At 42.6% G+C, this 288,358-nt stretch overlaps 3 protein-coding genes and 1 long non-coding RNA gene across 11 annotated transcripts; 2 read left to right on the forward strand and 2 right to left on the reverse strand.

The window, feature by feature from the left end:
- Positions 1 to 2,765: 2,765 nt before the first annotated feature.
- On the reverse strand, positions 2,766 to 118,495 carry HMGN3 (high mobility group nucleosomal binding domain 3). Of its 3 annotated transcripts, XM_045009014.1 has the most exons (10): positions 118,407 to 118,495; positions 111,511 to 111,709; positions 98,065 to 98,132; positions 56,177 to 56,222; positions 13,146 to 13,196; positions 10,100 to 10,129; positions 9,231 to 9,278; positions 4,634 to 4,747; positions 4,415 to 4,514; positions 2,766 to 4,107 (listed from the first exon to the last, which is right to left on the reverse strand). In XM_045009014.1, exons 2-10 carry the CDS (start codon positions 111,535 to 111,537, stop codon positions 4,094 to 4,096), a joined length of 498 nt encoding a protein of 165 aa, XP_044864949.1. In that variant the 5' UTR covers positions 111,538 to 111,709; positions 118,407 to 118,495; the 3' UTR covers positions 2,766 to 4,093. The 3 variants fall into 3 exon arrangements, with proteins under 3 accessions (XP_044864949.1, XP_044864950.1, XP_044864951.1); XM_045009015.1 differs by lacking the exons at positions 2,766 to 4,107; positions 98,065 to 98,132; positions 111,511 to 111,709; positions 118,407 to 118,495 and adding an exon at positions 98,460 to 98,479 and having other exon boundaries at positions 4,114 to 4,514; XM_045009016.1 differs by lacking the exons at positions 2,766 to 4,107; positions 56,177 to 56,222; positions 98,065 to 98,132; positions 111,511 to 111,709; positions 118,407 to 118,495 and adding an exon at positions 30,855 to 31,113 and having other exon boundaries at positions 4,114 to 4,514.
- LOC123365968 lies at positions 71,315 to 82,403 on the forward strand. The gene is made up of 3 exons (XR_006577858.1): positions 71,315 to 71,354; positions 79,919 to 79,968; positions 81,776 to 82,403. It is a non-coding gene; the product is annotated as an uncharacterized LOC123365968 (long non-coding RNA).
- Positions 118,496 to 119,077: 582 nt separating the features above from the next.
- On the reverse strand, positions 119,078 to 138,785 carry LCA5 (lebercilin LCA5). 2 transcript variants are annotated; one of them, XM_045009004.1, is made up of 8 exons: positions 138,660 to 138,785; positions 137,373 to 137,757; positions 133,373 to 133,902; positions 131,093 to 131,230; positions 128,126 to 128,222; positions 126,486 to 126,634; positions 124,478 to 124,616; positions 119,078 to 123,025 (listed from the first exon to the last, which is right to left on the reverse strand). In XM_045009004.1, exons 2-8 carry the CDS (start codon positions 137,569 to 137,571, stop codon positions 122,217 to 122,219), a joined length of 2,061 nt encoding a protein of 686 aa, XP_044864939.1. In that variant the 5' UTR covers positions 137,572 to 137,757; positions 138,660 to 138,785; the 3' UTR covers positions 119,078 to 122,216. The 2 variants fall into 2 exon arrangements, with proteins under 2 accessions (XP_044864939.1, XP_044864940.1); XM_045009005.1 differs by lacking the exon at positions 138,660 to 138,785 and adding an exon at positions 138,632 to 138,655.
- Positions 138,786 to 186,138: 47,353 nt separating this feature from the next.
- On the forward strand, positions 186,139 to 238,515 carry SH3BGRL2 (SH3 domain binding glutamate rich protein like 2). 5 transcript variants are annotated; one of them, XM_045010474.1, is made up of 6 exons: positions 186,292 to 186,731; positions 187,927 to 188,034; positions 210,932 to 211,117; positions 217,943 to 218,068; positions 232,571 to 232,651; positions 234,188 to 238,515. In XM_045010474.1, the coding sequence occupies exons 1-6, from the start codon at positions 186,687 to 186,689 to the stop codon at positions 234,200 to 234,202; spliced, it is 561 nt and encodes a 186-aa protein (XP_044866409.1). In that variant the 5' UTR covers positions 186,292 to 186,686; the 3' UTR covers positions 234,203 to 238,515. The 5 variants fall into 5 exon arrangements, with proteins under 5 accessions (XP_044866412.1, XP_044866409.1, XP_044866411.1 ...); XM_045010473.1 differs by lacking the exon at positions 186,292 to 186,731 and adding an exon at positions 186,784 to 186,952; XM_045010477.1 differs by lacking the exons at positions 186,292 to 186,731; positions 187,927 to 188,034 and adding an exon at positions 186,139 to 186,265.
- Positions 238,516 to 288,358: the final 49,843 nt, after the last annotated feature.

The following is a 288,358-nucleotide window of genomic DNA, read 5'->3' on the forward strand; positions in this document are numbered from 1 at the left end:
GAGGAGCGGGGATGTGGCGTACTCTGGAGAGGAGTGGAGTGGGGGGTGAGAAGAGATGGGCCTGGAGTGGAGTGGGGATGGGAAGCGGCAGGCCTAGAGCATCCCCCGACAAAGTCGGCGCCTGTTCTTCTCAGGGAAAGAAGGTGCTGCGCAAGATGCTTCTTAGCGTCCTTGCCTGCAGCAGGCTGTGCCTGTCTGGGGTAAGCCAGGGGCACTTCCCAATCACAGTACAGCACAATACTGTACAGTATATAATGCCTTTTGTCTGCCCCCAAAATTTTTCCTTGGAACCTAACCCCCCGCATTTACATTAAATTTTATGGATTAATTTAACATCGTTCCACTTAAAGTTGCATTTTTCAGGAACATAACTACAATGTTAAGTGAGGAGTTACTGTATCTAAAATAAACTAAAAGGTTTTATGTAACCTGACCTACAATAAGTACCTTCAGTCCTCCAATTTGGCTTTATTTTGAAATCAGTGACAGCTACTGAACAAGTCACATTTGAAGAGAATCTGTTTAATAGTTTTACGTATTTTAAACCTCACTTTGAATCAGCTTAAAAGACTACTTGTAAAAAAGTTTAAGCTTGATAACTAAGCTTTAAAACTACTGAGCTAATTTTCTTTAAAAAAAAAAAATTAGCTTGCCATGAATTCTAAGGCACCTGGCACCTTAAGTTAGAATTTTATAGCTAAAGCAATTTCAGAAGTAGCTCCAGATTACCTGGAGGTGGTCTGCAGATCACCAATTGACTACAGACCACAGTTTTAATGCACTTGTTTGGTTAGAGGCATGGAAATGCCAGCATTTTGAGGGTTAAAAAGAAGTGTCCCCTAAAATCCCATAGAGTGCTTTGAAAATTTTACACAAGGAGTGTCAGTGACTGGAGATGGGGGAAAAAAGTAGAAAACACCACATACATTTCTCACTTTTTCTGAAAATCAGAAATCTTAAGTGGATAAACAGGAATTTTAGGAATCTAAAATTTTATGGAAATTATTCTGAGTGGGTTTTTCTGGCAAAATAGATGGTCTTATTGTTAAGGCACCATACTGGGAGTTAGGAGATCAGGGTTCAAAGCCCAGCTCTGCCACAGACTTGCAGTGTGACACTGGTCAAGTCACTTAATCTCTATCATCTCAGTTACCATCTATAAAATGGGGGTAAGGCTACCTTTCTAATCCGTGGCGGTGGGGAAAGCATAAATTCATTAATGTTTGGGAGTGACTCAGATATTATGTTTCAGAGTAGTAGCCATGTTAGTCTGTATCCACAAAAAGAATAGCAGTACTTGTGGCACCTTAGAGACTAACAAATTTATTGTAGCATAAGCTTTCGTGGGCTACAGCTCACATCATCGGATGCATGTAGTGGAAAATACAGAAGGAAGATTGTGTGTGTGTGTATTATATATATATATATATATATAGACAGACACACACACACACACAGAGGGAACATGAAACAATGGGTGTTACCATACACATTATAAGGAGAGTGATCAGTTAAGGTGAGCTGTTGTCAGCAGGAGAGAAAAATAACTGTTTGTAGTGGTAATGAAAATGGCCCATTTCCAGCACTTGGATGGGCCATTACACAAAGTAAAACTATTTCCCCATGCTTATCCTCCCCCCCCACCCCCCGCCCACACACAGTTCCTTATATCTCCCTGTCAAGTGCTGGAAATGGGCCATTTTCATTACCACTACAAACAGTTATTTTTCTCTCCTACTGACAACAGCTCACCTTAACTGATCACTCTCCTTATAATGTGTATGGTAACACCCATTGTTTCATGTTCCGTGTGTATGTATGTGTGTGTCTATATATATATATATATATATATATATATATATATATATATATATCAGGGGTAGGCAACCTATGGCACGTGTACCGCCTTCGGCACGCGAGCTGATTTTCAATGGCACTCTCACTGCCCAGGTTCTGCCCACTGGTCCAGGGGGCTCTGCATTTTAATTTAATTTTAAATGAAGCTTCTTAAACAATTTAAAAACATTATTTACTTTACATACAACAATAGTTTAGTTATATATTAGACTTATAGAAACAGCCCTTCTAAAAACATTAAAATGTATTACTGGCACGCGAAACCTTAAATTAGAGTGAATAATTGAAGACTCGGCACACCACTTCTGAAAGGTTGCCAACCCCTGATATATATCTTCCTTCTGTATTTTCCACTACATGCATCCGATGAAGTGAGCTGTAGCCCACGAAAGTTTATGCTACAATAAATTTGTTAGTCTCAAAGGTACCACAAGTACTCCTATTCAGATATTATGGTGATGGGGGTGCCATATGTATTTAGATTGATAGACCCACCTCAACAGGGCCTGTCTTTAGCAAGCAAATCAGAGTGTTGTGCAGGAATCACTCTATGAAGAGGAATAACCGCTTCTCTTCTAATTGGATCATCATCTTTATTGTGTCCCCTCCCATCACTACCCTTATTCTCAACCTATTTCCAAAACTGTAAATTCTTTTTTAGATGGCAAGCTCCTTGGTGTTGAGACAGCAAGTCCTTATGCTATTGCACAGGGCCAATCAGAATAGAAACACTGATCCTGATGGTGGCGTAGGGTGCTACTATTATGTAAATGTAATGTATCAGAGAAGCTGAATAGAAAATGTACTGAAGTGGAGGGAGGGGGGAGAGAGAGAAGTTTTCTAAAAAATTAACATCAGGCTACTGCAGATGACAACTTGCTTCCTAAATAATAAAGACGACACTAAGGTCAAGCAATACAGTCATTTATTTATTGACTGAAACAAACAAAAGTATCCCCAGACGTAATGGCCACCACTTCAGCAATACAAATAAATGTTACTGAACAGGGAACATTTCTTTCTTACCTTCCCACCCCCACAAACAACAATAGAAATACTAGAGTTCCAGAAGAGGATAAAGAGAAAACTATCAAAGGCGCTTATAATGAGCTGAAGAGCTGTAATATATAGGTACTAAAGATCATTAGCTAATTTACCACCACCACAAGCCCCTCAAAAATACTTTAATTGTTCCATCTCTACCACATACCAAGTATAGTGCTGTTTAACAGCAATTGCAGTACATTTACAACTGTCCTCTGCTGAAGCAGAACAGCAATTACTATTTTATGTTAAATTTGGGGCAGTAGATAGAAACAAGAGTTCCATGTAATAAGCTGCTGAAATTAAAAACTCCTGTATTAGATGAAGGGGGGGAAAGGAGGGGCAGGGAGAGAGGAAGCAAAGCTGCTCCTGAATGCCTTTCAGTTACTGTACATTTGCTTCAATCAAGCAATTCATTCTGTCTTGGTATCTCACTATGTTATACTGGTACAGTAAAACAAAATCTATTCAACTGTGATAGTAAATACGAATACACTGGTTCATATTGAGAAGGCTATTAATATGTGGACCATTGAAAATCTTGACCTGTTACTCATATGTGGACATTTAAATATGTTTATCAGAGACCAGCAAAAAGCATCAAACGTAGTGCATGCAGAACACAATAGTTGCTAAACCATTTAGTCTTCCACACAATAGTTAAAAAATGAGTCAGGCATTCCTCAGATTTAGAGAAAACATTAGGAGGCTGTAGATTTGCAGGCAAGGAGACCTTTTATTTTAATCCATTAATAGAACCCAAAATAGTCAGCAGGTGGCCACATCTATCCATGTTTCATTAAAATCACATAAACCCTAAGTACAAAAGCACCACTGATTATTGCTCTAGAAAAACTGCATGAAAAATTCAAATACACACAGTAAAAACCATCACCATATGCACAAGACTTAATTTCTTAAAGCAAGTGTATGGAATGCTGATCCAATTTGACACACATCTTCCAACGCTAAATTGATATTTATATTACTTGGCAGCAATGGGAATTTCTAAGAGCATGGTTATGAGAAGGGATATGTTCCTATACAGTTTAGTATGTCAACTATCATCGTCCTAAAAAAATTAGCATTTACAAAATACTTGATAAAAATATCTTTTAAAAGTTGTCCAAGAGGTACATAAAATCAACCCAAAATTTTCATGACAATTCATTCGCTCTTGTCACCTACAGATTCAGTTCTCTGTGCCTGTGAAGGGGAAGGGAAAAAAAAAAACAATTACTATAAAAAGTTACTGCTCCACGTGTAAAAAAGCCCCCACACTAGCACCTTCTCCTTTGATGCATTATTTGCAACTGCTCAGTTTCAAACTACTTCAGTATTATGTTTACAGACACAACAGGTACACACACACACACACTTGTCTTGATTTATTGATCCCTGCTTTTCAAAAGCCATAGAAGCCTTACCTGCCAGCTTCCATTGTTCATAATGAAAAGCACCACACTACTATCTGTTTCTATTCACTGCACACATGCAGAATGCTCTACCGTACCCTTAACTTTCACTGTTTCAATCTGCCCTTTTACTGACAGTGTGCTGGGTGGGGCACCTCTGGATGTTGAAACACTAACAGTTGAGCGAGAGATGCGAATCTGCAATAACATTATGGGCAATAAAAAGAAACATTATGAACATGCTATCAATGGCTGAAAGATTGAATAATTTTTAAAAAACACTGATTCAATCAATGGGAGGTCTGTGTGGAAAGTACCTCTTCAGCTTTATTTTCACCATTTTCAGATGGTGTAGTACCTTCCTTTGCAGCTTCTTGTTTTTCATCCTTCTTTCCTTTAGCACCTTTGTTAGCCTTTGTTCCAGGTTCCTTCTGATAGAGGATCAAAAACATGGAGAGAGTGTGCATTAGAAGTTGTTGGATACTTGTTACTGTCTATGAACTATCTACTGTATGAGTAAGTTGTGTGTGACAAATTAGTACAAAATGTCAGCTACCTCTCTAAAGATGATCTGGAATGCTTTACCCACAAGTGCCAAAGCTGAGGGTTCTAAAGCTCTCCTGCAACTGCTGCCATCACTAGCAAAATTTAACTGAGACTCTATTGTTTCTCTTAATTTTCAGGGATTAAAAAAATTATTACTCTAGTAAAATAAGAAAACAGTCCATACATCATACAAAAACAAACCAGGATGGACATAAATATCAGAACAAGTACTGTCTATCAAAGTCTTATACAGTCAAGCACATTAATTGGACCAGAATCACAGCTGAAGTGATGACACAGCACTTTTGAATTCAACGGAATTGCACCAACTTACACTGGCTGAGGAACTAGCCCCCCTGTGTCTTAAGGATATTAGGTTGCTTTAGTAACATCCTTATTATATTAGAAAACAAAAATTAAGTAATTTTTGCTATTTTAGGCTTGCATGTTTCTCTTTGGAAAGAACACCCCAGATGGTAGGGGAAGTAGAAGTGGGTGGCAACCTAGGCAGCAGTGACCATAAGATGGTTGAGTTCAGGATCCTCACAAAAGGAAAAAAAGGAGAATAGCAAAAATATGGACCCTGGACTTCAGAAAAGCAGACTTTGACTCCCTTAGGGAACTGATGGGCAGGATCCCCTGGGACACTAATATGAGGGGGAAAAGGAGTCCAGGAGAGCTGGCTATATTTTAAAGAAGCCTTATTTAGGGCGCAGGAACAAACCATCCCAATGTGCAGAAAGAAAAGCCAAGCTGGTCCCCTGCCATATTTGCTAAACAGTGAAATCTTCGGTGAGCTTAAACTCAAAAAGGAAGCTTACAAGAAGTGGAAATTTGGACAGACGACTAGGAAGGAGTATAAAAATATTGCTAGAGCATGTAGGGATGTAATCAGGAAGGCCAAAGCACAATTGGCGTTGCAGCTAGCAAGGGATGTGAAGGGTAACAAGAAGGGGTTCTACAGGTATGTTAGAAACAAGAAGGAGGTCAGAGAAAGCTGAATGAGAGAGGCAACCTAGTGACAGATAATGTGGAAAAAGCTGAAATACTCAATGCTTTTTTTGCCTTGGTCTTCAGAGACAAGGTCAGCTCCCAGACTGCTGCACTGGGCAACAGTATGGGGAGGAGGTGAGCAGCTCTCAGTGGTGAAAGAACAGGTTAAGGACTATTTAGAAAAGCTGGACATGCACAAGTCAATGGGTACAGATCTAATGCATCCAAGGGTGCCGAGGGAGTTGGCTGTTGGCCATTATCTTTGAAAATTCATGGCCATCGGGGAAGTCCCAGATGACTGGAAAAAGGCAAATATAGTGCCCATATTTTAAAAAGGGAAGAAAGAGATCCCAGGGAACTATAGACAGGTCAGCCTCACTTCAGTCCCCAGCAAAATCATGGAACCAGGTCCTCAAGGAATCCATTTTGAAGCACTTGGAGGAGAGGAAGGTGATCAGGAACAGTCAACACGAATTCACCAAGGGCAAGTCATGCCTGACCAACCTGATTGCCTTCTATGATGAGATAACTGGCTCTGTGGATATGGGGAAAGTGGTGGATGTGATTGTAGCAGGGTGGATCCTGCGCCTGCTGAGAAGGGGTTGGAAAGCAGCTTGGCAGGGCTTGAGAGCTGCTACTCTCAAGCTGGGCTGATTGGGGAAGTAGCTGCAGCTGGGCCACACCCCAATCAGGCCACAGCTGGCTCCTATAAAAGGCTATGAGCCAGGAGCCCAGACAGTCTTCCTCTGCCTGAAGAGGAAGAAGGGCCTGGCTGCTTAGGAGCTTGAGACTGGATACCTGAGTGCAGCAGGGCTGGGGAAGGCTGAGGAGCTCCAGCCTAGAAAGCCCCAAGCTGCGGCCTAGCAGTGGGCCAACAGGTACTGGGGGTTGCAGAGGGCAGCCCAGGGGTAGGCCAAGGCAGGTCCAAACCCTCCATGCCTGTGATGAGTAGGCTGATACTGCAGTCTGCCCCAGAGTGTGGGGCTAGACAATGACTGGCAGTAGCCAATACTGAGGCAAGGTAGGGATAGAGGGTGGGGGTTCCCTGAGACAGAAGGGGAGACCCAGAGAGAAAGGGGCACTGCTAGGGGGCAGCACCCCATGTAAAAGGGCACCGGGTCCAGGGAGGGACACGGGGGGCCTAAGAACAGGTGGATCACCAGCCTGCAGAGGGTGCCCCAGGGCTGGACCGAGCTAAATTCCCAGAGCAACCAGTAGGAGGTGCTGCAGGGGTGAGTCAACCCGTTTTACAGTGATATATCTTAACTTTAGCAAAGCTTTTGATACGGTCTCCCACAGTATTCTTGCTGCAAGTTAAAGAACTATGGATTGGATGAATGGACTATAAACTGGATAGAAAGCTGGCTATATTGCCAGGCTCAACAGGTAGTGATCAATGGCTCAATGTTTAGTTGGCAGCTGGTATCAAGCAGAGTGCCCCAGGGGTTGGTCCTGGGGCCAGTTTTGTTCAACATCTTTATTAATGATCTGGATGATGGGATGAATTGTACCCTCAGCAAATTTGCAGATGACACTAAGCTGGGGGGAGAGGTAGATATGCTGAAGGGTAGGGATAGGGTCCAGAGTGACCTAGACAAATTGGAGGATTGGGCCAAAAGAAATCTGATGAGATTCAACAAGGACAAGTGCAGAGTCCTGCACTTAGGAAGGAAGAATCCCCTGCACAGCTACAGACTGGGCACTGACTGGCTAAGCAGCAGTTCAACAGAAAAGGACCTGGGGATTACAGTGGACAAGAAGCTGGATATGAGTCAGCAGTGTGCCCTTGTTGCCAAGAAGGCCAACGGCATATTGGACTGTATTAGTAGGAGCATTGCCAGCAGATCGAGGGAAGTGATTATTCCCCTTTAATTTGGCACTGGTGAGGCCACACTTGGAGTACTGCATCCAATTTTGGTCCCCCCACTACAGAAGGGATGTGGACAAATTGGAGTGAGTCCAGTGGAGGGCAATGAAAATGATTAGGGGTCTGGGGCACATGACTTACGAGGAGAGGCTGAGGGAACTGGGGTTATTTAGTCTGCAGAAGAGAAGAGTGATTTGATAGCAGCCTTCAACTACCTGAAGGAGGGTTCCAAAGAAATGGAGCTCGGCTGTTCTCAGTGGTGGCAGATGACAGAACAAGGAGCAATGGTCTCAAGTTGCAGTGGGGGAGATCTAGGTTGGATATTAGGAAACACAATTTCATTAGGAGGGCAGTGAAGCACTGGAATGGGTTACCTAGGGAGGTGGTGGAATCTCCATCCTTAGAGGTTTTTAAGGCCCAGCTTGACAAAGCCCTGGCTGGGATGATTTAGTTAGTGTTGGTCCTGCTTTGAGACGGTTTGTTTACCTGCCATGTCTGCTGGCTTGGCCGATCACGGCTCCCACTGGCAGTGGTTCACCGTCCCAGGCCAATGGGGGCTGCGGGAAGCGGTGCGGGCTGAGGGATGTGCTGGCCACTGCTTCCTGCCACCCCCATCGGCCTGGGACAGCGAACCGTGAACAGTGGTAGCCACCATCGGCCAAACCTGCGGATGCAGCAGGTAAACAAATGGGCCCAGCCTGCCAGGGTGCTTACCCTGGTGAGCCGCGTGCCAAAGGTTGCCGATCCCTGTTCTAATACTTGTCAATCAGAAATATACACTGGGGAGAGCTAAAACAGTTCTCCCCAAACATGCTTTTTCTGGTACAACAATTGTTGTTGTTTTGCATCTTCCTTGGGCCCCAATAAATCTGTTTTCTGAAGTACATTTCTAGAACTTCTCTTAATAGTGTCTGAAACCACTAACCTATGTACCATAGAATTTTTATTTTGACTGTATTTGGCCTAGAAAGTCAACACCACTTCATTTAGCCATATCTTTAATTCTACCTTTATTTGTAATCAGCATCCTTGGCAATAGCTGTATTTTCATAAGAAAAATATGTATAAGACACAAGCGTCTCACTAATGGGTGGAGTACTGTCCATTTAGTCAAGCAGGGAAGGCAATGCTGAAAAAGCTGACACACTAGTGTGGGAAATGCTAGGTCCCAGGTTGGTAGCGGAGCCACCTTGATCAACCCTGCATGTGCAGGAAAGGTGAGCTCCATCTCTGGGGAAGGAAAAGATGTTGCTACAGTGAATAGCTCTGCTTAGGAAGCAAAAGTATGGGGCTGACAGACCATGCATTGCAGGCAGACAGCAATACATTTAAATTGGGACGGGGGGTGGGGGAGAGAGAGGGAGTTTTGCTTTTAAAGATAAAACATGAAAAAAATGTGGATGCTTCAGAAGTTGTCCATGAACATTTGAAACAGAGTGAAATATGCAATGCAAAAACAAAAGTGCATGATTATTTGGTCATAGTGATTTAAATTACAGGAATTTTACCTTTGTGGTTTTCCTTGGTTTGGGTTCAGGTTTTGGTGGAGCAGGTTTCTATAAAACATTTCCAGTTACAAAATATATTAGATAATTCACTACCAGCCTCCTACCCCCACCTTTTCCTTGCTTCCTGGTATGCACCTCTTAAAAGACCAGAAAAGTTTCATGTTCAGATATACCTCAACGGACACCACAGACTAAGCTAGCCTGTATCTATTGGCTCACCACATGCAGGAGTGAAAGTAAGTTTGGAGTCATTTTAAGAGTCTAAGAGGGAGTTTGGTGTGAACCATTAACAGAAGCCCACCCTCCCGTTTAGCCTCTCTGTAACAGAGAGCGTGGACTATCTAATGTGACAGTGCTAGAAGGTTCTTCCTCCTCCATTCCTCCTGAAGTGGGCTATTTATTAATTATTGTTTTTAATATATGAACACACATACGTCAAGCAAATGTACTGGAAAGAAAAAGGGAAATTTTCCCCCTCCCACTTGTCCTACTACCCATATCTAACAAAGAAAAATAACCAAAAAGTATCAAAAATATCAAATCCAGCCCTGCTACAGTGGCCCCCCCGTCTTTCACAGAGGAAGATGCATCTTCACAACCAGCACCTGTTGACCTATCAGGAGATAGAACTTCCAGAAGTTCTAAGTCACACTTTGTGTGCAACAGGCATACCAGTGAAAGAAAAGAACACAGTTCTTTTTAGGAGACTGTGTGCCTTTGTTTATATTAAAATAAACATCCTTCCCTCTAGAGAGCTTTAATGCTCTTCAAGAATAAATGAATCAAACAAAATATGACATCCTGTTTGTTTGGCATGAAAAAGCATGTGCCTAGGAAGGTGTACACCAACGGTTCTTAGGAATACTTACAGCTGACAATCTTGCCGATCGTCTTGTGGGCTATAAAAAGGGGAAAAAATGTTGGTAGGCTTTCAGCAGATCATAGTCAAACCAAGACAAAAATGTGTCACTCATTCATTTGATGATAACTTAAAATATACCACTAGGACAACAAAAGTCCTTACTGCCAAATACACATAAAGGGTGCCGCCTCCACTGGATTTTTTGAGTTTTAAAGAGACATAGTGAACTTGAAATCCAGTTGCTTACAAAAAAACAGTTCAGAAGTTTCAGTGACTACAAATATTGACAGATTTTGGAGCAGGTGCAGTTTTACAATAGCAGTGACCTATTTTATAAGTGTTTATCTCACCCTTGTTGCTGTGTGAAAGGCCTATGCAAACAGGAGAGAATGACTGACTACACATCGGAAACAAACTGATTCTACATAGGACTGCAAAGCAAGTAAACTGAAAATATTGAGGAAAAGTTTTTTTTTAATTTCTTAGCTGTTATTTTTACACAGTGTTAACTTGCATTTCTGTCAGAAAATACTTTTAAGTTGATGGTGTCCCTTAGTACAGTGCTGATATTTAAAAGAAGTAAATTAAGGCCCAATCCTTCAGCTGATACCATGTGAGTACAGGAGTCCACCTGCACAGAGCCAGCTGCAGGAGCAGAGGGTAAGCATTTGACTGTTTTTCCACTTAAAGAAAATTATTAGGGGAAGAAATAAGAGATGTGAACACCCCTCCCCACCCACAAATAAAATTAAATGTCTCTACTTTTTTCATAAGTCGAGTGTGGAAGATGAGAAAGTCTAGGAAATATTATTTAAATCCACTCCCAGGCCCCTGAATACATTATAACTATAGATGAGTGAATGAAGCTGGTTACAGAGCATGACTAAAGAGCTCATGAATATTAAAAACTGCAACTGGGTTGTAACAGGGTCAGGACAAAACCATGTAACTAGTCCCCGACTCGGCTCTATTTGTACTGTTTTGGCCAAGGCTTTGTCTTGGTTTAAAAACACAAAACAAACAAAAAAACCCACCACATATAAAATTTGGTCTATGCTACAAAATTGGAACCATGTTTACTTACAGTTGTCCCTTTGCCTGATTTGTAACCCATCCCCCAACAAAACAGAACCTAAAGATGAACTGAAAGGTGTTTTAAAAAAAAACAAAAAAAACACCACCAATATATAAAAAGTATGTTTCAAAGGTGGCCTGAAAAACATGTGTCAAAGGTTCTGCATTTCTCCTGCAACAGATGAGGCCATCACCTGAGGAGTACAGTTAGCCATGTTCCATATAATGATTTTAATGTCCCTTACTAGTAAACACTTACAGGGTAAATAAAATCTTGAACTTGGTCTTGGCAGGAAGAAGGTTTTGTCCAAGGAAAAAAAAAACCAACAACTGATTTTCAGCTGTCTAGTAGTTATACGTCATTCTAAAATCTATATGTCTCTTCTCTTAGTGATTTGGGATATCTATTTGTTGAGCACTATCAGTTTTCACAGCACCACTGCTAAACAGGTTAAAAAGACAGCATTTCAATTAGTCTGTAAGTACAGAATTGTAGAACCTGTGTACCCCAAGTCCCAGCTTAAATCTACATTTACATCCCCTGGTTCTCTAGAAGGCATTTGAACAATAGAAGGTACAGATAAGACAGCACTCTTCTAAATCACAATGATTTACAAAAAACAGAGAGAGACAACAATGGCTTTGGTCATGTAGTAGAGGGTTTTACTCATTGATCAGCTTCACTTAAGGGTTTGCACTGACATCAGGAGCACAGTGAGTTAAACACAATTCTTTAAAAATCCCTGAGTGGAGAGGGTAGGTTGTTTAACTCTCTTGTCCCATTTTATCTAGAAGCTATGCTATCTGATTGCATCTCAGTCCTTATAGGTAACAGAAGTTACATACAGAGAGCTATAATGCCCTTGTGAACAAAGCCATCATATCTATTCTTGACTCCATGTCCGTGATGGATGTTCCTATGTTTGAGAGAGGATAGGCTCTTTTGAAACAGTTTAGAAACCTTGCAGGCATCTGCAAGCTTCTAGTTAGAAGCTAGAAATGTTCATTCTTTATACTGGTATCCAATGGACATCAATGATATCTGTCAAACCTTTCGGGGGGAGGGAGGGGAACCTTAGGACTGCTCTCCTTCAAAATTATTTTATTTTGAGGAAACAGTATTTAAACATGGATACAGGAGAAGAATCTGTATTGTTTTACACAAAGTTAAGTCACATTAAAAGTTTAATACTTGCCTAAGGTATTCTTTTTAACCTACCTTTGTAATAATATTGTACAAGATATAATAGAAACTACATAAAACTCTCAACTGTACTAATTTGTGCAATCATATGCTTCTTGATCTTCTAGGAAATGTCACAGGAAACATTGCTACTAAGAAGCTAAAAACCAAGATGCCCTTTTCCAAAGAGCTCATTTATTCCTTCAGGGGGTTATGCCTGAATCTTGCTATTGTTTTGCCCCTTCTACTGCACCATTTTTTTTTCTAAATGACTGAGCCTCAAGTCAGCTTCCTTGTCTTGGCTCACTAATTTTTACATTTTCTGGAGACCTATAATTTATGTTCTTACTTATGTTTTCAGTTCAAATATGCCCTTTGGAGAATGTTCATAACTTTAAAATAGAGGAAATTCACTGTTAATTCACCTGAATGTTCATTCAGTTTTTGAAATCAACGCAGTAAACTTCCTTACTGGATTTAAAAAGAAGAGGGTGGGGGGGAGCTAAATTCCCATGGCACTAGGATTCAGGATCCTTCCCCATTGACTAACGTGCTACTGGAAAATGCCTCATGTAGCAATGCATCCTCTGATTCTTCAGTGCCAAAAGGATTAAATTTTACCAAGTAAACCAAATCTGTTTTGCAGTTTTAACACCAATACCAGAATTCCCATAAAAAACCCACATCATAAGTGGATCTCTGTGAAGCAACAAATACTATTTAGTTTTGTAAAACTGGGAGTCTCCAATTTAATAATTAAAACCACAACAGATGAAAAAACAGGAGTTATACTTGCCTCTTGTTTAGTTATTTTTGCTGCATCCTTGCCCTCAGCACCCTCTGGAGACTGAAGAGAAAATATTGAATAAAGTCAGCTATTTTGTTATGCATCTATAAAAAAAGCATTGGGGTTATGACAAAACATGGACTAAAATAAAGTTACCTGTCTGTATGCCACAATAACTGAATTCCCCTTGAAAAGAGATGTTTGTCAGACTTGCAAGTTAGGGCTTGCAAACCAAACACTATCAAGTAAAATCATTCTAGATTTCCCAAGGAAGAAACACAGGACTGATTACCAGCAAAAGCTGGGACTGCTACAGAGCAGCACATCAGCTCCCTAGCAGCAAGTAGATAGGCAACACCTTGCATCAAACAGTGACCATCCCAGCCAATTAACAAAAAACATCCACAGGCTCCAATGGGAGTACGAGCTAGTCAACAGTTGGTAGGATAATGGTTTGAAGTGAACCCCTGAGGTTTGCTCTAACAGGGATTTTGAGAACCCCTGGGAAATTTAACTCTCCTCCTCCTGCACATACACTCCACTAGTAATTAAGCAATATCAAGCCATAAAACACAAATATATTGAAATGAGTTGAAAAAGTTAAATTCAGTCGTCTTATGCCTCAGATTCAGCTTTCATTATTGCTTTAACCTCCCTCATAGCCTCCATCAAAATAGTTCAAGTCAGGTTTGCTCCTGCTTACTCTTACCTGCATCATCTGAAAGGTACAGAAGAGCTTACTCAATTTAACTATAAACCCACTTACAGTTAAATCAGGTCTGTTATGTCAATTATTAACTATTGTGTTTATGGGCCTACACAACAACACTTCAGGGCAGGGATCCTCATCTTCAAAGTGCTTACAAACTAAACAGATAATCCAATGAAAAGTGACTAACAGTATTTTGCAGTCAGGAAGGAAGGAAGAGGTCTGTGGATGGGGAAGAGAACACAGCTTTGAGGAGAGCATTATTTTTTTAAATAAGAGCAGATAGTTCAGTTTTACATATTTTTTCTTAGTCTTTTCTGATCAGGTACAAGAGCAGGAGGAGATAGAAATGTAGTGGAGATCAGTAGTGGAAAGGTAACCAAAAGAAACTGATTTTGAGAAGGGATTTGAGGGAGTAGAACAATGTTGCTTGGGGCACAGAAGAAAAGAGGCTAATTTGCTACACAGAGTTGCCTTCTTCTGTAACTCTGTAGGGTTATTGGACTGTGAATTGCTTATAGAAAGGGTGCTAAGAATTTGTGCCCTACCAGCTGGGTATGGATGGATAATGAATATGACTTCGTAGTTGTAACATACAATCTCCTGATAGAAAGGGAAGGTGCCACAATAGCAGGTCATAAAAAGATAACTAAAGCCAGTAATTTAAATGACTGAGAAATTGCAAGAAATTAAGCAGCACTGCACAGAACAAAGCAAAGCAGCTAGGAAAACCCACACAATCAGACTTTTAAAATGGAGTTTGGCCATTTCTCTCAGCAACTATGGCTGTCCAACCCATGGCAGTGGGGTTCTGAGATAGTTTCAAGACTTTCAGAAAATGGATGGTAATCTCTGTAATCACAAAAACAGTTGTCAGATGCCATTCTTTGGGTGAGAGCTCAGAAGCAAAAACACCCCACCATAAGCAATTTGCAGCAGATTCTCATTTACATGAAGACTGTTTCACATAGCTCAGGCTTTAGACTAATGAGCCTTTGTGTAATTGAGAATTAGGCCCATTATGTACTGTGTGGGAGATAAAGTGGGATGTCCCTTGCTCTATTTCTTATAGACTGTTACATCAGCCTTTAACCTCCTTTTTGTTAAGCTAAACACATTTTAATAATGGGCTCTTCAATCTAACAGAGAAATATACAATACAATCTAATGGTTGGACGTTGAAACTAGACAAATTCAGACTTTCCGTAAGTTGTACTTTTTTAAACAGTGACAATTAACCTTTGGACCAATTTACCAAGGGTCATGGTGGATTTTCCATCACTGACAATTTTTAAATCCTGCTCAGATCTTTTTCTAAAAGATAAACTCTAGGAATTATTTTGGGTAAATTATATGGTCTGTATTATATAGAAGGTCAGACTAGGTAATCACAATGGTCGTCTCTGGCTTTGGGAGCCATGAAATATAAAATTATTCATTAACAGTCTCACAATCCATATATTGACTTATCTTGACAAAAAACATTTAAGTTGTATGTGTGAGGTTTTTTTACGCTTGCTCCATTTTGTCTCTATCTTAAAATGTTCTTCATGCAGTCCATCTGACCATGTCTTGGCAAGTAGCATACTACAATTAAACTAGTTTATAATCCACTTGTTACCTTAAAATATATAGTTTTTTAAAAGTTAGAACATTTCAGGGGCCAAACAATCCAGTCTGCTTTTAGCATGGATGGGGTGAAATAGACACAAATAAGCTTGGAGGTGTGGTAGGTGGAGGAGAAAGAGGAGCTCAGTGTCATAATCCCCAGTTACCAAATCCAACTGCTACCCAAAGCAACACAAGTTCAGAGTACCTGGCAAGAAGTAAGCCAACCAGAAGAAGACAGCTTTATGCAGCATTACCTCCACAAGGGGAGGTGCACTAGTAGAGAGAAGAGAGCTTTAGGCCTAAGTAGACCCAACAGGAGCATAACTTCCAGTGAACTACCATGAGCAGCAGTTCTCTACCTGGATATCCCAAGAGTCACATGACTTCCCCTTGGAAGTCATCACAGGCTTACTTGTCCTGACCCTTCCACAGAGAGCTAACATCCCTTGACTTCCCACTGTGATGTCATGCCATCTAAGGAACTGATTTCAAAGTAGGTGCTTTTATTAAATAACTCATCCTCTCCCACAGGTTTTTTCCATGAGGTAATGCTATGGCTCACAGTATTTAACATGACACTGTCACCTGTCAAGTTGCAGTGCATCCTTGCTATGTCTGTCTTGCTTACATTGTAAACTCTTCAGAGAAGAGACCACTTGCATTGCGAGTCTTGTATACTTTTGGCACTGAATTGTTCAAAAGGCAGTGCTACAAGCTAGATAAGCTTTCTAATAGTACGGCAGTTCTTCAGATTACTTGTATCATCATCATTACAGTTGCATCCACCAGGTCCATTGTGATAGGTGCTGTACAAACACATAAAAAGAGGTGTTCTCTTTGGGGCAGACATGAAGAATAAGGTGACAGACAACAGGTGATTACAAAAACCACCACCAAACAATGATAGGACTATGATCAGTGTCATAAGCAATGGTCATAGCAAACCAGCTGCCCGGCCAGCAAGACTTATGTTTTCAATATTGTAACTAATGGTAAATTTTAGGCTCAGCAGACCACAGATATGTATTGTACCTTAAGTGTCATTGCAGATTTGGTGTCTGGATTATCAGTTTTGTGAGCTCACAGTTTTGTAAATTAAGCATCAGTTAAACTTTAGCTGATCAATCAGATCCACATATTTTATATCTCCGGGTTAACCAGGATGGCTGTGTATACACACCCTGTGCCCATCAGTGATGAGGAAGAGCTTTTTAAAAAGTGACAAGTTAAAAATCAGGTTTTTCGATGAACAGTGGATTATAAAACCAAGTTTATTTATTTCACTCATTTTGGAGAATGAGCAGCAACCCCCTGGTTGATCACACTTTCTAGTCCTCATACATTAGCACAATATTATGACATTTGGGTTACCAAAGCTACAGGGGAAATCATTAAATTGAAAAAATTAAAGACAATTTCCATATTTTAAAGAGTTATCTGACAGAGGTGGCTATAGGTTGACAAACTGACAAAACTTTAACTTTAGTAATTAAAATGCTGAAATATAAACCGGATGTACCTTAAGTAAAATAATGCAACAACATTAGCAAGGTTACCATTTATCTGTCAGATGGCAATCAAACAATTTAGATGGCCAAAGGGGGTTATAGTATCCCAGCACTGCAACTTCTGCACAGATATTGATGTTTACAGGTGAATGGATTTATTTTAGTAATGTAAGCAATGTTTTAAAAAGCCAACACGGAAAGATAAATATAGTAAAACTGATTAAACGACATCTTGTAAAGGATGTTAATATTAACTGATGCCACATACCAAGGGCCCGTGTGGTCAGAAATTACAGGCTCATACCCACGTGAATTTAAAAAGCATATACTGATTTCTTTCTAACTGCTACATTAGAAGTTAGAGGAAGAGAGACCCATTAGGACATTTAATCGAACCCCCTAACAGTACATGGATTACTCGCTAAAGTATTTTTTCTAGTGTTTTATCTAGTCACATTTTTAAAATTTCCATGCAATAAGAATTTTCTCCAGACATCATTCTGGCACAGCATTTTAGGTGCAGTCTCTGAGTTGTACACCATCATTTCCCTGTTCCCTGGTGTGCTGCCCGTTACTCCTCCCACTCCTAACCCATTTTCCCCCCACCAAAAACCAAAACAAACAAAACACGGTTTGCAACAAAACTCAGCCGTCAGCAAAAGGACATATCATTCCATATGCCTACTTCAGAATTACTGCTGTCCAGGTTTTTTCCTTCCCTTTGAATATATATGTTTCAGACAGTTTTCCTCTACATGTATTACCTTAAGGTTTTCCCAAGCTAAAACTCAGACCAAGTTCATTGCTAGTGTAACTAAATTTCAGTCAGTGGAGTTACACTAGGTGAGTTTGGCTCACCATCCATATTTCTACTTCTTTAGGTCCCTTTAATTATTTCTCTGTCCTCACCATAGCTCTGAAATTTACAAAGTGCTACTAAATTAACTAGGGCGCTGTTTACTTCCCATTTCAGATTTTTAACAAAGACATTCAATCCCATGTTATTTAAACGCCAACCAACTCCTTTGACACCATTCTCAACACTTTGCCCCACCCTGCCCCAGTGCAATACCTTATTTATCATTAAAACTTTTTTTTGTGGTTCTTTGACCAATTTTTAGCGGATGCAACAATGTTCATAGCCGAGCCAATCTGAATTAACTGTGCAAGTAAAACAGATACTGCATCAAATGCTTTACTAAAAGCCAGATACGTATCGCCTGCATTTCTTTTATCCACAAAGGGCCCAATCCTGAAAAATGTTTAACATGGCAGTAACTTCATGCACATGAACAATTCCACTGAATTCACATTCAAAGCACATGAAATTACTCATCTGCTTAAATATTTGCAGAATCAGAGCCTAGTTTTTTAATTCTCACCCAAAAACAAGAAGAAAAAAAAATCAGGTTTTATGGCATGTCCTTTTTAAATTAAATTTGTATTCAGTGTATTCCATTAAACTTTACTTACAGATTATCCACATTTCAACATTAATTCTTATGAGATAGCATGGAGAGAGAGCTCCACAGTTTCCACACCTCCTGGGCCTTTTCAAAGAGTATTTACAAACCTGCTAAAACTGCATAATATAGTAACTCCCTCCATCTCATAGGCAATTATCCTTTCCCAGTTACCTAATAAATTAGAAGCTACGGAGTTACCTGTGTTAAGCACATATATTCTTCACTGTAAAAGGAAATGCTTCTGAAATATTTATTCTTTAAACTAAACCTATATAACATTTTGATCTTCTGAAATTATAGATAATAAAATACAATGCAAGACTTAGAAATGATGAAGGGATTTAAATCTAAAAATATCTATTAGAGGAATATATAATTGTATAATCCTTTATGGGATAATGTCAACATCATGATGTGATGAAAGGGTAGAGTATGCTTAAAGTTCTAATATGAAATAGATAAAAATATCCTCATATCATTCACTAACGAAAGTCCTTTGTGGGTGTGTGCACGCGGGTGTGCACATAAACACAAACGAGAAAGAAAGAGGGGACGTGTATAATGATTACAATGAAATTTCATCAAGTCAGAAAAAAAGAAAAGTCTAATTCTTTATTAAACCTAATAGATTAATGTTTGTAACATGTAAATCCAATATGCTTCATACTCTTTCAGAACATTAACTGTATTTCTTCCTCTTTTTAAAAACAACAACAACAACAACAAGAAACAACTCTGGTATAAATTATATTTTCACAAATCAGAAAATGAAAAGTGTGTGATTATTTTCCATTTAAATGTTTTCCCAATAGATGTATTTAAATCTGCTTTTATTGTATATATATGTTCTGTAATTCCCACTTGAAAAGATTAGAGATGTTTGGCCAGCATAACTTAAGCCACATGGGCAATTAATGGGTCATTTCGCAAACTCTGAATTACAACTAATGCTGTTCACTTGACTGCGCTATACGATTCTGAATGGAACAACCAACCTATGTTTTTACCATTATAATATAATATAGGTAAACGTTCAAAGCTTCTCATTCTAATCACTTTAAAATACAATAGTTTCTTTATTCAATAGACAAGGCCTGGCTCCAGGGTTTTTGCCGCCCCAAGCAGCAAAAAAATGAAAGAAAAAGGAAAAAGAAAAAAACCCACCATCACGATCAGCTTTACCACCGCCGCTTCAGTCTTCGGCAGCAATTCGGCGGCTGGTCCTTCACTCCAAGAGGAAGTGAGGGATCCGCCGCCGAACTGCTGCCAAAGAGCTGAACGTGCCGCTCCTCTCCGTTGGCCGCCCCAAGCACCTGCTGGCTGGGCTGGTGCCTGGTGCCCCGTCAATAGAATGAAGGATTAAAAGCAGTTCTGTTTAAGCCTACATAAACTTGTTGCTCAAGTTTCCATTATTTTCTAGAACCAATATTTTCAGGTTTGGTGTATAAAATTAGAAGCCAATTCCATATTTAGGCATCTAAAAACACGGCCTGATTTTCAGGGATACAGATCAGTTATGGGAGTGGTCGGACATGCTTAGCACCAAAATAGACAGCTCGCTTAGACAAATAATTTTAGGACCCCACACTTCAGAATGTGAGCCAAGGTGTTAGTAAATTATTTTATTATTATTTGTTCCTTTGTTTTACTATTATTGTACAATTAAACAGCAACGTGAAAACAGCATGGTAGAACTGTAATGGAAGCTAAAGACTGTTCAGTATTATTCTTTTAAGTCAAATTTTTCAAAATCAGGCTCTGGTTCTGAAAATTGAACCATGCAGAAGGAGCTAGGCAGATCCATTTCTAGGAATTAAAGCTTAGGCTCCTAAATCCATATTTAAATTACTTAAATAGAATTAGCCTGATTTTCAGAGCGACCATTGCACCCACTAAGGTGGATGAGCTTCTCTGAAAATCAGGACAGATCTATTGTCAGTATCTATAGATTTAGGAGCTTAACCCTAGAGAACAATGTTTGACAATATTAGCTCTGGTTTTGAAAATAATTTACTCCAGCAAATATCTAACGGTAGCTTTCAGGGATGGAAAGTATAAAACCCACAGGACATGCAGGTGTGACCAAAAAGCAAATAAGTAATATTAAAGAATGTTCTTCTGTGAGAAAATATTTTATATTTTTGTAACTGTTACAGCTGCTCAGTGCTGTGGCACACCAAACCTTTACTGTACCAGTATTACACCAGATTGCCATGACTCTGAAGCAAGCATTGAAAGGACTTCAGGTACTAGGCCCTAAAAGTGCTAGCCCTGGGGTGCCACTAATGACTCAGACACGTGGCTAAGCGAAGTGGTATTTTACTAGGACTGGCAGAAAGGAGAAGACTGCAAAACACCCTATGAACAGTGACTTAAACAGCTGCAATTTAAGGTAAAACAATAGTGGTTCTGGGGGCACTCCAATGAGAATTAGGGTTCCTCAGGCCTAGTGCCTTGGGTTCCTTCTCCAACCCAGTCTATGCTACAGGGAAATAGGAGCTCGCAGGTTTCCAGGTCAGGATCAGTTAGCTGTCTCTCTCCTTGGGGCCACTCTGCACTGGTTCCCTGCCCAGTCTCTGCTGCTTCCGCACAGGCTGTGCCCAGACCTGAACCTGATTGCGACTTAGCGAGTCGCAGCCTTTTCACATTTACCTGACTGCTGCTGCAGCCAGCTTTGCATGAGGCTCCCCAAAAGTTTCTTCTGTATTCAGCTTCTCCGCTGCTCCCAGTTTGCCATGGGGCTACCACTTCCCCTCAGAACAATGTTACTTCCTGGGCTACGGTGGTCCACAGAGCTTCCATCCCCTCCCGATCAGGGGAAGGGGATGTATGTGCATGCCCACCCTGAAGGTTGTAAGTCAGTGGGAAGGGGGCTGAGGGAATGGTAGTTTCTTGCTTAGCAAATTCATCATGCTACCCACTTCCCTTTGAGAAAGGCACGTGACACGTCCTCACATCCAGCATGAATCTACTCAGAAGCTCAGGTGCCAGTGGGGTCTCTGCATTCTTATGTTCCCCCTTAGCTCTGGAGGGTGTTTTATGCACTCAAACACCCCCCAGAACACAGGACTCCATTTCCTGTTTTGGCCCTTCTATTTCTGTTTTAGGTTCACCCTTATTCTGTAGGATAGGCTGTCTTGGAGGGGTGACACCCAGGAATTCTGTCCCCTCTGATAGGGCCACACGTGGATATGATGTACAGTGTACCAGATCACACACCTATTAGAATAACCATGACTCAAAATCTCTCCCTTGGTGACTGTTCAATGATCACAGGCTCTTGTCTGTCCATCTCTAACTTTCCTTTCCTGTCCCCAAAATGTGTTCTAACAGTTTGATTGATAATTAGTATTTGAAACACTTATTTTAAAATTCTATTTGTGACTAGGAGTAGAGCATGTCTTTAAGAGGCTATTTTGCCCAGTAATACATCCTCTGTATCCCCAAGCCTAGCTTCTTGTGTTGTCAATTGAAGTTGGCTGTTGGGAGGGGCAGAGATGAGAGGCACTGATGTGTGAAGACTTAAGAGCCAAATGTTACCTTACAATGTGACCTTACATTTATTTGGTTCCATTTACCCTTGTTACAAACTGCATTTAAACATGGTACCTGCTAATTTGGGTTCCAACATGGTTTAAAGAACTAGTATGGAGAGGCCAAAGCCATCTAAGAATTATCATCAAGCCTATGTTCAATCTTGGAAAGCAGATTTAAAAAATTATTCTAACAAGGTTTTGGCTTGTCCACACTAGCCCTTTAAAGTTTATTAGAACCCATCTGAGTATGAACCAACTTTAAAAACGGCTCTCAAAAGACCCTGTCTATACGAGACTTTAATATAGATAGACCGATAGATATAGCTATATCATTTTACACTAGTGCTACCTCCAGTAGATCTAAAGAGTGGGCACTGACATTTTTCCTCACAGCATCTTTGAACTCTGCTCACGTTGATCTAGACAATACAATAGTACAAATGCTGTCAGCCATCTGAATCCCATCTATATTAGCACTCCCTTTACTGCCATCACCAGTGATCGAACAACATTGGGAGACTGACTGGGGAGAGAGGGAAGAAGGAAAGAGTCTAGAACAGACATAGCTGAATAGTCCCCTGATAAGTTTTGATGCAACCTATTCTATAATACTTTTCACCCAGAAGAATCTCAAAGTGCTTTCAAAATATTACAGATTATAAACTACAGAGGTATCAGTCCCAGTTCTGTTCAATATTTCATTAGTGATTTAGACAACGGCATAGAGAGTACACTTATAAAGTTTGTGGACAATACCAAGCTGAGAGGGGTTGCAAGGGCTTTGGAGGATAGGATTAAAATTCAAAATGATCTAGACAAACTGGAGAAATAGTTTGAGGTAAACAGGATGAAACTGAATAAGGAAAAGTGCAAAGAACTCCACTTAGGAAGAAACAACCAGTTGCACACATACAAATGGGAAATGACTGTGTAGGAAGGAGTACTGCGGAAAGGGATCTGGGTGTCACAGTGGATTACAAGCTAAATATGAGTCAACAGTGTAACACTGTTGCAAAAAAAAAAGCAAACATTCTGGGATGTATTAGCAGGAATGTTGTAAGCAAGACACAAGTAGTAATTCTTCTGCTTTACTCCGTGCTGATCAGGTCTCAGTTGGAGTATTGTGTCCAGTTCTGGGCACCACATTTCAGGAAAGATGTGGACAAACTGGAGAAAGTCTAAAGGAGAGCAACAAAAATAATTAAAGGTCTATAAGGAAAGCCTGAAAAAATTGGATTTGTTTAGTCTGGACAACAGAAGACTGAGAGGGGACATGATAACAGTTTTCAAGTACAAAGAGGAGGGAGAAAAATTGTTCTCCTTAACCTCCGAGAATAGGACAAGAAGCAATGGGCTTTAATTGCAGCAAGGGCATTTTAGGTTGGACATTAGGAAAAACTTTCCGTCAGGACAGTTAAGCACTGCAATACATTGCCCAGGGAGGTTCTGGAATCTCTGTCATTGGAGGATTTTAAGGGCAGGTTAGACAAACACCCGTCAGGGATGGTCTAGATAATACTTAGTCCTGTCTTGAGTGCATGGGACTCTCAAAGTCCCTTCTTCCAGCCCTATAGTTCTATGATCTTCTACTGTTACGACCACAGAAATGCATCAACTGTTTAAGAAGCATAGAACATTACAATACTGTTTCCAACAGGAAATTAATTCAAGTCATAGGACGATTTATAAGACTGAATACAATTAATCAAGATACATATTAGCCAGGACAAAGAGATTAAATATCCCTACTTTAGGAAAAGTGCCATGGATCTTTATATGGGACATATGTTTTTATCTCATTTAGAAGAGGGCACCTCAAACATCGGTGCCCTCTTTCATTATGCTAGGGCACTTGTTCAGTACTGACTTAGTCTGTGTCACCCACTGAATCAACACGATGTCCGGCTGCACTTGGGTAGTGGCCTTTAGAGAAGACTGAAGTAACAAGCCAGCTTAGTCTGCAGGAGAAAGACATATACCCAAAGTATGATCCTAACACTTGAAAAATCCTCTCTAAACATAAGCATGTGGATGAACCACCCTTCTTTAGTACCTTAGACAGTATGCTGAATTAAAGAAGAGGAAATTTTTATTGAAGCTACATAATCCTACAAAATGTGATTTCTAAGAGACATCATAACCTGGTTTGCCTTCACTCTACACAAATGATACTACGACAATTTCTAATAAAATGTAATTTTAAACTACATTGTTACAACAGTATTAACATAGACCTCAGACTAGGACAAACCTATACAAAACAATTGCTTTTGGTACAATTGATACATTTCAATGGAGAAATTAGAACTCAGTAATTTATTAATCAAAACAAACTTTTAATTGCATAGCATATGTTAGCTACATCTTTTGGCATATCTGTTTCCCTTACACACAGTAGACTAATTTTGTGAAGCTTATCAATAAAACTGATATCCCACAGTCTGAAATAACATTTTTCGATTGACTTGCTGCTCTGCTTTCAAATCCATTTTTTATCTCCATTGAGAAGAGGGAGTACTTTTTCTAAAATCCCTTTATATAAAATGGATTATTTGCACCTGTTAATTTTTAAACTGGGAGATAATCTGTGATACCTGATGAACTGTACCTAACAATACAATTTGCTTTATACTTTAATACATGGAACAATGTTGTGAATGGCCCTACACTGATAATTCACCTGAACGCTCTGAATGGGAGGCAGTGCTGTTCAGGCCGAAATTAAATTGGAATTAGTGGATGGGCGACATGTGCTAAAGCAGGGGTTTTCAAACTGGGGGTTGTGACCCCTGAGAGGGTCATGAGGTTATTACAAAGGGGGGTCGCAAGCTGCAGCCTCCACCCCAAACCCTACTTCACCTCCAGCATTTATAACAGTGCTAAATATAAAAAAGTGTTTTAATTTATAAGAGGGTGGGGTCGCACTCAAAGGTTTGCTGTGTGAAAGGGATCACCACTGGGCTAAAGGGAACAATGAATTAATAAATGGAATATATGTATTAATAAATGATTTTTGCAAATTGTTAGAGTGAACAGGTTGATTATAAACATAGCTTATAGCATAGGTGCTGGAAGTAGGAGAGCTCGAGGTGCTGTCGCAACCCCTGGCTTGAAGTGGTTTCTATCACATGCAGGGTTTACAGTTTGGTAAACTTTGGCTTTCAGCACCCCCACTATATAAATTGTTTCATTACCCTTGGCTTACGGCCACCTCTAGCACCTGATACTGGTGTGTTTACAGCCACCTATAAACGCATAATATACCCATGTCTGTAAAATGCTTATAACATCATTAACCTTTCATCAAATATTTACAATTGTACTTTTTTTTTAATATAAAGCGTGACCAAGAAACTTCCATCTGTTTTTATCTGGAAATCTGAACACAAAATTTCTTGTAACTATATATAGAAGACACATCACTCAAGCATTTTCTTTGACACTCAACACTTCTACATTGCACTACACCTAAATGTAATAAACTTTAATTTTTGGCATAAATACAAATAAGTATTATTTTCTTGTCAAGCTTTGAAGAGTCAAAACAAGTTCTGCTCAAATGTAACTTGGGGTGGAGGGAGCTCTATAAATCTGTGAAGGGATTGAGGCATTGAGAGAACTATAGAAAAATCCATGAGAAAACTAGTTCTGTATTTAGTGTAGGGCTTGGATGGTGTGCAATGAGTAAGGTCTGGGGCCACACATTTAATGAGGAGGAGTAAACAAAATATTTGTTAGATACCCATTCGGCTAGCACTGTGCATCTGTGTGCTAAATGAGGTCCTGTAGAAAGAGTAATATGTAATCATATTGTTAAAACAGTATATCATAATTCATAAGACCAAATTAAGGCTTTTCATAACTTGTAAATACTTGACGTTGCAACCGTCATACTCCTTTAGCATAGTTAAAAAACCCAATGTACACAGATTTTTTTAAAATGGTTTTTTAGAATTCTGTAGTACCTGTGAAAGTAAAATGAATTATATTGTAAAAATAGAAAGGATTAAAGAAATGCTGTGTGTACCTTTAAGCAAGAGAGCTGAAATGCTGCAATCCAGGTGTCAGAAATGCAGACATTAAGGTAGAACAATTGCTCCACTTAAGGGCGATTGGTGAAGTATTAGCCTTAGATCGATTAGCGTTAGTAAGAAAGTAGGATATGCATGCTGTGCCCCAGGTAAATTTTACAGTTTTGCTCTCTTTGTACCTTTGTTTAGTTCACGCCCTTTTATCTGTATAAATAAGATAGTTTGTGTCTTGCATAGTGCTCACATTATCTGGGTGTTATTAGCAGGGCACTGTGCTAATAAAACAGAGTGGTCTGACAAACTGTGAGTCCTGAGTCTAACTTTGACATACCCTACCACAGATATTAACCCAAAATCCCTTGTTATCTCTGCTAAGCATACACCACAATCTGCCATCAACCTTATTGCACGATTTGGGATTGCAGTAAGTGTGCAAATGACCTATTCATGTGACTAATTAAAGATGCATCCACTAAGTCATTTTTCTTGCTTTGAAATAATACTATAGTGGTCAACAGTGTTGTTAAAAAAAGATTAAAAAAAAATCAAGCTGCAATTAGTCCTCACGTTTGGTTCAACACCAAGTCAGAAAAATGTTTTGAGAACAGGTTATTGTCTTATTGTTAGACAGAAGAAACAAAGAGGATCACTCTGGAGTGTAATCCCAACTAAACCACAGATTCCCTGTCTGGCCTTGGACAAGTTACCTGACCTCTTTATATTTCTCAGTCATTATGCACAAATACTCAGGCCTACAAATACTGCAATTTGATGGTGATCATGTTAAAACCATTTAAAAAAAAAATCTTCGGCAACCAGACTTTTCATGCTACTGTGAGTTTGTCATAGGACAGATTTTGGTTCCTCATTTTTTTATGGCTGATGGAAAGACGTTTTTAGTGTACCTGTTTCAAAGCTATAAAAGAACGTACTCATTCCAAACTAGCTTATATTGTATTTTTGAAAGATAAGTTCAACTGGGACTGAAGAACAACAACAAAAAAGACGAACTCCAAAAAGAGTTCCCCGCTACCAATATCACACAAATGTTCTAGTTTATCCCATGCATGCACACTATTCTCTTTGTGAAAGGTTGTATTCACTTCATTATGTGGTGTTACAACAACCAATAACACATGTGAAGGTCTGACTGGAAGAGTCCAGCGCTTAACCTCTCTTTGTTTTATTGTGGTATTTGACATCAACTCAATGCACAAATGTTTTCACTTGCCCCTTCCACTCCCATAACCAGTGGCCCATCAGAGCTGGGGAAACTAAATTAAAAAGTAATTTCCAACCCTTGTTTGAAAATGAAGGGATTCGAATGCTGACTTCTTGAGTTACACATAGAAGAAAGAGTTAAGGGACAAAAGGAAAAAGGTGCATGACTGGTCAATCTGGTTAGATAAATAAAGCATGCATAAAGACAGGTATGAATCTGTTTTTACTTCTGTATTTCCTACACGCCCTTTCTGCAAATTTACTAGTTAGACACATAGCCCCATAAACATGCAAACTGAAGTATTGGGTATCTGTAATTTCTTTTATTAGAGACAGTTATAATTTCCCAACTAAACAAATATCAAATCACATTTTTCTGTGTTAATATTTGTTTTAACTAGGAAACCCACTTCAGTAATGGATATACAAATAGGATTTCTTGACACAGAGAAATTTACTGGCAACGCTACAGTGAAATAATTTTTCTGCAATAGCTATGCTAGTATAATTTCCCCATATGGACACTCTATTCTGGAATAAAAGTGACTTTATTAATTCTGGTTCTTGGAAAGCCCAGAAACTCATGGGAAGTAGAGACTATAGGGTTGTCCACATGGGGATATTGACTGGCATAGCTATGGCGGAATAATAAACACACTTAACTTCAAGACTATTCATTCACACAAAGACTCACAAAGCTAAATAAATTAATTTTACTTAATAAGCTTCCCTTTAAGTACTTCAATTGTGAATGAAATTTTAAAAGACCAATTATGATAGAGAACAAAAGAAAAATCCCAAGTTCTCTTTTACAGACTTGTTTCTCAAAGGCTAAGGGGCTTATCTACACTTACAGTGCTACAGCTGTGCCATTGTAGCGTTTATTGAAGAAGACACGACCTATGCCAATGCGTATGTTTCTCCCATCGGCATAGGTACTCCACCTCCCTAAGAGGCAGTAGCTATGTTGACAGAAGAAGCCCTCCTGTCGACTTAGCGCTGTCTGTCGACTGTGAGTTCAGCTGATATAACTGCGTCGCTCGGGGGTGTGGATTTTTCCCCTCCCTGAGTGACCTAGTTATACCAACCTACGTTTTTAGTGTAGACCAGCGCTAAATGAAACAACACATAACAAAAAATCTTAGCCACAATGTGCTCCTCAATAATAGGGGAAGAGACCTCATTTAATTTTGCAGCCCACCAAGATATTTTTGAATATATCTGCAGAGAGAATGTAAAAATGTCATGGAAGCATGGGAGAGCTCTGCAAGGTTCCTAATGAAATGTGTAGGACTAGCTTCAAAGGGCTTCCTCAAAGCACATCAGTCTTCACTTATGAAAGGCACAGCCATGGAAGAGAAGGAGCATTTTAGGCCTGGACAAGAATGTAATGATAGAGTATGATGAAGAAAATGATACAGTATCTTTTAAATGTAAGCCAAGTATTATGTACGGAGCTATTAGTTCCTCAGTTTCATGAGAAATATATCAACTCAAGTTAAAAAAAATTAAAAATGGAAATACTTCAGTGGAGCACTGAATATGTTTTCTGTACCCATAAATGCAACAAGGAATCAGTACAGGACAAAAATGGAACTCATAAGTGTGTGGAAATGATCATCTAACAATTACCCTATTAAAACAGTTTTCAGATTCAACCATGATCTGCATTATGGGAAGGTCATAGGCAGACATTCTGGACATCTCCAATACAGTAAAATTGCCTCTCCTCAGGTGACCTAGTTTAATATTAAAAGACTGCAGAGTTTTTTGTTGTTGTCATTGGTTTGTCTGTTGGGTTGTTTTTTTTTTAAAAATGCAGTATATTAGTGTCAAGTCTCTAATTACACTCCATTAGTAATTGCAGTAGAAAGAAAAGCGCTACAGGCCAGGATTTTCCAGGGGGCCAAAGGATGTTAGCTACCCAACTCCCAAACTGGGTGCTAACTTTCATAGGCCCCTTAGAAAACCCAGCCCCAGTGAAATGTCTGTTAACAGTTGTAACAGTCTGTAACAAATGAGCATTTTCAAAATACTACAGATGTTCCCTGAAGCTCAGACACTGAGTGTGTGAAAGATGCAAATAGTAATAAATAATTCGCAAGTTTGTAACCCTTTACATTCTTTACTTCCTGAATTAAGAGAAAGAAAGGAATTCTCATACCCGATCAGACCAGTGGTTCATCCACTCCTGTGTCCTGCCTCCAAAAAGTGGCCAGTATCAGATGCCTCACTGAAGGTGCAAGAAGCCCCATAACAGACAATTATGGAAGTTGCATAGAATCTCATAGAATCTCAGGGTTGGAAGGGACCTCAGGAGGTCATCTAGTCCAACCCCCTGCTCAAAGCAGGACCAAACCCAACTAAATCATCCCTGCCAGGGCTTTGTCAAGCCTGACCTTAAAAACCTCTAAGGAAGGAGATTCCACTACCTCCCTAGGTAACCCATTCCAGTTCTTCACCACCCTACTAGTGAAAAAGTTTTTCCTAATAGTTAACATTATTAATAGTATTTCAGATAGTGGGCAGACAGATAGTACTAGGCAACAGAGTAAGATCAGTTAAACACATATTGCACTTTTGCCTGGAATGGCTTCCAGCATGGGGCGGTCACTGGGGAGGGTGGGCAAGTGAAGCATCACCTCCCCCTCAAAAATACCAGAGCCTCCACCATGAAGGGAAGGGAAGGGAGAAAATGTGTGAGAAGGAAAAGTAAAGTACAGCACAGCCTGGGAGGCAAGTGAAGGATGGATGCAAGTAAATCCCAGCAGGAGCAGCTCTGCAGAGGAAGGAAGGAAGGAAGGAAACACTGAGGCAGAAGGGAGGACGGAGGCAAATACACTCGTTCGGTAAAAGTCTCAAAGCTACACAAGAAGGCAGAGGCTCTCCAGAAACAGCTCCCCACCCCCTTGCCCGTCTCTGGGGTGTGTAGCGCTCAGATGTGTTGCACAGAGTCGTCTCCCATGGTGCTGTTTTTAAACTCTCTGCTGTTGTTGATACCATGTGTAAGCAGATCCCCCCTGTGCTGCACGGGGCCCTGTCTGTGCAGACTCCTGTCCTGATTGACACCAGAGTTGGTACATACGGGTCTGTCACAGGAGGCAAGGAGAAGGGTGTAGTTTGTTTTAAACATGGCTTTTCTCTCCCTTCCGCCTTTTACCTTGGAGCCATCACCGGGGCACCATGCAAGGCAGAACGCAGATTCAGCCGAGGGCAGAATCAGCCAGCACACGGGGGATTTTTTCAAAGACTGATGAGCTACTGCTTGGAGTTTGCAAGCAGGAAACTCCTTCGGGGGCGGTAAAAGGCGAAGCTGCTGCAGCTGCTGCATTTTTTTCCGGGGGGGGGGGGGGAATCGGAGTTGTGACAGCGAGTTTGCATTCGAGAGGAGGGGGTGACAACTGCAGCCCTCACCACAAGGTTAGAGGAAGTAAGGAGTAAATCAATAAATCAGCAACCGGAGGGAAGGGTGGAAGATATTTGCAACAGGCAATACAAATACCCAGACTCAATCAGCGCAGTCCAAAAAAATCGCCCCAGTCTTACAGGCAACCTGAGGCTGAGATTAACAACTGCAAACGGGCGTCAAAAGGAATGCACCACAACACAATCAACACAGGCAGAGAGGCGCGTTACCTTTCTCTTCGGCATAATGTCCCTGCCCCGGGCTGCAAAAGTAAAGCAATGAGCAAGCTTCTGCACAAGCGCAGATCCCTCCTCCTAACGCAGCGGCGGTGGCAAGGCAATCTCTACTCCGCGCTGCTACCACCCCTGCCCTGCGCTGCGCTGCGCACCCTGCACGCTCACTGCCCCTGCGCCGCTGACACCCAAGAGCCCCCGGCCACAGGCGCCCACCGCGGCTACCCAGAGGCGAGAACGGGGCAGCTCTTCTTTCTGATTGGCTCCCCAATTCTGTAACCCCCGCCCTCCTCTGAAGGGAATAGACTAATCAGAGGAAGTCCGTGTGGTTCAGATGCAGGGCACGCTGGGGTGAAGTAGCCTGCGCTGATTGGGTGGCAGCAGGCCCCCAAGTAGCCAAACAGAAGTGGGGAGGCGGGAGCACTAGGCTGGGGGGCACATGGGGAACTGTTGGGAGATATGTCCAACATTTAATAAGATTTTTAAGCATTTCACAATTGTATCTGGAAAGTTATCTTCTGAGTAACAAATGCCACCCATCAAACAACAGGGACCACCCCCCAAAGCATCTTTGGATTTGCTGGAGACCTAAATAAACATACATAAAATGGTTCTCCCCTCTTCTATCCAAATTGTTCCCCTTCTTCGATGGTCTTTAAATCTTCCCCTCGCTATCCTTTTCCCTTGAGCGCCGCTCTCTCGCACTTCCCTCACGCTCTCCCTCCTTTTTCTCCTTCCCATGCCCCCAATACCCATCCAAAATTTGCCCCTCATATCCACTGTTCTTTCTATCCCCTACTTTTTGCTTTGTACGTCCATCTGTCGGTCAGTCTCCAGCCCTTCACACCATAGACCAATTGTCCATTCTCTCCATGAATTCTCCACTTGCCCCAGCCATCTGTCCTCTCATTAATTTAAAAATCTATAACCTCGCTATTCAATTTTTCAGTTTGTCCTCTTCTTCCAAATGTCTTCAATTCTTGCCTTCTTTATTCATCAACTGGTTCTCAGGCTTTCCCCTGCCCCTTTGCACAATTTTTACGCCCCACAAATTTATTCCATTTTGTCTTTTACTCCAATCTATTTAATTCTCAGCTACCAAGGGAGGGTAAATCTGGGAGGGCAATAGGAGCAGGGAAAAAAGCAAAGGGGGATTCAATTAGGGTTAAGGAGGTGAGTTTCTTTTGGTAGGTGGAAAAGAAAGGTGAGAAATGGTGCCAAATTCTACTGAGAGCTCAGTTAGGATTGGGGGAGTATAGGTGGTGATCATGGGTTGGAAGAGGGCAAAATTCCAGGCACAGAAGAGGAGGAGGAGGAGGAGGAGAGGTTTTTGGAGCTTACAGAGATGAATCTACTTGCAAAGGACTAAACTGTTAGGGCAATACTACTTCTGTCAGCAGCTTTAAAACAAATAAAAGGAAGTTCTTCACACAGTGCACAGTCAACCTGTGGAACTCCTTGCCTGAGGAGGTTGTGAAGGCTAGGACTATAACAGGGTTTAAAAGAGAACTAGATAAATTCATGGAGGTTAAGTCCATTAATGGCTATTAGCCAGGATGGGTAAAGAATGGTGTCCCTGGCCTCTGTTTGTCAGAGGGTGGAGATGGATGGCAAGAGAGAGATCACTTGATCATTGCCTGTTAGGTTCACTCCCTCTGGGGCACCTGGCATTGGCCACTGTCAGTAGACAGGATACTGGGCTGGATGGACCTTTGGTCTGACCCAGTATGGCCATTCTTATGTTCTTAATTCTTCCTGCCCCTTGCAGGCTTGATGGAAGGCTGGCACCACAGTGGGAAACCACACTGTACAGTCATTGGACTTCCAGTTTGAACAACCCTACAGGATTTTTTCCTTCTATATATTCTCTAGAGTTTTTTCTAGTCCAGTTTTTATCATTGCAAGTAGTCCTAGCTTTGGCATAAAGGTGTATTTTAATGGGAACACATCGAAACAAAACAATGGCACTGACTCATAGAAGTGTAGGACTGGAAGGGACCTCAATAGGTCATCTAGTGCAGTCCTCTGCCCTGAAAGGGACTATCCCGGCCCTCACCCTTCCTATGTCTATCATCCCTTCTCCTAATACAGGGAACTTGTTTTCAGACTGGCTGGCCTACACCTTCTGGCAGGGTGTCCCTTTTCTGTAGTGAAAGTCCATCCTGAGACACCTGACCTGCCTGTGTCGAAAGATGCCGCTTGTCTCAAGTGACAGAGATTGCCTTTAAGAAAAGAGAAATACTGATTTGAAGGTTTTTATTGGAATCCCATATACTTTGGGTGGTAAAAATGCTATTTTCCAATAGAAGATGAAAATTTAGCACTGTACTAAAGATGCAGCCCATAATGAAGAATAGCATAGGCCACCTTTTTCCAGCCTTGTTTTCACTGATCTGAAAATTAATTGTGTTTCCAATCATCTATTTATATGGAGATTAAAATGGAATCCGTCATGCAGTTGTAAGTGGGGGGTACAACTGTAATATATTGCCACTTTTCTGAAATATTTAAGGGGAACTTCATGTTTAGGAAGAAGGCAGAGACAAGTATTCCAATCCCACATCTCCACTGCCCTCCATGTTCCAGGCCAATCTTAAGTATTATTTATATTGTGATACAACCCTAAGATCCCAATCAGGCTTGGGGCCCCGTTAACTGAGACCTTTATAAACACATATGTAGACATAGGCCTTCTCCCAAAGAGCTTATAATGTAAATAAAGCTTATAACCTAAAAAGACAGAGACAGAGGGAAACAGGGTACAACATACAGGTGTGATCAACACACATCCTATTAGTTCCATATATGCAAACATGACTAAGCCCCAAATATCCCGCAATCTAGTAATTGTTAGCACTTTTCTACTTCCAACTAACCAGTCCAGAACACAGCAAAACCTGTAAATAACAGTGAACATTAACAACAAAGGAACTGCTAGTTTTCTGGTCATTATAATAGAAGGCTGCATCACAGGGCAATTAGTATACAGAAATTTACATAAGGATTTAGATTTTTTTTTTTAAAGCAATGGGTATTAGGGCAGCACTGGTATTTCTCTAAATAGGAAAAGTGTTAATACATGTCAGGATTACAGATCAACACGCAAAAATATGTTACAGGTTCTAAACGTGAGAGGACAGGCCTGAGATTTGATGGGGCCCCCTGTGACCATTGATACAGGTGCCCTCAGAGCAACGCTAAATCTTCACTCCACCCTTCACTGCTTCCACTCTGATAATGGCACTATTAACGTAATGGCACTTGGAAAAAGTCCCACAGCGGACAATAGTAAAAGGAGTAAGGCAAAGCAGTAGTAGCCATTACAGAGAAGAAAGTTTGTGTAAAGATTCAATCCATTTGTCAAAAGTACAATCAGTCCCACATCCCCCATTGCAGGGGGATTTAATTTGCCATGTTAATGACTGTTTGTTTGCCATAACCTTCACCCAACTAGTTGTAAAGAAGGGGGCCCAATTGCTATTAAATCAACTGTAGCTACACTCATATAACTGAGAACAGAATTTGGCCCAAAATGTGTACAATGGGAGAGTTGGGGGTATTTTTGGACTCTCTCAGTACCATGGTCAGACCATCCATCACCTTGTGCATTTGAGGTCAAAGTGATTGAGGTAACATCTAGCAATACAAACCCAATATTTGGATTCTTCCTTGGAGGCTTCTGGAGCCTCTTTGATTCCTGAGAATTACAAAAATTAATTACAAACAGATGAATTTTGAAGGGTTGGGGGGAGAACTTAAATAATTGGTTCTCTGCAGCTATCTGCTGTAAAAAAGGTTCAGTTCTGTTAGATTTGCCTGAAACTTATTGTGGCTTATGCATGAAATTTGAGATAAATTAACTTCCTTAACACTATCCTAATATCCCATCTTTGTGTAATTTACCACTATACTTGCTACAGGGAAATTTGGGGGTTGGAATTAAGATGGGAGATGACCACCACAATGATCACAACCCCCTATTGTGGACCACTGATATAGGGGTTAGTTGGGCAGTTATCTTTCACTGTGGTAAGTAAATGTAAGGAGCTATTGTGAATATGAGAAAACGAAGTCATTCATAGATCTTACAAACTGGAAACTGCATATCCTAATGAAGTCTGTCCAGTAGCTTTGCATATGTTTTCCTCTGCTTGTTGCAGTTTGAAACTCTCCTCCTCCCATTTATGTGCATTTTCATGATTAATACATTAATAAATACTTAATTGAGCAGAAAAGGAAAAAAAGACAATAGTGCAATAGAAAACTTGTCAAGCTAAGGCCTCTAAATATCCAGTATAATTTAAAGGGAAAATGTAAATAAACTTGCTATATTATCTAGTTGTAAACAAATTAACCAGCTACTGTCTCATAAATTAGGCTTGTTAGCATATAAAAATCTACTTTCTTATAAGTAGTCACCACAGCCACAAGGACACAAACAGTTACGCAATCTCAGGAACTAAAAAGAGTACATCATCTTCAGAAACATTTAAATTACTTAAAAAAATGTTGAGTGAGCAATATTTTAGAATTATCATTCAAAAATATACACTTCTCTCCATCAGTCACACACAATTTCTTGGGAAATACAGAAGCATTATGCTCAATGAAATAAATTCAGAATATACAATTATTATTTGTTTAGGGCCAGATCCAGCTCTCACTGAGCTCACTGGTCAAACTCCCATTAACTTCACTGATGCATGACTGAGCCCTTAGTACCAGAGTGCTCAATGCTGTTCAGTACACAATATACAGCCACTGCCCTGAAGAGGTGAAAGATAGAAAAACAGAGGATGGGATCCAGTGAAAAAATTATCCAAATTAGGATAACTTTGTGGCTGATCTTTATTTGTGTGCATAAATGCTTTAAATATATGTTTATAATAAGCTAACTTTTTAATTTTTTTGCATAATGAGTATGGTGCTTTAGCTATATAACTGTACAGAAAACATTGTTTTTCCTTTTCAGATGAGTCATATTCATATTATCACATTGCATGTGTGATTTATTTTTGGTAAATTTAGGACAGATGTGCAAGTTAACACTGAAGTTCTACAGAATACAAAATTCCGCCTTGTTTTCACTGATCTGAAAATTAATTGTGTTTCCAATACTCTAGTTATATAGAGATTAAAATGGAATCAGTCATGCAGTTGGAAGTGTGTGTGGGGAGGGGGCTTCACAACTGTATATTGCCATTTTTCTGGAATATTTAGGGGGTCTTCATGTTTAGGAGTAGAGTAGTCAGACATATTTATAGTGAGTAGTCAGTTTTAAATGGTATTCTAAAATATTTAATTTCTGAGTTTTTTGACATGCCTGAAATATGAAAATGGGCTTTAAAATTGTTATTTTGATTAAGCAAGCATTTTTAATAGCACCTGGTAGGAGATCATTCTGTATTAACAACTCTAATATTTCAGAGCATAAAATCTCTCTCATTTTATCAGCAGAGCCTGCCATTTCTCTAGATAGGTATTCTAGAAATTTTTAAAAATGACTTAGATTTGTCAAGGTCAGCTTGTAACTGATCCAAAGTCCCTGGAAGTCAAAGGAAAGATGCCCATTAACTTCTACTGGCTCTGGGTCAGGCCCAAATACACTTAAGGGCCTAAACAGAAAAAAAATCTCAGCTAATTTCAGAGGTGGATATGGTTTTTAAGGAGATCTGTGAAAAAGAGGACTTTTTAAAAGCTGTTCTTATGGCATCAAGTGTGAATGTGGCTACAGGAGATTGCAAAGATAAAGGAAGAAAAAGCGAATCCGTTCTTTCATCTATTACCTATAGCAATAGCAGAAATGAGAATATAACAAATTTATCCATACCTATACCAAGTTGTTTTTGACACCTTAGGAGACATTAAAAATTATAATGTAGAAAGAATTGGATAAATACAACTTTCTTCAAGGTGAAGATGACATATTTGGAATTTTCAAAAGCCTTCACCATTGTCACTGATTTCAGTGGGAGCTGAGTTAGACCAATGCTAAGTGCATCTGAAAATCCTTTGTCAACAGGTGAGCTGAAAGAAACATGATGACATTTATTATACACAAAATTTTTATTGTGTGTGTGGCTAGCCTCATTTAATGCCCCTGACCCCTAAATTTAGCCAAAAAGAAACCAATCTGCCTGAAATTTTGTACACTGCATCCCATCCCAGGGTAATAATTTGTTATTTTGACATTCGTATATACTTCTGATAATTTTAGAGGGTATAGTTTCTCTTGAGAAGATTGATAGCAAGTGATAGTGTAAACCCACACACTTTTTAGGTGTGGTGTTCTGTCCCATCTAGAGGCATGGAGACCACTTAGAAAGAGATTAATGAGTTTGCTTTAAAGCCTTAGCTAACAGTCAGTTGGCTTTTAGCTTATGCTGTAGAGATTCATGCACTAAGCTCCGGAGATCCCAGGTTCAATCCCACTTGTAATGCTGCCAGACGCGGGTCATCATGGGGCGGGATCGAACCTGGGATCTCTGGGGCTTAGTGCATGAGCCTCTACAGCATGAGCTAAAAGCCAACCACCTGTTAACTAAGCTGTAGAACAGACTCATTTTATCTTTCTCTTTAAGTGGTCTTGGTGCCACTAGATGGGACAGAACACCACACCCAAAAGGTGTGTGGGTTACAATAGCAGTGGGTGTGTGGGTTACAATAGCTAACTGGGCCCTTAGCTGTGCATTTCCAGATATGCTAACATTTGGGGATTTATACCATGTAGAATTTTTAGTAAGAAAAGTGTTGGTTGGAGTCAATTGAAACATTTTTTGTTTATGAATATGCATCCAACACTAAGGCTGCTTACATGAAATGGCCTTCATCAAAGTACCAACGATAAGCCATGCATTCTAATTTATGTCAAGTATCAGGGGGTAGCCATGTTAGTCTGTATCCACAAAAACAACGAGGAGTCCAGTGAGCTGTTTGGGACTGGGGTTGTCTTTTAGTATGTTTGGACAGAGCCTAGTACAACAGAGTTCAGTCTGATTGGGCCCTTTAGGCACCCAGATAATACAAAAATAAATAACATTTTAACTTTTCCATTTGTTTCTTATTATTTCCTAATCTATCCTGTTTATGCATATATAGTTTTTGAATGAAGAGTGAATTGAATAGTAGTGAATTGCATTGTCAGCAATAAGGAGACAAAACTATAATCTTTCATAGTTACACTGACATTTTATTTTAACAGAACTAAACCAGGTATTAAAGCAGAATTCATAGGACTGATCTGATTGAAGTCAATTGCAAAACTCCTATTGGCTTCAGTAGGATCAGGATGTGGCCCTAGTTAAAGACTACATGATAACATGTATTGGAGGACTGGATGCCTTATGGCATTTAAAACTGGAACCCATGACCACTAAGTTAGCATTTCAATACAAATCTAGGTTTGACGTGATTGGAATGTGTCCCCATCTGCTGGATATTTGGCATACTAGGCAAAATCAGTGTGTTGGTTTCAGCCCAAGCGTACGTTATTCATTTAAACCATTGCCATGCTTGGCAATAATTGAGACTCTTGCTAGTAAACCTTGCTGAGAGGACAGGAACTGAGGATGAAATCTTTGCCTCATTGGAGTCAATGAAAAAATTCCCATTGACTTCAATGGGATCAGGATTTCACCCTGAATGAGCAGTTGGTCAGCTTCCTGAGAAAAGACTATTCTCAGTAAGTGCCCAATCAAGAAACACTTAAGCCAACAATGAACTTGGAGACACCAATCTACATCTGGGCTTTCCCAGGAGTATGGTTTGGCTGGTAAGGAACTCAGTCATGAATGGACATGTGACTTGCCCAAGTGACTCCAAAACTCCATTTTGTAGCTGGACTTTGCATATGAGAGAGGAGTGGGGTCTCCACCCACAAGTGAAAGTCTATTTAAGCCCATGGGAGACCCCTCCATTTGGTCTTCAGCTGGCTAAAGAGAGGGCCTCTCCACCCCCAAAAGAAACTGGAACAAAGGACAGTGACTGCTGGAGTGTGAGTGATTGCTGGACCCAGATTAAAAGGAGATTAGTCTGTAAAAAGAAGCATTCTGGAACTGGTGAGGATCTTATCTATATTCAGTTTCTTACTGTATTAGATATAGACTGGCGTGTTCTATTTTATTTTACTTGGTAGTTTACTTTGTTCTGTCTGTCACTACTTTTGGACTTCCAACTAACCAGTCCAGAACACAGCAAAACCTGTAAATAACAATGAACATTAACAACAAAGGAACTGCTAGTTTTCTGGTCATTATAATAGAAGGCTGCATCACACTTAAATCCTACCCTCTGTATTTAATAAAATAACTTTTTACTTATTAATTAACCCAAAGTATGTATTAATACCTGGGGGCGGCAAACAGCTGTGCATATCTCATTATCAGTGTTATAGAGGGCGAACAATTTATGAGTTTACTCTGTATAAGCTTTATACAGGGTAAAACGGATTTATTTGGGGTTTAGACCCCATTGGGAGTTGGGCATCTTAGTGTTAAAGGCAGGAACACTTCTGTAAGCTGCCTGCAGCTTTGAGGCAAGTAATTCAGACCCTGGGTCTGTATTGGAGCAGACGGGCGGGTCTGGCTCAGCAAGACAGGGTGCTGGGGTCCCAAGCTGGCAGGGAAAGCAGGGGCAGAGGTAGTCTTAGCACATCAGTGGCAGATCCCAAGGAGGTTTCTGTGATCCAACCCATCACAATGAGTTCTGTAAATCTGAAGGTAGCAAAACAACAACAATGACAAAAAAAAACATTGACACCCTTGAAAGATGGTGCAGGGCTGTCTGTGAGAAAGTGGGTTGAAAAGCTAATGGTAAATGCTACTTTTTAAAAAGACATTTAAAGATTAAAATTAAGATGGATGAATTTGTAAAGAGCAGGAAACCATTTCTAAATTATACTAGAAAGGGTGTAGAATCATATTCCGAATGAATTAATATGGTGTGGAACTCCTTAAGTAATGACATAGCAAAAGTTCTCTTTTCATTTTCCTTTGTTTGAGTCCGTTACCCTATTCCTTGATATAGTCCATGCAGTAGGACTGCTTCAAATATACTGTAGGAACAGCCCTCTGTACCCCCAAAGAAAGCAAGATTTGAGGCCAAGCAAACAGCTTTCCTATTATCTTAATGAATCAGTCTCATAAAAGATGTATTCTCCCATCACAGAAATGTTTACATAGATATTCCTTTTGATAATTTCTAAGTACAATTTTGATTTTATATAGAGCTTGATCCCATGATTATTATACAGTGAGCACCTCACAAGCCTCACAGGGATGATGTGATTCCTATTATGAAGTAAAGAGGAGGTAATAAGAATAATGATGCTTTAATTATAAGGTATATTTGTTTGACTTTGTTTTCTCTAACATAAACATATAGCTCTGTCTGTGTATCTGTGTGTGTGTCTCTCTCTCTCTCAATCTGTGTTATCAAAAAAATCCAAACAACACATTTCATTGCATACAGTTCTTCCTCTGGGGAGAGTATGAGAGAACAAATACATGACAGCTGTAAGTCACGTTGCTTAACACATTACTGGAAGGCACTCAGATGCTATGGTGATGAGCGTGGCATTAGGACCTATATACAATCAATAAAATTGTATCATTACTATTCTGCTAGTGCAAAGCAGAATGAAGTAAGGACGTACTTTTAAAAATTAAATCTTTGTTGGCATGACAGAGTGCTGGGAATGTACAGCTGTAAGGATCCATGGGACTAGTACCCAGGTCTACAGAGCCTGGGACAGCTGACATTGCCACTGGGAGGCCATACTCAGGGGCGGCTCTAGCCATTTCGCCGCCCCAAGCATGGCGGCATGCCGCGGGGGGTGCTCTGCTGGTTCCACGGCTCCGGTGGACCTCCCGCAGACAGGGCCGGCTCCAGAGCCCAGCGGGGCAAGCACCCGCCTGGGGCGGCCCTTTCCCGGGGGGGCGGCAGGCTGGGCCGGCGGACCTGCTGCAGTCATGCCTGCGGGAGGTCCACCGGAGCCCTGGGAGCAGCGGACCTGCCGCAGGCATGACTGCGGAGGGGGGCGCTCGTCCCGCGGCTCCAGTGGACCTCCCGCAGGCATGACTGCGGACGGTTTGCTGGTCCCGCGGCTCGGCTGGACCTCCCGCAGGCATGCCTGCGGCAGCTCCAGCGGAGCCGCCGGACCTGTGAACCGCCCGCAGCTGCGGGAGGTCCAGCCGAGCCGCGCGACCAGCGGACCCTCCGCAGTCATGCCCGCGGGAGGTCCGCTGCTCCCGCGGCTCGGGGGCGCCTCCCGGGCATGACTGCTTGGGGCGGCCAAATTTGTAGAGCCGCCCCTGCCCGCAGACGTGCCTGCAGAGGGTCCACTGGTCCCGCGGCTCCGGTGACTCACGGCTGATGTTGAGTGGAACAAGGTGGCCCAACTACACCAATTTTGGTGCAGATCTTGTGAGCTGATTGTGTTGCTGTTTGTTTTTTAAATTTTACATAACTCACAATGTGACCCCAGAACCTGGTATGGGCATTGTTGATATAGTGTAAATCAAAATAAACTAAAATATAAACATCAGATAAAACTGAGTCTTTCCTTTGTTATTCCACCAACTCTCTGAAGTGTTTGGGCTTGTTTTTCAGATTAGCAATCATGGCCATAATTGGCCAGATTTTGCTCTCTGTTACACAGATGTTAAACCAGAATAACTCCATTAATGTCAGTGGAGTTATTTTGATTAACACCGGTGTCAATGAGAGCAATGACAGTGTGTTTTCTTTTAAAATTATTGTTCAGATATTTCTGTGGAACTTGTCACTATGCTATTTGATCACTGTACTTAATGTAGCTGGTTGTCATGTGTCATGGTTTTCACAGGTCACTCACACACTAATGCCATATAATATTTGCAACATAATTGCTACATGAATACATTTGACAGTTCCAGACTTTTGTAGACTAAATTCAGATACTGTTGGTCAGATTTTCAGCTGATTTACACTACAGCATCCTAGAATAATACAAATGTAGGACTGGAAAGGACCTAGAGAGGTCATCTAGTGCATCCCCTGATGAAGCAGGACCAAGTCTACCTATACCATACCTGACAGGTGTGTATCTAACTTTGTTCTTAAAAACCTCCAATGAGGGTGATTCCAAAATCTCCCCTGGAAGCCTACTCCAGTGCTTAACTATCTTATAGTTCGAAAGTTTTTCCTAATATCTTAACTAAATCTCCCTTGCTGCAGATTAAGCCAATTACTTCTCCAACATTCAGTGGACATAGAGAACTACTGATCATGTCCTCTTTATAACAACCCTTAACATATTTGAAGACTTATGTCCCACCCCCAGTCGCCTTTTTTCAAGACTAAATATGCCCAGCTTTTTTAACCTGTTCCTCACAGGTCATCTTTTCCAAACCTTTGATTATTTTTGTTGCTCTCTTCTGGACTCTCTTAATTTTGTTTGTGTCTTTCTTAAATTGTGGCATCCAAAACTGGACACAGTACTCTAACTGCGGCCTCACCAGTGTTAAGTGGCACAGAAAAATTACCTCCTGTGTCTTACATATGATACTCCTGCTAATACATCCCAGTATGATATTAGCCTTTTTCACAACTGCATCACATTGTTGACTCTGATTCAATTTGTGATCCATTATATCCTAGATCCTTTTCAGCAATACTACTTCCTTATATCATGCCTATTGCTTCCTCACTATCCACTAGGCCAGTAACCTTGTCAAAGAAGAAAATTAAGTTGGCCTGGCATTATTTGTTTTTGACTAATCCCTGTGGGCTATTACTTATCACCCTATATTACCTTGTATATGCTTAGGTAATACAAATCGATAGTTTAATAATTTGTTCAAGTATGTTTCCAGGTCTCTAAATTAGGCTGACTGGTCTATAATTCCCTGGGTCCTCTTTGTTCCCTTTTAAAGATAGTTACTATGTTTGCCCTTCTTTAGTCCTCTGGGACCTCACCTGTTCTCCGGGACTTCTCAAAGATAATCACTAATGGTTCCAAGCCCTGGTCTACACTACGAGTTTAGGTCAAATTTAGCAGCGTTAGATAGATTTAACCCTGCACCCGTCCACACGATGAAGCCATTTTTGTTGACTTAAAGGGCTCTTAAAATCGATGTCTGTATTCCTCCCCAATGAGGGGATTAGTGCTGAAATAGACCTTGCTAGGTCAAATTTGGGGTAGTGTGGATGCAATTTGACGATATTGGCCTCCGGGAGCTATCCCAGAGTGCTCCATTGTGACCGCTCTGGACAGCACTCTCAACTCAGATGCACTGCCCAGGCAGACTGGAAAAGCCCCGGGAACTTTCGAATTTCATGTCCTGTTTGGCCAGCGTGGCGAACTCAGAGGTGACCGTGCAGATCTCATCAGCAGAGGTGACCATGCAGTTCCAGAATCACAAAAGAGCTCCAGCATGGACCGAATGGGAGGTACTGGATCTGATCACTGTATGAGGACAGAACTCTGTGCAGGCAGAACTTTGTTCCAAAAGACGAAATGCCAATATATTTGCCAAAATCTCCAAGGGTATGAAGGACAGAGGCTATAACAGGGACCCACAGCAGTGCCGCCTGAAACTTAAGGAGCTCAGGAAACCTACCAAAGAACCAGAGAGGCAAACAGCTGCACCGAGTCACAGCCCCAGACATGCCGCTTCTATGATGAGCTGCATGCCATTCTAGGGGGCGACCCTACAACTACCCCACCCCAGTGCATGGACTCTGTCAATAGATTCTCATGCAACAGGGATGTGGATTTTGGGGATGAGGAAGATGAGGAGGAGAATGAGGTTGAAGATAGCGCACAGCAAGCAAGTGGAGAAACCATTTTCCCTGACAGCCAGGAACTGTTTATCACCTTGGAGCCAGTACCGTCCCAACCCACCAAGGAGCGCTCCTGGACCTTGAAGGCAGAGAAGGGACCTCTGGTGAGTGTACCTATGTAAATATAATACATGGTTTAAAAGCAAGCATGTTTAATGATTAATTTGCCCTGAAGACTTGGGATGCATTCATGGCCAGTACAGCTACTGGAAAAGTCTGTTAACGTGTATGGGGATGGAACGGAAATCCTCCAGAAACATTTCAGTGATGCTCTGCTGGATGTACTCCCAAAGCCTTTGCAAAAGGTTTCTGGGGAGGGCAGCCTTATTCCTTCCTCCATGGTAAGACACTTTACCACGCCAGGCCAGTAGCACGTAGTCTGGAATCATTGCATAACAAAGCATTTCAGCGTATGGTCCCGGTGTTTGCTGGCATTCAAGCAACATCCATTCTTTATCTCTCTGTGTTATCCTCAGGAGTGTGATATCATTCATTGTCACCTGGTTGAAGTAGGGGAATTTTATTAAGGGGACATTCAGAGGTGCCCGATCCTGCTGGGCTGTTTGCCTGTGGCTGAACAGAAATCATCCCTGCTGTTAGCCATGCGGTGGGGGGAGGGGTGAAGCGATCATTGCGTGTGTGTGTGTGTGAGGGGGCGCTAGTTGGGTTTGTGCTGCACATTAACCCAAAAACTGCAGTCCCTCCTTTTAAATGGGCAACCATTTTAAATAGCCAACCCAACGGGTGCTTGGCATGGGAAATGAGGGCGCTGCTGTTCGAAACCATTCCCACATGTTATGAAGGTTAAAGAAGCCAAAAGACTGTGGCTTACCATGTCTGACTGCAAGACAAATCTGTTGCCCGCTGGCCCTGCGTGTGTGATCTCTTACACCAAACTGGCAGGCCCTCAATATAAGAGGCTATGTAATGTTAACAGCTTGGTTCACCATGAAAGAGTCTACCCATTGTTCTCTAAAATGTGTCTTTTTAAATACTATTCTCCCTTTTTTTCCCTCCTGCAGCTGAAAATGTTTCAACGCTCCCCCATCATCTCCATCCCAGAGGCTAGCGAAGATTAGAAGGCAAAAAAAAACGCATTCACGATGAAATGTTCTCTGAGCTCATGCAGTCCTCCCACACTGAAAGAGCCCAGCAGAATGCATGGAGGCAGACACTGTCAGAGTGCAGGAAAGCACAAAATGAACGTGAGGACAGGAGGGATGCACGAGAGGACAGGTGGCAGGAGCAAGAGGAGAGGTGGTGGGATCATAGGTGGCATCAGCGTGATGAGAGGAGGCAGGAAGCAATGCTGAGGCTACTGGAAGATCAAACTGATATGCTCTGGCGTATGGTTGAGGTGCAGGAAAGACAGCAGGAGCACACACCATCACCGCATCCCCTGTGTAACCAACCACACTCCTCCACAAGTTCCATAGGCTCCTCACCCAGATGCCCAAGAATGCGGTGGGGGGGCCTCCGGGCACCCAACCACTCCGCCCCAGAGGACTGCCCAAGCAACAGAAAACTGGCATTCAATAAGTTTTGAAGTGCAGTGTGGCCTTCTCCTTCCCTCCTCCCCTCCTCCACCACCCCACCCAGTGCTTCCCACCTCCCCCACCCCTCCCGGGCTTCCTTGGCAGTTATCCTCCCATTTGTGTGATGAATTAATAAAGAATTCATGAATTTGAAACAACAATGATTTTATTGCCTCTGCAAGCAGTGATCAAAGGGGGGAAGGGAGGATGGTTGGCTTACAGGGAAGTAGAGAGAACCTAGGGGATGGGTTTTCATCAAGGAGAAACAAACAGAACTTTTACACCGTAGCCTGGCCAGTCAGGAAACTGGTTTTCAAAGCTTCTCTGATGTGCAGCATGCCCTGCTGTGCTCTTCTAACCACCCTCGTGTCTGGATGCGCATAATCAGCAGCCAGGTGATTTGCCTTGACCTTCCACTCCACCATAAACGTCTCCCCCTTACTCTCACAGATATTGTGAAGCACACAGCAAGCAGTAATAACGATGGGAATATTGGTTTCGCTGAGGTCTAACTGAGTCAGTAAACTGCGCCAGTGCGCTTTTAGACATCCAAATGCACATTCTACCATCATTCTGCACTTGCTCAGCCTATAGTTGAACAGCTCCTGACTGCTGTCCACGCTGCCTGTGTATGGCTTCATAAGCCATGGCATTAAGGGGTAGGCTGAGTCCCCAAGGATAACGACAGGCATTTCAACATCCCCAATGGTTATTTTCTGGTCTGGAAAGTAAGTCCCTTGCTTCAGCCCTTCACACAGACCAGAGTTCCTAAAGATGCTAGCGTCATGTACCTTTCCCGGCCATCCCACGTTGATGTTGGTGCTCTGGTCCCAAGATAGGGATATGCGTTCCATCAATCGCCCTACCACACTTAGGGAATCCCATTGCAGCAAAGCCATCCACTATGACCTGCACATTTCCCAGAGTCACTACCCTTGATAGCAGCAGCTCAGTGATCGTGTTGGCTACTTGGATCACAGCAGCCCCCGCAGTAGATTTGCCCACTCCAAATTGATTCCCGACTGACCGGTAGCTGTCTGGCGTTGCAAGCTTCCACAGGGCTATCGCCACTCGCTTCTCAACTGTGAAGGCTGCTCTCATCTTGGTATTCTTGCACTTCAGGGCAGGGGAAAGCAAGTCACAACGTTCCATGAAAGTGCCCTTACGCATGCGAAAGTTTCGCAGCCACTGGGAATCATCCCAGACCTGCAACACTATGCGGTCCCACCAGTCTGTGCTTGTTTCCCAGGCCCAGAATCGGCGTTCCTCGGCATGAACCTGCCCCGTTACCACCATGATGTCCAAATTGCCAGGGCCCGTGCTTTTAGAGAAGTCTGTGTCCATGTCTTCATCACTCTCGTCACCGCGCTGCCATCGCCTCCTTGCCTGGTTTTGCTTTTGCAGGTTCTGGTTCTGCATATACTGCAGGATAATGCATGTGGTGTTTACAGTGCTCATAACTGCCGCGTGATCTCAGAGGGCTCCATGCTTGCCGTGGTATGGCTTCTGCAGGAGAGCAGGAGAGCAGAATGGCAGCGGAAGCGGTCGTTCGATGATGATGGTTTGCAGCCCTGCTGCACCGTCTGCTGCCAGAGCAGGAGAGCAGAGTGGCAGTGGAAGCGGTCATTCGATGATGACAGTTTGCAGTCCTACTGCACTGTCTGCTGCCAGCAGCACCCAGGATACAACAGTGGCAGCTGAGCTGAGCGGGCTGCACGCTTGCTGTGGTTTGGCGTCTGCGTGGAAAAAAGGCGCAAAACGATTGTCTGCCGTTGCTTTCATGGAGGGAGGGAGGGAGAGAGGGGGGCCTGATGACATGTACCCAAAACCACCCACAACAATGTTTTTGCCCCATCAGGCACTGGGAACTCAACCCAGAATTCCAATGGGCGGTGGAGACTGCGGGAACTGTGGGATACCTACCCACAGTGCAACACGCCGAAAGTCGATGTTAGCCTCAGTACTGTGGACGCACTCTGCTGACTTAATGCGCTTAGTGGGGACAAACACAATTGACCGTGTATAAAATTGATTTCTAAAAAATCAACTTCTATAAAATCGACCTAATTTCATAGTGTAGACATACCCCAAGATTGTTTCAGCTAGTTCCTTAACTACCCTAAGATGATTTTTTGTCAGGCCCTGCCAACTTGAATACATCTAACTTATTTAAATATTCTTTAACCTATGCTTTCCCTGTTCAGGCTTGTGTTCCTTCTCCCTTGTTAATAATAATTGTGTTAAGCTGCTGGTCACATGACCTTTTTTAGTGAAGACTGAATCAAAACAGGCATTAAACACTTTAGCCTTCAGTTATTAGTGCTCCTTCCCTGCTAAGTAGAGGACCTAAAATTTCCTTTGTCTTTCTCTTGTTCCTAACGTATTTAAAGAACCTCTTCTTAGTGCCTTTTTTGTCCCTTGCTAGGTGTAACTCATTTTTTGCCTTAGCCTTTCTGATTTTATCCCTACATGCGTGTGCTATTCTTTAATACTCATCCTTAGCAATTTGTCCTTATTTTCAGTTTTTGTTGGATTTCTTTTTGATTCCCAGGTCATTGAAGAGCATCATATTAGCCTCTTACTATCATCTTTCAATCATCTTCAGACTGTGTCCCAACAAAGGTATAGATCAACAGAGTTTATATTACTCTGTGCAAAACCTACAATATAACTTAATACCAAATGTTCACACCAGCCCTTCTTTTTGAACTAGTGCTTCTTTTGTATTCAATATACATAAGACTATCAAGGGATAATACCAATAATTATCTTGCAAGTGAATATAATTGATGAACTAAAATGTAAGTGGCATACGTTGCGCTGGAAAAGAGCCCGTGATATCTGGTGCTTTCTAGTGAGAGAGGTAGTAATAGTATAAATCAGTGAACCTTATTCAGCTGTGAAAGTTCTCCCAAATTCTGTGGCATATTAAATTCTATAATAATGCCATCTCTAATCTCAGACATGGAAATACATTATCACTCTTAATTTTATCTGTATAAATCATCAGGGACCATGTGTAAAGAGAACAGAGACTTCATTATCAGATTAAATACAACATATTTTTGTCAAATACCAGCCACTTGAAATATGAATGAGTATCATTTAAGGGATAGATTCTAATCCCCTTACTCACTCTGTGTAGGACCTTATTTCATAGTAGCGCCATTTGAGCAATTGGGCTACTTTCAGAGTAAGAAACTAGTAGGGTTGCCACCTGTCCAGGTTTTCCCAGGTTGTCCTTTTATTGAGGTAGCTGCCCTGGGAAATCTGTAAGGGTGCTCAGCATACACGGCTAGCTGTACAGTTTTATGGGCTCAGGATCATCCCAGAAGTTCTGTTGTATTGTACTGCAGAGGTGGCAACCCTAAGTACTATCCAAAGAGTATTTGAATCTTAAAACAACAATATAAGAACATGCTAATCTTGTTTTTTTCTTTGAAGTACATTGGTATATTAGCAATAGCATAGCATATTCTATTGGTGTTCGCAATTTCAGGAAGGAGAAGAAACAGGTGTAAGCTCTCACAAATCATGGCTGTTGACCTGATATCTTGTATCAGTGTAATTGTGGTGGAAATACCTATTTAATATATTTAGGTCTTTCTCCGGATTTTGAGTTAGCTGTTATCATGTGATTAGAGCTGTTGATTTGTCATAATGGTCCAACATTTAGAAAAATTATTGGTAGTTTTGATTACAAGGCAAAAATCATGTAAATAATCAGTTTTAAAATCAGACAGAATTATTGTACCACTTGCATTTTCAGAGCAAACAATGCTCTGAAAGGAGTGAACAGTTTTGTCACAAAAGTGTTGCTATATCAAATATTACTTTAGTAAACCAATGCACTACAATTTTGTTTAAAAATTAATGTTTTTTGCCTTGGAGTAGAGGAATCTCACTGTTTTCTTGTGTCCACCAACTGTTTGTCATCTTATACTCAGACTGTAAAAGCTCTTTGAGGTACGGTCTGTCTTTTTGCTGTGTGTCTGTGATTGTGTACAGAGACTAGCATAATGAGGCCTCAGTCCCTCAGAGGGGCCTGTAGCCACTACCATGATATAAATAATATAGTTACGTACATCCGCCCCCACTATGTTACAAGAATGTTATTTAAGTTGCAAAGCTGAGCACCGAAAAGTCAGGAAATGTCAGATATAAGGTTGCCTGTGGAACCTTAATTCTGTACCTGGTGCATTCAGCTTGCACACTAAATGAGACAGGGGCCTGTGGAAAAATTACATGTGATCATGGAATTAAAGACTGTCTCGAAATACATATGCACAAGAGGGCCAAATTAAAAATGCACAGGCAACCTTAAGTCTGGCTTTTCCTAACTGTAAGGTGCCCTATTGAGAGCTGGGGAGATAGATTCACAGAAGAATACAAATTAAAAGAAAGAGGGGGAAAAGGAGAGAGAGAGAGAGAACTGAAAGGAAGAAGAGACCCCATGTACCAGGGTGCTGGTGCAAAAGCACCTAATTAGCCCCTGCCCAGTCAGCTCCAATCAGGGGAAGCAGATTGGGGCTGATGAAAAAGGCCTGATGCTGGCCTGAGGATTGCCAACACCTGCTGGCCTGACAAACCAAGGCTGACTTTGCCTGTAAAAGAGGTTGAATAATCCTGTAACACTTGTAAATAGATAGACACTGGTGGTGGGATAACTGCAAGTAAATAAAGATATGGGTGTTGCACAACCCTGAAGCCTCTCTGAGCCTTATTGGGGCAGCAAGCGGGCCCCAGGAAGAGGGGTGGGTTGTGGACCCTGTTACACCCCAGCATTCAATTTGTCTCCCTTTGTCACTTCAATTTAAACCTCCTCCTCCCCCTCAAAGTATGGTATACTCACCTTTGTAAGCCAGAGGAAGTGGGGGAGCCATTTCTGGAGGATCTTTTAACCTCTGCCTCCCTCCCAGGCTTGGGAACAAGGGGTAGCAATGGGAGCCTCCTTCATTGTTGGGAACCAGAACATGAGCTTCAGAGCAAAGGAGCAGCTGCTCCTCAGCCAGCCGCAGGACCCTGAAGTGCCCCATTCCTACAGCATGGGGAGGGGAAGGGAACACTGTCTGCTTCAGGTGCTCAGGGCCTAGGCTCTCCCTCAGCATCTGGAGCAGCTTTCATTGGCTGACTTTCCTGAAGTAGGAGAACAGGGAAACTCAGCCCACCGGACAAGGTTTGCCTACAGACTAATAAGGTGGTCACAAAACCCTGGTAGAATTTATGATGTGCATCCCCCCAGTAGCTCAAACATTCAATATGACAGATTCAGTAACGTGCTGCCAAAATTTTAACATGGGACTTGCTCAAATATTTTGCCTCAGCCTGTGACGTTCATGATATTTCCTTGGTAAATATACTCTCCTCTCCACCAAAAAAGCCCCATCAATTGCAGACTCCTCAGCAATTCCAATCTCTTTGTGTTCCATCATTCTATACTCCATCCTCTTCCTAAACAACCACCAGTCCACCATCCAAATCCATCAGTCCTTTCACTCCAAACCTTATCAGCCCACCAGGCTTCCCTCTCCTTAGCCCAGTGAGGTGGCTTGGCTGTTTGGCAGCTGCTCCTTGCAACAGATGCTATGGCAGTAGACCTACACCCTCCCCTTCAGTGGAGGTAGTTGTTTCTGGTGAGTCATTGTGTGGTTTCTGGATGTGAGGTTGTTCACTGAGTGGGGAGTGGCTCCTCTGGTGGATCAGGAGGTTGGTTGCATGTCCCTAGTCTGTTAGTCAATTCCCCTAAGTTTGTATGTGTTGATGGAGGCTGGTCAGTGGAGGGAGAGGGTTTCCCCTGGCTGGTGAAGAGCTTGGGATGCAGGAAAATGAGACTTCAGGCTCCTTTCCCAGTCCCAGATCTTTAAATGACAGTCTAGATCAGTGGTTCTCAAACTAGGGCAAATTGTGAAGAGAACAAATTATATGCACTGTATAAATTCTACAGTGAAATCAGCCTACAAAATAGACACAGATTCAAATTTAAATGTCTTTTCTGAAGTGGAGAGTTACAGAAAGAGTTCATTTGGATAAATTTCCAGCTTTTGGCTATTTCAGTGTCCCTTCTAGGGGAAGCTGAAAAAGAGATTCAATCTTTTGCCAAGTAACAGTTATTACACTGCCATGCATTTTTGTGTTGAGTACTCGCTAGCAGCACATCAATTTGACACTAACAGAAAAAAAATATTTAGCTACTAAACTGCAATGCATCTCTGCCTGCATTAAAAGTAGAGAGATGTTGTGTTCTCTTAGCTTTAGTAAGCAGCTCAAACATTGTCTCCGTTTGTTTACAAATAATTGCTTTTTGAACCGACAAAAACAATACTATTAAAGTTTTAGGGCTGACTACAGTGTTCTCAAACATAATCACTACTTCCCTCCAGAAAATATTTAGGTCCAGATCCTGTAATATGATCCATACAAATGGACATATGTGCCTGAATTCATCTCCATGGATTTCAATGGCACTCTTTAGGAGTGTAAAGGTCTGCCCATGCTGATCAGCGTGCTTAATTGGGACCTAAGTTTTTAGACACTCAGATGTTGCCCATCTGAAAAAGTGTCCTATTTTCACAAGAAGAAAGGATTTTAATGCTCTGAATAAAGCCCATTGAACTGCTTTGTCAGCACCTCTTAATGACTCACCATCTTTTCTTTTTAAAGAGAAAATGGATAGTACTCTTTTCAAACAGGTGTGCACTTTATAATAGGGACTGAAAAGATTAATTATAGTATAGAACCCTATTATGTGAACTTCTGTCCCCAAACCTCTCTTTCTAATGAACTCCCAGCCTGTCTCACTTTTCTATTGATTCCCAATTAGCTGAACATATTTTGTGTCACTTAATGGTTCAGATCACCAGGATTCTTCTGTATTACAGCTGCTCAGCAATGGTGATCTGATATTGTCTTGTGCGTTGGAATGTAGTTTCTAGAGATACAAACAAAAAGACCACAATCTTGCATCTGTGATGTTACATAGCATTCTTCTGATTTGTCTTTTACTTTCCAAAACTGAAGTATTAAAAAAAATGATAGAGTATTTGTGGAATAAGTATTTAGAGTTGTTGGGTAGCCCTATTGAATTCCCAAAGGACAATTATATTTTCATGGTTCATTCAGTTTACACAGTAATTCGGGTTCAGTGGGACTTTAATTTATTCCTGAATTGTTCACTTATCATTAGATACTAGATCACCAAGAAATACATTATTCTCTATTTTCAAAATATGATGTGACAAGTCAGTATGTAATGATGGGCAGTATTTTATCAAGTTGATTTTTCTCAGATCACTGGTGTGGGGGAAAATGGAAGAACCCTCAGAATGAGTCATTCTTGGAAGTAACAGACTAGGGCTTGTTCCTTACTCCTTCTGCCTGAGAGAGAATGTTCTGAGAAGAATGAAGTTTCCATTTTAAAAACACAAGATCTCCTTTAGTCATAATTCCTATACAGTTTCCAGTCACCTTCTGCTTCATTGCCATTGTTCTGTTTTCCTGATTATTCTGTCTTTGTCTTATAGAATTCCTGAAGTTTAGGCAGGACATAGGAAGGTATGTATTTGAGTTCTTCACCACTAACTGAAGCAAACTCCACAAGGACTCCTCATTGTTTTTGAAGGAAACTAATAGACACTCATATCAATTGTAGAGTATCAGAGGGGTAGCCGTGTTAGTCTGGTTCTGTAGAAGCAGCAAAGAATCCTGTGGCACCCAATTGTAATAATTATTAAGCCAGTTTAGGGAACATTTGAAAGAACCTTGTCTTTACTATTGATAAAGTGTAGATCCATTGTCAAATGCAGGAAGATTATTTTGCTTGGAAGAGGACTGTGTTCTATATATTGTGTCTATATTTAAATTGTGAATTCTTTGGGACAGGAATTGTCCATATTGTGTACATAATAATAATAATAATTATTTGTACTGTGGTAATGCCTAGGAGCCTGAGTCATGGGTCAGGATCCGAATGTGTTAGGTGCTGTACAAACACAGAACAAAAAGATAGTCTCTACTGAGAATATTGCTGGTCAGTAACAAATGCTGTATTATAATTAATAATATTTACCAGCTGATCTCTAGGATGCTGATGAAAAGGACATGCTGTATGTAGTGGTTCTTCGGGCTCAGGCTCAGAGGGAAGCCACTTTGTGTTGCTGTGGCCCTCTAGACGGGGTAAGCCACAAGCAAAGCACAGGCCTTCTGGCTTAGAAGCTTATAGGCTGCCACCCCAGGTGTGGGGTTGGCGGCAGACAGTAGGGGGACCTGGGCCCACCCTACTCCAGCCAAGGGCCCTAACAGTGGTGAAAGGTTCTGCCACCAGGTCAGCGGGGATCCTACTGAAACACACTGACCCGTGTTCCAGCAACAAAAGTGAACTAAAGTCTGGTTTCCTTGGGCTATTCCCTACCACAGTCTGGGTGGGGGAGCGGGGGTGTTCATAGTTCAAGGAGACTCCGTCTCCTTGGGGTACACTGCAGACAGCAGTCCTGGCAACTTCTCTCCAGGGTCAGTCTGCTCTGGAGGCAGTGCTCGGCACAACGCAGATTCAGCTCTGGAGTTCTGAAGCAGCATGGAGATGTCTGTCTCCTTCCCAGGCTCCTGCTCAACTGAGCGGCATGGCCCACCTTTTCTTCTGTCACGCCCCTCTGCTTCCAGAGTGTGTGCAGGGGAACTGCTCTGGCTCTGCCCACCAGGGAGGAGTGTAGTGGTCCTGTGTGCTCAGGCTCGGAGGGAGGCCACTCTGCCTCATTACACTGCACCTCACAAGGCATTCCTGATGAGCAAAGCTTAAAGGACAGACAACCCTAAACTCCCTCAGATTTCCATGACAATTTCAAATGCTATACCTGAGATATATCAATGATATTTTCATCCTCTGGACAGACAACAAACTCCATCATAAATTCCATCACAACTTCAAAAACCACCACCCATTCATCAAGCTCTCTCTAGAACAGTCCTGCACCAGCTTCAACTTCCTGGACACCACAATCAGCTTCAGCAATGTAATACCCCCGTTCCCCCCAGACAACTATATACAAGAAACCCATGGATCACCACACTTATCTTCACAAAACCAGTAACCCCCCCCAAACACACCAAGAAATCTGTTATCTACAGCCAAACCCCCAGAAAACACAGAATATGTTCATAGTCAATATTCCTAACTTTAGATACAAAAATGATACATGCATACTACGGCTGTCAATTAATAGCAATTAACTCAGGCGATTAACTAAAAAAATTAATTGCGATTAATCACAGTTTTAATCACACTATTAAACAATAGAATACCAATTGAAATGTATTAAACATTTTGGATGTTTTTCTACATTTTCATATATATTGTATTCTGTGTTGTAATTGAAATCAAAGTGTATATTTTTTATTACAAATATTTGCAGTGTAAAAATGATAAAAGAAATAGTATTTTTCAGTTCACCTCATACAAGTACTGTCATGCAATCTCTTTGTTGTGAAAGTGCAACTTACAAATGTAGATTTTTTGTTACATAATTGCACTCAAAAACAAAACAATGTAAAACTTTAGAGCCTACAAGTCCACTCAGTCCTACTTCTTGTTCAGCCAATCCCTAAGACAAACAAGTTTGTTTACATTTACAGAAGATAATGCTGCCCTCTTCTTTTACAATTTCATCAAAAAGTGAGAACAGGCATTTGTATGGCATTTTTGTAGCTGGCATTGCAAGGTATTTACGTGCCAGATATGCTAAATATTCATATGCCCCTTCATGCTATAGCTACCATTCCAGAGGACATGGTTCCTAATGACACTCGTTAAAAAAAATCATGTGTTAATTAAATTTGTGACTGAACTCCTAGGGGGAGAATTGTATGTATTCTGCCACATATGTCATGTTATAGCAGTCTCAGATGATGACCCAGCACATGTTGTTCATTTTAAGAACACTTTCAGGGCAGATTTGACAAAACGCAAAGAAGGTACCAGTGTGAGATTTCTAAAGATAGCTACAGCATTCAACCCAAGGTTTAAGAATCTGAAGTGCCTTCCAAAATCTGAGAGGAACAGGGTGTGGAGCATGCTTTCAGAAGTCTTAAAAGCGCAACACTCTAATGCGTAAACTACAGAACCCTAACCACCATAAAAGAAAATCAACCTTCTGCTGGTCGCATCTGACTCAGATAATGAAAATGAACATGCATCAGTCTGTACTGCTTTGGATTGTTATCGAACAGAGCCCGTCATCAACATGGACGCATTCCCCTGAAATGGTGGGTGGTTGAAACATGAAGGGACATATGAATCCTTAGTGCATCTGGCACATAAATATCTTGCAATGCTGGCTACAAACTGCCATGAGAATGCCTGTTCTCACTTTCAGGTGACATTGTAAACAAGAAGTGGGCAGCATTATCTCCTGCAAGTGTAAACAAACTTGTTTGTCTGAGAGATTGGCTGAACAAGAAGTTGGACTGAGTGGACTTGTAGACTCTAAAATTTTACATTGTTTTATTTTTGAATGCAGTATTTTTGGACATAATTCTACATTTGTAAGTTCAACATTCATGATAAAGAGAATTCACTACAGTAGTTATATTAGGTGAATTGAAAAATTCTCTCTCTTTTTTTTTTTTTACAGGGCAAATACTTGTAATCTAAAATAAATATAAAGTGAGCACTGTGCACTTTGTATTCTGTGTTGTAATTGAAATCAATATATTTTAAAATGTAGAAATCATCTCTAAATATTTAAATAAATGATATTCTATTATTGTTTAACAGTGCGATTAATTGCAATTATTTTTTTAATCGCTTGACAGCCCTAATGCATACAAATAGGATAATCATAGTTAGTATAATCATAATCTTTACAATGATACTTCACATGATCTATCTTGCATAAAACATTTCTTAGTTATGCTATATTTATATCATAACAATATCTCTATGAAAAATATGTGGCGTAGTGTCACACTCACCCACTTTGTTTCTCTAATATCCTGGACCAACAGGGCTACAACACCACTGTAAGCATAAAGTAAATAAAGTCAGTTCAAGACTCCCCTCCTTTATTAACAATCCTATTTGTTATATTAACCTTCACAATGTACAGAGATCAATATCTGAGATGCCTGTAGGGTAATTTTTCCGGTATTACCAGGGCCGCCCAGAGGATTCAGGGGGCCTGGGATCTTCGGCGGCGGGGGGCTCCCACTTTGGCGGTAATTCGGCGGCAGGGGGTCCTTCCGCTCTGGGACCTGTCGCCGAAGTGCCCCAAAGGACCCCCCCGCTGCCGAAGACCCCAGGAAGAAGCTCTGGGGGCCCACTGCCATGAGAGTTTGCTGGGGCCCCCGGAGCAAGTGAAGGACCTCGCTCCAGGGGCCCTGAAAAACTCTCATGGGGGCCCCTGCAGGGCTCGGGGCAAATTGCCCCACTTGCCCCCCCTCTGGGCGGCCCTGGGTATTACACACAGAAAATATGCAATATGAATACTACTTAGCACATGTTGGAAAGTGTTATCAATTAACTAGTTAAATAGAAAATACCCAGATAATACAGCTCACAGACTATTTAAAGACTGTAAAGGCCGATAGGCATGTTTCCTGAAAGGAGCGTTTATTGCAATGGAAAAAGAACAGGAGTACTTGTGGCACCTTAAAGACTAACAAATTTATTGAAGCATGAGCTTTCGTGAGCTACAGCTCACTTCTTCGGATGCATAGAATGGAATGCATAGAATTGCAATGGAGTTACACTAGCACACAATATGGCCATGAAAGAAAGTACACAATGCCGCAAAAATATACACTAGATTTGCCTATTGGCCAGTGGCAACAGAGGAATCCAAATTCAGGTCCCAAGCTTGCAGGATTTGTGGTGTATACATTAAAATGGCAGCAATAAGCATTCTCCATTTTAACATGCCCCTCTAGAAGTCTATGTTCTAGCATCTAGGAAAACTTGAGCTACAAACTGGACTCTCCTCTGTCAATAACTATGGAAACATGTACATCGAAATTCAGGGCTGAATGAAGGACCTCGCTCCAGGGGCCCTGAAAAACTCTCATGGGGGCCCCTGCAGGGCTCGGGGCAAATTGCCCCACTTGCCCCCCCTCTGGGCGGCCCTGGGTATTACACACAGAAAATATGCAATATGAATACTACTTAGCACATGTTGGAAAGTGTTATCAATTAACTAGTTAAATAGAAAATACCCAGATAATACAGCTCACAGACTATTTAAAGACTGTAAAGGCCGATAGGCATGTTTCCTGAAAGGAGCGTTTATTGCAATGGAAAAAGAACAGGAGTACTTGTGGCACCTTAAAGACTAACAAATTTATTGAAGCATGAGCTTTCGTGAGCTACAGCTCACTTCTTCGGATGCATAGAATGGAATGCATAGAATTGCAATGGAGTTACACTAGCACACAATATGGCCATGAAAGAAAGTACACAATGCCGCAAAAATATACACTAGATTTGCCTATTGGCCAGTGGCAACAGAGGAATCCAAATTCAGGTCCCAAGCTTGCAGGATTTGTGGTGTATACATTAAAATGGCAGCAATAAGCATTCTCCATTTTAACATGCCCCTCTAGAAGTCTATGTTCTAGCATCTAGGAAAACTTGAGCTACAAACTGGACTCTCCTCTGTCAATAACTATGGAAACATGTACATCGAAATTCAGGGCTGGGATGGGGGGGATAGGCCCTGTTCTGATTGATCAGATGAGGCACGTCCTTGAGCTTGATGAAATTGCTTCATACCCTCACAAACAGCAAGAACGTTTTTATTTGTTTTAGCTGCTTATAGGGCTACTGAGATCAATGGAACTTTTATCAATCTTGAGTTTGATCAGATTTCTTCAGAAACTCTCATTAACTCCTCAGTACTTCATTTGTGTTCAAGAGAACTGGTAGTTAATATATTTCAAAACTGTCAGAACACTCCGTTCTGAGCTATCTTGTAAGACTACTTAGGCAAAATTATGATTTCTAGCAGGTGATCACTTAGCTAATGAATCTTTTTTCATTACATAGAGCTTGCATGAGACAACAGCATGGCCAACTATTGTGATATTTGTTGAACTTCTTAAAGCCCCAGCTTCTGGGGTCATGTGATTATGTGAGAAGCTCAGTTTCATTTAAAAAGAGTATGTTTTCATGATTGCAGAAAAAGCATGAAAACCATGAACCCAAAGGCTCAACAAACAGAAAAGAAATAAAAATAACCCCAATATGTATGATTTTTTAAATTTTTATAATTTAAGCCAATCTCATCATTTTAAGTCATGATATTTGAATACTCAGGGTTGTCAATACTGATCCACTACTGACTTGCTGTGTTATTGAGTAAATAAGGTTCTTTTACTAAGTGGGTCCCATTTAGGCTATGTTCACACTATGAGCTAGGGTGGTGATTCCATTGCTCTTGTACAAATGTATGTGCTAGCTCTCCCTGAGCTAGCACAAGTATAAATAGTTTTTAGTAAGTATAATACCTTAGAGTTTTTTAAAAAGAAAAAAACAATTCTATTATGTGCAGCTCTCATACCCCTTCCCCTTAATCCTCATCTGGGTTTGAATCCTAGATCTTCAACAAAGCAGCAGAGACTTCTAACACTTGAGTGAAAGGATTAATTATATTAGATGGCAGCCAGTGTAAGCTGTTGGTCAAGCCATTAGGGCAGGATGCATAATACACTGAAGTTGTAAGTTTCATAGGCATGAATAGCCCCATTTTACAGACCGCATAACCATAGATTTGCTGGGTTCTCAGAGACAATGTGGCTAACTAACTGAGACTTAGGTCAGTCAAAGAATTAGGTCCTATTCCCTTTTCAGTGAGGGTTGTGAAGTGCGAAGAATTAACACCAATCAGTAAAAAACATGAAACTTGAACTCATGATATCCTGGTTCCCAGCCTGCTGCATTTGACAATGAATATTTTGATGTACTGCTTCTCCTTCTCGACAGTTTTGTTTATGGACTATTTAGAGGGCATGCTGGCATGAGACACCAGAATAGTTCATATGCAGTGCTAACAGAATATTCAGGGCTTTTGGCAGCAAGTCAGGAGTAAGGTGTAGTGAATAAAACACAGACAGGAAATGGAGTTTTCATCAGTTCATACCTTGTCCAAATCTGAAAAAATTTCAATGGGAAGGCAAACAAGCACCTTCCTGCCCCAAGGACTATTCCTTTGCTAAATGTCATTTCATGCTGCAAACCACGGATTCACTAGAGATCTTTAAAAAACTGTCAGCATAATTTTATGGAAAATGCTAGGAAACCTAAGCATAGTTGTTGCTGGTTTCCCTCCATAATAAAAATGTTAATAAAATAGCAAAGACATGCTGATATTTAAAATATAGTTTTCCCATCAAAAATTATAAACTTCTCCTGTTAAGCATTCACCAGATCCCATGGGTTATGCTTTACCTACTTACTTTCAGACCCTCTGTTCTTCTGGGTACATGGGCAGTGCAAATTGTCACACCCACGCTGAAAAGGGCAATTCTTCAGTTGTTTTACTGGGAGCCCTGAATTTTTAAGTGTTTGAAAAATGGTGAGCCTTTTAAACTCTAACTCTAGTGGTTTATAATTTTCCAGAAAAGTACCATGCCAGCAGAGCTTGTAAACCCATGGGCTATCAGCATGAAAGTGGAGTTTTTAACTTCTTTATGACTGAAATTTGGGATTTGTGGTATTGATAAATTCCTCAGGTTTCCTTGGCAAAATTTATGCAGTTTTCAGATTTCACCTCTTTCACCAAATTTTCACCAAAAATGGTCCATAGTGAGATTAAAGTTATTGAAAATATTAATTATTCAAAACTATCTGAGATTTCTTCAGTGGTCTACAGTGATCTGGCCTGCAGATCCTTCCAGTTTACAATATTACAAATGAATGTACACTTCACTGTTCATTCTGGAATTTATGTATTATTTAACTTTAATACTGTGATAGAATCTAAAAGCCACAACCAAGTTAGGCCTCTTTGTTCTAGGCGTCATACAAACCTCTAATAAATAACCATCCCTGAGCCAAAAGAGCTTATATGTAATTTTAGATAAAGTGTTAGTTTATTTGATTTCTAATAGGACAGGTTACTTTATTGTTTTAATGCAGATATGTAAATTTAGGGCATTGGCTTTCATTTATCATAAACTCCAAAGTCCCCATTGAAATCACGAGGAGTCTACAGTGCACAAGGAACACAGAATTATGCCCTTAAATTTGAATGACTAAGTGTTTAGCACTGCACTCAGATTTTGGGCATGAGCATACATAATTTAAAAATGAATACTACTTTTTATTAAAATATCTCTAGTATCTTATGACTCCCTTTTGATTCTGCATTTCTTGCTTTCCATTTGGATAAAAATGATTGCATACTACAGTATTCTTTCATCTAGTAATTCATGGCCTGATTTTCAGAGGTACTCAGTACCCACAACACTCATTGGTTATCAGAGATGCTGAGCACCTACAAATTCTATTGACAATCCGACTGTTATTGTACATTGAAATTGATTAAACTTTCATTTCTAGGAAAGATAAAATGAGTCTGACAGTGCTTATTAAGACCGGAGTTTGAAATGGCTGGATATGTTCCACTGGATGACTGGAGCATTCTGTGATTCTTCAGACTAAAAAACTCTATAATGTTGAAACTATTCTACTTTGTTCTACAATTACATCTCACATGACATGAGGGACAATATAATGTGTTACCGAAGCTACTATGCTGCAAACTGTTTTAAAGTGCTAGAATGAGTGCAGCAGCAGGGACAGGTAAATTTGGACATTTTTAGACGTGTTAGAGCAATTTTGTATTGAGAAGCAGACAGAATGTTTAGACAGTATTCAGAAAAAGAAACAATGGATACCAAAAAAGCTGCATACAGTACAAGATGAATCATCATTACAACACAAAACCCTACAGGATCATTTTTACAATTCTAATTGGTGGAAGCTCAGTTAGCTACCAGGAAATGATTGATTTTCCATCAGAGATGCTTTGTTAAAATTGCTTGCAATGCAATGAAATTAACACCTTGTGCTATTGCTATTATAACCATTAAATAAAACAGCATTTTTTTCTGCATATTTCATATTATACAAATTAACTCCTTGGTTAAAAATGTTACTTTTCCTCATATCTGTGTGGCAGGGCAGGGCAGTTAATTACCTAGACCAATAGTTGAAAAAACCAACACCCCACTCTATTTTATCACCTATGGGTGAAATCCTGGGCCTACTGAAGTCAATTAACTTCAGTGGAGCTAGGATTTCATCCTAGAACTCCAATTCTGCAAACACTTAGCCACATGAGTAATTGTTCTGAAGTCAGTGGAACTAGTCATATACATAAGTGTTTGCAGGATGAAGATCTACATTGTGTACAACTTGCATGAAGCTCATAAGGGTACTTTCACATAGTTTATTCAGAAGGGTTGCCAGATGTCCCAAAACTAATAGTGATGGATTTAGCAATACTTGAAAATAATAAAAGAAAATGGCTAAGACAAATGTAAACAGCATACACTTAAGGATGCAGAGTGTACATTGTTTTTGTATTTTAACACAAATAGCTTTGGCTTGTAGAAACTCCATACTGAGACGACTTTTGGAATATTTTATTTTATTGCATTTTTATTATTGCCACTTAGTATTTATTAGCCTCAAATGGGCAGTCCATTATGTAGTAGCATGCACAGCATGGAATGAATGAGTATGGATTGGAATTTTATAAATCTAAATCAATTAATAAATAGCACAGGGTCCTAGACACTTTGGCCCCAACCCTGCAACTGACTTAACTGGGGCTCCACGTGGGGACAAGAAACCAGTTGCAGGTTTAAGGTCTTTTGTGGGAGATGCTGTAGAGCTCAAAAATATGCAACAGGAAGGACAAAGATAGAATGAGAGAAGGTAATGTGTGCTTGTGAGTACAGTGCCTTCTCCACTCCAGGGCTTTGTCCCTCCAGGTTAGCTTGTGCCACGCTGGCTTTTATTTAGAGGATTAAACAGAGTCTGCTCCCTCCAGTGCTGCTAGTTCAGCAACCTCCACAGATACTAAATTCACATTAAAATAATACAAATAAAATGAAGAATGTAGCCCTGCCATGAGTGCAGGGGACTGGAGTAGATGACCTCTCGAGGTCCCTTTTAGTCCAACAATTCTCTGATTCTATTTAGAGGCCTGACTATTTGGTGACATTGGCAAGATTTGGCCTTTACATTTTAGAATAAAATGAAATATGGTGGGAAAGGGCTGAATAATTTTCTTAAGTTATATGCTATCCTGTAAAGAAAGAAATGGATAGATGACAAAGAGCTACTATGAAGTACATTTTGAATTAGACCTTGAAATCTTGCTTCCCAGCATCAAAGGATTCAGAAAAGGCTAATTTAGGAAAACTTTCTCTACACGTGAACAGCTAAAATACGGTGAAAACTATCTATGCCAAAAATTGGAGAAAAAAATGTATTGCAATGAAGATCAAGTGGCACCTGGACAATTTTCTAAAGGAAATAGTTTTTTGGTTTTTAAATACCCCAAATGGACCCGATTCAATTTTGCTATCACCACCCCAGGCATGTCAAGTCTGTTAGGGGCAGGAACGCAGCAGCCTTGCCCCTTGTTCCACCTCCAAGTCCAATTCCTGCAGCATGCATTGTGGTTAGTGAGTGGGTCATTTGGTGGTAGTTCCATCTCACAGTATTCAGTGCCATTGCCCTATACCCATATCGTAATGCAACCGAGCGATTCCCTCCTCATTTTTCTTGCCCCTGGTGGGCCATATTCACCATGGCTGGTGCTGTGAATGAGTGGGGCTGTGCACAAGCATTCCAAAGCAGTAGTGTCAATAAGCATGTCTTGCTTAAAACTTCAGGGGAACAAGGGAGGGGAGTTCTGAACCTTAACTTCTGCTTTCCATTATGACTACACTGACAATGGTACCTCCATGTGTCTTATCTGTAGCTGCTGCTGTTGTGGCCTCAAGGGGTTTCCCCCTCCACACCTGTGGAATCCCTGAGCCAGATAAGAAGGAGAAAGAAGAGGACTTGGGATGACATGTTCAGTGAGATTCTGCCAGCCCATTCTGCATCAGACCGTGAGGAGAAGGTCTGGAGGGTGAATATTGCAAACTGTATGGAGAAGGAAAGAGCAGACAGGACAAAAGTCCAGGAGTCCCAGCAGGAAGAGGAGAGGGAGATGCAGTAGGACATAATGGGGTTTCTCCAGCAGCAAACACAAATGCTGCAGACTCTTGTTGACCTACTGTAATTGAATGATAAACTGTATTATTATATTGTACAGCCACTAGGTGGCACTGTGTGTAAAATACCAGCTATACCTGGCAGAGCATTAGGGATTTCACGATGAACTCATCTGATGTGTACAAGCTAGCTCTGTAGCCAGTCCATGTCTGGTACAGAAATACGACACCTTCCGGTTCACCAGTCATGGGCTCACCTCCCTTTGCAGCCTACAGAGAACTCCATTTTAGCACCTCCCTACACCATCTCTCAACATTCCATGTGGCCTCAGGGGCCGCATCACCTGCCACTCCACATCGGGGGACAATAAGGACAACCACAGCTTCCCATCCACTGACCTGTGAGACCCACGGCTGCTGTATGTGTAGCCAAAATGGACATGAATGTTCTTTCCCCTTGTTAAGTTCTGTTCCATTAATTTATTATTTTTTGAATGTATTGACTTTTAAATTGCACAGATCTTTTTTGCCCTGGTTTTGTTATTCAATAAAATTCTATATTTTTGAAAAATAATTTATCTTTATTATTTCCCAACATATGCTGCTAGATACCTACGAGTACTGAAAGCACCCATTTACTTATTATTGTACAATGTGACATAACTCATAGGATCAGTGACAAACAGTGTAATAATCATAAATGTACAGCAAGCAACACAAAATTAATAGGTGCATTGACAGTGTTATATTCAGAGATGTACATGAAGCACCACACAATTCCTAACAGGCCCCAAAATTGCAGGGGCAGGCACAGCATGGTGAACCACAATGCATTACGGTGGCTCACAGCTAAAGTGCTCTTTCACAGCCTCCCTGATCTGTATAGTTCTGTGTTGAGCTCTTATGTCTGGCTGCTCAAACTCAGCAGTCAGCTGCTCCACCTCCACCCTGACAGCAACTTTTCCCCCTTTGCCTCACAGATATTATTATGCATGACAGAGCAGGCAGCCATAACCATTGGCATATTTTTCTCAGAGAGCTGTAATCTTGTGTGAGTTTACAATGCTATTGTCCCTTCAATATACCAAAAGAACATTTAGTTGGCTTTTTGTACCTGCTGAATTGGTAGCTGAATCTTTCCTTGGTGCTGTCGAGGTAGCCAGTGTGTGGCTTCATGAGTCAGGGGAGCAAGGGTAGGCTCGGTCCCCCAAGTTCAATATCACCAATCGTAATCCACCAGCTGGGAAAGAAAGTTTCTGCTTGCAGTTTTCTGACCAGTCCTGTGTTCTGAAAGATGTGAGTGTCATGCACCTTCCCTGACCAGCCCGCACGGATGTTGGTGAAGTGTCCACGGTGATCCACAGGCACTTGCAATACCACGGAAAAGTAGCTCTTTCTGTTGTTGTACTCTGGGCAAGGTGGGATGGTGCCAAAATAGGGATGTACACACTGACTCTCTCCACCACAATTCAGGACTCCGTTGCTGCAAATCCACCCACTATGTCCTGCTCATTATTGAGAATCACAGTCCTGCATAGCAGGAGACCATTAACAGCCCCTGCGTGGATTTTCCAATTCCAGAATGATTTCTCACTGACTGATAGCAATCCAGCATTGCAAGTTTCCACAGTATGATCATCACTCACTTCTCCACTGTCAGTACAGCTCCCATTCTGGTGCCCCTGAGCTGGAGGGCTGGGGTGATCCACAGATCCAGGAATGTGGCCTTTTGCATCCAAAAGCTCTGCAGCCACTGCTCATCATCCCAAACCTGCATGACAATGTGATCCCACCAGTCAGTGCTCATTTATTTGGCCCAGAAGTGGCACTTCACTATCTGCAGCTGCTCTGTGGATGCCACCAACAGACTTGAATTGGTTTTTCACCTGTCCTCCACAAAATCGTCATGTTCACCACTGATGCAGTTCTTTTGTGGGACTTCAAATTTGGAGGGTCATGTGTCCTGTGCTTGCAATGCTCATGATAGTAGTGCAGAGCTGTGCAGGCTTCATGCTTCTGTCCAAGATGGTGAACAGCAAGGCAGGTCGCACATGTCCATGGGATTTTAAAGGTGTGAAAACCAAGGATGGAGTAGGCCCGTTACTCAATGAGGGGGAAAAATAATAACAGTGCTTAATGACTTCTTTGTTTCGTTTTTCACCAAGAAGGTTGGACATCTAACATAGTGAATGTCAGTGAAAATGAGTTAAGATCAGAGGCTAAAATAGGAAAAGAACAAGTTAAAAATTACTTAGACAAGTTAGATGTCTTCAAGTCACCAGGGCCTGATTGAATGCATCCTAGAATACTCAAGGAGCTGACTGAACAGATACCAGAGCCATTAGTGATTATCTTTGAAAAGTCATGGAAGATGAGAGAGATTCCAGAAGACTGGAAAAGGGCAAATAGAGAGCCAGTCTATAAAAAGGAAAATAAGGACAACCCGGGGAATTACCGACCAGTCAGCTTAACTTTTGTACCCAGAAAGATAATGGAGCAAATAATTAAGCAATCAATTTGCAACCATCTAGAAGATAATAAGGTGATAAATAACAGTCATCATGGATTAATCAAGAAGAAATCATGTCAAACCAACCTGATAGCTTTCTTTGACAGGGTAATAAGCCTTGTCGATGGGGGATGGGAAGCGGTAGATGTGGTATATCTTGACTTTAGTAAAGCTTTTGATATTGTCTCGCATGGCCTTCTCATAAACAAACTAGGGAAATGCAACCTAGATGGAGCTACTATAAGATGGGTGCAAAACTAGTTGGAAAACCATTCCCAGAGAGTAGTTATAAGTGGTTCACAGTCATGCTGAAAGGGCATAACAAGTGGGGTCCTGCAGGGATCAGTTCTGGGTCCAGTTCTGTTCAATATCTTCATAAATGATTTAGATAATGGCACAGAGAGTACACTTATAAAGTTTGTGGATGATACAAAGCTGAGAGGGGTTGCAAGTACTTTGGAGGATAGGATTAAATTCAAAATGATCTGGACAAACTGGAGAAATGGTCTGAAGTAAATAGGATGAAATTCAATATGGATAAATGCAAAGTACTCCACTTAGGAAGGAACAATCAGTTGCGTACATATAAAATGAGAAGGAAGGAGTACTGTGGAAAGGGATCTGGGGTTCATAAGTGGACCATAAGCTAAATATGAATTAACAGTGAAATACTGTTGCAAAAAAATGCAAACATTCTGGGATGTATTAGCAGGAGTGTTGTAAGTAAAACATGAGAAGTAGTTCTGCTCTACTCGGCGCTGATTAGGCCTCAACTGGAGTATTATGTCCAGTTCTGGGCACCACATTTCAGAAAAGATGTGGACAAATTGGAGAAAGTCCAGAGAAGAGCCAACAAAAATAATTAAAGGTCTAAAAAATATGACCAATGAGAGAAGATTGAAAAAAATTGATTGTTTAGTCTGGAGAAGAGAAGACTGAGAGGGGACATAATAGTTTTCAAATACAGAAAAGGTTGTTACACGGAGGAGGAAGAGAAATTATTCTTCTTAACCTCTGAGCTAGGACAAGAAACAATGGGCTTAAATTGCAGCAAGGGTGGTTTAGGTTGGACTTTAGGAAAAACTTCCTATCAGGGTGGTTAAGCACTGGAATAAGTTGCCTAGGGAGGTTGTGGAATCTCTATCATTGGAGATTTTTAAGAGCAGGTTAGACAAACGCCGGTCAGGAATGGTCTAGATCAGTGCTTCTCAAAGCCGATCTGCCGCTTGTTCAGGGAAAGCCCCTGGCAGTCCTGGCCGGTTTGTTTACCTGCCGTGTCCGCAGGTTCGGCTGATCGTGGCTCCTGCTGGCCCGTGGTTCGCCGCTCCAGGCCAATAGGGGCTGCAGGAAGGGCGGCCAGCACATCCCTCGGCCCGTGGGATGCCGTGATCGGCCGAACCTGCGTACGTGGCAGGTAAACAAACTGGCCTGGACTGCCAGGGGCTTTCCCTGAACAAGCAGCAGACTGGCTTTGAGAAGCACTGTTCTAGATAATACTTAGTCCTACCATGAGTGCAGGGGACTGGACTAGATGACCTCTTGAGGTCCCTTCCAGTTCTATGATTATGGGATATGGATGACATTGTGGGATGGAGAGAGTTCACCCCTTGCTCCCAGTCACCCCTATGCAACTCATTTCTGCCCCAGCATGCATTGTCAAAACTTCCCAAAAGAGTGCGCTGGATGGTGGCGAGTTGGAATACCTACCCACAGTGAATAGCACCGTGCATTGACACAAGCACTCCTGGTGAATACGTGCAGCAGCAATGCAAATAGTTAAGTATGCACATGCACGAGTGATTTAGTAACAGCAGTGGCTTTATGCCAATGTAACTTGCCTTGGTCAAAGATTGTAGCATAGACATGGTCTTATAGAGAAGATGTTTGAGGAGTGTGAAGGCTGTGTCTTAGCTGCACTGGGCCATAGCCATCATGACAATGTGAACTGGACTTCAAAGGATGAGATCTACAAAATCACAGGCATTTATTTTGAACTGTGTATGGAAAGTGTATTAAATGCTATTATTACAATGGGGTACATGCTCAAATGCCTGTGCTAAACCCAGAAATATTTAACTCAAGGACTTTTGTTGGTAAATAACGTGAAAAATGCTAAAGATTCTACAAGGACGTCAAATAAAATAATCAGACCAAAGGATAAAAGCTTAATGTTGTGTGTTGACCCTATGCTCTGCACAAGAAATTACAAAACCTTGCTTCAGAAAAGTATTGCTTGTCAGATATCTAAAAGTATTTAGTAAGAGAGTGGTGAGTCGACAAAATATTAGTAGAACTGTGCAGAAATCAGAATTTCTGTCCCATGGAAAATTCCCATATTTCATCATTTGTTTTTGTCTCAAGTCAGGATGAAAGGTTGAAATATCAAAAATTTTTGCAGAATGAAATGTTCCAAAAAATTTAGTGAAACATTTTGTTTTGGCACTTTTGGTCTAAATGAAACAATTCTATATTCCTGAATAAACGATGATTCATTTTGTTTTGTTGAACTGATCTGAAATATTTTCCTTCTAGTCAGTCCAACATTAAACTGCATTTTGCTATGTGGCTGCATCGCCTTATGGGTAGGTGATGGTCCTACACTGATGGAAAACCCCCTTCTGACACTGTAGGCTGAGTTATGTCCACATACTATAGCACCAATAATGTACAGTACCCCTAACGTAGACATGACCTAAAAGTTTGTATACAGTGAAAAGAGTGAAATTAAATGATACTGTGCATGTAGAACATTTACATGGATCAATCCTGGAGGAGAAAAAGGATACCTGGGGAAAGGGTGAATGCTATAAAACAATAACAGAGCTTTGTGTCTGTCTGTTGGTCTGTATGGGGTTTTCATAAAACAGCATTTGGGGGTAGCCCATCTTGTTGTCATGACCTGTCCTGGATTAAAATAGAAGTGTTTGGAGAGAGCCCATGGCATTGTCAAAGTTTGTATGGCTTTTAAATAAGCAAGTGTTTTGAGGGGCTGGGTTTTTGAGAAAAGAGATCTGTTTTACAACAAAAGCTAAAATGTTTATAAAAGTTAATGGAAATAAATGCCTTGGGTTTTAAATAAAATAATAAAAACAAAACAAAAAAAACCCATGGCTTTATAAAATACTCTGGTTAAAGGAATGCTGGTATTGTTACTTTTTTAAAAAAAGTGTTTGTGTGTCTGCCATGTGCTTGAGAACCACAGTACTAATTCAAACCCCATTGACTCCAAATGGCCTTAGCCACCCCCACTGAGCTGAACTGGGGACTCTTTTGACTACAGTGATCCTGTGAATGTTGGTACAGATATAATCAACCACTCTAACCTCAGGGGCCCATCACAGATAAAATGTTTTATACATTTGTCAATAAAAGCTGATCAAATAGTGGATGTTCAGACATAAGCAACAATGGGATCATATGCTCACGTGGTAAAGAGAGTTTACTGATCTGTTTCTGTTGAATTTTGTGCATCTCTCTTTAAGGCAGCAGATACACTGCTTGTCAGTTTGCGAAAATTTTGCAGGCAGAACTGCTTCCGTGCTGCTGGTTTCCTGACAGTTGCTACAAAGTTACCATCCAACTTTTAACCTTTTAAAGGGCAGCTGCCACCCTCCCGCATAAATTGTGTGACCAAAATGTAATGCATTATAGCTGTCAATGTAATAAAAAAAAACAGGAATAAAACAAAACCTTTCCTACAATATACAGTAGAAAGTGAAGAGGTTACATCTCTGACAAGGACATGCAATAATGTAGGAAAAGTACAAAATATATTCTACTGCCACTTTGGATATTTCTACCAAGTCTCAAAGAGGTTTCTAGGCTTAAAGTAAAGTAGATTATGGTACTGTTTTTTCAACTGCTAGGTTTTCCATACTTCTGCATAAAGCTGATTTTTATTAAGTATTCAATCAACGATAATTTTAGTGTAACTTTTCAATTTGGCATGCATTTCCCTACAAACATTATTAAGATATCAACTTTTTGTTGTTGTTAGTTAACCTTATATGGTTGTCCCAATAGGAAAGGGAATTGATTTTGAGATAGTGATGGGCCCAAACTACAAAATTCAGATCTGAATTTCAAACAGCCCAGTGTTCAGGCGTGTTCTGGGCCAGTGTTTGGATTGGGTACTCTCCATTTACTATTCAGGAAAATAATTGAGTATCCAAAGAAGTTGGGTAGTGAATTACCGCGTTTAGACAGAGAAAAGGTGAACCACATTACATGCATCTGACACATCTTTTCAACATGACTACTATGTTATTGACTATGATAGCCTAGCTCAGTTTAATCTGTTTTGCAGAAGACGCAAGGGTTGATCTGATGTCAATTATAGTGTGGACTTTCATCACAAGGATTCTTATTTGATATATGAGTCATTCTTGCCCAAATCCCAGTGCAAGTGATTAAGTAGCCTGTCTTACATTTTTGGTAGATTAGCCACTTTTTTATTAGTTCACTTTTTTATCTCTCTCAACAAGTGAAAATTAGGTCAGATATTTTCCCAAGGATTTATTTTAAAAGGTTTTTGTAATGTGACTTTTTAATTGCAGGTATTTGAACAATTATGAAATTTGTCAAGTATTAGGGGGTAGCCGTGTTAGTCTGTAGCCACAAAAATGAGTCCGGTGGCACCTTAAAGACTAACTGATTTATTTGGGCGTAAAAAACTTACTTCTTCAGATGCATGGAGTGAAAATTACAGATGCAGGCATTATATACTGACACATGAGGAGGTGTCAATTCCAAGAGAGGCAAAGCTGCTTTTGTAGTGAGCCAGCCAGTCCCTATTCAAGCCCAAATTAATGGTATTAAATTTGCAAATGAATTTTAGTTCTGCAGTTTCTCTTTGAAGTCTGTTTCTGAAGTTTTTTTGTTCAAGTAAGGCTACTTTTAAATCTGTTATAGAATGTCCAGGAAGATTGAAGTGTTCTACTGGTTTTTGTATGTTACCATTCCTGATGTCTGGTTATTCTTTTACAGAGAGACTGTCTGATTTGGCCAATGTACATGGCAGAGGGGCATTGCTGACACATGATGGCATATACCACATTAGTAGACGTGCAAGTGAATGAGTCCCTGATGGTGTGGCTGATGTGTTTGGGTCCTCTGATGGTGTCGCTAGAGTAGATATGGGGACAGAGTAGGCAATGAGATTTGTTACAGGGATTGGTTCCTGGGTTATGTTATATCCTTGGGGCAGCCGGTGTAGGAAGCAATCACTTGAGGCCAGAGAGCAGGCAGCTAACCAAAACCTCCATTTTATTTACAGATATACAGAGAGCTCACTCAGCTGGTTGAAACCGGCTGAGCTAACCCATAATAATCTAACTCAGTTGCCATAGCAACAAAAACCATGACAACCAAATACACAACAGGTTAGTGTTTCTGTTGTGTGGCGTGTGGTTGCTGGTGAGTATTTGCTTCAGGTTGGGGGGCTGTCTGTAAGCGAGGACAGGCCTGGCTTCCAAGGTCTGTGAGAGTGAGGGATCATTTTCCAGGATAGGTTGTAGATCATTGATGATGTGCTGGAGAGGTTTTAGCAGGGGGCTGTATGTGATGGCCAGTGGTGTTCTGTTGTTTTCCTTGTTGGAATTCTTCAAGGGCCTCCTTTCTGTGGGTCCATATGATGAAGATGTCATCAATGTAGTGCAAGTAGAGGAGGGGCACTAGGGGACAAGAGCTGAGGAAGCGTTGTTCTAAGTCAGCCATAAAAATGTTGGCATACTGTGGGGCCATGCGGGTACCCATAGCAGTGCCACTGACTGGAAGGTATAAGTTGTCCCCAAATCTGAAATGGTTGTGGGTGAGGACAAAGTCACAAAGCTCAGCCACCAGGTGTGCCGTGGCCTCATCAGGGATACTGTTCTTGACAGATTGTAGTCCATCCTCATGTGGAATATTGGTGTAAAGACCTTCTACATCCATGGTGGCCAGGATGGTGTTTTCAGGAAGATCACTAATGTATTGTAGTTTCCTCAGTAAGTTGGTGGTGTCTCAAAGATAGCTAGGAGTGCTGGTAGCACAGGGTCTGAGGAGAGAGTCCAAATAGCCAGATAATCCTGCTGTAAGAATGCCGATGCCTGAGATGATGGGGCCTCCAGGGTTTCCAGGTTTATGGATCTTGGGTAGCAGGTAGAATACCCCTGGTCAGGGCTCTAGGGGTGTGTCCGTGTAGATTTCTTTCTCTGCTATAGCAGGTAGTTTCTTGAGCAGATGGTGTAGTTTCTTTTGGTACTCCTCAGTGGGATCAGAGGATAGTGGCCTGTAGAATGTGGTATTGGAGAGTTGCCTGGCAACCTCCTGTTCATAATCCGACCTGTTCATTATGACTACAGCACCTCGTTTATCAGCCCCTGTGATTATAATGTCAGATGCTATTTCATCATATTTTAAAAGGTTACCATTTTTCTAAGTCATAGTGCCTTATCAGGCTACTTTGGCTGCAAAAAATCTTTATTATCAATTTTAAGTAAGCGATTAAGCCATATGGGATCTTATTTTGAGGTTCTTTTTATGAACAACTAGTGCTGGGGCACTAAAAGCATTTCATGTGGATTTTGCCAGGAAACTCCTTTAGTGCCCCTCATCATTATGGGTAATAGACTTAATGTAACAGGGGATACTTAAGTCATTTCCATATTTAAATATTCTGCAGTTAGTGATTAAGATAGAAGGTTTAGTCATGAAATGCCTCATCTCAGTACAGAAGGCTAGTGGTATTTCTGCATACCATGGAAGTTGACTCCCCCACTGCCTTCTCTCCATGCCCCGCCACCTTCTTCATGTTACTAACAACATTTACAATAATGAATTGCAGGGGATGGGGTGGGTGGGGAAAGAGAGGTTGCTTTTCCAAAAGAATTTACTGAATTACAGCTGCTTTCCAGAAACATAGGTGGTGGAGCATACTCAAAATAACATTTATCTGAAGGCTAATTATTGTGCATGACTCTAGTCTTCCCTTCCCCGCCAGGATAGGTATGAAGTTTAAAATTATCTTCTGTATGGATGTAATGATTTTTGGCATTGCACAAAACAGAAACCTCTGTTCTAGAGCAATAATGGACACAAGATACTAGATCAGACTGCAAGTCCCAGAGGACTGCCCCCAAAATTTCATGCACATTCGTGTGCCTTTTTCTGTGGCCTGGAAACCTTTGCTCCACAAGGAAATAATGTGGAGGCTTAATTAGTTGTGCAGATGAGGTCCATATAAACACTTATATAATGTTTAAAATATAGTGATTTGTGAATGTTAGATGAAGGGCGCTATTTAAGTGCTAAGAATTACTGAAGAATTTGAACCTGCTTGGCTGAATTGTTAGGCAATGTAGACAACAACTATACAGAAACATCCATTAATCTCTTAACATATTTTCATAATGGAGAATGGTGCGGCAGAGGTGGGGAGAGTGAATGGTAAACACACAATAAATCCAATATTAGATTCCTTCAGGATAATATATTTTTCTTTTTGTGAAAGAAGTAAAAGCTTTTATTCTCACCTCATAAAACTGAAGATTAATAGGGGGGTATGTTCTTACCTTGCCATTTTTATGTCAGTGAAACTCAACATGTATTTTTCTAATTTGGTTTTGAAAAAATATTATAAAGCTAAAAGGCCTTCATACATACTTTATATATACACAAGCTCACTGATAAGTGGTGCTGCTGGGTAGAAACTTAGATAAACTAACATGCAAATTCAATTCCAGTTGTAGAGGGAAAGTCAGCTACTGGAGATCTCAGCATGTTTTTGGATATGGTAGCTGCTTCATATAGTATTTAAAAAGTAAGAAAGCCTATAAAGAAGCAATATAGTAAAACTTACGTTATGCAATTACATACCTACTCATGCATGCATAGTATTCAGTAGACACAATTTTTAAATTTAATTTTTGCAGATATTAGGGCTGTCAAGTTATTAAAAAATTAACCATGATTAATTATGTGATTAATTGTGTTGTTATTTATATTTAAATAGTTTTGGATTATTTCTACATTTTCAAATATTTTGATTTCAATTACAATACAGCATATAAAGTGTATAGTGCTCACTTTATATTTATTTTTTATTACAAATACTTGCACTGTAAAAAAGGATCAGAAGAAATAGTATTTCAATTCCCATAATACAAGTACTGTAGTGCAATCTCTATCATGAAAGTTGAATTTACAAATGTAGAATTATGTAACTGCACTCAAAAATAAAACAATGTAAAACATCAGTGCTTACGAGTCCTCTCAGTCCTACTTCTTGTTCAGCCAATCGCTCAGAAAAACAAATTTGTTTACATTTGTGTGAGATAATGCTGTCCATTCGTGGGCGGTGGGTGGAGCCCCCCTTTAGGCTAGCCCCCAGCTCCGCTGTTTCCGCCTGGCCTCTGTAACCAGAGCACCGAGATGCTCCCCCCCGCCATGGCTAGAGCAACGAATCCCTCCCCCCAGCCCAGACGAGCCCCAGGGCCAGCTGCAGCTGCGCTGTGCTTCCCCTTCTTTCCCCAGACCCCAAACCATCTTGGAAAAGCTGCAGCATCTCTTCCCGAAGAAGGATTTTTTGATATGCCCCATGTAAGTTCTGGGGTATCTGAGAAGGCATTAGTAATCTCTCTGGAGCCCAGGGAGATTACAGATGAACTCAGGAATATGAATAGCACATACTACCTTCTCAGGCACCCCAGAACCTCCATGGGGCATAATAAAGTCAATTTCCCCTGCCAAACCTGCAACCAGGCATCCAGCAGCAGTGGCAGCCTCCTCTTGCCTATTATACCTGCTGACCATGTGCCCGCTTCTTGTTTATAATGTCACCTGAAAGTGAGAACAGATGTTCACTTGGCACTGTTGTATCCGGTGATGCAAGATATTTACATGCGAGATGCACTAAACATTCAATATGTCCCTTCATGCTTCGACCATCATTCCAGAGGACATGTGTCCATGTCCTTGCTGATGACAGGTTCTGTACGATAATGATCCAAAGCAGTGCGGACCTATGCATGTTCATTTTCATCATCTGAGTCAGATGCCACCAGCAGAAGGTTGACTCTCTTTTTTGGTGATTCAGATACTGTGGTTTCTGCATCGGAGTGTTGCTCTTTTAAGACTTCTGAAAGCATGCTCCACCTCTCATCCCTCTCAGATTTTGGAAGGCATTTCAGAGTCTTAAACCTTAGGTTGAGTGCTGTAGTTATCTTTCGAAATCTCACCTTGGTACCTTCTTTGCGTTTTGTCAAATTTGTAGTGATAGTGTTCTTAGAACGAAGAACATATGCTGGGTCATCATCAGAGACTACTAAAACATTAAATATATGGCACAATGCAGGTAAAACACAGAGCACGATACATACAATTAAGCATTCTAAGCTTGCAATGTTCTTTTAGAATTAAATTATATATTTACTGTATATATCATGGGATTCTTAAACATTCTGGAATCTTTGCAAAGCTATGAATAGCAATATAAGCTAGTTTTCTTGTTGTTTTATTTTCCTTCCAGGCCTTTTTGCAGGGCCGCCCAGAGGGGGGGGGGCAAAAGGGGCAATTTGCCCCAGGCCCCGGGCTCCGCAGGGGCCCCCAAGAGAAGAGCGGAGGCTCCCGCCTCCACCCCTCTCCTGGAGCCTCAGCGTCTCCGGCGGGGCCCCTGAGCCCCGCCCCGCTCAGAGACGCGTGGTGAGGGGGGCGGGGCTGGGAGCTCCAACGGGGCCTGAGCCCCGCCCCGCTCAGAGCGGCGTGGGGAGGGGGCGGGGCAGCTCCCTCCGCTCAGCGTGGAGCTCCCAGCCCCGCCCCCTCACCACGCGGCTCTGAGCGGGACGGAGCTCAGGCCCCGCCGGAGACGCGCTCGGTAAGAGGCCGGGGGTGGGGGCGGGGGGGAGGAGCGGGACCCGCCGGGGGCGGGGCCGGGGCCGGGGGCGGGGGGGGGAGCGGGACCCGCCGGGGGCGGGGCCGGGGCCGGGGGCGGGGGGGGGAGCATGCAAGTGCAACTGAATGAGCTCTCCCCTGATATCTAGTGGTGAGCTGTGGAAAAGGACTTCAGGAGCTGATCTCGTTTGCATGGGCACACCCGCCCTGCCTAGGTGCTCAGTGTGATGGGATTGCTTGCCCAAATGGTCATTTTTGACTGGTGTAAGATCCCCAGTCTCCTTGTTATTGGGGCAGGAGTAATCAAGGGTTGTTATCCTTGTGTGAATCAAGGGCAGAAGAACTGTACTTGGCATTTCCCAATTGAGGAACTCGCCCTCAACTAAACGGCACTTGCTAGGCAGGGGACATGGGTTCCAAAGCCCAGTGAGTTGAGAGAGGGTGGGGAAGTAGTTAGTCTGCTATCATGAGACCTAGGAGACAAGGGTTCAGTTCCCTGCTCTGCCACAGACCTCCTTGGGAAACTCACTTAGGCACCTAAATACTGTCTGGGATTTAGGCCTAACTCCCACTGATTTCCATTAAATATGGGGTGAAACCAATAGGAGTTAGGTGCCCAAATACTTTTGAGGATCTGGTCCTTAGTATCACTGCACCTCAGTTCCCCAGCCGCAAAACAGGGATGATAGCACTGTTCTACAGCACAGGAGTGCTGTGAGGACACACATTAAAGATTGTGGAGTATTATGAGACAATAGGAATGGGAGCCATGTAAGGACCTTAATAATAATAATGGATAGGCAGATATGCAAGTTTTACTTAAATTCTGTAAAAATAAGTAGGTTAATAGCATGGTCAGATTTATACATCATGTTGCCTTCTGGATAGAGACCAAACTTGGAGAGGTTGGTATAGGCTGGGAACATTCCCAAGATAATGTTCAGCCTCAGGGTGAGGGAAGTATGACAAGGACAGAATGTGCATGTGGAAAGACCTTGTGCTACATCATGCACTGAAAAAAGAGATCAGCCAGGAGAGAGTGAGTAGCATTCCCAGCATAGAGCTGGTGCTCATGCCCTTTTGGCTATGCAGTCAGGTAACAAAATAACTGTAGCACAAGCACAGCAAGGAGGAAATGATTGAGGAGGAGCTATTTGTGTTATGGCTGTGCACAGAAGCCCCAACTGAGACTGGGGTCCCACTGGGTTAGATCAGTGGTTTTCAACCAGCGGTCTGAGGAACCCCTGCGGGTCTACAGACTATGTCTAAGATTTCTAAAGGGGTCTGCATCTCCATTTGACATTTTTTAGGGGTCCACAAATAAAAAAAAAGAAAAGGTTGAAAACCAATATTAGGTGGTATATAGACAAATAAGAACAGCCATACTGGATTAGGCCAAAGGTCCATCTCATCCAGTATCATAGTAACGCATAGTCCCTGTCCCAAAGAGTTTACACTCTAATAGAAAAACAGACTAAAGGTGAGACAATGGAAGTATCCTATTTCAGAGATGGGAAGCTGAGGCACTGACAGATTAAATTACTTGTCCAAGATCACATATGTAGGGTAAGTATAAAATGAAAGAATTAAAAGTTAGCTTAAGTTTGGTTAAGGAAATATATACGTGTTGTAAAGAAAGGCCCTGACTAGCAAGCAGAAGGAAAGTCTTGAAAATCATAAGTGATAAAGCCAGAAGGAATAAAGTAGGGATGATGTCTGGTCAAAGAATAACTAATGAGGTTGGGGAAGTTTAAAAAAAGAAGGCCTCCTACTAATAGGGGTGACTGCAGGTGGTTTTAAATCAAACCAAGAGAGTCCATCTTAAAATGAGCCAACATGACCCTTCCCCAACCACCACACCAGTGTTAAAGCCTGTGTGAACCCAGGTGTAATGGGAAAACTGTTGAGCAGCAAGAAAGTGGGGAGGAAAGGCCTTGGGAAGAGAGAAGTTTGTAAATCTTATCTGGATTAAGCCTAGAAATAAGGGTGAACTGTCCCCAATTGGTTTTTAGCTGAAGTCAATAATTGGCAATGACATCACTTGTTTGTTAAAGGGTATAAAAATAAACTCTTAAAGGGGGCATTGCTAATACTTGTTGGAGCTGACCAATATGGGTCTAAGCACCTAGATGTTTAGCCCATTTGTAAGTATCTTGATCAAATGCTTATAAATGTTTTGAGGTTTTTTGGATGTAGCAAATTGCTTATTATTTAGGCTTTTTAGACATGTTTAGAGCAATTGTATAAGTACCATGTGGCCTTTGGATTTACTAAAGGAATTTATGGTTAAATTAGTGTTTAGTGGTTTCCCATATTAATATGTTCAAATGTTATTAATAAGGCTCTGTGTTTGTCACGGAGGTCACGGAAGTCATGGATTCTGTGACTTTCCGTGACCTCCGTGACTTCTGCAGCGGCCGGTGCGCCTGGCCCGTGGACCACCTGAGCAGCTCGGGCAGCCCCTGGGCCAGGTGCACTGGCCGCTGCTGGGGCAGTCTCGGGCCCCTGCCCTCCAGCAGCAGGAGTTTGGGTGTGGGCTGGGGTCCAGGGCTGTACTTACCTGGAGTGCTCAGCTCCTAGCTCCATGTGCAGCCTCTGCCTGCAGGAACCGCCTGTGGTTCCCAGCCAATGGGAACTTCAGGACTGGGGCTTAGGGCAGAGCAGAGGCAACACATGGAGCTAGGAGTTGGAGGTTGCTGCTTCCCAGGAGCTGGGCAGGGAGACTGCCCCAGCCCTACCAACTCCCCCGCAGCACCCGCAGCGCCCCCCCAAGCATTCCCAGCCCCCCCTCCAAGTTTTAGTCAGAGGGTTATAGTAAAAGTCATGCACAGGTCACGAGCTGTGAATTTTTGTTTACTGCCCGTGACCTGTCCATGACTTTTACTAAAAATACCTGTGACCAAAATGTAGCCTTAGTTATTAATAATTCCAACAACACAGGAATCTGCAGCAACCCTAGGATATGAACCCAGATCTCCTGAGTCCAAGGCCCTTCCTACAATCACAGGACCAGCCTTCCCTTACCCCGAAGAATTAAATATTGGTGAAAGCTTTCAACAGTAACTAATACCCTGACATCCATGCATCTTTGCCGCTGCTGAACAGGGCAGGGTGTGACTCAGAACACAGACAAATCAAACAGTAACCAATAAACAATCCTTTTGCAAGAAAACAAAACCAGAAACAAACAAAAAAGCAACATCTGGAAGATATAGTGACCAATCAGCATTACAAGATGTATGGACGCCTAATAAATACCGGCATAAAGCCAATAACTATTGTTTTACAAACATTAAAAATGGGCATTTCTTTAATATCCTGCTACAAATAATCAGTTTGCTTTGCAGAAAAAGGGAATGGAATAATTATTTCTGTTCAACAATATTAAAGTGCCTTCTACTGTTGTATGTATGTATCTGAGTATTCAGGAATAGGTAATGACTATTCAATACTTCTGTTCTCCCTTCTGTGAGATAGATTTCAGGAGCGTGGGGACTCTAGTTACTAGAATTAAGGGACTTCAGGATCACATGTGCATGACTAAATGATGCAATTGCCTTTTATAGTTTGATTAATGTTATAGATTTATTGTGAGGATGATGAAATTGCATTATATATTAAACTAAATGTCACATGTTCTCCAGCTGAGAAAAGGATGCATCAAAGAAGTCTGCTGAAATACATGCCCAAAATATACACTAGATGCCTTTTCAGAGGCTTAAAAGCTTTAACATTTTTCATCTGATGTATTGTGTTATTGCCAAGTAATCAGCAGGGGTCTTTCAGTAAAAAAAAGAAAAGAAAAGAAATGAAAACATAGACTCTGGGAATATACTGATAGTGCAGTAGGTGAACAGAAGCTTTGACTAATTTAAGGCCATTATCCTTCTATAACTAATACACCCTCCAATAATTCCACATTATCCCAAATACCTACAGTCCTCAATACAGCTATGATAAAAATGTCACAGTACATTTTCTCTCCCTTCTAAGTTCCCAACTCCCTTGCTGCTTTCTGTGAGGTGGCTTAAGCAGAGTAGAACTATAGTGCATTACAACTCCCAGTAGACATCAGTGTTTTCTGCTGTAATAATAAACTGTTTCCCTTACAGAGGCTCTGGAGTCCCCACAGTTATCAAGGAAAACCAGAAGGACAGCAGAGGTGGGCAGTGGAACGAAGTCTTGGCTAGCGAAAAATAAAAAGTAACTTCTTGGAGGGCGACGGAACGTGTGGGACAACAGACGTGAAGCTTTGCTTGTAACATTTCACCAATACAGCAGGCAGTGCCTAACTGTTAAGTGATGAGGACTAGGGGGGAAAAAATTCCCCTGTGGGGAAGTTTTAACAAAATTCTTCACCTTCTTGTGACATATCTGATAAACTGTCAGAGACAAGACTCCAGACCAGGTGGACCATTGTTCTGATCCAGTATAGCAATTCCTTTGTATTATTATTCTATAAATGTAAAGCAATTAGCAGAACTAGTAAATAAAACACATTGTAAAATATATTTCAGATTTTTAAAATAGTTATTTTACCAGCTGTTTATAAGTATATTGAAAATTTACGGCTTAGCAGTTTGAACCTGCAAGCTATTGGCACACAGAGCTTCTACTGAATTCAGTTTATTTCCTTGCTGATTTTTCCTTCCACATCACTGCAGATAGCTAGCTTACTATTTTAAGGTTTCTCATGAGTGCGTGCTACTGGCACTAATTTTATTTTTTTAAAGAAAAGACAACATAGAAGCATTTATTTGGAGGAACGTAAGAACATAAGAATGGCCATGCCGGGTCAGACCAATGGTCCATCTAGCCCAGTATCCTGTCTTCTGACAGTGGCTGCTGCCAGATGCTTCAGAGATAATGCACAGAGCCATGTTCTTCCCTGGTATTATTATGTATTTGTCAAGTCCCTAGCAATTGTGCTAGATGCTATAGACCAGAGGTGGGAAAACTGTGGCCAGCAGAACCATCCTGCCCAGCCCTTGAGCTCCCAGCTGGGGATGCAGCACAACAGTGTGTCTGTCTCCAGCCGAGCGGTGCGGCTGCCAGACATGCTGCTCTGAGTGGCATGGTAAGAGGGCCGGGGGATTGGATAAGGGGCAAGGAGTCCTGGGGGCAGTCAGGGGACAGGGAGTGGGAGGGTTGGATGGGGCGGTGGTTTGGGCGTGGGGCAGTCAGGGGACAGGGAGTGGGAGGGTTGGATGGGGCGGTGGTTCGGGGGGGCAGTCAGGGGACAGGGAGGGTTGGATAAGCGTGGTAGTCCCAGGGGGCCTGTCAGGGGGTGGGGGTGTGGATAGCGGTCGGGCCAGTCAGGGGACAGGGAGCGGGGGATGGGTTGGATAGGGGGTGGGGTTCCAGGGGGCAGTTAGGGGCAGGGGGTTCCAGGAGGGGCCGGTCAGGGGACAAGGAGCGGGGTGGGGTTGGATGGGTCAGGTGTTCTGAGGGGGGCAGTCAGGGGATGGGAAGTGGGAGGGGGTGGGGCCAGGCTGTTTCGGGAGGCACAGACTGCCCTACATGGCCCTCCATACAGTTTTGCAACCCCAATGTGGCCCTCGGGCCAATAAGTTTGCCCACCCCTGCTATAGACACACATGATAAAAAAAAGGAATGCCCTCTCTAGAGGGTGCTCTGGAGCTGGAAAAGAGCTAATTCTCTAGACAAGCAGCAGGAGGCGCTGTGTCAGTGAGTCGTCGCCCTGCCACACAGACAAAAAACTTTTGTAGCAAGGCCACTGATGGCAGCCCTGCCCCTCCACACCCAAACCCAAACCCAAGCAGTTGTGAATTTTTAATTTACCATTGCAGCCACAGTGGCAACTAGGGAGGTTCTGTGGTCTGAAGCATCCCTCTCACAAGATACTGACATTCAGTTTGTAAAAGTAACATTTTATGTCCTTTAAATTCCACAAGGATTTTTTCTGTGCTATTTGAGACAATAACCCTCTGTGCCTTGTCCTGTTTCAGGCTGCTTGGCTACTGACTGACTGCAGTACCTCCACAGCTCACCCACACTGCAGCAGCAGTCTGGCCCAATGTACCATCACATGAGGGACGTGTGGCCAGAGGAAAGGCTCAGGTTGGCTGCACAGCTTGAGGACAGGATTTCAACATAGGAGCAGGCACTTGCTTCACAGTTCCTGGAACAGGAATAGTAGCTAAGGAAGGAGGACAAAGCTCAGCAGAAAGAGCCGTTTGTTTGGCTTATATCACTAATGACTGTAAGATTAATGGCTCCTGTTGTGTCACTCACTCCACGGCCTGAGTCCCCTGAGTGCTACCCTATGCTGCAGTTCAGAAGCAGCTTGGAAGACTCCGTGGCTGGCTGGCCCATGCAATTGGGCTCCATGAGCAGCTGGACAGGGCAACCTTGCCCCGTGCAGTCCTCCATACTGATTCCCTCCTCTTTGGATGCTTTTACCTCCCTCCCACAGCTCACATGCACAGCAAACAGGGAAAGGAGAGCAAGTGTCCAAGGCACATGCAACAGTAGGGGGTTTCTGTCTTGTTCACGGTTTCTACTGTCTGCACTTGTTCATGCACTTTGGTTTTATTGTTTTTTTTCCCTGGAAGGTTCTGTTGATACTGGGGTTTTGGTGAGGTAATGGCAGCTGGCCTGCCTACGAATGGGTGAATGTTGTACTTTTCCAATATAGCTTTATAAACACAGTTTACTTCATCAAGAAAGTTTATTTCTACTATTGCTTCACTTCATACGAAGTGTATTCAAAATAATACAACACATGATAGGGGACACTTAGGAATTAGTATGCAAAGACTATCCCTCAATATAGCTATCTACAGCCATTCATACTGCAGTCACTTCCTTACAACAATCCATTCCATGAATAACCCCCTCTCCACATTTCATAAGTAGTCATGTTATTCATAAGTACATTGCATGGCACTAAAATTCCATACCCTTCCCCAAGCACCCCAGCCCTCCTCACATTCAATGAGCCTCCATATTACCACCCCCCACTCCAGCATAGTCAAAAAGGTACTCTTTGCTCTTTTCCGTTGGGCCATGCAAATCCATAATGTCAGGGATGCTGTGTGCTCCCACTTCTGTTGCCCAGGTGCATCCAGCTGTGGTCAGTGCGCTTTCTGGCTTAGTGTACCGATTCAGTCGCCCCTCGCTGTTCTAAGGCCAGTCAGGGAGAAATGGCTCACCTCCAGCTTCAAAAAGATCATGAAATACACAGCAAGCCACAGTATTGAGGACACTGACACCAAACGGGTCTGCAAACATCTCCAATGGGATTTCAATCTGCCAAAAGCACATTCAACAACCATTCGGCACCTGCTGTGAGTGTAATTAAACAGCCTTTTGCCAGGGCCTCTGAAATCAGGGTATGGTGTCATAAGCCAAGGCAAAAGGACGTAGGCAGGTTTCCCCAGAATAATGGTGGGGACAGTAACTCCATTTATGACAATATCATTTGGTGGGAACAGAGTTCCAGCTTGTCCATGAATATAGACTCCTGATCGGTGGAAAACCCTGGCATCATGAACTTTTCCAGTGCAAATCATTGTTATGCAGGTCCTCATGGACCACAGAAGGTGGAGTAGTACCCTTTGTGGTTTATGTACTCACTTGCTCCCCGAGAAAGGCAAACTATGGGCACGAGTTCTATCAATAGCCTCAGCACAGTGGAAACCCCATTCTCTCATAGCCAGTAATTACCTCCAGAATCTCTTTTATGCCTGCCACTTTGGGGTAAATCACATCCCTGATTGCCTCAGATACCTCCACCACCACTTTACTCACAATTGGCTTTCCAACACCAATTTGGTTTGCCAGCTTGCAGCCTTGCCACTTCTTGACTGGCAGGGCTGGCCTCTGTTTGTCTTTATGCTGGAGGGTCTGGAAGAGCTGCTCACAAAGCTCCAGAAATGTAGCTCTCTTCATGCAAAAGTTCTGGACTCACTACTGGTCATCTCAGGTCTGCGGGAAGATGTGATCCCATCAGCCTGTGCTTGTGGCCCTGCTCCAGAAGCACCAGTCCACATAGAGAGAATTGGAGGCTGTACCAAGTGCACTGAGAAGCAGCTGCCAGTTTGAGTCTGCCGTGCCTGGATACTCCTCCTCTGCCTCCTCCTGCTCCATCCTAAGCTGTGTTAGCTACCTTTGAGGGGTCAGAAAATGCCACTGAAATGCTCACTAGTGTCTCATGAAGAACAGGAGTACTTGTGGCACCTTAGAGACTAACAAATTTATTTGAGCATAAGCTTTCGTGGGCTACAGCCCACTTCATTGGATGCATAGAATAGAACATATAGTGAGGAGATTGTATATGCATACAGAGAACATGAAAAGGTGGGAGTTGTCCTACCAACTCTAAGAGGCTAATTAAGAGAAAAAACTTTTGTAGTGATAATCAAGATAGCCCATTACAGATAGTTTGACAAGAGGTGTGAGAATACTTAACATTGCGAACATTGAATCTATTTCCCCATGTTAAGTATTCTCACACCTTTTGTCAAACTGTCTGTATTAGGCTATCTTGATTATCACTTCAAAAGTTTTTTCTCTTAATTAATTAGCCTCTTAGCCCTGGTCTACACTAGGGGTTAGGTCAAATTTAGCCACATTAGGTCGATTTTAATATGAATGCATCCACACAACCAACCCCATTCCGTCGACTTAAAGGGATCTTAAAATCAACTTCTGTACTCCTCCCCGGCTAGGGGAGTAGTGCTAAAATCAACCTTGCTGGGTCGAATTTGGGATAGTGTGGATTCAAATCAACAGTATTGGCCTCTGGGAGCTATCGCAGAGTGCTCCATTGTGACCGCTCTGGACAGTGCTTTGAACTCCGATGCACTAACCAGGTACACAGGAAAATCCCCAGGAACTTTTGAATTTCATTTCCTGTTTGGTCAGCGTGACGAACTCAGCAGCACAGGTGACCATGCAGTCCCCCCAGAATCATAGAGCATAGAATGTTTCTACACTACCCCCATCATCTCCGTCTCTGAGGTTATCACAGATTAGAAGGTGAGAAAAATGCACTCGCAATGACATGTTTTCCAAGCTCATGCAGTCCACCCGCACTGATAGGGCACAGCTTAATGCATGGAGGCATTCAGTGGCAGAGGCCAGGAAAGAATTAAGTGAGTGCAAAGAGTGGAGGCAGGACACGATGCTGAGGCTAATGGGGGAGCAAATGGACATGATGAAGCATCTGTTGGGGGAGCAAACGGACATGATGAAGTGTCTGTTGGAGCTGCAGGAAATCCAACAAGAGCACAGACCCCCACTGCATAACTGCCTACCCTCCTCCCCATGCTCCATAGCCTCCTCACCCAGATGCGGAGGGGAGGGGAGGCTCCGAGCACCCAGCCACTCCATTCCAGAGGATGGCCAAAGCAACAGCAGTCTGTCATTCAAATAGTTTGATTTTAGTGTGGCTATAATAAGCAATGTGGCCTTGTCCTTCCCTCCTTCCCCACCCCACCTGGGCTACCTTGTCCGTTATCTCATTTTTTAAAATTAATAAAGAAAGAATGCCTGGTTTCAAAACAATAGTTACTTTATTTCGAAGGAGGGAGGGTGATTGGCTTACAGAGAATTAAAATTAACAAAGGGGGTGGGTTTGTATCAAAGAGAAACACACACAACTGTCACACCGAAGCCTGGGCAGTCATGAAACTGGTTTTCAAAGCCTCTCTGATGTGCAGCGCGCCTTGCTGTGCTCTTCTAATCGCCCTGGTGTCTGGCTGCTCAAAAATTGGACACCAGGCGATTTGCCTCAACCTCCCACCCTGCCATAAACGTCTCCCCCTTACTCTCACAGATATTATGGAGCACACAGCAAGCAGCAATAACAATGGGAATGTTGGTTGCACTGAGGTCTGACCTAGTCAGCAAACATGGCCAGAAAACTTTTAAATGTCCAAAGGCCCATTCTACCACCATTCTGCACTTGGTCAGCCTATAGTTGAACTGCTCCTTACTACTGTCCAGGCTGCCTGTGTATGGCTTCATGAGCCATGGGAGCAAGTGGTAGGCGCAACCACGCAGTGCTGCCGGCTGGGAGAGAAGCCTGAGGCAGAAGCCTCCAGCCCACGTGAGATTCCAGGCAGGACTGAATCTTAGACAAAACTTAAAGAAGAGAATGACCTGGAATCTCTGGCTCGCATTCGGTGCTGTAGGAGGAGGATAGCCATATCTGTCCAGGTCACCGAGGTCTGCCAGGAGCACCCAGGAGACATACAATGGCTATCAGCCCTACTGCACCGTCTGCCGCAAAGGCAAGGAGCTGCTGCTGTGTAGCAATGCTGTACTGCATCTGCCAGCAGCACCCAGGAGACGTATGATGACGGTGAGCTGAGCGGGCTCCATGCTTGCCGTGGTATGGCATCTGCACGGGTAACCCAGGAAAAAAAGGCGTGAAACGATTGTATGCCATTGCTTTCACGGAGGGAGGGAGGAAGGGAGGGGAGCCTGACGACATGTACCCAAAACCACCTGTGACAATGTTTTTGCCCCATCGGGCATTGGGAGCTTAACCCAGAATTCCAATGGGCAGCGGAGACTGCGGGAACTGTGGGATAGCTACCCACAGTGCGCCGCTCTGTAAGTCGATGTTAGCCACGGTAGTGAGGACACACTCTGCCGACTTAATGTGCTTAGTGTGGACATACACAATCGACTGTATAAAATTGGTTTCTAAAAATCGACTTCTATAAAATCGACCTAATTTCGTAGTGTAGACATACCCATAGAGTTGGTAGGACAACTTCCACCTGTTCATGTTCTATGTATTGTGATGGGGCAAGGCCAAATGGCTACAGTAAAGTAGTGAGGAACAGGTATGTTAGCCCCAGGCTAAACAAATATCTGGTACCATGATAACCAAATGGCAGTTGCTCCAGGTTAAATCAAGACACCTGGGGCCAATTAAGATCTTTCTAGAAGGCAGTGGAGATAGCTAGATTGATTGGGACACCTGAAGCCAATCAAGGGCTGGCTGGAACTAGTTAAAAACCTCCCAGTTAGTCAGTGAGGTGGGCGTGTGAGGAGCTGGGAGCAAGAGGTGAGAGTGAGCTGCTGGAGGATTGAGAAGTACAAGCATTATCAGACACCAGGAGGAAGGTCCTGTGGTGAGGATAAAAAAGGCGTTTGGAGGAGGCCATGGGGAAGTAGCCCAGGGAGTTGTAGCTGTCATACAGCTGTTACAGGAGGCACTATGGACAGCTGCGATCCACAGGGCTCTGGGCTGGAACCTGGAGTAGAGGGCGGGCCCTGGTTCCCCCCAAACCTCCCAACTCCTGATCAGACACAGGAGGAGTTGACCCAGACTGTGGGTTCCACCAGAGGTGACGATCACTGAGGTGTGCAAATATGCCAATAAGCACAGGACCCACCAAGGTAGAGGAGGAACTTTGTCACAGGTATGTATGTGTATCTCCTCACTATATGTTCTATTCTATGCATCCGATGAAGTGGGCTGTAGCCCACAAAAGCTTATGCTCAAATAAATTTGTTAGTCTCTAAGGTGCCACAAGTACTCCTGTTCTTTTTGTGGATACAGACTAACATGGCTGCTACTTTGAAATAGCATCTCATGGAATCTCTGCTCATTTCCTGACACAGGAGTGAAAGTGCAAGCAAGAGAAGTTCTTTAAAATGCCTCCTCTGTGGCTGGCTCTTGTAGCTGGGAGCGCATGGGCCAAAATGACTGCTCAGCAGGCAGTTCAAACTTTCCATAATGTACACTATGGACAGTCAAGTTTTCCCACAGAACATCACGTCCAAAAGTCCAGAGCAGCCACATTTCAAGTGAGCGCTAGGGAGTATGGGATATAGTTGGTTTGATTCAGGTCTGCGTGGACACCATAGCCCCAGGCTCAAGCTTGGGTTAGACAAGTCTTAACATAGGGTTAACAATCAGTGTGGACACTCAAGCCCTGGGTTCTCTAACCCAGGGTCAGATGACTCGAGTGCCACTATCCCTGAGCTTACATTGCAGTGTAGACATATCCAAACAGGTTCACCTGCTCTTATCTATGATCTTGCATTGGCCATATTAGCCTCTGGCAGAGCCATCCCTAGGGTACAGCAAATCGGGGCAACCGCTCTGAACCCTGCACTTTGGGGGGCCCCCACAGGCCGGCATGATTGGCCAGCATAGTTGGTCCTGGAAGCGATGGATTTGTCACTTCCACCCCAGACCCCACATACCCCTAGGGATGCCCTGGCCTCTGGTGTAGGTGCTCAGATGCTTGCTGAGGTTAAGAGCCCACATAAGAACTATCCAGAGGCTACTGTATACAACAGCAGAGGCTGGCTGTCCTGTTTCAGGACAGACAGCAACTGAGAGCCAGGTATTCCTGGACTCAAATCCATGCCAGAGCTGAGATTAATGTAGTTTGGCTGTTCAATATGCAGTTACAAATTGCTGCAAAGCTAGTTCATATCCTGGCACAGGTTTCCATGGGATGTCACAGCAGCTGAGTGAATGCCATCAAACCTCCCACAAAGGGCTGGCTAATTTCAGGACATTTTGAGATCCCTTTAGAGTTTACTATGAATTCTTTATGGTCTCACTCAACAGAACATTTGTATGGCTTTCTGGCATGCAGCAGACACAGAAAGCTGTAACCCTGCTGCACACAAGGCCAGCCTATTCAGAGACAGTCAGCCATGTGAGGCTAAACCAAGCTGGTTTATCCAGATTTTGTAAAAGTCTAACTGTGTTGGTTAGCAGTGCAATTATTTTACTGATATAGTTATAACCAGAAAACTCCTAGTGTTGACCCAGATATGCTTTGCAAAGGTATAGTTTGTTCCCTTTTCCATATGAGCATAACTATACCAGTGTAAGCACATGTATACCAGAATAACAGCTTCCGCAGTAGGGGGGTGTTGTACCACTTAAACTATCCATCATCTTCACCACCATCATGGCAAATCCCAAATGGATGTATCCTCCTTGCAGATCAAGTGCTACCTGAATCCATCTCTAGCTGGGTCCTTACAGCAGTCTGACTGGATATTCAGTTTATGTCCATCATTGGCGATCTTATTGCCCCACCAAAGCTTTTGGTGACCATGTGATTGCCGGCCATGTAGCAGCATTCATTGGTAAACACACTTCATAATTTGTTGGTCTTCCATTTTGTATGTAAACAAGCTCTGAGTTTTACACAGCTATCTCTAAAGGGTGAGGAAACCTCTCTCAGGGAGGCTAAAGGGGATTTAGCAGCAGTTTAGGGTTGAATAGACTCTCTACAGATTAATCGATGGGAGGATGTATCTGTCGGGTTCATAACATTTTCCTTATGTTGTACTGTGTTCATATTGCAAGGATATGAAGATAGTCTGGTTCTAAACTTTTTTGTATGCAATAGCATTTCATTTTAGTGCTATGCCCAATATGCTTTGAGAGCCCTGTTTCATTCCCAGTAAATACTATTCAATGTTCTGCAGGAGCCACTTATTGACTTTCCCATAGTAAGGTTGTAATTATAAAGGACTATTTGAGTGAAAGATAGCCAAATTCCAAGTTTTGTGCCACAGAAAAACACTGCAGGAGACAATTGATGCTTGACGTGTGCGCCATATATGCATATGGTCTCCAGCTGTATTGTGATCCCATACTGATTTTCCTTCTCCAGATATAATCCACTCTGATTCTTAAATATAATTTTAAAGAAGCAGCAGAAATGCTTCTAAACAAACCAATTGTATTGTTTTGAAATGGTCATTCACGCTCACAGGAAAAGTACTACTCTCTTTCCATGGAATTTTCTGAAATATAAGTTGTAGATTGATATTTTCATGCAATTGTTTCTGAAAAATATGTGCTATGCATAGACTCATTGGTCAGCATTTCACTGCAGCTGGACGGCAAATTTCAGTAAATACTATGTCCTCCTGTTTTGACTGGAGACCTGCAGGATCTCTGGATTTTTAAAAATTGTGATAATGTGATCACTTATTTGTCATGGAATTTGGTCAAGATTTTCAAAACTAGGTGCCTAAAGTTAGTAGCTCCTAAGTCCAGTTTTTGACACCTAAATAAGCTCCCCCCAAAGCTTCTGGATGCCCAGGACTTTTGAAAGTCAGGCTACATATGACCAAATTTAAGCACCTAAATAAGTGGCCTGACTTTCAAAAGTGCACTAAATATGGACTTAGAAGGCCCTGACTTTAGACATCCAGTGCTATAAATTGTGGCCTTTAACTCCTCCTGTATTTAAGGATCTGTCACAGGTAAGGATACTATGCAGTGTTGTTGTCACTATGCCCCAGGATATGAGAGACACAAGGTAGGTGAGGTAATATCTTTTATTGAACCAACTTCTGTTCATGAGTAAGACAAGGTTTTGAGCTACACAGAGCTCTTCTAGCCGGAATGGTCCCTTAGAATATTGTGCTAACTACTTATACTAAACAGTCTGTTCCACTTTGCATTTAGCTGTGATGCTCAGAGTATGTTTCCCAGACCTGAAGAAGAGCTCTGTATGAACTTGAAAGCTTGTCTCGCACCAACAGAAGTTGGTTCAATAAAAAGATTACACCCCCACACCCCCCATCTTACCTCTCTAATGTAATGATATTGGCAGTAGCTGTGTATTAAGAACCAAATAATCCCTTATACTTTGTTTGCCTTACACAGGCTGTGGCCTTCCCAAAGTGAAACATCCCTGCCTCAAACTGACAGCAAGTATATTCTTTTTGTCCCAAGCTTGCAGTGACTCAAAAGTTCTGTAGAAAAATGTTTAACTCAGAAAGTTCCACTCTTCATATTAACAAATATACTCCACACCATTTGGTACTTTTTCTGTCAATAACACAAACTCTATGGAGATAGGCCAAAGATTTTCTTAGCAACCAAGTCTCTTGCCTGATGTTCATGATTAAGTGCAACAGTCTGTTAAAGGCTTAAAATAAACCTACCTTCTCAATTTGGAATTTCATATAGCAAAACAGGTTTCATCAGTAATGAATCTAGTACCATTTAAGAAGAATTGTTTCCTTATTTCCACAGAGGCTAAAGACTCACTAGATATCATGCAAGAGGGGAATATGGCAGTAGAAATAGTCCTTTGGGAACTGCCCAATCACCCCTGATAAAGTAAAAGGGTTCTCATCAATATCTCGTTTGCTGATATTGACGTTTGTCTCTCCTGTATTTCTAAGAAAGCTTACAATGTAAATTGATTAGTTCCTAGTTTAACACTTACTATAAAAAAGGAAACAATATTGCCTCAGACTGTATTTCTCTACTGTACAGTAAATTACATCGTAATTGATGCCTTTGCTAAGAAATTTTCAGAACCAAGATGGCAAATACTTTGGGAAAAAATATATAATATCTGGGGACATTCTAGGAAATTAAGCCGTATCACACTTTAGAAATTGTACTTACTTAACAGATCCCTTAAAACCTTTATGAGAACCTCATTCTTTGTGCTCAAATGGCGATAAAGTGTAGAAAATGTCACAATTTCTACCCCACTTTGTTTTTAAATACTGCCTACTAAATGGCTCACCTCATGCTTACCAGAGGTCATAAAGATAGACAGAAAGCCCAGAACAGTAACAGACTGTGGAGATGCAATGTGACAAATATTGTACTGAATTGCTATGAAAAAGAATGAGAACACCAGCAATGGATGGGGCTGAAGAATGGATTTCAGTCCCCTCAACATCATGATGGCTCATAATGACATACTCCAAGTTACAGTTGCCTTATGATAGTTTTAAAGTTAAGTGTTTTGAGATCTTTGGAAGTACATTTCTACAAAGTATTAACAGTATTTAAATATCATATTTCCCCAGCTATCTTGGAAGTAGTTTTTCCTCACTAAACACTGTGACAAAGCTCTGTCCTTGTCTCCGTGGGTCCTGCGTTTCCTGACTGATTTCGCTAGCCTCAGAGGCTCACTGTGACCCTCCACTTAACCCTTCTCTCTCTAAAGACAAGGGTCACAGTCTACTGAGCCATTTTCATCATAAGCCAGAGAGGGAGGTGAGGAGAAGCAATCCTTCCTTGCACACACTCTGTTGTCTCCCAGTCACAGTGATTAATCAGGGGGGCAAAGCAGGGGAGACCAGGCCCGCCTCTACTCTAGGCTCCAACCCAGGGACCCTAATAAGGTCAGCTATGGTAGCTGACCTTTTAGGAACAGGACACATACAATTCCCTGGGCTACTTCCCCAAAGCAGCCCCCTATTTCCTCAAGCTCCACTTACTTCAAGGCCTCCTTCCTTGTGCCTGATATGGTGTGTACAACTAGGGTGACCAGACAGCAAGTGTGAAAAATCAGGATGGGGGTGGGAGGTAATAGGAGCCTATATAAGAAAAAGATCCAAAAATCAGGACTGTCCCTATAAAATCAGGACATCTGGTCACCCTATGTACAGCTCAGTCTCTCCAACAATGCAACTTCTTGCAGCTCCTGACATGCGTGTCCACCTGACTAACTGGGAGGCTTTTAACTGGTTTCAGCCAGCCCCTGAGTGGCTTCAGGTGTCCCAATCAACCTAGCATCCTCCCTGCCTTCTGGAAAGCTTTTAAGTGGCCCCAGGTGTCTTAATGGCAGCTGGTCCAGGTCAGTTTACTTATCCTGGTACCAGGAATTTGTTTAACCTGGGGCTAATATATCTATCTCCCACTACTTTTCTATAGCCATCTGGCCTTGCCCTGTCACAACACCTGCTGGAACCAAAAGATGGTAAAAATGAAGAATTATTAAATAGGAAAATAAGAAACAAAGGAACAGACTATTAGGCCTTATCTACTGGCTTCCAATGATCTTAAGTAGCTTTTCATTCAGGTCTTTTATAGTTTATCTACATTGTCATGCTTTACTGATCTCACATATGAAGAATAATTTCTCCTGTAAATCTATTTCCTGCATTTAACAACATATCTCCAAAATATAATTCCCCTGATTTGTCTTCTTTAGGGAAGTACAGTACTTCATAACTATTCCTCTTACAAGATTATCTGCAAATAAATATATAGTCTAAAATGCAAACAGCTGTAATATAACATGTTGAATGACCCAATTGACCAGGTAAAAGATTAATTAAGTTAAAGATTTTTTTAAAACCATGAAATACAGTAAAACTGAGGTTTTTTTACTGTAACTCATTTTATAGTTAAATAGCAAGAGTAAAATATAAACTTTGAAGAATGCAGACTATTTTAAATTACCGAATGCCCTATGGCTTTGAATTCATGCTCTACTGTGGTCATACAGTGTCTGACATCATATTGGAGTGGAGAGTGGTTGGTGCAGATGAAAACTGATGTCACTGGATCTAAAAGAATAAAAGTAAAATCTGTGACTAGGTACCATTATATGCTGACCATTCCTTTACAGTGAAGGGATCTATACAGGGAGGACAAAGCGCCACCAATGCCCCAGGTAAGTACTCCACAACCTGGGTAGGGGAGGCTTTCTTGTTATTTACACAATGGCTGGGGTCTAAGAGAATCCCATTCCTTTGAGGGTCAAACTGAAAACTTAATCATTCCTTGTTTTATGGCAATCTAATAAAACTCCTTGTTAAGCCCCCATAGCCCTAAGAGCACCCCAATGCCAGATTGCAAGAGGCTCCCTGGTACGTAACTGTACATCTCAGCTGGCTGACCAGCTCAGTACACTTCACGCACTGTTGTCATGATATTTATTTAAAAGGTGTCTTGTAATGCATCATTGGAAAACTATTGCCACACTGGTCACTAATATCAGTGTGAAATAAATGCAACAACACTGCATGGGAAATTGTGGATCCTCTCTGACCTCACATTTTGGAGTCTGTAGATGGCTCATCCTACTAAACAACCTGGAGCATGCTGACAGCTTGGTGTGAGTAAGAAATTACATTAGGCCAAGCTAGATCTCGCTGCAATTAAGTGTTAGACAATAGAAAGCGGCTTATTGTTTTGTTTTGTAACCCTTTGATATCGCTTTCCCTCTTGCTTGAAATCACTTACAGCTATGAGCTTCGTTAATAAACTTACTCTTTAGTTTTACTACAAACCTTCTCAGTGTTGTGTGGGATGTCTAACCCCAACTGGCTAACAAGCTGTTGTGTGTACTGACTCTTTGGAGAGTGAACTTTGTGTTACCTCTGTGAGTGTCCAGGAAGAGGGGCTGGTTCCTACAAGGGAGATGGTTTTGGTGAGACTTGGGACTGGAAGGGTTGTGGGGTCACCCTGCAAGCAGTAACTAGACTGAAGGAAGCCCGGGTGAGACCATTATGTTGTGTGCATGGTGCTGGTGTCAGGGCTCTGAGACAAACCTGCAAAGCAGAGAGGCATCCAGGGCTACAGGCAGGCATTGACAGAACCCCTTACTGGTCTGGGTGAACCCCAAAGCATCACAGCCCCCCATCTGCTCCTCATATTCTGGGGTCAGACCAAAGCCTGCCTGGCCTCTCTAGTAAATCAGAGCAGCTCCGGGGCTACTCTAACTTCTGCTCCACTTCCCATGGCCCCACATATCAGAGAATAATCATAGTGTAGTGCACTTTAGCTATGCCCATGATTCTCCTCCCATGCTAGGGGTGGAGAGCAGAGCCCTTACACCAGTTCTACATTGGTGAGTGAGGCCCATTGCACAGGGACAATCCCCATGATACCATTTTCACCTCACTTGGGGTCCCTCTGTGCAGTCAGAGTGGCATAAAATGGCCTCAGCATAACTGAAAATCAGAAGACCCAACATCTCATCTGATAAAACCTTATGTGAGCTCCTCTCCTTGATGCATGAATGCCAAGTGGTAATACATACTGCTGGAAATGGTGTCACGAAGGAGGAATCTGTTCTGAATGCTCCTTCCCAACAAGTATTGAACATCCTGCTTGTGGGTATGATATACAATAAGGAAAACTACTTCTGGAGTGGTGCTGGGGAAAGGCTAGCATTGTTGTATGGGTGAAGAAAGAATATTTTTGTGCAATAAACATGGGTGTCTGGAATGGGAAAAGATGAGATTTTAAAAGGAGTCCAACCAAGCCTGTTTTCAATTAAAACATCCCTGAGCCAATTGCTGTAATGGCTAGGGAAAGATCTCTTCTGTTATGCAACACACGTGGTGGATCAGTTTCTAATTAATTTCAATTAGGTGGTGATGAAGTTCCTTGGCTTATTACCCTGTCATTTGCACTGCATTTTCCAATTGCATTCAGACACTAAATATTCTCACAGAAGGTAACTGCTCATATGGGAATTTGCTCGTGCAAGATACACAATATATTTCGACCAACATCAGATTCAACACACCAGCAGCCTACCGTTGTCAATTTTTCTGTAGGCATCATGACAGAGTGTACTGGTCCTGGTCCATGGCTAGGAAGAGGTTATGATGCTGGCAGCCCAGGGTCCAGCTCATGCCAAGGTCCTGGGCCTCACCGAACACTGACAAATACATAGCCGGAAACTAGTCTGGCTCACTTGTGTGTTAGTACAGTTAAAATAGATATTAGAGTTATAAGAATGTGTTTAGTCTGTATAGAATGTTTGTAGAATGCTACATGAATTAATCCTACTTATAGTATCTGTACCCCATGTTACAAGGTAGTGTTTAAATGTTTGCTTTGTAACTATAAAAATGTTTGCTAAGGCTGTAAATCCCCCCATAGTCAGGAGAGAAGCATCATCAGGTATGAAATACTAGTTCACCACAAGAGGTGTTATCTCCTCCCAGACAAAAGAAGGTGTACAGCCATCAGACAAGCCATTGTGGACAGAAGACTTTGTTGATTTCTTCCCCCACATCCCTGAAGAGGGTAGTGCCTAAACCTTTGTCACATCACAGCTTGAACACTGGGGGAAGGGAATAAAAATGCTTTTTACGGAGAATTTGTTATTCCTATGCTGCTTGAAGTGTGTGCATTTCCAAGCATAAGCAAGGAATCTCCAGCTGTTTTGCCTGGGTTCGTCCTAAAGGATATACAGAGCCTGCTTACTATAGATGTTTCTATTACACACAAATGAGTTGAGTTTCAAAAGGTATGTATGTTTACCTGCTTTAACTTTAGAAATCTCTCATTTCTTTTTTCCTGCTTAATAAACCGTTAGTTAGTTGGTCACTGGATTGGCTAGAAGTGTTGTCTTTGGTTTGAGAATTGAATACAATTGACATGGGGTAAGTGACTAATCCTTTGGGACTAGGGGTAACCTGACTATGGTTGTGATCTGTGGTGTAAAGTGACCATCTAATTCTAGATCATACAATCAGTTTGGGGCTTTTGCCCTACTTCTTGACAGACTGCCCTGAGGTTGGCACTCTCAGTCGTGAGCCACTCCCAACAGCATAACAGAGGTCATTAGAGACTTTGATAAAAGCAGTTTAGATGGAGTGCATGGATTTGAAGCAGGATTGGACAGGATCTAGGATGGAATTAGAGGAGAGGAACTCCAGAAAGAGATGGTAGACAATGCAATCAATGATATTAGCGATAAAAGGAGGATTGGGGAGTAGTGGGGGAGGTTGTGGATCAAGGGTGGCTTTTTTTTAAAATGATGGGAGACACTAAAGCAGGTTTGTATTGTGAGGGGTAAGAGTAAGGGAGCACATAAGAGTAGGTATGAGGGAGGTCAGAAGATGGGTTGGAATGGGGTCATTGGGGCAAGTGGAGAAGTTAGAGGAGGAGAATAGCAGAAAAAACGTGTCTGTGATTTGGAGAAGGAGCAGAGAACTATAGGAAGGGAAGAGAGGGTGAGATGAGGGAAGTGGGAAGGTCGAGTCATATTTTGCCAGTTTTCTCTAGTCAAAAATCTGCAAGATCCTGTGCAGAGACAGAAATAGATGCAGGAAGAGGGTCTGAGGAGATCTGCGGCTGCTAAGACAACCTGTTTGATATGTATGTTTGTTCTGACACACAATAACTCTGGCTTTCGTGAATGCATCTGGACTGCTATTGCATTCTTTTCATTGCGTACAGACTCCACAAAGAGCACAACTCTGACAGCAGTTGCCCTTAGGACACAGTATAAATGAAATGAGAGCAGGAAACACATGAAAACAATGGCAACAAAATCAGCTCGTGTCAGTTTCAAAGGCAGTGCTCTTAGACCACAGTGTTCTGTGTCAATGAAATGAAAAAATGCCAAAGTTACATTACTGTGCTATAGGCATCCCTGAGCCAAAAGAGAGTCCCTAGTTCTAATCATTCTCATAAGTCACATATACACATGAAGAAAAGTCCATTCTAATCCCTTTTCAGGTACACCCATCCAGTGGCTTCTAGGAGTCTCTAAGAGTCACCTATTACTTGGTAAGTGAGTTACTGGGGTGTTACCTCACAGACTTCTTAGGCCCAATTCTTTAATAAAAATTCTTAATAAAAGGAAAGAAGAAAAGAGAACAAGTTGGGAATGTTTAAATGGCACAATATTCATTATTAGGATAAATAAATTACTTAGGTTCATGAGTCAATAGCCTCATGGAAATACTCTTAAATGTAGGAACTCTGGATTTGTTGAGGGCATTGACATGGAAAGATGAACAAAAATGTATGCCAAACATTGAACACTGAAAAATGAAACCTTGGGCTGTAGAGAGCAGGAGCTCCACAGTAACGATGACTAGGGCAACAGCTTCTCAGACAGAGCTGTAATTCCCAGTCAGGGAGGCAGGGTATACAAAGCTAGCTTAGTTGGTAATAAAAATATCTTTGACATTTTTACCCTAAGTCCCCTCATTGCCCCAAGGGAAAGAAAGATGCACCCTGACAAATATCTAGGCCTGAGGACAGCTAGGATGTGGGAAACTCACCTACCAGACCCACATCAGCAGGATGTGAGGGAGTGCTGAGGAGGAAGAGCGCAGAACCTTCTAGCTCTCTTCTGAGTGTTTGTTTTTAATCAGTTGATAGGGAAACAGAACAGCCATTTTATGACAGCATCACAGAGGGGATACTGTGGCTAAGACCACTTGTGCATTTTAGAGTGTTAAAGGAAAAATGCTGATAGTCCTAGCAAGAGGTTAATATACTCTTGCTATGATTAAAGAACTAAACTCAGGGGTAGTGGATTATCTCCAAAAATGATGCAAGGAAACATGGTAAAAAGAGGTTTTTTTAAAAATGTACTTAGTAGAATTAATGGAAGAGATTTAAAACTAGTATACATAGGCTGGAATTTTAGAAGTAATGTTAATAAATAAAGCAGGATTTGAAAGCAGAAAGGGGATTTCAATGAGAAGGTCAGTTGACTGTAAACAGAGGGAAGAGGTCTACACATATAGCAAAGGTATGAAGCTATCTATATACCCTTCTTACCATATATAGCAGCAGAAAGATTCCAGACAAGTAGCTGTAACCTTCACATGGGTGGGGAGTTTCACAACCTTATTCAAAGAGAGCCTTCATTAGTGCCTTGACAGCACACACATGTGCCACAGAAGACTCACCTCAACTCTCTTAACTCAGCTGGAGGCCTTCTTTTTTCAGAGAGGTTAAGTGCTGATTATTGCCTGCACATGCCTGAGCACTGTTCTATGGAAGGGCATGGATAATGGATTCAGAGAGCACTGACCTGTCTCGCTCTCGGCCATGCTTAGCAACTGGCCCAACTCCAGGGGCTAAAATCAGAGACAGATTGGGCCAGTATTTCACACAAATGTAGGGCCACATCACCTCTGAGCATATAGCTTGGTGTGTGAGTGTTAACCTACCTCATTAACCTCACATGCCATAAAGCTAGGCTGCTGGCTGAAGAGGAAGAAGCTTAAAGCACTCTCACTGGTGCAGGCAGTGTTAGAGCAGCATCAGGCCAAGAACACTGAAGTTACAATAGCTCCAAGGTATCAGGTTGTTGTACTTATACTCTAATGGCCTTAGCAGAACCTCATTTTGGGTCACTGAGAAAAGCAAAGGGAGCCCAGATCTATTCTCAAATAAACCATATGGATCTTGCCAAAATAAACAAGGCCTCAAGAAAGTGAACCAACTCCCCCACTCTGGGTACGTCTACACTACGGGACTATTCCGAATTTGCATAAACCGGTTTTGTAAAACAGATTTTATAAAATCGAGTGCGCGCGGCCACACTAAACACATTAAATCGGTGGTGTGCGTCCATGGTCCGAGGCTAGCGTCGATTTCTGGAGCGTTGCACTGTGGGTAGCTATCCCGTAGCTATCCCATAGTTCCCGCAGCCTCCCCCGCCCCTTGGCATTTCCGGGTTGAGATCCCAGTACCTGATGGGGCAAAAATCATTTTCGCGGGTGGTTCTGGGTACAGCCTCACCCCTCCCTCCCTTCCTGACAGCGGCAGACAACCGTTTCGCGCCTTTTTTGCTTGGTGAACCGTGCAGACGCCATAGCACAGCAAGCATGGACCCTGCTCAGCTCCATACCGCAATCGTGGATGTTTTAAACACCTCGCGCACTCTCGTGCAGTATATGCTGAACCAGGACCTTCGAACCGAGGCGAGTAAGAGGCGGATACGGCAGCGCGGCGATGACAGTGATGAGGACGTGGACACAGAATTATCTCAAACCGCGGGCCCCGGCGCTTTGGAGATCCTGATGGTAATGGGGCAGATTCTATCCATTGAACGCCGATTTTGGGCCCGGGAAACAAGCACTGACTGGTGGGACCGCATTGTGTTGCAGGTGTGGGACGATTCCCAGTGGCTGCGAAACTTTCGCATGCGTAAGGGCACTTTCATGGAACTTTGTGACTTGCTTGCCCCTGCCCTGAAACGCCATAATACCAAGATGAGAGCAGCCCTCACAGTAGAGAAGCGAGTGGCGATAGCCCTGTGGAAGCTTGCAACGCCAGACAGCTACCGGTCAGTCGGGAATCAATTTTGGAGTTGGAAAATCTACTGTGGTGGGGGGCTGCTGTGATGCAAGTAGCCAAAGCAATCACTAAGCTGCTGCTACGAAAGGTTGTGACTTTGGGAAACGTGCAGGCCATAGTGGATGGCTTTGCTGCAATGGGATTCCCTAACTGTGGGGGGGCGATAGATGGAACCCATATCCCTATCTTGGCACCGCAGCACCAGGGCACCCAGTACGTAAACCGGAAGGGGTACTTTTCAACGGTGCTGCAAGCACTGGTGGATCACAAGGGACATTTCACAAACATCCACGCGGGATGGCCAGGGAGGGTTCATGACGCTCGCGTATTCAGAAGCACTACTCTGTTTAAACGGCTGCAGCAAGGGACTTACTTCCCAGACCAGAAAATAACAGTTGGGGATGTTGAAATGCCTGTCGTTATCCTGGGGGACCCAGCCTACCCCTTGATGCCATGGCTCATGAAGCCATACACAGGCAGCCTGGACAGTGGTCAGGATCTGTTCAATTACAGGCTGAGCAAGTGCAGAATGGTGGTGGAATGTGCATTTGGCCGTTTAAAGGCGCGCTGGCGCACATTACAGACTCGCTCAGACCTCAGCCAAACCAATGTCCCCTATGTTATTGCTGCTTGCTGTATTCTCCACAATCTCTGTGAGAGTAAGGGGAGACCTTTATGGGCGGGGTGGGAGGCTGAGGCAAATCACCTGGCCGCTGATTACGCGCAGCCAGACACCAGGGAGATTAGAAGAGCACACCAGGAAGGCGGTGCGCATCAGAGAAGCTTTGAAAACGAGCTTCATCAATGGCCAGGGTACAGTGTGACTGCTGTGTTTGTTGATGAACACCCAACCCCCTTGATTGACTCAGTCCCTGTAAGCAACTCCCCCTCCCCCTTCGAGTACAGCTTACTTATGCAAATAAAGTCACTCTCATTTAAAAAGCATGAATTCTTTATTGATTCATTATAAAAAGAGGGAGAGAAGTAAGGGTGTGCTTTGGGAGGAGGAAAGGAGGGATGGAGAAGGCCATTAAAAAATAATTCAGAGTAACGGCATCCTTCTGGTTGGGCTGTCCACGGGGGTGGAGTGGGCGGGTGCACGGAGCCTCCCCCCACGCGTTCTTACACGTCTGGGTGAGGAGGCTAAGGAACATGGTGAGGGGGGAGGGTGGTTATACAGGGGCTGCAGCGGCACTCTGTGATCCTGCTGCCGTTCCTGAAGCTCCACAAGACGCCGGAGCATGTCAGTTTGATCACGCAGCAGCCCCAGAGTTGCATCCCGCCACCGCTGATCTTCCTGCCGCCACCGCTGATTTTCCTGCCGGTCTTCCTGCCGCCACCTCTCATCTCGGTTGTCCCTCCTGTCCTCACGTTCATCCCTCCTGTCCTCACGTTCACTGGCCTCTTTCCTGTAATTTGAAACCACGTCCTTCCACTCATTCAGATGAGCTCTTTCATTGCGTGTAACTTCCATAATATCCGAGAACATCTCATCTCGCGTCTTCTTTTTCCTCCGCCTTATCTGTGCTAGCCTTTGGGTATGGAGGAGGGACGCTTGAAAAATTTGCAGCTGCATGAGGGAGATAAAATATTTAGAAAGATACATTTTACAGAACAATGGTTATACTCTTTCACAGTGAAAAGCACTATTCACCTTACATAGCACATGTGATTTCCCTACAAGGTCGCATTTTTCATCTTAATAGTGACTGCTTGCATCTCTGGGGTTACAGATCTCAGACACAGGTCCAGGCATCAGGATTCAGCTTGCATGCGGCCATGGTAAGTCACTGTCTCAGTGATTTACCCCTCCCCCCCCAACGCATGGCTAATACCAACGCTAGCTCCCTGCTAATCAACTACCTTCCCCCTCCCCCCCACCCACCGCTTGTCCGGTAGCGTTGGGAAGATCGCCTCGCCGGTGACCAACCTGACAAGATCATCGGCTTTTCTCTCCTCCCCTCCCCCCGCTTCGCTACGTGCAGGAAAGTGTTTTTTTTAAGCTGCTGCATTCCACGAACCCAGTAGAAAAATGGCCACCACCCCCTTACTTAAATTCCTGATTTTTAACCAGGTTATCCTGAAATGATATCACTTTGCTGAGGATAACAGAACAAAGATAAAGAGCGGATGCTTCTTGAATGCCAGCAGTCACCGGGACCATACGCTGCGATGCTTTGCCACACAATGATACCTGATTACTTGCTACATGCATGGCATGGTAAAGTGTCCTACCATGGTGGGCGGAACAAGGATGCCTTGCCCAGAAACCTTCTGCAAAGGCTTCTGGAGTACCTTACAGGAGCGCTTCATCGAGATGTCCCCTGGAGGATTTCCTCTCAATCCCCGGACATGTTAACAAACTTTTCTAAGTAACTATACTGTCTGCGAATGCATCCCAAGTCCTCTGGGCAAATCAATCATTAAAAAAGGCTTGCTTAAAAAACACTGTTTGCTATTTGCAAAAGTACACTCACCAGAGCTCCCTTCCAGGGCGTCATTCTCTGGAATAGTTGCTTGTGAGGGCTGGGAGCAGGGTAATTCCGTCAGGGTGATAAAAAGCTCCTGGCTGCTGGGGTTCACAGAGTGCTGTGTGCTCTCTGCGAGGTCTTCCTCTTCTTCTTCCTCTTCATCTTCCCCGTCTGCATAATCCTCAGACATGGCAGAGATTACAACCCCCACCTCGGAATCCACAGTCAGGGGTGGGGTACTTGTGGCGCAGCCCCCTAAAATTGCATGCAGCTCATCATAGAAGCGGCATGTTTTTCGACCTGCCCCGGACCTTCCGTTTGCTTCTTTGGTTTTCTGGTAGGCTTGTCTGAGCTCCTTAACTTTCACTCTGCACTGCACGGAGTCCCTGCTGTGGCCTTTATCCGTCATAGCCTTAGAAATTCTTTCAAATACTTTTTCATTTCGTCTTTTGGAACGCAGTTCTGTTAGCACTGAATCCTCTCCCCATATAGCGATCAGATCCATTACCTCCCGAGCGGTCCATGCTGGGGCTCTTTTTCGATTCTCAGGAGACTGCATTGTTAACTGTGCTGATGAGCTGTGCGTGGTCACCTGTGATGATGAGCTCTCCACGCTGTCGAAGCAGGAAATGAATTTCAAAAGTTCGCGGGGCTTTTCCTGTCTACCTGGCCAGTGCATCCGAGTTGAGAATGCTGTCCAGAGCGGTCAGTGGTGCACTGTGGGATAGCTCCCGGAGGCCAATACCATCGATTGCGGCCACACTAACCCTATTCCGATATGTTAATACCGATATTAGCGCTACTCCTCTCGTCGGGCAGGAGTACAGAAACCGATTTAAAGAGCCATTAAAATCGATATAAGGTGCCTCCTAGTGTGGATGGTTGTGGCGTTAAATCGGTTTTAGGCTCCTAAAACCGATTTAAACGCCTAGTGTAGACCAGGCTTCTGTCATGAGTGAGAAGCCTGCTGAGAACTGCTTTAGGAGGTGAGCTCATCTGCAAGTCAGAACCAATGAAAAAGAAGAGACCCTCTGTATGGAGAAGGATCAGTCCGAGAGGGAGGTCACAAGATCATAATGAAGTGGTCAAATGAAAATAAGATAGTGTTGAAAGGACACTTTTGGAAGTGGATAAACCAGATGCATGTGAATAGTTCAGTCCTGGCTAGAGATCCCTCTAAGGGTATGTCTACACTGCAATTAGACACCAGCGGCTGACACACGCCAGCTGACTCAGGCTCGCCAGCGTGGGCAAGGGACTGTTTAATTGCGGTATAGACATACCAGTTCTGGCTGCAGCCTAAGCACTGGACCCTCCCACGTTATAAGTTCCTCCCGCCTGAGCCCAAACATCTACACCACAATTAAACAATCCAGTGAATTTGAGCCCCAGGAGCCTCAGCCAGCTGGCATGGGCCAGCCATGAGTGTCTAACTGCAGTACAGACGTATCCTAAGCTCAGCTCTTCAAAAGTATTTAGGCTTCTATCTCCCATTGAGGTCAATGAGTCAAGGGGAAGTAGGCACCTAAATACCATTGAGGATCCATTGAGAATAGGAGTTTGCTAGTCTCATCCCAATCCAAACTGGAAGGATGGCAGGAAACAGATTTACAGCAATAGAGATAGTCTTTTATCACTTTGCTTTCGGGAGCTCAGAGGATTAGTTTAAGGAAGAGGAGTGGGAAGAAAAGAAAAAGGTTGAGTGGCCATGTCACTCCTATGCCCACTCTGAGTGATTAAAAACATAACAGTAATACAGACTCAGACAATGTGCCTCTGTGTACTGAGGGGCATGAATAAAAGGAGGCTGAAGTGGGGATGTGGGATGAAACCAGAGAGGTAGGCTTCATTAGAGGAGAACTCAAAGCATACTAACCTACACTGCCCAGCTCAGACATTAGCTTCCAAGTAGGCAGGCAGAGAAGTAAGTGAGGAAAAGCCTGACCCCACCATGAGGAAACACACAAATTTAGGTGTGGGAGAATGTTTCCTGCTGATCTTCACATAATGAACTGTACCATATCCCTTGGAGAGGGAAGATTCATGGTATAATAGGTGCCAGGAATAGGTTACAGCTCCTGAATGGGCTACTATTGGAACTACTGCCTTAAAATATCACCAGAGGCATTATACACACTTCAAAATTCCATGGCTGTCACATCATACCAGAATTTTCTGATCCTCAGCTGCACAGATACCTCAACAAGTTAACTGAGTTCTAATATAGTCCTATAGACCCAGACTTTGAGACATATCCCACAGAATCCCTGAGAATAGCTATGAACTAGTGGACCACATGGTAAGTTATGACCCAGGACTATGGAAGTAACCAACAGAAATTATGGTGAAAACTTCAAATGGTTGTGATAGATACCTACATTTTCAAATGATTGTCCAAACCTCTCTCTTTTTTTTTTAAAGACAAAAGTTAGAACTCTCCTGAAAACAAGCTTTCATACAATTTCTGAACAGCTAGCAATAGCATGAAAACAATGTTTGAACACTTCCTCAACAACAAATAACATGAGTTAATGTATAATTAAATCCTTCCAAAGCATGACGGTTCAGGTTGTCTCTTGTTTTGTCTGAACTCTCTCTGAGCCTTACCCTTAAGGTTAAGAAAAGGAGAAGAATTATAGAGGAAGAGTTTATGTGGAAATGCCGTATCAGATGCTGTTGAGCCCTTCCCCTTTCTCAGTTCCTGGAGGATCCTCTCTCCATCCAGCAACAAGGATGTGGTCTCACTCTTTTAGACCTTTCTGCACAGATTAACATGCCTGGTGGTCCTTAAACAAAAGGAACAAAACATACCCAGGATTCAGTGCAGAAATGTGTGCTCACATTTTTTGTACACTATCAGGATCACATAGAATCACAGAAGATTAGGGTTGGAAGAGACCTCAGGAGGTCATCTAGTCCAACCCCCTACTCAAAGCAGGACCAACCCCACCTAAATCATCCCAGCCAGGGCTTTGTTAAGTTGGGCCTTAAAAACCTCTAAGGATGGAGATTCCACCACCTCCGTAGGTAACACATTCCAGTGCTTCACTACCCTCCTGGTGAAATAGTTTTTTCTAGACCGCCCCCACTGCAACTTGAGACCATTGCTCCTTGTTCTGTTATCTGCCACCACTGAGAACAGCCGAGCTCCATCCTCTTTGGAACCCCCCTTCAGGTAGTTGAAGGTTGCTATCAAATCCCACCTCACTCTTCTCTTCTACAGATTAAACAAGCCCAGTTCCCTCAGTCTCTCCTCATAAGTCATGTGCCCCAGCCCCCTAATCATTTTTATTGCCCTCTGCTGGACTATCTCCAATTTGTCCACATCCTTTCTGTCATGGGGGCCCCAAAACTGGATGCAATACTCCAGCTGTGGCCTCACCAGTGCCGAACAGAGTGGAATAATCACTTTCCTTGATCTGCTAGCAATGCTCTTATTAATGCAGCCCAATATGCCGTTAGCCTTCTTGGCAACAAGGGCACACTGTTGACTCATATCCAGCTTCTCGTCCACTGTAATCCCCAGGTCCTTTTCTGCAGAACTGCCGCTTAGCCAGTCAGTCCCCAGCCTATAGCAGTGCATGGGATTCTTCAGTCCTAAGTGCAGGACTCTGCACTTGTCCCTGTTGAACCTCATCAGATTTCTTTTGGCCCAATCTTCCAATTTGTCTAGATCACTCTGGACCCTATCCCTACCCTCCAGTGTATCTACCTCTCCCCACAGCTTAGTGTCATCTGCAAACTTGCTGAGGGTGCAATCCATCCCATCATCCAGATCATTAATGAAGATGTTGAACAAAACTGGCCCCAGGACCAATCCCTGGGGCACTCCACTGGATACCAGCTGCCAACTAGACATTGAGCCATTGATCACTACCCGTTGAGCCCGATGATCTAGCCAGCTTTCTATCCACCTTAAAGTCCATTCATCCAATCCATACTACTTTAACTTGCTGGCAAGAATACTGTGGGAGACCGTATCAGAAGCTTTGCTAAAGCTTTTGATACACATAATTCATCAGGCTGTTCTGTCATCAGTGTATTGCAGGCTCTCTGCTGTAGTTCAGCAGCCACATGCCTTTACTGGCGCAAAACATCTTTTGATTTGTAGCTTAAGTTATGGATGACTCTCTATTCAGTAGGGACCCTGAAGGAATACTGGCTGGTTAGAAAGCTGCATCTACAGCCATTTCTTTTCAAATGCGTACATTGGTAAGGCTAGAGGTGGGATACCTCTCATTAGGATACATTTAGCAGTCCCTCTTTTGGACACACTTGATGTGTCTGAGCACAGCCTCAGTATATCCATCTGAAACAGACTCTGCTCATAGTTGGGAATTGGGGATCACTGGTAGTTGAGGTAGAATCAGAATTTGGTTTTCTGAAGTGCCTTTTGTCAGTGAATTAGCTACCAAGAGATCATTTTGGCAGGCAGCAGCCCATGTGTGCTCAGTAATGGTTCTCAGGAAGAAATTAAAATTGGTTGCACATGAGCAGTACTAGTGGACAGGAAACTGAGACTATCCCTTGATCTGTCCCGAGGACCATGGCATCTTCCCCCTAGTTAACAATCATTGGGTGGGCTTTAATCTCAATTAGTAGCTGTGGCTACTGTGTGGCCTTAGCAAGGGAACTACACTCCAACTGGAAGAGAAATCCCAAGGATTAAAAATAAATTGTCTCACCCACTGCCAAGTACAGGAGCATAATCCAATGGTGGGGGTAGGTGTAATAAAACAACTCTCTCTCTCTCAACTGCAACACTGAGTTTGTTTATACCCTGCACACACAGCCAATTCACACCTCTCTCAGGTAACTAACACTTCGGCCAGGACTCAGTCACATCCACCTAAGAGAAGTAATGGGAATTTGTCCCATCTGCAAATCAGTTCATTTTTTTTTCCATGTTGAGTAGACCTGAAGGATTTTTAAAGTAATTAATAGGAAAAACCTTGGATTACAAATCTCAGGGGAAGTTAGTTCGTGAATGTGAGGAATTCTAGGAGAGTTCCTATATATGCACACATTTTTACTCATAGGTCCTGTTAGTTAGCAGCTATAAGTTTGATGACAAATTTCATTTTGAAATATTTTTTTAATTGTCATAAAAATTTAAGGATGATCCCAATTTGTCAGGTACTTAGAACTGTGACCACATTTTCATGTATGTTTTGAGCACACTGGCAGTCATCAATAGTAAATACACCTCTACCCTGATATAACGCCACCCGATATAACACAAATTTGGATATAACGCAGTAAAGTAGTGCTCTGGGGGGGGGCTGCGCGCTCCAGCGGATCAAATCAAGTTCGATATAACACGGTTTCACCTATAATGCGGTAAGATTTTTTGGCTCCTGAGGACAGCGTTATATCGAGGTAGAGGTGTAATTGAGATGGCACAAATCAGAACACTGGGTCCTAGCCCACTGAACTTTGGGGATTTCCGATCCAGATCTGTATTTGAACTCAGTAGCTCAGTCCAATCTTTAGTAATGATTCTAACAAATCATTTGACTTGTGTGTGACTTAGCAGCTACAGAGGCTTGAACAAGGCCACATACAAACTGGGAGGGTACAAGTACTGAAATAATAGGGGATGTTACAGGTTAGGGTTGAGGTGTATTTGAGAGTTATAGATGGGCCTAGAAATAGATTGGAAGGAAGTGTATTGAAAGAGCTGTGTAAGGCCAGGAGACTGGAATATCATGAGGTTTTGCAAGTCATGAGTGAGGTGCATTACTTGGCTGTGTTAGGGCTCAAGTCTAGAGTAGCAGGGTGATCCAGATGAGGACTGAGGTTCATTGGAAGATTTCCAAAGTGATGAAGAGAGAGAAGGAAAAGAAGAATCTGCAAAGAGAAAAGGATGGGATACTGGAAATACACCCAGTAAACGGTCCTTTTAAAGGTACAGACAAATTCAACTGGAGTTTGTCTCCTAGCATAAATAGTTATACATACCAGAAGCAAAGTGTCACAACATAAATGTGTTGGAAAGAATTTCAGTCCTCAGAAAAGTGTACAGAATACTACCCAGCACAGGCCTAACTACATCAGCTAAACTCTGCCATAGCAACTGAAGAGAGTGGCAGTACAGAGAACTAACTTATTTCTATGTTTGATAGTGGGAAGGGTGGTGGTTTGGTGAATTAGGAGCAGGAGGACTTTCCCTGAGTACAGTGCAAGGAGGAAAAAGGCACCAGACAGTAGTGGGTGAACAAGATAAATTGGCCATCACAGGTGGAGTAGCGGGCTAAGACAAGAGAAGATCACTTTTTTTTTAATATTATACATAAGCCCCATTATAAGCAGTCAGAGCTCTTCACTAACTGTTAACATTTAATAATTGTAATAACTGACAAAAACATCAAGACAAAATATTAGAATAAGCAGAAAGCAAGTTGGATTAATCAGGGGCTGGTATGGCACTGATAATATTAGGTGCTCACTCAATGTACTCCCTCTGCCGTGTCTGATGCTGAATCAACTAAATCTTACCTTTAAAGGCTGAAATGTGTTTGAATGGTTGCAGGGCAGGGATTTTGTATTTCGGGTAGGGAAAGTCAGCTTTAAAAATAAAATTATGAATATTCTGGAGTTTGCAGTGGCCACAGTGACAGGAAAACAGTTTCAAAGCATTGAACCTGAGTGGATCACAGCCCACTGCTGGTTAATGCCAGCATTTCAAAAGAAAGACATCAGAAGTCTTAGGCAACAATCACAGGACTGAGTGTCATTTACAGTTCTGTGTATTAGCAACACATACCAGTGGCTGACAAAATGTGTAGCAAGGACAGAGAACAGACTGTCCCTTACAGCCTGTGACATGTTGGAATGGAGCTGCCTGGGGACTGCAGCAGATGAAGTGTCACTATATTTTGGACAATCTTCCAGCAGGAGAAGAGACCAGAGCATGACTGCACCTAGTAAAGAAAAGTTTGCGCCTCTTCCTTCTGAAGGCCTCTCTCTCATCAGCAATTAGGTGATAAGCCTGGGCTAAGGCTCTGCTCAGTGCTGCCTTTGCCTACAGCCCTCTTTCTTCTCCTTTGTGCTGTGGCTATAGGTCCCGTTCCTCAGATTTCCTCTCCTTTGTGCTAGGTCCCCTACCTGTAGCTCAGGAATATAACATTTCTGCTATTAACATAGAGGCAGCCTGGGGACTAGCCCAAGGCTCAGCAGGAACCTGGAAGCAAGTTTAATTCACATCTGACCCTTGGCATCCCCTTTGCTGGGCTTGGTTCTCTACAGTAGGCACGGGCTACTGCTGCTCTCCTGAAGCAGCACCACAGGCAATGAATATGTCAGGTAAGCATTCAGTATGGGTATGATGTCAGTGGCCAAAGTGTGCCCTGTTCCAGATCCGACTCCCACCAGCCCTGTCCCTTCTCCCCTGAGAAAGTGCTAAGAGCCTCTGAGCAACATGTTTTACCAAGTGGATCTGAAACAGACTGAATGAAAACATTTTAGCTTGGAGGCCCTAATTGTCCAGAATTGAACTGATTTTCTTCTATCGTGGCTTGTCTTCAGCTGGAATTACCTTAATTCTGAGGGGTCTTTATTAAAAGAATGATATTCATTTAGTTTCTTCCACTTGAGAATCTCTGAGTGCTTAACAAATATTAACAAGCTAACCAACACTTCTGTGTAGTAGGTCAGTGTCATCACCACTTTAACAGATGGAGAAACTGGGGTACAGAGACATTTGTCCAAGATCACACAGCAGGTCAGCATCGGAACTAAGACTGGAACTCATGTCTCCTAATCCTATTCCGAATGCCCCTAGAGCACAGCTCTACATCTCTTCTGGATAAGTTGTTCTGACAACGTAGCACCCACAACTCCCAGTTAGGTCTCTCGGAGCTAGAAATGCTCAGCATTAGTGAAGAAATCAGGCCCTGTATGTTATTTTTTCTATCTGATAAAGGAGGATAATAATATTTGTCCACTCCTCTGGAGTACCCACCCCACAGATGTTTTGTTAAATCAAAATAAGGTGTTCAGTTTACAAACAGGCCAGTCTCAAGCTCATCATCATCTAGAAGTTAAGAATCACATTACTGGCAACCTCAAGTATTCCAAAATCACGAGGCAGGACCCACAAAAATCACAAGATTGCTTTAAAAAAACATAAGAATTCAAAAATATATATTTGGGGGGTTTTGTTTGCCCTCTGGGTTTTGAGCCTTTAGAAATTTTACATTTTCAAGCTTTTCTCCACTTCCATGAGTACTAAAACCTTTTATGTAATCCCATGACTGGAGGGGCTGAAGCTTTAAGACAAATGACAAATATTGTGAGACTTGGCAACACTGAGATTGTCTCAAATTTGCAACTTCCCGAGGTTCTGGGTGATACAAATGTAAACATTCATACCTTAAAATACCATTAAACCAATTTTCTTCAAACCTGGCTTTTTTAACTGAGACTTTAAAATCAAGCCAAGTTAACTGTCTGTATGCAAGGTTCTAGAAGAAATAGCATCTGTATCTTAATATATTGCATTAGTGGGAATGTAAGCTTTGGGAGACAGAGATCTAAAGGGAACATCCAGGCCATACACAAGTGTGACAAAAGCCTGTACTGTACTCATGGAATCAAAGTCTATTGATACCCCCATGACAATATTTTAGGTCTATTTAGATAAATTTGAAAGTGGTGAAAACCTCCCTCAGCAGACATGAGGAAGCAAGGGCGGGACAGGGGATAGCTGATGGTTTGGTTTGGTGGGAGTCAGTGTTCTCCTACCTTCCCAGTTGGGAGCTTCCATTAGGCCTCTTCCCCTTCTAGCTGTGGTTTCTCCCTCCCAGGGCTTCCTCTGGGTTGCTTCATGCTGCATCCCTTTTCCCTAGCCCTCAACTAGGCTGTGCCCATCTCTATTTTCCTTCCCCACCTGTCCCATATCCCCTTTGCCTGTCCCATCTCATCCTATCCTAACTCGGTGTGGTATAGATTTTTCAAAACAAAATAATAAAACATGCCATTTTAATTACAAACAAGCAGTTCTACTAGGTGGGCTATGGGGCGCAGATGTGCTGAACTGTCCCTCCCTGCATGGAGTATTGGATCTAGTAAGACAACATTACAGTCAGTAAAATAGGTGTTTAAAATATAAATCCAGATTATAAGCGATTTATCTATGCAGCTGCATATAGGAAAATGCACGCGCAACCATGATGAATGTGAAGTAAGTGACAGACATCTAACTGGACTTTTTCTTGAACATTATTTTATCAGATGTCAGTGGCAATCATTGTATGGACAAATTAGATTAATAAATGGGCACACAATTTTGTGCATTCTCTTCTGAAAACCTGGTCCATGTTTCTTATAGCCAGAGTACTGTGCACAGCTACAGCAATATAATAGTTACATCACCACATGAAAAGAATAGAATTTGAAAAATGAAAAAATAATTAGACTCAGGGATTCAAAAAGAGGCTCTACTCACTTTTGAAAACAATCTCGTTTTGCCCATTCTCCTGCCAAAGCTGCTCTTTTAGAAAGGCAAAGTGACGTTAAATGCTCTTAATCTTGGTGTGCTGGGGAACAAGAGGTTGGGATAGTTCAGATTCAAAGTGTTGGGCGCTTATTAATCTTGCAGGCAGGACTAGATCTCTCACAAGATTTCCACTGGGCCTGTCCAGCACCTGGAAATACAGCAGCATGTAGAAATGAAAAAAAAAAATCAAAGTTTTCAGATCTCAGAGATGGTTCAGTTCAGGCTCAATGTGAATTTTGAACAAGGGCTCAGGATAAGGGAAGCTTTTTAATGCATCCTAACCATTTTGCTCATCTCTAATTTGGAGGCAAACCCAAGACCACTGGGGGAAATACTATGGCCTAGCGAGGTTGCCTAGGAAGGTTGTGGAATCTCCATCACTGGAGATTTTTAAGAGCAGGTTAAATAAACACCTATGAGGGATAGTCTAGGTAATACTTAGGTCCTGCCATGAGTGCAGGGGACTGGACTAGATGACCTCTGAAGGTCCCTTCCAGTCCTATGATTATTTGGGCCCAGACAGAGAGGAGGAAGTCCATGCAGACGGACTCTGCACAAGCTCCATGGCAGCCCTCCGTGCATGGGGAAATAGTGTGATCAGCAGTGGTGCAACACTTTAAAAAAAAAAGGGGGGGGGTTGAGGGGAGAGAGAAGGCAGGGGAACAGATCCCCTTATTCCCCTCCCACCCCATAGCTGTATCCATAGTGCACAGGTTGGGGAAGTGATAGGGGTTGTCCCGTGTGTCTGTGCACTGTATGGAGTCATTAGCCCTCCAGATAGGGTGGAAGAACCTGCAATTCCCCCATATTTTGTAGTGGAAATGAGGGCCCAGGTGCACAACACTTTTACAGGTTCAAGTTGAGCCTTCTAATCCTTTTGAAATCTTTTATCTGAGTGCACAGCCCAGTGATGTGGCCTATCCACTTTTTCCGAGGGTTTGGCCCTTGGAGCACGTGATGGGAAAGAATGTCATTGCAACTAATCCCCAAGAGATCATATACAGCAGGAGTGGCCAACCTGAGCCTGTGGCAGGGCCGCCCAGAGGATTCCGGGGGCCCGGGGTCTTCGGCGGCAGGGGGCCCCCGCTGCGGCGGTAAGTCGGCGGTGGGGGGTCCTTCCATTCCGGGACCCACCGCCAAAGTGCCCCAAAGACCCATGGCGGGGACCCCCCGCTGCCGAATTACCGCCAAAGCGGGACCCGCTGCCGAAGTGCAGCCCCCGCCGCGGGTCTTCGGGGCACTTTGGTGGCGGGTCCCGGAACGGAAGGACCCCCCCCACCGCCGAATTACCGCCGAAGACGCGGCTGCACTCCGGTGGCGGGTCCCGCTTCGGCGGTAATTCGGTGGCGGGGGGTCCTTCTGTCCCGGAGAGGAAGGACCCCCCGCCAGCGAAGACCGGGAGCGAAGAAGCTCCGGGGGCCCGGGCCCTGCTAGAGTTTTCCGGGGCCCCCGGAGCGAGTGAAGGACCCCGCTCCAGGGGCCCCGAAAAACTCTCGTGGGGGCCCCTGCTGGGCCCGGGGCCTGGGGCAAATTGCCCCACTTCCCCCCCCCCCCCCACCGGGTGGCCCTGGCCTGTGGCAAAGCCCGGGATTGAGCAGTGAGCACCCACCAGCACATTGGGGCTGAAGCTACAGGCACCAACTTTCCAGAGTCGGTGCCTATACAAGGAGCCACATATTAACTTCTAAAAAGCCGCATGTGGCTCTGGAGCCACAGGTTGGCCACCCTGATACACAGTGTAAGAGGTATGGGAAGTACCTGCATACAATATAGAATGCACATTAACCCAAAGCACTATAGCTTTTTGACACAACTTAAAATAAACATATTTAAAATAGCAAGATGAGGATAGTAAACTTTACCACAAGATCAAATGGTTAAAGAGTTTTCAAGGAAATCAATGGTGCCCTCTAAAGGAAACTAGTATGTTATACAGGACCCTTGACAGATATTGTTCCTACTGTCAAGATACTATACAGCCCATAAACTAATACTGAAAGAGAGACTCCATTATGGAAAATTATTCCAGATTGTTCTGTTTAAAATTAGCCTCCTCAAAAGAACCTGATCTATGAAAAATCATTTAGATAATTAGTTAGTGTGTAAAATATAGACGATTTACTCTTCATCCAAATTTGAGAAAGAATATGAGCTCTACATAGGCTTTGTCAAAAAATTATTGGTTAGGTAATAAAATATTCCTACCCCAAGCTATACTGCATTTTTGTCATGAAAGATCATTTAAATACTTAATTGTGATATAGACAAACTGCAATATTATCAACCTAAAGGACTACACACATGAAGCATTGTTAGGCCCTTACTTTGTACGACATCTTTCATAAAACTGTATCCCAGAGCTAGATAATATATAACTTGTATGAGGTATAAATAGATTGGCAAATCATAATATACCAGCCTCAAAAAGAATAATGGATGAATGAATACATACTAATCTAATCATTTATTTATAACTATTTTGTCTCTTGTCTCAAAAGGAACAGTTCTGACATAACAAAAGGCTGCAGTTACTTTACAATGCATTAATATACTTCAGCATATTTTCTTTTGAGAAATGTCACTTAAGGTATCATAGATCCCAACCACACAGTTTGTTTTTAAGCAGAACTCCCCATTAACTTCAGTTGGAGTTCTGCTTGAAAAATTGATAGAATGATCTACTCTTACATTAACAAGTTTTAAAAGTACTCCTATATTGTATACTTAAGGGCCTGTTCCCTAGAGGTGTGAGCTGTCATTGATTCCATTTGCCAAATTGCAGACACTGGGCCAAATCCTTGAAATACACTGTTGACCACAAAAGTAGGTGCACATTTACCCCACCAAAGCAGCACTAATGAGCATGTATATTCATTTTAGCAGGAGTCTTGCAAAGAGCTCTGCTACTCATACAGATTATTCTTCTCCTAACCTCAATAGGAGCTGTGGTGGGTGCTGCTGAGGCCAATTATTTTGGAATAGAGGGCCTGATCCAATCCCCAGTGGGGAGTCCTACCACTGACTTAGACAGGGCTTGCATCAGGTCTGGATTTTGGTGTCTAATTTACGTACTGATATTTGGAAATACGGATTTCTGAAAGAGACAGAATAGTTAAAAAGAAAGCAAAAAGAACTTTAACACTTACAAAAGTTTATAAAATTTTAAACACTTTGACTAAAAGATGTATTTTTAATGTTGTTTTAGTAACCTGTGCCCTTTTGATATTCCCCTGACTGCCCGTATAGTATCAAGATGACATGTTTTATCAGCTAAAGTGGCATATTGCTCAAAGCAAGGTTAGACCCTGTGCCAGCGTAATTAGATATAGCTTATCAATCTGAACAAATTAAAAGACACATGGCTTTTAGAAAACAGTGGTTAGAAATAGTAAGGCATTCTTAGGGAGATATGCCATATCAATTTTAATATGAAATCTCTACCTGCAAAAAATTGGGATGTATTTTATAATTACAGTACTTATTTTCTGCTAAAGAGTCTGGTTTGCTTTAAGTACTGATAAATGCATATTGTTTGCATGCATGCTTTTTCTTAAGAAGCTTCTCTCCTCTAGAGGCAATACTGCAAATTGCAGTGTATTATGGGATTTAAGATTGGTTGAATGAATTCCCCACTGGGATGTCAAATATATTTTCACAGGAAAGCATGCTCTCCAGTGAATTCTGGACTAGGAATCAGGAGGGTTCTATTCCCACATGTTTCACTATGAGGTAAGTCACTGCACTGCTCTGTGCTTCAAAATAGCCTGCAGTGAAATGGGGAAATCATTTACCAAGCACTTGGAGATGGAACAGGCTCTATAAAACCTAAGTATTATTATTTATTTAAAGTTGTGGTGACCTTGGGACAGATTATTTAGGTATGGAAAATATGTCCCCAGCATACAATCATTAAAGCAGCAAAATTAGAAGCCACCAGAGTGACAATTGTCAGTCAAATAAAAACTCCTCCACAAGGGCCTAAACCTGAAGTCCTGGAAGTTAGACCCATCCCTACTCAGCCAATTTAGCCTCAGTTGTGCACTCATTTAAGAGTTTGGATTCTGGCGGTTGTTATATGATGATAGGAAGCTCAGACACTTGCCAATCCAGACACAATTTCTGCACACTCAGAACTAACAATTAGCTGATCTCTAATGAAGAACAGCAACTGTTATATGTCCTCATGTGAAATTATGAAGCTGATTATTAAGCAAACATAGTGCCACCAGTTTTTATGAAATTTGCAGAACACAGAACACCACATTATTAATCCCCCCCAAAGCCTTACAATATAACATGGATGAGAAGCACAGCAAAACAAAACGGGGACGGGGAGGGTGTAGAGAGCTCAATGGTGAGGAAATAAACATAGGAGGCATTTAGGGATAAAGTTAATTTTAAGGAGGAATATGAAGCAGAGTATGACCCAAAGAGAAGACTGGATTCTCCACTCCATTAAGATCACTTTCTGCTGAGCAAGTAGCACAAAATGGCCGGCATAAGGGGATGGAGCCGGTATGTCAGTGGTCTTTGAGGGGCAGAACATAGGTATAGTGAAGCAGAGTTCCACTGCATCTCCACAGACCTTAGGTCAGTGGCAGAAGTTGGTGTAGGCTCCCTCCTGCTCTAGTGTATCCTGGGGATAGGCAGACAAGGTTCAGAAAAACTCAACCACTTCTGTACAGCTGCTCCTCTCTACTATATCAAAACACAGCTTGGCTACAGTGGAGAACTGGGAACAGCCTCTTCCTATTGCAAACAAGGACTAGTGCTCATCAGATAAGTTACCATAATTTTTGCTGCTATATTTGCAAAAATGTGAGCTGAATAGCATACCAAAAATGAGCAAAACTAGTTTGAAGTTAACCTGTGGCTTGCTCTGAATGTAAATAGCTGAGCTATGTTGGCACAAAACAATATATAAAAGCATTTCTTATGCAAACTGGGTTTGCAGTTAATCAAGTGAATTGTAACTTTAAGAGTATCCTAGCAACTTCTCAACAGCCCGGGAAAGTCCCAGCTGACAATGTACACTGATGTGATTGTTCGATTTGTGCAGTCATCAAAACTTTGCAGTTAATCAAGAAGAGAATTTGAAACATGAGACTGAGTTAAATTTGAGCTAACAAAGGGGAATTTTATGTGAATTACATCACCAGGACACTTCTTATGGTCAGAGCCATCATCCCAGGACAGGAACAGGTCAGAACAGCACAAAGTGAAGGTCAGATAATTCTGGCAACAAAACCTACCATTATAAAAATAGACAACAATTGTACTGTGTAAAACTCTGTGATTCCACATTGCCAGCTCTCCATTTTAGAACTTTGCTGCAGAATATGAGAGAGTAATTTTTAAAATTTATTATTTTTTAAACACAGGACGACTCAAGCCACACACTGAAAGACAGGTACCACCAAAGACCTATCTGAAATTGTAGAAGAATCATAGACGATTAGGGTTGGAAGAGACCTCAGGAGGTCATCTAGTCCAACCCCCTACTCAAGGCAGGACCAACCCCAACTAAATCATCCCAGCCAGGGCTTTGTCAAGCCAGGCCTTAAAAACCTCTAAGGATGGAGATTCCACCTCCTCCCTAGGTAACCCATTCCAGTGCTTCATCACCCTCCTAGTGAAATTGTGTTTCCTAATATCCAACCTAGACCTCCCCCACTGCAACTTGAGGCCATTGCTCCTTGTTCTGTCATCTGGCACCACTGAGAACAGCCGAGCTCCATCCTCTTTGGAACCCCCCATTCAGGTAGTTGAAGGCTGCTATCAAATCCCCCCTCACTCTTCTCTTCTGCAGACTAAACAAGCCCAGTTCCCTCAGTCTCTCCTCATAAGTCATGTGCCCCAGCCCCCTGATCATTTTCATTGCCCTCCACTGGACTCTCTCCAATTTGTCCACAATCATTTACATTGTGTGTTTATCTCTGTATTGTTTTTTGTCTATTTAAACAAAGGCTATCCCCTGTCCTACTAACAACTTACATTGATATCGTGTTTTTTATCCCCAAATACATCAAAATGCTTTACAAACTTAAAATAATATGAAGAGCAATCACATCACCACCAGTGAAATGCAGCCATCTCTAAAGTGCCACCCAGTTTCTGCTTAGGACAGCACAGCAACATTACGCAGTAGATGAACCATGAAGGGAAGATGAGAATGAGAACCACTGGTGCACAATATTATGTTCCATAAAGCCCTTCTACGGACCCTGCAGAGCTGTTTCTGTTACAGTAGTAGATCATATGATAAACAATGATACTTCTTGCTTGGTGGTAGCCAAGGCACCCTTTAGGATTTCCAGAGACATTTTTGGTCAATTTAAAATAAAAGCCCTCTCTGCACCCTTAGTAGCTGCTGCCTATCTTTCAACTGTAATCAAATCTGTTTGCAGGTAACACTAAAATTGGAAGGTGTAGCAAGGAACTGTAGCTACAAAGTGGGCAGGAGGAAGGAGGGAAATGTTATTAAGCGACTCACTTTAGTGTACTGGGTACAGTATTTTCATCTTCTTAAAACAGATGTAAAATACTTTTTAGTGTAATTAAGCACCAGTTTTGTCTCAGAATAGAGAGAGGAATGTCTACGAAAGGTTCAAAATCTTAAGAAGTGATCTCCAACATGAAAAGGAACCATGAATATCCAACTGAAATGGCAGGCAAATTCAGTTCAGCAGCATATAATTAGACTTAAAATTGGCCAAGGATTAGCAAAAAGTTCCATATGCTCTTTAATGCTCACAGCAGTTACATCATTGTTTTAGGTCTTAGTTGTAAACCAACATCTGCAGCACAGTGCCTTCTGACAGCATGCAGATACCATCAGTACTCACCTAGAGGTAAGAGATACTCCTATTTACTCTCCAACACCACTTCTTGCAACTCCCATCCAACTACTGAGAAGAACCAACTCTCATAAGACCTGACAAGATTCCAATGCACACATCACAATGGAATGTTATTCAGGACAGAAATGGACTACCTCTATCAGCCAGTTAGAATTTTCCTGACATTCTGAGCAGCTGCGTAAATGGATGCACAAACTAAAGGCCTGATCCTACACCATTAAAGTCAATGGAGCAGATTTGGGCCCTAAGGTAGTTGGTTAGTGAGAAGGAAATCAAGCATGGTCTAGCTCTGTGGGTAATTTACTTGCTAAATGGGAAATGAAAAAAATAGTTATTTCATAACTCAATATCAGATTCTGTTTTCAGAAAAGCTACCCTGCACAGAGAATTGTTCATATAGGTCCTGATCCAAAGCTCACTGAAATAATAGGAATCTTTCCCTGGATTTCAATGTAAGTTTTGACCTTTGGTTTGTTTTCAGGTATATGTTACTTAGCTTTGTGTTTCATTCGGTAAAGTGTGTGCTTTAGATTTGAAAAACACATTATGCAGTAAATAAGCATGACTGGTAATTTTGCTACAAAGAAAATCGGCGTAAAGATTCATGAAAATCACAAGTCAAGAAAACTGGTTTGCTAAAGGTGATCTCCATACAAAAACTTTACTCAAATTCTTTAATAAAAACCATTTTGTTAAAAATCAAGATTGTTATGATTGGAATTTTTATACAGAAAATGAATCAGAAGTTACAAAAGCAACTGACATTACATAATAAATATAACTGGAATTAATACATACGAGAACAGTACTACAGCATCTCTTTATAAACATTAAAAATGACTCTATGGCATGTTAATTTAACATCTCATTTATAAAATTCTCTTTGCTTTGTATTTAACGAACACAAACTAATTATTTATTCTCGCACTAAAAAGGTTAAAAGCTGCTTTTTCATGATAGGAGGGTCCAGGCATCTGAGCATGGCCCTCTCCATCAGCCTTCTGAGCATGCCACAAGACACTGGAAGATGTGCTCATCATCCATCATGGACCTTTTGTAAGTGTTTGGTTGGAGACATTCATGAAGAAATGTTGTTCTCTCCAAAATTATGTATGGCAGCTGGAATTGAAGATTATAAATCATCAGCCCTATGTATGCACAGCTGGGGATGACAGGCCAGATTCTGGCCCATGTTACAGCCCTTTGTGTTGTTGCAGTATTGAAAAAGGGCTGGGAAGTTATTCTGAATGGGCAGGTCAGAGTTCCACTGGCATGAAGAATGCTAGCCTGGTGCTGAGACAGCATAGCTGACTCTCCGATACACCCTCCTGGCTCACCTTGGGAAGGGGGCGTACTAGGCGCATGGTTGAAGGAGACAGGATGACCAGAGCACACTTTGCTCCTGTGATCCCAGGGCCGCGTAGCAATCCCTTGGGGCTCTTACAAAACTAGCTAAATTTAGAGTAGCTCTACAGCCAGACTAGTCCCTGGCTGCCAAGAGGATGAGGGAAAAATAAAGATGGCTTAAAGCCACCTTTGCCTCCCTCTCTCCTCAGCTATGCTGAGCACAAGTCTGACACAATTAGAGATCTATTCTAGCCTGATATATCTGGGACCAAACAACTTCTTGCATGACAAGAAATTCTGTTAAGATGTGGAAAAAGATGCTGATCCTGAGATACTTGTTTTCTATGTAGGGTCTTCTGTGACTCACTATGGCATGAGTTTCTTTTACATTCTCTTTTCACCTATTGCTTTATTCTAGGTGACGGCCTGTCATTCCCTGCTTACTACATGTTCCTTTTCATAAAGATGAAATTACATGTGCCTTCCCCTAACATCACAAGGAGGCACTCTGAATGCATCACAGACAGCAGATGTCAATAGCCAAAGGGAGGTACTCCACATCAAGGGTAACACACTACTAGCTGCCTTCAGATAAAACACCATATTCCACACTATTTTCCTAAGTCAGCTGGCTGACGTGGGAGTCCAGTGGTTGCTCCCGAATGCAGGCCTTCTCACATAACAGCACATTGCACCATTAGCCAACTCCTGTGCTTATATTTGTATGCATTTTATATTAAATAATAAAGCTCCCTGTGAACAGTACAGTACTATGCTTTATGCATCAAACTACAGAGTCCATTACTAGAGTTGAAAAAAATTAAGAAAAAACACAAAGCCAAGTATACAAACTCACAAGATGACCCATTAGCAGTTCTGAATATTTATAATTTTCAAGAAATTATTTCCGTCCAATTATTTTTTTTAACATGGAAACTAGATCAACAGCAGGGGTCTGGCCTGGAACATAAAACAAGTATACACTGTACTAGTACATACAACAGAGGGCTAAATCACATTGTAAACCCAACTGGAATGATTGAATTAGGATGGAGAGAGGGAGAGGCAATGGGCTAACTGAGAACTTCTATGGGTTTCTCCAGCATCAGTTCTCTAATAGGCAGTAGGCAACATGTTTCTATGAAGGGAGAATGAGCAACAACTCCAAATTATAAGAATCTTCTATATTTAAGGCATTCCAGATCTCATTTATAGCACATTTGTCCCAATATATCAGAGCACTTTCTCAGATTCTGAAATCAGTCAACCGATAGCATGGATTTATAGAATTTAAGGTTTCTGCCATCTCACACAAATATTTGGGTAGGTTATATTTAGCAATGCACACTGTTCTCATCTCAATTTTAAAAAAAGTTTGTATGACTTGGAGATAGTCAGATTTTGCGATATTTCTGGAAATTATTTTAAAATGTACTGATTAACTTCCTCCTAACTCATTATTTAAATTCTCAGCAGTTCATATGTTTTATTTTCAGTCGGGAGTCCAACCCACTTCAATTAAGAGAAGTGTGACTATGGCATAGGTTTTCCCAGAACAGTATTTAAATGTGCCATGCAAAACTAGCTTATAACAAAAAGGTTGATGGGGCCATAACTCATGGCCTTCCAAACTGTAGGCTGAATTATCCTTCCTCCCCTCATTATCTGTATTATTTTTAATCCAATTGGGGAAAGCAAACAACCAACCAAAACCCAGCAGCTATATATAGGACCTGCATTAACTGCACTGAATCTGCTTTGAAGTGTTTGAACATCCCAGTGGAATAATGGCATTGCACAGCCTGGCAGGAGACAAGAATGTGGAAAGTATCATGGGACCTTTACATAGCCACAGGCAGAGACTAGTGAGAAAAGTGTCGCAGGTCATGTTTGGCTCTAGAAAAGCAGGTATAAGTGTTCCCCAACTACTTTCCCTTCCATTAAAATCCATAGAAGAGCATTAGTGGTGGCCTTTTGGAATACCACCAATTTGCCCTGGCAGTTGCACAGATTTGATGGTGGCAAATGCACATACAGAGAGTAGACTGGAATATGAGTAAGGTAGAAATAGTATCACCTCCTGAATGAAGAAGTGAGCAAATACCCAAACTCAGTTGCATTATATGGGAATCTGTCAGGAAATTCCCTCAAGATTATTGGCTGTGGTATGTAAAAAATAATCACTGCAACTCCTTATTTTCATGGACTGTATTAGGAAAGATGCATTAAAAAAATATAACTGCACAAGGAGCCAGACTGGTTAGAGTAGGCCAGACCGGTCTATCTGAATATGCAGTGTATATTTCCTCTCTCTCTATATTTATCTATTGAAATCATCCCTTCATAAGGCTTTTTAATATCTGAAACTTTTAAAATCTGTATATAATAAATACTGTATTAAAATATTTGGATAGCATTTTCACACACAAGTTATATAAAAGGTGGTCATCACAGGATTACTTCTTCAATTTCATCTTCGAAAGAATCAACAGCCTTAACTGCTGGCCGGCTTGTTGTATGCTGTAAACGGTGCCTATCTGGGTTAAAATTTCTTCCTTCACTGAAAAAAAAATCATCTTTAACTATAACTTTATTGCTTTTGCCTGGAGGAAGAGCACTGCCTGAATCATAGTCAGCTTCCAAAGGACTTGAGTCACTGCTTTTAGGTGGAGCGATGGTGTTGGCACTAGTTCCAAAAAGTTGTTCCATTAAATTAGACTTTTTCTCTTTCTTAGTATTGAAATCTGTATTTTCTTTAGTATTTTCTTCTAACACAACACTTTTTTGATTAAGCCAACTTGGCCTCCCGGATCCTTTCCCAAAGGAAGGTACGTAACTACCAAATGTCAAATCATTACTTGAATCTGTGGTTCTAACATTTTGCCGCTTCTGTCCTTCTGCTTTTGTAATAACATCATGGCTGTCATATACTGGAAGTCCATTAAATAATTTCTCTGTGGTCTCTAAGAACTGGTAGGTTTTCTCCTTTTTCTCTAGGGAGTCAAATTTTGATGCTGTATCTGTGAGGTGTGCTTGCGAAGCAAGTTTCATACTAATAGTGCTTTGAGTTTCTCTGTCAATTTTATACATTTTAGCCAGCAGCAACTCTTTTTTTTGTCGGTCTTCTTCTAGTTTTTCAGTGTTGTATGTCTCATTTTCAGTTTTATATATTTCTGACTCAATTCTTGCCTCCTCTTCTTTAGCCAATAAAAAGTTATTTTCTTTTTTCCTTCTGTCAAATTCTTCTTTTTCCCACTCTGCATGTAATTTTTTAAAAAGTTATTTGACATTTTCTAATACTTAAAAGGAATTTTTATTTTTTTTAATATATAAAAACAGAGCTTTTATAATTCTTGCAACCAGCACTGGTTTATTTTTTAAAGAAGTCATTTTTCATAAACATATTTACAATTAGACACAGGCTAAATCTTCTATCCTAACTTAAAACAACATGCCAATTTTGTAGTGTAGTTGCATTATTCATCTCTTTTAGTAGTTTCATATTCTACTGATTTTATCCTTGTCCTGTGTTTGTACAGAGATGAATATAACATCATTGATTTTAATAACTCTAATTGACAGAGTGCTTTATATTTCTCTGTTAACATCACTGACTTCAAGACAACTTTGGAATATACTTGTTTTCTGAAGTGCTACTGCAAAGCCAACTGGATAACAAAATAAAAAATAAGTAATAATTTTCAATGGTTTGTTTTTAAGTTTTCCTACAGTAGGGAGCAATTTAAAATATTACCTCTTCCTCACTTGCGTGTCTACAGGCCATAGTGTGTGTTGAAAACACCTCTGCACAAGCTTTCTGTGCACCATCAAGTGAACATAAACGATTATTTACAAAAACAGCACACACCACTTTTCACAGGTATAAATGGCTACATGAGGTGTAAGGGGGGGAAAATCAGGTCCTTCCACATATGAACTGCATACACAATGGATTTAAGAGTTTGTGGCCAAGTGATTGTACACACAAAGTTGCATGCACACACAAAAAGGCAATTTTCTGAATATTTACCCATCCAAAAAATAATTGTCCTGTCTGAATATGAAGTTTTAAGGTAGGTTCAGATTGTAACAAGAACAACCTGATACACGTGTATAGAACAGATCCCCCCGATCAGGAATCCTCTCTGAAGAGCTGGGACATGGACCTCAGTGGTGACAGCACTAACTTGTACTGTACTTTATACCAAGCTTATGAAAACAAACTGCAACAGTTAATATTTTTCATCTATATATGGCATAGCATCTCCAGTATGAAAGAGAAGTAGGAAGCTGAATTTCAATGGGGAATGCTAGGGAAAAAAAATCTTATTTTTACAGTAAGGTGGACAAGAGTGCTAATATTAGGACTATTTTACCCCAAGACACCAGGGGGCAGATTCTCAGTCGGTGCAAACAGTCCACTGACTTTTTTCATGGATATTTTTTTCAGCTGTGATTCTCCACAGTTGGTATTTGGCTTTGAAGCCGTGTCTTGGGGCAGCAATAGCAGGGCACAGGAAAGAGGTTACTTTGTATCCCTTAATATTTTCTGTTTTGACCTTGTTCATGTTAAATCATTTATCCTTTTTAGTGGTTTTCCTTTTCCAGAATCAATTTGTTGTTTTCAAGAGAAGTGTTATAGGCCTCATTTGATTGGTATTTTGTTTTGTCTAGATTTTCCAGCTTGGCAGTAGCCACAGTTTTCTTACCGTCACATAGTTTCTGGGCTTTCTCCTCTAAAGCCTGCAGTTCTTGGTCATGTTTCATTTTCTCCTCTCTCTCCCTGTTCCGTTCTTGACTTAGATGCTCTGCTTGTTCTTTCCATCCTTTTTTCTGAGTTTCCTGTTCCTGATGTAAATTGATAAAAGAAAGCGTGATAGAAAATTTCTGCAACAGCTTTTTTTGTTTATTGTTAAACACAAAATCTTCTGAATTGGAATGATATTAAGGACTTCAATGAAGCCACTCCAGTTTACCTCAGCTGGGGAAATGGCCCTAAAACTCTTATCAGACCTAACATGGTCTTAAGTACTTGCAAATCATCAACTTGATTTTGTATGGCATCTTTAATAGAACCTGCATCCTGTAATGCTTCATACTAAAATTTATTTGTTCTGTGTTTGTATAGCGCCTAGCACAATGAAGTTCTGGTCCATTGGCCAGGAATGGCAAACCCTGGCCACTGGGAGCTGCGGGGGCTGTGCCTACAGACGGTCAATGCAAACAAAATGTCTCGCGGCCTGCCAGCGGATTATCCTGATGAGCCACGTGCCGAAGGTTGCCAACCCCTGGCCAAGGCAGATCACCCAAATATACTACATTTTAAAGTATCAGAGGGGTAGCCGTGTTAGTCTGGATCTGTAAAAGCAGCAAAGAGTCCTGTGGCACCTTATAGACTAACTGACGTATTGGAGCATGAGCTTTCGTGGGTGAATACCCACTTCATCAGATGCACATTTTAAAGGACTCTTACACCAAAGATTATAGATAACGGAGAAGAAGATTTTAGAACTAAAGACCTAGGAATCAAACTGCCAACTCTGAAAAAGCTTCAGCTGTTATAGAAAACAGCAACATAGGCCTCCCAAGAGCACCAGCCTAATGTGCTACCTGCTGAACTGATTCCCAGCTGTACAGAGAGACATATTCAAGATTTCAGTCCTGGTAATCAAAACTCCTCCTTGAAATTGATCCAACCAACTTTAGGGAACCACTTCTCTCTCTGACATCATGACTTTCTAAATCATTACTTTCTTCTGAACTAACAGAATGGTCAACCACAAGGATAAAAACCTGTGAATGAGGAAACAAGGCTTTCCAAATATGGAATTTCCTTCGGGAAGAGATCAGAATGACCATGAATCTCAATGCTTCCTAAGCTAAAAGTTACACTTTTTTTAAGCTTAGCTTCCCACAATTAGAAAGAACATATTACAAATGTAGGGAGGGAAACAAACAGGAGAGCCTTGTGGATATTTCACTTTTAAGCAAGTCCAATATATTCCATGATTCTACAGCTATGGAATTTACAGCAGACTTGGTAGTCTCTACCTTACTTAACGTACACCTTCTTGCAGCTCCTCTTTGCATAAGTTACAATTCTCATACCCTTTAAACATTTGTACGGTGAGTGCAAGTAGATCTGAGGAGGTGAACTAATATCACCTTACACTTCACTTGAATTTTAGTCTCATGGCTCAAAAGTATTAAAAAATCAGTGAGATACTATTTTATAATGAAGATGTTAACAGCAAAAAACATTGGGATAAAGATAACAGAAATATATTTCATGCTTTACATAGGGGAGCAGGATTTGGACACTAGTGCAATGGGACGAAGCACTAAAATCCATGATTGTGGAAGAAGGCTGGAAGTTAAAAGTAAACCATAATTAAGGCTCAGCAAAAATACTGAGAACAAGAGACTGCTCAAATATCTAGACTAGAAACGGAGAAGGAGAAAGAAACCAAAATGTCAAATCAGTAGGGATTACAGTGAAATGATAAAAGGTAATAAAAGAAGCAGAGCAAGTTAACGATAGTCAACAGGATTCAGAGGAAAGTGAAATGTAAACAGGGTCATGTAAAACCGTAATTTTGTCTATCTGAGAGCCTAATCATTTTCCTAAGATATGAGGATGTCTTTCCTAAAATATAAATTAGATCTTAGGAAATTTGGCTTCTTAAGTGGATTATTTGGAACTATAAAATAACTCACCAGTCTGAGAAGTGTCTCCTCTTCTTTCTGATCTGTTACATAAACAGAAACAAACTCTGGTGGTGGAGGAAATTCGATTGGTGAGAAGTACCCACTAGTCTGTACTCCTTTTGTAGTCTGGATTCCTTTTTTAGTATTCTGGCTAGTGGCTGTAATAAATATATACAAAAACAAAGCAAGTCAAAAAATTTTTTTTTTGTAATTCAGAATATTCACAAATAAAAAGAACCCCAAAATTAAAAAAAAAATGGTCATCTTTGCTTCTCATGAATTTATACCTAGGAGCTAATAGTATTCCTATAACTTAGAAGAATACATAAAAGCACCCTGATCTAATGAGGATCAGCAGGGTTTTTTTGTTTGTTTGTTTTTGTTTTTATTGTGGCTGATCTCTAAGAAAAAAAGAAAGAAAGAAAATTCTATATCCATTTTGATGAAATTTTGGAGCAAAAACAATTACATGAAAGGACAAAAAATAAATCAACACAAAACAAAGAGTTACATGTTTCTGAAAGTATCTTAACGTCAAAGTACTTCATAATTAGGGCCAATAGGAACCTGTGGGAAATACTGCCAAATTCTAAGGAGCTTTCCCGAGATTCTGGGAAAGTGTTTGGAAAAGTCTGAAGATATTTTTAATATATCCACAAATAATGAGTTATTTAAATCTACTAAATTGTCTAAAAATATCCCCCTTGGATACTTTTCCCCCCACAATCTGCCAATGATCTAAATTTTGTCTATTTCCCCTCCCTCACAGATGGTCTTTTTGTTTCTCTAGAAGGATCAACTTTAATATTATAGCATAGTCTATTGCTTGCATTTTTGAGACTTGCAACCTTGTCTCTGTGGAATAACCTTTCAGATTAATTTAAGTACACTGGATGATGCGTAATAGCAGGATATTTCCATTAAAGGGATCAGCCATAAAATAGTTCAAAAGTATTGACATCAAAACCTGCTTAAAATGACACAGAAAAGACTGCTTGCCTTACTCCTGGTGAGTAATCTTACTGATTCAGTATGAGTGCATCTGGCCCTATATACACAAGTAAAACAAGTTTTCAGTCTGCCAGCAGATTCAGGAAGATATCAGTACACTGATTTGCATTTGAAAAATTATCTTCAGTCAGATGGACTGTACTACTTTTTTCAATGCATACTTAAATTCTGCTCTACAAACTGGAATTAGCAAAAATTCAGAGAAACCCCTAAATCCACAGTCATGTGGAATGACAATGGTACATATTTCCAGTGGGTCTAATTATAATCAAGCTACCTGCTTGATTACTAGTTGTGATTTAATAGCAAACTATTTCTAAACAAAGCCCTTTCCCCCTCCCCCCATGAACATTTGGGATAAATGTAAACTGCTGAATTGAGAGCAGACAGCCCTAGTTCTTTTGTTGGGGGTAAGGTGGCTTCATTGTACTATTATTAGAGGGACAGTCAAATAAAAATTACAATGCATGTCATTGGTTGTTTTGACTGCTGTGTTTTACAGAGAGTAAAGAACTCCACAGCCTGGGACAGGACCTGAAAGGGTCAAAATGAAACAAACATTTAATGGCTTGAACACTGAAAAAATAATAGTCTATTTGGTAGTAGCTTTTCTGTTTATATCCTTTTTTTAAAATTACCTTTTTTTCTTTGTGTAACATCCGTTTCTTTTTTAGGTGATGGCTTCAACATACGGTTAGCATATATATTTTTTGCATCAAGTTCTCTCTCTTTTTCCTGATAATGAATGAGGTAGAGACAGTAGAGTTAAATTAATAAAGTTACATCAACTTATATTTAACAGCCATTGAAATAAATTGTGGCAAGGCTAAGCAACTATGCAGTTTAAGGGAAAATTATATATATAGTTCATTCTTCATTGATTGAATAAGGTCCTTGATTATTCAGCACAATGTTTAAAGAGACCATTCAATTCTTTAAATCACATTTCTAGTACATGGTTTCCTCCCCTCTCAAAAATCAACTGATTGCCGAAATACTCTTTCACATTTAGTACTGTATCTTTGAACTTAGCTAAGATAAAACTGAAGGCCAATATGTTCATACAAAGGTGCTTAACATTTTAGAAAGCTAAATTACAGATGCATGTGCCTACCATGTTAATTTTTTGTATTATACTAAGTAAAAAAAAATCACATTAGCATTACTACCTGCTAGTGGACCGGGCAGTAACTCTGACAAGCAGGATCCGCTACATTACAGCTTTGGCAGCATTGTCAGAATTGGCCCTGGGTGTATTGTTCAGAAAGAGAACACAGCAGAGGATATGGAAAATGCAAGTACAGTGACTCCCCGCTTAACGTTGTTATGTTCCTGAAAAATGCGACTTTAAGTGAAACGATGTTAAGCAAATCCAATTTCCCCATAAGAATTAATGTAAATGGGGGGCGGGGTAGGTTCCAGGGAAATTTTTTTTTACCAGACAAAAGACTATTTTTTATATCTATCCATCCATACACACACACAGTATAAGTTTTAAACAAACAATTTAATACTGTACACAGCAATGATGATTATGAAGCTTGGTTGAGGTGGTGAAGTCAGAGGGTGGAAGAAGGTGGGATATTTCCCAGGGACTGCCTTACTGCTAAATGATAAACTAGAACTTGGCTGAGCCCTCAAGGGTTAGCACATTGTTGTTAATGTAGCCTTATACTCTAAAAGGCAGCACAAATGGAGGGAGGGGAGACAGCATGGCAGACAGAGACAGACACACACACCATGTGTGTGTGAGAGAGAGATACGCATTACCCCTTTAAGTACGTTGAACCACTCTAAGTAGATTGCCTTTTTAAGTAGGCTAGGAAGTTGAGACAGAAGCTGCTGCGAGCACGCTCCCTCCATCCTGAGCCCTGTTGCTAACCGCATTTCCATAGAGTGGTGGTGGCGGGACACAGGGGGCAGGCGTGTGGGGGGGGGAACACCCTGATATTCCCCCCCACACACACACCCAGCACAGCAAGCAGGAGGATCCCAAGAGCAACTCCAAGGCAGAGGGCAGGAGCAGCACATGGCAGTGGGAGGAGAGACATCTGAACTGCTGGCAATTGATAGCCTGCTGGGCGGCTGCCGCACAGGGAACTTAGGGGAGCAGGGAGCTGATGGGGGGGCTCTCAGTCCACCCTGGTTCCAAGCCCCCACCAGCTAGCTCCATCGGGCTGCTCTTTCTGCAAGCAGTGGACAAGGCAGGCAGCTGCCAAACAACATTATACGGGAGCATTGTGCAACTTTAAATGAGGATGTTCTCTAATTGATCAGCAATGTAACAACGAAACATTAACTGGGATGACTTTAAGTGAGGAGTTACCGTACCATAACTTGTGTGATGGTCAGCCTTGGGGATATAGGCCCTGTTTCAACAAGGTAGATAGTACATGCTTATGTAAGTATATGAGTAGTCCCTTTGACTTCAGTGCTTAAATATCTTGCTGAACTGGAGCCATAAAGATTATCTTTGGAGCAATGCAGAGATTAAAATTGATGCGGTTGTGAGAAAAATGCCATTGTTTTTGCCTTAAGCCACATACAATACAGGGATATATTCCCCTCACATGGCTTTTACTAAAAAGAACATAGAAATAAATGTTGCTTAACCAGGAATACTGAATTTAGTTAATAAATAGTGCTGGGATTCTTCTGTTCATGAATGTATTTTTCAAGGTATCCTAGTCTTCTTTAAAGGAACACTGTCAACTTAAGACCCATTTATTTGAAACTAGCAAGTTTATTTAACTTTACTGGTAGCACTTTATATTACTGAAAATGAAAGTTTTAAAAATCCTATTTACTTTTCACAGTACATGCCAGTTACTTTGAATTTCTCTCAGACTGGGCAGTTAACATTACTTAAATCAATTTCACTTTTATATCCTCCCATGGTGTTTAGCTGTTTAAAAACAACTTCTTCCAGTGGAACTAAAAGTCATGGAAACATTTCTATCAACCATAGGTTTCATGAAACCTTTCTACACAATCTATATTTTGGTCCAAATCTGAACTTGCAGCTTCTCTTTCAGGAAGTATGACTAAGGAAGTACTAAATAATACCGGGCATTATGATTTTTAAAACAATGATTCTTATAGCCTAATTTTAGAACTTGTACGCCTAAAATGAGCAAGTAATTGCTTGTGCAGATAAAGTAACAATGCATGCCCATTGCCAGTATGCATATGCAATTACTCAATCTATGTGCACAGCTACAGTAATTGCATATGCAATTTAGGCATATTAAATTGCATGTACTTATTTGCAGGTATAATTTTAAAAATCCAGCCCTTAGTTTTCTGTACAGCTTACAGTGTAGCAGTGATTTCTGATTGTGTACCTGACCTATCCTTTTCCTACCTAATGCAAATGATACATGAGGATGACTGACATCAGCACATTCCCTTTCATACAGGTATTCCAGAATCAGAGTTTAGGAGATTAATTTTAAAAAGAGAGAGTGAACCCATTGGAGAAAAATGAAGTTAATTTTGCAAGGAATGATTAAAATAAACTTGAAATATTTCAATAATAAAGTACTCTCACAGCTAAAAATGCCTTAAAGTGGCTGGATTTTAATACTACAGTACATAATTTTTACCTTTAGCTTTTGATTTAGTTGTTGAAGCTCTTCTTGGAGAGCTTTATTTTCTTCTTGGGCCTCATGTACCTTTTTTTTCTCAGATTGCAATTGTCGCTGGAAACTGCTGTTATTCAGCTCAAGGCTTTTCTCCAAATCCTGCAGTTCATATGATAATAGAATGTTTTAAAAAGCACCAACTTTTTAAAATAAACAAAATATATAAAAATACTATTTGAGGGTCAAACCTGACTCTGCCTCTAGTGTGGTACAGAGGCCATTTAACTTTGTGTCCACAACAACTTGATCAAATCCAGATGTTAACCAGAGGGGACAGCCACACCAGCTTTGGTTGGTGCCCAACCTCACTTCACCCACATACAGGGAGATACCTCTGAGGAGGCACTGGACATTCACAATACCTCCCAGATTCTGTATGCTATTGGACACAGAGGCCAGGTGACCCAACAGAGGGCTCTCAAACTGTCATATTAGAAATAAAAGAACATCCCCATGAAAAACTGGGATAAGAATAAGGAGGGGGAGGAGGAGACGACATCCTCACAGAGATTTCCCAACCTTCCTTTAACCATTTCTAGTGAAGGTTTAATTTTTGGGGACCCTGTCCTTGTGATAGCTGTTTAACATGAACAGCATATGATGACACTGTGAGGAAGTAGAAAAATATCCAGAGTGCCTTTTAAGAAAAAAAATCACTTATCTCATATGGGATCACAAGTGCTAAAATGCCTTAACTGTAAACCATAGAATCATTGGACTGGTAGGGACCTCGAGAGGTCATCTTGTCCAGTCCCCTGCACTCAAGGCAGGACTAAGTATTATGTAGACCACCTCGACAGGTGTTTGTCTAACCTGCTCTTAAAAACCTCTAATGATGGAAATTCCACAACCTCCCTAAGCACTGGAATGAATTGCCTAACTACCCTGACAGTTAGGAAGCTTTTCCTAATGTCCAACCTAAACCTCCCTTGCTGCAATTTAAGCCCATTCCGTCTTGTCCTATTCTCAGAGGTTAACAAGAAGAATTTTTCTCCCTTCTCCTTGTAACAACCTTTTCTGTACTTGAAAACTGTTATGTCCCCCCTTTCTTTTCTCCAGCCTAAACAAACCCAGTTTTTTTCAATTTTCCATCACAGGTCAAGTTTAATCATTTGTATTTATCTTTTATCTGTGGACTTTCGCCAATTTGTCCACATCTTTCCTGAAATGTGGTGCCCAGAATTGGAAAATATCTGGTTACAGTATGGTAACATTACAGTGCAGAACTAATGTTGTTTGGGTTCCCAACTCTACATTTCCATACCTTGACATATTTGGATTTCACTGAAATTTAACCTAAGTCTTGAATTTCCTAGGTTTACAATGCTTGGGTTGTTTTTTTTTTAAATAATTATACCACCTCTGTAATTTTTTTTACCTTACATTTCCTACGTAGGCACTCAACCTTAACTCCATCTTAACACAGTCAAATATGAGTATAAATACCAGGCAAAAACGAACACCACACACAAAACTGGCAGACAGTTACGTTACTCTTATAATGTTACAGGCCCAATATACAAATAGTTTTGACTTAAAAGGGCTCTTTTTCTTTCCCATGGCTATATAGTTTTGCTGACTAGGATGCAAACATTATGCACAAAATTCCTAAAATAAATACCTACTATACATGTATCTATACCATGAGATAACTTTGAACAAAATTATAACAACTCCTTGAGGCTGACTCCACAACCAGCCTATACAGAATAACCAAACATTGCATGGATGCTGAGTTGTATTAGTTTTCAAGAGAATTTGTTTTAAAAAAATATAATGTATTTTGTAGAACTTCAGCATAATATCCTCTAAAATCCGTGAGGATCCTCCTCTTATACACGCTACCTCGTCAAGCAGCATAAACTAGATTATGAAAAATTAAATTAGCTGCACAACTTTCTGGAAGTTATTGCTAAATTGATTAGCATCTAGGTTAAAAATGCCAAGTCTATAATATAAAACACACAAGATAAAACATACCAGTAAACAACATTATTAATAAACACATACAGTGTACTGCACAGATTGTAAAATGATTGTGCATAGTCATGTACAAAATTTACATGGTGTTACTTATTTGCAATAGAAACTATTTTCCATTCGCCCTACTGCTGTAAAATGGATAATACAAGTTAATGTATGATGCTCATACTGGAAAGAAGCATTCCTACTCAATTTGTTAAATTAAATTGTTAAATTAAAAAAAAATGTGGGTGGGGGAGGTCAGGAACGTTTTCTCACCTTAATTCTTTTCTCACTCTCATCCAGTCTGTTCTCTGCTGAGGCTAGCTTCTTTGCCAGTTCATCTCGTTCAGCTAAGTGCTTATCTTCAGAAAGCTTTTTCAATTTTTGCAAAGAATTTTTTGTCCTGTACAGTTCATCCTCTGAATCTTTCAGTCTTCTTTCAGTTGTGCGTTCTCTCTCTTGAGATTTTCGTAAGCGCTCCCTTAATATTCTAATCTCATTGTTATGTCGAGCGAGGAGTTGAGAGATTTCATTTTCTGTATCTTCAAACTTATTCAAGGCTTTCTCCTGCCTGTACTGAAGACTCTTCAGTGCCCTGTTTTCTTTCTGCAGCTCATCTAGTTTGATGTGGAGTTCAGTTAGTTCATTCCGAAGCTCATTGATTTTTAGCAGTCTGGCAGAAAGAACCCTTTTTGTAACAAGATCTATATCTTTTGCAGGAGAATCCCTACTGAGGCTCTGGGAGCGAAAACCCCACCTTCTCCCTCTTTTGGCTGGTGCATATTTGGAAACTGGTTTCTTAGCGGCTTAAAAAAAAGCAGATTTTACTGTAAGGAACTCAGCAAAGCCCATTGCTATTTTTTTCTATTTAAGCAGGCATCTTCCTTGAAATAAAGCCCTTTTCGCCTGAGAGATTTTTGTACAGTACCTACGTCATGGTGGTTTTCTTTAGAGAAATCAGACACAAAAATGTTTATTCTCATTTTCATAGCTACAAAATAGAGATTTATGCTTACGATACACTGCAAAGCTGCTATATACTTTGATTTTCTTCTTACTCTGACTTTGAAACCAATTATGCTGCTTACAACCATCAGAATGAAATTATAAAGTAAACATCTGTTGTAGTTATATTTTTGTTCATTAATTTCAGATTTCATTATAAGTGTTGAAATAGAAATACTGTATCTCTGTACACATTTAAAATGGTGATCACTAGAGCTTCAGCTAGTTTTGTAGCAAGCATGCAGCAATTTTATTAGATACATTCAAATTTTATTAGATACATATATAGTATTTCTGGAAACCTGCTACTGTACGTGCCAAAAAGACGATAACAATGGGTTCATTGCAGTTAGAAAAAAAGTTCTAAACCTTATGAAAATTTGTTCTTCCCTGATAAATTTTAGTTCTGTCACATGTTATTTTCCAAGGAGCACTCATTTTAGTATTAATAGATACTAATCCCAATTAATTTAAAATATCATTTGTATGCATGTTTCATATATACAACATACAGATAATATTTTAAAGTGATTTGGGATTAGTGTAGGTATATATATAAATTTTAATATATACAAAATACAATTAGTGTGTATATACACACACACATATATAAAAAGCTTAGCTTTGGTCTTTTTGCATAGCTCAAACCATAATCATACTGCATAAGGCAAATAACTCATAGAAAAACTGTCATTTAGAGAACTGAATATATGCAGTTATTACTGAACTAATGCAGAATAGCCTTTAGAAGCAACATATTGGATGCCATCTTATACCTGCCATTGCAGCTTCTGAATCATGAGACTGGTATACAACAGAAACACACTACAGTACACAAATCAGGTATTAGCTAAGAGGGAGCATGCACTAGCTCCTCTATTTTCCTTTTGGCACTTATTGTATTTCCTCTATTCTACAGATAGCATTCTATGGCAAAACAGCAGCTTTTAAATCTTTTCTTAGTTTCCACTAAGCATTTCACACACACAGACTCATCCAATAATATTTCTATCTGAAACTCAGTTTTCCATAGCTTAATCATATACAATACTCAGTTTTCCTTTAATGGAGAGGATTTGGCACATTACACTCAGCTACAAAAGGGTTAGGTAATAATTATACCACAGGGCTACCCCCCCTGCTTCAACCTATTTAATGGGTTCAGATAAATCTACCAATATAGATTTTATTTTCCAATCCATATGAAGCACTCAAGAGTCTCACATATGGTTTTGCACTTTTGACCATCTGTATAAAACTGGGAACGAAAGGTTGGTGTGGTGATCCTGCCATTTCTGAAAGACATTTGACATGTATGTCTTCATGTCAACAGATACATTCAGTTTTTGCCACAAAACCCGAACAACCACCCTCTTTTCTCCACCGCATATTACAACAAAACCATGGCAATTTTATTTCCCAGAGACCTACATGCGAAGCTAACATACAAACAGTAAGGGGGACTTGACACTCCTTAGCACAACTGTATTGAGCACCATGTCAGCACCAAATAGGCCAACAAAGAAAGAGGGGCTGAAGCCATGATCCATGGGCATTTCATTGATTTGAGGCCTCATTATGATCTAGTCAGACCTCTTGCATAACAAAGGTCACAGAATTTCACCGAGTGATTCCTGCATCAAGCCCATTGTGACAAATAGTACCACATGCAATATATTTGGGAACTGTTATACAGACTTTATGAATGTTATCTGTATCTTTGTGATACTATTGTATCACTCATAAAAACTTATCTGCAAAAGCAAGAAACTAAAAATCAGTGTGTCGGAGGGTGATTAATACAAATCCTGGGACAAGTAAACAACTTGAAAGAAGTATCACAGCTAGGGAGAATTGAGAGTTCAAAAGACAGTCTAGGGTATAAAGACAACGCGTGAACTAACTGGAGGCCCTCATTTTGATCCAATCAACAGACATGAACCTTTGTCCAAACCTTGCTGAAAGGCTGGAGAGACAAGGGTCTGCACATGACTGAGGCAGGCTTAAGTATGTGTTTAGACCTTTTATTTTTTGTGTGTTTTCTCTGCATTGCTTTTGTCCTTAAATAAAAGTACTTTGCTTTGGAAGAGTTGTTTCATTATTTGCAGCCACTTGCATACACCGTCCATAGCCCCTTTGAGAGAAAGCAAAGCACAGGTGCTGGATTCCAGTCAGGCCTGCTGGAATAATCACAGTGAAGTGCAGGGGGCTGCAGCCTAAAACCCCAGTCAGAAGGGAGAGGGATGCAGGTCTCTGCCCAGAGAGATGCAAAGGCTAGAGTCCTGAGACTTAAGAGGGCACTCCTTGAGCAGACCAGGGGGGGTCAAAGAAACTGTGAGACTCATAACTTCTGGTTGAGATAGAGTATATCTTTTAGAAAGACAGGATATATTATAACTTACACTGGAAATTGTGTGTGATGGCTCAGTATAAGCAGCCAAAACTCAGCATAGAGGCTGTTCAGTCATTATCCACCTTAGGAGTCACAGAGCTATTCTCGTCTCACTTCTTGCTGGGTGGGGAGTAGCGTGACCAGATGTCCCGATTTTATAGAGACAGTCCCAATTTTTGGGGTCTTTTTCTTATATAGGCTCCTATTACCCGACCCCCGTCCTGATTTTTCACACTTGCTGTCTGGTCACCCTAGTGGGGAGGAAGTTCCATTACCTCCACAATCCCAGTCAGCAAAGCAGTTTACCCAAGGGGATTGAGGTGGGGGATGTGTTGGTAAGGGAGATGGGAGTGGAATGAATTTTAACTTTGGAGAATAATCAGATAAAGCACTTTTGTTTTTGAAGCTCCAAGGATGGGAATATGAATATTTCTTTTGAGAAAGAACACACAGTATACAACTACAGTGGAAAGTCTAGTAAAACAGATATCCATAATAAAGATCTTGGGACATTTTGTCTAAGAAATTATAAATATTCTTCCCTGGATTTAAGTATTATATATACTGTATAACAAGGGTTTGCTTCAAGAAATCCAATGACAACCTTTGGAACATAAGCAGATCTGAAGTTCTGTTGCAATTAGAGGATGGGACCAGGGCAGAATTCACTTGTCTTTTTATTTCTTGTCAGAAAAAATAAATAATTCTAAAATTAAGTTTAGCAGAATTTTATAGACAAAGGCTCATTTCAGTTATCAAAATAAAAGTTACAGACCACTTACCAAACATAAAATAATTTATATTTTCTTCCCTCAAAGTTTAAAATACAACTGACACTAGTAGACTGTTTCAGGGTGCCATGTTTTGTGATCTACTTACTTTGGTAATGCACAAGGCTACTCAAAGTCTCCGTTTTGTGATCTTTTTTCCTATGGCTTGTAGACTGAGAGCTTAGTGTAAGTGATCGGTCAGAGGCATGAGATGCATTATCTTCATCTGAATAGTAGGAGTTGCTATTTTTATCACCATCTGACGTTCTGTCATGGTCAGAATCCAAGCTCCTTGTTCTTTCTCCCATTTCTCAAATCACAGTTGTTCTTCAGATTTTTCTCAAAGAATGTTCATTTTGACAGGGAAGAACTTTTTAGTAGTTAGAGGTAAAACTGTTGGCTCCTTTCCAAATCTGTTTTATCCTCATGTTCAGAACATGAGCTCTTGGCATTCATTTTTAGCAAGCAGGGGCCATCATTCATAATGCATTTTTCTACAACAGTTAAAAAAAAGGAACTGAGAATATTTTAGTGGTTCAGCTTTTAGATTTCACACAGAAACCCCCCCAGAAAGGGCAAGATAATTCAGGATTCCCACAGTCTCATGCCTAACATGTCTGTGTATCAGCCTTGTCAATTATGTCATCAGGAATAGGTATCACTCTGGGAATTGCTCAATAGCCTTTTTGGGTATTGCACACAAAAACACCCTTCCCCACCACCTAAAACAATGAAATGGTGGATTTAAGCATTACATCATTCCACATTATAAAAAGTTATAAAAAGGTAATATTTGGACCACAAAACTGATGACAGAATTCTTAAAATTTGGACCCAGAGTATTTTGTTTTCATAGGAACACTCTGCAAGACTAATGTCAGGCACAAAAAAATTAGTGAGGAGACACTCTGTAAATAGTTGATGACCAGTAAATGCCGACCTAGGCCTGAAGAGTTCTGGGCACAGCAAGGGACAGACAGACATGAAACACAAGGAAGTGGTTGTTATCCCAGCTAGTGACGGTGCTGATGGAAAATCAGCAGCCTTGACCCGCAAGCCCCTCCCTTCTCCCCTCAAGCCCCCTTACCCGTCCTCCCCACTCCCAGCCCCCTCTCCTCAACCCCCCTCTCCACATCCATTCCCAGCCCCCTCCCTCTTCCCCTCAAGCCCCCTTACCCCTCCTCCCCACTCCCAGCCCCCTCCCCAATCCTAACTCCCTCCCCAATCCTAACTCCCTCCACCCCGCTCTCGGCCCTTCCCATCCCCCACACCTCCTTCGCCGACCTCCTCCCTCGCCACACTCCCAGCCCCTCCCCTATGACCCCCCCATCCCAGCCCCCGCCCCTTGCAATGAAGCCGGGTCCATACGCGGCGCTGCCCGGCCCCCGCCCGGTACCTAGTGCCGCCGGCTCCGCGCCGCAGCCCCTCCCAAGCCGACCCCCCAGGCGGTTGGCGGGCCCGGGCTGCGCGGCGCTTAAAGGGGCCGCCGCCCGTCTCGGGATATTTACAGCGGGTTCCAGGGCAACGGGGCAAGGAGGGAGGCGGGGAATGGGCGGGGCGGGGCGGGCAGCGGGATATGAAGCCACCCATTGACTGCCCGTCCTGCCAAATCAATAGCGCAGAGCGTCCCTGCTCCTGATTGGCTTCGGGGCGAGTGGAAGGCGTCCCTCCTATTGGCCGGGGGTTTGTGGGGGCTGCGCAAGGGGGGCTGCTGATTGGCTAGTGTGCAAGAGCCTCGCAGTGTGAACTCCGGCCTTAACGGGAGGGGGAAGAAGAGGGGGCGCAAGGTCGGGGAGGGGAAGCTGAGGCCGGGCCGGGACCAGGAGTCCATTGCGACCCGCTCCGCCGAGTGCGGTGTCCTGGAGCCCCCCTGTCAGTCTTGCCCCCTGCACCATGGCTACAGCAGCGCCCTCCCCCCCCCCCCCCGCAGACAAGCCAGACTGACAGACCTGACCCACCAGTACAAGCTTTGGGGTGACCTGCCCAGTGTGATCAGCCCCCGCCTGGCCTGCAGAGCACCCCCTCTGGGGTAAAAGCCCAACACCTACCCCGCACAATACCGAGTCCTCATTCTTCCCCCATATTAAGAGAATATCTGACCCTTATTTGATGTCCAGGTTCCTGCACCAAGTCACACAGGCCCTTCCCCACAAAAGCACTAAGATTCAGATGCTCAGGTTCTGTTACTTTCTTTGTTGGGCCTGTCTTGTAGTTGGTGACTTCTGGGGACTCTTCTGGCTCTGTCAATGTGTTTCTTCACTTCAGCAGGTGGGTACTGTAGTTTTAAGAATGCTTGATAGAGATCTTGTAGATGTTTGTCTCTGTCTGAGGGATTGGCGCAAATGCACCATCATAGGACCTAATCACATTAGCCACACCATCAGACGCTCATTCACCTGCACATCTACCAGTGTGCTATATGCCAGCGATGCCCCTCTGCCATGTACATTGGCCAAACCAGACAGTCTCTCCACAAAAGAATAAATGGGCACAAATCAGACGTCAAGAATTATAACATTCAAAAACCAGTCGGAGAACACTTCAACCTCCCTGGTCACTCAATTACAGACCTAAAAGTCACAATTCTCCAACAAAAAAACTTCAAAAACAGACTCATGAGAAACTGCAGAATTGGAATTAATTTGCAAACTGGACACCATTAAATTAGGCTTGAATAAAGACTAGGAGTGTATGGGTCATTACACAAAGTAAAAACTATTTCCCCATGCTAATTTTCCCCCTACTGTTACTCAGACCTTCATGTCAACTGTTGGAAATGGGCCATCCTGATTATCACAATTTTTTCCCCTCCTGCTGATAATAGCCCACCTTAATTGATCAGTTTCGTTAGAGTTGGAATGGCAATACCCATTTTTTCATGTTTTCTGTGTATATATATATCTTCCTACTGTATTTTCCACTGCATGCATCTGATGAAGTGGGTTTTAGCCCATGAAAGCTTATGCCCAAATAAATTTGTTAGTCTCTAAGGTGCCACAAGTACTCCTTGTTTTTTTTTTTTGCTGATACAGACTAACACAGCTACCACTCTGAAATGTAGAAGAGAACTTCACCCTGATAATTCAAGGATTAATTATCATTAGTTATCTATTTGTGAATTTGTTAGCAAATAATTAATCATTAGTTACTGAATGACTTATATTCATACTGCTCCATCAGCTTCTCCAGTTACAACAGTTTTATTGCAGTTAAATCAACTGCTGAACTGGAACAAACACAGAGATTTTGCCACACTGAAATAGAAACTGTTTGGAGGGTGTTTTGAAAATGCTTAAGTCTAAAACATATAGATAATTTGTCAAGTGACCTGTTGGTGCCATTTATGTAAGTGATGTGTAACTTCATTCCTGTCCTGGAGCAGGACAAACTAATGCATGAGTTATTTAAGCAAATATTAGCAAGACTTCATGCTTTGCAGACCTCTGATATCCCTGAGAAGGAAGATTGAAGCCTTTACCTCTTGCATACAAAACCTGGATGGGAAAGTTTTTGGAACAAAGCACTGCATTACAGGGCTAGAGGAGGAGGTAAAGACTGTTTTAATACATTGAAAGAGAATACTTCCAAGCCTCAAATCTTAACTGAAAGTAGGATTTTTTTAGAACGTTGAATAGAAACTTTGGAAAACCAAATCAGGTCACAGTGTCATAGAATCTGAGATTCCTAGGCATACCAGCAGCAAGAGAGCTCCCAGAACTGTTAAAATTTGTGGAAACCTTGCTTATTCTATTGCTATAACTAAATATTGAAGGAGATCCCCAAAGCACAGAAAAATGGTGCAGAATTCTACTGCACAATAGGAATGGCCGTGGCACACCAGGGAGGACTATAATAATGACTGTATCTAATGTGATGGATAAAGCACAGATTCCTTGAGCTACCAGAACAAAAACAACCCTTGAATCTGAAGGGGGGAAATCTTCATTTTATTGGTTTGAGTGCCAGAACTTTAAGTAGAATTGAGGACTTTCCGGTTGAAAAACAATATGGATGAAGGAGCAGAGATGATGCCCCTGTTTACTACCCAGCAGTGAGTGAATCATGATAACAAAGCCTTTTGAGATTTAAAGCTGCCTACTTAACTTCTGCAAAAGATCAGCGGATAATAAAAATCTTACTAAGGACTCAAACAACGAGCAAGAAGCTTATTTTTGTTTCCCTTTGCCTCCCCACTTTCTTGGGTCAATATTCTTTTCCTTAACACAAGATGTAACTCAGGAATTTCTGATAATTGTATATTGCAAACAAGCACAGACATTTATGTAAATCCAGTGATAACCATCGGTGTGTAACCTGCATGCACATTATTACAGAGCACTTTTGTTCAAATTCCAAGAATGCTAGTCATATTAAAGAGACATGGGCTTAAATCAAAACCCTATATCCAGATATAGCAAACTTTCTGGACCAGGCCTGTGATCTGTAGTATCAAGTAAACTAGTTGCTTCCCCTCTCCTATGCAATAATGGTGTTCCTGCAATTGTTACTAAGGGATAGATTCACAAAGAAATTTAGGCACCTAGAAAATCACTGTGATTCACTAAGCCTGGGTTGGCTACCGAGGCTTCCTATACAATGAATTGGGAGAGATGGGAGCCTGATGGTATGTCTACATTACAGGCACTACATTGGCACAGCTATGCCGTTGAAGCACTGCAATGTAGACCCTTATTACATTGACAGAAGGGGGTTTTCTGTTGCTGCAGTAAATCTACCCCCTTGAGAGGCAATAACTAGGTGGATGGAAGAATTCTTGTCCACCTAGTAGTGTCTACACCTGAGCTTAGGTTGGCTTAACTACATCTCACAGGGGTCCAGCAACTCTGACCTCAGCAGCCTGTTAGCAAACACTAGTCACACTTTGGCTTCCACCACTTGCAGGGTGACCCCAACATACTCCCAATCCTGAATTTCCACCTAAAAATGTGTTCTGCACTGCCCAGCCCTCTCCTGGACAGTCCAGGTATATTAGGTCTTTTGCCCCTCTAAAGGGATCAATATGCAACAGTTTGCTACCCTAAATGGAGTTACCCACACAGCTCACAACACTGGATTAATTTTGATTAAAGAATAAAACAAGTTCATCTAACTACAAAGAGATTTTAAGGGAGTACAAGTATAAAGCATTAAAGTCAGAAATGGTTACAAGAGAAAAAAGATAAAATGCTTTTTAAACTTAACAAACTAGACTTAATTCAAGGTGAAATTCTTGCTAGAGGTTCCCAGTAACATTGCTGAACAAATTCTCAGATGAGGATCTGCTCTTGAAGTGCATAGGCTGTTTATTTTGTCATTTTAGGTGAAAAAGAGAGAGATGGCTAGGGAGGGAAAACTTGGGGTGTTTTTACCACTCCCTTTTATATTCAGTCATCATTTGAAATGCATTTTCCTGAGGGTTACCCCTAGATAAAGTTCATTCTTACTTTGAGGATGGACACATAGAGTCTGGTGATGAAAGAGGTCCCATTCTGTTGTTTTCTAAGATGTAGATCTGGTTTGTGACGAACTGGGAATGTTCTTAATGTTTTCTCTGAATACTGTGTGGGTGCCTCAGTTTCCCCTATGCAGTTCTTAAGTATCTAAGGGTAGTGGGATAAGGGTGTATGGTTGCTGCAGAGCAAAGGACCAGTGTACATAAGTGCCCGACACTCTTGTCTCCTAGCAACTGATGGCCTGGGCCCCTCCTCTGCAAAGGTGCCAACTGAAGGTGTTAGAGACAAAGAGATCAGGTGACCTCCTGGCCCGGGAAAGAGACAAAGGCCAGAAAGGAGGGGCTGGAGGGGGTTTCAATTTGCGGCTCGCTGGGGACGAGGAGTGAAGTACAGATGTGGGGGTCTGTCTCGCTGGGCCCCAGAATGGACCCGGTGGAGGGGTCTTGTTCTTTGTACCTAAAGGCTCTGTTTTAGACCGTGTTCCTATCATCTAATAAACCTCTATTTTACTGGCTGGCTAAGAGTCACTTCTGACTGTGAATTGGGGGTGCAGGACCCTGTGGCTTCCCCAGGACCCCGCCTGGGCGGACTCGCTGTGGGAAGCGCACATAGGGGCATATGCTGAATGCTCCAAGGAGAGACCCAGGAGGTGAAGCCGTGTGAGCTTCTTGCCCTGAAGACAGTCTGCTCCAAGGGAGAGGAGGCTCCCCAAAGTCCTGACTGGCTTTGTGGGGAGCAGTTCCAGAGCATCGCCCTGGGGTTCTGTGACATCCGCCCCCACTTCTTTGCCAAAGGATGGCCACTTGACAGGAGATTGCCCATCAGCTTCAATGACTCTTGGCTAGAGATGTCAGCTTATCCTTTGTCTTTGAGAAATAGGTTTACTCACTCCCCAGACTTATCTGGTAAACACACTTCTGTCATGAATTCAGCTTATATTCATATATTATGTTCATAACTTTACATATAATGTTGCTATATACATTTCACAATGATATTGACCAGCAAGTTGTTGGTTTTCAGATGATACCTCACAAGGCATGTTTTGAACAAAGATTATTACAATAGTGTGTAGTGGAAGTCACTTCATAGACAAAGAACCAGGCAGTGAAGAACATGCCAATGGCCAGCAGCCACCACGGTGAGGTGTGGGAACACAGCCGGGTTCACCAGGCTGGTGTATCTGCTCATGGCCTTGAGCTCCAGGGATGCACTCAGTCACAGGAGCTAACTGGGTGGCTAGGGGTGTTACATAGTGTAAGCCAAACCTGAGAATGGGATTCACATAAGCCAGTATGCTCACCTAAAATAGCTAAGGGAGATGCCAAGCCAAGTGGGTATGTGCTAAGACTCACCCACTCTCTCAAAGCGAGTCATCTAAATCCAGTTGCAGAGAGGCACTTCCCTCTGCTTGGGATTCCCAGTTGAAAACCCTCTCTTGGCATTATGGATAAATAGTGAAAGAATCACTGGGCGAGAGAGAGACAGCAAGCAAGCATGAGAATGACTCTGTAGCCTAGGATCAGTGCATTTGCTTGGGAGGTGAGAGATCCAGGGTCCAGTCACTCTGCTTCAGTGACTTTTTATTTATTCACAGTGAAACAACTTCAACAGGAGAGACTGAAGGAGCCCCATATCAGAATATCCCGTAGCTCAGTAGCTAGGGCATGTAACTGAAATCCCTGTTCAAATCCCTTTTCTTCCTCAAGCAAAAAAGGGACTTGAACTGGGGGTCTTGCACATCCCAGGAAAGTACCCTAAGCTGAGCTCAAGGTTATGAGGGAGGTTGTCCTCCCCGTCCTTGCTATTTGGGGTAAGTTTGTCTATATGGCCCAATCTGGTAGGTGAGCTCTGAGCATGCTTACCAGATTGGGCCCCAGAGGCAATTTAGATAGAGGAACACAATCTTCTTCCAGTTTGTGGTTTGCTCTGGGGTTTGGGCATCTTGATGCCTGGAGTGGGGCTGCAGTCTGTAGAAACATAGGTGCCTAGGGAACTTTTACTGCAAAAATATAGGTGCTGAGTGAGTTTAGATGCCTAGTGTTTGGAGGCAGCTGAGTGGGGGGGGTTGTGAATTCAGTGGGACCTGATACTGGGATTTAGGCCCCTACAGGGTCAATGAGGTACCTAAATCCTTTTGTGAATCCGGCCCTAAGAGTTTTGTGTTTGGCCATGAAGGCTTTCTAGATACCAAGTTCTTTATTTAAAAATGTATGTTGAAATATTCTCTGGCATGGTTAAAACATTTCAATTAATCATAAACATCGCTCACTTTATCTGCTGTTTTACAGCCCTCTATGTATAAAAATGTCTTAAATACTAATAAAACTAAAGTTTTTAAAAGTCAATCTGATTCATTGGAAACTTGTTGTGGTCTCTTTTTAAATGGTAAACTCTTTAGTCCAAGTAAATCACTCTGTCACTGCAGTCCAGAGTGTTTCTCTCCTCCATGACTCACCTGATCACCATCCTGAGAAGTGAGAAACCCAAGGTCACTCACCAGCTTGTCTCCCACGCCCCACTAAGGTGACCTGAAATCTCTTCATTGTTTCCTTTCTCAAGTGCTTCTGAGTCATCCTCTCAGATTTGACCACTTACCTTTTATCATTTATCATTTATTCTTCCTTAGACTTTCCATTGTTGTCAACTTTCATCTTGTGGCTATTTGCAGCTCCCTCAACAGGATTTTCTTGTGCAGCCTCCAGATTGCAATATCATTATCGTTGCTACTGGCATTACTGACATTCCTTTTGTATCATGAACAGGCAACAAAGAATAGGCTTCCGTGAGCTGAACTAAACTTGAAGATGTACAAAAGAAGCACAATGTTCATGCTGAATTATTTTCAATAATTGCTATTTTCCAGGTCTGTGTAATGTTGAAAGATTAAGGGGGAAATACAGTTTAAATACAGTTTTAAAACATTTATATATTTCACACCACTTGTCAATTTCACAGCTTTTACTAATTTGTTAAGATCTTTCTTTTAATTCACCTGTTTTGATTTTGAACTCATAATTAGACTTGATTGTTGAGATACACTGGGTGAATGTAAAAAGCAGAGTGGTGCTGCTCATTTACAAGAATATAATTTGGAAACCAATGAATTAACACTTCTTTGTGGTGGAAGAATACTGTGACTATTCCATTTCTGCAATTGTGAATCTTAAACAGGTCATATTATATGTGCATGTGTATAATCAAGATTCATATTAATACAGAACAAAGCCAGGTACTAGTTATGGAGGCATGAGAGATATTTTATGGGCAGTTTTTTAAAAAAACAACGTGATCTCGTACACCAAAAAGATGCTGAAGGAAGTGAGTGGTAGCAAAAACTTGATTAAAAAGAATTGTTTGAAGGAGGCATTTGAATGAAGTATGTTCTTTTTCTAGTAGCCATGTTTCATTGCAGAAGAGTGGGAACGTGGCGTGCTCAGGGAAGGAGGCGGAGTGGGGATTTGGGGTAGGAGTCAGAATAGGGGCAGGGAGGGGGCGGAGTTGGGGTGGGGACTTTGGGGAAGGGGTTGGAATGAGGGTGGGGAGGGGGCAGGACAGGAGTGGGGCCTCTTGGAAGGAGTGGAGTTGGGGCAGGGCCAGGGGCAGTGTGGGGTCGAGCACCCACCTGCAGGAGCAGAGTTGGCCTCTATGCTTGGGTGAAACCTTATTAGGTTTGAGTTAAAACACCATTGAAACTGCTAGGTGTGAACTCATCCTTCAGCATAAGCCCCTACCTAAGACAAAAGGAGTATGTGAACCCACACAGGAGCTTTTTGCTGAGTATTGTTTTGGGTAGGTATGCCTGGAAGAAGGAAGGGAGAACAGACCAAAAAAACAAACACAAAATAAAAACTTGGGAAAGAAAGATTGCCTGAAGGAGCAGCTGAAAGCAACCAGTGGCTGACCATGGAAGAAACCTGGGAAGAAGTTTTTGGGTCGGGAGTGCAGGCTGAAAAGAAATACTCTTGGTGCTGTGAGCAGAACCCCATTTATCTTATCTAATTAGGACCAGGGCTAGATGGGATAATCAAAAATTTGGATAATCTGGAGAATGGACAAGTGCAAGGCTGAAGCGCCATCTAATGGCCACAGGAGAGATTGTCCCCTTCTGGACCTGTGTGCGCTAGTTGTTTGGTTAAACAGGGTTCTAATATATTTGATTCCTTCTGCATTCAGAGACATAGAACTTCGTACATTCTTTGTAAATAAACAAAACTGCACCAGAGAAATACCTACCTATCATCAGTTTCTTCTGCTAACTGGAACAACCTACTAGACCCCAAATTTTTGGCTAGCTGCTTGTCAAAAGAGGCAACAGCATCTTCTTTATTCTATTTTTTGATCCAGTAATTTAGTAACTTGGCAATTCAAAAGGCAATAACATACACTGGTAAAGTCTTGCAATCTATACATCACTTTATTGTAATCCTCAATCAGAATTAAACACCATTAAGCCAGCAACCTCATCTTCCCATTTCCAGGATCTGTAATAATTTATCTTTGTATTTGTCTTAGTGGTAAAAGCCAAGATAATGTTTTATTCATATGATGTATCTATATTGTGTGTTGATTGATGTAGCTTGTTTTATGGGTGGTTATTTTTTTTCTTTCCACTTTTGTAACTGAAACCATCGATCCCTTTTTAGGACCTATTACATAATGAGATCAATCATTGTAAAGTCTGAATCAAAGCAAAGACATTGATTGAGCCAGCACTGGCATGCAGCAGAAGAGAACAACAGGGAAGAAATATTTCAGCTATTCCTCCTTAGGGCCAAGTGTGTGCAGTTTTAAGGGGAGTATCATAGAATATCAGGGTTAGAAGCAGTGGTGAGCTGGAGCCGGTTCCCACAGGTTCCCAAGAACCGGTTGCTAAAATTAGACCTCCGTGGAGAACTGGTTGTTAAAGGGCCAGGAGGTGGGCAAAGAACTCCAGTCCATGGGCCAGACCATCCTGTTGCTCCCAGGATTCCCAGCTGGGAAGGCTGAGGCTCCCCAGGCCCCTCCCCCACTTCCCCCCAGCTGCAGGGCGGCCAGCCACCGGCATCAGCTGGGCAGCTCAGCTGTCGTCCTGCTGCCATTTTTTGAGTGGCCCGGCAAGGTGTGTGTGTGGGGGTGCTGCAAGCTCCAGGGCTGGCCAGAGGAGAGGGGAGGAGGCAAGTGGGGCAATTGGCCCAGGCCCTGCAGGGGCCCCCAGCACCACAAGTATGTCTCCCGCCCCTCCTTAAATCAGGGCTTTTTATAGGGAACTAGTTGTTAAGATTTTGGCAGCTCATCACTTAGAAGGGACCTCAGGAGGTCATCTACTCCAACCTCCTGCTCAGGGCAGGACCAATCCCCAGACAGATTTTTTGCCCCAGATCCCTAAATGGCCCCCTCAAGGATTGAACTCACAACACTGGGCTTAGTAGAGTAATGGTCAAACCACTGAGCTATCCCTCTCCACCCATCTAAACCCCTCTATGCTGTCTGCTTACTAGGTTGCACTATCATGAGAATGATCTTCCTGCCCTACAAGTGAGAGGGAAGAAGCTTGGCTGGAGGGAATTCTTGCTCACTATACAGGAGTAAGAGATTGGGTATTGAGCTGCTTTTTTCCTCCTGTGACACTCCACTGATTCTCCCTCTTTTTGTCCCAGATGTGTTTAGGGTCTGCAGTTTTAGGACTGGGGGAGAGAAAATTCAGAATAGGGTCCTGAACTTCTTAATGAAAAAATAAAAGCCAGTAGTTGGAAGGGAGGTTGATCACTATGGGTGGCCTCTATCTTACTCCCTCATGGGCTAGTAGCCATTGGTGAAAAGGGAAAATCTTTTCTCTGATGGACTCTGAATCCTCTCCCTACCTCCTACTTCAGGGTGAGGTCCTTTTGTCAGTGAGGGGCTCACACTCTCTTTGGGACTGTAGGAGAATCACAATATGCTTAGTATGTCCTGGATATTATCCTTAGCACCCTGTAGAAGAGTCAGTCTCTTCCCTGGGCCAGAGGGACAAGATGTGTGACTATGAATTTTAAACAGCCACCCCAGGATTCCATTAGGCTTGCATAGCTGAGGAGTGGGGCCTGGCTGCGAAGCTTTGGTAGTCACCACACTGGGAATGTACCAGGATTAGGCCATTAGGCAGTAATTTCAATTAGCCAGAGAAGACTACATTGACAAATATGGATATACAAACTTATCTTAAACATGATCTGTTTAAGTATGACAAGTAAACATGATTTTAACACATCCAGCAAACTTTGGATAAGGTCCAAAGTAGAAAATACTTTATTGACAAAATAAATATTTATCACTGAGGGCACATCAGACAAGTCACTTAGGGCTGGACCCAAAGCTCTTTAAAGTCAAACTCTTTAGCCAAGCCCTTTGAGTCTCCTCTCATAACGTAGGTTTTTCATTCCTCTGATCATCCTAGTAGCCCTTCTCTTCACCTGTTCCAGTTTGAATTAATCTTTCTTAAACAGGGAGACCGGAATTGCACACAGTATTCCAGATGAGGTCTCACCAGTGCTTTGTATGAAAGTACTAACACTTCCCTGTCTCTACTGGAAATACTTGATGCATCCTAGGATTGCATTAGCCTTTTTCATGGCTGCATCACATTGGTGGCTCATAGTCATCCTGTAATCAATCAATACACCCTGGTCTTTCTCCTCTGTCACTTCCAACTGATACGTTTCCAGCTTATAGCAAAAATTCTTGCTGTTAGTCCCTAAGTGCATGACCTTGCACTACTAAATTTCATCCCATTTCTATTATTTCAGTTTACAAGGTCACCCAGATCTTCTTGTGTGGTTTTCTGGGTCTCCTCCATATTGGCAATACCTCCCAACTTTGGGTAATTGATTTTGAGGACTTAAAACATTACTGTCTGTGACAAGTATCCCAAGAGTGGCAAGTCACAGCCACAAAGCTTTATATATCTGCTGCTGGTTTTGACCTCCACTCCACCAAGTTATGTTTTCATATAGCTAATTTATACTCATCTTATAGAATACTTGAAATACAGATAGACTTGTGCAGCATGCTCAGCACTCCCTGACTGTACATTACTGCTTCCTAGCCACATTCCCACATGGCTAAGTCTTCTCCCAGCTAAGGCTTATTATTTCAGTTAATTCCACTGAATTCTTACATTGCAGGCCAGGCAGGAAGGGCCTAAACCCAATGCATCTTTCCATCCTTGCCTGCCATTGCTAACCCTGTGTGGTGTCATTACATCTCCCCATAGTCCATTAGCCAGGGATAGCGGACACATTTGAGCTTATGATTGAAGGCTTGAAGCCCGTAGCTGCCAAAAAGTAGAAGCTCACCAATGATTTACTTCTGTAACTCTCTTCAGAACCTAATGCAATACTCTGAATACAGTTGCACTGAAATGCTCTAGGTGGAGCTTCAGCACTGACTGAGGCATTGAATAAAGTATGTCCAGGAGCCAGCTGCAGCAAAACCTAGCATACCCCTGCATTTCTACCTAATTCTCTCCAGCTATGTACAACCAAACAAAAGAACCATTTACAGAGAAGTAGGGATTGAACTACTTTTTCCTTTCTTATGAGCCCCTTTCTTTCACTTTTGATCCAATGAACATATTTCTGCGTAGTTTATTTGTTGGATATTTCCTTTTCATTTTATTTAACAAGACCAACTCTTTATTTGAGGCTACTTACTCATCTCTTAAACTGTGTTTATTGCCACCAAACAGTAGGGAACACTTTCTAAAATAAAATTATAGGTGAAAGTTTTCAAAGCAGTGCAGAGATTTAGCCATTTAATAGAAGAAGTTTGTCTAAATCCCCTAACCCAGTGTTTCCCAAACTTGGGATGCCGCCTGTGTAGGGAAAGCCCCTGGCGGGCTGGGCCGGTTTGTTTACCTGCCCTGTCCACAGGTCTGGCCGATTGCGGCTCCCACTGGCCGCGGTTCACTGCTGCAGGGCAATGGGAGCTGCTGGAAGCGGTGCGGGCCGAGGGACATACTGGCCGCCGCTTCCCACAGTCCCCATTGGCCTGGAGCAGCAAACTGCAGCCAGTGGGAGCTGTGATTGGCCAGACCTGCAGATACGCCAGATAAACAAACTGGCCTGGCCCACCAGGGGCTTTCCCTACACAAGCGGCGTCCCAAGTTTGGGAAACACTGCCCTAAACTGTTTTGAAAATCTCAACATTATATTTTAAAAATATGTTCTAATCTGTAGTGAATTCTGTGCCAGTAGGCTGTCTGCACAGAGATCAGTCCAAGACCAGGGCCTCAAAGTAGACCATAAGTTCTATGGGGCAGGAACTCTGTTTATTCTGTGTTTGCAGGGCCTAGCAGAATACATAAGAACATAAGAACGGCCATACTGTGTCAGACCAAAGGTCCATCTAGCCCAGTATTCTGTCTTCCGACAGTGGCCAATGCCCAGAGGGAATGAACATAACAGGTAATCATCAAATGATCCATCCCCTGTCACCCATTCCCAGCTTCTGGCAAACAGAGTCTAGGGACACCATCCTTGCCCATCCTGGCTAATAACCATTGAAGGACCTATCCGCCATGAATTTGTCTAGATCTTTTTTCAACCCTGTTATAGACTTGGCCTTCACAAGGTGGCCTATGGCAAGGTGTTCCACAGGTTGACTGTGCATTGTGTGAAAAAATACTTCCTTTTGTTTGTTTTAAACCTGCTGCCTATTAACTGAATGGATGTTTTCAGGAACTATCCACAATGACTCCAAGATCTCTTTCTTGAGTGATAACAGCTAATTTAGACCCCATCAATTTATATGTATAGTTGGGATTATGTTTTCCAATGTGTATTGTGATAAACTCAGGACAGACAGTTGCAAGAGGTGGGAAGGAGTCAGTCCCAGAGGGTTAAAAGGCGCTCCTCCTTATCAACTGGGAGGCAACTACAGGTCAACCAGGTTCAGCTGAGAAAGGGTTACCAAGGTAGCAAATTAGGATCAGCTGATTCCAACTTGAAGCTGCCTGAGACCTTTTTAAACCCCTTCCTGGGAGGAAGGAAGGGGGGAAAAAAAGCAGAGAGAGAAGGAGCCCGGCTGCCAGGAGTGTTGAAGCAGCAAGCCTCCCCAGGAGGAGCGGCAGGACGCTCTCCTACAAGGCAGGGTAAAAAATACTTTAACTAAGACTGATGGGAAGACAGGGGACAGACTTCCCCTGAGTTCTAAGGGGGACTGCATTACCCAAGCACGGCCCCCATGGGACTCGGCCCCTGCACGCAAGCCGCTACTTACAGAAGATAACGATGGATGATGACGTGGAGGCATATCTCCTTGCGTTTGAGAGGACGGTCCGGCGGGAGGCCTGGCCCCAAGACCAGTGGGCCAGTATCCTGGCACCTTTTCTGTGTGGGGAGGCACAGAAAGCATATTTTGATATGACAACAGAAGCAGCTTCAGATTACTCCCAGCTAAAGGCGGAGATCCTGGCGAGGTCTGGCGTGACGACAGCTATAAGGGCGCAGAGGTTCCATGACTGGAAATACTGAGCCAACAAAGCCCCGAGGTCCCAGCTGTTCGACCTGATCCATCTGGCCCGGAAGTGGCTATGCCCCGAGACCCGCCGGCCGGAGGAAGTCGTGGAGACCATAGTTGTGGACAGGTACATGAGAGGGCTACCGCCCGACATACGAGGATGGGTCAGTCAGAACGATCCCTCCTCCTATGATGAGCTAGTTGCCCTCGTAGAGAGACGCCTAGCAGCGCAGGAACTCTCTCGGACCACTGGGGAAGGGAAGCGCCAGGATAGGAGACAAGTCTATCTACCAAGGGCCCGAGTTGCCATAGCTCCAGGCCGCACTATGGCAGGGAAGAAGGAGGACGAAGAGCGGCCAAAGTACTCGGAGGTACCTGGGGACTGGGAGAGAGAGACTCGGAGGGTAAAGCCTCACAGCCCAAAAATTAAGGGGCTGCCCTGAGGAAGGTACCGATGCTATGCATGTGGAGAGATGGGGCATATAGCTGCCAAATGCCCAAACCTAGAGGAGCCCATGCAATGCGACCTGGGAAACCTAGAAGAGCCATGTGACCTGATAAGTCTAGTGGGAGTAGCGATGGTCCCTCATAGATATACTAGGGAAGTTAAAATGAATGGTATAAAGACCACCGCGTTAGTAGACTCAGGAAGTGCGGTCACGCTGGTCTCGGGAAAGCTGGTCGGGTATGATCAACTATCCCGGGCCAAGCGCACAGGAATATCCTGTGTCCACGGGGATGTCAATTACTACCCGACCATCCGAGTGAAAATAGAGGTCCAAGGAAACCCCACTAAGGTGATGGCGGGGGTGGTCCCGAAACTCCCCTACCCAGTCCTCATAGGACAAGACTTCCCAGGGTTTGGCAGTCTACTTCCTGGAGAGGAGCCAGACGAAGATAACACCCCAGAGAGCAATGGGGTGGCCTCAATAGTTAGCAACCCCCCAGCCTTCCAAGAATTTGCCCAGGATTTATTCTCGCCCCCTGGGAAAACCAGGAAGACTCGGCGAGAAAGGAGGGCAGATAAGAGGAGGGGAACGAGCATCTTGGCCCAGAACCAGAAGCCTATACTCGTAGGGGAGAGAGTTGGCCCAACTGACAAGGGGACTAGGCAGGAGGTTGGGGAGCCAATAGCCGGGCCCAGTTCCCCAGGGACCTCCCTTGAAGGGGGGGGGAAATAGAACCCTCTGAGTTTGGGCAAATTGGACCTTCACTAGAAAATTTTGGACAGGATCAGGCCAATGATCCAGTATACCAGAACATTCGCAAAGAAGTAGTGGAGGTGAATGGGGTCCCTGTGGAAGGGAGAGCCAAGGGCCCAGGGCCGTATTATATGATCAAGAAGGATCTGCTGTACCGAGTCGTCCGTATCCAAGAGCAAGTCGTGGAACAGCTCCTAGTACCACAGAAACATCAGAGGGGCGTGATGGAGCTAGCCCACAGCCATCTGTTCGGGGGACATCTAGGGGTAGATAAAACCCTGGACCGAATTCTGCAGAGGTTTTTTTGGCCTGGAATATATGCGGCGGTCCGACGATATTGTGCCTCCTGTCCAGAATGCCAGTTACACGGGCCCCGACCACGCTTAAGGGCACCTTTGGTACCTCTCCTGATTATTGAAGTCCCCTTTGAGCGGATAGCTATGGACCTAGTAGGGCCGTTAGAAAGATCAGCCCGAGGCCATCAGCACATACTGGTGGTGCTAGATTATGCCACCCGATACCCCGAGGCCATTCCCCTACGGAACACTACGTCCAAGACCATAGCTAAAGAATTAATCCAAATTTTCGCTAGAGTGGGAATACCCAAAGAAATCCTGACAGATCAAGGAACTCCCTTTGTGTCTAAATTAATGAAGGATCTATGTGCAATGCTCTACATACGGACCCTAAGGACATCAGTCTATCATCCGCAGACCGATGGCCTCGTCGAGCGTTTTAATAGGACGTTGAAGAACATGATACGAAAGGTGGTGAGCCGGGATGGGAGGAACTGGGACACCCTGCTACCATACCTAATGTTTGCGATCAGGGAGGTGCCTCAGACTTCGACTGGGTTTTCCCCGTTCGAACTGTTATATGGTCGCCACCCCCGTGGCATACTGGACATTGCCAAAGAAAGTTGGGAGGAACAGCCGAACCCAGGGAGAAACGTCATCGAGCATGTGTTGCAGATGAAAGACAGGATAGCCCAAGTCACTCCCATAGTGCGGGAGCACATGGAGAGGGCACAAGGGGCCCAACAAACATATTACAATCGCCAGGCGACGATCCGAAAATTCCAGGTGGGAGATCGGGTGATGGTACTCGTACCCACAGCAGAGAGCAAGCTCCTGGCCAGATGGCAGGGGCCGTACGAGATAATAGAAGCCGTTGGAGAGGTCGATTACAAAGTCCGACAGCCCGGACGCCGGAAGCTGGAACAAATCTATCATGTGAACCTGTTGAAACCTTGGCAAGACAGAGAAGCGCATGTGGTCACTATAGGGTCACCTCCTCCCGAGAGCAACCTGCCTGGCCAAGTGGGAATATCCCCAGAATTGACCTCTGACCAACGAGCGGAGGTGATCAACATGATCGAACGCAACCAGGACGTGTTCTCAGAAAAGCCAGGCCGGACTACTGAGGTTCACCATCACATCCTCACAGAGCCTGGAGTGAAGGTGAATGTAAAGCCATACTGGATCCCGGAGGCAAAAAGGGAAGAGATCAAGTCAGAAGTCAGGAAAATGTTGAAGTTAGGGGTCATTGAAGAGTCTCATAGCCAATGGTCAAGCCCCGTGGTCCTAGTACCTAAACCGGATGGCAGTATGAGATTTTGCAATGACTTCCGGAAACTGAATGAGGTGTCCCAATTTGATGCGTATCCTATACCCCGGATAGATGAGCTAATTGACCGACTGGGGAAAGCACGATTTTTGTCCACCCTTGACCTGACTAAGGGTTATTGGCAAATTCCCTTGGCCAGGGCCGACAAAGAGAAGACGGCCTTTTCAACTCCAGAGGGACTGTATCAATACACTGTCCTCCCTTTCGGTTTACATGGGGCTCCTGCAACCTTCCAACGGCTCATGGACAAACTGTTGCGCCCACATGGCAGGTATGCGGCCGCCTATCTTGATGACGTCATTATACATAGTCCGGATTGGGAGACGCACTTGGGGAAGGTGGAAGCAGTCCTGGACACCTTGAGGAAGGCAGGGCTGACTGCAAATCCCTCCAAATGCGCAATTGGGCTAGCAGAAGCCAAATACCTTGGCTATATAGTGGGGAGAGGTGTGGTGAAGCCCCAACTCAACAAGTTAGAGGCAATACAGAATTGGCCCCGACCTGTCCGGAAGAAACAGGTCAGAGCATTCCTGGGGCTGGTGGGGTACTACAGGCGGTTCATCCCCCACTTCGCCACCAGGGCATGCCCGCTAACTGACCTAACGAAAGCCCGTGGCCCGGATATAGTGAGATGGTCTAGCGCAGCTGAGGAGGCGTTTGCAGATTTGCGGACCGCGCTCTGCACCGACCCAGTGCTGGTAGCTCCAGACTGGGAGAAGGAGTTTATCTTGCAAACGGATGCCTCAGAGGTTGGGTTGGGAGCGGTGCTTTCACAACTGGTTGGAGCGGAAGAACACCCCGTCCTGTTCCTCAGTAGGAAACTCCTGCCCAGGGAACGTAAATATGCCGTAGTAGAGAAGGAATGCCTGGCCGTAAAGTGGGCCATTGAAAGTCTTCGCTATTACCTACTCGGACGGAAGTTTACCCTTGTCACGGACCATGCTCCTCTGAAGTGGATGCACCAAAACAAAGAGAAAAATGCGAGAGTGACCAGGTGGTTCCTGTCGCTACAACCCTTCCACTTCAGAGTACAACATAGGTCTGGAATCAAGCATGGCAACGCGGATGGCCTTTCAAGGGTACACTGTTTGCCGACCCAAGTAGCCCAACCCTGTAGTGTTGAGCAGGGGGGGGGGGGATGTGTGATAAACTCAGGACAGACAGTTGCAAGAGGGGGGGAGGAGTCAGTCCCAGAGGGTTAAAAGGCCATCCTCCTTATCAACTGGGAGGCAACTACAGGTCAACCAGGTTCAGCTGAGAAAGGGTTACCAAGGTAGCAAATTAGGATCAGCTGATTCCAACTTGAAGCTGCCTGAGACCTTTTTAAACCCCTTCCTGGGAGGAAGGAAGGGGGGAAAAAAAAGCAGAGAGAGAAGGAGCCCGGCTGCCAGGAGTGTTGAAGCAGCAAGCCTCCCCAGGAGGAGCGGCAGGACGCTCTCCTACAAGGCAGGGTAAAAAATACTTTAACTAAGACTGATGGGAAGACAGGGGACAGACTTCCCCTGAGTTCTAAGGGGGACTGCATTACCCAAGCCGGTCTCACCAGAGCTAAAAACAGCAGAGGCTGGGGAGACTGAGACGGGACTTTGCCACAGTATTACTTTGCATTTATCAATACTGAATTTCATCTGCCATTTTGTTGCCCAATCACCCAGTTTTGTGAGATCCTTTTGTAGCTCTTTGCAGCGTGCTTGGGACTTAACTATCTTGAGTAGTTTTGTATCATCTGCAAATTTTGCCACCTCACTGTTTACCCCTTTTTCCAGATAATTTATGAATATGTTGAATAGTACTGGCCCCAGTACAGACCCCTGGGGGACACCACTATTTACCTCTCTTCATTCTGAAAATTGACTGTAGACGAGCGCTTCGTTGCTCACAGTATAAATTCGCTGGCGACCACTCTTTCACACACCAGTGCCCTTTTATTTCCCAGTATTTTCCCACCACCACATATATACAATGCAATACCAGTCAGGTAGCCCCTTAGGGGGCAGCTTGCCCTTACAGCAGCTGGGAGCAACAGGCCCTCACTCCTCACTTTCCTGTTCCTCCCTCCTACTTCCTTCCTGCTAGCTTTATAGGCCTTCCTCTCAGCAGGCTCACAGGTGATTGCTCTCAGGCTCCTTTAATGAGCCACACCCTGCCAGCTCCAGCCAGTTCCCCTTGATGGGAGCTATGCTAGCAGGTTCTGAGCTAACAGGGGCTGGTTCAGTGCCTCTTAAGCCAGCACCCTGTTACACTGACCATTTACACTTACCCATTGTTTCCTATCTTTCAACCAGTTACCAATCCATGAGAGAACCTTCCCTCTCATCTCATGACAGCTTACTTTGCTTAAGAGCCTTTGGGGAGGGACCTGGTCAAAGGCTTTCTGAAAAGCACTATATCCACTGGATCCCCCTTCTCCACATGCTTGTTGACCCCCTCAAAGAATTCTAATAGATTGATAAGGCATGATTTCCCTTTACAAAAACAATGTTGACTCTTCCCCAACAAATTATGTTCATCTATGTGTCTGAGAGTTTTCTTCTTTACTATACTTTCAACCAGTTTGCACAGTACTGAAATCAGGCTTACTGGCCTGTAATTGCTGGGATCTCCTCTGGAGCCCTTTTTAAAAATTGGAGTCACCAATCATTTGGTACAGAAGCTGATTTAAATGATAGGTTACAAACTACAAGTTCTGTAATTTCACATTTGTGTTTCTTCAGAACTCTTGGGTGAATACCATCTGGTCCCGCTGACTTCTGACTGTTTAGTTTATCAATTTGTTCCCAAACCTCCTTTAATGACACTTCAATCTGGGACAGTTCCTCATATTTGTCACCTAAAAAGAATGGCTCAGGTTTGGGAATATCCCTCACATCCTCAGCCCTGAAGACCGATGCAAAGAATTCATTTAGTTTATCCGCAATGGCCTTATCATCCTTGAGTCCTCCTTTAGCATCTCAACCATCCAGTGGCCCCACTGGTTGTTTAGCAGGCTTCCTGCTTCTGCTTTACTTAAAAAGTAGTGCCTAGGATTCCTACTCATGAGCCCCATTAAAACCAACAAAAGGAAGTATGACAGACACAGACTTGGTGGGAAGGCTGTACCCAACCTTGACACAGCGCAAGGGCCAGGCCTGCCCCAGAAACATACCGAGGCCCTGTCCCTCCACACCAGGTGTGGGCAGGCAGGCTCAGCCCGGCAGGATCCACGTGTGGAGGGGCTTACTTTGGGGGAGATCCAGGTGTGGGGTGAGAGGGTTCTGTGTGGGGCAGTCTGGGTGTGGGTAGCTCAGTGCGGGGTCTGGGTGTGGGGGGATCTGGATACAGAGGGTTTTGTTGTTGGGGGTTCTGGCTGAGGGCCAATAGAACTCTGCAGGGGATGTCAAGGTGAAGATGGCTGTGGCTCAGCGGGGGAGGGGGGAAGTCTGGGTGTGGGGGGATGGGGCATGACAGGGGGATCTGGGTGTGGGAGGCTTAGCAGAGGGGTCTGGATTCTGGGGGAATTGGGCTTGGTGGATTGGGGGTCTGAGCGCAGATGGTTGGGGCTCAGTGTGGTGGGTGTCCAGGTGCGGGGGACTCATTGGGGTGGTCCAGGTACATAGTGGTGGGATTGTCAGAATGATGGTTCGAGTGCAAAGGGCTCAGCAGGGGGTGATCTGGGTGCAGGGGTCCAGATGCAGAGGTGTGGGATTTGGCAGAGGAAGTCCCATGGGGTAGGGCTCAATGGGGTGGGGAGCTCGGTGGGTGGGTCTAGGTTTTGTGGGTGAGGCTCGGCAGAGGGTCTGGGTATGAGGTCTGGATGCACATAAGTTGGGCGGATGGGGGAACAGCTCCTCACACAGCGACTCCTGCCCCTGCATCTGAGGAGTGATGGGGGCAAGAAGTGGGGGGTGGGGGGATGGAGTTGGAGGAGGTTTCTGGGGGTTGGTCTGACCCAGTCCCAGCCCTGGCCACTCCATGCAGGGGAAGTGCGCTCCTCCCCCATTCCCAGCCCAGCTGGGACTAGCAGCTAAGCCCAGCGCAGTAAAGGAGCCACCAGCCAGGGTGTTCCCAGCCCTGGGGAGGCTAAGGAGGGCCAGGTGCAGGGGATGAAGCTCGGCGGAGGGGCTTGGGGCTTGGAAGAGTCTGGATACATGGCCAGACCAGTGGGTATGTGACCTGGCATCGGTTGGGGAGTCCCTAGTCCCATCACCAGTGGTTTACCTCTCCACCAGCTGCCACAGGTGCCTGAAACAATGTGCCTGTGCTGCTGGGGGAGGGTACGTGACCGCTCTTGCAGCTTCCCTTTGCTTCCCCATCAGAAAGTCATCAGAAATCTGCGGGGGCCATGAATTCTGCATATGTGTAGTGATGCAGAATTCTCCCAGGAGTAATATATTGATTAGCAACTTAGTTGTCCATTATCATGCTAAATATATTTGGTTTTAACCACTAAAGCTCCATTCTGCAAATGTTCCACTAAGGCAGATCCTTATACCCACCTCAAGTCCTACTAAAGTCATTGTAGTTCTGCACAGGTATAGGGCCTGTGATAATTAGAGCCTTCCAGAAAAAGAATCAGGTTCTGACTTGCCTGATTCATCCTGTTTTTCTAAATCTTTTTTTTCAGCTCCTATTCATCCACTTAGGAAATAAAACATTCAAGTCAATCCATGTCCTAGAAAATAAAAATATCCCTTTGGTGAATCATGTGGAAGTTAGCAGGCTATAATGGAGCAGCCTTAGTGCCCTTTTCCATGAGTACCAGTTAAAAAAACATTTTAGAAAGAATTCTTGCCAAGGTGTTTTTTATGTTTAAAAATATATATATTTTACTATGTTTAAAATAGTTTACTGGAAGCTACCTATGAAATCTATTTCCTTTATTAATGTTTCCACCTGTATTATGGCTAAAATTTATATCACCTGCATAAAGCCTGAATAATTGGATGTGCAGGAGTAATATTGACTCCCCAGCCCAGAGCCAGGGTGTAAGGATGGATTGTAACCTCCTCCCTGTGACTCTACCTGCAGATCCTACTCTAATTTTTTAGGGTTAAATAAAGTCTCAGCCCTTCTTTGACACCTCTGTGAGGTATCAAGGCCACTGAATCTGTGTAATCATGGAGCCTGTAAACCCCGACCCCTTCCTGATTTCAACCTCTGGTGGGCTAGCATGTAGACCTCCTTTACAGACAGGAGTCACACAGCTCATTTATGTGGCTGCTCTACCTACAACTCAGCATAGGTGCAGATGAACTGGTGCTGGTCAAATTTTACTCTGTGCATATATATGGGTTTGGTGCTTGGATTCTAGGGTGATGAATGTGGTACCTAGACAGATAGTTATGGGAAAATGGCACTGATTTAAAAAAAAAATCTTTTAAAAGTATTTAGCTTTTTTTCTAGAGATGGATACGGGGGTAGGGGGGGGAAGTTGGAGAGGCTCAACATGGATATTAAATAGATATTTTAAAATATTATATTGGCCAAAGTGTGCCAGAGGAGGAGAAAAGGGAAGAACACAATATTATTGTTGTAATTCTTAACTTTTCTATCCCTTCTGTTTATAAAACAATCACAGCCATCAGATCAGCAGCTTTTAATAAAACTGCTCAAGCTTCTAACACATTAAGATTTTAAAATTTCATAACATTCTTTTTTTTTGAATGGGGATGTTCATTTCCTATTTGAGAAAAGTTAGATCTGACATGACAGTTGAAGATCATGTGACCCCAAACAAAATGGCTGCCAATATACAGTAAACTGAACAGAGGTGTACAATTTCTACAGAGTTTAAGATTAACCTCATTACATAACTGGCTTACATTTCTAATCCAATATATCAGACTCTAAATATACCATTTCAAGCCATTTGCTTTCCACACAAATAATCACTGGAGGTTAAGAATGAGTTAAAATATGCATTAAATATGTTTAATTAAATTACTGAAGGACTGTCATCTTGCTGTGACATCTTGCATCGTTCTGAAATTACATAAATAGAAGCTTCCTGCACCCTTGGTGAACCCAAAAAGGAAAAAATAAACTCTGGAAAATAAAATATAGGAATATATATTTACATAGAGAGATTTTCTGAAAGCTGGCACTGACCACCTACCAAAGATCTAACTTCAGAGGCATCACTGTAGGTTTTCAGACATCTCATTTTTTTAGCATTATATTTCATTAATTAAGCATAAATGGAGTCACTGAATGATTGGCAGGGTTTCTGAATAATTCCTAACAACTAAAACACACGCTGGTTTGTCTCTCACTTTTGCATTAAAATAAACAAAAACAGGATAGAGTTTCCAAACATTCAGTACATTAAAACCCTTCTTTGGACATAACTAACATTTAAGGAAATGTTGAAAATATAATAGAAAAAATCTCAACAGGGCTAGAAGAAGAGGAATAGCTGAGGAGCGATGGGGTGAAGATCTTACAATGCAATGCACATACTTTTCATATTTTCTTTGATAAAGAATTATTTTACCAAAGGTTTAAAAATCATAGTATAGGTATGTAAGCGTATCAAATCCTCATTGTATACATTTGAGTATATACTGGTATTCTGAACATAAGAAAAATGCTTATGCATGTGTGCTGAATCACTGGCATTGCAAACATTTGGGAAAAAAGTCAATAACTCTCATTTCCCTTATTAAATGAAGGATGCTAATTCCAATGTTACAGAGTGTGGCGGGTTATGTACCTCGTTAACCTCTTTGATTCAAGGGGTGGGGGGAGGTTAACCCCACCTCCCTGCCTCTATGTCAATTCTACTACCTCCCAGGTAGTCAGGGCTGTATGGCCCAATGGCCAGAGTCCCTCTAAATCCTCTTCCCCTGGTGGGATAGCGCGGCCTGGCGGATGGAGTCCCTAGAATGCACTCCTAAAGCAGCATGGCCCAAGTCTCTCTAAATTCTCTTCTCTCTGGGGGATAGCACGGCCTTGCGGCCGGAGTCCATATAGTGCGCTCCTAAAGCCACATGTCCCAATGGCCAGAGTCTCTCTAAACTCTCTTCCCCTCATAGGATAGTGCAGCCCAGCGGCTGCAGTTCATCTATCTCCTTGAGGTAAAAGAGGGGTTGGTGAACTATGTCGTCACCATGGGGACATGGCAAGGTCAGGGGAGGAGGTGGAGAAGAGGCGGGGCCGGGGCAGGGACTTGAGGGAAGGGGGTGGAATGGGGGCGGGAAGGGGGTGGGGACTTTGGGGAAGGGGTGGAGGCGAGGATGGTGCAGGCGTGGCGCCGGGGGTGGTGGGGCTTGAGCACCCACCGGGAAGAGGGGAAGTCGGCACCTATGAATGGAAGCAGCTGCCTGGAGTCAGTCTGCTTAGGTGCATAAGATGTTTCTTGTGGGAATGAATTAGGCACCCGCTTCTCTCCATACAAAACAGCTAGAAGAGGCAGCAGCCACCTTATAACCCAGTAGTTAGCACACTTGCCTGGGATGTGGGAGAACCAAGTTCAATTCCTATCCTTTCAGCTTGAGAGGAGACAGGATTTGAATAGTGATTTCCTACCTCTCAGGAGCATGCTCTAGCCATTGAACTACAGCATATCCTGATGCAGGACTCTCTCAGTCTCTGCTGTTGAAGTTGTTCTGCTGTGGACAATTAATGAAAAAGTGATTAGAGCAGTGGGCCTGGACCTGGGATCTCCCAATTCCCAGATGGGTGTCCTAAGCACTGGATTACAGAGTGTCTCTCTCTCTCTCTGGCCCATTGACTGTTCTACTGTGGATAAATCCATAATAGTCATTGGGCCTGAGAGAGAGTGTCTCTGTGTTATTTGCTCTAGGTGTCACATAGGTAACAACTACTTGGGGAAACATTGGCAACTAGGAGCCAGTGTAGTAGGTTAACACCCCAGAAGATGGGGCAGGGGAAAGTATTTCTGTTTGCATGATGAGTTTGGGGTTTTTTTTTGTTTTGTTTTGCTTCAGAGAACTTCTTGGGCCTACCCTGAGGCCCACCATGTAAATAAAGGAAAATAAAACTTGAGTGAACAGAAAAACCCTCTGGAGTTGGATTTGTTTACTCCAGGCCCCCTACTGCCCAAGGGAGAAATGCTGAGACCGATAAGACAGTGCCCTGCTACAGTGTGTTCAGACCACAAGTGAGACTGGGGTTCTACTGTATTCATGTAGCCAGTGACAATGCCTGCTTTGCAGAGTACACAGACAGACAAAAAGGGTTGGAGGGGAAAGGGATAACTCAATGGTTTGAGCATTAGCCTGCTAAATCCAGGGTTGTGAGTTCAGCCCTTGAGGGGGCCATTTAGGGATCTGGGGCAAAAATCTGTCCAGGGATTGGTCCTGCTTTGAGCAGGGGGTTGGACTAGATGACCTCCTGAGATCCCTTCCAGCCCTGATATTCTATGATTCTACGGAACAGAGGTGAAATTACTTGTCCAAGGCAAGGCTACACAGTAGGTCAGTTGCAAAGCTGGGAATAGAACTCATGTGTCTTGAAGCTCAGTCTAGTGCCCGAACCACTGGATCACACAACTTGTCATGTCTTGTTTATGAAGGGCAAAAATTCAGAGCTGGTCAGAGGTGACCTGTCTACATATCCTCACTATAACTTTGCTATCTTACATTTTACTATAGCTGTCTTGAGCCTAATTCTGGAACCCTTAACACTGAATAGCACTTACTTGTGTGACTAGTTCTATTTACTTCACAGGTTGCTACTTGCATGAGTAAGCACTATTCAGCATGCATGAGAGCTGCAGACTTGGACTCTAAATAATTGGACTGGAAAGAAAGCAAGGCAACTATTCTGTGAACGGGAATCTCAACACTTATTGGATCTTCTGTTATTCTAGCAGTGAATCTTCTGACAAATAGGTTCAGCTTATTTTGGTGGTGTAGAAGGGTTCAGCCAGGGTCGTCCCTCTCTGGGTTGGTGGGGAACCAGACCGCCTTGCTACGTCCGTCAGATTATTTCGGGGAACTAACCTGGCCATGGGGTTTCACACCGCAGCAACGGTAGAGACCAACAAACAGCTCTATTCTGCAGACCGAGGCACTTATTCAGGGTGGGGCAGTCGAGAGTCTCTGGCTCAGGTCCTTATGCAGGGGCTGAGCAAGCAATTTTAACACAGGCCATAGCCCTGGGTCAGGGCGGGGCAGTAGAGTGTCTATGGCTCAGGCCCTTATGCAGGGGATGAGCAAACAAATGGGTTCAGGAGGCCTAGAGCCTGGAGAGAGGAGGAGACTGCCACCCGGACGTTGGGTGGCAGGGGGGACACAGGCCCACCCACTCCACTGCGTCCCAGCCCGGCTCCTCAGGGTACTCGGCGAGCGGTAGGCTTGGCAGCTCCTCTGGGTAGCTTGCCACAGGCAGGCTTAACAGCTTCTCTGGGGTTTGGTCGGCATCAAGCCTCGGCTGGTCTGGCCATTCCTCGGGTCGATCGCAGACTGCAGAAGTCTCCCCACTGGGAGCTAGGCCACAGGCGTCTGGCTTCTCCGGCGGCCGGGCCTCTAGTGAGCTCTGGGGCTGGGCTTTTGTACTTCCTGTCCTGTGCCCTGACCTCTGAGGGGCGGGCGCAAGCTCCACTGGCTCCGCCCACTTTGGTGTCTGGAGGGGATCATCCCTCTCCGGGGCGGCGGAGAACCAGACCACCTCCCTACAGGTGGTGATGGGGAACATATGATTACTTGATAGTATCCCCTTACATTTGATCTTCTTTCATGAAGCTAGCTGGCTATTGCCTTTCCAGAAGACTGTGTTTCCTGTCTTCCATCTTGTGCCTCTAACCAAAAGAAAAGTAATTCATTGATCTGGTTCTCACAAAAAAGTTCATTCATGGGCAATTACTCTAAGCCAAATCATATTGCGCTCCTGGAGAAACAGATGGAGGTTTTGGGGAGTTGGAATTCTGCTTAGAAGTACAACTTCCATATTACAGTTTTTCAGATAGGTCACTTAAGAACCAGTTTAGGAAATAATTTTGTATATCAATGAATGTTACCAATATTATTTAGAACACATACATCTCTCTCTTCCAAAATACCACTAACTGGAACATACTTTTATATATATTTATCATTTTTGTAGTATTTATTTGTGTCAGCGGCTCAGATAAATTTGCTCTCAAACTCTGCAAGCTTTTAAATCCTTCTCAGCTAGGCCTGATCCAAAGCCCATCAAAGTTAATGGAAGGCATCCCAGGGACTTCAGTGGGCTGTGGTTGAAGGACTTACCCAGAATGTAAACTCCTTGCTTAATCAATCAAATTCCACCTTAAATGTATCAGTACAAATATATTAATATCTGGTAAGGCATTTTGGAAAGGTTCCAGATCCTATAGTTGCTAACTGATTGGGTATTTATTTTATCTACATTCTGTGTAAAAATTATTGTTCTCTATTGTTTTGTTGATATGAACGCATCCACTGGGACAATAAATTTGAGACCAACACGACCAAAACGTGTCACCTGCAGTGGTCACCATTAAAAAGTTAATATTTACCCACGGCTATCACAGATTCTTGAGGCACAGGCTGTATTTGTTGTGCAGCCTGGGTTCCCCTCCCCCATTCCAAGTCCTTTGTCTTCCAAACAAGGGAAGGTGTTGAGTTGTGGGGGAGTGAAGACAAATCATGACGTTGCTCCCCACTTTATGTAGTTTCTCCATATGGCGGGAACCCTTTGTTCCAGGCTAAGTTCCCAGCCCAGTTTGTGGAAAAATATAGGTACCAAAATGGAGTTCAGTGTCATGTTGTCTGATTACATGCCCTTGCATGCCTTCCTGAGTCAGAGCAGCCATTATTCATAGGCTGGCTGAAGCGTTTCCATCGTCCATTGTCTTTGCTGATGGGTGATTAGAACTGTTTAGCTTCTTCATTGTTGTTCCTGAAAGGCTAGTTGTGTGTGTTTTCACAACATCTTTCAGTAACACATACATAGAAAAACTTCATAACTTCACATACAATGATAACAAATACAATCCAACAAGATATTAATGTTTAGCAGATCAAGACTTTTAAAACAATACCTCACAAGGAATACTTTGTACAAAACATATCTTAATTATATGACAGGGGTGAATATGCAGGTGCTAGAGTGTTGCTTTGGGGCACATGTTATATCCTTGGGGCAGCCGGTGTAGGAAGCAATCACTTGAGGCCAGAGAGCAGACAGCTAACCAAAACCTCCATTTTATTTACAGATACAGAGAGCTCACTCAGCCGGTTGAAACCGGCTGAGCTATCCCTTAATAGTCTAACTCAGTTACCATAGTAACAAAACCCATGACAACCAAATACACAACATATTCCTCCCCCCCAATAAGAACATCCCCTAAATAAAACACACACTAAACTAGAGAAGGAGGGTAGACTGCCTCCATTCCCGGCTAAACCCTGGGGATTATTTTGCCCCATAACCGTGGGTTCACCCTAACTAAAGATCCAGCCGATGAGGAGGCCTTCTGTCTCTAGGTGGATTACGGCGAACTTCTGGTGTTGTTGCACCCGAAAGTACTAGGGGCTCAGGGTCCGCAACACGAATAGGTGAGGAGGTGGTATCAGCTCGTGCTGGGCAAAGGGGTATCTCAGCTGCCGGCAGTAATGGAGGAGAACAGTCAGGAACAGGTGACTCATGATTCGGTGTCTCACCAGGAGGGGTGAAGTCAGACCCCTCAACTGCAGATGGGTCCTGAAGACTGGCATGACCTGGCAACAGCTGATCTACATGTCGCCGCCAGGTAAGATTCTCTGCAGTCCGGACTGTATAGGAAATAGGTCCTGTTTGAGTGATGACTGTGGCCGGGACCCATTTAGCTCTGGAAGTATAATTCCGAGCCAAAACTGGCTGTCCTGGGCTAAAGGTTCGGTCTTTTGCTCTGGGTGCCCGTCTGATGACTTGATATTGCTGCTGATGTTGCACAGTTTGTCTGGGTTCAGAAGGTTTCAGCAGATCAAAGCAAGTGCGCAGCTGTCGTCCCATCATTAGAAAGGCTGGGGAAGCCTGGGTCGTAGCATGAGGTGTGTTTCTATAGGAAAGTAAGAAGGTATCCAGACGCTTTTGAATGGAGTGTTGTCCCTTTGCTGATTTCAAAGTGTTTTTCATTGTCTGCACAAATCTTTCAGCTAATCCGTTGGTGGACGGATGATATGGTGCTGACGTGATGTGGTGTATCCCATTTGCCTTCATAAAATTTTGAAACTCCTGAGAGACGAACTGCGGTCCGTTGTCGCTCACAAGTTGTTCTGGCAGACCAAAACGACTAAAGAGTCCTTGTAGTTTTTGGATAGTACTCTCTGCAGTAGTGGACTGCATTATAGAGACTTCTGGCCATTTAGAATGGGCATCTACTGCCACCAAGAACATGCTTCCTTCAAGGGAGCCAGCAAAGTCAACGTGAATACGTTGCCACGGGTTTTCAGGCCAGTCCCATGGGTGTAGGGTGCATTTCTTACACCCTGACATGACATACAAGCTTTTGCCTTCTCTTCAATAGCACCGTCCAATCTAGGCCACCAAAAATAGCTTCGTGCAATTTCCTTCATGCGCACTATTCCACAGTGACCGGAATGTAGCTGTTCTAACATCTGTGATCTCAGGGGTGGTGGAATAATGACACGCCTCTCCCACAACAAACAACCAGATTGGACCGATAACTCCGTCCGCCTGGACATGTAGGGAACAAGGTCGGGTGAGACCGGAGAGGTTTGTCGAGATTTTCCATGCATCACCAGGTCCATAACTTGGGATAATACTGGGTCAACGCGGGTTGCCTTCTTTATCTGAGTAGCAGTGATGGGTGTATTCTCTACCTGTTCAAAGTAGAAGATTTCCTTTTGGGCACTATCTTGATGTTTGACCAGTAAAGGCAACCTTGAGAGGCCATCTGCATTGCCGTGCAGAGTGGATTTCCGATATTTGATTTCATATGTGTGTGCAGAAAGTATCAATGCCCAACGTTGCATACGACTAGCAGCTAATGGGGGAATGCCTGTGTAGGGTCCAAAAATTGATGTCAGAGGTCGATGGTCTGTAAGAAGAGTAAACTTTCGCCCAAACAGGTACTGATGAAACTTCCTAATTCCAAAAACAATTCCTAATGCCTCACGTTCGATTTGGGCGTAGTTAGTTTCTGCTTTGCTTAGAGTGCGTGAAGCAAAAGCAATAGGTCTTTCTTCTCCCAAAGGCATAATGTGTGACACGACCGCTCCCACTCCATAAGGGGAAGCATCGCAGGCCAATTGCAGGGGTAAGGATGGATCAAAGTGCGTTAGAACTTCAGAATTTAACAATGCATCCTTAGCTTTGTTAAGTGCAACATCACAGGCTTCAGTCCACTTCCAGGCCTTGTTCTGCCCAAGGAGCTCATGAAGTGGTTTTAGCAGTGTGGCTAACTGTGAGATGAACTTTCCATAATAGTTCAGTAGTCCTAGAAATGAGCGCAGCTGGCTTACATTTCGAGGTGGGGGAGCCTCCACAATAGCTTTAACTTTTTCAGGGGCCTTATGAAGACCTGCAGAATCGATGATGTGTCCCAAATATTCAACAGAGGGCTTGAAGAATTCACACTTGTCTTTGCGAACTCGTAGGCCATACTCTTCCAGTCTTTGTAGGGTAGCCTCTAAATTCTTTAAGTGATCCTCTTCATTTCTCCAGTGACCAGGATATCATCCAGATAGCACTGAACTCCTGACAAGCCACACAAGATCTGGTCCATAGCCCTCTGGAACAGGGCGGGAGCCGATGTGATTCCGAAGGGTAGGCGACAGTATCGATAAAGCCCCTTATGAGTCACAATAGTCAACAGCTCTTGGGACTTTTCATCAACGTGCATCTGTAAATATGCTTGACTCAGATCAATCTTACTGAACTTTTGTCCCCCAGCCAGGCCTGCGAAGAGGTCATCGATGCGGGGAAGCGGGTATTGCTCTGCACACAACACTGGGTTGACAGTGACTTTAAAATCACCGCAAATCCGGAGAGAGCCATCTTTCTTCACTATTGGAACGATAGGAGTGGCCCATGAGCTATGGGTAACTGGTATTAGGACTCCATTGGTGACCAGGCTCTCCAGGTCTGCTTCAACCTTTGGCCTGATGACATATGGCACAGTTCGGGCTTTCAGATATTTTGGTGGACTGCCAGGTTTAATGTTCAATGTCACAGTGATTCCCTTCATATTTCCCAAATCATCTCCAAAAACAGCAGCATGTTTCCTTAGTATAGGGGTTAGACTAGTTTCTTCTTTAGTCATCCGGTGCACTTCTGCCCAGTTCAGCTGAATCTTCCCAAGCCAAGACCTACCCATTAAGGCTGGGTAGTTACCTCTCACCACAAACAGTGGCAATTTAGCCGCCTGTCCATTGAGCTCCACCTTAACATCAATAGTGCCCAACATGGGCACAGCTTCACCTGTATACGTCTTCACAACAGTTTTTGTTGCCTTAAGCGGAAGATGCTGTAGCTTTTCCTTATACACAGTCTCAGAAACCAGCGAGACAGCTGCACCGGTGTCTAGTTCCATGCGTATAGGTTTGCCCTCCAATAAGGGGGTTACCCAGTATTCATGTGAGCCCGCTGCCAAAGACAAAACATGCAGTGGAACTTCCTCTTGTGAGGAGGTGTCACCTTGATCATCCTGGGTCTGCTCTAGGGTATGCAAGGTTCCTCTTTTTGTCGGCCAGACCACAGGCCTCTTTTTCTTTTGTTTACAGGCATACTCAATGTGTCCCTTTTTGCCACAGTGTCGACACACCAGGTCCTTACACCAGCATTCTGATGCCTGGTGTCCTGGCTTACCACAGCAGTAACATTCTTGACTCTGCACAGTTTTGTGGGTCGGTTCTTGTGACACTTTTTGCACCCTAGGGGGTGCACCGATGTATTGTGCCTCCCTTGTAGCCAGTTCCATGGAGACAGCAATATCAACAGCCTTCTGTAAGGTAAGCTGAGCCTCTGTCAGTAGGCGCTTCCGTATAGCTTCACTGCAGAGGCCACACACTAACCTGTCACGCAGGGCATCATTTAACATCTCTTTAAAGTCACAGTGTTCTGCTAGCTTTTTTAAAATGGCTACAAATTGTACAACTGTTTCATCTTCCTTTTGGTCTCTTTTGTGGAACCTATATCTTTCAGCAATTACCAGTGGTTTGGGGGAAAAATGGGACCCCAGGATTTCCACAATGTCACTGTAAGTTTTAGTTGCTAGCTTAACAGGGTGTAGTAAGCTGTGTAGCAGGGAGTAGGTTTTAGCCCCTACAACACTTAAGAATATTGGCACCTTCTTCGCTTCTGTAATGTCATTTGCAATAAAAAAAAGCTCAAAACGCTCAGTATACACATGCCACTGCTCTATATTCTCATCAAAAGGTTCCAGAGGCCTGGTCAGAGTAGCCATGATTTTAGTTTCACTTTCACAGTCAGTGCAAACAAGCAGCTTTTTTTGTTTGTTTGTTCTTTACCTTAACTTCTACTTCCTTCTGTTACTGGAGCAGCACTGGAGTCTCACCCTCGTCGCCACTTGTTATATCCTTGGGGCAGCCGGTGTAGGAAGCAATCACTTGAGGCCAGAGAGCAGACAGCTAACCAAAACCTCCATTTTATTTACAGATACAGAGAGCTCACTCAGCCGGTTGAAACCGGCTGAGCTATCCCTTAATAGTCTAACTCAGTTGCCATAGTAACAAAACCCATGACAACCAAATACACAACAGCACAGAGTGTCACAGAGTATTCCAAGTTCTAGCTACATTTTATACTTTTAGTTGGACATATAAGTTGGGGGTTTTTTGGCGGGGGGTGTTTGTTTGTGTATATATATATATATATATATATGTCACTGGATAAGCCTAACTTTTCAAATTAGGTATGTGATAGTACTGTTTGTGTTTACAAGTTAAAAAATTGCTCTCTAGGAATATTCTCTAATATTAAAAAATCCCCCCAAACCCATGCACCACAGTTGCCACTGTGTGCCACAGTTACTTCACTGGAACATTCTGGGAAAACAAACACCGTGAAAGCATGAACATAGCAAAAACATAGTACTTTTTCTTATTGGAGTGTATATGCATAAAAAGAGTGACATTTACCTCTGTACAGATGATCCTTACAGACCTCTGTATCACTTAAGATCCACTTAAATCTTATTTTAACTTAGGTGGTGCCTTCTGCACAGAGGTGAATTTCCTAAAAAAGCATTGATTTTTTGCAAGTTCAGTTCCACCCTGTTGCAGATTTAATGACAAATTCGGATATGGTCATTAAGTGAGTGGAGCTCTATGCACATCTATGGAACTGCACTCACCTACATCAGGTCTAAATTTGGCCCATAAATGTATGTGTTGTTGTTTAATCTCTTTTGTGTGTAACCCTTCTGCCAGGCCGAGTTGACAGCAGCAAGGGCCAGGTTCAGTACATAGGGGTCCCTTCCCTACAACGTAATGCAAAACCAGCTTGAGCCCCCACCCAGTGACCTGGGAAAATCTTACACACACCCTGGGCGCCTCGAAGAGGCAATACTTCCCCTCTCGCAAGCACAGAGTCTCGGTGTAGCAGAAAATGTTTAATAACATGAGATAAACAACATAGCATTAAATTGGGAAAACACCTCAACTAGAGACCAAACCATGAGCAAAGACCCACCCCAGGAAATTGGGCCGTGTCCTCTTCCCTGGGCTCTTGAGTCCAGCAACCCCAAAATCACCCCAAGATTCCAAAGTCCAATACCTCAAATGTCTCTAGAGTCCAGCAACCCAAAGATCACCCACAGTCCCAAAAGTCCCGCAACCCAAAAGTCTTTGTCCCGGGTCAGTGCAGCCCCAGAGTTCAAGAGTCTATCTGCAGGGTTCCCCCCCCCCCGCCAGTCTGGGTAGAAAGGGGCACCTTACGTGGTCCGGGACCAACTGCCCTGCCTCTCTGTGGGGTTCTGCTTCAGCCATCCCCACAAGCTGCTCAGCTCCGCTCCGCTTCGCCAGCTGCTCTGCTCCACCAGCCATCCCGGGATCTGCTCCAGCCGTCCACGCAAACTGCTCGGCTCCGCTCGCTCCGTGGGCCGCCCCAACCGTCCCACAAACTGCTCCGCTCTGCCAGCTGCTCTGCTCCACCAGCTGTCCTGTGATCCGCTCCAGCCATCCCTGAAAACTGCTCAGCTCCACTCACTCCGTGGGTGCTCCAACTGTCCTCACAAACTGCTCCGCTCGCTGCTGTGCTCCACAATATAGCTTCAGGCTCCCCCACTAGTTAGCACAGCACTCAGTGCTCTCAGCTCAGCAATTTTAGCTCTTTAGTGATTTCAGCTCATAGTAGGGGAGCCCCAGTGCTGGTGCACCATTAGCCCAAAGTGAGTTCAGCTCAGTAACCTGTAACTAGATTCTCAAGGGAATAAAAAATTAGCTCTGATATTCAACAGTGGAGAGTGGAGGAGGTGCAATTGGTGCTTCTGGCTCACACAAGGGACCCACACCACCAGGTACAGATACCTGTCCTCATCCTTTTTCCATTCACTGGGTTTTGGAACCCATGTCCCTTGTCTAGCGAGTGCTACTTAGTTGATGGTGAGACTCTCTGTCATAAAACAGTTTCATAGTTCCTCATTTACATAATCAGGGTGACAACACTTTATTCCTCCTGCCCCAATAACAAGAAATTTGGGGATCCCACAGCTGTGAAAGTAATCATGTTAGGCTGCCATGGGCTATGCTAGGCGGGGTGGGTGTGCCTATGCAAACACGATCAGCCTCTGAAATTCTTTTCCACACTCACCATAATTCACCACCAGATGTCAGGGTAGAGCTCATCCTGACTCTGCTTACATGTGCATATGATGTGTTTATGAGAATAAACTTGTCCTTTCTCCATTGGGAGCATGGAAGCTAGGAGAGGTATGAAGAATGGAAAAAATCATTTTACACTTCCTCATATACTGGCGCTGGTCTGCATCCCAAAAAATGTCAAGTATTGGGAATGCATCAGGAAAAAAACTTTTCAGCTTGGGTCAAAGACTAATTTTCAATTTAGTATTTCATGCTTTTAAAGTTGTCAACTAACCAACACAGAAAATGACTTCCATCAAATCTCACATAGTATCTGTAACAAAAACCATAGGACCAGATATTACCCTGGATTGAAGTCAAAGAGAGCCACATATCTGTCACCAAGGGTGGAATTTGGCCTTTGGTAACTGAAATGGTTCCAATTTCCACCTCTCCAACTTTTGTCCTATGAGGGAAAATTGAAAAAATTGGGTTTGTTTAGTCTGGAAAAGAGAAGACTGAGAGGGGACATAACAGTTTTCAAGTATGTAAAAGGTTGTTACAAGGAGGAGGAAGAAAAAATGTTTTTCTTAACCTCTGAAGATAGGACAAGAAGCAATGGGCTTAAATTGCAAGGGAAGTTTAGGTTGGACATTAGGAAAAACTTGCTAACTGTCAGGGTGGTAAGCACTAGAATATATTGCATAGGGAGGTTGTGGAATCTCCATCATTGGAGATTTTTAAGAGCAGGTTACACAAACACCTGCCAGGAATGGTCTAGATAATACTTAGACCTAACACAAGTGCAAGGGACTGGACTAGATGACCTCTCAAGGTCCCTTCCAGTTCTATGATTCTATGATTATTGCTATTTTCTAAGACAAAAGACTCCATAACATATTTTTTCATGGCTTATCCGTCTCTTGATCAATTAATGGCTGAATAAAGTAAGTTATGATTCAGTGGAGCTACATATTAGGTATATTGCTCTTATAATTTTAATTTGTCTGGCTTTTGCATTTATTTCTACTTTCTACACAACCACTCATATCTATACTGAGTAACCAGGTGATTTTTTTTTGCTTAACAAAAGTCCATCTTCACTCATTTCTCCCCCTCAAAAACACACATACCGTCTTGTTACTCCCATTTGTCACATCATGTATACATTTGTCTGGCAAACTCTTTTTTGGGAGGGAGATCATTTTCTTCTATCTGCCCTATATATAAAGCACCTAAGAAACTTCTGAACTCTGTAATAATAATAAATAATGTAGACTTATCAGATTCCTTGGCATGAGCATTTTACAAAAGTTGCCAATATTTATTCAGCTAAGTTTCTTGTTCTGTATAAGATGACTCACTTGTCCACATTATACATATGTTATTGCTGACTCACTTCTTATGTGACTCATGGAAGAAATTAGTCTTCTGTAGTGGCTTGACAGCAGAATTGGGAGGGCATTCCATGTGCAGAGGGAGGCATGGAAAAAAGATGGCTGGGAGAGAAGCGGACAAATGGAGTATCAAAACATGCATCATTTGCAGAGTGGAAAGGGGCTGGGGAGATATGATTTAGTAAGAATAGATTTTAGCATGACTTCTTCTGGATGACTGTGGTATCTTGAAACAAGATGTTAGTTCATAATTTAGAGTTCATTTGGGCCTGTAAATGGGGGGATGATATTGTTATGATTCTCCACTGTTAACTTTATTCATCATTCCTTCTCCAGTGACATTGGTTAGTAAGAGCTGCAGAAGTGAGGAGTTTCCACCAAACGGTCTTTATTATTAAAAGAACTTGATTTTGCAGTAATCATCACAAATAACTTCAATGCCAGAGAAGTGTCAGTGACACAGGGAGTAGTGGCACTGCATGAGGGTAGAATCTGAAGACTGAATTGTATGGGCTAAACTGGGAGTTGGGCATTTTGTATAGTGTGCAGCTGAAAATATAGAACCCATTGAATATCTTTAAAAAAACACAAAAATAAGAGGGTAGGCTTTGAGGAGCAGGTATCTGTGTAAGTGCTGCAGTGGATTTTTAAACAGAAGAGTGCAAATTGAACTCCTAAGCTTCAGCAGTATGTACATTTAAGGAAGTATGAATAATTAAAAGCACGCAATGTCTGAATAATGCTTTCCTCTCCAGTTTCATTTATTACAAATCAAATGCCAGGGATTTGTCAGACTGTGAACATATTTGGAAAATGTTTTCATTGTTGTCTTTTTTTAAAGTCCTTAGTATGAAGAGTTTACAGATTGGGAAAAGGCAACCATGGCTACCCACTGCTAACCATAGCTTCAGCTAAAGGGCAGCAGCTGGAAAAGGCAAAATTTTTATATTAAGTGGTGGGTCCAGATAGACCAGTTCTCTTCCAGATTCTTTTAATTTAATGGTAAACACTAAATTTTATAATTACAGGAGGACACTGAGTGGTGGTCATTAATGGCCATAAATAAGATTGTTCACCGCAGTTGGTCTATGGCTTTGTGCACATTAATAGCCAGTAACGCATATTGTGGGGGTGTTATTACTTAAGTATACTTTTAAAAAATGCATAAGCTCTTGTATTGGTGTAAGTACAACAACACTCTTCTCTAAGCCAATCAGAGAACATTTATTCTGTAATAGCAGAGTAAACAATTACCACTGAATTTCATTGACATCCCTCATGTTAAATGGACACTCATCAGTTGTGTGGCACAATAGAAATAAAATGAATGGAATGAAACATTGTCATGGGATCTGGGACACCTGCTTTAAAAACAAATGCTAAAATTACTTTTGATAAGTGTTTTGGCATTATCGAGAGATGTACTGTACTTATTTAGATTTGAACACAGTAGCTTAAAAGAAGGCCTATCCCAGGCTCCATGTGCTTTTGCCACCAGTTAAAAACATAATACAAATCATAGCAAAACCAAAACAGCAGCACCTTTCTCCCCTTCCCCACATGCTGCCAGTCTCCCTCAAAATTATTCCATCTCCAACTGCCTCAGCCCTTCACAACTGCTTCCTCAAATGTCTTGTCTTTTGCAGTAGGCCCAGGTGATAGACAGGTTCAGGGTATTTCAGACCAAAGCAGGGGAAACTTTATCTTGGGACAAGGGACATTATCGCTAACACTGGACTGTGGGAAAGGTTATGAAGTGTTTGGAACGTAACTCTCTGGTTATAGTCTGAGCTGCCCTGAAGAACAGAATCCTCAAAGAAGCTGAGTTTGCTATTGGAGGATTCCAGTGTATTTCAGTGCTTTCTTGCAAATTGTAGGATGATCTTGAATGACGAGTTGTTTGACCTGTTGTGTGTGCAACAATGAAGTTGGGATATTGTGCACAATACATGGCTGCACCATTTAATAAGTGAACCCTGAGTCTCCTGAAGAGATTAAACTTAAATCTTAAAATATACTGTGTCTTCTGGGAAGTGCATTCACCGTCAGCTCCAAAATCTGCATCTTATCCACTTCTAATAATGTGCACTCTCTCTTTCTAGCTAATATTATCTAGGTGCCATTATTAGATAATTGAATGAATGTAATAATTTACCATACATCATCCCCAACCCTCTTAATATGGTTTAGTGCCTTTAGTTTATCCCTCCATTTTCTTGGATTGAGAGGCAGGGAGTAGTCCTCCATATCCCTGCTGGAGCCATACAGGTCCTTTTTCTTTGTTTCTTATCTATTTCACTCTGTGAGGTCCAGCATTGTAGCCATATTTCCACCCAAAGAAGACTGGTCAGGATGCTCACAGCCCATTAATGCCCCTCTTAAATGTACAAATACTATTTCTGCGGGTTAATGCAAGCCACTCCTTTCCAACCAAGGTGGAGCGCACAGCCTCCTTTTTATTGTCATCCATCTTACTCAGCCCTAGGATAGAGGTTTGATTTCTGCAGGTTTTTGGTTTATTATTTCTTCATAAAGATCAGACAAACATAAGATTTGGAAAGAAGAGGTGCAACAATTAGAGGTGTCAAGAAAACAAAATATGAAGGCAATATACAAAAAAAGGTTACATTGTATGGAAACAGATTAGGCCAACAAAACCGGTGGTAAAAAAGGATGTCAATGAATTGACAACAAATGCCAAAGAGGCGCTGGTATTATAGATGGGGCATTTTGACAAAGTGCTGAATCCTGTCTTTCATCCAGATGCAAGCATTCTAGACATTCTAGATGAACAGGGAAGCTTGCAAGGCAGAATGGATATCAGCACTGAACCACCGTCTGAAGAAGAAATAGAAAGAGCAGGGAAGCGGTAAAAAATTGGGAAAGCTGAAGGATTAGACAATATAACAGCTGAGCTGCTAAAAGTCTCCAGGACAAGTGCTATCAAAGTAACAGGAAAAAATATACAAGAAGATATGGCAAGAGGAGGTATCAAATGACTGGCTAAAGGCAATAGTTGTACCAATCTTGAAGAAAGGAAACCAAATAATTATAGAGGTATAATTATTGCCAGTATGATGAAAGTAATTGTCAGCAGATTAAGGTCAGTTTTAGAGGAAGAGTGCAACTTCTGACCAGGCCAAAGTCGTATTTATCAGATATGCACATTCTGACAGTTAATGGGGAAAAAAAGCAAGAATGGGGATTAAAGATATTTACTGTTTTCATTGACTTTATGAAGGCATTTGATTCGGTTTGGAGGGAAGCATTATGGAAAGAAGCAAAATCATATGGCTTTCCAGATAAGATAATTGTAATTACAAAAGTTATGTACAAAGATTCCTGCAACTGCCATAAAAACTGGTGGAAAATAAAGCAACTGTTTCAAGTCAAAGTTTTGTGAAAGACCAGGGGACATGGAATCGCCATCACTTTTAATCATGTTCTGAAACTGGACCTTAAGAATGTTAGACAAGTTGGAAGGTGTGACATTGGATGATCTAGAATTAGGCTCCTTGGTTTATGCAGATAACATTGTACAGCTAGGACGCACATTTGAATTAATGATGATAGTATTCACTAGCTTGGGAAATTGGTGTTGTCTATTTGGATTTCAATAAATGCCAAGAAGATGAAGTGGTTGCATCTTGGAAAAGAGACAATAGGTAAAGTATTGAAATGCAGCAGCAAGGAAGTTGTGGGGAAGGGATAGCTCAGTGGTTTGAGCATAGGCCTACTAATCCTTCAGGAGGCCATTTAGGGATCAAGGGCAAAAATCTGCCTGGGGATTAGTCCTACCTTGAGCAGGGGGTTGGACTAGATGACCTCTTGAGGTCCCTTCCAACCCTGATATTCTGTGATTCTAAGTTGTAAAACAAGCAGACTCTTACATGTACCTAGAAAGTTTCAGCAGTGCCAACAGCTGCTTCAAGAAAAAGGTTAAAAGGAGATACACCTTAGCCACCAGTGCTGCACAGAAACTGATGAAATTATAGACTGATAAAAACATTACATTTGGCACCAAAATGAAAATTTATCAAAACAGTGTACTAACAGTATTGCTGTATGGTCTGGAAGCAGTTGCATTACGTGAAATAGACATCAGAATGCTGGAGTCAGTAGAGATGAGAGTTCCTCAAAAATGGCAGGCATAAGGTGGAATGATTTTAAAACAAATGAAGAAGTTAGGAGAGTGGGATGTGAAATCAAGATATAGGATTGGCTACAACAAAAAATATTAAGATGGTGAAGACACTGCAGACAAACAGATGATAGGATGCCAAAGAAAATAATGCAAACACAGCTAAGGCCAATCAGACTAGTGACTGACCACTGATTAGATGGCAGGACACCATATGCAGGACATGACCAGTCTGGGTTTAAGGGAAGAACAAGCTATGGACAGGAACGAAAGGTGACGGTGTTCTGCTCCAGGTTTCTGCAAAGATGTTTTGGGATGAAGAGAGAGAGATGTCTTCATTTCCCCTTCTCTACAGCATTGGCCTGTACAAACAATCTTCAATTTAAACTGGAATTGGCTCATCAGCTACACATCTGCACACACACTTCTACCATCCTGTTTCCCAGCTATTTATTTTTGTGCCCTCTATTACATTTGTAGCAGCATAGTTTTGTTTAATCTTCCATAAAGTACTGGTGTAACAATGAATTATTTTTACCATGAAACCTTTTTTAAAAAAATCATAGTTTACATTTTCAACTTGTCTCAGAATGCAAATGTTTCAGCCTTCCCTGTAAACATGAAAAACTGCTCATAAATCATTTGAACAATATTTTCTTTTATGGCAAGTTTCTTACATTCAACCAAATGTTTCTGCCATTTGGTTTCCAAGCATCTAAAGTTGTACAATGGAAATGGAATGAGAGTCTGGCTAAAGGATATGGACAGGAGTTGCTGCAGAACCTGACCTTAAGGGCTAGTCCTGTAAAGGGTCTGCATTTATATGATTTCTTGGCAGGGCCGGTGCAAGCACTAGGCAAACTAGGTGGCCGCCTAGGGCGCTGAGCTTTGGGGGGCGCAAAATAGGACCAGACAGCAATCAAGACGCAGGCTGCAGATCGCAGACTATGGAGAGGTGATAAGAATCACGCTCCCAATGAATTGCTCTCTGACTCCTGCCATTTAGAAAGCCAGCGAAGTCTTTTGATTGTGAATCGATAATTGTACAGATAGCTGTGTTGGTAGGTACATTATTACAGTACTAGCTCCTCCGTCTTGTAGATTGCACAGCAGCAGCCAGACGGAGAGTGGAGCAGCTTGCGGTGGGAAGTGTAAGACCCCCGCTGGGGCTGAGGTGTGCTGTCAGTGTGGTGCAAGCAGGGCCAGCTTGCACATGGCATGCTCCTTGGAGAGCTGGCTGTAGGTTTTCCAGGGCAGAAGCTCTGCTCCCTGGGGAGAGAAGAGAGGGAGGCCAAGGCTGGCAGCTCTGCGGGCTCTGTTGCGTGGATGGGGCGGCTAAGCCGCTTTAACCCACCTCCCTGCGCCCCAGCCTTCTACCCTCCCAACCCTGCTTTGGCGTGAGGGCCGCGCACTCTCTGCCTTCACAGTCCTGCCTGCCCCACGCCCCCCTGCTGGAGCGAGAGCCCAGCATTCAACTCCCCAGCCCGGGCGCAGGACAGACTCGTGAAGGCCAGGGCTGGCTCTAGGTTTTCTGCTGCTCCAAGCAAAAAAAAAAGCCGCCCCCCCAACTTTTCTTTTGGCTTTTACACGTTTGCACTTTGCAGTTTTGTTTTGACTCTTTAAAATTTTAAAAAATTGAAAACATTTATAGTTAGTGAAATAAAACAATTTCCTACTAGTGTAATTTTAACATTTAATTTTAACAAAAACCTCCCGCCTGGCCCAACTCTTACCTTGTTGTGGATCTGGCCCGAGGTGGATTCATCTCCCATCACCACCGCTCCCAGGGCCAGGGGTTGGGGCTGCTACAGGATCCCAGCCCCGCTCATCCTTGGTCTTCGCCTTGGCCCTGGCATGAGCTGGTCTCAGCCCGGGCTGCCGCTCTGCTCCCCTTTCCCTTCCCCTGGCAGGAGGTGGTGCAGAGGGGAGGAGGAGGAGGAGGAGGAGGCAGAGGCGGGGACAAGCTGAGGAGGAACGGCCTGCCCGGGCGCCATGTTCCCCCCCGTCCTCTGCAGCTGGAGCAGGGCTGCGCTACCGGCTCCCGCCTGGGGAGTGGGGGTAGCCGCTGACTGCGGGAGAGCAGCGGGGACAAGCCGAGGAGGAGCAGCCCGTCCTCTGCAGCTGGAGAAGGGCCACGCTACCGGCTCCTGCTGCTCTTCCGTGGTCAGCGCCCCCCCCCACCCCGGCAGGAGCCAGTAGTGCGGCCCTGCCCCAGCTGCAGAGGACGGGCCGCTCCTCAGCTTGTTCGCGCCATTCTCCCGCAGTCAGCGGCCATCCCCTACCCTCCCAGGCGGGAGCCGGTAGCGCGGCCCTGCCCCGGCTGCAGAGGACGGGCCGCTCCTCAGCTTGCAGCGGCGGGGACAAGCTGAGGAAGAGTGGCCCATCCTCTGCAGCCGGGGCAGGGCGGTGCTACCGGCTCCCACCTGAGGGGTCGGGGGTGGCCGCTGCCCGCGGGAGAGCGACGGGGACACGTTCCCCACTTAGCTGGCTCCCTGCCCTGCCGCACTGGGTGGCAGAACAATGGGCTGGTTACCACCCCCTGGGGCGGTCAGGATCCAGCCCAGGATGCTGCTTCAGGTATGAGCTGGGGCAACAGCATTATGTCACCCCATATATTTTGCCGCCCTAGGCACCTGTTTGTTTAGCTGGTGCCTAGAGCCGCCCCTGGTGAAGGCAAAGCAGGCGACATGCTCCCATTGCCCTGTTGCAAGTGCACTTGGCCCGCTGCTGCTGCATGCCAGGGACTGGAGAGGATAGTGCCCATTTCACCTTAAGACTCTTTGAATCCTACCTCGCCCACCGCCTCCCTCCACACCCAAACCTGGTCGGCTTCCCTTTCCCTCCCCAGCCAAACCCGAACCCTCACTGACTGAACCCGGTCTGCCTCCCTTCCCCGTGGAAAAATAAATTCTAAATTATAACGTGTTACTCTGTGACAGGGTATTGTGTATAATGTATGTGATTTCTTTTAAGATCCATGCTATGTTGTGCAAAGTGAATACAATAACAACGTCAGCACTGTCAGGTTATTCATTTATTTTCATTAAATATGTAGACTAAATAATTAAATTAATAAATTTTCAAGCCGAACATGTATTAATTATAATGAACAATGCCACATTATGTAGTATTCATTTTTGAAAGTTTTTAATAAGTGATACTGGGGAGGGGGGCGCGCAAGGTGGAAGTTTCGCCTAGGGCGCAAAATATCCTTGCACCGGCCTTGTTTCTTGGTATAAAATTTCATGTCTGCTAGATTTTTCTCTCTAGAGAGTTCATAGTATCTCTGTATAGTGTACACACAGGCTAAAATACAGATCTACAAGATTATGTGTCTGTAATTTCTCAGTATAAAATTTCTTATACTTAACCATTGGGAGTTGAATGTTCTTGGTCCCTTGCAGGATTGGATGTTTCATATGCATGGACTTTAAAGAGAAATAAAAAGCAATCTGGATTTGCAATAGTTTTCAACCTATGGCTTGTAAAATTTTATACTGAGAAATTACAGACACAAGCCCTGTGAGTGGGCCCAAGCTAATAGAAACTGATTGCAAAAATCGAGAATGTGACAATAGAAACACATTGAAATGAGGCATGCTCTTGATCAGAAGAGAGCAAAACATGGGAGAGATATTCCAGTGTGTATATTACAAAACTTTCAGGGCTAGTGATGCAGATGGATAATAAGAGAGAGAATAAAGGGGGATGAACTGGCAGGAATCGTTTGATCTCTTGTCAAAAGTATTTGTGGCAGAGCAGACATACGATCACTGTTCCCGTTCATTGCCTGCCTGCAGTCAATTCTGATCACATCCCTCACTTCTTTTCTATAGCTGCATCCAAGTCCTAAGAACAATGTTATTTTTATCTGAAGTTGTACATGAAACACAGATTTCTTTTTAGCTTTCTCTCATTGCTGTAGGCACACATCAAAGTATTCATTTTAAATGGAAGATAAAGGCAGCATTTGTTTAACATCAGAAGATGGGCCCAGACAAAATCTCCATGTCTAACTCCCGCTCAGATCTTGGGGTTGTCCAAACTTACTTGAGCCCAACTCTATTTACAGTAAGACGTTAAAAACAAATCTATGCAATTTAAACCAGCTCACAATACAATACCATGATTTATAATTAATATCCCTAAAAATAGAAAGAAAATGCTGACTATAAAAACCAAAATAATGTCAGCAATAATCCAGATGCACTTTCAGAATATTTGAATACAGCATTTAAAAGGTTTTAAGAGCCTTAAAGTACTCAAGAATATTTTATGTGGAAAGTCCTCTAATTTCTTAGTAATGTTGCCTGAGGCTACCTAAACAAATAGAACAAGCTTTTCTCTTCCCGTGGCTTCTCTTCCCATGTGAGTTTATTGCATTGCTGTAATGCAATGAAGCAACATGAACTCTTTGATATATTTTAAAGGACAGACATGAAACTGGAGGAAAAAATAATGGATATGAGATATGTGGCTTTGGAACTTAGCAAATAATAGAAGAAACCTTAGTATAAAAGAAAAATCTTACAATATTTGTGCTGCCAGACTTTAGTAGCATGTTAGCATTTTAAAATTTTCTATTTCCTTACTGCATTCTTTCCAAATATAGAATAGTTTAATTGGATTCAATTCCTGGCTCTGTTATACAATCTGACTGAGCACATATTAGGACTGTTTGTGAGAGGCGCTGAGTGACCTCAGCTTCAGTTTACTCAAATCAGAGTTAAGAGCACTCATCACCCCACAGAATTGGACTCTTAATCTCTTTGTACCTCAGTTTCCCTATCTGTAAAATGAGATTAATAATACTTCTCTCCCTCACAGCAGCGTTGGAAGGCTAGAGTCACTAATATTTGTAAAACATTATGAGATCTTCAAATGGAAGATGCTGTACTCAGTAGGCCTGATTTGGCCTGTTGTACTTTACCAATAAATATTTAGTATGGCCAGACTAGGAATATCAGGATAAAATACTGACTAGAGAACATTTAGGTGAGATAGTCAGCTAAATAATTCCCCAAAGTGAAATCTATTAGATTGTAGAATCAGGTGAAAAGTCATAGAAGTTCCACCCTTAAAACCAGTCTGGAACACCACTGGAAGACAGAATGTAGGAAACAATCCTGCATTGAAAGGAGAGTGGACTAAGCTATGTAAAGGAGAATGTCCATCAAATTCTTATGACCACCACCCTGCCATCAAGAAATTTTAACAAATTATTCCTGTTTATACAACAACTAACCATAATTAAAGTTTTGGGCCCTCTGCTGGCTCTTCAACAGTAACTGTTGTGTGATGGGTTTCAGAGTAGCAGCCATGTTAGTCTGTATCCACAAAAAGAACAGGAGTACTTGTGGCACCTTAGAGACTAACAAATTTATTTGAGCATAAGCTTTCGTGGGCTACAGCCCATTTCATCAGATGCATAGAATGGAACATATGGTAAGAAGATATATATACATACAAAGAACATGAAAAGGTGGAAGTTGCCATACCAACTCTAAGAGACTAATTAATTAAGGGCTAGTCTACACTTACCGCGCGGGTCGACGCGGTGAGTTCGACTTTCCGGAGTTCGAACTATCGCGTCTGATCTAGACGCGATAGTTCGAACTCCGGAAGCGCTAGTTCGAACTCCGGTACTCCACCTCGGCAGCTGGAGTTAGCAGAGTCGACCTTGGAGCCGCGGAGTTCGGTTCCGCGGCGTCTGGACGGGTACGTAGTTCGAACTAGGGTAGTTCGAATTCAGCTACGCTATTCACGTAGCTGAATTTGCGTACCCTAGTTCGACCCCCATTCTTAGTGTAGACCAGGCCTAAGATGAGCTATTAGGAGGAAAAAAAACTTTTGTAGTGATAATCAAGACAGCCCATTCCAGACAGTTGACAAGAAGGTGTGAGGTTATTTAACATGGGGAAATAGATTTAATTTGTGTAATGACCCAGCCATTCCCAGTCTCTATTCAAGCCCAAGTTAATGGTATCGAGTTTGCAAATTAATTCTAGTTCAGCAGTTTCTCGTTGGAGTCTGTTTTTGAAGTTTTCTGTTTCAAAATTGCCACCTTTAAGTCTGTTACTGAGTGACCAGAGAGGTTGAAGTGTTCTCCTACTGGTTTTTGAATGTTATGATTCCTGATGTCAGATTCTTTTGTGTAGAGTCTGTCCGGTGTGGCCAATGTACATGGCAGAGGGACATTGCTAGCACATGATGGCATATATCACAATGGTAGATGTGCAGGCGAACGAGCCCCTGACGGTGTGGCTGATGTGATTAGGTCCTATGATAGTGTCACTTGAATAGATAGGTGGACAGAGTTGGCATTGGGCTTTGTTGCAAGGATAGGTTCCTGGGTTAGTGTTTTTGTTCTGTGGTGTGTGGTTGCTGGTGAGTATTTGCTTCAGGTTGTGGGGCTGTCTGTAAGCGAGGACTGGCCTGTCTTCCAAGATCTGTGAGATTGAGGGATCATCTTTCAGGATAGCTCGTAGATCTTTGATAATGCGCTGGAGAGGTTTTAGTTGGGGGCTGAAGGTGACGGCTAGTGGCATTCTGTTATTTTCTTTGTTGGGCCTGTCCTGTTCTAACATGGTATTAAAATGAATGCAATAGCATTAGGCCCACTCCTGCTAAGTGTTAAAGTCATACCTTAGTTTACCCACATGAGCAGTCCCACTGATTTCAATAAAGTGAGGCATAATTCTTAAATCTTTGCAGAAGATGGGTGTATTAGTAGTTTATAAGATTGTGCTTTAATCTGCAGGATATTGATGGTCTGTTCCAGAGCTTATTTTGAGGTCAGTGAGAATATTGTCGTGATTTTTTATATTATTTTTATTTTAAATCTTGCAGCCAAACAATGTCTCAGGATCTCAGTGTATATAATAAATAATAAAATATGAAAATAGCTTTAAAAATGTGCTTGATGTTCAAAGTTCTTTGGCTGCCAGCAAAGGAAAGTCCAAAGGTCACATGCTACTCTTCCTATGCCAATGCAACGTTACTGAAGTCAGTGGCATTATGTGAGCATAATCGAGAACAACACTAGCCAGTTCAGCAGCCGGGATAGAACATGTGGTGGGGAGAGGTTAATTAGAGGGGTGATTGGCCACCTGGCTGGGTCTGGGGACCTAAGAGGATGAGGGTAACAATGACAGTAACATGTGACTAGCTAGAGGCACAATCTGTAGGTTTCAAGGGTTATTTTTTTTTTAAATGTAAAGAACGTTATTGAGGATGGATCAATGCCTATTAGCCACCTACAGTAGAACTGACTGTAGACATCTGTTTACCCTAATCAGCTCACAGAGAAAATCTGCCACATACCTGCCAGCTTTTGAAAGCTATAAATATGTACAGCTGGGTGAAGACTGGGACCCACTTTAACTCAACTGAAATATATTGGGTAAGGATGGCTTTCTGAAAGGGCTGGGGGGGTCTGATTTTCTTCTGCCTCAGACCTTGTGTTGTCATTTTCACCTGTGTGAAGCAAGTGCAAAAAATGCCACCAGATCACAATGGTGGTCTTTGACATGCCCTTTGTGCAGATAGGTACACACTGGGCCAGGCAGTAGAAAATAAAGCTGAGAGTGAGGGGAATAGTCAATACTCTGCTGAAAAATAGGGGTTGTCACTTCTAAATGGCATCAGTTGGCATTTAGGCAACGCTCAATGTGAAAGAAGCCCTTATTACGGATGTACTTTAATAATGCTGCGGATTAAAACAAGCGGTTAGGCACTGTGGCCTGTATCTTCAAAAATGGTCCTTACTTGTCTCTGTTCCACTGTTGATTTGCTAGGGTATCTAGATCCTTGGCCATAAATAACCGGGGTGACCAGCATGCCTGGCACACTGTGGTACTGAGCCCCCCCAACTCAGACCCAAGTCAACGGGAGCTGCGGGTGTGCTACATAATCTCTGGGAATCAGGCCTCCTATAAGTGTCCCCGGCTCTGGGGGCCACCAGAATTTGAAGGAAACCAGAATTAGATGCTACTAGTAAGTAGGTTGTTCCCCATTAATCTACTTGACCTGTCCCCGCCTGCGCACACAGCTGGGAGGTGCAAGCTGCCCACTGGCAGTGGAAACACATCCACCAGCTGGCAGAGCCGCGGCACTACAATTCCCAGCAATCATTGCGCACCCTCCCTGTCCCCCCCTTCTGCTTTCATCCCCTGCCGCCCGCTAAGCTCCGGGTGTCTGAGCTGCGTTGCAGCTGCCCAGGCGAAGCGGGAGTCCCTAGGTGAACGCTGTGCTGGAGCTGCTGGGGCGTCTGGGCTCCAGCGCGGTGAGCAAGGCGGGCTAGGTCCTGCAAGCAGCCCCCCAGCTCGCAGCAGCGGCTTTCAGCTGCAGGAGTGGAAGCGCCCTTAACCCTTCCACGCCTCCCCTTGGCTGGAGAGAAACGGCGAATGAAGTGAGGATGGTTATCCGGGTGTTCATCGCATCCTCCTCTGGCTCGGTGGCGGTGAGTGATGCGGGGCGTGGGAGGAGCACCTGGAGGTGCAGAGGGGCAGGCGGTAGCTGAGGCCAGCTGGCTGCTTGGGATCCCCAGCTACCCACGCTGCTATCGCTAAAGCTGGCTGAGGGATGGCTTTTCCCCGCTGCAAACATTCGGCGCAGGAGAGAAACACACAACTCTGCCGCTCATCAAGTGTTCGGAAATTCCAAGGAATCACTTGGATTTGGGTGCTGCTGATTGCTTAGGGTTAGGGAACCTACATTTCAGATAGTAGTTCGTGGTGAACAGGGTGCCTTTGTTGATGAGATTTGGTGGGGTGGAGTAAGAAAAGAGGTCTCAAATTTGAACTATAAATTCCTTGTTTATTTGCGAAACTACAGGTATCTGAGGAACTGCCTCATACAAGAATTATTGTTCTTTTTAACCTCTGAGGATAAGACAAGAAGCAATGGGCTTAAATTGCAGCAAAGGGTGGTTTAGGTTGGTCATTAGGGAAAAACTTCCTGTCAGGGTGTTTAAGCAGTGAAATAAATTGGAGTAGAAGACTTCTCAAGGTCCCTTCCAGTCTTGCCATTCTCTGATTCCTGTAATTTAGTTTAAAAGCAAGCAGAGCAGGATATCTGCTTGGTGGGTTTTGTTTTTTTTAAATAAAGTGCATTTCCTAGTTTTATTATAAGAGTATTGCTGTGATTGTTTCCTCTTTCCTAGCACAAGTTCTTATCATGATAGAGCCCTGCCTGTTCCACCATTTCCAAGCTAAATTTGATTTAGACTAGAATGCGTTAGCATTAACTGTAGCATTGCTTCCAACATTATTATACTTGATTGTAGTCAGTCTTCATCTAGCACTGGCATACAAAAACTTTACTATGAGAGAAAATTTATTTATGCTGTCCCACTTGTTTTTTGTTTTGTTTTTTAAAATCAGCCTGCCTGCTTTAAAATAAAAGGTATTTAAAATGTCCAGGGGGGGTCTGGGGCCCTGCGTGTGTGCTTGGAAAAAATTAAAATAACTAAAGAAAGTATAACAAAATTGCTGAGCTGACACTTAAAAAAAATTATCTTAACTCTTCCTTAAGTTACTGATGAGATTTCTTGAGTAAGGTAGCCTAGTTTTACCACTGTTAGTCATGTCCCATGGATAGAAAAGGGGAGTCTTGCAACAGCATTGCTTTAGTCTGAAATATGTATTTTTCCTCAGGGCACTGTAACAAACAAAATAAATTCTACTGATCATTACAAATTACTGGAGGCTTTTAAAAAAAAACAAACTCACAGACCAACCTCAGGACAAAGGCATATCTGCAAGGTAACAAGTATTTTGAAGTGGGCACAACTCTTTCCTTGAATTAAATTTTGAAGGGTATTAATCATTATGTCCTTTGATAGTAACTGAAGTCCTTAGTTTTCTCTTGGTTAATTAATTATGCATGTGACCTATAAATATCTATATTCCTATTTAAAGTGACAGCTTATATTTCCATGAAGACAATCTGAATGTAAATGCTCATCTGAATGTGTTCTTTAATGAGAAACATCAGAGGGCTTCAGATATAATTGGTATACTTTATGCTTGAGCAGTGCTATTACTGGCATTCTTATTTTTTTTGTTTGTAGAGAGACAGTGGACTTTGTTCCCGACTGAAGGTTTGTGTTTTCTCTTCCTTTGGTCTTTTATTGTGCACTGTTTGTGTTCAGGTCAGTGGCATGGTGACAGGTTTGTCCTCTGATACAGTTTGGCATGAAGTGCTTGGAATGCTTAGTAGTTGCATACTTACAGCTAATAAAAAACTAATTATCCATTTCAGTAGCGTATTTAGCAAATACAGAATCTCTTGAGAACATTAACAGTACATGTTCACTGAGCATTCATAATAGAAACACTCCCTCCCATTAACTGGCAGTCAGTTCATATTGTAGTTTGTCTCATATTTATTTCAAACAATAATGACCTATTTGAGGTTTTTTTGGGGGAGGCTAGAGGAGGAGAAGCTTGATCCAGTAATCACCAGTAAGAATAGTTAAGAATAAGAACGGCTAAAGGTCCATCTAGTCCAGTATCCTGTCTTCTGGCATTGGCCACTGTTAAGTGCTTCAGAGGCAATGAACAGAACAGGTAATCATCAAGTGATCCATTCTCTGTCACCTATTCCCAGCTACCTGACTGACAAACAAGTTAACTTTTACATCAAGATCAGCACCAATTAGATATTCCCTACCATTACCCTGCCATCCCAGTTCTGGGGTTGAAGTGTAGTTTAATTTTCATGTCAATTCATCCACTGGTTTTTCTGCTTTGGCTGCCATCAGTAGGGCCAATTGTGATGGTGACTTAGATGACATGGACCATTAGTACTGGACTGAGACTGCCAATTCACTTCATATAGGCTATTGTACAGCCATCTGATAGGAAAGACTTTCATTTGTTACTATCCTTGGCCAGAATAGAACAGGTGACCTAGAGGGGAAAGGCAGTGCAACCCATTACCAATTCCCTGCATTAGTAATGCTCTAAAACAGTGAAGTTTTAAAACCTATTTCTTGATGTTTGAGAAGACCATTGTAGAATCAGGTATCAGAGAAGGGAAAGACCAGCTAGGTCATGTCCATCATCTTCCAAGTGCATGGAAGGCCGAGCCTGCATCTTCTCCCGTGCAATTCCGGACACGGCATTATCTCCCTGTTTGCCAGGGGCATTAGAAAATAATGAAACAGCACATCTCCAGAACCGCACACCAACAGGTCTGGAAGGAACTGACAGTTTGGTTTCCACTCCTTATGACAGCTTGGGTGAAGTTGTAGGACATCCATACGTGTAGGACTGTTCTCTCAAGTGCATTTGCTAGTGCTTTGTTCAATCAAGTTTTAAATGTCTTAGGCAATGCTTCTTCCACCATTTTCCCTAGGAAATTATTACTGCCCTTCTGTTCTGCTGTGGATGTACTACCTTCTCTTTCTGTTCCATTGTTTGTAGATAAACTAATTCTATTTAGTGTTAATGACATACTAGCGTGATTTCATTGGAATGTTGATTAGCAAGAAAAGACTCAGATGGCTTGGACATATCAAGTGAATGCTGGATTACAGCATCCCAAAGCGTGTGCTATACTCTGAAGCTCGAAGTATTTAAAATAGATGCAGACCACTGTGCAGATTTCAGGAAGCTTGAAAAGATGATTTAGTATCCTTTGGATGATTGGGAAAGTAGTGAAGAATGTCACTCTGGCAAGCAGCATCAGCTTGTATGTAGATAGATGGAGCAAGGCATTGTGAAGCAGACTGGATTGGGGTTTGTGATGACTGGCGTCAGAGGAGGAAAGAATCTGCTGCTCAGATTGAGAGCATTGTTAGTGTGTGGGTGTGCCCTATCTGCGGATGGGACTGTCACTCATGCAGCGGACTCAGCAGCCATTAAAGAATTCATTGTCGCATACACCATGCTCTGTAAAGAGCTATGGTGCCATTCATAGAATCATAGAATATCAGGGTTGGAAGGGACCTCAGGAGGTCATCTAGTCCAACCCCCTACTCAAAGCAGGACCAATTCCCAACTAAATCATCCCAGCCAGGGCTTTGTCAAGCCTGACCTTAAAAACCTCTAAGGAAGGAGATTCCACCACCTCCCTAGGTAACCCATTCCAGTGCTTCACCACCCTCCTAGTGAAAAAGTTTTTCCTAATATCCAACCTAAACCTCCCCCACTGCAACTTGAGACCATTACTCCTTGTTCTGTCATCAGGTACCACTGAGAACAGTCTAGATCAGGGGTCGGCAACCTTTCAGAAGTGGTGTGCCGAGTCTTCATTTATTCACTCTAATTTAAGGTTTCGTGTGCCAGTAATACATTTTAATGTTTTTAGAAGGTCTCTTTCTATAAGTCTATAATATATAACTAAACTTTTGTTGTATGTAAAGTAAATAAGGTTTTAAAAATGTTTAAGAAGCTTCATTTACAATTAAATTACAATGCAGAGCCCCCCCGGAGCGGTGGCCAGGACTCAGGCAGTGTGAGTGCCACTGAAAATCAGCTCGGGTGCCGCCTTCGGCACGCATGCCATAGGTTGCCTACCCCTGGTCTAGATCCATCCTCTTTGGAACCCCCTTTCAGGTAGTTGAAAGCAGCTATCAAATCCCCCCTCATTCTTCTCTTCTGCAGACTAAACAATCCCAGTTCCCTCAGCCTCTCCCCATAGGTCATGTGCTCCAGCCCCCTAATCATTTTTGCTGCCCTCCACTGGACTCTTTCCAATTTTTCCACATCCTTCTTGTAGTGTGGGGCCCAAAACTGGACACAGTACTCCAGATGAGGCCTCACCAATGTCGAATAGAGGGGAATGATCATGTCTCTCGATCTGCTGGCGGTGCCCCTACTTATACAGCCCAAAATGCCGTTAGCTTTCTTGGCAACAAGGGCACACTGTTGACTCATATCCAGCTTCTTGTCCACTGTAACCCCTAGGTCCTTTTCTGCAGAATTGCTTCCTAGCCATTCGGTCACTAGTCTGTAACAGTGAATGGGCTTCTTCTGTCCTAAGTGCAGGACTGTGCACTTGTCCTTGTTAAACCTCATCAGGTTTCTTTTGGCCCAGTCCTCTAATTTGTCTAGGTCCCTCTGTATCCTAACCCTACCCTCCAGCGTATTTACCACTCCTCCCAGTTTAGTGTCATCTGCAAACTTGCTGAGAGTGCAGTCCACGCCATCCTCCAGATCATTAATGAAGATATTGAACAAAACCGGCCTCAGGACCGACCCTTGGGGCACTCCGCTTGAAACCGGCTGCCAACTAAACATGGAGCTGTTGATCACTACCCGCTGAGCCCGACGATCTAGCCACCTTTCTATCCACCTTTATAGTCCAATCATCCGGTCCATACTTCTTTAACTTGCTGGCAAGAATACTGTGGGAGACTGTATCAAAAGCTTTGCTAAAGTCAAGGAATAACACATCCACTGCTTTCCCCTCATCCACAGACCCAGTTATCTCCTCGTAGAAGGCAATTAGGTTAGTCAGGCATGACTTGCCCTTGGTGAAACCATTCTGACTGTTCCTGATCACTTTCCACTCCTCTAAGTGCTTCAGAATTGATTCCTTGAGGACCTGCTCCATGATTTTTCCGGGGACTGAGGTGAGGCTGACTGACCTGTAGTTCCCCGGATCCTCCTTCCCTTTTTTAAAGATGGGCATTACATTAGCCTTTTTCCAGTCATCCGGGACCTCCCCCGATCACCATGAGTTTTCAAAGATAATCATTGATTGAGTTCTATTTACAATGTGAGCAAATTAAGATTAGTTTTGTTATATCTGAAATTTTCATAATGCATATCTGAAACAGGAGTGTCAACAAAAGGAAATATGCAAGCATAAGAAGTTACAAAGAAATATTGTTAGACATTGAGACTTAAATTAGTGACTGATTTCATTCTAAGGTACTTCTAAGGAATGTACTCTCTCTTCCTTGACTGGCACTTAATTTGGAGCAAAGATGCTACATATAATAAAATGTAATGTGGATGTCTCCATGCCTGTAGTACTGACTAGGGGATGGGCAGTTTTTGAAAATGCAAAACATTATGACTAGCTGGTATTTGCAGATATACAAATAAAATAGTCTTTTCACAGTTATGCAAAATCCAAGGGCTAAGTGTCTGAATTCTGATATACTAACATTTTTAAATGTGTGTGATTTGTTTAAGAAATGTATACCTTTACTACCTGTTCCTTAACAGTGCACTGCTTTGTACCAGAGGCAAAATTCTGAGCTCCGTAAATTGGGAATAACTCCACTGATGTCAGATTTACAGGCTATCAGAATCTGGCCCATTGTAGCTATATTTATAACATTTAGGTCAATGTTCTGTAACAAGGTGTGTGGTATGACTGTTTTTGTTTTTCATTTCTTAACCTCACTACTGGTATTTTGGTTAAATTACTAGTTTGTTTAAAAAAAAAAAGATTTCAGTGAGCCTCCAATACTGGGCTAGGCAATGTGTTGCCAATACTCTAAAAGGGAGATTTAACAAACCTTCTTCCTCTTTAGCATGTGATAAGTCTGGTGTGAATGTGCTTGCATGGAAGGCAGGGTGAAGGATAGGGGAATCAATCATCTTATTTTCATTTAAACGAACCCCCTGTATGCTAACCATGAGTGGTGACATTGCTTGGCAAGTATAATGGTCCAAGTTTACTCTGGTGTAATTCCTTTGAAATCTCCAGAATTATACCCAGGTTGAATTAAGTGCAATGAGCTGGAAATGTCCCTGAAAAATATACTAACCATAGCTAGCACAGTGTTCCCTTTGTTTAGGTGTATCCTCACTGTTTTGTTTTGTTTTTTCTTGATTTTAAATCCCTGACATTTAATGCAATCTGACCTATGCCAAAGAAAAGAAAAATGGTCTGTCTATAAATATATGTAGGAGTTGGGTAGGGATGGTAAAATGGTATCCAGCGAGAGGTTGCGCACCAGAAGCAGCAGAGAATCCAAAGACTTCTCGAGCACATCACTGTTTCTAGCCCTGCGTATAGTTGATGAACTGTAATAGCTCTGATGGCTTTATTTTATTATAAAACCTGCAGATGCAAATGCTTCATGAATTTAAAAATATCCAGTAAAATAGCTTTACTTGGAATGTAAATATTCCTTTCAGTGTTTGCACCACACAGTCCCGTATCAGTGCTTGTGGGCATTATAGGAAACCCTAAGGCCTTGTCCAGACTAAAATAAAAGTTTTAAAAAATACCCTAGTGTAGACAGGGCAAGTTGTAGTTTAACACGTTTTAGCTGGTGCAGTTGAAACCCAGTGGGAAACGTCATAAAGATAGCCTAGCAGGTTTTTGCTGGCCCTGCCACCTCTTGCTGCTTCACCCTATACTTCTGTCCCTTCAGGGGAAGATGTCCTGAACTCGGTGTGCTAATTTACAGGCCTGAGGCAGCGAGTTTTACCTTTGTGTGTATTTTTATCAATAGACGAAAAGGTGATGGTTGCTATTGTAAAAAAGTTTTTTATTTTTCCCTAGCAGTGGTTTAGTGTCTGTGTGCCAGAAAACACCTGTTCTGACTTTTCACCAAATAATTCCAGGGGACTAGAATTTGAGCTTTCTTTTGCTTTACTTTTATGGAAAACCTATATTTTTGTTCACGTGTTGCTTGTAGTACAATGGAAATTAGTTGAAGATTTGAAGATGTAAACAGTCTAACATTCTTCACAGCTTTAGTTCCTTGGACTAATCAGGAGCCTGGTTCCATGTACCCTCTGTGTCTGGGATGCCCACTGACAACATGCACAGAGGAGTTGCAAGATTGGGCCTCAAGTTGGTAGGGTTTCATTAAACAGATTCCAAAATATTGGAGGAAGTTTTAACAATTATTTAAACCAATGTAATTCTCCTCTGTGGTAACAATTTATTGCTATGGAGCCATGTTCTCTCTCTCTACTTCTTTTTAAATTAAGCAGAATGATATTAAAGTGAAATTATTGAAATAATGGAATCCAGAGATTTATTCCACCTAGTGTGTAATCCAACATTTAAAAATAACTTCTCACTTTGGAATTTTGTATGCTTTCATGTGTTGTGAAAACCACTGTGTTGAAAATGAATTGTATCTGCTAAATTACAAGCTCCATTCAGCCACATGGTCTATCAACGCTGCGGGGGAAATGGAATGACACCAACATGAAAAAAGAATAGGCTTTGATAACAGTGATTTAGAAGCTGGACTTTGATTTTTTTTTTTAAACCAATGTGTAATTAAGAATTTTTTTTTAACTAGGAAACCTGATAGTACTGTAGTAATTACAGTATTATCATTGTGTTTTTTTTCTTTTGTAAAGACTGGTCTGGAGAGAGTGCTGTTTCAGCTTGTTGCAGTTTTACATACAAGTTTTAAATGCAGATTAACTGGAATTTTTTTCCGTTTCCTGAGTTGGATTTTTTAACAAAGTGGATATTCTAGTATTTTACAATGAAATTTGACCCAACTTGCTCCAAATGATTTAGACAATATTGTGTATTATGAAGAAACACATAATCTCTCCATATTAAGGCTGAAGTTAGTTTCTCATGATAAACCTTGTAAAAGCAGCAAAGAGTCCTTTGGCACCTTATAGACTATAACAGAGGTATTGGAGCATGCGCTTTCGTGGGTGTATACCCACTTCGTCGGCCACTATACGTCTGCTAGTCTATAAGGTGCCACAGGACTCTTTGCTGCTTTTACAGATCCAGACTAACACAGCTACCCCTCTGATACATGATAAACCTGGATTTTCACCTCCTCCCTAATTTCTCCAAAACATTGTACCCACATTTTTTTTAACAGAATAGTTTTTCTTGAAAAATCATGCAAATAGTCTGAGAGGTTTTACTATTTACTTTCCAGAGATGATATTAATGCTTTTGTGCATCTTTATATATGCTAGAAACAGAATTAGTCAAAATAAAACATGATTTATTCTTTAGTGCTTGATAAGATTTCATTGGTTACCCTAATAATTTGGAGACATCTACAATTTATTACACAAATACAACTGATCCTAAAAAACAATTGTGATATATATTAAGTATATAGAGAGACAAGGTGGGTGAGGTAATACCTTTTATTGGACTAACTTCTATTGATGGGGGAGACAAGCTTCTCACCAACAGAAGTTGGTCCAATAAAAGATATTACCTCACCCATCTAGCAAATAACAGTTCTGCAATATTAAAATCAGGAAGAGACAATTTACACAAATCACTCCACTGACTTACGATTAAGCTCCCAGAATATTGGGAGCATTCTGAGCTTATAGTTGAACCAGTAAAGTTCATATGCATTAAACATTTTAATTTAAGGGCATCTTTCTATTAATGTTAGCAGGCTTTGGGTCAGCCAGTAAGGGTGTGTCAGCACTGCAGCTGGCCCATGCCTTTGGGCTCGGGCTATGGGGCTGTTTCATTGCTGTGTAGCTTCCGGGCTGTAGAACCCAGGCTTCAGCCGGAGCCCGGAAGTCTATATAGCAATGAAACAGCCCCGCAGTCTGAACTTACGAGCCTAAGTCAGCGGGCACAGGCTAGCTCTGGCTTTTTCTTTGCTGTGTTGACGTACCCTAAGTTACATACCCTAAGCTTAACTATTGCCACATTTTGATAATTTAATATTAAATTGTACCTCTCCAATGTTTGTTCAGTTTCAGTATTACTTCCTGTCAGAATCTTTTATTTAAAAAAAGTGGATAAACTTCTGTGGGTAACTAAAGAACACAGCCAAATATACATGAGAATATATAATCTATAATCTTTGCTTATCCTTGTAAGCAAAGGTCAGTAAAAGTAACAGTAGTAGCTGTAATAATGCTTCCAGGAGGCACTGTTCTGTTCTGATCATGTTCCCAAAAGTCCTATTGAACATCTGTTTTGCTGTGACTTCTAGTGTGCTAAACTGCTTTATGTTCAGATATGACTCCAATCTCTGGCAATTGTACAACAATATGTGCTTTCAAGGTTAGCCCTTTTCTCTGAATTCACTCACTCTGGCATGATTGTGAATGATAAAGAACAATTTATACATTTTTAAAGATTCTGTTTCTTTAGCCGGTAGAACTAACAGTTCCCTGAGACAATGGCCTAGCCCCTGAATAGACCTTTTTTCACTAGTGGTCACCTTGGCCCCTTTATCGGCCAGCTGTGTCATACAAGTCTAGACACTTGCTTCATTCTTTATTGTCACTGCTGGCACTGTTTGTAGAATATCCTTAATCTCTTAAATCACCATGTCTGCTAACTGAATTTGATTTCAATCAGTAACACAAAATAGGATTAAAACAGTTAAGGTTACTGACATATAGCATCCACAATGCAAATGTGAAAAATTTAAGGAAAAGCAAAATTAAGATATTCAAATCACATTTGTTTTGGAAATTGAAATATAATCCATAACACATTTCATGTTAGAAAGCAGCTGCGTAATCCAACTAAAACCCAAAGAGATAAGAGAACCTGGAGCTATGTTTGTATTCAGCATCAGGTTTACTTACTTTAGTGACAGAAACTTAGGCCTTGATCCTGAAAGACTTTAGTGCTGCTTTGTGTGGGTACAAGAGTCTATCCACATGCAGCTTACTGCAGACTTTGGTTTTACTCCTATTACCCCTGCAAAGCCAACACAACCAAGAGAGTGAGTTGAATTCCATTCTATTTCATGGATCAATAAGATTGTGTGAAAGTTCTTATCAGCTACACCTAGGCAATCCTGTTTAAAGGCATTGAGTGGCTCAGAGGATCCATTAGCCAAAGTGCCTGTTTGGGCAAAGCATTCTAAGCAGCACAAAACTTCAGCATGTTTCCTTTACCTAGTTTCAGTATTTTAATCATTGAAACAAATTATTCTAAAACAAATTGTAGGCATGAATTACATTGAATGCAGAATGCAGACATTTTGTTAAAGGAAAATATCAAGTTAATGTCAGACCTTTTGGACTGCAATGTTTTACTGTGTGAAGTATCCACATCAGATTTTATCTTGATTTCCTCCTTACTGCAGCAAGGTCTTGACAGTCATGTTAGCAAAAGATGGTGTAATAGCTGCTGAACCAGATACAGTAAGGCCCCGATCCAGAGATCCTTGATGAATTCAGTGGGCTTTGGAATCAGGCCCCAATTGACTAAATACAATGTTCACAGTATTGCATTGCAGCTTTCTGTGCCTAGTAATTAAACCTTAAGGGTATCTTATTTGTGTGTATGTGTGTGTTTGGCAGTGAGGGTGGTGGTGGGGAGTTGAAAACTTGAGTGTTCTTCAAAAAACAAAATATCTTCAGTTTGTATTTTTGCTAATGTTTTATATTGCTATTCCTAAATGTAAAACTTATGCCATGTTCTAGGCTCCAGCCTGAAAGCACCCTATTGATGTAATGTAATGCCTCTGGGGTCAGTAGTGGGGATTGAACCCGATAGAAAAGTTGAACCCTGTCCTGTCTGAGCTAAAACACTTCGCTCTGTTAGGTAAAAAGGATGTAGGAGACTCATAAGCCTTGGTGATCCAGCAAACCACACTGGCTAAATGTGGGTTACAAAATCGGAGGTCCAGATCCAGCAAAGAGAATCAAATTTACTGCAAGACAATTATTAAGAGGGCAAGTGAAGTCTTAGAATGGGATTAGGAACCAACAACTCAATTTCCAGTTCTGGATTTTTCACTAATTTTTCACATGGCTTTGGGCAAATCAGGTAGCTTTTCTACATCTGTGTTCCCCTTGTAAAATCCTGATAAGTAATGTTACAGGCTATGAACTAGCTTTTGGTCATTTGAAATTTTAAAAGGGGTGTGTGTGTGTGTGTGTGAGAGAGAGAGAGAGAGAGAGAGAGAGAATGGCTCATGAAAAGCTGAAGGATGAATGGCTCTGGCTGTTTGGAATCTGAGTCATCTAGACAGCATCTCTTTGAAATGCTTCCCCCTCCATGCACATCAAAAATATCAGAAACATCATTAGTCTTGCAAAATAATGCAAAGGGAATCTGTTGTACTACAGGAGCCATAATAACTAGTTATTACATTGGATTATTATCTCTGTTTCTTATACTGATGATGATTAAATCACATTCCCAGTTGCATCTTGCTGTGAAAATGTTAAGCCCTAACAGGAGATGTGATGAAGCCTTAGCAGAATCAGATGAACATATTTCTAGTTTAATACAGATTAACTGCAGACCCACATCACTTTTCTTTATTCAGATTTATAAAATGACAGGAGGTGACAGTCCTAGCACTCCAGGTGGCATTTGCATTCATTCGTCTCCTATTTTATTGCATTGCTGTTTTGATATAAGCACAGAAAAGAAACCATTGCAGAGTGCATCGTAAAGCCATGCAAATTCCTGATGCTCTTATTATGTTTGAGCCTGCAGTGACAAAGGCACTCTACCTATTTTTGCTTCTACTGCATTTCTTAGGTAAGGAAAGCATGTCTGATTCAAGGCAATGTCTATACCCACACTGGGGCTTTTATGTGACAGAAGTGTAATTTTACCAAAGCCAGTTGCATTGACTCCCAGTCCCCTGTTGTAAGTGCAAGACAACACCACTCACCTATGTGCATTTTAGGAAAAAAGAGACATGAGAAGCTAAAAAACACCCCCACCCCAGCAGTATTACATAACCATTCACTACTTAGCTAAACCAAAGGTTACTTGCCATAGCAACTGCTGCACTATGTATGCCACAGGAGAGATGCATTCTTCTCAAAACAGACATCCAAATAGCTTGAAACACCTTGGACGTTTCAGAGTTTAAGGAAAAATATGATGGTCCACTTTCCACTATCTAATCTTTAATACAGAGGTGTGACCCAAGGAGACCCCCATATGGTATGGGGCAGTAGTCTTTCCAGTTTTGTATTAAATAGGCGTTTGACTCCCAGAAAGCTCCTGCGGTGTCACTTAGCCAGGCAGTTTGCCGTAGCATAGTGCGTACAGTTAGCTCTCTTCCTTAGCAATTTCTAATGGGCTTATTACTCCAGGATCTAAGATTTTTTTTTTAACAGCTCAGGTTATTGGGGAAGGGACAGCTCAGTGGTTTGAACATTGGCCTGCTAAACCCAGAGTTATGAGTTCAATCCCTGAGGGGGCCATTTAGGGATATGGGACAAAAATCTGTCTGGGGATTGGTCCTGCTTTGAGCAGGGAGTTGGACTAGATGACCTCCTGAGGTCCCTTCCAACCTTGATATTCTATAATTCTCTGTGTTTGAATTGCCAGGAGGGCGGCAGGCGGCTCTGGTGGACCTCCTGCAGGCGTGCCCTTGGGAGGTCCACCAAAGCCGCGGGACCAGCGGACCCTCTGCAGGCACGCCTGCGGGAGGTCCACCGGAGCCGTCTGCTGCCCTCCCGGCGACCGGCAGAGCGCCCCCCGCAGCATGCCGTCCTGCTTGGGGCGGTGAAATGTCTAGAGCCGCCCCTGATAGGGGGGCTGCCAGTCCACCCTGGTTCCAAGCCCCCACCAGCTAGCTCCAATGGGCTGCTCTTCCTGCAAGCAGTGGACAAAGCAGGCGGCTGCCAAACGATGTTAGAAGGGAGCATTGCACAACTTCAAACGAGCATGTTCCCTAATTGGTCAGCAATGAAACAACATTAACCAGGACAACTTTAAGTGAGGAGTTACTGTACTCTAAGGAAGAGGCACATGTGATGGTTTGGAGAACCTGTCTATGTACAACTTATGAATTCTGGTTGATTTTATGAAATTGCTGTATCAGTGTATGTGGAATCCGCTGTCTGCTCTCAGACCTGGTATCATGCCTCTCTCAGACAATGGACATTCATTAACCTGCATGCTCCCATTCAGATGAAAGCACTTTAGGACATTGGGATGGCTGAAGGCTAGGAGAACCAGTTCTCGCTGCAGATAAGGGCAGAGAGGGAGAGGAAGAGGAGCAGTGGAATTTCCCCAGAAAGGGAACAAAGAGAATGAGGTGTTGGTTAAAAACAGAGAGGGAGTCAGAAAGGGACAGAACGGTCAGGCTTTAGGAGCCAAGGAGGACCTGCTGACTGCAGACCAGCCAGCACTGAAGGAAAGCTGACTGCGAAGAGAGACTCCATGATTTGGAGGATAAACCATGAGCTGGAGGAGCATGGTCCTGAAGGGGGGATGCAGGCTCCAAGAGGGAATTTGGGTGCAGGAGGGGACTCAGGGCTGGGGCAGGTGGTTAGGGTGTGCGGGGGTGGGTGGGGAGGATTAGGGCTCTGGTTGAGGGTATAGGCTCTGGGGTGGGGCCAGGGATGAGGGGTGTGGGGTGCAGGAGGTGGATCCAGGCTGGTTGCCGTCAGGGTCCCTTTTTGACCAGGGGTTCTGGGAGAAAATTGGACACCTGGCAACCCTAGTTCTGGGAAGGGATGTGCTTGAGCTATTGGGGTGTGGGGGAGATTCGGCACTAGTCCTTAGGACCTAGGGCAGCTGGCTATGGGGTCCCAATTCCAGAAGGGGTATCAGACAGAGAGGCCATGCCCAAGAAGTGTGCCAGAGATGTCATAGCCATAGTCCTTGCTGGAGCCTACTCAGATGAAGGAAAGCTTGAAAGCACAAAGGCTCAGCATCTGGGTCCAAACACAGCAGTCTGGTGAGCATCCAGCAGGAGGAGCTTAACTGGAGTTGTAACAGTGCATTTGAAGCCAAATCTGTGCATACAGGTTGCTGAGAAGATAAAAGTATGGAGGTAAGGCTACAGTTTGTTCAAGAAATCAAAGCAGCTGAGAAGACTGAATGCATCTTTGTGCCCAGCACCTGTCATTTGCCTAGCTATGCTAGTATTGGGAAAATGTGCATACTATTTTGCAACTCCAGGGATTAATAAAAGTGTATGTTTCCAAAACCTGATGACAGCTAAATTATTTCCAGTGTTGGAGACTAATGTTTCATTTGTAATCTAGCAGATGGTCAAGTAATTTTCAAGAAAATGGCTGAAAAGCAGATATTATTTTCTTGTATTGGAGACATACAAGATTTCTCAAGCTTGTCAGAGGATAATCTGAATCCTTTATTTAGTACTCTACATTTAACTCCCTCTGATACCACTCTCCTTTGTTAAAATGTCGTATTTTTAACAAGCATTTTGCATGTTGACAAAAAATGTCATCTAGCAAAGTCTACTTTCCCCATCAAAATGTATTTTGTACATATACTGTACAACCACAACCCTTAATTCAGTTACTCCTAACTGACAGGAAGGTTTTTCTCCTGATTAATGTAATTTGTTCTCTAATCTACATGCAGCATAATATTTACTAATGAGTATTATCCTTCTATTTTGTTGTTTTATATTTCAATGAATACGGTTCTTCTCCAGTAAAGTCACCATTCAATAAGGTAACTGAATGTTTCGTAAGTTGGGGAACTGAAAACTAAATCCCTGATCCTGCAATGATAGGACCGATCCCTGAATATTCCTGGCAAACTTTACAGGATTACGTGGGCGCAACCTGTCCTCCTTGTGAGGGCTCGATCCTGCTCTAGTTTAAGTCAGTGGGTGTGTTGCCATTACATTAATGAGCAGGATTATGCTCAGACCAATAGCTCTGCTAACGTAAGGGCTGCAAGATAAAACCACTGTTACATGATTTAGATGATATTAAAGAGTAGAATCTTTTACAAGTTTGTGTTTTTTTTGTTTGTTTGTTTCCCCCTTAAATGTGAGGTTGTTAAATAAACTAAGCACTTTACCATCCTGGTTATTAAGGGGCCAATGCTAAAATCTGCACTCAGAGCTCGTACTATTGGTCAATGGGAGCTTTGCCTTAGTCAAGGTCTTAGCATAGGGCCTGAAGAGCTTTTCATGAAGCAGGAGAAGGGATGCCATTTATTTTTTATCATCTGTTAAAATTCTTTATTGTGTGGGGGCAGTAACTTTAACAAATGTTTCCTTTTAGTACAGGACAGTCCCTCTTTTTTTATAGCAAGATATTTAACTCTTTCCACTCCTTTACTTTCAAAAAGCTCTCCTAGTCTCCACTTTTTCTTCCCATGCAGCCCCACCTACACCTATTCATTGTTGGCAGGTATGTTTGAAGCCACCAAAGAATTCTACCCTGAAAAAATAAACTCTGTGAAGACAGTGAGCCTGATTATTACACTGGCACATGTGGTACTGGATACAGATCCAATATGTTTAAATTTGCAATTTGTCTTGACAGTTATGTTTCTGTTTTGTAATTTTTCTCAAGATGTGGGCACAAGTATCAATTACTCAGCGTTTGCTAACCTATAGCTAGTTGAAGCAGATTTGGTAGCAGCTTTTAAAAAGCAAGGAGCTGCTACTTCCTAGTGTCTTCACAACTTTTTAAAAATTAAAACGATTGCTGGTGCTCTCAAAACAAACAGTGAATGTGCTGCAAGCCCTGGAATTTATTCATCAGTTGCAGTTTTACAGTGTAAGCACAGACCACACTTAACAAAATTCATGGCCAGAGTGTGTGTCAGCAAAACATTGCTACAGAATCATTTGACTGATAAAGCACATAGTATTAGCTCAGAATGCTTGCTCTGAATAAAGCACCTTCCCTCACCCCTGAGTATTTACTGCAAATGAGACATGGGAATAGGTTTCTCTGCACTGTTTCTTCCCCCCTCGTGTAATTTAAGGCAGTAAAACCAAGTGGTGTAGGAGCATACTAAGTACTGTCATAGAAGGAAGATATTGACAAGTAACAGTCCCTGTGAAATGTTAAGTAAACATGATGATTTAGTCCTGCCTGTTACATATTTGCTCCAACTCAGAATCCAGGTGGTACAACATGGCATAAAACCACCTTTGCCCCACCCCTTCTCGTAGTGCTGCCCCTTCTGTGCTTTGTTTCTCAGGTGGTGCAGCCCAGAATCTAGCCAAGTCTCACTGGAGCGCTATACATTTTCAAAGCAATGGCTGGTTGAGGAGAGTACTGGAGCCCGAACGGCGCTCCAGACAGCTTTGTTCCCTAGCAGAGTGGCAGAGTTTCAGAGCAGCATTAATGCCTGCCTCAAGGCTCTGAGCCCTTCCTCCCGTGATCTATAGCCTGATTTATAGTTTCTTTGTGAGGTTACTACTAAATTGTCTGTGATTATGAATAACAAGCATTTAATAGCATACTCAGTAGCCAGTATCGTACAGTGCCAGACGTTGAAGTCTCAGGGAAACAAAGGGAAACCAGTTGCGAGGGTTGTGGTGGATGCTCTATCACTAGAAATTTTTAAATCAAAACTGGCTGTTTTTCTGAAAATGATGCTCTAGCTCTAGCAGGAATAAACTCCGGGCTTTCCTATGGCCAGCATTATGCAGGTCAGACTAAATTATCACAATGGCTTTATTAATCTATGAATTCATACAGTCTACATATAAAAAGGAAGTAAGAAAATTGTCTTCTGTAAAAGTAAACAACCAAAATCCAAGAGGAATATTTATCAGCATGTGCAATGAGCATATAAACAATAAGCACAGTAGAACAATGGTTCTCAAACTGTGGTCTGGTGAGTGTTTGCTGCTCATACAATGCAGTTTCTCTTTCCTGTCTTCAGCTGCTACGTGTAGTTTCATTGGAAGACAGCACTGTGTACGTTTGTGCATCATAGATCATTAAAAAACCCACAGAACCAACATGATGGTGGCTTCCATTTGCTCTGACCCTTTTAGTTTATATTGCATCTCCCTCCTCTCTCCCACTCTTCATATGTCTTACCTGTTAGGACTTGACTTTGTTTGCTCTCTATGAAGTCCATGGCAAAATTCATTGATTTCAGTGGTACAAGACTGGGCCCTTAAGTTGTAAATTCATTGCATCTGTAACAGTTTTTTTTGTTTGTGGGGTTTTGTGTATGTGGGAGGGTAACAGTGCTTAGCACAATGCACTTCCAATTGTAACTGGGTCTTTTGTACTGGATTACAGATAGTAATTATTGTTTGCAGTGCTATTGTAGCTATGTTGGTCCCAGGATATTAGAGAGACAACGCGAGTCAGTTAATATATTTTTATTGGACCCACTTCTGTTGGTGAAGGAGACGAGCTTTCAAGCTACACAAAGAAGAACTGTGTCTCGTTCAAAAGCATGTCTCCTTCACCAACAGAAGTTGGCCTAATAAGAGAGAGTACCTCACCCACCTTGTCTCACAGATTCAGTAGAACCTCAGAGTTACGAACGCCTCAGGAATGGAGGTTGTTTGTAACTCTGAAAAGTTCATAACTCTGAACAAAATCGTATGGTTGTTCTTTCAAAAGTTTATAACTGAACATTGACTTAATACAGCTTTGAAACTTTACTATGCAGAAGAAGAATGCTGCTTTGAACCATCTTAAGTGAAACAAGCACAGAAACAGTTTCCTTACCTTGTCAAATCCTTGTTTTAAAACGTTCATTTGTTTTAGTAGTTTACATTTAACACAGTGCTGTACTGTATTTGCTTTTTTTATTTTTGGCTCTGCTGCTACTTGTTTGTGCACTTCCAGTTCCAAATGAGGTGTGTGGTTGACCAGTCAGTTGGTAACTCTGGTGTTCATAACTCTGCGGTTCTACTGTAATAATAATCCTTTCCTAACAGTACTTTTTCATGTGACCAATTATTGTGCTTGGCTAGGAATGCTATTCATTTGTCTATGGGTGGGGAGGCAGTGTTTGCACTTGTGAATTAGGGTGGTGCATGTCTGCAAGATAATTTCTTATTAATAAGAATTAATTAACTCTGTGGGACAATGACCATAAATAACTGTATTAATTGCATATTTAGATGTATATCCAAAATTGGATTTACATACTTGACTTCTACAGACAAATTGTACCACTTTAACTCTACAAGTATAGTTTAAAGCAATGCAATTCTCTTAGTGAGAGCTCAGTAATATTAGTATAAATGTGCTTACACTTGTATGGGAAATAACTATTGGGGCTGGCTGGAAAACAATATTTCTGTTTTGATACTTGTTTTCATTCCAAAGTGGAATATATGATAGAAGAGAATGAGAAGACGAGTGGTTAGGGCACTCACCTGGGCTGGGGGAGACCCTCAAATTCCTCCTCTGCCTTTTTTAGCAAAGGGACCTGAACCTGGGTCTCCCACATCGTAGTTGAGTGCCCTAATCACTGTGTCGTACAGTCTCTCTCTCCCTCTCATTGGAGCTGTTCCATTTTGTATAACAAAATATTCATTGGACCAGAGAGAGACCAACCCTATAGCCCAGTAGTTAGGACAATTCATATATGGGAAGTGGAGAGACCCAGGATCAAGTCCCTGGAGTTAGGCAAAGCGAGGTTCAAATGGCTGCTCTGCCTAATTTAGGGGACTTGATCCTAGGTCTCCCGCATCCGAAGTAAGTGCCCTAACTATCAGGCTACTGGCTAATCTGTGGTCTCTCTGTCTCTCCTGCAAGTGCCTGAAACCCAGTCAGGCCTGCAGTGTGTATCCCAACCACTTACCACAAGGTAGGGTATCTGGGTCCTTGTCTAAGAATGGAAGAACTGGGAGATTCCACCCTGAGACCAGTAAGGGCAAAATATCTGAGGAGGGAGGGTTGCACTCAGAGAGACCAGATGGAGAACAGAGGCGCAGCTAGCCCTGTAACCACTACTCCCTACCAAAGAACAAATGCTATATGAAATGACGTGTCCACACTATCTGTGCTCCTTCAGACACCCCCAGTTCAGAAATGGCTAGAGTTCACCAGATCACTTTGATTCCTTTCTAAGTATGAGGCCAAATCCTGCTCATCTTAGTCATGAGTCCCACTGAAGTTAATCTAGTGTCTGTTTTTAGAGATGGAAGTAAACAGTTATTTAAGTTCATGAACTAGTCTGTCTGCCCACCTCATGGGTGGTGATGAAATAATACAGAAATCCTAGGAGAGACAGTTCAGAAAATAATCTAGTGGCTCCAGAGGGACCGAATGGCTCTTGGGTACAATTTACTGCAAGTGGTTATCATTTTAATAGCATTTCGATCAACAGTCACACCTTATAATGCACACTACAAAATCTGTTTTTCCCCTCAAAGGTAAATTGCTCACATTTAAGAGATTTACAAAACATTTACCTATCTTTTGTAAAAACACTGTCTGAACACTAACATGGTAACGGAAGATGCTGATTTAATAATTTTTATATCCACATGTTGCTGACATTTTTACTTTGGAAGAGTGGGGGGAAAAAGCTTATGTAAAGAAGGTGATCAGTTACCTATCCTACTTTCTGGAGATAAACATACAATATCTGTGTCAAGACAGATAAACTTAGACTGCCATTTGAACACAAAAACGGTAGTCCTCACATATCCATTATTTCCATGAAGACTTTCATTGTGCGTGCAAAATAAAAGAGTATGGTATTTCATTATGGAGTCTGGCCCCCTGAAGATGGTAGTTCCCTTGGGTCAAGCTGATGAAACAGTTGTTATATCTGCCTGAAAAACATTACAGCATAGGTTTCTAGTCATAGTGCCAATTCTTTAAGTTTCACTTGCACTCAGATTTCTAAAGACATTGATCCTATGTTTATAGGACAAAAAGGTATGTTATCTAGCTAATTTCTTCATAAAATTAAATGTAAAGATTACATATTACAATATTTCTCTCTTCGAGCAATATAAAAGAGGTCACTAGAATCCTGTGGCACTCCAGGGCTAATTTTTATATTGTCCTTAGTTAGAGCCCATAGCATTGCTGCAGCAAGTGCTATGAAATTGGGCAAATTAATTTATCTTTGATAAGAGTCTTAGAATCAGAATGAATACACTATACCAGTGATCTATAACATGGTTTAAAACAAGGGTAGGCAACCTATGGCACGGGTGCCGAAGGCAGCACACGAGCTGATTTTCAGTGGCACTTACACTGCCCAGGTCCTGCCATCAGTCCAGGGAGCTCTGCATTTTAATTTAATTTTAAATGAAGCTTCTTAAACATAGTAAAAGCCTTATTTACTTTACATACAACAATAGTTTAGTTATATATTATAGACTTATAGAAAGAGACCTAAAAACATTAAAATGTATGACTGGCATGTGAAACCTTAAATTAGAGTGAATAAATGAAGGTTCAGCACAGCACTTCTGAAAGGTTGCCGACTCCTGGTTTAAAAGGTACTAATAGTAGTATGCAATGGCCATTAATTCTGCTTGACAATCTGTGTTGTTCCATCATATGCCCTAGGGAATATCAGATAACTTTTGATGGTACACCTACTGAAATGAAAAAGTGTATCTTTGTCTGTTTGTATCAGAAATGTAAATGAATACATCGCATTTGTCAAATTCTAAATATTCCAAGTTTGTTACACATGTTAACTGTATCAATCCTTGCAACATCTCTGCAGAACATGCAAGTATTAATGTTGTCATGACATCTCAAAAGCAGAATGTCTTGTTTGATGCATCTGCATGGTCTCAATGTTTTCTGTGTTATAAAGAAACCTGGTTTGTTCTTGGAACTTTGGCTAAACAAGTGGGCAGCGCAGAGCAGAGTTGAGTATATTTTAAGAATCTTTTAAGTTCAAGAATGAGTAAATTTTAGTGTCTTTCAGTTCTTCCTGAGGGAAAAATTGCATTAATATTTCTCTCTGAGTCTAATCACCTATATAGCATGGGGATAGTAATTCTGATCTACCCCAGGGAGGTGTCATGACATTAAATTAACTAACTTTGCGTGCAGCATATTGAGGTCCTTGGATCAAAGATGGAGCAGAAGTGTGAAGCTTTATCATCCTGATGTTGTATGATCACAAGCTAGGCTCATCAAGTCTGACAGCTGTCAATACTACTCTAGCACGCTGCACTGAGAGATGTCTCAGGATGCACCAGGCTATTGGGGAAACCTCTACATGTATTCCCTGCTAACCCAGTTAACTCTCCTTTATCCTACAAAATCAGGATAAGGAAAGGAGGTAAGTTCTCTGCCTCCTGGAAATCTGGAGGTGGGAACAAGCCATCCATTCCACTGAAGACAATAGGAGCCAAGTCACTAGGCCATCTTTCTCCATTCCCACTTCAGTAAACATAGGGGAGAGCAAAGCAGAGGATATGGTGGACTTGTTGGAAATGACAAGTTCCTGTGAGGACGGGGGTGACCTAGCTTGATTCTTGTTGGGTTTTGCTGAATCATTGGGTGAATCTGACCGTGTTTTGGGTTAACAAAACTTTCACACGGATCTAAATAGCTTGTACGTATTCATTTTGTTAGACCCTCTTTGAAGTATCTTTTAGAAACAGTGCAGGTGATTTAGCAGTGGAATAAATCACTTCTCATTTGCTGGAATAAATCAATAAAAAACATGAACAAGAAATAAGAATCTTGACATTTCAGTTCCCCGTTGCAAAAGCCCCATATATCAGATGAGCAATTTTACCAACAGATGAGTGACAAACTACATAATTACAGCAGTTCTGTGCATATTTACATGACACACTGTTGCTGTTGCTGTTTTGTAACTCTGATAGGGAGACCAGCTCCAAAAATTTTTGTGACTTGCAGTATGGATTAACAATAAAACCAAAGACAAAGTGCATATGTTCTAAATGATCAGCATGTAGATAATATAGGAGTCAAGCACTGAGCTCTAAAGATTAATACCGTATTAAATTGTGATGACTTTGATTAGGATCATGCTATATGAAAAGTAAAAAATCCAAGAATTTTCACTTTGTGTGGTCAATCTAGCAGTTGAGGATCTAATTAAATCTAAGTTGCAATTGTCAGTAGTCTGAGAGCGAGTGTCCAAGACTAGTGGAAATTGTCAGGCAGAATGAACATTGTGGAATGGGAAGGAATTTTATTTTTAAAAATCTTTCATTGCACATGCAGAACTTGCAAGGAAAACCCTCCTGCAATAATCATCCTAGTCTGCACATCTTTACTTGAACAAATATTTAATAAAATGGCCAGTATTAAGAAAATCTCAATCTCCATTTCAGATTGAAGTTGTCTCTCATCTTCTATTGTAAATTACTGAGGATAAGAACTGTTTCTCTCACTTCTACAGTCACAATATGATTCCTTTATGAGTTTAACGTCATAGTACAAGAAGTCATTTTACTTTCAGCATTGGGCTTTGATTAGCAGAAAAACGGTGGTAATTATGGTAATTGAGCTACTACTGGTAATCCTTGTATTTTCTGCATACAGTTTTAGAAGATAAGTTTGGTATGAGAGTGATTGATCTTTCATAATGTGCATTGTATCAAAAATCAGTATGGCATACGTAAAAGAAGGAACCAACCACTGAAAGAAACACAAATTTATTGAATAACTGGTTAAGTTACAAGGAATACACATTTAGGAGCCAATCAGTTTCGTTCTGCAGCAGAGCACACAAATGTTCAGACATTTTAGAACTACATTGTTTTGCAGAAATTGGACCAAACCCTCTTGGAGATATCCATGGTCTTTGTTTCAAAGAGGACATAATTATTTTGCCACTGGAAGTCATCTGAATATGAATTTTTACTGTAATCTGTAATAAATTTCACAGGAGATTATTTTTGTGATCTGATATAGCAAATGGATCCAATATGAAGAGTGGTGTGACAAATACAGCTAGTACATGCACTTGAAAAACTAATGGTTTTTAAATACTGTCTGGGTCCTGTTATACCCAAAGGTAACATCCATCCACCTGTAATTTAAACCAACCGGCAAGTGGATAGATCTTGCTTCACAGTATTTTTATACTGTAAAATTCTTAAATATAAGTTTATCTCCAAACAGTATGGCTGGGAAACATGTTTGAGTAGTCATAGAGAAAACAGTGTGTAGCCCCTTGTAGGTGGGATGTGCCTTAGTAGAAGGATCTTGGACGTGCTGGAAATAGCGTGCAGCTGGTTGTAATGCAGAACTGATCCTGGCCGAATTAGTAAGCCTGAGGCTTTCCCTCAATCTCGAAGACTCTATGGCTATGTCTTAACTGCAAAAAGGTGTGTTTTTACAGTTATCCCTTTTATACAAAATGCCTAGTGAAGACAGGGCACAGGCAGTTTTTTAACCCCAATGTAACTAGTCAAGGTAAACACTGGGAAGGGGGTATGGTGGTATAGAGTTGACTTTGACTAGCTACATCAGGGTAAAAACTACCTGTATGCTGTTTCTGCTAGGAATTTATGTCACGATAACAATCTCTATTAATCCCCCCCGTTCAAAACAAGCCCTCCCACAAAGCACCTCCCCCCTTTTTTTCAGTGAAGACAAAGCTGGTGTGAGACAAAACCATCCCCATCTCAAAGCATGTGCACATGTTCTGTATGAACCTAAGAAATGAATAAACTCTGTTCAGGAAACCTACAGCCACATTTTAAAAGGCATGTAGACACTTTGGAAAATCTTACTAGGTGCCTATCTGCATCTTCAGATGGCTAAATACCTTTAAAATGTAGCCAGTAATGCATGGCGAATCTGCAAACCAGCTACCCTTTTATCTTTGACTTATTTGGAGTACCTGCGAGGTGTTCCTCTATCACAGGCATCTTTAAAAAAACAAACAAAAAACAAAAACAAAAAACCCAAAACTAACTCCCCCCGCCCGCCCCCCAAAAAACCCAAACAGCGAACCACCTAGAAATGAGGCAGAAGTTTGTAGCCTTTTGTAACTTGTACATAAAGAAACTGCAGTGTTAAGTCACATAATTTTAATTTATAAATATTTGACTTTCTTATTGAACTTTTTAATCTTTGAGTAAAAAATAGACGAGCATATTCAGGCTGTGATGTATTTTCTCTCTCTCTTTCTCAGATAAAGAAGAGACAGCAAGATGTGGTACGATTTCTGGAAGCCAACAGGATAGATTTTGAAGAAGTGGATATCACAATGTCAGAGGAAAAAAGACAATGGATGTATAAAAATATTCCTGAGGAAAGACAGCCTGCACAGGGCAATCCGCTGCCACCCCAGATATTTAATGATGATCAGTACTGTGGAGTAAGTAGCTTTGAGGTCCAGACTGGTTACATTAAGTTAGTGTTGACCATTGAAATACAAAGTCATTAGTATCAAACTAGTGCAAAAAAAAGTGGAGAGTTGGGGCTTGTGTGTATGTATGTATATGTGTGTGTGTGTGTGTGTGTGTGTGTGTGTGTGTGTATATATATATACACACACACAATATATATATATAATATGGCAGCTCTTCATTTCTTGCTTCTTCAATTCCTTGACCACTGCATCCTTTGGGTGGTGTGGTGTGCATATTGGCTAATTGGGAGATCAGTAGGTTTGACTGTTGGATGACATGGCCCCAGAGACATAACTGGAGGCACACAGGGGGAGTGTTTGTGGGTTGATGCAGCAGGGGGGTGGATGACTGAAACATCTGGGAGTTAGGTTGGAGTGGATGCCTGTTTTATAGGGTGCAGTGGGTTAAGGCAGGTGGCTGTCTGGTGGAGGTGGGTAACAAGCGGGTCTGTACAGTATCTGGGAGATGATTCAACCCTTAATCTAAGAGATGGGGTGGTGGAAAGGTTTGTTGCAGTTAATAGACGGGTGAGCTTCATTGTATGGGGAAGAAGGGTAACGGCAGTTGCTCTTCAGCCATACCATGTGTGGCTTGTTGTCTGTTCCTAGTTATTTGCAATGGGGTAGCTCTAATCCTAGCTGTGTGAATTGTGTCCAAGCAGTGCGGTGTGCAACAGGTCCATTGGAAGGGATAAGCATGTATTTTTCACATGTTCCTAGGACATGAGGGGATACTTGTGGCCCTCTCACTTATGTACAGTAGAACTTCCACAAGTGTACAAAATTTGGTTAATTTGGGGAAGGGATCTGAAATATTTGGAGATGCCAATTTGTGCATCTTTTTTTGAGTTCCTTTTATTAGTGCATTTAAGCGTGTTTGGAATTAGCTAGTTATTATAAAACATAAGTTGTGTTTAACTAGATGGAAAGAGTCTCCCATGTATCACGGAAATCATCTTGTTACTATATCTGTGCAGTTGATATCTGTTTTGGTTGAGCAGACCTAATTCTGTTACTGTTGCTAGACTGCACAATCTGTGTGAACAGCTTTAAAGAGCGGCTTTACTTTGAAAAGAGACTTGGACTATGTCTTTGCTGATAAAAAGATGTTTGCACCATAAGATAACTAACACACATTAGCAATGCTGCTGTAAAAACACAATGGAGACAAGCCACTTTAGTTTTATGGGGAGGTAAAGTAGGCAAGATCAAGGGGCGGGGGGGAAGGGAGGTGTATAGTGCTGACCTTGCCTACCAACTTCCCAGTAAACACTATAAGGGTACGTCTTCACTACCCGCCATATCGGCGGGTAGCAATCGATTTCTCGGGGATCGATATATCGCGTCTCATCTAGACGCGATATATCGATCCCCGAATGAGCTCCTGTTGACTCCGGAACTCCACCAACCCGAACGGCGGTAGCGGAGTCGACATGGGGAGCCGCGGATGTCGATCCCGTGCCGTGAGGACGGTAGGTAATTCGATCTAAGATACTTCGACTTCAGCTACGTTATTCACGCAACTGAAGTTGCGTATCTTAGATCGATTTCCCCCCGTAGTGTAGACCAGCCCTAAGTGTCTTGTCTCCACTTGGGATTTTATAGTGAGCTAGCTGTTGTGTGTTTAGTTTTCTTGCTGTCAAAAGACACACACTTTAATGTAAGTGAAGACAAAACCTTAGTGAAAAGGGCAGTATAGGGTTCAGTGTTTTTTGTGTCATAGTAATTTCTAAATCCAATGTGCTCAGCTTACAAAGGTCTGCTTGTTTTTCCAACTGCCAGGTCTGCAAACTCAACATGGATCAAGAAGCTAACCTGGGTATTTTTATCTCTAGCTTAGGCATTATCACCAGCAATAAAAACTATATAGGCCAGATCTGCTTGTGGCTAGCTGTGCAACCCTCTTATCTGATTCCTTGGATTGTCTTTTCTTTATGCATTTGGGTGAGAGGAAAAAAGCTAACCAGATGCAGGTTTTTTAGATTGATTCACTAGGGTTGCACAGGTGGGCACGGTCCTACAGTTGGACCCAGCTGCTCATGTATAAGCCACTATAGACACAAGGTCACTTGCACAGAAGTGTAGGTTCTATAGTGATAATTTGTAAAAAGTAATGCGGGCTTTCCCCCCCACCCCTTGGTAAAAATCAGCAGATACGACTATGAATACACACTGGAACTAGACCTGCTAAGTAGGAAGGTGGCTTTTGAAGTAGTCACTTTTCAGAGTATAATTGCTCTGTAAATGGAATATTTATTCAGTGTTTACATTAGATAGCTTGGAGATTAAAGTGGCTGAAGCAAACCAATGAATGATCTCTTCTGGTATGCATCCGACAAAGTGGGTATTCACCCACGAAAGCTCAAGCTCATGCTCCAATACGTTTGTTAGTTTGTTATAAGGTGCCACAGAATTCTTTGCCGCTCTTCTGGTATGCTGTCTCTAACCATGCCTATATGCTGAATGATTCACAAAATGCAAAACAAATATAACACACCTAATTGCACAGTATAATACCGTACCACCACCTGCTGATTAGCTCCTGCCCTGAAGCATGAAGACTCCAAGCCCTTGTAATTGTGTCTGAGCTAGTTTAACTGCAGATGTCCTCATAGATCTGCCTAGTGCTATTTCAGTCTTTCTGCAATCTCTGCCTCACAATTGCTCAGTAGTGAGCTCCTTTAGTGGAATGTTGCAATAATAACAGTGCCTATAGTCTGAAAGTAAAATTCTCAGACTGACGGCAGCCATAAACCCACATCAACATGAATCATTTAACTAACAGTCCAATTTTGGTGCCAGTGCTTCTTAATACTTTAGTCATTTGTATGCCATTGGAATGTGTTGCCTCGTTCCAGGGACATTATTATAGCATTATAAATGTGTGTGGCACTTGAATCAAAAAAGAGACATGAGGACCAGCTCCTTTCATTTACACTGGTTTAAATGTGTAACTACTTCAGTGTATCGGTTTCAGAGTAGCAGCCGTGTTAGTCTGTATCCGCAAAAAGAACAGGAGTACTTGTGGCACCTTAAAGACTAACAAATTTATTTTAGCATGAGCTTTCGTGAGCTGCAGCTCACTTCTTTGGATGCATAGAATGGAACACACAGACAGGGGATATTTATACATACAGAGAACATGAAAAGGTGGAAGTATGCATACCAACAGGCAGAGTCTAATCAATTGAGATGAGCTATCGTCAGCAGGAGGAAAAAAAACTTTTTGAAGTGATAATTAAGATGGCCCATAGAAGGTGTGAGGAGAACTTAACATAGGGAAATAGATTCAATTGGTGTAATGACCCAACCATTCCCAGTCTTTGTTTAGGCCACAGTTAATAGTATCTAGTTTGCATATTAATTCAAGTTCAGCAGTTTCTCTTTGGAGTCTGTTTTTGAAGTTTTTTTGTTGCAAAGTTGCCACCTTCAAGTCTGTCACTGAGTGGTTAGAGAGGTTGAAGTGTTCTCCCACTGGTTTTTGAACGTTATGATTCCTGATGTCAGATTTGTGTCCATTTATTCTTTTGCGTAGAGACTGTCCGGTTTGGCCAATGTACATGGCAGAGGGGCATTGCTGGCACATGATAGCATATATCACGTTGGTAGATGTGCAGGTGTACGAGCCCCTGATGGCATGTCTGATGTGATTAGGTCCTATGATGGTGTCACTTGAATGGATAGGTGGACAGAGCTGGCATCGGGCTTTGTTGCAAGGATAGGTTCCTGGGTTAGTGTTTATGTTGTATGGTGTGCGGTTGCTGGTGAGTATTTGCTTCAGGTTGGGAGGCTGTCTATAAGCAAGGACTGGCCTGTCTCCCAAGATCTGTGAGAGTGAGGGATCATCTTTAAGGATAGGTTGTAAATCTTTGATGATGCGCTGGAGAGGTTTTAGTTGGGGGCTGTAGGTGATGGCTAGTGGTGTTCTGTTGTTTTCTTTTTTAGGCCTGTCCTGTAGTAGGTGGCTTCTGGGTACTCTTCTGGCTCTGTCAATCTGTTTTTTCACTTCAGCAGGTGGGTATTGTAGGTTTAAGAATGCTTGATAGAGATCTTGTAGGTGTTTATCTCTGTCTGAGGGATTGGAGCAAACACGGTTGTATCTTAGAGCTTGGCTGTAGACAATGGATCATGTGGTGTGTCCCTGCCCAAAGGAGTTTACAATCTGTTTAATACAGAAAGATAAAAACAGAGACATCTGAGAGAAGAAAGAGGTGAGTAGAGCACCACAGTTTCAATAATATACAGCTGTTTTTCCCAGATGGGGTGCTTGGTATCAGTGGGAGAACTTCAGAGCTAGAAGGATCATTTTTAATTTCAGCTCAGTGCTTAGGTAGGTGAGTGAACAGGATTCAGTTGACTGGAAATGACCTACCCAGTCTAAAGCCTTTTGTGTTCAGGATTACTCATTTGTCTGATGCAGCACTAGCGCTCATGCTTTAAATAAGACTTTCATTGATCTGATTAGGTGTTTTGATTAAAAAAACAAAAACATTTTAAAATAGGGAATTCCACTGTGTTTGGTTACCTAAAGAACAGGCTTTGAACTCTTCTCGTTCTGCCTGTCTCCTCCCCAACCATTCTAGGGGGAAAGTGTAAGTAACTAAAAACACTTTTTTTTAAAGCGATTCTAAAAACTTTTTTGCATTTAACAAAAATCAGTTGCAGAGACAAGTCTCTAAATTGGTCAATATAGAAGTTTTAGAACAAGGATTATAATACTTAAAACTTCAATGGTGCTTCAGATTTTAATCCCTGATTAAAACAGACCAGCGTTGCTTTTATTTGAGCAATAAAATGTTCCTGCTAAGTAGGCCAGGCCTTAGTTGCCAGTGTTTTAGCTCCTGAAATACTGATCTGTATAATTACATTATTCTTACCATTGGCTGTCAGCATGCTACTTGGCTGTCCTTGATTTATCAGCACGCACCTGTACAACAGATGTCACAATTTTTTCTGGGCTGTCTTTCTGCCTGCTCAAGGAGCAAATGTTCTGATGATCCAAGTGAAGGCAAGAGGATTCCGTAAATCTACTTGTTCAGTATGTCACATTTTAAGGTTATTCCTGTAACGTTTCCAAACATTACTGAGCTCCAGTGGAGTAAGAAGACAGTGCAGGAAGATAATAAATCTCTTGAAGAAAATGTTATTTTAACAGCAAGATAAAAATTCAGAAAGTTGAATATAGTGTTCGTGAGCTCCAAAACAAAATTACTTGATTACAGGAAACTTTCATGATTCTGTCATTCATAGTGCATATCACTATTATACACACACGGAATGCTGTGGTGTGGTAGTATAAAAGTGAAACCACTTTATAGTTATGATTGCTGGTAAGGCTTTATTGTATCCACACTATCAGGTATTCTGGTATGGTAGAAATTTAAATAATAACTGCTCAGGGCTGATAGCCATAAAACCCTCCAGAAATGACCTAAAATTACACTTCTATATCTAAAAATGTCCTGACTTTAAAATCAGACACCAGGCCCTCTTAGGGCTAGAATTTTGGATTGTACTGGGAAGCTGGACATCTTCCCTTTCCCAATGAAATAAAACTCCATTTTCTAACTGCAGGGCTGCAAATCAAAACTTTGAAGTAATGACATTTTAACGTACAGTACAGAAAACCTGTTACTGGTGCAGGAATGAATCTTGCTTGTCATATGTCTCAAGTGGAAGCATCTTTTCCTTTTTCCTGGGAGGTGTGGGAGCTGAGGAGGAAATGTTTCTATGGCAGGTTATTCCTTTTAAAAAAAACAAACAAACAAAAACCAGAGTTGTTTCTTGGAAGCTGCTGAGGAAGGTTAATATGGAGTGTCCTGAGGAAATGATTGCCAGGCAGAGAGCAATGGAGGCAATCATAAGTGCATGATGAAGATTCATAGAAATGTAGGGCTGGATGGGACCTTGAAAGGTCATCAGATCCAGCCTCCTGTCCTGAGGCCAAGTAAACCTAGATCATTCCCGACTGGTGTGTGTTCAACTTGTTCTTAAAAACCGCCAATGATGCAGATTCCACTGTCTCCCTTGGAAGCCTATTCCAGAGCTTAACTACCCTTAGAGTTAGAAAGTTTTTGTCTAATATCTAACCAAAATCTTTCTTGCTGAAAATTAAGCCCATTACTTCTTGTCCTTTTGTCAATGGATGGTTTTTTGTTCTTGTTTTTTTATCACCTGGCTCTTCAGTTTATCACATAAGTTTCAGCTAGACCTGGGCAGAAATTTTTCATCAAAATGTTTGTTTCAACAAAATGCTACATTTGTTGAAATTAGAAACGTTTTGAAAAGTGTCAATTTTGACTAACATCTGGTGATTTTTTTTTTTTCAAAATGAAAGATTTCATCTTGGAAAGACTTCATTTTGGGGATTTCCAATATTTTTGTTTTGAAATTTTAAAAAATATTTTCATTTTTTTATGCTACTGCTGTAACTGACATAGCTGAAATATTCAATTTTTATTTTAAATATCATTAGGACCGAAAACAAATTTCAAAATGTGATAATTCACCACAAACCAGAAATTCATAGTTTTGACCATCTCTAGAATCAGCTCCATCAGGCTGTGTACATTTATACTAGAGAGAGAAATAAGAGTATTTGCCAAAATACAGTATTTGCCAAAGGAGAAACCAGTCAGGACACAATCACTGTGGCACTAATCTTCCTAGCTCATTATTAACTTGAAAATCTCATTATGGTATGTTTGAATGAACTTAGAAAGGTTCATACGTTTAAGACCGATTTATAGATAAATTCTCTCTGTCAGAATTGTGTTTTTCTTCCTTATTTAGAAGTATTTCAATAATCAAATCAATAAACCGGCGTTGGTGTTACATGTCAGAGGTGGAAAGAGGACTTGGGAAAACTTCAAGGATCCCCCTCAGAGTTTTTGCCCTTTTCTCTCCACAGGGACTGAGGTTAGTAGACTTGCATAGGAGACAGGGTATGAGATTGTCAAACCCTACAGAGCTAGAAGATCTGCAAGGAAAGCAAGCTCCATCCCTTTAGAGCTCAGGGCATCCAAGGAGAAGGATTGTCTTTGCATATACGTCTATGCACCACCTCCTCACTTCTGCTGAGCCACTCTGCCTCAGGAGCTGGTATGGGAGGATGTTCTAGTAGTGGTTAGAGCACTAGCCTGGGACTTGGGAGTTCCAGGTTACCCACTCCACCACAGACTTCCTATGTGACTTTGGGCAAAATTCACAAAGGAACTTAGGCATGGTGATGCTGAGCGTTGCCATGCCTAATTTTTAGATGCCTAGAAAAATCGCTGGGATTCACAAAGCCTCTGCATCTTCTTGGGATTGATGTCAGGCTGTCAAGTCTATAATTATCTAGCTCATCCCATTTATTTCTTTCAGTATCGGCACAACATTTGCTTTCTGTGTGGGATCAAAACCTGCAATGCTTTTCCTATTGTTGGCTAAGGCTTTTTTTTTTTTTTTTTTTTAAAGCACTTTTATTTGTAAATGTCTCTTATGCAAGCTGTGCCAGCAGCAGGCTGCCCCTTTCAGGCCAGACAAGGAAAGTTTGTAACTATCCCTGCAGTCTTTACAACGTTATAGAGAAGGAAAGGTTTCACTGGATAATGCTAAAGTTATGGCAGATGCCCACTGACCATCCTAGAAAATGGCTTATTTTAATAGCTTTATACAGTTATTTCAGGTTTTAATCTTTCATGCTTAACTAACTCATTTTGTCTGAGAGGCTAACCAGCTGCATTCTCTGAAGTTCTTTTGTTCTGCCACTTTTGAATTAAGGGCTGAAATGGTCTCCCATAATTCAAAAATAAATTTAGCAATTAGCTTTCAGTAAAACAGATATAAACTGCTGGCATGAGACTAAGCATGGAACACTTCAGATTAAAAGGATAAAAGACAGGTAATTATAATGTAGATCTGAGTTTTTAAACTATTTTTTGCTAGCGTGAGAGGCACAGAGTACCCAATATCCTTGGACTGCAATCTAAATTTGCATTATTATAAAAATCAGAAAATCTCCATCTTGTCTGTTAATGTGGAGAATCATAATGTCCAAGTAGCAGTCGTTTCTTAAGATTGCAAAATACCCATAAAGCACCACAGCCACCCTGTTCTCAGCCCGTAAGGCTACAATAAATTTCATCTAATACAGTAACTGTAAGTCTAGGGGGAAAAATAACTGGGAATGGCTAGGCAAGAATATAACTTTTCTACCACCACACCACACCTATTAATTCCCACATTGGATCTAATGGCAGATGGGTTAACGCTTCCCCAACCAGTATCAGGATAGTGCAGCTTCATTATTAGATTAAAACTATTTAAATGGAAAGGTATTTCAAAGGCAAAGCTCAGTAATATCTCTGCATTACTGATTATTTTTAATTCAGGACTAGATTCTTTCTACCCACCTCCACTGCAATCAGTTGCACTACTTATGCAATAAGACACTAGTCAGTACAAGTAAGAGCAGCAGAATCTGGCCCTGAATAAATCCCTTATAATAGCTAACACACTGCAGTGGAGTATCAAAAATCAAGGTTTTGACTCGCATGCTCTCAATGGAGAATTGAGAAGTTAAATGGTGTCCACCCTTCAGACCAAAGAGAATAACTTAATTTGACTAAATGCTGCTTATAGGAAAGGCCAAACTGATACTGTCCGTATCTTGCACAGAAATTTAACTTGTCGAGCCAAAAAGAATTAGGCCACCACACACACCGCTGAATAACTTCTGTCAAAAAGTATATACGCAACACAAAGCCAGTACTGCTGCCATTGAAGGCTTCATTGTCAAGATTGCTTTTCTATTCCTCCATACGCCTGCATCCCTGAACTCCACTGAGAGATGTACTTGACATCCCCCATGCTCTAGATAGGCTTTTAGTAGTGATAAAACAAATCGAATTATGAAATCACCAGGATCACATGAGTCTGAGATTTTGAAATCATTTACTACCGTCTATATTGAATGTCTTTTCTTAAATGAACAATTAAGAATCAAAGAAAAATTATTACAACAATCTGCAACCCTCCTCATTTTTTTGTCCTATACCTGGGGAGGAGATAATGGGCCACTTCACCTTGAATGGTCTCTGAGAATATGGGAGAGACAAGGTGTATGAGGTAATGTCTCTCTCACCAACAGAAATTGATCCAATAACAGATAAGCTTTCAAATTTACGCTGAATATCAGAATATCCCAGAGCCCAGTGGTTAAGGCACTCACCTGAGAGGTGGCTGCTTCCTGTTGTGAGGCAGCTGCTCTTCCTGCCTGGTATGTTGTGTAAGCTCACCTATAGGGACCTGACCTGGTAGGCGAGTTCTGAGCTAACCCTACCAGATTGGGCCCTGCAGATGAGTTAGGCATGGGAATGCCTATCTTTTCCCTATTTGTGAATCCCTTTGGGGCTTTGGCATCTAGACGTCTGACATGGGGCTGCATTCACAAACATGGGTACCTAGGGAACTTTTTACTGCAAAAACTGCCAAGCAAGTTTAGGCGCCTACAGGGTTGAGCAGCAGCTGAAGCGGGCATTTTCTGACTCCTAGTGGGGGCTGATTCTGGGATTTAGGCACCCAAATTGGCAGTTAGGTGCTTAAATCCTTTTGTGAATCTAGCCCATAGTCCCTCTGTGTCTCAGTTCCCTGTAAAATGAGGATATTAGCACTTCCCTAACTCACAGGGTTGATGTGAGGATAAATGCATCCAAGATTGTGAGGTGCTCAGATACTATGGTAATAAGGGCCATGTAAATATCTTAGAGCCTGGCCCTGGCTTATCAGGCAGTGTAAGGAAAAGATGGCAGAACAGTAATACCACTAGCATTTGAAAGGACTAGATGTATGCTGCACAAAGCAGCTGCTCCCCAGCTCTGCCTCTTCTCCATGCTGGCAGGATACCATTCACCCCAAAGCTCCTGGAGCTCCAAAAATGGGGGTGAGTGCCGAAAGAGCAGCTGTGGGCTCCACCAAGCTGTCACATTCCTTCCCTCTGCTACTCCCTCAGCCCATGATTGCTTTCAGAGACCTTCAGCCCCATGTTTCCCCTTTCTGTCTCATGGAGAGGAGCACAGTGAGCTATTTGACAACCAGCATATCTGTTCTTAAAATAGAGAGAATCTTTCAACAAATCAGTTAAACAGAAAAATGCTACAAAAATAATCTGAGGACTTTTCCTTCCCCAGAGCACTACTTATTGAGATCAGTATTGTATTAATGTGGATGTTTATACAGGAAATAATTCCAATTTAATGCCATTATTTGTGGGGGGAGGGAGAAGGGAGGGGTTGTTTTATAAACAGTAGTGAATCATATGGTTTGAAGATGAAAATGGCATGTGCTTTACTCTATAGACCAGGGGTGGGCAAACTTTTTGGGCCGAGGGCCACATCTGGGTGGGGAAATTGTATGCAGGGCGGGGGTTGGGGTGCAGGAGGGAGTATGGGATGTGGGACAGGGTGTGGTGTGCTGGAAGGGGCTCAGGGCAAGGGATTGGGGCACAGGAGGGGTGCAGGGCATATGAGGGAGCTCGGAAGGGGGTTGGCGTGCAGGAGGGGTGCCGAGTGCGAGAGGGGGCTCAGGGCAGGGGTGCAGGAGGGGTGGGAGGTGCAGGCAGAGGGCTTAGGCCAGGGAGTTGGGGGGCGGGGTGCAGGAGGGGTTCGGGCTCCGGCCCATGCCACTTACATAAAGCGGCTCTGGGGTGGCAGCGGTGCGAACCGGGGCCAGGGTAGGCTCCCTGCACGCCTGCCCTGGCCCCACGCTGCGCCGTTCCGGAAAGCGCTGTGGCCCCTGGGGGAAGGGGGGGTGGAGGGCTCCGCCTGCGCTGCCCTTGCCGCGCCTCCAGGTACCTCCCCCAAAGCTCCCATTGGCCATGGTTCCCCGTTCCCAACCAATGGGAGCTGCGGGAGGCAGTGCCTGGCGGCAAGGGCAACACATGGAGCCCTCTGCCCCCCCGCCCCTGGGGGGCTGCAGAGAAGTGGTGCCAGCCGCTTCTGAGACCGGTGTGGGGCCTGCAGCACCACGGGGGGCAATCCCACGGGCCGGATCCAAAGCCCTGAGGGACCGGATCCGGCCCGTGGGCCGTGGTTTGCCCACCCCTGCTATAGACTCTGCTATATTTTTTGCAATCTAGCTCAGTTTGCTATTGCTCAGTTCCATCATTTCCCTTCCTTCAGCAAAAGCACAAAATCAAGGAATGAGTTTGTTCCTGCTGCTCCTTAGCTTTTTATACCTGGTAAACCAGCTTCTTCTGGCAAAAGAATTGAGTCCCTACAGAAGTAACTTTACATTCTGTTGAATTAAAAAAACAGAAGCAGGAGAAACTCTTGTATACTGCTCTTATATTTAGATGAGGGCACTGTGCTATGTGAAATAATTTAGGATCTTTATTTTAAAATATAGTTACAAAAGATCATTTGAAGTAGTACATTTCAAAATACATTTTGCATAATTTGTTAGATTGTTAATCTAGATTTTGTCTTGTTCAGGTTATTTTTGATGTTTAACACAAGTACATCATTTTAAGCACAAAAGTCCAGAACTGTAAATGGATATTCAGTACCCAATTACAAGCAGTTTACTGCACTTTCCAGATAGGAGCCCCAAATTCTCTTTTCTTAAATGGAAAATAAATTCTAGTCAGTATCCCTAGGGCAGAGGTTCCCAAAGTGTGGTATGTGTTGGTCTGATGTGAAGTGCATTGATGGAATTACAGTTTTTAAGAAGGTGGCACATAAATCAATAGAGTTTGGGAATCGCTGCCCTAGAGGATGCTTTTAAAAGACCATACATCTTAAAAACAAACAAACAAAAAACCTTGAAGGGTTATGACTACTTCAGTGGCATAGTATTCTCTTAGGGGAGTACAGTATAGTGCTAGAATGGATGAGCCCATTGACTATATGACAGTGGCAATTGAGGGCACTCAGTACTGCACAAGATTTGGTCCTAATAGAGTACTAGTATAATACCTAGAGGAAACATGGCAGTCATTGATCAGTTTCCAGAAAACACTCTCAGAGCGATGGAATTATTAGAAGATGGTACACTGAATGCCCTACATATTTCAGTACAGTATAATTCCATTTCTGTTTACTTTAATGTAAAGACAAGAAGGGGAAAAAGTATTTTCTAAGGGTTATCCTAGACCAAAGAGATCTACTCTGTTTAAAAATTATGAAGGAGTTAATACAGTTTTGGGTACTATTCCTGCCCCTCATTTCCTTAGCCAGTTTTTGTGGTTTTATAATCACATTTTTCTATTCTTTAAATACTTTCCCTGTATCTGTGTGAAAGAGCCACACAAACAGAGAAGAGATTATCCAGGGGAACCGTCAGTCATAAAGTAAACAAACTGGAAAAAAATTCCATTTTCCTTTTTATAGTGCTCTGAAGTAACTTACACCAATATTGGGTAAAATGTTCTAAGAAAAAGTCTGGATTTTGTTGGTGGTGGTGGTTTTTTTTTGTTTGTTTTTTTAATTCTTCTCTTTTAAAGTTACATCTAGTGTATTCAAATTATATACTTTTAGGGAAGTTGTCATCATTTCAAATGTGTGCAGACACGCTAGTACTATGGGTAACATATCTTTAACAGCAGTCTTGGGTAAGAGGAAGGTTACCATAGTTCGTCATTCATCACCTATCTTTAAAACAAGACAACCGCCACCTTCCCAAAAGACACAGGGTTTGCACTTGTAATTTTAATTCAGTAATGATCTTGTCAAAACAAATTCTCCCTACAGTGGCAGCAGGATGCATTGGAGAGCACAGAGAGCTGGGAGTCAAGAGACCCATGGTATTCCTGGCACTTCCACTGATGCAGGCCCTGATCCCGCAATACAGTCTGCATCAGTGGCCTCCTGAGCAGCCACGTTGAAGTCACGGGGGGGCACTGTGCTGAATCCATTGCAAGATTGGGGCCTTATTGTTTGATTTTGCACAGCCTCTTTGTGCTTTAGATCCTCATATTATAGATGGGGAATAATGATACTTCTTCGCTGGTCATTAAGTGCTGTGATATTTGAAGGCTGCTAGATAATGTTTTGTTGTTGCTGAATATATTATTGGTGGACATCAGTAAGGCCTGGTTTACACTACAGCTTACTTATCAGAGGGGTAGCCATGTTAGTCTGGATCTGTAAAAAGCAACAGAGTCCTGTGGCACCTTATAGACTAACAGATGTATTGGAGCATAAGCTTTCGTGGGTGAATACCCACTTCGTCAGACGCATGCTCCAATACATCTGTTAGTCTATAAGGTGCCACAGGACTACAGCTTACGTTGACCTAACTCTGTAAGTGTCTACACTAAAATGTCACTCCTGCCAATGAACTTACCCACTACACCAATTTAATAAATCCACCTCCAGGAGAGGCGTAGTGTCAATGCCGATGTAGTTATGTCAATGCAGTGTCAGTGTAGACGTGTTGCTTACGTCAACTGTTGCTGCCTTTCAGAAGCTGTCCCACAATGCCCCACACTGACAGTTAAATTGGTGCAAGTGCTCCTGGTGAGGACAGGCACCCCAACACAAGCAGAGCATGGATGTGCAAAAGCCATTTAATTACTGCAGTAGCCGTACATTGCTGTAACTTATGTCAACATAATTTTGTGGTGTAGACGTACCCTAAGTTAGAGTGTGTTATCTATTGTCCATGTAGCAGAGTTACTTCTAACATCTATCCCCAATCATTTAATAAAGGCTTTGTTTTTGGAAGCTTACCAACTAAGGAGATTAGTGAAAAATGTCTAACCTTTGTGTGAGTAGTAGATTGCTTATGTTACGTTATCTCTTAAGAATCCTAGCCTAGAGGTCTTATTGGAAGGTTGGCTAATTGGAGACTTGTTTTTAGACTGCTCTGTGTTGTACAGACAGAATCTTTTATTTTTTTTTATATCAACTCAGTCTCCTGAGAGAGCTGTGCTGAATAAGAGCTTTCCATTGTAACCTAATCAGATCAATGTGTATGTGTCATCTGTCCCACAGAACTGAATTGCTCTTTCAGTCAGGATGCTGATGTCTCATTCTCAGTGACATACAGTATTAACTCAGTGAGAAGCAGACTGCTGATTTGGTTTATTTCAATTAAGAGTTTTGTGCCCCTCCCTTTGCCTTTTACTATTTGTGTAAGATCAGTTGCCTTGTCCCTTTCGTTAGAGTTCTGATATGACAATCATATTTAATGCGAATAAATGGTTGCCAAAGTGAGACTGTTTATAAAATAAGGCATTGGAATAGGTTTCCCTTTTAAGTCCTCTTATAATTATGCTTACACTATTTTTTTAAGTCTCTCTATTATAATACATGGGGAAGCTAGATTTTTTTTGTTGTTTAACTTTTCTTGCATCCTGGTAAGTCAAGCTAAACACCTGATAACTGCTGCAGATTTGTTCATCAAATGGTAAGTGGGCTGCTTTTGTTCACTACAAAGAAAAAACCAAAATCCTTTTTGTTTTAAAAGAAATATATTGGGGAAAAATTATTTACAACTACAATTTACAGCCTCTACCCCTTATAACACATTTATTGTTAATAAGCAGACCTATATTTAATTGGTATTCATAAGTGGAACCTACTGAAAATGTTTGCTTTGATCTGGTGCCCATAAAATGTGTGAATGGTCTTCTGTAACTTGTCTTTTGCTGCATAGCATCTATTTTTAACAACACTGAACTGCTTTTTCCTTAACTTACTTTCATCTCATTCAGGGCCGCCCAGAGGATTCAGGGAGCCTGGGGCAGGGCTGGGTCTTCGGCGGCAATTCAGCGGCGTGTCCCTCTCGGAGGGAAGGACCCGCCGCCGAAGAATGAAGCGGTGGCGGTAGAGCTGCCGCCGCTCGCGGCTTTTTCCTCTTTTTCTTCTTTTTCTTCTTTTTTTTCCCCGCGCTTGTACACATCGGACGGTGCTCGAAGGCTTCGGCAGCACTTCAGCGGCAGGTCCTTCACTTTCTCCGAGTCTTTCACTGCACTGAAGGACCCGTCGCTGAAGACCCAGAGCGAGAGAAGGGCCTGCTGCCGAAGTGCCGCCAAACACCCAGAGCAGCTCGCGGTGTCCCTGTGGCGCCTGGGGCAAATTGCCCCACTTGCCCCCCCTCTGGGCGGCCCTGATCTCATTATTCTTTTATCCCCTTTAAACCATCCTAAACAATCACTCTTTCCTCTGACCTGCCATCTTCAGTTACTTGTAGACCGTTTTCCTAGCCTCCTTAGATGTTACATGTATTTTGTTTAAGTCTTTCTTAATAAGTCAGTCTGCCCAGTTCATTGATCATTCTTGTTGGTCTTCTCTGTTCACTGAGTTATATTGACATTTGCCTGCCACTGAAGTCTCCAGAATTTTCTGAATTAGCAGGACATAATTAGTAACTTTGTAAAATACTAATGAACATAAATACATTGAAAGGGATATTATCAATGCTATATTTATACATGCAATGCATACAGTGTGGTCCCCTCAGTGTTATCTAGACCAGTGGTCTCCAAACTTTTTTGATCGCGCACCCCATCAGTAAAAAATTTTTTGAGCATACACCCCCTACTCCCAGCCAAACTGTCAAAGCAAAAAAAAAAAAAGCCGAACTGCCGAAGGGCGGCGGAAAAAAGCGGCAGTGCTCCTCCTGCCGCACACCCCAAAGGATCCTCTTGTTTAGTTTAAAAAAAACAGAAAACTCTTAAGAATTTATGGTGGCTTTTTGTAATTTCTTAAATTTATTCAATTTTGATTAAAATTAATTAGATAAAAAACTATCATACCGATGTTTATTGAGGATTAGATGCTGATCCCCTTACTCAGCTCTTATGTTTTGTAGCATCACTGATTGCAATGGGACTGTTCTTAGAGTAAGGTGATAAGCAACGAGAGTGAGGGTGTCAAAATTAGGACATACTAGCTTTTGTTTTAACCATACCATTAACAAAAGGACAACAGCACAGATTTATGATCAATAGTTTACTTCTGAAATTCACCATTTTGTACTATCAAGTAGAATTGTATCCTTAGAAGCGGTGTTCCTTTCTCAGGTATTTCCTTTGTGAGGTTTGAATCTAAATATACTGCATGATGTGGCAATGGATTGTCAGCACTGCAGAAATGTAGTCCAAATGTAGCCGAACTGTTGAGGGTGAGTCGGGGAAAGCTGCTCGGACTCCTGGCCGAACTGCCAAAGGGGAGGGGTGGGGGAAGGGGCGCTGCTCCGGCGGCACTCCTCCTGCCGTGCACCCCAAAGGATCCTCTTGCGCACCCCCTGGGGTGTGCGCACCCCACTTTGGAGACCACTGATCTACACAGGATTATCCCTTCCCTGGTCTGTTATGTGATACCTTTATGTAAGCAGTCCAAAAGTGCATTGGTATTCTCATATTAGTAATGCTAATATTGTAGAGGCACTTATGACATACCTTGTATTATTTTTGTGCGTGTGTTTTTGTATATATCAAAATATATAAAAACAGACACAAAATAATGATTATGGGGTTATATTTATTTAGGCAGGTCAAATTTTGTCAACCTTGATAATAATCCTTTTAAATGTATTTATGGTCAGCAGTAGTTTGCAAAGTTACCACTTGCATACAATTAAATAGAACTGGTCATAACTCAAAATCTGACACTTCAAAATTTCTTTCATCCTGAATTAGAATGAAAAATCAGATTTAAAACTTTCCTGCATTTTCCAACAAAACTTGTCTTTCCGAATTTTTTTGACCAGCTCTATTATTAAGCAATGACGATTTCTTCAACTCAGTATAAACGTGTCATAGCATCTTTATAGCTTTTACCATAGTTATATAGTGAGAAGCATGTTGTTGGCTAATTATTTTTATGCTTCAAAGTGTTCTGCCCTGTGTTAGATGGATAACTAGTTAACTATGTAAGCTGATTTTATTCTCTTTCAAACATCTGCTAGTTTGGTCTTGCCCACTGTTTTTTAACCTGGAAAATAATTTTCAGAACCAAAATGGGTAATTCCAAATTCTTCTGCAGGGCAAGGGGTGGCAACATATTAAATCAGCCCTGGGTCATTTTTATAATAATTAGCACTTAAAGAATGCTTTTTGATATGAAGGTATCAAAGCACTTAACTTTTGTAAAGTGACTTTCCCAAGGTTACACAGCAAGTTAGTCAGAGGTGGGAGTAAACCTCTGTTGTTCTGAATTCCATTCACAGACTCTGTCTCCTGGATCACGCAACACTTTCCTGCTGAAGGAGGAGGAAAGCAAGACAAGTAATATAACACAATAGTGGTCTCAAAGCCAGTCCTGGAAATATTTTCTACTGAAGTAATAGGGATGTGGATATTGGTTATAAGACACCTTTTTAAAAAAAACAAAACAAAATACTTATAGTTTATTGGTTTAATACAGCCAAGCTGAACCTATAGCCGATCTGTTTATATAGATTCTCCAGTCAAGCTCTCAGAACTCAGTGGCTTAAATTCATATGTGAAACAATTTCTTTTCCCTTTGGATGTTTAAATCTAAACACATCCCTTGGCCTGCGCCACTTCCTGCAGCCCCCATTGGCCTGGAACAGTGAACTGCAGCCAGTGAGAGCTGTGATTGGCCAAACCTGCAGACGCTGCAGGTAAACAAACTGTCCCGGCCTGCCAGCAGATTTCCCTGATGAGCCGCCCGCCAAAGGTTTCTGATCCCTGATATACAGTACTCCTTTGCTGTCTTTTAGTACTTTAAATCCTCCGGAGGGTGAAAGCAAACAACTGTCCTAGATAACTTCACATTAGCCAAACGTAAATGAAATTGTACATCACAAATAAAGAAAAACATTGAATTGAGAGATGGGTAGAAATAAAGAAGCATGCTTACATGGATCCCAAATAAATGGAAAGTGTCATTAGACATAAAGTTTAGTTATAGAATATTGAATTACCTCGGCCTACAGCATTGCAGAAAACATTCTTTACCCCAGCCCAAAGCTTTCCGCCTACACCAGTCATGTGTTCTAGTCTCTTTATCCAGAGAGCATCTGGATAAAATTCTGCTCTTTCACACCGCTGTACAATGACCATTAAGGGGGGAGGGATAGCTCAGTGGTTTGAGCATTGGCCTGCTTAAACCCAGGGTTGTGAGTTCAATCCTTGAGGGGGCCACTTAGGGATCTGGGGCAAAAATTGGTCCTGCTAGTGAAGGCAGGGGGCTGGACTCAATGACCTTTCAAGGTCCCTTCCAGTTCTAGGAGATTGGTATATCTCCAATTATTACCTATTACCTTTCAGTGGTGTTATGTTCTCTCTATATAAACAGTAGTTATATGTTCAGTCAGAATACATTTTTATTTTAGATGAAGGGAAAGAACAAACAAGAAATGACAGAAGTAAAGCCTTCATGAGATAACACATTACATTTCCTCTAAAATGTTTCCCCAAATCTATCTCACAAAATGGCAGCTGTCCTTTGAAGACAGCAGACTCCTAGACACCTACAGATTTGGTAGGGAAAAAAAATAGAAACAAGTTATACAGTGGCCTTAGCTGATCTATAATTCAGGATGAAGCTAGCTAATTGTTATGGACCTGATTTAACCGCCCACCCCAATTTAAATTCCTTGAAAAATAATTGAATTTTGCATGCCCTCCTCCCAGGGAATCTGTATGGGAAGTTTTGTAAAAAACAGAAATGGAATTTTAAAGTTAGTGTGTCTTGAAAATTGAGGTGAAGTTCTCTTTTGGGAGAAATGTGACACATAGTTTGGCTCATAATGGTTGCAATCCAGCAAAGCATTCAAGCACATGCTTAACTCTAAGCACCCAAGAAGGCCTTTTGAAATAAATTGGACTACGAATGTATTTAAATCTAAGCACATTCTTGAGTGTTTTGCTGCATCAGGGCCAGTATCTCCAGACGATGACCTAAAAACTCCAGATTTGTTTTGTTGGCCTTGCTGTGAAAATACTTAAGTTTTTTGTTTGACCTTTGTTTGCTTTATTTTTGGGGAGTGTTGGGGGAAACTGGGGAAGATACATTAACAGCTACTATGGTGAAGCAAGGAAGGGGTTAACTGGATGCTCTTAAATATAGAATTATAAAAAGCCAGTGGAATGCTGTCAGAAGGGTTCTGAAGGAGTCTTCTTCAGCAATTAGCCAAATGGTCAGCTGTAGTGATCATTTGCCATTTGGTCCATTTCTGTGCAGCCGCAAGGGCTTGACGGGCCAAGAGTCCAATGTCGGAACAGACTTGATGCACCCATGTAATAGGGGGTCTGCCTCTGGGCCACATCTACTCCTTGATTGGGGGAAGAGAAGTGATGAATATGGTGCTCAAGTGAGAGAACTGAGGATGAGTGTGTTGCGTGGCTGAGATGTGGGTATATGGAGACATGGATGCTGTTCATATTAGCATTCGGTGTTAGAGGTGGGCTAGTAGATTTTTTTTTACCTGGGCTGAGAAGTTTTTGGAGAATCCTTCAAAGCTGAGCTAAGTAAATAATGCAGTGTGTATTTGTGATCATTCTGTATCATAAAGGGATTCACCCCAAACCCTACTGTGTTTATACTTTTGATTTTTGGAGTAACTGGTAGCTAAGAAATATGAGAATTAATAGTAAATTCTACTTAGCACATGCATTGTGCTTCATTTTTGAAAAATGATGTATAGACATTAGGTATTCTACCAACCTTTTGTCCAACTCATAAGTAGTTAGATAAACATTGGTATTCCCATTTTCTAGATTTAGGTGGGAGGGAAGGAAGCTATACAAGATATTAAGTTGATTGCCCTTGGTCACACTGCAGCTCCGGAACAGAGCCACAGAACTTCCTGACTCCTAGTCTTATGCCAAATCTGTTAGCTCTTGCCCTCACCTTAAAATCTGTGGGTGGTCTAGCTATGTGGTGGATAGACGAGTGGAGAGCTGTACATTCATCAGGAGCTTGAGAAGTGCTCGGCCTTTGACCTACAAAAAAATTAATTTAACTTAATAGGTTAAAGAGTTATACACCACGTGTTGATTTGTCACACACTCATCACTTCAATTTTCATAAATCTGCAGAACCATTTTAGATCAGCACAGTTTTCTTTGTAAGTCTGCTTTAAATCCCCTGTCTCTTTACTTATTGCTAGGGTTACCAACATTGTATTTAAAAAATAAGGGACTGTTTCCTTAGCAACCCCGCTCCACTCCTGCTCCTGATGTTATCATTATTATTATTAATAATAATAATTAGTACTCACCCACGTTTGCCAGGGGTATTTCTTGCTGCTTTTTGCAGCACTCAGCAACTCCAGATCTTGTACAGAAATGAAAAAATAAGGGACATCCCTTGTAATAAGGGACTGTTGGCAACCCTACTTATTGTTCTTCAGATCTGTCTTTGTTCTATTGCATAAGCAAGATATTTAACCTAAACAAGATCAAAGGCACCACAAGACAGTTCATGAATGGTTCCCCTGTAGTATTAACTTGTACATAGTCAGGGAAAACCATAATGACCTAAGGAATAGATCTGTGCTATAGTAGAACTTGTTCACTGGCCAAGTCTGAAAATATGTTATCACTTATTTTTCTAAAAGGATACAGTAATTTCATACTGTCTAAATTACTGGCTAATGATTGCTGGTTTCAAAGGGTAGAGTGTTTAAGTATCTGTTCCATGAGAATAGGATTGTTCAAGGAGTTGAGCTGATAAATATGAAACTCAGCAAGGGCCAATTTTTAAAAGGTATTTAGGTGCCTCAAGATGCAGATTGAAAATCCCACTAGGAACCTATCTGCATCTTTAGGTGCTTATATATCTTTAAAAAATCTGGCCCCAAGAACCTTTCAGACATTTCTTGTATATGCAAATAGTGATTTTAAAAAACAAACAAATATAAGGAAGTACTTCTTCACACAACACAGAGTCAGCCGGTGGACCTCATTGCCAGGGGATGTTTGAAGTCCAAAAGCATAAATTATAAATGGGTTCAAAAAAGAATTAGATCCTTTCATGGAGGATAGGTCCATCCAATGGCTATTAGCCAAGATAGTCAGGGACGCAACCCGATGTTCCATGTGTCCCTAAACCTCCAAATGCCAGAAATTGTGACTGAACTACAGGAATGGATCACTCAAAATTGCCCTTTTCTGTTCATTCCCTCTGAAACATCTGGTACTGTCCACTGTCAGAGGCAGGATACTGCACTAGATGGATCATTCGTTTGGCCATACAGATGCTGGAGGCTTTACTTGATATCTGAAGGAAATGGAAAACTACAGAGAACTTAAATGAGAAATTGAACTCTTCCACTGGTTCTGGAATTCTAATTACATTTAGAATAACTGTCAGGGTTATACAGCAGAACATGAGCAAGTATTTGACTGTTTCCCCCAGCATAGCTACATATCAATCAGAACTTTGATAGCATAGAATATAAAAATATAATGTGGAAAAACACCTTTTGAAATGTTAATCTTTTCTCCTCTCTTTTCTCTAGGATTATGATTACTTTTTTGAAGCAAAGGAAAGCAACACCGTCTTCTCCTTTCTAGGGCTGAAACCTAGCTTGGCATCAAAGGTGAATATTGCATTTACAGACCTTTATGACTCCTCTTGCGATTTTCAGCTTGAATTTGCTTTGAGAGAAGTTGAGAGGTCAGCATGTTCATGCTGATGCTCCTCTCTCTCTCTCTCTCCTTGCCAATATTACACTAGTGAGCTATGTGAAATTGGAACAATAAACAGAAAAGCATTTTAGACCAAACAAAATCTTACCTGTTTTAATTTCTGATATATAATAGAAGCTATAGTTATCGTCTGCCAATTACACATTAAGGGCAAAATGCTGCTGTGTTACGCCAGTCTAAATCCAAAGTGACTCCATTGATTTCAGAGGGTCTGTTCAGGATTTACAATGGTGTATTAGCAGAACTTGCCCCTTAATGACATAAGTGCAGCTAAGGATGCAAAAACATCTTTGTTTTGCTTTGGAAATAGTAGTCTGGGAAAACAGCTAACATTGGTCAACATTTGGTCTGTAGGTGTTTAAAAAAATCACTTAACTGATTCAGGATGTTGGTGAAGCCACTTGATTGTAGCAATTCCTTATGGGACAGTTAAAACTTGGAGGAAGTATGTATGTAGCAGGAAGTGCATAGGACGCATGGCACCAGTCACTTGCAGTTAGCATCTCTATTGAGTAGACAATATAATTCCTGATATAGTACTGCTTTACCTGTCGTGATCCTGGACTGTCTCATTGTCTCACTGTATGAGGATCCTTTGTGCAATGGGCCAAACAGCTGGCCAAGTTTTTTTCCTCCTCGGATCCTTTGAATTTATTCTCCTCTTGCCACAAGTGCTATGTCAGGGCCAAATCCTGGCCCAGGGTTTTCTATGAATAAATAAATCTCCATAAAGAAGGATTCCCTTCTTCTAGAGACTTGTTATTCCTGAATACTGTGCAGGGGGTGAGGAAGTGCAGAAGGAGATTCCTCTGGCAGCCACCTCTTTGGTTTTCCTTACTCCCTACCTTCAAGCCAGAGACCCAGGAAAAAGATTCCCTTCTGGCCCCCAAATCAGAAACAGCAGCTGCTCATTGCTGTGTTATTAGAAAGCACCCTGTTGCAGGCCTGGAGAAGAGTGTGCATGTGAATTCCTCCAGAACAGTACATGAATGATCTAGTTTTAAAACATTAGGCAAGAAGTGCAGCTGGCCATCAACTAAACTTTGAAACTGACCAGACAGGCTGGCAGGCATACAAAGTAACCGAACATTCATGTTATGGTGTTGCTAGGTTCTTGCAGTTATACAGTGTTCTTGGGTGTTACTTGTAATAAAAGTGGGTAACGATTCCAGATAGAAATGTGATCTTCCAGTTGTTGGTGTCCCTTAGATATTGCATGGGAATGTTCAGGTACTGTATTTGGTGAGGAAAATTTCAGTTGTAATTGCAAATTCACAGTCCTCTAACTTTATATTTGGAAGGTATATTTGTTCATCCAGTTATACTTGTATGAACGAATATGAGTTCAAGCTGTAATAAGTATCCCCAGATCCAAAGAAGAATAAAGAACTACAGTTAGTTGATTTTGTCCCCCATCTTTTAAACAGGAGTCAGAACCCTAGAAAAATTCTTTGAAGATTCAGCAAGCACATCTGGATGAAAAACCTTGTTCAGCACATGACTGCTTTCCTAATGGCTCACTGTGATTAAAAAGCCAATGCGAATCATCAATATTTTGCTTGCCATGGAAGAGGTGCTTTCCAAAGATGTGAAATTAATGTGTACACAAAATGGGATAAAGGGTGAGATGATACTCCTTTTTTTAAAAAAAATGCCCACTCTTGATGTTTCACATTTGTCTATGGATTACATTTTCACTGGCTTTGGTATTCTAGCAAATACTCTATTTAACTCTGAAGATGGGTGGATGTTGAGGAATGGAAGTGTAAAATCTGTATGGTCATGGAAGGGGATCTGGCAAGTATGTGAATCCTTTAAATCTTCAGCTACTGCAGTCTGGATAAAATTAGTTTATCATGACAGTTATAGTTTTGATGGTTAATGGAAAGCGGTGCTAGTTACGGTACAGAAGATGAAAAACAGCATGAACTTGGTCTATGCCAAAAACTGCAGATTTCTGCTCAGTATATTTACTGTGCTGTCTATGCTAGAACATGTTTATTGCAATATATGTGGGCTACTAAGCTCTTTCATAAAACATTCACATTACGATTGGCTGGTTAAAAAAAAACAGTGGTTAATGGGAAGGGGAGAGAACTCAAAACTGATGCTGTCTTGACATCCATAGGTGGTCCCCCACACACACTGCAATAAAATTGTTCTGTTGATGTGTTTGAAAACAGTTATTTTGTTGGCAAGTACACTTTAACATGCGAGGTGTGTGTCAAACTTGTGCGTATTGCAGTTGAAAAGACATCATACAAAGCCATTACGTAATATCTGTTATTTGGGTATGACTTTCCACCTCAAATTTTAGAGCTCATCATTTGTCTGCTTTAAAAGATTTCCAAAGTTATGGGTCTAATTCTGCTTCCCTTAATCACTTTGAATAGAATTCAACTCCACCATTAGCCCCACTGATGTTGGTAGAACTACTTCTAGAGGTAGGGATCGATCTTGCAAATAACTTAAACACAGCAGTTGTCCCCATGACTTGAAGATGAAATCTGTTAAAGACAATGGGATTGCTCACATTTTTAAAGTAAAGCTGGTCTATAAATGCTTTGCTGGATAAGGCCACAGTATCTGACCCCTTGCAGGATCAAAGAAACATCAGTTACTATTCAGTGCGAATAAGGGAAGCAGAAACTGCCCCTGGGGATTACCCTGATGTAGCAGAGCCCAGTCTGCTATGATTTAACCATTTTTTAAAAATTGAAATTGAGAGTAGACCACTTAGCAAATGGATTGTCTGTAATCTACTCTAATTGCATTTAGCAATGGGAATCCCTTTGCCCTGTTAAAATAACAGCTATTGAACTTCATAAATGTAGCTTCTGCTTAACCACGGGAACTTTCTTCCAAAACAATTTGATGGTCATTTGACTGTGCTAGTCCAGTAAGTATTCTGGCTTCGCTGGGCAAATGGCACATGGCCGCTAAGTGTGGGAGACAGCTTTCCTGCAGTCACCGGAATGCCCGGGCTATATTTGGTGGTGGCTAAGACACCTGTCAGATATCTGTGGCTGGAAGACTGTTTTTGCTTGTAAGCATGGAAGTGAGCACAAAGGTGACCCACTCTCCATATAGTTACTATCCTATGTGTAACAATTTCCATATGCTACTATAACAAGTACAGTAGTTTGTGAAATTGGAAGACTGCTGGCTCAGGTCAGGTGTGAATAAAGAGGCACAGAGATAATTCTGCAGGACTGACATCCATAGCTCTGTCAACTGTTACTGCTTTTTTGAAGAGAGGTGATTTCCCTTCACTTAATTAGCATTGTCTCAATTTACACGTACTCCACTCAAAACTCTGCGGCTGTGTTTGTATTAAAAAGAAAATGCTAAAAAAAAAATTTGTGAACCGAATTCTGCTTTTGATCTTCTCATGCTGCTCCTATTGAAGTAAAAGGAGCCACATGCATACACTGAGCGGAATTTGGTTCCGTCATTATATTTTCATCAGCCCCTGCTCTGGATTCCTCTCCTGGGGGTGCTGTAGCCAATGTTTTCAAATAGAAATATATTTTTTTAAAATAGTAATATGTTGCCTATGATAAAAGTTGTGTTCATAGTTTTATAATCACATATTTTATGGGGTTTTAACTTCACTGTAGAAATGGATTTGGCAAATCGGATCTGAGCCAGAGATCCATTTTGTTAAAGTTAACAAATTCTGGACAACTGTTCTTACTCTGAGTGCAAGAAAGTTTCATCCCCTTGCAATGTTAAGTAAATGAAATTTACATAGTTACACAGTAAACTAGAGAGAAGCCATCCTGGATTAAGCATATACTTGATTCGTTGTACATTCAGAGAATTACCTAAGGTCCCAATTCTGAGGAAGTTTTTGCATATGGATTAACATCATAGGGTGAAATCCCAGCCCCATTAAAGTCAATGGCAAAACTTCTATTGATTTCACTGAGGTCAGAATTTCACTCATTGAGTTTAACAGAACTCCTCCTGTGTTTAAATGTCCACAGGTTTTAGGTCTGAAATTACAATTGAACAGAAAACCAGTACCATTACTGTTAGGTAAAAGGACTTTTTTTAAAAGATTAGTTGTGGACACTATTTATCTGGAAGACAAGAATAACTCCAAAAATGTCCATTTTGCTTGCACAGATTGGCATTATAAACCCGTTTAGAGAGAGAATTTTCTTTTGATCTTTTTAAAAACTGTAAGTTGCTTGAATTTGAGTTTTTTCATTGTTACAGCCTTATTTTTTAATTATTAGGTAGCCTTTTAGTTTGTTACAAAAATTGACCTGGATTTCTTTTTAACCAGTTTTATAGTTATGAAATTTGTTAAAAAACTAATTAGTTTTAACTGGAAAGCTTTGTTGAAGGTAGATGCAGTAGCTGAAACAAATGCCAAGTTATTAATTTTTTAAAATAGCACAAAAAGTTACATCAAAGAAACAATGAGCTAGAATCTGACCCAATGCCAGTAGTTACCCCAGTTTAAACACAGGCAGAAAATCAAAATCAGGTCTAATGCAAATTAAACCTCAAAACTGTGTATACAGCTAAAGCTGCCATTAAAGAAATGGGAATTTGGTTGTGCAAGGAATGTAAGATCAGGCTGTAAAGTCAAATTCTGTCCTCCGATGTGTGTGAATGAATCCTGTACACTTCAGTGAGAGACCTTGTGTATGCACCAAGGCAAGAAACTGGCCCTTACAATGAACCATTAGAGATCCCTTTTGCTTTGGCTACCTTGTAAAAACTCAATGCCATCCACTTCACTAGCTATCACTTACTACAAGAACTGTAATCAAGAGAAAATGTTTGAATGGGGAGAGTGTGCACACAGCCACTGTACCAGTGGTTTTAATAGGTATGTTTGTTGTATTGTAACAATGAGAGGTGCCACAAAGCACTAGAGAGTGCCTTGGCTGAAGTAGGACTGTTACTACCGAAGCTTTTTTATATATATAAAATATAATATGAGAGAGAGAGTTTTGGTTCCAAGAATAAGAACACACACAATTTTAATAGGGTTGAATCGGTCTGATAAACTTTTCAATGTGTTGTACTTTCTTTTAATTTAAAGAGTAAAACATTTTAAAATAATCTTGCTTTTGATGATTCAGGTCAAAGGCCAAGACTTTGAAAAATAGGTGCCTAAGTTAAGCTCCTGAATCTACTTTAAATAAATGACGTGATTTGCAAAAGTGCTGACCTCACCCAGCAGCTCATGTTAGAGTCACTGGGAGCTGCTAGCGGGTCATAGAATCAGATCATTTTGTTTAGGAGTCTCATTTTTTGACATGATTTTCAAAAAATAGGGGCCTAAGATTTGTTAGTGCCGCTGGCCACAGAACTGCTTTAACTATTGTTTTCAGCTGGTAGTGACAGAGGTGGTTTGCTTTAACAATAAAAGAAGACTCTTAAAGATGGTTGTTAGATGTTAATTTCTAGGGGGGTTGGTTTTTCTTATTTTATCCTTGATTTACTTAGCCAGGAAGTGCCAAATCCTGCTAGTCTTATTTGCTTGACTAGTTTCACGGATTTCATTAGAACTATTTACATGAACAATACAAGGAGGATTTGGCCTGTGATTATTTTCATGTGTCTAGAATAAAAATCATAGAAATTGGAAAGAAAGAAGCCTAATAGATCAGCTAGAGCAGTGGATCTCAAACTTTTGTAGTGGTGACCCCTTTCACATAGCAAGCCTCTGAGTGCAACCCCCCCCCTTATAAATTAAAAACACTTTTTAATACATTTAACACCATAATAAATGCTGGAGGCAAAGCGGGGTTTGTGGTGGAGGTTGACAGCTCACAACCCCCCCATGTAATAACCTCGCAATCCCCTGAGGGGTCCCAACCCTCAGTTTGAGAACCCCTGAACTAGAGCATTCCCTGGCCGTGGGGATTCTACCACTGCACAAAGTCTGTAGTTCAAACTGTTCCTGTAACATTCCTTGACATCACAAATGCAGAACTGATGCTCCCTTTGATAACATAAATGTTCTACATGGGTTTGGGGAAGGAGGGGAAGTACAATTTGAGCACATTCTAGACAGTCTAAAATTATTTTTTTTTAAATTACCTTAATTAAATTATATACACTACACCATCTCATAAATAATGGCTGAATTCAAGGAAATCATCAGGACCCGGCAGTAAAATATGCCAAAGAAATCAGTGAAATAACACAGTTAATTCACATGCAGTTCCCTTTGGCTGCAGCCTACTAGTCTGCCTGAATCAGCCCATGATGGATAGGAGCAACGCAATACTGTCATAGCTTCCAGCAGAAGGATGAGGCCTGTCCTGAAAAATTCTGAGCGCCCTCTATTCCTGTTGCCTTACGAGGTAATCACAATGCCCCAAATACCTTCAGGAACAAACCCTAGCCCCAGAGTGTTAAACAGGAGCATTAGCTTGTGGTGTTCATTTTAAGTACTGGATTCATTAGTATGAGTGCCAAGAGAGTTGGGGCAGATCCTCAGTTGGTGTCAATGGTCATAGCTCCATTGAAGCCTGTGGAACTATGACAATTGATACCATCTGAAGATCTACACCCGAGTTCTAAATTTTCATGAGTGGTGGGTTTTTGTTTTTTTTTACATATTTAATGTGTAAAACCTAGGTTTCCTTAGGCTTATCTGAAATAAATATAACCTTCTGTTTTGACTGGGGCACTTTTTGGTGTTCCCTATAAGATATTAAGCTAAATGAGTCTAAATTGGTGTAATTTACTCTGTAAGGGGCTGACAAAAGGTGCAAGTTACATCATTTGCGGCTCCTTTGAGCCATTCTCTACCATGCAATTTACACCCCCTTACCCTCCTCCAAAATTGCCTCATTGTCTTTGGCATAAACATTGCCATGAACACTATACCAATTTGTAGATTCTTCTATCCAATGTAGAGAAGTATTATCCTCGGATAAGGGAAATAAGAGGTCTCAGGCACACAGGGAAATCAAGTGTGCAAAGGAAATGCTACCCATACAGTAAAATGGGCCAGTTCCTCAACTGGTGTAAGCCAGGATAACTCCTCTGAAGTAAATGGAGCTTTATCAATTTACACTAGCTGGGGATTTGGACTGAAACAAGTATGTTTAAATAGCAAGACTGGAACGAGGTTATTATTCAGTGTATCAGATTTGCTGTATATATCATTGGGCAGAAACAACCAGATTTTGCTGAAGGGATGGAAATTAATCTAGGTTTGCAGAGTAGCTTGACCAGATGTCCCCTCTTATTTCCACATGAAGTATCTTTTCTTCCACGTAACATATGCATGCTTTCAAATCATAAACCTATTAAAATATAATTCTGTACACAGAGGTGCCATGCACTGAATTCATTTAGCTTAATCACCGCATATGATTCCTCTCCAATTGCTTTCATACCCTTAATATCCTGAACATTGTGTGTGCTCTCCATGGCATATGCACAAAGGGTGTCTAATATCTTTACATGATGCCCGTAGAAAGCTTTTTCTCCAGGACAGGGCTGACAGTTACCCTCAGTGTCCTCCAGATGTTGACGACTCATTTAGTCTGTTTCACTCATCAAAGATCGTCATTGAATAAAAAATAATTTTCTTCTATCAGTTGCAATATTTACACAAAAATCTTTTAAATAAAAGTATCAGGTAGCAAAATACTCAATTCATCTCAAAGTTTGTACTCATTTTTAACTGGCTTCCCCAGTTCCTATAAAGGTGGTGAGGGGTGTTTCCTGGACTGCAACTTTAGAAAATAAAGCTAAGATAAGTCAGTGAAAGGACTCTTGATGTTAACTTCATGGGCATTTGATTAGACCCATAGTGAAGTTAGATTTTCATTTACTTATGTTTGTCATACACGTATATAACAGTAAGAAACACCTGTGACTTATTTAGTGTTATGGCTCTTAGCTTTATTATAAGCCAGTTACTTTCATAAATTGCTACCAGAGTACATAGTTCAAGTCCACAATGAATTAACGCTACACAATTTAATAGAGCTAAAATCAACAGTGTTCTATAGACCTTACTCTAAAGATTGTCATGTATTGTCATGAAATGCCATGTATTTGTGTATTTATTTCATAAACATCTACATACTAGCCAGAGCACTAAACCACTTAGCTTCTCACATGAAAGAGAGGCAGAAGTGAAGGTCAGGAGCAAAACCCTGGTGAAATGCCTTCCACCCCTCAGCTGCTGGATTGTCCCCGAAGCTAGCGTGGGTGTTCCACTCTTCATATTAGCCTCTGACTACTTGGTGCCTTATAAGCATGAAGTCCCCAACTCCCAGAACTACATCAGTTTCCATTTGAAATATTATTTCTACAATGATAAGAGAGAGAACCTTAAACTGATGTTGTCTTTTTTAAAAGAAAGCTTAAGTTCTGCAGTAATGGCCCTTACAATTGCCATGGAAGACTTCCTTCTCTCTGCTGTGTGTACAAGTGTATTTTTCATGCCCTGCTCCAAGCTCATAAATAATAGGCAGTGAAATATACAGCACACTGATTCTAGGGCAGAGGCCTTCCCCGAAGCTTCTGCAATTCCAATTCTGGCTATTTTAAATATTTATCATAAGTAGGTAAACAGTAGATGCCATCATTATATAGCATTATACATTTCTTAGATGCTCTGGTTACCTTCTCCAGAAATGAGGAAGAGCTCTCTGAAGCTCGAAAGCTTGTCCCATCCACCAACAGAAGTTGGTCCAATAAAAGATATTATCTCACCTACCTTGTCTCTATCATCAGACATTAATATACTGGGCTTGACTATCCTCTCACTCAGTGGTGTAAATCAGAAGTAATTCCATTGAAGTTGCTAGACTTCCACCTGTATAAACTGGTGAGAAAAGACAATCAGAGGCAGTAGTCTTTGTGTTTAAAACAGCTTCCAGAAGCCCAAATAGGTTAACTTTGAAACAAAGGATTAAAAGGTTAATCCAACTGACTAGTGGGAAACATGATTTTCATAGAAAAGAACATGATTTAAGCAATTTTCTCTCTGTTATTTAGATGTTTTAGTAATCTGAAAAACAGAACTGTTTGTTTTTAGACAAGTCATAGGAAATCTTTGACTTGAGTAGAAAACTTCTCTTTTTCAAATCGCTACTTTATAATGTAGTGTGGTCTAGCAGTCAAAATTAGTGAAATACTGAGCTTTTACAGTTAATTCTCTGGGTAGTCTGTTCAAAACAATCCTGATATTAAAAAAAAATCATGCTGTTGTCTATTAACTTAAGTTGTAGGATTCTATTTCAGGACTCTGCCTTCTGTTACTTGTAAGAACAGTGCTATTTTACGGTTTCAAAGCACTTTTTAAATTCAAAGGTAAAAATAGCAATTCTCAACATCAGTCACATTAAAAAATGACTTCAGTCCTACAGCATTCTGTCTCCCTTTATTTTATTTAGGACCAGGTTTTCAGAAAAGGCTCAATTTAGTTTCTGTTATTGAATGCAACATTTTGCATGCGGCATGCCTTGAGTTTAATTCTGGCCAAGTGATATTGTACATACAAAAGCACATATGTTAGAGCTTGAGTAAAATTGTGGCCCAGCTGAAGCCAATGGAAACTACCATTAATCTCATTGGAGTCAGGATATCACTCCATGTTTTGAAAAGCTGATCCTCTGCTGGCTCATCAGCTCTCTGTTGCCTGTCTCACTGCAGAACAGAACAAGGAGAGAAGCCAGCCACCGAGGCTACTAAAATAGAACCTCAGAGTTACGAACATCTTGGGAATGGAGGTTGTTCATTGAAATTTTTTGTAACAACTGATCATTGACTTAATACAACTTTGAAACTATACTATACAGATGAAAAATGCTGCTTTTAACCATCTTAATTTAAATGAAATGAGCATAGAAACCTTTTTCTTACCTTGTCAAATTTTTTAAAACTTTTGTTTTTAATAGTTTAACCCAGTACTGTACTGTATTTGCTTTTTTTGTGTCTGCTGCCTGATTGCATACTTCTGGTTCCAAATGAGGTGTGGGGTTGACCGATCAGTTTGTTACTCTGAGATTCTACTGTTTTATCCGTAGCACCACCTTATTAACACACACAACTGCAGGCGGGATTCAAGAAGCAACAGGCAGAGAGCCCAAAGTAGGGAAACTTGAGAGGAGAAAAGGTGCAGGCAATTATTCAATAGGCAGCAAGAAATAATCCGAGAGAGAGAATGGCAAGGAGGAACATCAAGATCAGGGTGGGGGAAGGTCAGCCAAAGGAGGGCACCAATTGAAGGTGGAGAATGGAACAGGGACAGGGCAGAGGGAAGAAGGAAGGGATGGATGAATGGAGAGAGATTTGGAGTGGTGGAGGAAGAAGTGCAGAAAAGTTCATTGGAGGGAAAGCACTGGGAGACTGAGGAGTGAGGCATCGAAGGAAAGTAGAGAGAAGAGACCAAAAACTAACCTAATTTATTCTATAGAAAGCTGGGTGCCAAATTGTCAGTAAAACACACTCTCCTAATGTATTTGATTTGTAGGTGGGCATGCACTTCAGTGACATGTGAGGGACTTAAGATATCTAGTTGTGACTAAACGGTGGCCATTAAAGCCTGGTGTTTGTCTATGGGGTACAAGATATGGTCTGATAAGTGCATTTTAAGCATCACACAGCAGGGATACTGCCTTTTTGAACTCTTTCATATGTATGTGTGGCATTTGGGGATTTGAGCCATTTATTAGGTTCTGCATGTGCACGTATGTATTTGTTTTGAAGTGTCTTTAGCTTCTACAATGCAAAAAGTTGTACTAAAGTCTTGAATTTTTAAGGACACCAACACTGCCTTCCCCCTTTCTTTGACACCTTTCCATTGCTCAGATGACTACAGACCAGCAAGTAATAGCGACATTATGATTGTTTGTTTTATTTTATGTCCCTTTCCTAATAGTTCCTAATATACTGTTAGCCTTTTAGACCACTGCTGTGTATTAAGATGAAGTTTTCAGAGAACTAGCCCCGGTGACTCCAAGATCTCTCTTGAGTGGTAACAGTTAAAGGTAATAAAAGGAGATATACCAATCCCCTAGAACTGGAAGGGACCTTGAAAGGTCATCAAGTCCAGCCCCCTGCCTTCACTAGCAGGACCAATTTTTGCCTCAGATCCCTAAGTGGCCCCCTCAAAGATTGAACTCACAACCCTGGGTTTAGCAGGCCAATGCTCAAACCACTGAGCTATCCCTCCCCTCTAATTTAGAATCCATCATTATAGATGTATAGTTGGAATTATTTTTTCCCAGTGTGCATTATTTTGTACTCATCAATGTTGAGTTTCACTCCCCACCCCCCTTTTTTTTTTCTCCTTTCCCTGTCACTCAATTTTGTGAGATTCCTTTGTAACTCATTTCCATCAGCTTTGGACTCAACTATCTTGAATAACTAACTACATCATCTGTAAACTTTTGCCACTTCACTGTTCATTCCCTTTTCCAGGTCATTAATAAATATGATGAAGAGCACAAGTCTCCGTACAGGTCCCTGGGGGACCCCCCACTGTTTTCCTCTCTCCATTTGTGAAAACTGACCATTTGTTCCTACCCTGTATTGCCTTGTAGTACCCTTCTACATACAGAAATGACACGGCTCCAGCAACTCTGCAAACATTAGAGTGGCACTCTTTCTGCATCAGATCCTCTGTTGGTATAAGTCTGCATAGCTTTTCTGATGTGAATTTACATCTGTTTATACCAACCCAGAATCTAGTAGTCTGTCTTTCACAGCTAGGTTTTGCAAACTCATTTCTATACTATAAAATGCCAGTGTTATGGATTACTAGAGCAGCCAATTCCAGTCATGTGTACAACTGCCCAATAAATAGCAATGCGCACTTCATGCTCACTGCTTAACAAAGACAATGAGCTGCTTCCAACTGGATCCATGGACAAGTGAGTCATTTTCCCAGCAAGCAATTGTTGAAGGATTAAGAAACACAATAAGCAATATTAGAAATATAAAGAACTGTTACGTTGTCTGCATCCATCTGATCACAATGTCACACTGATAAGTGAAACTGCAATAAATGACATTTGCTGAAGATAAGTTTGCTCTATTGCCAGATAGATATTTCTTTTCAGTTTGTTAATACATTGACTGTTAGCCACTTTCTTAGCTAGTGGAATATTGATATCTCACATCTGTCTTGTAGGAAGTGAGTAGTTAGCGGGTTTGATGACCAACATGAACACTCCCCAGAAAATAGCAAGGGTAGCCATTTCCTTTTCTAGTGACAGTGCCCACTGTCCTCAAAAGGGGAAGTTGCAAGACTCCCAGAAATGTAATCCTTTCCAGTAGCTCTGGTTGTGGTAGGTGCAAGCACAGTCTCACCACGTTGGACCCACGTCTTACAGCACATACAACCCACTCCGTCTCATTCAGTGTTTTTAAAATCTGTTCTGTGAAGTGAACAGCCATGTGTGAACCGTGACATTTATAGCTCTTCCCACTGATAGTGCAGTGCTGTCATAACACCACCCATGGCTGTGAAAGTCCATTAGTTTACTCACTGTACTAGGAATGGAGAAGTCCTTTTCATTTTGGCTAGCGTTAACTTTACGTGTGTATTTTTTTTAAATAGCCTGTATTCCTTCTGTATAAAGGGATTGTGTACCATAACTTTCTGTACATAGTACTCTCATCTGAAACGCTGCGATATATATATGCAACTGATAATTACACTTAAATGTGATACCAACAGTGTACTGATTGTGTTCAAATATGTTTTATAATTTAAATTGTAAATTGTCTAATTAAAGCTATGTCTGCAGTTCTCTTGTCAAATTTCTTTGCCAACTTACGCTTACTGTTCTCTTATTGCTATTGACACCTGACAATCTCTGCTAAATGCAACTTTGCAGAGAATTCTAGTTGAGTAAGTCTCCCTGTTTATTGTGATGGCACTAACTCCCATCTGTCATCTCAAGTCATCCTGAAAATGGCTTGTGAATTTGTTTTCAGCTCTGCTGCTGCTATTAATATATCTTCTCCAAGGTAGATGCTTTTGAACTGACAAAAGGTTTTTTTTTCCTTTTAAAAAAAAACAAAAAAAACCCCACATCCCTCTCAACATTAAAAATAAATTGGCAGAAACTGACTTGAACAGCTTTCACAAAGCAATTTAAAATGAGTTGTTAAGATGAAGTTATCTTCAGAAGTATTTTCAGTATCCAGCTCATATGTCAAAGCTGCTCTGCAAAGTAAATATAGCCATGTGTGAGGAGTGTTGTTTACTTAGTAGCTGTTCTGATGACAGGCCTTTCATTGTCTAACATTATATAACCCATCATTCTCATCCCTTTGCTTCAAAGGCTTTTGAGCTTGCAGTTGTCTGCTTCCATGAGGTCCTCTCCTCTGATTCTTCAAGCCTTGAGCTCCATGCATGCAAACCCCGTGCCCATTCAGAGCCCCCCCTAACTTCAGTAAGGCTTCCGCGTAGATACAGAAATCTGCCTGTGAAGAACTTGTTGTGGGGCCAGGGCCTTAGAGGTCCTGGAATCAGGTCTCCACCCTATCCCAGAACTCAAACTGCTCTTCGCAAGGACACTGTCAGTCTCCAGGTGGAAATTTCTAAAAGCAGTGGAATATCAGCAAAGCAAACTTCACAAAGCACTTCCATCAGCAGGGACCTAGGAGAGCAAAACGAGAAGTAGTGGTTGTGCTTTTAGAACAGGAGGAGTATTTCAAATGTAGTTAATCTATGATGAAGTCATCTACACCCTCCTTTAACAAAATGGATAGCTTTTCTCCTTTCAAACAATTCTTTTCATTACACATTTTAAAATGTTGCAGATTTATTTCTAGTTAGACCTCCAATCCTCTGGTTTCTTATTCTTTGGATCCAATTCTGACCTCATGCTTGATGCTACAAGATGCTGAGCACTCTGGCCCCAATCCAGTAAATCTCTTAAGCATGTGCTTAATATAAAGCATGATGTTAGTCCCATAGAAGTTAAGCATGTGAGCAGTCCTATTAAATTTAAACCTGAGTTTTAGTGTCTTGATAGATTGGGCAAAAGTGCTCAGTAACATGTCGAATCCAGCCCTGTGGGTGAATTCCTGGCCCCTCTGTAGTCAATGGCAAAACTCCCATTGACCTCAATGGGATCAGGCTTTTATACCAGTATATCTGAGATCAAGATCAGCTCCTTTGGCAATTAGACTAACAAAATTACTGCTTAATAATTTAGAGCTACAGTAACTCCTCACTTAATATTGTAGTTTCTGAAAAATGCAACTTTAAGCAAAACAATGTTAAGTGAATCCAATTTCCCCATAAGAATTAATGTAAATGAGGAGCTTAGATTCCAGGGAAATTTTTTTCACACACACACAGTTTTAAACAATTTAATACTGGTACACAGTGCTGATTGTGAAGCTTGGTTGAGGTGGAGGAGTCGCAGGGTGGGATATTTCCCTTACTGCTAAATGATGAACTACCAATTGGCTGAGCTCTCAAGGGTTAACTCTCTCACTCTACAAGGCAGCAGGAATGGAAGGAGATTTGCACATTTCCCCTTTAAGTACACTGCCTTATTAATTAGATCAGCTTGCTGAGACCGCAGCTGCTGCAAGCTCCCTCCATCCTGAGCCCTGATGTGTCCCCCCTGCTGTATGGAAGATGGGGTAAGTGGGGTGCAGGAGCAGGGGTGACACCCTGACATTAGCTCTTCTTCCTTTCCTTCCCCTCCACCCCACCCCGCACAGCAAGCAGGAGTCTCGGGGAGCAGCTTCAAGGCAGAGGGCAGGAGCAGCCCATGGCAGTGGGGTGGGGGGAGAGAAGGACAGCTGCAATTGATAGCCTGCTGGGCAGCTGCTGCACAGGGAATTTAGGGGAGCAGGGAGCTGATGGGGAGGCTGCCAGTCCACGCTGGTTCCAAGCCCCCACCAGCTAGCTCCAACGGGCTGCTCTTTCTGCAAGCAGTGGACAAACCAGGCGGCTGCCAAACGACATTAGAAGGGAGCATTACACAACTTTAAATGAGCATGTTTCCTAATTGATCAGCAACATAACAATGAAATAACATTAACCGGGACGACTTTAAGTGAGGAGTTAGTGTATAATGAAGGAATGGCAAAAAGTCTTGCCCTGTAACAGTTTCTAGTTTTAGCCCTTTGTGAGCTAATGCTACAGTTCAACATAGTTCCTGGGCATGTTAAAGGGGTGGAGGAAATGCATGAATTAAACATTTTCTTGACTCTTTTTAACTTTGGTTTAATTCCAAAGTGTCAGAAATGGAGAGCCAGGACGTGCTCTTTGAAATCCTACTGGCCTTGAGAGTGTAAAAAACAAACAAATTATTGTTAAGTAGTTAGAACTATATTTAAAATATATATGCATGAGTAAAAGTAGGGGCCTCATTCTCCTCTCATTTATGTAAGTGTAAATCCAGAATAAATCTACTGAAACCAATAGTTACCCCAGCATGAATAGTTACCCCAGTATAAGTGTAACCCCTGTGCCATGTGGTGGTGGCAACAACAAGGATTGGGTTCAATATCTAAGGGGGTCCTCTTAAAATTAATAAAAATTTAGCTTAAGCCCTCGCCCAGAAATCTGAGAAAACTAAACTTAATGCTAAACAAAGCTGAAAACAGGTATGAGTTAAATCAGCTGGGAGGAAGAATTTTTTATCAGAAAAATGTGATTGATCATTGGGAATTTTACTAGATGCCCAAAAAGCCATAGTCCCACAACTGAAGAAGAAAGCTACAGTCACTAAAAATCTTACCTGATTTTGAGGGTAAGTGAAGGAACCTATAAAATATGTCTATCTACAGATAGAGTATAAAATGGAAGATGATAGTAGTGAATATATATCAGAAGCTAGGAATTGTAGAAAATTGATAAGAGAAACAAAGGGATACAAGGAGAAATCTATGGCCAGCAGAGTTAATAACAATAAGGACTTTTTAAGTATATTAAGAATAAAAAGAATCCTGACAATGATATTGGTTTATTACTAGATGGAAATGGTAGAATTATCAATAATGCAGAAAAGGCAGAAGTGTTCAATAAATATTTGTTCTATATTTGGGAGAAAGAGATGATGTAGTTATATAACACTCTTTCCATTCCATTATTTTGTCAGGCGGATGTTAAACAGCATTTCCTAAAGTCAGACATTTTAAAAATCAGCAGATCCAGATAACTTGCATCCATGAGTTTGAAAAGAACTGGTGGAGGTGCTTTCTACACCTGTTGATTTTCAATAATTCTTGGAACACTGGACAAGTTCCAGAAGACTGGAAGAAAGTTAAAGTGCCAATATTTTAAAAGGGTAAACGGGATGACCCAGGTACTTATAGGCCTTTCGGTCTGATAGCAGTCCCATACATGATAGTGGAGTGGCTGATACAAGACTCCATTCATTAAGAATTAAAGGATGGTAATATAATTAATGGAAAACAGATCCTGTGAAACTATCTATCTTCTTTTGATGAGATTACACATTTGGTTGATAAAGGCAATGTTGTATGGAATATACTTTGCATTGGTACTGCATGACATTCTGACTGAAAAACTAGAATGATACAAAATTAACATGACCCACATTAAGTAGATGGAAAGCTGGCTAACTGAAAGGTCTCAAACTGTAACTGTAAACAGGGAATCATCATTCGTGGTTGTTCCCAGTGGGGTCCCTCAGGCATCAGTTCTTGGTCCTACACTAAATTAACATTTTTATCAGTGTGCTGGGAGAAGACATAAATCCACCACCGACAAAGTCTGCAGATGACACACAAATTGGGGACGTGGTAAATAACAGGGCAGGTCACTGATACAGTGCAAGCAAAAATGTGTTTTAATATATATGAACAAATATAGGCTATACTTACAGAATGGGGGACTCTATTTTGGGAAACAGTGATTCTGCCAAAGATTTGTGAGTGGTGGTCAGTAATAAGCGGAACATGAGCTCCCAGTGTGATGCTGTGGCCAAAAGGGCTAATGTGACCCTTGGGTGCATAAACAGGGAAGTCTCAAGTAGGAGCAGAAAGGTTATTTTATGCATGTATTTGGCACTGGTGCAACAGTTCTGGTGCCTATAGTTCAAAAAGGATGTTGCTAAATCGGAGAGGGTTCAGAGAAGAGCCACAAGAATGATTAAAGGATTAGAAAATATGCCTTACAGTGATAGACTGAGCTCCTGAAGTCTATTTATTTTAACAAAGAGATGATTAAGGGGTTAGTATATGTAGTGCATGTAGGACAAGTACATGTATGGTGAACAAATACTTAATAATAGGCTCTTCAATCCAGCAGAGAAACATGATGCAATTGCTGGAAATTGAAGCTAGACAAATTCAGACTGGAAATAAGGTGTCAATTTTTAACCCTGAGATTAATTAACCATTGGAACAACATACCAAGGGTTCTGGTGGATTCTCCATCACTGAACATTTTAAATCAAGAGTGAATGTTTTTCTAAAAGCTCTGCTCTAGGAATTATTTTGGTGAAGTTCTGTGTTATACAGGGGGTCAGACTATATGACCACAATGGTCCCTCTGGTCTCAGAATCTATTAATAAACCTCCTCTTCCCCCCCTCCCCCCCTACCCTGGCACATTAGCAGGCAATACTCCCCCACTCAGAAGCATGGAATCCATGTGTAACAAGAAGAAAACGTTTATTAAGAGGAGAGGGAACATCACAGCAATGACTCAAAAGAATGCATTTTATAATTAAAGCAACTTCCTCACTGTTTCCCACCTTCCAGGATGAAAGTCAGTGGATGAATGTCCCTTTAACACACCATTCCCTCTTTCCCTCCTCTGCACTCCACTTACAGTTTGTTGTCCAAGGTCAGCGAAGGCTCAGAGTCCAAGGATACATTCAGGTGGGTCCACCTCCAGCGTCTATGGGTGTGAGGGGTGGGCAAGTGATGCCTCTGCTGCTACGGCTATGTTGCTGCCACCTCTGTCACTGTTCGCTACTCTCTCGGCTGCTCTGGGATGTCCTTGGTCTGATCCTACAGTGCCACAACCACCTCACCCAATTATTAGTAATCACAGTGGCAGGATTTACTGCATAGGGGCACCTTTGGGGCTGCCATTAGCTGCAAGGCCATGTTCTCAAGTTCCATCTCCTAGCCCAGTTCTTAGTGATTTCACTGGGTAGTGGGGAATCTTCTTGCCACTGTTTTCTCCACACCACTGTCTCTATACCACATCTAAGGCTTAGTCCCTAGATCAGCATATCAGTGATTTCAGTTCTCGGGAAGAGATAAGGCCTGTCCTTTAAGTCTATTTAGGTTTGTTTTTCAGCACTGGAGAAGAAGGCCCAAATAGCATCTCAGGACTTTTAAACAGAATCCTCACCACCAGATAGGAACATCGATCATCCCCCCCGTCAGATTGTCACTTGAAGTTGCTTTACTACCCCACACTTAGCAAGTGAGGTTAGCATTATAGTGACCCCCTCAATTAGGGCATATTAAAGTATTTTGAGAATGCTGATCAAGGGCCCCAAATAACACCCATAGTGCTTATTCAGTCCTAAAACTACTAGCCACGTAATGTACATCCATGATTCACCCAATGCATAGAATTTGGGACCCTGCCTCTGGCAATGCTCCATTGCGCTCCTGTTCATTTTTGTTAGACAGGTTGTAAATATTATGGTGTTTTCCACAAAGCCTTTGAAATGGTTCACAGTGGTGACCTATTTCCACATTGCTGTTGCAAAGTGACTCATAATACCTGTTGGGGAAAATTGTGTGCATTCACAATATAGTGCATGTTTCCTTCATTGGGTTCCTGTAACTCAATCAGATGTTCATGGTCTGTGACTGAGCGATTGTTCTTGGCAAGGTAATAAGCATTTCAAAATACAGCCTCATCTATGACTCCTGAAATTGCTTCCATGGGTTGTTGTTTTTTTTAGCACATTTGCTTTCCTCTGCTCTTGGATTGTATGCACTATCCCATGAGCTCTGGAATCCACTTAACTTCAATTCTGAGGGATGCCAACGTAATATTTCTACTTTTATTGCCAGACGCTTCAACACAGTAGTTGCACCATGCCTTATCAAGAGAAACTCCTTCTTTAAAAACTCCAGTTGGCCCAGGCAGCATGTAAGACAAATGTGGTCACTTTAGAAAAGCTTTAAATAAAATATCCCAATGCAGCACTGTAGTGGATTGGGTACCCGCTCCTGCCTTGAGGGGTTTAAAAGCAGCCTGGCAGGGCTTGAGAGCGGCTGCTCTCAAAGCTGGGCTGATTGGGGAAGTGGCTGCAGCTGGGCCACACCCCAATCAGGCCACAGCTGGCCCCTATAAAAGGCTGTGACCCAGAAGCTCACATAGTTTTTCTCTGCTTGTAGAGGGAAAAGGGCCTGGCTGTAGGGAGTGAGACAAGGTACCTAGGGTGGAGCAGGGCTGGGGAGCCCCTGCCTGGAAAGCCCCAGGCTGCAGCCTAGCGTTAGGCCAAGAGCTACTGGGGGTTGCAGGGGTAGGCAAAGGTAGCAGGTCCAAACCCCTTTGCCTATGATGAGTGGCTGATACTGCAGTCTGCCCCAGTGAACAGGGGTGAGATGGAGACTGGGCAGTAGCCAATACTGAGGCAAAGTGGGGATAGTGGGGTGGGGGTTCCCCTGGGAGGGGGAGACCCAGTTAAAGGGGCACCGGGGTCCTGGGTGGGGACATGGGGGCCAGTAGCATACAGGTGGATCACCGGCCTGCAGAGGGCGCTCTGGACACTGGACTGAGCTAATTCCTGAGGATGACCAGCAGAAGGCACCACAGGGGTGAGTCCAACCCATTACAAGCACTAATACCACAGCCGTGTCACTTACTGCTAACATTACAACAGTCAAAGAAAAAAAGCTAGGCATACTGCAGGTCAACAGATGCACCAGTTAGCCATCATTCTTACAAAATACCCCACCCAGAGAGAGTCAAAACATTTTGCATTAGGAGAGAGAAAATGTGAAACCATTCTTTGGATTTATAACAATAATACCAACACCATCTGAAGGCAAGCTACAATGTGCATGGAACACTTATTTAGAAGTATACATATAATTTAGTATAAGAACTATTTGAAGAACGTGTTAGGTTTAATTCATATACTCAATGCTACCTTGTGAAGTCACAGTATTAATGCGTACTCAGAGAGTTTTCTCTCCTTGCAGTCCAGCCAGGGGTACTTCTCCTTAAATTCCTTCCACTGGTTTTGTTTCCAAGTATCAGGCCAAAGAGCGTAAGTCAATGACCTAGGTAGCTGAAATTTCTTGTTGTTTCCAACTGCCTCAGTTGAGTCACAACTGCTTTCAGAATTTTCTACAGCTGGGAACTGTTGGGCTTCAGAAACCAAACTCAAACTTGTTGAGGAAACATTTGGTTTCTTTCCAGAGGGGAGAAAAAAAAACACCTTTGCTTGCTGATTCATTTTGTACAAAATAAAAATTCAGTTTAATGTTTACAATTAATAGAACCTTGTCTGGGTGGCTATTTTCTCCCAAAGTAGAAGGCTATGTAATAAAAAAATTTTTTTAAATAAAAACTTGTTTGACTTTAATATAGATATTGTATCCATTTTATAAGCAGGATAGTACATTCCTGGGTTGTGTGTTGTTTCAACAACATATGGTTTTGTTGGTCTGAGTCACCCCCTACTGCCCTGTCACCTCCAGTGACCAGCAGGAATACTACTGCCATATCCCTAGCAGAGCACTGAGCTGGGCCTGGCCCCCAGGGAGAGCTGGATATAAGGGGACACTGGGTTGGGATCAGCTTAGGGAATGCACACACTCACTCCTAAGTCTCTGTTTCTGGCCTTTGCATTCCTTGCCACTGGCTCAAGTCAACTCTCAGGCAGAGGGGGAGGGGAGTCCACACATGAGGGTGGAAGGAGAGTGAGAGCTACACCCATCCTTTTTAGCCAGTGCCCTCCACAGCCAAGGAGGAAGGGAGCAGTGCTACTCACTGCCCCACTGGGCAGTGCTTCAACCCCCTGCACCAGATCACAAGGCTCCAGCAGTTCAACTCTATTCCCCAAGTAGGAAAGTGTGACTACATCACTGTTCTGGAGAATCCTCTTCTACCTCACTCAGTCTCAGTGATGATCCAAAGAAATAAATGGATGTCTGCTCCAGAGACTGCACCAGGTGTACCCTGGATCACCATAGCAGGACAGGAATGCAGTTGGCAAGTAAAGGAAAAAAAATCCATTCCGCAGTCATGAACCTCCAGAATATGAAGCAAAATCATAACTTCCTGTGACAGAGTACAGGAAGTTAACAGGTGAGCTAGCACCCAGCTAACAGGCACCAAATCAGTCCCTGTGGAGTAGGGGGTATGCTGATCATTAGCTGATCAGTCTGGGAGGGCTGATGACTCAATTAGCCATTGGCTGAGGGGTATAAGATGACGCAGGAAGGAAAGGCGGGGGGGGGGGGGAGAGATCTGGCTTAGATGAGCCCAATGTGGGCTGAGATCTCAACAAATGGGAGACCTGTTCTTGGCTGGACCTATGGGAAAAGGCTAAAGAAACACTGTAAATAAATTGCTGTGTGAGACTGAAGAGTTGTTGGGGATTTAAATAAATTCATATGAAGTTGCCACCTACTAGACAGAGTCTGAGAGGTTTCTGGGGCATCAGAGGCTGGAGACAGAGCATGTCCCATTACGCTCCCTTATAATGTAGTTGATGTCTATTTGATATGAAAAAGCCCCAGGAAACCATATGAGCAGAGAAGCCAACACACAAACACTTGTGCTGCTCTCTTACAGCTCTAACATTCCAGGCTATGCTCATGTAAATCTATCTTAGGATATTCTCCCTCCAGCCCCCCAAATGTGACTCCTGATCCTGGGTGGTGTCCTCTCAAACAAACCGCCACTGCCGCTGGCAGCATAAAGGGACCTGGGAGTAGGGCAACTCATAGTTACACTGATTTTAAGGCCCTTTTGCAATGACATGGTGGTATAAAGAGGACTTAGTTTCATTTACACTAAGTCTTTAAGTTACTACGGCTTAAAGTTTTGCTAATTAGAACTATAATAATTAGAGATGGTTAAAAATATTTCCCACCTCTACCCCCATGTGGAGGGAAAGAATGAAAATGGGGGCAAAAAATCATTTGTTGGAAAAATCTGAGCATTTTTCAGTTTGAGGAAAAACAGAATTTCAGCAAAAACTTTCATTTAGTCAAAAATGAGTTTTCCAATGAAAAAAATTGATAGAATTTTTTTTTTGACCAACTCTAGTATTAACAAGATGCTGAGCAGCCCCAACATAGGGAGAGGAAAGGAACCCCGCTCCCAACCACCACCACACCCCACTCTCCCACTTCCAATTTTAGAACTTCATCTTACATAATGGGAGTGGGTGTTCGATCTAGTAACTTTGATGGCCCCCATCACTAGAATTAGTATCCATGTGCTTCACACCCTTACACATAAAAGCATAGAATGTTGCAAAATGGGCAGGAGAACCTGCAAACCATCCTTGATGTAGTAGTGGTCCCCCCGCCATCAATACAGTTCCTCTGATTTAGGGGGTTGGCCTCCTCCTAATCCCCCTCACCACAATTTTGATCAGGCAGGAGGAAGGCCCAATGAGTTACTTTTTTTTTTTTTAAACACCTTTGTAGTGATCCATTTTGGAGCAGTCAGTCAGGACACCATCAGGCTGCACTGCTCCTTCAAACATTGCCTTGCCTGACAGACAGTAAGCTATAGAAGAACCTGCCCCTGTTGCCATAGATGGCAATCTGGTGAGGATGAAGCCATAGCTGTGGGGTGAGGGAGGGGTTTGGAGGTGTGGGACTAGGTGTCACACAATGCTTTGGCAAGATTACCTCTGAGGAAGACGCACCCTCAGAAAAAAGGACCCATATTTGCACGTTCATGGATCAGAGCCTATCGGCCATATATAAACATGCACACCAGAAAAATGTACTTAAAAATAAATAACCGTAACTGATTTTTGTTTAAGACCCCACCCCGTTACATATTGTTAGAAGACCAATTTTATCCCTGATGGAATGTAGTCTAATGGAGTTACACCAGCAATGATACTGACGCATTAGGTTTCACATGTGTGTATTAAAAGCACTGACTAGATGATCTGTGTGGTGCTGACATCTAGAGGGCTGAACAGATGACACATGTTATAGTATGATCACATCTTGGCCACTATAGTCTTTGAAATAAATGATGTGACAAGTAGAAAGGTGTAGAGGGCCCCCATCAATGTAAATGGTGTATGTTCCAAGGTATAGTCACTTACCTGCTGTTAAACAGTTATGGTTAGTTTTCAAGCATCCAGGTGCTGAGCAGAACAAGTAAATCCATGGTCCCCAAAGAGCAGATGTGGACAGTGTAAGAATGTGAGTCAGAGGTATCATGTGAAATCCTTGCTATACCTTTGAAAAGCTGTGGGCAGAGCTGTTTCTAGAGCTGCCATCTCAGAACTTGCTGGTGTGGAGCCCAGAGATGCCGCCATGGTCACTAGCACTGCAGGCAGCTTTAGGCAGTACTCTCCTCCTTGCATTCTTCAGAATACATAGCCAGAGTACACTGCTTCCAGCTGAGGTAGGTGCCCAAAATGGAATGGGGATGTGCCCAGTATGTTCATCTACATGCGTTTGTTCAGGGGCATGGTAACATTTGCAAATACAATCCAATTACTTTCCAAAATACGTGGGCTGTGGGTTTAAGGCACGTCATACAGCTCAGCACTTCCTGGTTCCCCTGAAGATAGGGCAACAGAGCTGGGGACTGTTTAAAATTTAGAAAAACAAAACATCCCTCTTTCTAGTCACATTATTTTGTAAAACCCTCTTTTAAAAACAAATAAATCATGAGCCAAACACTTGTTTGCACCCTCTCAAAGAGGAGCTTCTGCTGCGTGCCAGTAATTGTGTGACATAGTGGCAAAAACTGGAACTTCTTGGATGAAATTCACTGCAGTGCAGAGGGCCCTCACAACCCCCTGGGCATTACTTAAGCTACATGATGCTTATTTAAACCCTTAACATTGAAGCCTGAGTGGAAGACCCTGAATGGGCCCCAGTGGCCAGAAATGAATTTCACCCACAGACACCCCCACACAAATAAGGAAAATGGGCATTATGCAATAATCACTCTTTAAGACAAGGGCTGGCAGCACTTGGCTTTTAGCTTCATGTTCCAGTGTGCAGTCAAGGCCTCAGTGTCCCTCAACCACCACATCACCCGTTATGTTACTACTTAATCTGGAGACTGCATTTTTTCACTAATATAGTAAAAAGAGCAAAAAGTGCAGCTCACATCAATTGGAACAGCATATGCACAAATGCAAAATAGGATTCTGCTGCTTTCAGAGATCTGCATCCCAATCTGTTACTTTGTCTAGTGTTTGCTTACTTCATTTTAGGAACTTGTCCCATTACCTTTGATCTTTGTTATGGAATCAGAAGATGACTTCTTTGAAATGCTGGACATCAACAGCAAATGCCACTCCTGCCTCAGTTACAGTACAACTGTGACTGCTGATAATCAGTAGCTGATAATATGTTTAAGATGTAATCATCAAAGGTTGGGTTAGATGCAGGAGACTGTGTCTGTCATTAAAAGTAAAGTGGAGTCTTTCAGAGACTGACTTCAAGCTGTAGAGTTCTATGTTTGCAATTTAGAAAATTCCTCCTCTGGAATTAACCCCAGGTTTCCCAGAGTTATTAAAAAAAAAAAAAAAAGCTAATTGTATCAGCAGAATGCAGAGGGTTTGGTGCAGAATGGAAAGGTAAGCCAGTTGTTTAATGCAAGGCGAGACAAACTTTTTAAACTGACAGGACAATTAACTTTTCCCATGCTTTTGGTCTGTCTCATGGATTTATTGCAGTGAGGTTAACAAATGCAGCTAACGAGTTCTAACCTGTGTAGTTGTTTCTTTGAAGCTACATGCTTTGGCTAAGTAATATATACAATATTTCTTATTTGTAACATCAGAAGGAACTAAGGCTGTGTGCGCACAGCGTTGTGTTGGCAGGAGAGTGTCTCCTGTTGACACAGCTTCTGCCATTAGTGGAAGTGGTTTTTATTATGCCAATGGGAGAGTTCTCTCCCGTCTGCATAGAGCGTCTTCAACCGATGTGCTGCTGCAGCAGCACTATACATGTAGACATGCCCTAAATTAATCTGAAAGAGCACCACCAAGTTATCATCAGACTCAGGTAGTAACACACCATAGTACCTGAGATCCAAAACTTTTATCACATGACCATTCTAACCTTCACCTGATGTCATCTTAAAGTGAGGGGTGATAATGTATATATGAAAAAAATAACAAGACATCATTCACCGTGGGTGAAATTCGCACATTTTGAGTACTTCAGTGATGAATAGTCATTGTGCTGGCCCCTGAACAGGAATGAATTTCATCTTGATTGAAAAACTGTTGTTGCCTATAACTGTTGAGATAAATATTGTATTCCTGGTATATAGGAGCAGGCAAAAGAAGAACATCCTTGCAATGTTCATGGGAAGAGGGCAGTAGAGTTATATAGAATTACTGGACATGAAACTCCTTCAAGCAGTTCCACGTCAATAAACATTACCTGGCATATTTTAATTTGACCTCCAGCATGTACATTTGTTGTGTATGTTAAGTAAAAACTATGAGTAAACTCTAGAGTATACAAGCATGCTATAGAGACTGAAACAATTTGGTTGACATAGCCTTAAAGCAGATCTCTGACAGCCTTCAGCTATGCTAGTCTATTTATAATTAAACTACATCAAAGAAAATAAATCTTATACGGTGTTATAAGTCTGAGATTAAAATAATTAAAAACAAAGCCATGGCTTCCTTTTAAAATGATTTTTAATTAATCCCTTTGCTTTATCTGTAACTATAAATAGTGGCATTTTCCATTTCTTGTAGCTGCAGTAAATTACTAAACTAGAAATGACACAGAATGACCCTCATTTTAATGAGATTACTGCAGCTGGAATTGCCTTTTCCTAGTACATCTGCAGTAGCATCACAGCAGAGCAGGAAGAATGCCCTGCTTACAAGAAATGAAACCATGGCACCAGGGATAATCTCTTGTGAAAATATTATTTTATGTAGAACCAGAAACCAGGCAAAAGCCAAACCAGATCTTTATTGATACCAGATCATAAAATCTCACTAAAGGCCAAGCATGCTAGAGCTTCTATATACCATTGTCATTTTATCCAGTGTAACCACATTAAAGTACTTTAAAAGAGGGTGGAACAACTCAAGCAAGTCTGATAGAGATCAGCTACTCTCCCTCCCTGCTGGTCAAAACACAGAGAAAAAACACTTTGAAGTGTTTTGTGATACTCTTTATGAAAGATGCTGTTTTAAAATAAATTTTATCTAGAAGTAAAGAAAAATACTAAAGCAAAGCATTACTCATCTCTGCTCAGGAACCAGAGGAACTCAGGAACAGCCATCAGAGTAAATAACACTCTGCCTTTTTTAGCCAAGCATAGGATTAAAGTATTTAATTTCCACCTTTCCATCATCATTTTACTGCAACACTGAACACAATAGGCTGAATTAAAACATAACTCCAATAACATCAAGACTTGTGTGAAGCTACAGCAGGAATACATTTGGCCTTGGTTACTTATTACACTGAGAAGGATGGCTTTACTATGTGGGAATGTTAGGAAGTTGCCCAGGGCAGCAGACATCCCAGAGCTTGTCATGGGCATTGAGCAAAACTGATCTAGATATCTCACCAGGAGTGTCTCCGCTGCACTCCTTGAGATAGAGTAGTGGTTCCCAAACTTTAACAGCCTGTGAACCCCTTTCACTAGCACGTCAAGTCTCGCAAACCCCCTCTTAAAAATGAATATTTCCAGGGATTTCTCCTTTACCTGAGTATACATTATGAAAGCAGTGATCTTGGAAATATAAAATTTGTTTTATGACATGCTTATTACACACTATTTATTATTATTATTTATCATTACAGTCTTTTTATAACATTATGAAAACGGCAACACTCACCCAAGATCTCACTTTATTAGCTTGTATCACTTTGAATAAGCCTGTTATAAGACAAAGCTCCTATGTTTCATCAAGGAGTATCAGATGTGAAACAGCATGAAAGTATTTAAGAAGCCAACTCAAAAGAGTTCCTCCTACACAAGCATTCAGGTCTTGAGCAGTCCAGGCAAACAACACACGTTACAACAAAGCTTAAGCCTGTTCATCATAATTTTAAAAATACTAGCTGCCTATTTAATTTTAAAAACAGCAAAAAATATTCACCTCCCTTTATGTTTCTTATAAGGAGTTTTGAAGTTTAAATCTCCTCAGTGTGATAGATATGCTTGCTTTGATCAGCTTAGCTCTTGGAAGTCCAGGGGCTGCGGGCCAGGGCCGCCCAGAGGATTCCGGGGGCCCGGGGTCTTCGGCGGCGGGGGGCCCTTCCGTTCCGGGACCCGCCGCCGAAGTGCCCCGAAGACCCGCGGCGGGAGCCCCCCGCCGCCGAATTACCGCCGAAGCGGGACCCGCCGCTGAAGTGCAGCCCGGTCTTCGGCGGTAATTCGGCGGGGGGGGGTCCCCGCCGCGGGTCTTCGGGGCACTTCGGCGGCGGGTCCCGGAACGGAAGGGCCCCCCGCCGCCGAAGACCGGGCTGCGTTTCGGCGGCGGGTCCCGCTGCCCCGGCCCCAGCCTCTTACCCCCGGCTCCCTCCTCACCCGGAGTCTCAGCGCCTCGCCGGAACAGCCGCAGCGTGTGGCCGGCGGGGCCTGAGCTCCGTCCCACTCAGAGCCGCGTGGTGAGGGGGCGGGGCTGGGAGCTCCACGCCGAGCGGAGGGAGCTGAGCTCAGCCCGGAGCTCCCAGCCCCGCCCCCTCCGCACGCGGCTCTGAGTGGGGCGGGGCTCAGGGGCCCCGGCGGAGACTCGGCGCTTGATGCGCTGAGGCTTCAGGAGAGGGGCGGAGGCGGGAGCCTCTGCTGTTCTCTTGGGGGCCCCTGCGGAGCCCGGGGCAAATTGCCCCCTTTGCCCCCCCCTCTGGGTGGCCCTGCTGCGGGCTGCTGGCCCCATGCTGCCTGGGGTCCCTAGGGACAGCTCTGTCTGCCATTAGGTAATTCCCCCCCGAGAACCCCCTGTAACATTTCACGAACCCCCAGGGATTCACGAACCCCAGTTTGGGAACCCCTGAGATAGAGCCTTCCTACTGAGAAGAACAATCTTGGTGAGTGACAGAGGGGGGCTTGTAGCTGGGTTGCCTAGGCAATGCCCCCTTGTGGTGTGTCAGGGCACAACTCCCCAGCTGCAGGTCTCCGCTGATATGCTTGTCTCTGGGAGGTTGGAGGCAGTGGTGCTTTGTCCCGCCAGCCAACGCATATACTTCAGTCGTACCCCTTCCAGGGTGTTAAAGTTAAAAGGAAATCAGGAACAAAAAACCACAACTCAAAACAGGGTCAACCCATGAACCTTCAATAGCACCTGACCCTTCGATTCAGGGCATGTCTCCAAATAGTCTATGCTACTGATGATCCCCTAGGATCTGGTTGTCCCTTTTAGCAGGGGTTTATCCAGCTGGCAAGTCAGTTCAGTCTTTGAGCAGCAACCAGATTTCTTTCACATCAGGACAAATGGAGCCCTGCTCTACTGCCTGGTCAGCTAGTTCTCCTCCTTGTAGCTCTCTTCTCCAAGCCTGCAGGTGTCATGGGACAGGGTCAACTGGCTCCTCGGGTTCTCCTTAACCCTCTCATTGCCAGTGGAGAGCCTGTCAGTCTCTTTAACTCCCTCACTGCCAGTGTCAACATGGGTACAATCCAGACCTAACATTCACGTCTAAAGACCAAAATGGTAACACACTCATTGTATCACATGAAGTACTATTGGCATTTCCAAACAGCCAACACATGCCTATAATCTACGTAGGCATCAAAATTCCTGTGTTTTTTCCTGAAACAAATACCATGATGGAATTTTGCTAACCTTGATTGGGATGCCTACAAACAGACTGTTGAGAAAACTGTTGCAAGGATTTCGGCGAGACCGGAATGCTAACAGCAGTTCTCAGTGCTCCTGAAAGTAGCAGGAAAGAAGAACGTTCCCCAAGGCTTCCGGAAAAAGCACACCCCTGGTGGACAAGAGAGACACAGGAGTTGCTTCAGCAATACAACCAGACCAGGAGCTCTCACACCATTAAAGCCCTGCTACACTCCCTTGACATAGCAAGATGACAGCGCTGGCTTGACTGCATGCAAAACCTTGATTTTACCCATTCAAGCCTGGACCCAACTGCAACGCGTAGGGGTCACTAATCCCACCAAAAATCTGGCCAAACTCAATCGCCTTCAAACTGGTGGAGAATACAAAAGGACCACTTGATAAACACACAAGAAGAGAAGTGTACCAACAACTCTACCAGTCACTTGCATCAATCCTTTGAGGAAAACTTTCCACTGTCAGCACTGAGGAAGTAAAAGAAGCACTTGCTATGATAAAAAAAGGGAAGGCTGCAGGCCCTGATGGCAGTCCATCAGAATTTCTCCACCATCTCAGCCCCAAAGGACTCCAATGGCTAGCAACATTGTACTCCGCTACCTTAAGGACAGTACAAATCCCTGAAATATGGTGTGAAGCAATGGTAATTGCCATTCCAAAGCCTGGAAAGCCCAATAATAAAGTAGGAAGTTATAGGCCAGTTTCTCTACTATGCACGACCTTCTTTAACATATCATCCTCAAAAGAATACACTCTTTTACTGAACCAATTATCCCTGTCGAACAGGCAGGCTTCCAGCCAAAACTTAGTTGTTGTGACCATGTTCTGACACTCACAACTCACACTGATGCTGGCTATCAAAAAAACCTAAAGACTGGTACACTATTTGTTGACTTATGAGCTGCGTATGATACTTTATGGATTAAGGGACTTTTGCTGAAACTTGCTAAAATGATACCTTGCTACCAAACACTTTGCTTGCTGTGCACCATGTTGAGTAACGGATGTCTATGGGTGTACCTGGGTAATAAGACTAACTCACCTGTACTTGCTCTGTACTTGCACCAACTCTTTTTCATATTTACATAAGTGACATGCCTCCAACTAAATCATGACAATTTGGATATGCAGAGGATCTTGCCATGACAATCTAAGCATCAAACCTCTATGACAGCGGTAAGCAACCTGCAGCATGCGTGCCAAACATGGCATGCGAGCCGATTTTGAGCGGCACGCAGCTGCCTGCCGCGGTCCCGGCCCCCAGCCCCACTCAGCGCCCCCGCCCACCGCTCTCCCCTGTGGGGGCAGGAGGCAGAAGCTTGGTCCTGCGGCAGCCAAGCTTCCCCCTCCCCCGCTTCTTCCCCCAGCGTGGTGCTTTCCTGCCCCGCCCCCTCTCCTTCCCTGAGCCAATCAGCTGATGGCTCTAGCGAGGGAGAGGGGGGAAGAGCAACAGCGTGCGGCAGCTCCCTAGGGGAGACAGAGAGAGGTAGGGACGGAGCCTTGGGGAAAGGGGTGGAACAGGGCATATCCCTTCCAGCCCCCTGCCCTGAGCGGCTCAGGGCAGGGAGCACCCCTATGAGCTGAGCACCCCAGCCCTCTGCCCTCTGCCCTGACCCCCCCCACACACTCAGCCTTCTGCCATGCCATCCCCCCACACCCAGCCCTTTGCCCTGACCCTTGAACCCCCCCCACACCCAGCCTTTGTCCCTGCACCCCCCACCTCAACACACACCCAGCCCTCTGCCCTGACCCTTGAACCTCCACAAACACCCAGCCTTCCGCCCTGCAACCCCACAGCCCCATCCCTCTGTCCTGAACCCCCCAACACACCCAGCCCTCTGCCCTGCACCCCCACCCCTCCACACACAGCCTTCTGCCGTGCACCCCCACAGCCCCATCCCTCTGCCCTGACCCCCCAAACACACTCAGCCTTCTGCCGTGCACTCCTCCATACCAAGCCCTTTGTCCTGACCCTTGAACTCCCCCACACACCCAGCCTTTGGCCCTGCACCCCCCCCACACACACCGCAGCCCTCTGCCCTGAACCCCCCCAGCCCTCTGCCCTGACCCCTGAACCCTCCCCCAGGTCTGGGGTCCCAGCTGCAGGCCCTGCTCAGCCCACTGCCGGCCTAGGTGAACAGAACCCCAGGCCGGCAGCGAGCTGAGCAGGCTGGCGGCGTAAGATCAGCATTTTAATTTAATTTTAAATTACGCTTCTTTAACATTTTGAAAACCTTGTTTACTTTACATACAATAGTTTAGTTATATAATATAGACTTATAGAAAGAGACCTTCTAAAAACGTTAAAATGTATTACCGGCACGCAAAACCTTAACTTAAAGTGAATAAATGAAGACTTGGCACATCACTTCTGAAAGGTTGCCAACCCCTGCTCTATGACATTGAGAAAGCATTAACTGAGGACCTCCAAACTGCAGAACAATACTTCCGGAAATGGAGGCTCAAACCCAACCCTGGAAAAACAATAGTAAGTACATTTCATCTTGATAATCGGAGTGCCAAAAACACACTGAAAGTAGCTTTCTGTGGTAAAAATGTGACACAATTACACTCCAACATATCTCAGAGTGAAACTCACCCACACCCTCACCTTCCATGATCATCTTGAGCAGATAGCTGTAAAGATAAAAACAAAAGCCAACATAATCCAGAAACTAGAAGGTACAACCTGGTGTGCATCGGTGTTGCGAACATCTGCAATAGCACTTGTATATTCGGTAGCTGAATATTGTGCACCAGTATGGAGCAGATGAAGCCACACACAACTTGTGGATACCCAGCTAAATACAGTGATGCAGTGCATCACGGGTATCCTTAAGTTGACTCCAACACCATGGCTACCTGTCCTGTCTCGCATCGCTCCACTGCCGATATGCCGAACTGCTGCAACATTCCGCAAAACTCAGTGAATCCAGGAAAACAGACGTCTTCCTATTCACCAAGAACTTGACAATGCCCCTCCACCCCCAACATCTTAAGTCCTGCAAGCCTTTCTGGGAACATTCTTTTAGCTTCATGCAAGCAAGCTATAATCAGAAGGAGGCTTGGAAAGCAGATTGGTCTAAACAAGACTTAAAAAAATACAGAAGGTTTCTGGGTTTGACCTTACATGGTCATCTTGGTCAACTCTGAACTGAATTCGAACCAACCATGGTAGATGCGGACATCTAATGCATAAATGGAAAATCAATGATTCTTCGTTCTGTGAGTGTGGTTTCCCATGACAAACCATTCAACGTATCACTACCTACTGCCCAATTTAGGAATATGAAGGCGGCATTACTGCAATAAATTCTGCTACTCCTGATGTAGCCATTTGGCTCAATCAACTTCAGGTGAAATTGTAGTTGCTGCTCTACCCCAGCCATACGAAAGAAGAAGATTGCTGGGGGGGCTCTCTGGCCCTTCACAGGGAGATGGTCACTAAGGTCCTGATCTTGCAAACATTTGTATCTGTGAGTAAAGTCAAATATGTGGGTAAGCATTAAGAACATAGGAACGGCCATACTGGGTCAGCTAGACGTGGCAATGCTAATGACCAAAATTGCATCTTGGTATCCACTTCTTATTCTGCTATTTTCACTATTTACTCAGCCATTGTCAGCCTATTTTATTGTATTAGTATTAAAGTATATTTCCAAACTTGTTTTTACTGATCTTTATATTCCTACCCTTCAGTCCTCTGAGTTAAAGAAAATAAATAGTCTTTAACACTTAAATTCATACTAGGAAGTGTATTTTCTTGTGTTATTTGCTATTAAGTGACTACAAAATCCAGTAAAAGAATAAATTATCACGTTTCCATTGATGGAAGGTAAAAGCCTTGTACCTTTATTTATATATAAATCAGTTACTATAAAGGAACAAATTACTGAGAGCATTCAGAAATGTAACAATATGTATTGATAACAGCTTCAGTATTAAAAGAATTATACAAGACTGGAAAGTTTAGTCTCTGCTACACATCACTACCTAAATATATTCTTTCTTTGTGGATATACAAATTTAAGAAGATTTATGATTCCTAACTAACCAGTTTAATTCTTCTCAATATCATAAACAAACTACTTTGAACAAGAAGTCATTGACTACTTGGCAGATTACATGCACATCTGGCGTTGCTACGTGCATATTTGGCAGTATGTAACATTTCCCATTTCCCTTGCACATAAAGAAAAAGCACACGTACATACAGACAGACATTTCCATTTCCATTTTAGAAAAGAGTCCTTAAACTAAAACAAAATCTTAAGAATATTCTCTTTAGTTATAGTCTCATTTGGAAATATTGATTCTAAAATGTAACTATGGGTGCCCATATCCTGTGCTCTGACAGTTCCATATACTACATTATATGTTCTATATATATAATATGGAACATATATTTAATATGTGTTTGTAGTGGTCCCTCGCTCTCAAGTGGGGAGGGAGGCCATTCCGCCTTACTGCGTCAGGCAGCAGTACTTGGGCTTGGGCCCCACTGGCAGGGCCGAGCACCAAGCAGTCGATTGCCTCTGCTAGGAGGCTATGAGCTAACAACTGTTAACAGTCTGGAGCTCTAGCCCCCTCGGGCAGGGCAGAGCAGTACAGTCGGTAGCCCAGAGTCTCCTGGCTAGGGCTGACACCAATCAAGGGCTTGGCTACACTTGCAAGTTGCAGCGCTGGTAGAGGCTTTCCAGCGCTGCAATTAGTAACCGTCCACACCTGCAAGGCACATCCAGCGCTGCAACTCCCTGGCTGCAGCGCTGGCTGTACACCTGGTCAGGTTGGGGTGTAGCGATTGCAGCACTGGTGATCCAGCGCTGCTCATCAAGTGTGGACACACACCAGCGCTTTTATTGGCCTCCAGGGAATAAGGAGATATCCCAGAATGCTTTTAACTAAATTACTCTTTGTTTTGTTATGCAGCCTCTCTTTGTTTTGTTGTGAACTCTGATCGGAGCTCCGTTGAACTGCTTATCTAAAAAAACAAACACTGATCACAGCAAACAGGAGCTATCTGTACCTGGCTGTGAACGATCAAATGAGAGGCAGGGAGTGAATGTTTGCTTGACAGAGAAACAGCGTTGGATGCAGGCTGTTTGCAATTAAGACTAAGGGTTCGCAAACATTTTGTGATTTTTCAATCTAGGAAGCTAACACACAGTGTTGGCTCCAAAAATCCACTCTCTCTATCTTCCCCGCTCCCTGTCACAGTACACCACCCTCCACCCCGCTCTTTTGAAAAGCACGTTGTTGCCACTTGAATGCTGGGATAGCTGCCCATAATGCAGCACTCCCAACAGCGCTGCAAATGCTGCAAATGTGGCCACACACCAGCGCTGTTCCTGCACAGCTGAATGACCAGCGCTGTAACTCCCAGCACTGCAACTTTCAAGTGTAGCCAAGCCCTAAGAGTCTAGGGGCATGGCTACACTTGCAGAGGTAGAGCGCTTTGAGTTAAACCAGCCTTCGTAGCGCGCAGTAGGGAAAACACTGCAATCTGTCCACACTGACAGCTGCAAGCGCACTGGTGTGGCCACATTAGCAGTTCTTGCAACGGCCACAGAGAGCAGTGCATTGTGGTAGCTATCCCAGCATGCAAGTGGCTGCAACATGCTTTTAAAATGGGGGGTGGGGTGGAGTGTGACAGGGAGTGTGTTGTGTGTATTGGGGGGGAGAGAGAGTGGGTTTTTGGGGGGCTGAGAGCATGTCAGCATGCTGTCTTGTAAGTTCAGACAGCAGCAGACCTCCCCCTCCCCCCTGCCTCTCTCTCTCACACACACAGCATTCCACAGTAATGGTTGCTTTATCTCAGAGCAGATAACCATGCCAGCTGTCAAACGGAGTTTTCAAAGGGCATATCCAAAACAATGACAAGAGTGGCCATTTGACTTACAGGGATTATGGGATGTTTCCGGAGGCTGATCAGAGCACAGTAATGCAACACCATGTTCACCCTGATGCTCTAGTGGGGGTACATCAAACATTATTCTACTCACCGAGGTGGAGTACCAAGAGTGCTCTAGCTGTGGAGTCAGAGCGCTCTATGTGCCTTGCCAGTGTGGACGGATAGTGAGCTAGTGCTCCCGGGGCTCCTTTAATGCGCTGTAACTCGTAAATGTAGCCAAGCCCCAGGGCTCTGGCCCTCTAGGCAGGGCTGAGCAAAAGCAGTCATTAGGCCACAGCCTCCTGGCTGGGGCAGACAGCAATTAATAGTCTATCAGGGAAGCTCTGACCCTCTGGGTGGGGCAGAGCAGGGAGCAGGCTTTAGCCTAAACCTCCTGGCAAAGCAGCCAGCAAACACACAGTCTGGGCCCACAGTCTCTTGAGGGGGGCAAGCCATACAGCAAGCACAGGCCTTCTGGCCTATGGGTGAATAGGCCACCACCCCAAGGGTGGGGTTGGCAGCAGGGTTAGGGGGACCCAGGCCCACCCTACTCTACCAGGTCCCAGCACAGGGGCTAACAGTGGTAGATGGTTCCACCACCAGGTCAGCAGAGATCCCACCAAAACATGCTGACTCATGCTCCAGCAACAAAACCAGACTAAAGTCTGGTTTCCCTGGGCTACTTCCTACCATAGTCCAGGTACAGGGCTCCATAATCCAATGGTCTTCCATTTCCTCAAAGTACAGGACTGACAGCAATCCTGGCAACTCCACTCCAGGGTCAGTTTCCTCCAGGTCAGGGCACTGCATAGCATGGTTTCAGCCCCAGAGTTCTGCTGTAGATATCTGCCTCCTTCCATGGCTCCCACTCAGCTGAGCTTCAGGATCCTCCCTTTATACTTCTTGCCCTGCCCCAGTACTTCCAGAGAGCGGGGGTGGGGTGGGTTTGGCTTGGACCATGAAGGGGAATGTAGTGGTCCCTCACTCTCAAGTTCAGAGCGCAGCCAATCCACCACACAATAGAGTTCCATATATTAAAATGAGAAAGTGTGGAAAAACTCAGTGGTTTGAGCTTTAGCCTGCTAAACCCAGGGTTATGAGTTCAATTCTTGAGGGGGCCATTTAGGGATCTGGGGCAAAAATCTGTCTGGGGATTGGACCTGCTTTGAGCAGGGGGTTGGACTAGATGACCTTCTGAGGTCCCTTCCAACCCTGATATTCTATGAAATATTTCCATTTCAGCCCACACACTCCCCAAATCCAAAGAGCGAGAGAAACCTGGGCTTTGCAGCATGCCTAAATTATAAATTTGGGTTCTTGTGGACCAAAGAGAGAAGGGAATTTCAAAAGGAGGACCACTCAGAGAATGCTCTGCTAACAGCTACCCTGTCCTTTACACTGTGGGGGCTCCAACTCTGTCCCTTCAGACCCTTTTTGTGGTGCCATGCAATCCTATGGAACTAATTAAGAATCAGTCCCCGGACTCTAAATTCAGGGAATGTAATTCTGTCAGGCTGTAATTGGGGGCAGGGATTCATAATCGGATGGGAGGAGTCCTATCCCTCCTCCTTAATGAACCTACAGATGAGAATGATGCAGAATCTAGTCCTAAATTACCTGGTACACACTGATATTGAGAATGTTTTGAGGGCTCAATCCAGCTCCAATGAACGTCAATAGGGACTTGGCTGTGTGAGTCTAACATTTAGGCATTGAGATCCTCAAAACCTCTTCTCAGCAGCCACCTAACCCTGTAGGCACCTAAGTTCCTGCTGGTATAGTCCCCTATTTTCCCACTACTAGGCATGTGCAAAATTGGCTAAATCCTGATGCCACTGAGCTTCCCAGCATCTTAACCTCTGTGGAATTCTCAAAGTAGGCATTCCCCCATCTATCTTGCCTGTGGAGCCCACTCTGGTTGGTGTGCTCCAAGCAGAGAGCAACCAGATCAAGAATTTTCCAAGTAGGGCTGGCATGTGTACATATGACAGAATAGTCAATATCCCAGTGGTTAGGGCACTCACTTGGGAAGTGAGCTTTCAACTCCCCATTCTGCCTGATTTGAAGCAGGGACTTGAATTATGTTCTCCCACCTCCCAGGTGAGTGACCTGAGTAACCACACTCCCTCCAGGTGAGGATATTCTAGGGTAGGTCTCTCACCATCTCTCCTGTTGAAGCTGTTCACCTTTGTCTAAATAATTAAATACTTATTGGGCCTGGGAGAGAGAGAGCGCTTGTATGGTGGTTAAGGAGATGGATCAAGGGAAATGTAAAGTGAATTAGGGAGAAGCAAACTAGAGAGATTTGTTGAAGGCACAGGGCACATTTTTAAATGATGGAACTATATCAGGCACAATTGAATTGGCAGAAGAGGAAGACAACAGGAATAAAAGTGATGTGGGAGGAAGCAAGAAATACAAGAGCAGGAAGATGTATCATACAGATAGTTAGGGAAGTAGCATGTCTCAGGGCTGGTCTTCACTACGGGGAGATATACGCTGCAGCAATCGATGCAGCAAGGGTTGATTTAGCAGGTCTAGTGAACACCTGCTAAATTGATGTCAGAGTGCTCTCCGGTCCACCCCGGTACTCCAGCTCCCCGAGAAGAGTAAGGGGAGTCGACTGGAGAACATCTTCTTTTGATGCAGTGCAGTGAAGACACTGGGATAAGTCGACCTAAGCTACATGAACTCCAGCTACATTATTCACGTAGCTGGAGTAGTGTAACTTAGGTTGACTTACCCCTGGAGTGAAGACAAGCCCTAACAGATGAAAAATAATCAGGAAGACACAACAGAAAGGTGAAGTGATACAGTAATTAGGAGAGGAGCTGTACAGTTTTACAAGCAATATTGCTTGAAGGTCTTTTGGCCTCTCCTGAGCGCTGCAGGGGAGAAACCCAATCATTGCAGTAGCATAGGCTTTTAGAACACTTGTCCTTAAAACTCTTACCTTTTATGCACAGCAGAAGCCCTCTAGGCTTGTTCTACTAAAAGGTGATTTTTAGCATGATTGTTCCTTTAATGGTTATTTGTTTCAGTGGATTCTGCAGCTTTTTAATACATATATCTTGGCTTGATACCTAGAAGGAGTATTCATTTAACACAAGTATGGTTTAATTATTTTCATTGCATTTTGTTTTTTCAGGCAACAGAAGTCTGTAATTTTCAAAGCCCCATCCCCCTTCATCAGATACTTGCTAAAAGTGTTTTCCTGTATGTCTCCATGGATATGGTCTGTGCATAGACGTGTTGCTTTAATATGTCTGTTTCTTTATCTATTATCCTTTCCAGGGAGCTTTGGTGTAAGAAGTTTCCCTTTAATTAAGTGTATCTTGGTGTAATAGATTTTACATAAGTTAGAATCAGATACAGTACAATCAAGTCTAGCTGCTAAAGATTCCTAAGGCCTTATTCTTATCTCACTTATCAAAGTATAATTACTGGAAATATATAGACTAGGATGAAATAGTCTCTGTCAACTCACTTATATCCCTACATGGGAATAACCTACTCCTAGGGTGATGTCCTGAAGTCAGAGAGAGATTTGCTATTTATTTCAATGGGGCTAGATTTCACCCCTGGATTCCATCTTTCCCAACTTCTTAGGCCTGGTCTACACTAGGAATTTACATCAGTATAGCTATGTCTCTCAGGGGTGTGAAAAATCCACACCTCAGAGAATTGTAGCTATCCTGACCTAACCCCTGGTGTAGATAGTGCTAGGTCAATGGAAGAATTGACCGCCTCACAGAGAGGTGGATGATCTATGCCGATGGGAGAATCCTTCCCTTTGCCGTAGGTAGGTTCTACACTGAAGCGCTACACAGCTGTGCCGCTGCAGCGTTAGAAGTGTAGACATATCCTTAGAAACTCTGGCTCACTGAAATAAATTGCAAAACTCCTATTGACTTAATAGGGTCAGGATTTCCCTTTATGACAATATTTTGAAGGTGCTACTGATTCACTCACATTCTTGTATCTTTTCTCATGTACTCATATCAGTGATTCATTTGCCAACAGTATTTTGTACTGAATCAGGCTCTATCCTTGAATATGGTGAAATTAGTGAATGAGGTCGGAACCACATTGCACTGCCCAGTACTGATTGGATTCAGGAATAACACATTACACGTCTGATGAGAGTCCCTTGGAGATTCCTCCACACACACCATTTACACTGAATCCCTTTGTTTTACTCGTCATTATAATGAACATACCCAAGAAACTCATTTAAGCACTTCCATTCATCTCTCTCCTGCCAGGTTCAAAGACTGATTTTATTATTTCAGGCTGTGCAGCAAAACTGACCTCACTTCATTTTCGGGTTTTTTTTTAATGTTATATTTTCTTAGAGCCGGATTCAAAGCTCATTGAAATCAATGGGAGTCTTTCCATTAACGTCAATGGTTTTTGGATCAGGATATTACACAATTTGCAGATTATATAAATCACTACTACTGCTTTAGGCAGGATGATAGCACAAATGACTTCCTTGGTAACAAACTAATGTATAAAGATAAATTGATACATGCAGTAAATCTACTTCCTTCATCATTTCCTTGTAGTGTAAGTACAGCCATTACCCTGCATCTTTAAACACAGCTACCATATGCACAATTTAATGCTCAGCATTACAGCTGCTACAAATGCCACAGAGAATCAAGTTAAATATCTGAAGTGCTTTACCATTGTTTCAGTGCTATGACTAAGGAGAATACCCCAGTTAACCTAATCAAATACGCTTCAGTGCTATCAGACAGATATAGAGAAGTTCCCACTCTTACTCTACAAATGAAGATCTGGGGCATAAACAAAGTTATGAAACTTATTGCACTGTGGTGAGTTTAGTTACTTAGGTCCAATTCTACCCACTTTTATATGGTTCACCCATGAAATGGAGGGAAGACTTTGGCCCTACAGCCGCCTTTTGCATTTCAAATGGTCTCAGAAATTTGTAAGTTCAATAATCAAAGTAATAAAAGAAAATCCTACAGTGAAAATAAATTTGTTGCACTGTTAATCTAATGTGGAATCAAAAGCTGGCCTACCAAAATCAACCCTACACTGGCTACTCTCGCCTAGGGGCAGGAAACACAAGATGTTATCAATTCATACATTATACGTCCAGAAGGGACAAATGTGATCATCAAGTCTTATCTCCTTCCTAACACAGGATTTCTCTGAATTAACTCCTGTTTGACTTTTTCTAAAGATATGTTCAAACATCCAATCTTGGTTTAAAAATTGCCAGTGATGGACAATCTGCTATGACCTTTGGTAAATTGTTACAATGGTTAAGTACTCTCACTATTAAAAATGTGCATTCATTTACTTCAAGCAATAACAGGTAGGTGGGAGAGAGAATGGGGAGTTCAACTGGGGACATGGGGAAAGATACGTAACATTTGACCCCACATGCATCGAAATTCATATCTAAGATTAGTGTGTTGAATATTGGATAATATTACACCTTAAAGCACACAGGTTAAATGATTTCTTAAAGTTGGAAGTGTGTTTTGACACATATTTTATGTCCTAGAATTAGCCAGTATTGGAATAAACTAATAGGGTGTGATTTTTTTTTAATAGCATGCAGACTCCAGTTGATAATTTTCTATGATGAGTTTCTTGTGGTGAAAACAAGATAGATTATAGCTAGTCAGGAGAATATGGACAAGAGAGAGAGGGCCAGGGTATATAGTGCTTTACCTCCCCTCCCCCATTGAATCCTGATGCTGGGATGACTGGAGAGAAGAGGCACTGTATAAAGTTAGCATCTCTTGCAAAGCGCAAGGCTGAAGGCAGGATTATTTCACACACAGAGTCCAGCACAGATGATCACACTTGAGGAGATGGGAGAAATGCATAATATTTCCTGCTGTAACCCCCAAGGAGACTACCTAGATTCCTGGGGCTCTGTCTGCTGGCAGCTCAGGGGGAGCCAAGGCAAACTTAGAGTCTGCCCGGCAACCAATAGGGCAGGGGTCCCCAACACGGTGCCCGCGGGCGCCATGGCACCCGCGGGGGCATCTAAATGCGCTCACGTCCTGGCCTGCAGTGGAGCATCTGCCGAAATGCCACCGAATTTCTGCAGCATTTTGGCAGCGACGCCTCTTGATGACGCCGCTTGCTGCTGGCAAACGGCATCATCGAGAGGCATTGTCCCCGAATTTCTGCAGCATTTCAGCGGATTCTCCACCGCCGCCACGGTCCTTCGTTGGGCGCCCGCCAGATGAAAAGGTTGGGGACCACTGCAATAGGGAGTGAGATGCCCCTCCCAGGGAGTTCAGGAAAGTGGAGAAGCCATTTTCGAATCAGTCTGGAGCCAGCTAGGGCAAGGGCAGGATTGGCTGTGTGGGGAGCTGGTGAGTCCTAGGCCTGCAGGCAGGGTTCCCCTGAAAACTGGCCTCTAGGGACCTGAAAGCCAGATCCCTCATCTGGGCTTTTCCTTCTCTGCTGATGATTCCCAGTTTGTAGAATTTTGCTGGCAAACTTCCGCAGCCAGGCTGAGTTTGCCCTCCAGCTCCCTAAGTGAGACCAGTTACCACCAGTTACCAGTCAGCTCTGCTCTGTCTGCTAGTCCAAGGCTGCTGCCTGCTGTGTGTGTGTCTGGACTAGGAGATGACAGTTTGGATTTTGGTACAGTTATGTAACCTGCACCTTGAGCCCTGCACCCCTTTGTGGTGAGGGGAAATCCTGGGACCGAAGCAGCCTGATCCCTGCCAGCAGAGATCAGCCCCTCCGCAGTGACTGAGGAGTCCAGAGTCATCTCTGAACCTGAGGATTATTCATGGAGTTTGTGAGTGCACCATCTTTTGGTTAGTCAGGGAATTTGTTTGGGGACTCCCTACTCCCTGAACTGTGTCCTCAAGCTGGGGAGTAAGGGTTTGGGGATTTTATAACCTGCTGCATATTAAACCTGTGGAGGGATTTACCACCTTCTCCCACTTGTGAGTCCTTTGGGCTGTACTGAGCCCAGTCAGCCACACTGCTAAACCACTGCAGAGAAGAATTTTGTGGTCATAGGTCATCAAGAGCCCAAACAAAGTATGCTACCCACAGGGCACTAATTTTACATTTGCTACCTCAAGTCACATGACTGGGGAAAGTAACAGGTATTCATAGAATATCAGGGTTGGAAGGGACCTCAGGAGGTCATCTAGTCCAACCCACTGCTCAAAGCAGGACCAATCCCCAGATAGATTTTTGCCCCAGATCCCTAAATGGGCCCCTCAAGGATTGGACTCACAACCCTGGGTTTAGCAGGCCAATGCTCAAACCACTGAGCTATCCCTCAGTGTGGGCACTGCTGACCCTAAAAATAGAGTTTTACCCTGTTATGTATATTTATTGTGTTGAATATATTGTGTGTGTTTGTGTTATTTCTTAGAAGTCTTCAAAATCTGGCAAGTAAGTGGAGATTACCCTGGGTTAGAGTTTTCCTGCCAAGCTGCCCTGGTGACCCTGTCAGGAAGGAGTGAGGGGGGTGGAGGCACCGCCAAATAAATTCATAGGGAAAAATAAAGAAGATACACCCTACTGAGTGGGTGGTGGGATCCAGAAGAACCCAGGCCTGTCCATCAAAACCTGTAAGCAGATTGGCATTAAAGAAGGTAACCAGGTGGAGAGGGGGCACTACACTGCAAAAGGACATGGTGTGCTCCTCTGGAATACCAGAAGCAACTCTGCCTGAATCACCCAGAATTCAGTTGGGACTCCTGAGGCAACATGATGCTGTACTTTAAGTAAAAAACGTGAGTAGGTACAGTTAACATAAAACAGAAGGGAAAAGAGGGCAGAAGTGAACACAGTCCACTGGATTTCCAAAATCTGTGGAAACTGCGCAGAGCCTAGAAAATGGTATTTGGTTCCCTCCTGCCCTCTTTCCAATCCCATTTTATGTTAACTGCACCTTCTGGTGCTTTTGTTCAAGTACAAGAACTTTTTGAAAACACTGATAGTGAAAAATACTGATAGTTCTATACGTTGTGTAAAATTAAGAACTGTGTGTGTGTAACTCACACACCTCCTGGGTGTGGTGATCTGTCCCATCTAGAGGCACTCAGAATATTTAGAGAGTGAGATAAAATAAGTCTGCTCTATAGTCTTAGTTAACAGGCACTTGGCTTTTAGCTCATGCAGCAGAGGCTCATGCACTAAGCTCCAGAGGTCCCCAGTTCAATCCTGCCCACAACGACTGGGGTCTGTTGGTGTTACATGTGTGGATAGGGGATGGGGAGATAATTGACTATTTTAGCTGCACCTGTGATGAAACACATGAACAATTGCATGCAATGGTTGTTGTTGTTTTTGTTTATAATGGAAAATTATTTTGGTTAAGACCGAATTACTGTGTGATTTTTGTGTTTTGTTTTTCCCAGTGATATATGGATGTCATTATCACAATCTGCAAGCAAATGCACTTCTATCATCCAACTGTATTCATGGACTATAATTAATTACAGCACACTACATCTCTTTGAAATATCGAATCAAAGGATAAAAGCTTCATTCACATTTCTTTACAGGCTTCCATGTCTTTGGATAAAGCTGAAAAGCGAATGAGTGTTCTATAATTATTTACCTAACAACAACGTAGGCCTCTGGTTTTGTTATAACTACAGAAAAGAATGACATAAATACCCTCTCAAAAGAGTATTTAGTATTCATTTTATTACTTTTGTTTGCAATATCTTCCCTAAAAAAACTGAAAAATTCAATATTATGCTAAGTTGATTCCTCAGTGTTTCTCTGACCAAAATGATATTGAATACGGAGGGCTTTGAATTACTAGAGAGAATTCTTTCCTGGTATCTGTCTGTTGGGTCTTGCGGAAATCCTCAGGGTCTAACTAATCGCCATATTTGGGGGTTGGGAAGGAATTTTCCCCAGGTCAGACTGGCAGAGATGCTGAGAGTTCTCTTCAGCATGAGGCATGGGTCATCTGCAGGTTTGAAAGTAGTGTAAGTGGTGGATGCTCTGTAACTTGAAGTCTTTAAATCATGATTTGAAAACTTCAGTAACTCAGCCAGAGGTTATGGGTCTATTACAGGAGTGGGTGGGTGAGGTTCTATGGCCCGTAATGTGCAGGAGGTGAAACTAGATGATCATGATGGCCTCTACTGGCCTTAAAGTCTATGGGTATGTCTACACTACAAGAGTAGTTCGATTTAACTTAGGTCGAATTTGTGGATTCGACCTTATGAAGTCGAATTTGTGTATCCACACTAAGGACACTAATTCGACTTTGTGAGTCCACACTAACGGGGCAAGCATCGACATTGGAAGCGGTGCATTCTGGGCAGCTATCCCACAGTTCCCGCAGTCCCCGCTTCCCATTGGAATGCTGGGTAGAGCCCCCAATGCCTGCTGGGGGAAAAATGTGTCGAGGGTGGTTTTGGGTAACTGTCATCATTCAACCGTCACTCCCGCCCTCCCTCCCTGAAAGCGCCGGCGGGAAATCTGTTAGCGCACTTTTCTGGTCAGTGACAGCGCGGATGCCACAGCACTGCGAGCATGGAGCCCGCTGCGATCATCGCTGCACTTATGGCCGTTGTCAACTCCTCGCACCTTATCGTCCACCTCTTCCACAGTCAGCTGCTGAGAAATCGGGCGAGGAGGCTCCGGCAGCGCGGTGAGGACATGAAGTGTGAGAGTGGCACAGACCTCTCACAAAGCACGGTACGCCGCGCCGTGGAGATCATGGTGGCAATGGGTCACGTTCATGCTATGGGACGGCGATTCTGGGCCCGGGAAACAAGCACGGACTGGTGGGACCGCATAGTGCTGCAGGTCTGGGATGAATCACAGTGGCTGCGAAACTTCAGGATGCGTAAGGGCACTTTCCTTGAACTGTGTGACTTGCTGGCCCCTGCCCTGAAGCGCCAGGACACCCGGATGCGAGCAGCCCTGAGTGTGCAGAAGCGAGTGGCCATAGCCCTCTGGAAACTTGCAACGCCAGACAGCTACCAGTCAGTAGCGAACCACTTTGGCGTGGGCAAATCTACCGTGGGGGTTGCTGTGATGCAAGTAGCCCACGCAATCGTTGACCTACTGCTCTCAAAGGTAGTGACCCTGGGAAATGTCCAGGTCGTCATAGATGGCTTCGCCGCGATGGGATTCCCAAACTGCGGTGGGGCTATAGATGGCACTCACATCCCTATCCTGGGACGGGCCCACCAGGCCAGCCAGTATATTAACCGAAAGGGCTACTTTTCAATGGTGCTGCAAGCACTGGTGGACCATAGGGGACGCTTTACCAACATCTACGTCGGGTGGCCGGCAAGGTTCATAACGCGCGTGTTTTCAGGAACTCTTGTCTGTTTAGACGCCTGCAGGAAGGTAGTTTCTTCCCGGACCACAAAATAACTGTTGGGGATGTGGAGATGCCTACAGTGATCCTCGGGGACCCAGCCTACCCGCTAATGCCCTGGCTCATGAAGCCCTATACAGGCGCCCTGGACAGTGACAAGGAGCTCTTCAACTACCGGCTGAGCAAGTGCAGAATGGTGGTGGAGTGTGCTTTCGGACGTCTCAAGGGGAGATGGAGGAGCTTACTGACTCGCTCGGATCTCAGCGAAACCAATATCCCCATTGTTATTGCAGCTTGCTGTGTGCTCCACAATCTCTGTGAGAGCAAGGGGGAGACCTTTATGGCGGGATGGGAGGTTGAGGCAAATCGCCTGGCTGCTGATTACGCTCAGCCAGACAGCCGTGCGATTAGAAGAGCCCAGCGGGAAACGCTGTGCATCCGGGAGGCTTTGAAAGCTAGGTTCCTCAGAGAGCAGGTAACCTATGACAGTCCAGTCTCTTTACAGAGAAGCTGAACCTGCCCCTGTTTCAGTTACTATTGACTTTTTTCAGCGGTTACATACCCCGTTCACCATGTTTCCCCCCTTCCAACAGACGTTTAAAAATAAAGTTATTGGAACATTTTTAATTAACAAAGTTTTCTTTACTAACGAATTCGCATTAAAGGGCTCAAACAGAGACGCAGACTGTGGTGGGTACGGTGTGCAGTGATGTACAGACCGCTTCTACACTCGAGGACTGACAGGCTCCTGCTCCTACAGCGGTCTCTGGGGGGAGGACAGTTACAGGAGGGTGTGCAGGAAGGGGTGGGTTTGCAGGAAGGGGTGAGGGGTGTGTGGGAAGGGTGAGTAGGTGTAGTGGGATGATGGCTCTGGCTGGGGCTCAGGGCATCGGAGAGGTTCATGGCTAGGGTGGAAGGGCATGGTAAGGGCAGCCTGCCTTGCCATTTGTGGATGCCAGGCGCTCGGACCCTGGGGCAGCATACACCTCCCAGAGTGACCTGGGTGCCTAGTGACTGCACTCTGTGTGTGACCTGCTGTTGATCCTGCCCCCATGTCTGTACCCTGGTAATGGTGGCTGTCCTATGCAATTAACAAACCCCTATCTCCCCTTCACACAAAGTCTTCTGCAAAGAAACATGACGGAAACAGTAATGAACCGCAAACTATTTTTAATACTCAACTACACAGTTGGGGGATGAAACTGGGATTTTGGATCGGGTGAGCCAGGAAGGGAAGCAATTCTCATACTTTAGGGAATGAGAGCTGTTTGGTACATGAGCGCTCTGCTGGAGTGGAGTGACAGTTTTCACAGCCCCTAGCGCCTCTCCTTCTTGTGATTTTGGGTGAGGGGGGGACAGGACTTTGTGGCGGGGGAGGGCGGTTGCAGATACAGTTCAGGGGGGCTCTCTGCTCCTGCTTGCGGTCCTGCAGAACATCCACAAGGCGCCGGAGCGTGTCCGTTTGCTCCCTCATTAGTCCAAGCAGCGTTTGAGTCGCCTGCTGGTCTTCCTGCCGCCACCTGTCCTCCCGTTCGCTGTCTGAGCGCTGCTGCTGAGAGAGGGTCTCCCTCCACTGGCTCTGCTGGGCCGCCTCGGCTCTGGAGCAGGCCATCAGTTCAGCGAACATCTCGTCCCGAGTCTTTTTCTTTCGCCGCCTAATCTGCACCAGCCTCTGTGAGGGGGATGCCGGGGCAGTTCGGGAAAGAGCCGCAGCTGTGTGATGGGAAAAAGGAAGTGATTTCCTTGCGAAGATACATGTTTGCGAACACTGAACACAGTCTACTCAGTTTCTGTGAACAAGACCATACAGGGCACCTATCTCATGTGCTCTCAGGACAAGTTTGAATTTTCGGCATTCGCTTTCATTGCCTGGGGTCTTGCACTGGAGATCGGACAAGCGGGGCAGGACAGCAGAATCCGTGTAGCAGCCAGGCCTGGTAAGCCGTAAACTTTAGGCTGCTTAACAGTTAATGGATAGCAGTGCCCTCCTGCTGCAGGCAATCTGGAAAGCATAAAGTCTGACCCTGTTCCAGCCCCTCGCGGCTGTCCCCGGGAAAGATCCCTGTATGCTTTCCCTCTGCAGCCTCCACCACGTGGCTGTTAAACGATGGTCATTGTTATGCAAAGGAAAAGTCAAGCATTCACAATAGTAACATTACAGTAATTCCCCTAATTAGATGCAGCAGTCGCCGAGCAAGATCACCCTGAGGCGGGTCACTAGGACAGACAGAGAGTGCATGCTGCGTGAATCCCTGCACAGACCAGGGCCCTATGCTGCCATGCTGGTGGAGGCAATGCTCCCACTGTACCTCAGGATGGCCTGGCGCAGAAGAGTGTGCTTCCACGGAGCACCCAATAAGGCACCTCTCCCCAGGAACCTCCTGCGGAGGCTTTTCGAGTACCTCTACGAGAGCTTCGTGGAAGTGTCCCAAGAGGATTTCTGTTCGATCCCTATATGTATTGACCTTCTTTTCATATAGTTTTTATTCCTGTTTTTAAAAAAATAAATGTTTACATGTTTATAGCACTTACCGACTGATCCTTCCCCTGATTCAGAGTCCGGGTTAACGGCCGGGGAGGGTTGGTAGGGGATCTCTGTGAGGGTGATGAAGAGATCCTGGCTGTCGGGGAAATCAGTATTGTAAGCGCTGTCGCCTGCCTCGTCCTCCACAAACCCTGACTCATCTTCCCCATCCGCGAACATCGCCGAGAAACTGCCCGTCGACACTATCCCATCGTCAGTGTCCACGGTCACTGGTGGGGCAGTGGTGGCAGACCCACCGAGAATGGCATGCAGTGCCTCGTAGAAGCGGCATGTCTGGGGCTGGGCTCCGGAGCGCCCGTTTGCCGCTTTGATTTTTTGGTAGCCTTGTCTCAGGTCCTTGATTTTCACGCGGCACTGTGTTGCATCCCGGCTGTATCCTCTGAGTGCCATGGCTTTGGAGACCTTCTCGTAGGTCTTTGCATTCCGTTTTTTGGAGCGCAGCTCCGAAAGCACAGACTCATCGCCCCACACAGCGATCAGATCCAAGACTTCCCGGTCAGTCCATGCTGGGGCCCTCTTTCTACTCTGAGATTGCATGGACCCCTCTGCTGGAGAGCTCTGCATCACTGCTGGTGCTGCTGAGCTCGCCCCGATGTCCAACCAGGAACTGAGATTCAAAATGGCCAGACAGGAAAAGGAATTCAAATTTTCCCGGGGCTTTTCCTGTATGGCTGATCAGAACATCTGAGCTCGGACTGCTGTCCAGAGCGTCAACACAGTGGTGCACTGTGGGATAGCTCCCGGAGCTACTAAGGTTGATTTCCGTCCACACATAGGCTAACTCGACATAGCCATGTCGAATTTAGCACTACTCCCCTCGTCGGGGTGGAGTACCGAATTCGAACTAAAGAGCCCTCTAGGTCGAACTAATTAGCTTCCTGGTGTGGACGGGTGCACGGTTAAATCGAATTAACGCTGCTAAATTCGACATAAACTCCTAGTGTATACCAGGCCTATGAGTCTATAACCAGGTTCATTTTTCATGTAGTTATATCATAATAATATTATACATGAAACCTCAGCAGAGATAAATATGCTCCTTCCTGCCTTCTCTGGCTACCTTCCAGGCCTTGGATCTAATTTTCCAATTATAGAGGAGTTGTTTTTAGCACTAATACATGTAGGAGAGTAATTGTTAATCTATATAGTGCATTAACAAACTGACACATGCAGAATGTAACAAAGAAATATTATACTGGGGACGGGGGAAAACCCCACGCAGATATGATAATGGAGACAAGAAAAAAGGTGTCTCTAAGAACAGGACTGATATGAAGAAACTGGCTCTCTTTTTGAGGATCCATCAGTGCCTGTATTCACAGACTTTAGGGATAACACTGAAGGAATTTTTCCAGATCATTCTTGATGTCCTGACTGAAGGGAGGCAGTTGTTTGATTGAAGTGCTGAGGGAGGTTGGTTGGATTTGGTAATGTTATTCGGGGATGGGAAGTTGTGGGGGCCCCTTTTCTTTTTAAACTAAGAATTATGGGCCAGATTTTTAGACGGTATTTAAGCATCTAAAGATGCAGGTAGGTACCTAGTAGACTTTTCAAAAGCACCAAGGCATCTACCTCTCATTGATTTCAATTATGCAAATACTGTAATATGCCCCTAGATTGAAAGACAGGTACAGTTAATCAACTGAGACAACAAAACTCATGATTTCCTTAGATAAGATTATCGGACAAAGCATACACCAATAGCATGTAACAGTACTATACAGTAGACCCAACATTTTCTCACTATAGCAGTGAACATGACATGATTCACCTAACTAAGGTCCTTGGCTTGAAGCTGTAACAAATCAAGATAAGTGAGATTTTACTGTGTAGCACTGCACTACAGACTTCAGGCACAATGACTTGAGAACAATTGGCGCTGCTGAGCATGCTGCAGAATCTGCCCCTTAATGCGTAAGTGTTTGTATGCAGCTTCCTCATGGACATTAACTGGAGCTGGGGTGCTCAGCACCTTTGAAAATCAGGCTATTAATAATTGAGTTTTTGTCAGCACCTTGTATACATGATTTTCATGGACTCTGGTATATGAAGAGTGTTACATAAAATATTATGCCTCTATCTAATGTTTTTAGAAAAATAGTTGCATATTGTATTATTTTATAATATATTCTATAAGAAAAGATGTGTGACTATACAGCTACCAAAGACTGTTTCATAATGCATATGCAGAAGTGCAACAAAGCAATCCTCCCTTTGGCATTTCCAGACCTTTGAGTGCCTAACTAGGCTACAGTAATGTTAGCACATTTTAAAAATTGTTCTATACCAGGGGTAGGCAACTTGCGGCACGCATGCCAAACATGGCACGCGAGCCGATTTTGAGCAGCACGCAGCCACCTGCTGCGGTCCTGGCCCCCAGCCCCACTCAGCGCCCCCGCCCACCGCTCTCCCCTGCGGGGGCAGGAGGCAGAAGCTTGGTCCTGTGGTAGCCAAGCTTCCCCCTTCCCCGCTTCTTCCCCCAGCGTGGCGCTTTCCTGCCCCGCCCCCTCTCCTTCCCTGAGCCAATCAGCTGATGGCTCTAGCGAGGGAGAGGGGGGAAGAGCAACAGCGTGCCGGCAGTTCCCTGGAGGAGACAGAGAGAGGTAGGGACGGAGCCTTGGGGAAAGGGGTGGAACAGGGCATATCCCTTCCAGCCCCCTGCCCTGAGCGGCTCAGGGCAGGGAGCACCCCTATGAGCTGAGCACCCCAGCCCTCTGCCCTGACCCCCCCACACACTCAGCCTTCTGCTCTGCAGCCCCCACACCCCCAGCCCTCTGCCCTGACCCTTGAAACCCCCCACACACCCAGCCTTTGTCCCTGCACCCCCCCACACACACACCGCAGCCCTCTGCCCTGAACCCCCCCAGCCCTCTGCCCTGACCCCTGAACCCTCCCCCAGGTTTGGGGTCCCGGCCGCAGGCCCTGCTCAGCCCACTGCCGGCCTAGGTGAACAGAACCCCAGGCCGGCAGCGAGCTGAGCAGGCTGGCGGCGTAAGATCAGCGTTTTAATTTAATTTTAAATGACGCTTCTTAAACATTTTGAAATCCTTGTTTACTTTACATACAATAGTTTAGTTATATAATATAGACTTATAGACAGAGACCTTCTAAAAATGTTAAAATGTATTACCGGCATGCGAAACCTTAAATTAGAGTGAATAAATGAAGACTCGTCACACCACTTCTGAAAGGTTGCCGACTCCTGCTCTATGCACATATACACACAAATACACACTCCATGGGAGGAATTTTCAAAAGAGACTTAGGACTTATGTTTAGGCACTTTTGAAAATTCCACCCAATATCAACATATGTGTTTAAAGGAACTCGGGGAGAGATCTCGCTGCCTCTAGTGCAGTTTATCCTATCTGTGTATATTGCTAAAGTGGCTCTGTAAAGGATGACTTATCCCGGGATCATAAAGATAATACTGAAGAACATTCTTTGTTTTTTGGCCTTTGAAATACATTAGACTGTGCTACATGCAGATACCTACAAACATTCTTGGGGGGAGGGAGATAAATGCAGTAGCTCTATTCAGTTCTCCAGCAACAACTAATTTCAGCAAAATACTTCATATTTTCTGGGATGCCTAAAAGGTTCTGCCTAGGCTGCTTGAACATACTCCCACACCTTGGGAAAAGAACCCCCTTCTGGAGAACAAAGGGGGTGGGAAGAGTGAGGTTTGGCTAAGTGAGGTTCTACTCCATACATTCCCCACACCTCTGAACAGCAATCAACAGCCATTGGCTCTTTTAAAGCTGTCTAATATCCATTAATTAAACAGACATTTGACCCACAGTAGATCTTACAACATTTCTGTAACTGGCCTTCTTTCAGCAGCTTCGGAGCTGGTTTAAGGGAGTACCCTCTCCACATGTGGGCAGTTATAATAAATGTCTTCAGCAAGCACGTTTTTGTTATAATTGAATATAATGTTTATTGACTGGGCATCTAACCCAATCTGGCATTCTGCTTATAAAAAGTCTACAGCAGCACACAAAAGGATCAGTTCATGAAGGTGCATTTTGAAAAAGATGGGCATCTTTCCTAATCTTCTATCAATGTGCCATCTAATAAGCTAGTTGACATTCCGTGAGGGCATTGTCTGTCTGAGAACAATTAAAAGACATGACCATTCAACTTTTGGTTGATGCTGGGAGAAGCAAAGTAGTCCTGTGGGCCATTTAAAACTCGGTAGGTCCAATTCTGTCTTTAGATAGATGGCTGCAACTACTACTTATTACTACTTGTATTGATTGGAGGGTAGAACTGGGATCTATTGGTCAATTCAATGCCAGTATAAATAGGCACAACTCCACTGACTTCAGTGAAGTATTAGGCTCAATATATTTTTTGTTCAATATTCAATACTCAGTTAAGATGGCTGGCATGGAAGTGGTGGGTTTTTTAGATGAAGTTTCCTTTGTCTTTCAATATTTTAATAAGGAAACGACATAGGACTTGAAATAAGGTCAGGCATGGTTTGTTTACTCACTCATACTTACAGCTTAGCAGACATTGACTTGGTCCACACTAGGAAATTAGGTTGGTATAACTACATTGCTCAGGGATGTGAAAAATCCACACCCCTGAGCAACGCAGGTTAACCAACCTAACCACTAGTGTAGATAGTGCTAAGTCGATGGGAGAATTCTCCCGTCGACCTAGCTACCCCTCTTGGGGAGGTAGATTACCTACACTGGTGGGCGAATCCCTCCCATCAGTATGGGTAATGTCTTCACTGAAGCACTACAGCAGCACAGCTGCAGCTGTGCTCCTGCAGCATTTTAAGTGTGAACAAGCCTCAGTTTACCAGAGTTCTGCTGAATCTCAAGTTGGCAACTGTCTTCATGATGAAGACGACAGAATTGTAAGCCATGGCAACTATTATTATGAAATAATGTCTTATATCGTAATGTTAAAAGGGGCTGGGGAAAGATACTGCTTCACTGTTCGCTACCCCTGAGTATCCAAACAGTAGTGCAGTACTGTCATAGTTCAGGGTAAATTGCCCCTCTATGATGCACTTCCAGCTCCCCAGCCATTGCCTCTCTTGGGTGGAGACCTGCATCTCACTCCCTTCTGACTAGGCTATTTCCAGGTTGCATAGTCCCCTGACGTTCCTGTGATATCCCCAGCAAGAGACCGGCTGCCTAGAGGAGGCTTTTTTTGCCTTCTCTTCAGAGACCTTATACAGTGTAATTGCCATAGGTGTATGTTACCGCACAACTCTTTTTAAGCAAGCACAGTTTTAAGATAAAACCATTACAGACAAAATATATTAAAAACCATAACAAAACCCAAACGCATGCTATTAAGCTTACCAGAGATCACTCTTTCACTCCAGCAAAGGTTCTGGTTGGAGATCAGTCTTTCAAAGCCCACATAGGGGTTTTCCTGTGGTACCAGTTCATTGCAGCTTCAGCTGAGAACAAGCACATTCATGACTCTGGGAATCACTCATTTATCCCTTTTGAGCCTTGGAAGAGATCCTGAGGAGCTAACTAGCCAGACAGCGGTTATCTACTCAAGGTGAAGCTTCAAAGGGAGGTGTGTCATTTGCATTCTCTTCACCCCAAGATTTTCCTAGGAAATCCACCTCACACATGTTATAACAAAAAGTTCTTTGAAGTTCCCAATACATCCCAGAGATTTCATTAGTCACATCTCCTAGAGAAATTACATACAATTCCACAATAACCAATACATAATACCCCAGAAGTATTTACAGTAATTCCATAAGGGTTGTCTGGGATATTGCCATATCTATCACAAATACCATCTTCTGGGACTTGTTTCTTTCTCGTGAAGCTTAGCATACAAGAAGAGAGACCCCTTATTGCCACTGAAGATTGCTATGAATGATTTTCATTCCCATTTGTGGCAATTATTTATCAGAGCAGAAAAAAAGAGGCTATTTTTCCTTGCCTGGTCTTGTGTTCCCTTTACTAAAATTCCCACTTAGTCATTTTCTGCATAATTCCTGGTTAGGTTAAAATGGTTTAACCAGAACGAGTTTGTCCAAAGTAAGCATGGAACCTTTTAAGGTTTTTTATGGCTTCCCTTACTAGGAGGCACAGCTGTCAGCTCAAGCTCCCAAGCAGTCTAATGGACCACATCTGTCAGCTCCTTTTGGGGCACTGCATAGGGGCTAAGGTCCAGGCACAGAGAAGGAGTTTAACACTAGCTGGGTTTAGCCAGACACATTTTTTGTTATTCACTAATAGAAAATCAAATCATGTTTACGCTGCTTTGTTTGTTTGTTTGTTTTTGACAGACTCAATGGGCTACTGGAGAACTAGCAGATTTACGAAAGACAAACCAAGCAAGTGAAGCCTGATTCATTGAGAGGGAAACTAATTTGTATTCTGATTATTTAAAGCTGTTTTTTATTTATGCCTATTTAACTCAAATGCCTTAGAAACCCTTGGCAGAAGTTATGTTTCTGTTACATATTCAGTACCATATTCCTTCAAATTAGGGCCAAGGAAGCTCACAAGTCACTCTCATGACCACCAAGAACTTTCCCAACACCACCTAGGAAGATCAAACCCAACATTTCCAATATTTCTTAGGTTAAAAAAAAAGAGTGCAGATGCACGCCACCTTAAAAATACCTTTCCTCTCTCCACCCCTTTTTGGTTTATTAAAGTATCTGTTGTGTAACAAATAAAGCCAAACATTCATGATCAAAGTGGAACCAATGCTTCAGGGTTGATTTCACTGGTGGCTTCTTCTATACAGTTGTGCAGCTTGATTTCCATATTATGGACTATAATAAGGTTTTAGAAAATTCTTCTTCCTCGATATGTAGTGGCTCAAAGAAGCCTAAAAATCAGATATAATCATGTTTCTTCTGTATTTTTCTAAAGGTTCTAATCACTGCAAGAACAACTATATATTATTCATTAGCTTAACTTTCAGCACTTCATTATTCAGCCCAGAATATTTGTGTTTTAGATAAAATATGTGTTTTTATACAAAAGGAAAATACTTGACATTTTCCGACTAGTATTAATCATCTCTATGTAAAGAAGCCTTTCATTTGTGGTTACTAAGAATATATTATGTGATTAGTCTATTTTAAAGCATGATGAATGGAAATTTTACCTCTGTTCTGCCAATGAGGCAATTTTTAAATTCAAATTATATTTACATTATAAATAGTACAAGCTGACTTCATTACTAATAATAATATCATTTGTTATTGCTTTCTTGGCATCTGCAGAGTGCACTCCCCACACAAGTTGATTTTATTAGCTTTATATCCAGCTGTGGTGTTTACCTGACAAAACATTTGTATGCTATTAGTGCAGATTTTCCCTTATGCCTCTGACTCTCTTTGAGCACTGCTATTCAGGTACCAAGGACTAGCCATATTTCTGTGTGCTTGTGTCACATTGAAACAAATTAGTGTTCTTTCCTGGTTTAAATTAGGGTATATCTCCTCCCCCCTTCTGATCTATAATATGTTTACTACATTAATCTTTCTGATAAACCCCTGGAGGTACGTACATTTCACTTCCTAAGCCACTTACCCTCCCAAGTTTACATTGACAGTAAATTAGGACAGCTGCCTCTCTGCAGTGAAGACACATCTTTTTCCCCACTTATTCATACCAGTTATTTTTCGTCAGAGCAGTGCTTCAACTCTAATTATACTTGATATCTAGATAAATGATGGTTGATAGTAGACTTATTAAATATACTGCAGTACCATTTGCTTACCACATGTTCTGTTTATCATAGAAAGCCTATTTCTACAATGCATACAGCCATAGAAAGAAAAGTGTAAACAAAAATAAAATTATTAGATTGCATATTTTACTTCTTTGGTGCTTTCATTCTAATAAGAGACTTGCATTACTGGGGCATATAGAACAATTAAAGAATAAAGTGTCAAATAATCTTCTGTTATATTGGTCCAGCTCCGCTG

This window comes from Mauremys mutica, chromosome 3 (assembly GCF_020497125.1).
Source record: "Mauremys mutica isolate MM-2020 ecotype Southern chromosome 3, ASM2049712v1, whole genome shotgun sequence".
NCBI lineage: Eukaryota > Metazoa > Chordata > Testudines > Geoemydidae > Mauremys > Mauremys mutica.

Coding starts and splice junctions, on each gene's coding strand:
- HMGN3 (XM_045009014.1), bottom strand. CDS start 111,537: ATGGGCAAAACGAGATTGTTTTCAAAA. Junction 13,197..56,176: donor ATATTAGAGAAACAAAGTGG/GTGAGTGTGACA, acceptor TTTTCTCTTCAG/TCTCCAGAGGGTGCTGAGGG. Junction 9,279..10,099: donor GATCGGCAAGATTGTCAGCT/GTAAGTATTCCT, acceptor AATGTTTTATAG/AAACCTGCTCCACCAAAACC.
- LCA5 (XM_045009004.1), bottom strand. CDS start 137,571: ATGGGAGAAAGAACAAGGAGCTTGGATTCTGACCATGACAGAACGTCA. Junction 131,231..133,372: donor AGAGTGAGAAAAGAATTAAG/GTGAGAAAACGT, acceptor TATGAACTGCAG/GATTTGGAGAAAAGCCTTGA. Junction 124,617..126,485: donor AGGAGACACTTCTCAGACTG/GTGAGTTATTTT, acceptor AATTTACATCAG/GAACAGGAAACTCAGAAAAA.
- SH3BGRL2 (XM_045010473.1), top strand. CDS start 186,854: ATGGCTTTTCCCCGCTGCAAACATTCGGCGCAGGAGAGAAACACACAA. Junction 211,118..217,942: donor ATGATGATCAGTACTGTGGA/GTAAGTAGCTTT, acceptor TTCCTTATTTAG/AAGTATTTCAATAATCAAAT. Junction 218,069..232,570: donor TTCTCTCCACAGGGACTGAG/GTTAGTAGACTT, acceptor TCTTTTCTCTAG/GATTATGATTACTTTTTTGA.